General features: G+C 46.1%; 2 protein-coding genes across 6 annotated transcripts; one reads left to right on the plus strand and one right to left on the minus strand.

Moving 5' to 3' along the window:
* Positions 1-15854: 15854 nt before the first annotated feature.
* Positions 15855-173933, plus strand: vwa5b1 (von Willebrand factor A domain containing 5B1). 5 transcript variants are annotated; one of them, XM_078425176.1, is made up of 22 exons: positions 15855-16191; positions 44060-44247; positions 46473-46634; positions 52293-52512; positions 54014-54168; positions 58695-58826; positions 79899-80023; positions 83683-83859; positions 84775-84885; positions 94470-94672; positions 105011-105125; positions 106819-107004; positions 108524-108674; positions 111393-111592; positions 114526-114757; positions 124986-125294; positions 131747-131884; positions 136924-137061; positions 152163-152231; positions 157859-157919; positions 165632-165755; positions 167983-173933. In XM_078425176.1, the coding sequence occupies exons 2-22, from the start codon at positions 44109-44111 to the stop codon at positions 168724-168726; spliced, it is 3891 nt and encodes a 1296-aa protein (XP_078281302.1). In that variant the 5' UTR covers positions 15855-16191; positions 44060-44108; the 3' UTR covers positions 168727-173933. The 5 variants fall into 5 exon arrangements, with proteins under 5 accessions (XP_078281302.1, XP_078281303.1, XP_078281305.1 ...); XM_078425177.1 differs by having other exon boundaries at positions 136927-137061; XM_078425179.1 differs by lacking the exon at positions 136924-137061.
* An 84566-nt stretch (positions 173934-258499) lies between these two features.
* Positions 258500-261366, minus strand: camk2n1b (calcium/calmodulin-dependent protein kinase II inhibitor 1b). Its single transcript, XM_078425344.1, has 2 exons — positions 260881-261366; positions 258500-259647 (listed from the first exon to the last, which is right to left on the minus strand). Exons 1-2 carry the CDS (start codon positions 261095-261097, stop codon positions 259577-259579), a joined length of 288 nt encoding a protein of 95 aa, XP_078281470.1. The 5' UTR covers positions 261098-261366; the 3' UTR covers positions 258500-259576.
* Positions 261367-261813: the final 447 nt, after the last annotated feature.

A 261813-nucleotide genomic window follows, 5' to 3' on the forward strand; every position in this document is an offset into this window, starting at 1 on the left:
CCCCCACTCCCCTCCCCCTCTATCCACCAGTTTGTATACAATGAATTAAACGCAATGAATGAGCTCTGTATAGATACATGGTGATAACAAAACTGTTTTGCAAAATAAGTACGATGTAAGAGATGTAAAGCACTGATTGAGTTGAAGTGTACATGTTGCAAACTCGGCAAGTTCTGGATTTCAGTTCATATCAAATCTGGTTGAACACAAAGTTGAACTTCTGATCAAAAAGATCTGCAAGTGCAACACCATCTCATTTACGCACCAATGGAGGCAGTAAATTATATAATGCTGTACAGACGGTGAAAATATCATCAATATGTGGAACGAAAGTGATGGGTAAGGCCCTTCAGAGGGTCATCACGACGGCCCAGAAGATCATCGGCTGCTCACTGCCCTCCCTGGAGCACCTGTTCAGCCTCCGCTGCCTCAGTAGAGCAGGCAAAATAATAAAAGATCCATCCCACCCCGGCCACCGTCTGTTTGTTCATCTGCCCTCTGGTCGACGTTTCAGGTCGATCAAATCCCGAACAAACAGACTTAAGAACAGTTTTTACCCCAGGGCCATACGAGAACTGAACACTACCTTTGCACTAGGCAACACCGTTAAAAAATCTTGTACTTAATATAATTGTATTTAATTGTATTTATGTATTTATTTGTTTTTGCATTTATTGCATATATGTTTGTACGCACCGTCAGGATTGGCTATTTTTTAATTTCGTTGTACTCGTTGCAATGACAATAGATGAATATTATTATTATTATTATTATGTTTCTCAGGATGTTAAACCACTTTAGACGACCTATGGCTGTTTCAACATGAATGTGGATATTGGCAATCTTCTTGGCGTGTACTTTTTCTCTGGTCATTTGCTGACAACCACCGATGGGAGAGAGGGGGAATCTCTAAATAGGCTTGGCGAAACATCAAGTCTTCTTGAATGGAAAACCCTCTATCTGCCATTATGCAACCCCCAGGATCAACTAAGTAAAAAAATCCACTCTTCCTCACAACGTTTGTATCAGATGATAGCCCACCCCAAGGAAAAGCCAACAAAATCACCAAATTCATCATAGTTTTGTACAAATGAACCATAAATCACAATAGACAATAGACAATAGGTGCAGGAGGAGGCCATTCGGCCCTTCGAAGCAGCACCGCCATTCAATGTGATCATGGCTGATCATTCTCAATCAGTACCCCGTTCCTGCTAGTTAATAGCTTTGAAAGCAGTATTTTCTTACCTCGAAGAAGCAAAACTGGAAAATACGTATGAAACGCAGATCAAAACAATTATCGATCGTAATGTATACACACAGTAGCTCAGCTGGTGAGAATGTTTACCCCAAATGACCCATGACCTGGGCAAACTCAGGCATGCGCGGTTGTAATACCAAACTCGTTTATTTGCAGCAATTTTACAGAGGCCAATTAACCTACAAACCCGCATGTCTTTGGGATGTGGGAGGAAACCCACGCGGTCACAGGGAGGACATGCAAACTTCACACAGACAGCACCCGAGGTCAGGATCGCTGGCGCTGTGAGGCAGTAGCTCTACCGCTGCACCACTGTACCGCCCAGATATTGGATCCAATTGCCTCATGGTCCTCACTTTACGTATCGGTGTATGTGGAGCTTCACAGATTGCCACACAGGATTGCTACATAACTATTTCTGATAACTGCTAAACTGTGATGGAGTAGGATTATTTGATGACTTTGTCTTCTTTCCTGAACTTGATGTGGTTTACTATATTAGGAATGATTATAAGACCTACAAGAAAGGCATTGGGAAGATGGCAGCACGGCCACTGCGGATATTGGTGGGATTTCTACCGGAATGGGGTTGGGAATGCTGATTTGGGTGAGGCACCATTCCACGAGCTTTGCCCTGAGCACTTGTGCCCCAGCAGTTCCCCTGCCCTCCCCCTTCCTACTCCTCTTGAGGTGAAGTTATGCAGCAAGTGTGAAGCGGCAACCAAGAAGATAGGCACAAAATGCTGGAGTAACCCAGCGGGACAGGCAGCATCTCTGGAGAGAAGGAATGGGTGAAATGTCACCCATTCCTTCAGTACAGTTTACTTTATTGTCACATGCACCGGGGTACAGTGAAAAGTGCCTTCTCTCCAGAGACGCTGCCTGTCCCGCTGAGTTACTCCAGCATTTTGTGTCTATCTTCGGTGTAAACCAGCATCTGCAGTTCCTTCCTACACAACCTGGAAGATCCTCTCGGGAGTGCAGATTCGCTGCAGAGCTCCTTCCGACTGCAAATGAAGTAAAGGCCAGCAGTGACGAAGCCAGATGCGGACACAGGTGATGAGGGTACAGTTGCGTAACACATGGATACTGGACTAGCAGAACCTCTGATCCAGAAACTTGTTGCAGTCCCGACATGACAGCTGGGGAATTGAAATTCAAGTCATTGAACAGACCTGGGATTTTGAAAAAAGAAGTAAGCCCGTCTCAGTAATGGTGGCCATGTCATAACAGGCCAGCTGGTTCACTTTTAGCCTTCAAGGAAAGATATCTGTCAGTGGCGACACAGGGTGAAGTGATCTTACTCAGCGAGCCGTCTGAACTGTTCTGTTTCTGTCAGTCGCGAGAGCCGGACAGAGGAGGCCAAGTGCAGTTGAGACACAATCAAACGAAAGGACACTGGTGGAGGGTGCACTGGCTGGTGAATCACACAGGAGGCTCTATACTTCCCCTTCTCAGTGAACATCCCCCATTAACACAAGGGAAGGGAATGTGCAGAGGGAGTCATTTGTTTAGTTTAACTACTTCCCATTGTTGTGTTGTAGTACATTTCGGAACCAGAGAGGATGTTGGGATACTTGACTATGTGGACACTGCAACATGCTTACTGAACATTAACTTTGTTGGCCAAATGCCACGTGGAGGATGGTGCATGGCTAAGTCACATGGCCAGGTGCTGAGCGCCTGCAATAGCCAAAATATAGATACAGTTGAGCCACAATGACTGAAAACATGATTAAGGGGTTGCTAAGGGTTGACCGGCTGAGGAGTTGCTAAGGGGCTGCTGAAAAGTTGCTAAACGATAGCTAGGGAGTTGCGGAGGGGTTGACTGGCCCCTCACCCAGATAATATAAACACCTGCCATTGTTTGATGATAAAATATATATAAACCAGCTGCAAGGACCACTTGGGGTGAAGGTGCTCAGACTCTTCTCCCACACCTCAGTCAACAATAAAATTGCTGCTTTTCTCTTACTCAGGTCTCAGTGAATATTTTCACCACCAGTCGAAAGATGCAAACTTTTTGTTTTAAGTCAACGTTCTTATCTTAAACGGAACTGGAGTAAAGAAGGGTCCCGACCCGAAATGGCGTCTGTCCATTGCCACCAGCCTGACCCGCTGAGTTGCTGCAGCACTTTGTGTTTTGCTCAAGATTCTAGCATCTGCAGTTCCTTGTGACTGCAGGTTCATTAGATGTGTCTTTTCTTGGTTGAGCTGTTAAATCAAGACCCTGTTGAGAAGCCCCAAGGCATTCCCCATTGTTAAGATTTATTTTTAGCTTGGATCAGTTTGGTTTAATTTAGCCATACAGTGCGGAATTAGGCTCTTCGGCCCACCAAGTCCGCACCGACCAGCGATCCCCGCACATTCACACCATCCTACACACGAGAAGAGCAGGAGATTATCTCTTGGCCTATATTTATCCTTCAACCAACCTCCATCCTCCCATAAACCAGTGTGTAATCCCGATCTTTTTCCAACCTACCTCATTGGGGATGGTGCACATTTTCTCTGTAACTGCAATGCTGTAACGCTATAACATTATATTCTGCCAAAGGGGCAGACCCGATGGACGTATATAAAATTGTGGGACACCAATAGGGTAGACAGTCAGAACCTTTTTCCCTGGGTGTAAATGTCAAAGAATAGAGGGCGCAGCTTTAAGGTGAGATGGGAGAAATTGCACGGTGCAACGTTTTTACAAGGAGAGTGGAGGGTGCCTGGAACCTGCTGCCAGGTGTGATGTTGGAGGCAGGTACAATAGTGGCATGAGGGAGGCTTTTAGATAGGCACATGGATATGCTGGGAATTGACACGAAAGGCATGGCTGAAGCTTTTGTGGTCTTCTTCACCCGGAGGCCAAGCGCTGCACTAATGCTCCCATTTTTTCAGAAGACAGTCTTCAGCTTCTTGGCTAAGTTTATTGGCAAATATGTGCATATACAAGGAATGTGCCTTGGTGCTCCGCTCACAAATGACAACACAAACGTACAGTTAACAATTAAGAATAAAGCATATGTCTACTGCCGGACCCTGACGTGAGAGGACGCTGGCGCTGGCGCTGTTTGTTCGCCGCTTCTCCGTCAGGATAGTTTGTCTGTTTGTTTTTATGTTATGACTGTTTTTGTAAAGCGCTTTGAGCACCTGGTAAAGCGCTATATAAAATAAATGCTTATTATTATTATTATTATTATTATTATAAACATATCAAAACAATAAGGATACAACATTACGGTCTAAACATGTGGGTGAAAATATACCAGAGCAAAAAAGATGACTACAGACTTTGGTTATTGAGTAGGACTACTACTCGTGGAAAAAAGCTGTTTTTATGTCTGGCTGTGGCTGCTTTGACAGTCCGGAGTCGCCTTCCAGAGGGAAGTGCTTCAAAGATTTTGTGGCCAGGGTGAGAGGGGTCAGAGATGATCTTGCCCGCTCGCTTCCTGGCCCTTGCAGTGTACAGTTCGTCAATGGGGGGAAGGTTGCAGCCAACAACCTTTGTCCCTTGTCCATCGAACAACAGCTGAGAGCAGCAAAAGCAGACAGATCAGACAGAACCAAGGAAATGAATGGTACAGGAAAGAATCATATGATCTCAACTAATTCTACACTCCATTCCAGCTGTTGGTCTGTAGTTTTTGTAGGTCAATCTGCTTCAAAAGTTCATCCAGGATTCTTCTAAACACGTTGACATTTCCTGCCTCCACCACTCCTTCAATTAGCGAGTTCCAGATTCCACCAGTTTTTGGGTGAATTTTTTGTCATAACACCTTTCCAATCGTTCAAAGGGAAATGGAAGCTTCCTGCTGTCTCTTTTTTTTTTCTTTTCTTTTTTTTCTTCTTTCCTTTTCAAAGACTTTATTCAGCACAAACACATGATACATCACATCAAAACCACACTCAGAAGTTACAAAACATCAAGTAATCATTATAATACAATGTTGCCGTCATTATTTACAATGCTCTCAACCCCCCCCCCCGCGGTGACCAGCGCCCACGGACGGCCTCCAGAGTCCCCGTGGTCACCGCGTGTTCCCTCTCTAGGGTCACACGCGCACGGACGTAGGCCCGGAAGAGGGGAAGGCAGCCGACTCTGGCAAGACCATCGACCGCCCGCTGCCTGGACCCGCGAATGGCCATCTTGGCCAGGCCCAAGAGCAAACCGACAGGGAGGTCCCACCCCCCCCCCCCCCCCCGAACGACCCTCCCCACTCCCTGCCTTGTGTCCAAACACTAGAATCGTAGGACTAAAGTGTAACCAAAACTTGAGGAACAACCCTTTCAGATATTGGTACAGGGGCAGTAACCTCTCACACTCCATATACACGTGGAACACGGTCTCTTCCTCACCGCAGAAAATACAGGCGGCCGACGAGCCCGTGAACCGACTCAACAGTTTATTACACGCCACCGCTCTGTGCAACACTCTCCACCCCAGGTCCCCGATGTAAAGGGGAACGACTCCCTTGTAGAGAGACCCCCACTGAGGTCCGCCCCCGCCTTCAGGTGGTAACACAGACCGCCAAGATGTGTCAGGACGGTAGACGAAGACAAGGAGGTGCTGAATGTGCAGGAGCATTCTGTACAGTGTGCGTCTCTTCGCATCACGAAACGGCACGCTGGGCATCTCGGAAAGGCGGCTCAAGTTGTGCGGAGCCGGCGCCCAAGAAAAATCCCGGAGCCTAGGCCCGATGAGCAAATCTGACGGAGCGGGGGTAAGCTCAGTTAGAACCACTCTAGGCGCACGCCTCTCCTCGACACCCACCATGACAGGGTGAGGACCGGCCACTCTCGCAGCCACAACGTCCCCCTCCCCTTGTGGAGCAACACGTCGGCTGAAAACAACCAAATTCCTCACTCTAAGCACGTCACGATAGAAACTAGGCAGACCCCGTAAGGCGGGTCGACTGATGCCCGCCACCGGGAGCCGCGAAACCTCCCGTAGGCAACAACCCCGACGGAAAAAATACGTGGCCAGAGCGTGCCACCTGGGGGGGGGGTCTCCGTATACATGTACCTCCGCAGAGTCCTGAGACGGACAGCCGTCACCTGGGTACGCACGCATACCAAGGACTGGCCGCCCTCCTCCAACGGGAGACTCAGGACTGCTGCGGTAACCCAATGCTTCCTATTTCCCCAGAAGAATTCCACCAGCTTCTTCTGTAAAATAGTTGCAAAGATGGAGGGCGGGACAAGAGTAGCCAGCCGGTACCACAACATGGAGACCACCAGCTGGTTTATGACCAGCACCCTCCCCTGAAAAGAAAGGACTCCAAGCAGGCCTGACCAGCGTCCCAGCCGGGCGACGACTTTCATCTCCAGCTCCTGCCAGTTCGCCGGCCAAGCATCCTTAGTGGGACTCAGGTACACCCCCAGATAGAGGATGTGCGTGGTGCTCCACGCATACAACGCCATCTCCTCCGGCAGGGAGTCTACCTGCCACTGACCCACTAATAGTCCAGAACATTTACTCCAGTTAATCCTGGCAGATGATGCAGCCGAGAAAATCTTCTGGCAGTCACGCATCCTCCGCAGGTCACCAGGGTCAGTGAACGTAAGGAGCACATCATCGGCATAAGCCGAAAGAACCACCTCCACCCCCGGACCTGGTAGAGCCAGGCCTGTCAACCTCCTCCGAAGAAGACACAGGAATGGCTCTACACAGACCGAGTACAACTGACCAGACATGGGACACCCCTCACGAACCCCCCTCCCAAAATGAATGGGAGCCAACAACACACCATTAACCTTCACAAGGCACTCCACTGCAGCGTACAAGAGCCGGACCCTGGCTACAAAATGCAGTCCAAATCCGAACGCTTGCAGCGTCCCGAAGAGGTAGTCGTGATCTACCCTGTCAAAAGCCTTCTCCTGATCAAGAGACAGAAAGGCAGCTGACTGACCAGTGCCCTGAGATAGATGAATCAGGTCCCTTACCAGGTGGATGTTATCTTGAATGGACTGACCAGGGACTGTATAGGACTGGTCAGGGTGAATCAGTTGAGACAGCACAGAGCCCAGGCGATTTGCCATCGCCCATGCAAAGACTTTGTACTCTGTACAGAGGAGAGAGACCGGGCGCCAGTTCTTCAACAGGCGGAGTTCGCCCTTCTTGGGCAGCAGGACAACGACTGCCCTGCGCCACGAGAGGGGCATCTCCCCGGTCGCCAGGCTCTCCCCCTGAACCTTCATGTAATCATCCCCCAGGACATCCCAGAAGGCTCTAACAAATTCTACCGTCAACCCATCCAGCCCAGGGGACTTGCCCCTCCTGAGCTGGTGCAGGGCACGTGTCAACTCCTCCAATGATAAGGAGTCATCCAGAAGATCGGACACTTCCCTATCCACAGTCGGTAGACCCTCCCACAGGACCCGCTGAGCCTCCCCGCTGCAACCATCTGCGGAGAACAGGGTCCCATAAAAGGACCGGACTAAAGCACTGATCCTCTCTGGATCTGTGACAGAGGAGCCATCGTCCGTGAGCAGCTCTACGAGCTGTTTGCGGGCTCCCCGCCCTTTCTCCAGAGAGAGAAAGAAAGGTGACGCTCGGTCCAAATCGTGCAGCATTTGGACCCGCGACCTCACGTAAGCACCTCGGGACCGCTCAAGCAGCAGGTTCCTCAAGGCTTCCCCATTCACAGGAGTCCTCACCAATCCGACCCAGGCGAGACTCCGCCCCCGATAGCTCTCTCTCTCTCGATCCTCTCAACCGCTGAGTCCCGCCTTCCGGTCGACCCCCAAGTATATTCCTTGCAAAAGAGACGGATGTGAGCTTTCCCCACATCCCACCACTGCCTAAGGGAAGAAAAGCTCCCTGCCTCTCTCTCCACTTCACCCAACCCCGTCTGAATGACTCCCGGAAACACCGATCCTCCAGCAGCCTGTTATTGAAATGCCAGTAAGCAGACCCAGCCCGTGTGCGCCCCGGATTGAAGTCCACACGCACCAGACAGTGGTCCGAGCATGGCACCAGCCGAATTGAGGCCGCTGAGACACGGGAGACAAATGCACCGGAGATGTACATACGATCAATGCGGGAACCGCACCCCTCAGACATCCGCGAGAAAGCGTTTGAGTCAGGGTGGAGGTTCCGCCATGCATCCACTAGCTCAAAGGAATCAATAAAGCCTCTCAGTTTTTTTGCTACAGCAGGGGCACACTGAGTACCAGAACGATCTCGCACCTCAAGTGTGCAGTTGAAATCTCCCCCCAGAAAGACACACTCTCCGCTATCAATAGTGCTCAACAGAGCAGTCACCTCCTGAAGTAGGCAGGCCTGCATCGTGCCGCTGCTGGGGACATACACGTTAATAAAATGCAACGGCATGCCATCCAGGCTCACGGCCAGATAGAGCAAACGACCTAGCACCACTTCCTGCACCTTCAGGATCTCTGGCTGAAAAGTCGGGGCCAACAGAAAAGCCACCCCACTCGAATTTGTGCTGAGGTGGCTCATGTAAACCCCCCCTTCCCACTCCAGTCACCAGGTGGGTTCGTCACTGACAACAGTGTGCGTCTCTTTCAGAAAACACACTGCATATTTCCCGTCTCTGAGGACTGATAAGTGCTGAAATCTACGAAAGCTCGCTCTACTACCATTTAAATTTAATGTGGCTACTGTGAATGTGCAAACACATTAGAATTGTTTCCTCACACTGCTCGTGGACTCAGAAACTTTCACCCTGAGGAAACTTAAGAAATCCCCAAGCTGAAGCCTCACAGACGCAGGAAGATCACTACCTTTGCTGCCAAGGATACTATCAAGATCCTTAATAAATCCTGGTAGATCTGCCCACCGCCTCTGCGCTGCATCAACTTTAGTCCTGGCACATCTATTTATTTTTAGAAAGTCCCGAATCTCACAGATAAAGGCTGCTCTAGACACAGCCCTGGAGTCCGGGCACTCCGCCAACCCACTCACACCTGGAGCAGCAGCCTCCTCTGCACATCGCTCAAGGCCAGTGTCAGAGTTCGTGGGACTGCAGCTTGCTGAAAGCTCACTCACCCCACTGCACAGGCCGAGCCCATCACTCTCCCCCTCCTTCGGCATGACACCACCCCCAGAATCAATGCCGAGGGAGGGTCCCGATACCTCTGACAGCAACAAGCTGTCCGGTGAAAGGCCAGGCTCCTGCACTCTCTCATCACCACCCACGTCTGGGCCTGGGGAAGAAAAAACAAGAGGCACCCCCAGGGTCCCGGGTACGCAGGCACCCACAAGATCCAAAGGAGGGTCACAACCCATAACCGCCCCGCCCCCCCCACAGCACCCAGAGTTTCCGCACCACTGGCAGCACCCAGAGAGTCTCCACCCTCCACCACCTCACCAGCACCCACTGAAAGAGCTGGTGTTTTTGGAGTCTCCCCATCTACCTCAACCGGTGAGGCATCACACCCCACATCACCTCCACTGGCTCTAATAAGGAGCACAGAGTGGAACCTTTGACCTCCCGAGCCTCCCCCCTCAGGCTGCCTCTGCTCATCCCCCATCCCAGGGGACACATTTCCAGTCGAGCCAGTCCCATCAACTGGCGTGCCAACACCCTCAGAAGGCCTCTGAAACGAGGGGACCTCCTCCGATCCAGAGGACACACTCCCAGGGGCACCAACCCCACTACCCGATGAGATGACTCCCTCGGGAGGCCCCTGAGACGAGGGGACCGCCACCGACCCAGAGGACACAATTTCAGGGGAGTCGATCCCAGTAACTGATCTGGTAGCACCTGCGGAAGGTCCCTGAACCAGAGGCCCATCCTCCGGCCCATAAGACACCGGTTCGTGGTCACCGACCTCGTCAGTGGTGGAAGGTCTCAAAATATCCGTCCCCCTTAATTTGGCTCCACGATCCTGCTCTTCCTCGCCAAGCGCACGCCTTCTTTTTGTCCCGCTGACATGCGGAGGTACGGTGACCTCCATAAAGGAAGGGTCCTCCTCCTCCACACCACCCGCTGCCCCCTTTCTACCCCCACGTTTGCCCCCTCCTGCCCCCTTCCGGTTCACCTCAGCTCCTTGCTGAGCCACACCAGGTGCGTCCTGGACCTCACTGGGCCCAACAGGCACCCCTTGGGTGGTCTCAGGTCTAGGCAAGGGCCCATCCGCTTGCGATTGACTCCCTTGGAGGGGCTTCTTCTTCTTATTATTCTTATTCTTCCCCTTCTGCTTCTCTCAACCTCCCTCCCCCCCTTCGCCCTTCCCCTGCGCCTCGCCATCGACCACCTCCACAGGTTCAGGGCGTAGGGGGCGGGGGCCCTCACCGCTCCGGGTCACCAAGGCAGTACTGACAGCCTCTGATGGGTTGGCAGTGCCGTCCCGGGTCACCGAGGCGGAGCTAGCAGCCGCAGCCGAGTCAGCAGTTCCACCCCGGGCCACCGAGGCATGGCGGGCTGCCCCGGACGGGCCAGCACTCCATTCCTGGGCCCCTGCGTTAGAATTTCTAGCAGTGGCCCGGCTCTTAGGACACTCTCTACGGAGATGTCCAAACTCCTTGCACGCATGACACTGTGCCTCTCCCCAGCTCCAATACACGCGATTGGAGAGACCCTTATGCTCCACAACGAAGCTCCCCTCAGCACCCAACCCCGCTTCCACCTTCATGAACACACGCCTCTTGAAGCTCAAGACCCCTTTCTCATACGGGTCATTCCCGGGGTGCATAAGCCTAGTAAGCTTAGACCGCACCTCCCCAATCTTCACCAAGTGTGGAAGGAGTTTTGCATTCCGGAGAAACGTGGGACAATTCCGCAGGAGAACCGATTTCACATTGGACACCCACGGTTCCACCGGTAGATGGACCCCCTCCACCGTGAGCCCCTTCTCCAACACTTGGGCCACGTCCTCCCGGGACTTTAGTATCAACTGAGCCTTCCCTCCTGCACTCTCAGAAGAGGCAATGACATCCCTCTTAAAAAGATCGTGCAAGCCCTTTGCAATTGCAGCCCTGCTCCACACGAACCCGGTTTGAATCGAGATCCCGTAAATATCCCAGTCCAAGTCAACATGAGGCTCATCCACGAGTGGCCTCGAAGCCGCCGTCGAAGCCACCACTGCGTAACTCTGAACCTTAGGCCGAGCCCCCGCCATCTTGACAGTGGCACACCCCAGCTCCAGGGACACCAGCACCTCAGCTCAAAAGCGATCCTCAGAGACGGTCACAGTCTGGATAAGCAGCAGAAGCAGTTTCCTCCAGCCGAAGATAGGAAAGTCCCCAAGCTCAACTCCACAGTCCAGAGCAGCTTTTGGAAGGCTCTTCAAAGCCCTGACGGAAGCGAAAGGTACCCTCTTCACATGAAGCCCAGGCAACTGCACTGTGCAAAACGGTATTGGGGCAGAGAGTCGGTGCTATAAATGTCAAAGACACCGAAATAATTCCTACCCACGATCTCCAGGCACTCTTGGCAATCCGCCAGCCACGGCCGCTCCCACCGCGGTGCAGAAGAACTCAGGAATTCCACACTAAATGGAGAAATCCTTAAACAAAGGAAAGTTTCCGCAGTCCGACTTTCGGTCAAGCTATGAAATCTCACCGCATCTGTTCCTCCTCCTTCGACAAGAACCTTGAAAGGTTGCTTCAAAACTTGTCAGTCGCCGGAGCAGAGAGAAACACAACCTCTCTCTCTCTCTCTCTCTCTCTCTCTCTCTCTCTCTCTCTCTCTCTCTCTCTCTCTCTCTCTCTCTCTCTCTCTCTCTCTCTCTATCTCTCTCTCTCTTTGCATCTCAGAACTTTTATACACTTTCAAAAAAATCTACCCTCCATCTACTTTGCCGTCCGGGATACAACCCTGGTAACTGCAGTTTTCTAGCTCCGAGAACAACCACGTGAAGAAACACAGAGGAACTCAGTAGATCAGGCAGCATTTGTTGTGGGAATAGACAGATGACGTTTTGGGTCAGAACCCTTCCTCTGACTGATGGAGTAGAAGGGAGAAAGCTGGAAAAGAGAGGCAGAGGTGGTGCAGTGGTCGAGCTGCTGCCTTGCAGCGCCAGAGACCCGCGTTCTATCCTGACTACGGGTGCTGTCTATACAGATTTTGTATGCTCTCCCTGTGACCACGTGAGTTTTCTCCAGGTGCTCCGGTTTCCTCCCACGCTCCAAAGACGTGCAGGTTTGTAGGTTAATTGGCTTTGGTAAAAATTGTAAATTGTCCTGTGTGTGGGATAGTGTTAGTGTATGGGTGGTCATTAGTCGGCGTGGACCCGGTGGGCCCAAGGGCCTGTTTCCATGGCTTTATCTCTAAAGTCTAAAGTGGGGCAACGACTGTCAAAGGGTCTGAAGAAGGGTCTCGACCCGAAACGTCAGCAATTCCTTTTCTCCAGAGATGCTGTCTGACCCGCTGAATTACTCCAGCTTTTTGTGTCCGTCTTCGGTTTAAACCAGCATCTGCAGTTCCTTCCTACACAAACGATAAGTAGATACAGGTGAGGAGGGTTTGATGGATAGATGGGTTAAGGACAAAGGCTACAGGTGAAAAGGAGGCACAAGACTTCAGATAAGGAGAGAAGAGTGAAATGTAAAGCAAGAGGGAGGGATATCGGTGGAAGATGCGTAGTGGGGGTGGGGAGGGTGAAACCTTATGAATCTTCTCCTCATCTCTTCTACTACAATAACACCTTTAAATGTAATGATATGGTATCCAAAACGACACCCTTTATTCTTGCTGAGTATTTCATGTGGTTCAGCTTTGGCCACTGTGTTTCTGTATTGTATGTCTTGGCCAATAGAGTTGAGTAAACATCATTTACCCGTACTTTAGCAGGAGACATAACAGCTCCATCCAAGACCGCAAGAAATTGCAGCGAATTGCGGATGCTGCCCAGACCATCACACAAACCAACTTCCCCTCCATTGACTCCATTGACACTCCACGCTGCTTCGGCAAGGCCAGCAGGGAAATCAAGGATGAATCGCCCACGCTCTTCTCCCCGACCATCGGATTAAGGGACAATTTCTATCCCAGCTGTTATCAGGCAACTGAACTGTCTTATCGCAACTAGAGAGCAGTCCTGAACTACTACCTTCCTCAAACTGCGGAGCATCTTGACCAATACAGCTCACCCCCTCCATGACACACTGGTCAACCTGAGGAGCACCTTCAGCCACAGACTGGTTCCACCGAGATGCAGCACAGAACGCCACATGAGATCCCTTTTCCCTGTGGCTATCAAACTGTACAACTCCTTCCTCTACTGTCATGGGGTAGACTGACTCCCCCCTCCCCAATCTTTGCACATCCCAACTCCTGGATTTTCCACTCGTCACTTTAATTTCATGTTTTATGTGTGTTGTGTTTTATGACTTGGCAGACCAATTTCCCTCCTGGGATAAATAAAGTTCTATCATATCGTATCGTATTGGTGACCCTCGACTATCTTTGATCGGACTTTACTGGCTTTATCTTGCACTAAACATTATTCCCTTATCATGCATCTGTACTCTGTGATTGGCTCGATTGTAATCATGTATGGTCTTTCCGCTGACTGGTTAGCACGCAACGAAAGCTTTTCACTGTACCTCGGTGACAATAAACATGACAAAAACTAAACTGATAATGAGACTTATACTAAATTTTGGGATTTGCGGGCAAGTTCTCTGCAATCGGAGATGTCCCACATATTGTACATTCCCTCATTCCCTGCTTTTCCTCTCCAAATACATCACACTATACTTTTCTGGATAGGATTTTACTTGCCCGTATGCCCAGTCTCGTAACTTGGTTCTGCAGTCTACCACTCACCATTAAGCTCATCCTGGCTTCATTTCTGAAGCATTTGCACCTCTATAGCTGTTCCTGTACAATGCCAGTATCTACCTGCAATGTGAAAAATTGCACAGGTGTGCCCCATGCACAAACAGCAGGACAAATACAATCCCAGGACAGCAGCTCAGTCGGCCAATTGGCTTTGTAACAGAAGTTATCTCCAACAGGGCAGAACTGTTCCCTCATTGCGCCAGAGACCCGGGTACAATCCTGATTACGGATGCTGTCTGTGTGGAGTTTGCACATTCTCCCTGTGACCGGGTGGGTTTTCTCCCAGTGCCCTGGTTTTCTCCCACACTCTAAAGATGTACAGGTTTGTAAATGGTAAATTGTTGCTGGTGTGTTGGATAGAGCTAGTGTATGCGGTGATTGCTGGTCGATGCAGACTTGGTGGGCCGAAGGGGCCGTTTCCACACTATATTTCTAACGTGTTAAAAGCCGAATGATCACATGGGTTTCCTCCGGGTGCTCTGGTCTCCTCCCACAACCAAAAGATTGGGTTTTTAGGTTAATTGTCCTCTGTAAGTTGCCCCTCGTGTGTAGAGAGTGGATGCGAAAGTGGGATAGCATAGAGCTGGTGTGAACGGATGATCGGCGGCCAGGGTGGACTCAGTGGGCCGAAGGGCCTGTTTCCATGCTGCATCTGTCAATCAACCAATAAATCAATAAGTGTCATTAGACCATACTGACTGGGAACCCCTGACAGGTACTCAGTTTGGTTTCTATCGGGAGTGCACAAGATAAATAAGATGCTTTTTAAATGCAAGTTCTTGCTTATCAAGGTGCAACAAGTCTGTGGAATAGAATGTGTTCTGATGATCTGTACGCCTGTCAATAGTTAACACCATGCTCCACCTTTCCAATTGACCTCAGCTTTGCAGGGGCTAGTCTGGGTATTGTGGCCTGTGCTGCCTTAGGACCAACCCGATGGATATCTTTAAATAATATAAGACATTTCATTTTATCCTGATAATTTGCAGGATAGCCTTCTTGCAGACCATGTTCTAGAAACATAGAAACATAGAAAATAGGTGCAGGAGGAGGCCATTCAGCCCTTTGAGCCACAACCGCCATTCATTGTGATCATGGCTGATCATCCACAATCAGTAACCCGTGCCTGCCTTCCCCCCATATCACTTGATTCCACTAGCCCCTAGAGCTCTATCTAACTCTCTCTTAAATTCATCCAGTGATTTGGCCTCCACTGCCCTCTGTGGCAGAGAACTTCACAAATTCTGGATTGGAAAACCTGTACGTTACAGCCTGCAATCCTGCCTCATGTATGGCGGTGAGTAGGTGTGATCATTCAGTGTTAAAATGGCCCTTGGAACGTCCACTTTCGTTGAGATCCTCTTGCATCCATTTTATGCAAGAAATATGTATCAGGTAACAACATCCCATTACTGACCCTGTAAGCAGACTCGAACATCGACCATTCCGGAACATTTTTATTGCTGCTTCTGTTATGTGCAAGAATTGGAAGTCCCCAGTTGACTGAGAAAGTCGAACAGTGAACGTGTGAGTATGTGCACAGTCTGTGTGCTGTGGAAATACTGACTTTACCCCAGGCTGGTGGGTTTGCATTGCCATTTTCACACATAGTGCAACGAACTTGACACACCCCCTGCCTCTCGATAAATAAAATCTGCCTTGTCGCTGCCTGCGCCGTGAAAATGATTCCACTGTGTTATCGGGAAGCAAAATTGAATTAACCGAACAGTGAAAAACAGAACATTTGGTCGCAGACTTTGCAGTGTCCTTTAAGGAAGAGGCACAGCTACGCGTCGATCGCCATGGTTACATGCTGACAAACAGTCTGGTTAATGATGCCCTTATAATGCAGTTACCAAAGTCGGCCTCATCAGATATTTTCATCTGAAGGTCTCATTCAAGCTTTGTGAGTGTTTTTTTTTAAATTGAAAGGACTAACGATCTCTGGTAATTGGTAACACAAAGGCAGCAGCCTTGTGATGAAGCAAGGGTGCGCTTAGAATGGCACATGTTGCCGGCACAGATTTATTTTTCAGCAAAGGATCACAAAGGGCGCAAAGCTGCAGATGAGCTCCATCCAGTTCCCCGTCGCAGATCCACAGGTATTTGACAGATTCCCGCACCTTCTCCTTGGGAATTCTGACCAAGGAAAGCACTTGAAACTGCTCACCAGAAGAATAAAAGGTAAGTTTAATATTTCCTCTCAACTTCTTCCCCTGAATGTTGTCTTTAGCTGGAAGGCTACTTTTGTTTTCAGATTATTTTAGTCGAAGATGTTACTTTTCGGTACGCGTGATGGGACTGGTTTACATTTTTGACAGTGTGCATTTTCCAAGAGGCACTCTCGCCTGGCTGGACCACTGACCACACCGAGGATACAACGTTATCAAAATATCGGACTAAATTCGTGAGAAGTTTGGTTGCAAGGGGAAAATAATCCTGGGAAATGTACAAAATGAAATGTTTCTACTGTTCATTTGAATGCCAAACATTTCAAATCATTTACTGTGTAACGGATTTACAATTTCTGTATCATTAAAATGGGGAGTAGAGTTGGCAGCTGCATGATGTGTTCATGAAAACAAAAATTATCATTACAAACAAGCCTTTATGAATTATTTAAACAAAGATGAAAGGTTTGTTTGGACTTCAGCGTGGTTGCCTGTACATTTATTCGGCCCAAACAACAGCAATTATTTTGCCTAAAGTATGTAAATCATGAAATTTTTATGCATTGTTGCCTTTTTCATTCAGCTGATGGTGGATTCACTTGGTGATGAAGTGAATAGACATTTTCTGGTTTTGTTTAATTAGGAGACTAGAGGATTGCGGTGTGCTTGTCCGATTTCTAACCCCCTCTCAAAAAAGGGAGACCTTTTTCTTCACACATCCTTTCGGGAGGAAAATAAATACCTTGCAAAAGTATTTTGTGATGCATGTGTTGCCCTTAGTTTTGCATGTCCTGTATTGGTGCAAAACGACACAGACACCTCCAGTCAGGTCCTCTTGTGCAGTGCAAAAGTTAATGCTTTTCTTCCTGGCAATAAATTGAATGGAATTGAATTAGAGGATTGATACTGTGACGGATAGTTGCATGGTAACCATAAATTCCACATATTCCTTAAACGTTGCTTTTTTAAAAAAAACACTGCAAAGTGCCTTGAGCATTAATTTCTTGCCGAATCATAACTGCATCACCTTACGTGATTGATGTCCCACACAACACCTTTGAATGCCCAGCGGTTTAATGTATCTGATCAGGGACGCTCGCTGTGAGACAAGTCTAGAGAAATTGTCTCCACCCATTAATCTGTACACAGTTGGCGGAAGCGGTAAGTGGTATGGAACTGCCATGGTGATTAATACTTTGCCTGGTTATCCACGGAGCGGCACTGAGCCAGCTCTGATTCCACTTTGGTGTTGATCGGGTGGGAACTGGTGAAGGACGGAGACACAAGGAACTGCGTAGGACGCAAAATGCTGGAGGAACTCAGCGGATTAGGCAGCATCTGTGGAGGATGTATGGATGGATGCACGACGTTTCGGGTCGGAAGCCTTCTTCAAGCTGATTGTAGCAGTGGGGTGGGAGAAAGCTGGGTAGAGTGGACGTGGAGATGATGTTTCCACTAGTGGGAGAGTCTAGGAACTAGAGGCCATAGCCTCAGAATTAAAGGACGTTCCTTTAGGAAGGAGATGAGGAGGATTTCTTTAATCAAAGGGTGGGGAATCAGCGGAATTCATTGCACAGAAACATCAATAGATATTTTTAAGGCAAAGATAGATAGATTCTGGATTTGTTCGGGTGTCAGGGGTTATGGGGAGATGGCAGGAGAATGGGGTTAGGAGGTGGCGATAGATCAGCCATGATTGAATGACGGAGTAGACGATGGGCCAAATGGCCTAATTCTACCCCTATCACTTACGAACTTATGGAAAACAGGTTGGGGTGGTACAAAGACTGATAAAGGATGGCATGGGCGGGTGGTCCAGAGAAATCAGATAGTCTTCCTCCTTTTGCCCTCTCAGCAATTGGGTGATGAAAGAATGGGGCTCACATGGACTGACTTTAGCAGCTGAATGATCCACCTTGTTGGCCAGACCTTTACAACACCATTTGTAAACCAGCATCTGCAGTTCCTTGTTTCTACCTTGCTGGCCAGGGTCACTGTGTGGAGACTAAGGACTCTAGTGAGATGCTGGACTATAGTCAACGCTACCTTGCTTTGATTGGAGGTCGGATGTGTTTGGGGTAGATGACGAGAGTAGTAAAAGTCGGCAGAGAGGGATGAGAACCCAGCTCTGCTGGGAGGTTAGTGGATAGGAATGGCAGCAAGTGAGTAGAGTGGTCCCACCCAGCAAGACAGAGAGGACGGTGTGATCAACTGTGTCAGGGGCTGTGGGCAGGTTCATCACATGGATGGGTTCAATACATTTGCTCAGGTGTGAGACGGGGGTGGCAACATGACTGGAGGACTCAGACAGGGAGTCGAGACAAAAATTGGGCAAACTCAATGAGTTAAAACTAAAAAATAACAGAAAACGCTGCCAATACTCAGCATGTCAGGCAGATTTTGTGGGAGTAAAAATAGTGTTAACCTGAGCTGTCAACTTGAAGTATTAACTCTGCTTCTCTTCCCACTTTTTCAGCTTTTATTTCAGAATTGCCATATCTGGAGTTATTTGATTTTCGTGTTCAAAGACTTGTTTCTTCATGCACTAAATGTTGTAGATGTGCAGCACTTTGGTCAACGTGGGTTGTTTTTAAATGTGCTATACAAATATAATTGACTTGACTTGACTTGACTTGATCCTTTATCTGTGCACTTTGAACAACTTGATTGGCTTCATGTACCATCTTTTCTTTGATGGGAAAACACTCAAACAAAAGCTTATCACTGTACCTGGTACATGTGACAATATTAAACTAGACTAAACCTATCTGAGAAATTGAGCCAACATTTATAGAACATAACTAGACCAAGTGGACCCGTTGGGCCCAAACTTCTCCTGCATTGGTGCAGGACCCTCTCCCCCCCTCCTCCCCCTCCTCCCTCCCCCTTTCCCCCTCCTCTCCCCCTCCCCCCCCCCCCCCCCCCCGCCCTATCGTGTACCGTTTTGGCTGTAGTTCAGGAACAAACAAACAAATAAATGAGAGTTTTAGTAAATAGCTGTGTAGGAAAGAACTGCAGATGCTGGTTTAATTCGAAGGCAGACACAAAATGCCGGACTAACAGCATTTTTTACAGCTCGGAAAAGGTTGCTGCCTGTCCCAATTATGGAACCCAGATCAGTAGAGCACAGGAACAGGCCCTTCAGCCCGCAATGTCCATGCCAGACATGATACCATGTTAAACTAATCTTCTCAGCCTACACGTGATTCTTGCATATCATGTGCCTGACCACTCTATCCTATCTGCCCCCACCCCATCCCTGGAAGCACGTTCCTGGCACCCCCACCTTCTGTGTCAAGAAACCTGGGCCGTACATTTCTTTTAAATTTTGTCTCTTTCACCTCAAAGCTATTCTCTCTGGTCTTTGACATTTCCAGTCTGGGGAAAAGGTTCTGACTCTCTACCCTTTCGATTCCTCTCATAATTTTATACATTTTTATCAGCTCTTCCTGAAACCTCCGACACTCCGGAGAAAACAATCAAAATTTGTCCAACGTGTCAAGACAGGGCAAGAAACCCTCGTGTCCTTTCATCTAAGTTGTAAAAAAACAATTCTGCTAACATTTTACTCGTTTCAAGCTGTATATCTTAATTTTGCACCATATGACAAATTACAGAAGCACCCTTTGCCGTCAGTTAAATAAAATGGGAATGCAAGTCATTGCAGGTGCTGCAAAAACAGGCCAATGAGCTAAGGATGCAGTCCCGATCTACCAGCAAACCTCAATGTGGACCTTGCAATTTAAAAAAGATCTGCAAACGTTCCACCGTGGCTGTTACCCTGCTGCGTTATGCTACATTCTGATATTTATTTCTCTTTGCACTACCTGTTGTACTTGTATATGGCTTGACTGTACTCATGTGCGGTATATTCTGACTGGATAGCACGCCAACAACATCTTTCACCGTATCTCGGTACAAGTGACAATAATGATCCAAATGCCGTATTTCTTTGGTTCCCTTGAGTATTATAGATATCACAGGCTGCAAAGTTGTGACTGTGGCTTGGTTTTCTCTCCCAGCACCCCAACCCAGCTTAGTTGCTGCTGTTTTTAAATGCACGTGGAGCTAATTCATTGAATTCTCTAGTTTTATGTCATTCATCCCCTACCCCTCCGTGTTTTCTGTGCACACCACCACCACCCTGGTTCACACCCATTCCGCCCACGATTCTGCCCTTCTTCCCCCCTTCCCCACCCATCCCCTTCCACCTACATCCCTATAAGACTGGAGCGACTGGGCGTGTATACACTGGAATTTAGAAGGATGAGAGGGGATCTTATTGAAACATATAAGAGTATTAAGGGATTGGACATGCTTGAGGCAGGAAACATGTTCCCGATGTTGGGGGAGTCCAGAACCAGGGGCCACAGTTTAAGAATAATAGCTAGGCCATTTAGAACGGAGATGAGGAAAAACTTTTTCACTCAGAGAGTTGTGAATCTGTGGAATTCTTTGCCTCAGAAGGCAGTGGAGGCCAATTCTCTGGATGCTTTCAAGAGAGAGTTAGATAGAGTTCTTAAAGACAGCGGAGTGAGGGGGTATGGGGAGAGGGCAGGATCGGGGTACTGAATGTGGATGATCAACCATGATCACAGTCAATGGCGGTGCTGACCCGAGGGGCCAAATGGCCTACTCCTGCATCCATTGACTATTGTCTATTGTCTATATCCCTCCCTCTGGCTTTACATGTCACTCCTTTTCTCTCCTTATGTGTCACCCTTCTGTCTCATTTTCATCTCTAGCCTTTATTCACTAACTGTTCCCTTCCTCACCTGTATCTGCCGATCACTGGCCAGACTTTGTCCCGCCCCAACCTCTTTTTCAGCTCTCTCTCCTCTACTACAATTCATCTGAAGAAGGATCCCGATCGGAAACGTCCACTGTTCCTTCCCTCCACTGATGCTGCTTGAGCCATTTGAGTTACTCCAGCACTTTGTGTTTTGCTCAAGATTCCAGCATTTGAAGTTCCTTGAAACTTCAAATATCTTATTGTTGGTTACCTAGTCAGCGAATGCAGTGCCGGAGACTCAGGTTCGATCCTGACTACGGGCGCCCTCTGTACGGAGTTTGTACGTTCTCCCCGAGATCTTTGGTTTCCTCCCACACTTCAAAGACGTACAGGTATGTAGGTTAATTGACTGGGTAAAATGTAAAAAATTGTCCCTAGTGTGTGTAGGATAGTGTTAATGTGCGGGGATCGCTGAGCGGCGCGGACTCGGTGGGCCGAGGGGCCTGTTTCCGCGCTGTATCTCTAAATCTAAATCTAATATCTAAAATCTCTAAATTAGATAATCAGATTGTTTTTTGCGAGAAAACCCATGTGGTCACAGGGAGAACGGCCAAACTCCGTAGTCAGGATCGAACCCGGGTCTCTTGCGCTGTTGGGCAACAACTCTACCACTGCGCCCAGTAGCAGGTATCAGGACAGGTAGCAGGAATAAAAGTAGAGATGTGCATCTCCTTCCGACTGTTTGGGTAAATAAGTTCCTTTAGATTTTATGGATACCTTGTCTTTTCAAATGACACATACTTTGGATCTTTGGGCTTGGACTTGGTCTTTGGACCCATCACCATTGTCCCCTGCACCATTCCAAATCATTTCGAGACACTACTAATTGAGTCATTAACTGAATGGCAAAACAATTATACACCTAATCCAGGTCAACCATCGATTACCCGTTCAACCCTAGTTCTGTGCTATCCCACTTTCTCACCCACTGCTTACACACCAGGGACAATTCACAGAGGACAATTAAACCTACAAACCCGCACGTCCTTACGCACGATGTGGGGAAGGAAACATGGGCAGCTGGTGGAAACCCACGCGGTCACAGAGAGGGCAATCAAACGTCACAAATACAGCACCTAAGGTCACGATCGAACTTGGATCTCTAGCATTGTGAGACAGCAGCTCTATCAGCTATACCATTGTCCCACCCTATATCTAAAGCCCACATATAATTATCCAGTAATCTGGAGGAGTCTTGAAAAGTCTTAACAATTTAGTTTGTTCAATTAAGTTTTCCTTTCCATCTCCTTCATTATCTAATGCACATATATACTTTTATTTTACTTTAAAAAAATATTGATATACAGACTTTCAATGAATCTACATGGGTTTGCTAATAAATAAATATTAATACCTGGACAATCTTTTTAAAAGCAATGTGATGCACTGTAATTTAATTCTCAGTATAATTATATGGTACATGTTCATATTATGCTGTATAAAACTAATGATACAAGAGGACTTGTTTTTGATTCACCAGTTCTCTGTTACGTGACTTTCCGTAATGATTTTCCAATTTTCCCACTTTGAGCTTAATGGAATATTAAATATCAAGAGCAAATAAAAAAATTAACAATTATGTGTTAATCGAATAGCACCGAGCCACCTGCCTTTCTATTTCTGTCTCTATTGTGTTGAGTCATTTGTACGTTAAATAAATGTCTTAATACTTGCCCGAGTCTACTAATTACAAACTGGAAATCTAGTAATGATATTGACATGTCTAAAGAAGTGTAATATATTTAAACACAATGACTGTAATGAAAATCGGATGGTGTATTAGATAAGATTTTCCACAGTGGCGCAGCTGGTAGAGCTGCTGCCTTACGTTGCTGGGGACCCGGGTTTGATCCTGACCTTGGGTGCTGTCTGTGTGGAGTTTGCACGTTCTCCATGTGACCACGTGGATCTCCTCCGGATGCTCCGGATTTCTCCCACATCCCAAAAAAGTGTGGGCTTGTAAGTTAATTGGCTTCTTCAGTGGTTCAATGCTTTCTTTATTATCATGTGTACCAAAGTACAATGAAAAACTTTTTTTTACATACATCTCAGCAAGGCTATTACCATACATACGCACTTTTCCCCCCGGTTAGTACAAAATGTACAGAACAACCCGCGGAGCCTATACGCGAGAGGCACCATTTTGGAGTCATTTTACAGTGCCAGCTGCATCTGGCCGCCAAGGCCCTATGTAGCCATCATCTCCATTCTGGTTGTCTTGCGAATCATTGACCCTCCCCTTGCACAGCTCTCTTCAGCCATTGTTCCCATCCGACCTTCAGGGCGCGGAAGGTACGACCCCCGGTTCTTTTTACTGGGCCTTTTGTCCAGCATCTGCCATCATCTCCCTCCATCCTCCTCTCTGTGGCTTCCCCTTTTGGGTGGGTCCCCAGTTCCAGGGTGGGCAAACCAGGCCTGCCATTGGGATCTGGCTCTGGCTTGCTGGTAGTCCATCTTGTCCAAACCAGGCCTGCCATTTGGGATCTGGCTCTGGCTTGCTGGTAGTCCATCTTGCGTGCGCGGCTCGCTCGGAGTCTGTTCCCAGTGTGCAATGAGTGGATGCAAATGTGGGAAAACATGGAACATGGGTGATCGATAGTCGGCATGGGCTCAGTGGGCCGAAGGGCCTGTTTCCATGCTGTATCCTTCAATCGTTTATTTTGATACGTAGGTGCGGTTGAAGGGACAGAATAAAAAGGAAGAGGGAATGAAAGCTTTGTGACTTGCGACAGAGTTTTGTGTGTGTGTGTGTGTGTGTGTGTGTGTGTGTGTGTGTGTGTGTGTGTGTGTGTGTGTGTGTGTGTGTGTGTGTGTGTGTGTGTGTGTGTGTGTGTTCATAACTTCATAAGTCATGGCAGCAGAATTAGGTCATTCGGCTCATCATGTCTATTCCGCTATTCAATCATGGTTGACCTATCTTTCCCTCTCAACCCCATTCTCCTGCCTCTCCCCGTAACCCCTGACACATGTACTAATCATGTCTTTCTGAACACATGCCCCAGTGGACAAAGTGCTCCTTTTTGCACCATGCACTGTGCTGCTTTTCCCGACTGTGTCTCTCTCCCCCGCCCGCACTGTCACACGTACCACCATGATGAATGATCAAGTCCTGCTCTAGCCTGTTCTCCACTCCTAGTTTAGAGGTCTCCATTATAGTAGATGCCATTTGCTCCTGTGAGCTGGAATTAGAAATTGAAGGGCTCATAATGAAATGGGATATACAAACAAAGCAAATAACAGCCTGCTTAACCATTCAATGAGAAATTGGCAAATATGATCTTTGCTCTTAACTCCACTTTCATGTCCAATCTCCATAACAGTTCCAAAACTATACCTTGTAAGATTTGAGAAGTTTTCCCTCATTCTGCAATCAACACCAAACCAAAGAGCTGCAGTTTGGACATTTTACACGGGAGACTGGGGCTGATAGCGGAGAAAGGCTGCGGTCAGTTTACCAAGGGATGTCACAATCCGTGGGTCCCAAGATGGCCGCGGGACCTCGTGACCAGCCACAAAAGCAAAAACCCCACAGCCCAGTCTCTAGAGTTTCTGCAAAGCTACGGCCAAGACAATAGATGGATATTGGCCGTGCAGAAACCCGCGAAACCAGGTCGAAGTCCAGACACTGGGGCGCTGACATCAGCATACTCACAATGCCCCAAGCCGACCTACACAATTAATCCCGTTAAGGGGGGGGCACAATAGCCCATAGAAACCTACCTGGCAGGTGATGGGAAACCATTTAAACCCATCACCTCTTAACGAGAAACAGATTAACAGACCGTCTAGCCATCACCGGTACCCCCGGACATAACGCAGAACAGAGAGAAAACTCGAAACCTATCTTTGAAACAAAGAGATCCCGAGATCTGGCCGGAGATAGGACGGGTCAGGATTAGTATAACTGGCCACGGTTTTTGGGTTTGAAAAATCGGGAAAAACGGAACGCAAGAAGGGGACAGCAGTCAGAAGGAAGAAGAAGAAGTCTCACGGCAGGTCAGAGAACGCAACGAATGGCACGGAGAACGGAGACGCACCGAGAAGAACGGAAGGAAGAAACTCACGGAACAAGCACGACCCTCACGGAAAACAGCGGAGAAGCAGCACGAACAGCCAGTAACCCCAGTAATAGCCCCATGGTGAGCATGTACCCCGATCCTGCACATCCTGGACATAGTTTTAGTGTAGAGGGGAGGGTGGCTTAATTAACGTGGGTGTATAAGTAAATATGTGTTGGCCAATTTTGCAATGTGTCGTACGTTCCCCATCTTACAGTCGAGTATATGTCTTATAGAACTGTGCGTTTATAATTCAGAGTCAAAGTATTCATGTAATTCAGTATATGTCTTATAGAACTGTGCGTTTATCATTCAGAGTCAAAGTATTCATGTAATTCAGTATATGTCTTATAGAACTGTGTAAAAGCATTCATGTACCATAGTCCCAAGCGCTCAATAAAAGCCTTATTCCGTTTAAACCCTGGTCTTCAAATCTGGTCTGGTTGAATTTTTCTGCACTATCAACGCTCCTGCATCTAAGTCCAGTGTCTAGAACCGTAGGGGGTGAGTGGGTCGAACCACTCACGGGGAACCAGTGTGCGCGGCCTGGTCGAGGGACCAGAGCAAGGCACGGGGACCTTAGGTCGGGCGAAAGCTCGGCGCAGAAACCCCTTACAACCTCAACCCTGAACTTACACATTATCTGGCATATTGGGCTTGTCCTATTTTCCTGCATTTGGCCCATAGCCATCTCCACCCTGCTTAACAGAAGTTGCATCTCTGGTACAAAGTTTCAAGGATTCATAACCTAATGAGTGAGGAAATTCTTCCTTGCTTCTGTTTTAAATGGGCGACCTTTTGTTACTGATTATTCCCTCAGTTCTAGATTTCCCCCAACAGTGTAAACAAGTTACACGAAGCCCCTGTGGAATAATCTAAGAGGTCAGCACCCATTTCTCTACATGCCAACGGGTTTTAGGCCAACCTGCTGTGTCTTATCTCATCCGTCAGCCCCCTCACCTCAGGAAGCTTGGATAAAAGGAGAGGAAGTAACTCCGAGCCTGGACAACACCACCACATGCACATCCTCACCAGCCTTTGGCAGGAAGAACAATTAAAAAAAAAAACATTTTTAAAACATATTGTTAGAAATCTTAAGAAAGAACAGAGACTGCTTGAAGTTCTTGGTAGGTGAGGTGGAGTCTGTGATGGAGAACAGCTATCATCTTCAGAATTTTGTTTCGTTTAGAGGTGCAGTGCGGAAACAGGCCCTTCAGCCCACCGATTTCGCACAGACCAGTGATCCCTGCACATTAATGCTACGCTACACACACTAGGGACCATTTTACATTTATACCAAGCCAATTAGCATACAAACCTGTACACCTTTGGAGTGTGGGAGGAAACCGGCGGTCTTGGAGAAAACCCGCGCAGGTCACAGTACATACAGCACCCGTAGTAAAGATCAAACCTGGGTCTCTGGTGCCGTAAGGCAGTAGCTCTACCTCTGCGCCACCGTGCTGCCTGTATAATATTAGAACTTAGATAAGGCGAAGGGCAGGCGATGTTAAATAACAGATGGATGAAGGTACAATGTTGATTCAGGCTGATATTCCCACTAGGTGAAGTGGTTTCACGAGTCAGTGATACCACCTACGGAGGTGCAAATGTTGGGAGAACTCTCCATGTTGAGATGAATTAAAAAGGTTGTGACTATTTCTGGCAAGAACACCATTTATTGTCTGTTCTTATTTGCCCTGTGGATTGCTGGGAGGTTAGCTCCATTACTGTGGACTTATAGTCATATCAAGTCATGTCAGTCAATCATTTTCCCAGGATAGAGGATTCCAAAACTAGGGGGCCAAGGCTTAAGGTGAGAGAGGAGTGATTTAAAAGGGAATTCAGGAGCAACGGTTTCATACAGGGTTTAGTCCGTACCTGGTGTGAGCTGTGAGAGGAAGCTTTAGAAGCAGAAACAATTATAGCTTTTTATTTAAAATAATACATTTGTACAGCTATATGGATAGGAAGGGTTCATCGACCGAAGGGCCAAATGCAAGCAAGTGGGATGAATCCAACATGCCAACTTGGTCTGCATGGACAAGGTGGGCTGAAGGGCCTGTTTCCGTGCTGTACAGCTCTGTGATTCTAAGACCAAGGAAGGACCAAGCATTACAAGCAGGGAACAGTTGCAGCTGCTGGAAATCTGAATGGAAAAAATATTAGAGTTACTCAGCCATCAGCGATGGAGCAAACGGAGGTTGATTATCGTATATCAGAACAAGGAAAATTTAGAAATTATGTTTAAGCTTCCTACCCTCTCCTTCGACAAACACATCAAACACATCACAAAGACAGCCTTCTTCCACCTCAAAAACATTGCCCGTCTCCGTCCATCCCTCTCCTCCACAGCTGCAGAAACTCTCATCCACGCCTTCATCACCTCCCGTCTGGACTACTGCAACAGCCTCCTCTATGGCGCACCCTCAAAAATCATCAGTAAACTTCAATACATTCAAAACTCCGCTGCCCGTCTACTCACCCACACCCCGATCCGTGACCATATCACCCCCGTCCTTTACAAACTCCACTGGCTCCCCATCCCCCAGAGAATCCAGTACAAAATCCTCCTCATGACCTACAAAGCCCTCCATAACCTGGCCCCATCCTACCTGACCGACCTCCTCCACAGGCACACTCCCACCTGCACCTTCCGCTCTGCTGCTGCCAATCTCCTATCCCCCCACATCCGGACCAAACTCAGATCCTGGGGGGACAGGGCTTTCTCCATCGCTGCTCCCACCCTATGGAACTCACTACACCAAACCGTCAGAGACTCCTCCTCACTCACCACATTCAAAACATTACTGAAGTCTCACCTGTTCAGTACTGCCTTCAACCACTGAAGGTCACCTCACCTTCTGTCTCCTTTCTCTGTTCGTTTACTTATTTATCTATTTATTCATTTCCCTATGTTCTTTAAATCCCTGTAAAGCGTCTTTGAGTATATGAAAAGCGCTATATAAATGTAATGTATTATTATTATTATTATTACTTCTGATGAAAGGCCATTCACCTGAACCCTTTTTCCAAATATGTCATCTGACGCACTGAGTGACATCCAACTTTCTCTGCTTTTACATTTATACCAAGCCAATTCACATACAAACCTGTACGCCTTTGGAGTGTGGGAGGAAACCGGCGATCTTGGAGAAAACCCGCGCAGGTCACGGGGAGAACGTACAATAGATTTCCCTCCTTGAAGGACATTTGAACTTTCATTCATTTGTTCAAAATCTCTCTATGTCAACATCTACATCTCTCGTTTCCCTTTCCCCTGACTCTCAGTCTGAAGAAGGGTCTCGACCCGAAACGTCACCTATTCCTTTTCTCCAGGGATGCTGTCTGACCTACTGAGTTAATCCAGCATTTTGTGCCTATCTTCGGTTTCGAGGACAGCTCAGTCGTTTGTTGGTCACTGTAACTCATACTAGCTTCATAAACCCCAGACTAGTAGTCAAAATATATAACAGAATTTGACTTTCTGAGCTGCAATGATGAGTTTGACTTGGGTTTCTAGATTTGTACTCTTGGATACCAGTTGAGTAGAGTAACCACGTTGCTCCTATACTTTATTCAGGTAACAGAACAGCCACTAGTCATCATGAAACTGGCTGGCAGCTTCAGCGGTGCTTACAGCTCATCAAATTACAGAAGAGGTGTGCAATACTATTGCAGAGGAAATTTATGAGGATGTTATCTGCACCGATGGTGCAGCAGGTAGAGCCACAGCCTCAAAGTGCCAGAGTCCCAGGTTCAGTTCTTACCTTGGTTGCTGCCTGCATGAAGTTTGCATGGTCTCCCTATGACTACATGGGCTTCCTCCAGGTGCTTCAGTTTCCTCATGACCTCAACCCACAAGACTTGTGGGTTGGTAGATTAATTAGCAGCTGTACACTGCCCCTTAGTGTGTGAGTGAGTGGCAGAGATAAATGTGGAAGGGGATGGGTGAGTGGTAGATTCTGGTGGGAGATGATATGAAGGTGGGGGCAATAAAAATGGGATTAATGTCAGGTTAGTGTAAATGGGTGGTTGATGGTTGGCATGGACGGTGGGCCGAATGGCATGTTTTCGCACAGTATCACTTTGACTTGAAGAACTTGAAAGATTGGTTAACACTTGGGTGTTTTCTTTGCAACAGGGGGGCTGCAAGGGAAATTTAATAAAGAAGTGTAAAGTTTTGAAAGGCTTAGATAGAGTAATTAAGAAGGCACTATTCCCCTTCTCTGAGAGGTTTAAAAAAGACTGGAGGGAGTGAGGGTTGAAATCGAGTAAAGGTAAGTGGTGGTAGTATTGGGAAACGAGGAATAATGTTTTCACTTGGAGGAGGGTAGGTGCTTAAAATCTATCGGAAAAAAATCTGCAGATCATGGTTTATATCTAAGGTAGGCACAAAATGCTGGAGTAACTCAGCGGGTCAGGCAGCATCTCGGGAAAGAAGGAATGGGTGACATTTCGGGTCGAGACCCGTCTTCAGACTTTTGCGTCTACCTGCTTATAGTCTGAGGCGGAATTCCTCCCACATTGCTAAGACATGCAGGATGGTAGGTTAATTGTCTTCTGTAAATGACTCCTGGTGTGTAGGTGGGGGGGGGTCGAATCTGAAATGGTAGAATATGGAGAGAATAGGCTACAGAGAAAATCAGTGGGGAGTGGGATTACTTGCTAGGCCAAGTTGGGCCAAACGGGGCTGTTTTTAAGCTGCATGACTCGATAAGTGTCTATTTGTCTGAATTGTATCTGGTGTTCAGAGAGTATAAGAAAATAACTGCAGATGCTGGTACAAATCGAAGGTATTTATTCACAAAATGCTGGAGTAACTCAGCAGGTCAGGCAGCATCTCAGGAGAGAAGGAATGGGCGACGTTTCGGGTCGAGACCCTTCTTCAGACAGTGGTTGTTGGGAAGTGGGTTAAGGTGTTTTGGGGAGTTAAGGCTAAGGTAAGTGTGTGCTGGGTTCTTGGAGGGGGGTTGGTGGGTTAACATAGATTAATTGGGGTAAAATTAAAAAAAGAAATTGCCTATCTCTTTGGGCCATGATCAGAAGTTTTGGAGACATGGAGGTTGCAAGATGGAGCCGGAACCTAGCAACCTCTGCGTGCTGTTCCGGAAGAGGATCTTTAGACTTTAAAGATACAGCACGAAAACAGGCCCTTCGTCGCGCCGACCAGGGATCAACCATGCACTGGCACTATCATACACTCTGGGGACAATTTACAATATTGTTGTTTTTATTGGGAGATACTAAAGGAATATTATCAAGATTCATTTTAGATAAATATCAGGAAAGATTTCTCAAAATAGCAATAGCAACAGCAAAAAAATGTGTGGCGGTCACTTGGAAAGATCACAATGAAATAAGAATTGCAAGATGGTATGCAGAAATGCGTAGTTGTATCCCATTAGAAAAAGCTACTTATAATCTGAGAGATAAATATGATTTCTTTTTGAAACTTTGGAACCCATTCACTTTAAAACTAGGATTAAGAATTGGAAATATTTAATTTCAGGATTGTTTTGATACCCCTAAAAATAATTTAATAAGAAATTAGCCGGAAGTGTTTCCTTCTTGTCTCCAGGTTTCCTTCTTTCTTCTTTCTTCTTTCTTTCTTTCTTTCCTTTTTTAATTTTTTTTATTTCTTTATCTTTCTTCTTCTCCTTTTACCTCTTTTTTCTAACTGGGGGCTGGGGGGTTGTGGGTGGGGAGATAATACAGAACAATACAGGTATAATCGAATTTAAATGTATAATCGAATTTATAATGTAGGTACCATCGCGTACTATGAGTTCATACATGTATTTGTTTTGTTAAAATTTGAATAAAATTTAAAAAACAAAACAAAAAAAACCTGTACATCTTTGGAGTGTGGGAGCACCTGGAGGAAACCCACGTGGTCAGAGGTAGAATGAACAAACATTATATTGACAGCACTCGAGGTCAGGATTGAACGGCACTGTAAGGCAGCAACTCTACCGCTGCACCACTCTGCTGTCCATTAGGCTCTATTGCGCTCATACGTGATCTAGCTGGAAAGCATGCAGAACAAGCTTTTCACTGTATCTCTGTATACATAACAATGAATGAACAAATTAACCTCTAAGGTATGGAAATACGAAAAAAATTGACACCAAATTACTTTAGGACCAAACTTTTGGTAGATGAGATGTTTAAGAGGTAGATTTTAAGGACCCAGTGTCTCATCATTTCTGAAGTATGGATGCCTTCTGCATCTTATGTTGGAAATTCAGCACAATAAACGGGTGGAATAACTCTGTATAATTTGCACCATCTGAATTGACGCCTTGCTTGCTGGGCACTTGCAGCGATAGAACGCAGCAGGGAGTTGGAAGCAGGTGCCCTGCTGAGGAAGTCTGTTTGTGCAGGACCTCCCCAGGTGCCAGCGAGCTGCGACACTGTGAAGCCACACGGTGAACTGCTGGTGTCAGCAAGCCCGCGCGCGTGGGAGGCATGCGAAGCCTGTGAGACATCTTCTCGGGATGAGGGGAAGCTTGTCACCTGATGATTCAAAGGTAGACACAAAATGCTGGAGTGATCTCTGGAGAGATGCTGCCTGTCCCACTGAGTTACTCCAGCATTTTGTGCCTACCTTCGATTTAAACCAGCATCTGCAGTTCTTTCCTACACCTGATGATCCATTCTGGTCCAGCATTATACACCTTCTGGCTGGCTGGCAAGCAGGGGGCAGGGAAGAAAGAACCAATTATTTTAAAATCGCCGTCACATTTTTGCTAAGCCAATTATCAAAATGCTAAAGAAGGTTTAGAATATTCTATTTTGCAAATATTTTGGCATAGAGTCATAGAATAAGGGCAGCACGGTGGCGCAGCAGTAGAGTTGCTGCCTCACAGCGCCAGAGATCTGGGTTGGATGCTGACTATGGGTGCTGTCTGTACGGAGTTTGTACGTTCTCCTCGTGACCGCGTGGGTTTTCTCCGGGCGCTCCAGTTTCCTCCCACACTCCAAAGACGTGCAGGTTTGTAGCTTAATTGACATCCGGGGAAAAAAAATTAAAAACTGTCCCTAGTGTATACGATAGTGGTAGTGTTCGCTGGTCTTAGTGGGCCAAAGGGCTTGTTTCTGCGCTGAGTCTAAAGTCTACAGAATCATAGTTATACAGCACCAAAACAGATCCTCAGACCACTTTGTCCATGCTAACCAAGGTGGCATTGTGTAGTCCAACTACTCCAGTATTTGGCCAATATCTCTCTAAACCCTCCTTACCCTCCTTACCCATATATATCTGCCAAATATATTTTAAGGTCATAATTGACCTCTCCTCCACAAGAACCCAGCACATGCTTACCTTAGCCCTAAAACCCCAAAACACCTAAACCTACTTCCCAACAACCACTTCCTGAACACCAGATACAATGCAGACAACTGGACACTCATAGAGTCATGCAGCACAAAAACAGTCCCTTTGACTCAACTCGTCCAAGATGCCCCATCTAAGCTGGTCTCATTTACCCACATTTCACCTCAAAAACCTTTCCTATCCATGAACCTGTCCAAATGTCTTGTAAAATGTTGCTGTTGTCCCTGCTTTTACCATTTCCTCTGGCAGCTCGTTCCAAATACCCACCATCCTCTGTGAAAAAGATCCCCTCATTAAAGGAGAAATCTTTTCCCCTCTCACCTTAAAATTATGCCCTCTCGTTCTTGATCCCCCAACCCTGAGGAAAAGACTCTGTGCATCTACGCTATCTATTCCCCTCATGATTTTAGTTTAGTTTAGTTTAGAGATACAGCACGGAAGCAAGGCCCTTCGGCCCTCCGAGACTGCACTGACCAGCGATCCCGGAAAATTGATGCTATCCTACAAGGTAGGGACAATTTACATTTATACCAAGTCAATTAACCTACAACTTTACGTCTTTGGAGTGTGGGGGGAAAACGAAGATCTCGGAGAAAATTCACGCAGGTCACTGGGAGAACGTCCAAACTCTGTACGGACAGCATCCGTGGTCAGGATCGAACCCGGGTCTCTGGCACTAAGGCAGCAACTCTACCGCTGCGTCACCCTGCCGCCCTGTAATTTTATACATCTCTACAAGATAACCCATCAGCCTCAACCACAAACCTATTGTGCTACTGCTGCAAGTAGGGATTTCATTGTTCTGTCTCAGTGTAAAATACTCTTAGATCTTGACTCCTGCGCTCCAGGGAAGAAATGCTCAGCCTGTCCAATCTCTCCCTGTAGCTCTGGCACTCGAATTCTGGTAGCGTCCTTCTCTGCAATCTTTCTAGCTCAATGGCATCTTTCCTGAAGCAAAACTGAACACAATGACTCACTTCAGAAAATTAATTACAATCATCAGTCTGTGGATAACAGATCCCAGGCTCCACAGCCACTTCCCCCAAATTATAAAGATGAATTCTCCTTCATTTTTTATATAAACCGATACTTACCCTCTACTTTTTGGCATAAGAGCAGTCAAGGCATAAAAAGCCAAGTGGCATTGAACTAAGGGAACGAAGATCAAAGTGGCAATTAGTGATAAGGTCGCTAATCTAAGTCTAACAAGGGGGCAGGACTCACACACTGAATGGAAGGGTTCTGGGGAGTGTTGATCTAGGATTAAGGATCTAGGAGTGCAGGTACATAGTTCCTTGAAAGTAGTAGATAGGATAGTTAAAAAAGCTTTTGGCACAGTGGCCTTTATCAGTCAGAGTGTTGAGTAGGAGGGACTAGTATAGATGGGGCATGTTGGTTGGCGTGGGCAATTTGGGTCGAAGGGCCTGTTTCCACGCTGTTTGACTATGAAGCTATCTCAGTTAATGAGAGTACAAGTGGGGCAAGTGTCTGCAAACTGATACCGTAATGTAGCAGCAAGTGGTTAAGTTACTAGACTAGTGTCCAGAGGGCTGGGTTAAGGTTCTCAAGGCATGAATGCATATCTCACCTTGGCAGCTGGGAATGAAGTGGAGCGGCTTGTTTCAGGCAAGGACGTGCCCATAACATGGCAGTCAGGTTTGTAGGTCGGACTCGGCCTCAAATTTGTGATTAAGAGGTGTTAAAACACCATGGTCTGTAAAATATTACCTCGAACAAGCCGGCTTTTAGGATGTCTCCATGCAAACAGGATCGCTCTTGCAACCCAACTTGCCCACACCTGCCAACAAGTCCCTGCTACACTAGTCCCACCTGCCTGCATTTGGCCCATATCCCTCCAAACTAGTCTTATCCATGTACCTGTCTAACCGTTTCTTAAACGTTGGGATAGTCCCTGCCTCAACTACCTCCTCCGGCAGCTTATTCCATACCCCCACCACCCTCTGTGTGAAAAAGTTACCCCTCAGATTCCTATTAAATCTTTTCCCCTTCGCCTTAAATCTATGTCCTTTAGTCCTCGATTCACCTATTCAAGGCAAGAGATTCTGTGCATCCATATGATCTATTCCTCTCATGAGATCTATAAGATCACTCCGCATCCTCCTATAGCTCAGACCCTCTAGTCCTGGCAACATCTTCATAAATCTTCCCTGTACCCTTTCCAGCTTGACAACATCTTTCCTATAACATGGTGCCCAGAACTGAACCCAATGCTCTAAATGTGGCCTCACCAACATCTTGTTCAACTGCAACATGATCTCCCAACTTCTATACTCAATACTCTGACTGATGAAGGACAATGTGCCAAAAGCCTTTTCAACAACCCTGTCTACCTACGATTTCACAATTCAAGGAAAAATGCACCTATACACCTTTGGAAAAAAATCCTTGATTTTTAGAGTGCAGGTGTGATTTTTAGCTTAATAATGTGAAAGACAGATCTAAAAAAAAACACTAGACCAAGTTGGGCCCAAACCTCTCCTGCATTGGTGCAGCACCCTCTCCTCCCCCCTCCCCCTCCCCTCTCCCCCCCACCTCCCCTCCCCTCCCCCTCCCCTCCTTCCCCCTCCCCCCCTTCCCCCTCCCCTCCCCCCCTTCCCCTCCCCCCCTTCCCCTCTCCTCTACTCTCCAGGTGCTCCAGTTTCCTCCTACTCTCCAAAGACATACAGGCATATCGGTTAACTGGCTTCAGTAAACATTGTAAATCGTCCGTAGTGTGGAGCATAGAAGTACTGGTGTACGTTGATCGCTAGTTGGCGTGGACTCGGTGGGCTGGAGGGGCTGTTTCTGCACTGTATCTCGAAGCTAAACTAAACTAATTATGGCTCGAGGGGAGGCTCTCAATAATGTTAAGGCAGTATATGCGCCCAGTGGTCTAAAATAGCTCTAAAAGATATGTTATTCGTGCCATATATGCAATTAATTATACAAATATGAGTTATTTGTGCCATTGCGCAGTTCCAACCGTGCCAGGAAACTCCTCAACTACATCTTCTGGATTAATTTTGCAAATTTGATTGCATAAGACCATAAGACTTAGGAGCAGAATTAGGCCATTCAGCCCATCGAATCTGCCCTGCCATTTGATCAAGGCCGATCTATTTTTCCCTCTCGGCCCATTCTCCTGCCTTTTCCCTGTAACCTTAGATACCCTTACCTACAAGAACCTATCAATCTCCGCTTTAAAGATGTCCAATGACTTGGCCTCCTCTGCTGTCTGCGGCAATGAATTCCACAGATTCACCACCCTCCGACTAAAGATATTCTTCCTCATCTCCATCATAAAGGTATGTCTTTTTATACTGAGGCTGAGCCATTTGGTTCAAGACTCTCCCATTGCTGTAAACATCCTCTCCAAATCTACTCTGTGCAGGCCCTTCCTTATTCAGTAGGTTTCATTGAGATCCCCCGGCGTCCTTTTAAACTTCAGCGAGCCTTAAACCCCTGTCCCACTTAGGCGTTTTTTTAAGCGACTACAGGCGACTAGGCTGTTGCCTCACGGTCGCCGGGGTGTCGCCTGCACGGCCGTGAGTCGTCTCCAAAGAGTCGTAGCGTTTTTCTGGTCGCCGCTGGATTTTGAAATGTTTAAACATTTTCGGCGACTGTTGGTTTGACGCCAATGATCGTAGCTTGATGTCTCCTGACGTGGTCGCTGTCGTAGGTTGTCGCCAGGTGGCGTAGGTTGTCGCCGGTACTGACCGGTGAATTCCATTGGCGACTACCTACGTCAACCTATGTCATCCGGCGACAGGTACCGGCGTCAAAACCGGAGGCGAAAACGATGTGAATTGACTTCGGTTGTTGCCGACAGGGTCGTAGCTTGTCGCGGGTGGACGTAGGTTGACTTCAGTTGTCGTAGGTTGTCGCCAGTGTGGTCGTAGGTTGTCGTAGGCGCGGTCGTAGGTGGACGTCCTAAGTCGCGACGATTGGGTCGCCGGTATCTAAAATTACGAGAGGCAGGGACAGGGTAGATAGGGTGGAAATGTCCAACACGAGAGGGACATACTGGAGGGCATAACAATAGACAATAGACAATAGACAATAGGTGCAGGAGGAGGCCATTCGGCCCTTCGAGCCAGCACCGCCATTCAATGTGATCATGGCTGATCATCCTCAATCAGTACCCCGTTCCTGTCTTCTCCCCATACCCTCTGACTCCGCTATCCTTAAGAGCTCTATCCAGCTCTCTCTTGAATGCATTCAGAGAATTGGCCTCCATTGCCTTCTGAGGCAGAGAATTCCACAGATTCACAACTCTCTGACTGAAAACGTTTTTCCTCATCTCAGTTCTAAATGGCTTACCCCTTATTCTTAGACTGTGGCCCCTTGTTCTGGACTCCCCCAACATTGGGAACATGTTTCCCTTAATAACCTTATATCTTTCGATAAGATCCCCTCTCATCCTTCTAAATTCCAGTGTATACAAGCCTAGTCGCTCCAGTCTTTCAACATACAACAGTCCCGCCATTCCAGGAATTAACTTAGTAAACCTACGCTGCACGCCCTCAATAGCAAGAATATCCTTCCTCAAATTTGGAGACCAAAATTGCACACAGTACTCCAGGTGCAGTCTCACTAGGGCCCTGTACAACTGCAGAAGGGCCTCTTTGCTCCTATACTCAACTCCTCTTGTTATGAAGGCCAACAATTTGGCCGTTCGGCCCATCAAGTCTACTCCGCCATTCAATCATGGCTGAACTATCTCTCCCTCCTAACCCCATTCACCTGCTTTCTCCACATAACCTCTGACACCTGTGCTAATCAAGAATCTATCTATCTCGGCCTTAAATATATCCACTGACTTGGCCTCCACAGCCTTCTGTGGCAAAAAAATCCACAGATTCACCACCCTCTGACTAAAGGAATTACTCCTCAACTCCTTCCTACACGAACGGACCTTATAGTGGACAGCCGCCAATAACAGACAATATCCCCCTCACCATGGCCCCTTGTTGTGAGGGCTTACAGTATTGTCAAATTTTGCATCATCTAAAAATGTTGAAATCAATCTCCGAACACCACCTCCAATCATTGATGTACAAGGAAAATGAATGACCCACCAAATTTGGATTCTACTGGTTAAGCTGATTAAAATTAATGTACACTGTTGCAAAGCATTTTAGAACACTGTGTGATGCCATAAAAGTGGGAATTATTTGTCACGTTTTGTGAAGCCGGCATCTGTTCCTTGTTCTGTACTGTGTGGGTGGGGATAATCTGTACAGCTAATGGCAAAGTTTCCAGGATGCCAGATTGAGAATTTAATTCCTACCCAGTGCTCCCCTGGGACATTAGCTTTACCCCAGCACAAAGCCAGATTCAGTCCAATCCACACTTGTTTCTCCCTGACTAGAACTATTAGTTTAGTTTAGTTTAGTTTAGAGATACAGCGCGGAAACAGGCCCTTCGGCCCATCGAGTCCATACTGGCCAACGATCCAAGCACATTAACACTATCCTACACACACTGGGGACAATTTTTTACACATACACCAATCCAATTAGCCTACAAACCTGTACGTCGTTGGAGTGTGGGAGGAAACCGAAGATCTCGGAGAAAACCCACACGGTCAGGGGGAGAACGTACAAACTCCGTACAGACAGAACCTGTGGTCAGGATCGAACCTGGATGTCCGCCGCTGAAAACGCTGGAAGGCAGCAACTCCACCGCTGCGCCAACGTGGCCGCCCGAACCTCTTGCAGAAGTGAATCATCTCAAGATCAGATGTGCTGAGTCTCCCATGAACATGGTGTGTAGGCAGCACAGTGGCACAACTGGTCGAGCTGCTGCCTCACCGTGCCAGAGACCCGGGTTCGATCCTGACCTCGGGTACTGCCGGTGTGGAGTTTGCACGTTCTCCCTGTCACCGCGTGGGGTTTCCTCTGGGTGCTCCAGTTTCCTCCAACGTCCCAAGGACATGCAGGTTTGAAGGTTAATTGGCCCTCTGTAAATTTTTACTTTCGTCTGCAGGGCGCAGAAGCAAAAGTGAGATAACATAGAGCTCGTGTGAATGGGTGGTCGGTGTGGTCTAGTTGGTGTGAAGGGTTTAGTTTAATTTACAGATATAGTGTGGAAACAGGCCTTTCGGCCCACAGAGTCCACACCGACCAGCGATCCCCTCACATTAACACAAGCCTACACACACTAGGAACAATTTACATTTGTACCAAATATACAAACCCAAGCCAATTAACCTACAAACCTGCACGTCTTTGTAGTGTGGGAGGAAACCGAAGATCTCGGAGAAAACCAACCTGGTCATGGAGAAAACGTCCAAACTCCGAACAGAGTGCACCCGTAGTTGGGATTGAACCCGGGTCTCTGGCGCTGAAAGCGCTGTAAGGCAGCAACTCTACCGCTGCGCCACCGTGCCGCCAATCACCGGGTCTATTATGCTGTCAACTAAACTAAATTAAACTAAACTCCATGAAGGCCAACCAAAGCTCAATCTTTTATTCTTGAGTTACTTGCTAATATTTCAACCGTTATTTAGTTGCATGAAGCTCATTGTTGTCTGGTTGCAGGTATCAGCAGGTACTAGCAGCCCAGTGACACAGTGGGCACCAGAAATCATGGCTCGAAGCTCCATGACTCTCTAAAGCTTTAATGGAAACCCGAGGGGCAACCTTTTCACACAGAGGGTGATAGGTATATGGAACAAGCTATCAAACAAGGTAGTTGAGGCAGTACGAAAACAACATTTAATAGATATTTGGACAGATACTTGGATGGGAAAGCTTTAGAGGGATACTAGTTGGGCCCAAACCTCTCCTGCATTGGTGCAGCGCCCTCTCCTCCCCTCTCCTTCCCCTCCCCCTCCCCCTCCCCCTCCCCCTCCCCCTCCCCCTCCCCCTCCCCCTCCCCCTCCCCCTCCCCCTCCCCCTCCCCCTCCCCCTCCCCCTCCCCCTCCCCCTCCCCCTCCCCCTCCCCCTCCCCCCTCCCCCTTCCCCTCCCCCCTTCCCCTCCCCCCTCCCCCTTCCCCTCCCCCATTACATCCCGCTCAACCCCCCTTATCCTCCCTCCACTCCCTCCCTCCCCCCTCCCTCCCTCCCTAGGAGATAGATTTAAACTTTAAAATGTGAATAACTTTAAAAATATAACACCGATTTTAATGAAACGTCTTCCATTAGCACGAAAGGGACGAACGTGAGTAAGGTGGGCCTAAAATTGTCGTGCTATCGTGTACCGTTTTGGCTGTAGTTCAGGAACAAACAAACAAACAAACGAGAGTTTTAGTTCATAGATGGGCCAAGTGCAGCCTGGTGGGACTAGTATAGATGGACATCTTGGTCAGAGCACGGGCAAGTTGGGTCAAAGGGTCTGTTTCTGTGCTGTATGACTATGACTCTGTCCCTGATGCCAGACTCCCAACTTTAAGGAAATCATTTAATCCTTCTGTCCCTAAAGTCTTCTACGCCTTCGTGAGAATACCTCTTGCACTTCCAATTACCAATGGCCAATCTCAGGTTCCCTGAACTTGTTCTGTTATTCAGCAAGTGAATAAACGATTGAGCCTTGGCCCACACTGCTCGTTCCTGCACATTACCCAAACATGTCACAACGGCAGGACCTCACGTCTGAGGCAAGTTACAAGATCCACTCACGTGACCCACTGGAGCTCGATCCTTCATTGCAACTGGAAGTCCTCAGGGTTGACTACACTGAGTTGTAATACCAGCTCTGTGCTCGTCCAGGTGGGACACATTAAGCATTCCAATTTTAGGTAACCTCTAACAACCTCCGCATCCCTCTCCCTTTTTTTCCTCGTATCTCTCCCCTCCGCAGCCACCCCCCCTCCCCCACCTCTCCCCTGTGCCCCACCTGGACTCGCACCTATTTCTCCCTTCCTCCACCTCCTAAATTCCATCCTCCGACTTCACAATTTGCAACACTTCAAGCTGTCTGCCCCACACCTTCTTCAGCCTTTGTTCCGACCGTCTGCCTGTCAAAAACCTGTACCCACCTATTACCTGCCAGGATTTATCCTGTTGCTCCTCTCTCCCCTCTCCCAGCTTTCTTACTCCCCTCACCCAGCTCCACAATCAATCCGAGGAAGGGTCCTGACCAGAAACGTCACCTCTCCATGTTCTCAGGTGATGTTGCCTGACCCGCTGAGTGACTCCAGCACTAATAGCCCTTCACTTGTAAGCAGTGCTGAGAGAGAGCTGGCAAAATGAGCATCTTGTTAGTCTCCATCTGAAGTGTTGCCAGTCACAAATCACAGCCACTAATGACATCGCAGCTCTCACAATGAGTGCCGATATCAAAGACAAGCTGTTTGTTGATGAATACTTGGACTTTGCACACAGTACAGAATCACGGTCACTGCGAGGAACCAAATGTTTCCCCACTCCCCTCCAAGAGTTGTTTCCTCGTTCAGAGTCGGCCTTCCGCAGGGATCTGGGACTTCACCCAAGGGAGCAATCATCACTTGGATAATTGGTAGGTTAATTGGCTCGAGAGTGGTGAAGGTGTGGAATTCTCTGCCTCAGAAGGCAGTGGAGGCCAGTTCGTTGGATGCTTTCAAGAGAGAGCTGGATAGAGCTCTTAAGGATAGCGGAGTGAGGGGGTATGGGGAGAAGGCAGGAACGGGGTACTGATTGAGAGTGATCAGCCATGATCGCATTGAATGGCGGTGTTGGCTCGAAGGGCTGAATGGCCTACTCCTGCACCTATTGTCTATTGTCTATATAAATGTTAAATTGTCCCTAGTGAGTGTAGGGTAGTGTTAATGTAAGGGGATCGCTGCTCGATGCGGACTTGGTGGGCCGAAGGGCCTGTGTCCGCTCTGTTCGGGACCCTACTTCAGACTCAAATCTGAGGTGTTTGGGGGAAATATTTGAAGCCTTAGATCTCTGTTCTTGGTCATGTTGAAGCCTTGGTCTCTCAGCAGTTGTTTTTACAGACCTAGTGATTGCTTATTTCACAGTTTATCTGATTTTCTAGAATTAGTGCGTGGGCAGTGAGCACACGACTCCGATGGAGCCCATACACATCCTGCATTTGTAAACAGCCACATCAGCAGGAAGCACTAATCACGGAAAAACCTTTGAACTACTGTCTGATGAGCCTTACATCAGTGATGGGAATGTTATTAGAAGGGACTATGAGGGATAGTCAGTCTGAAGAAAGATCTCGACCCGAAATGTCACCTATTCCTTCTCTCCAGAGATGCTGCCTGACCCGCTGAGATAGGTTTAACCTGCATTTGGAAAGGCAAGGACTGATGAGGGACAGTCAGCATCACAGCTTTGGATGTGGAATGTGGTTTCTCATGAATTTGAATGTTTTTTTTTTGAAGAGGTGACCTGGGGATTGATGAGGGCAGTACGGTAGACACGGGAGCTGGTCATCAACTTCAGAAGGTGGGCTGGAGCACTCTCCTCAGTCTGCATTAATGGTCCGTTGGGAATTGGAAGTGGAAGTGGACATGGTTGAGAGCTTTAGGTTTCAAGGTGTAAACATCACCAACGATTTCTCCTGGTCCTACCACATCAACAATATCAAGAAAGCATCCCAAAGCCTCAGAAGATGAAGGAAATTTGGCGTGTTCCCCAACGACTCTTTCCAATTTCTAGGGATGCACCGTAGAAAGCATCCTAACGGGACGCCTCACGGCTTGGAACTACAACGGCCCAGAACCTCAAGAAACTGCAGAGTTGCAAACGCAGTGCAGTCCATCACACAATTCACCCTCCGCCCCCCCTCCCCACCCACCTTCTATCGACTACATCTGCACTTCACGCTGTCTCAGGAAAGCATACAGGGAAGCAAAATCAAGGACCACTCAAACCTCAGTTGTCCTCTCTACGTCGGGCAGAAGATGCAGACGTTAGAAAGCAGGTACCGCTAGATTCAACAACAGTTTCCTCCCTGCTGTTATCAGACTCTTGAATACACCTCTCATATGCTAAGGAACTATTCCCGAACAATTGCCGATCTTACAAACTAACTCGTTGCAACCCTTGCACTTATTTTTATCTGCATTGTAGCTGTAACACTACACAGTGCAATCTGTTTCCTTTCTCTTTGCACAAACTGATGTACCCAGGTATGGTATGATCTGGGATAGACACAAAATGCTGGAGTAACTCAGCGGGTCAGACAGCATCTCAGGAGAGAAGGAATGGGTGACGTTTCGGGTCGAGACCCATCTTCAGACTGATGTCAGGGGAGGGAGCGGGTCAAAGATAGGATGTAGTCGGAGACAGGAAGACTAGTGGGAGAACTGGGAAGGGGAAGGGGATAGAGAGGGGAAGCAGAGACTACCTGAAGTGGGAGAAGTCTTTGTCCCGACCCCTACCCTGACATCAGTCTGAAGAAGGGTCTCGATCCGAAACGTCACCCATTCCCTCTCTCCTGAGATGCTGCCTGACCCGTTGAGTTACTCCAGCATTTTGTGTCTACCTTCAATTTAAGCCAGCATCTGCAGTTTTTTCCCAATGGTATGATCTGCCTGGACAGCACGCAAAATAAGGTTTTTCACCATAACTCGGTACATGTGGTAATAATGAACTACTACCCTCAGAGCAGCAGGATCCAAAGTTCACCACTGTCCTTAAATGAATTTCTTCTCATCTCATTCCTAAATTGCCCACTGATATTCTGAGGCAGTATCCTTTTGCCCTCATTGTGGGGAAAATGTATTCCCTGCACCCAGCCCTGTATTTGTACAAAACTACCATTGTTTCTCAAAGCAGATTACTATGCTGATTATTTGCTGATTTTTCTAAGGAGGGGGGGGGGGGGGATGGGGCAGGAGAGGGAGGGGGGCGTGGGGTAGTATGGGAGGGGGAGCCCGGTTGCCAAAACAGGTGGGAGGTGAGCAACAAACAAATTGTTGGAGGAATTCAACATCTCAGCAGCATCCGTGGAGGCCGAAGAATGGGGTAATGTTTTGGGTCAGGACTGATGCAGTGTCTCAACCAGAAACATCGACCATCCCTCTGTCTCCACAGATGCTGCATGACCCGCTGAATTCCTCCAGCACTTTTTTTGCTTTTTTTTTGCATGTTTTTTTGCTCCAGATTCCAGCACCTGCAGTTCCTTGTGCCTGAATGTGGGAGGTGAGGTGTAGTGTTTTGCTAAGGGTATCACCCAGAAAGGAGTTTTAACATGCAAGGGCTATTTAAAACATACCTAAGTGTGTCTAAAATCTGAAACACTGCTGTACTATCACCACGGAAGGCTGTCTTATGAACACATGAGACTTAAGGGCCTGTCCCACTTTAGGCGATTTTAAGGCGACTGCCGGCGACTAGGCTGTCGTCGACAGTTGGCTGGGTGTCGCAGGCATGATCGTGAGGCGTCGCTGAGAAATCATCCGGAGTGAAATTTCTCGGCGACAGCTGGCTTGTCACCAGGTATCGTTGCTTATTGTCGGGCTCTGTCGCCTGGATGTCTTTGGAGTGTGGGAGGAAACCAGAGATCCCAGAGAAAACCCACTCAGGTCACAGGGAGAACGTACAGACAGCACCCGTAGTCAGGATCGAACCCAGGTCTCTGGTGTAATAAGGCAGCTACTCTACCACTGTGCCACCCAGCCTCACTGAGAGCTGCCTTGTGTTTGATTCTCGTGGTGTAATGTATAAAATGGCAGGCGCTCGGCTGGTGAGTGGGCGCCATCTCTTCGGCCAAAGACCTGTGGCTCTTCACTGTTTTCTTTTTCGCCCATCAGACTGTTGCCAGGTTTGCGGCATCGCCGGCAGGGGCATTTCCTCAGCAAGATGCCAGGCCTCGTCAGCCGGGAGAACAGCCAGAACCTGCTGCTGAGTTCATCCGAAGTCACGTCCTGCATGACGGGCTACACCCTGGGGATGTCGGCGTTGCTGGCTTACACCAACATGGAGGACCACCCTATCGAAGGTTTGCAAACCATGACTGAAGAGCATTGTCATCAGGTCATAAGGTCATAAGTGATAGGAGTAGAATTAGGCCATTCGGCCCATCAAGTCTACTCTGCCATTCAATCATGGCTGATCGATCTCTCTCTCCTAACCCCATTTTCCTGCCTTCTCCCCGTAACCTCTGACACCTGTACTAATCAAGAATTTATCTATCTCTGCCTTAAAAATATCCGCTGATTTGGCCTCCACAGCCTTCTGTGGCAGAATTCCGCAGATTCACCACCCTCTGACTAAAGAAATTTCTCCTCATATCCTTCCTAAAAGAATGTCCTTTAATTCTGAGGCTATAACCTCTAGTCCTGGACTCTCCCACTAGTGGAAACATCCTCTCCACATCCACTCTATCCAAACCTTTCACTATTCTGTATGATTCAATGAGGTCCCCCCTCATTCTTCTAAACTCCAGCGAGTACAGGCCCGGTGCCGACAAAAGCTCATCATATGTTAACTTACTCATTCCTGGGATCATTCTTGCAAACCTCCTCTGGACCCTCTCCAGAGCCAGCACATCCTTCCTCAGATAGGTGCCCAAAAATGCTCACAATATTCCAAACACGGTCTGACCAGCGCTTCATATCCCTGTTTTTGTATACAAGCCCTCTTGAAATAAATGCTCGCATTGAGTTTGCTTTCTTTACTACTGATTCAACTTGCAGATTAACTTTTTGGGAATCCTGCACCAGCACTCTCAAGTCAGAGACTTCAGTTTAGAATTGCAATGTGTAACCAGATGTAAGATGAAGTTGTTTGTCTAGCATGACATTGTACTGAACAGATTTGATTCCCTTCAAGAGTATTGTGTTCAGTTGTGGTCACTCTGCTATAGACAATATACAATAGACAATAGGTGCAGGAGTAGGCCATTCGGCCCTTCGAGCCAGCACCGCCATACAATGTGATCATGGCTGACCATTCACAATCAGTACCCCGTTCCTGCCTTCTCCCCATACCCCCTGACTCCGCTATCTTTAAGAGCTCTATCTAGCTCTCTCTTGAATCGGAAGGATGTCAGTAGATAGGAATGTTGGGTGAACCTTTGTAACTTTGTCGGTGCCAAAACGTGGCAACAATTGTGTACTGCCTAGGTGAAGTCTGCTACATGATTTTACTGAGTTATATGCAAAACAAAGCATTACCCATGTACATGTGGCAATAAAGTACAATTGAATCATTAAACTGGGAAGAGTGCGGAGAAGATTCATGAGGATGTCGCCAGGAATCGAGAGCCTGGGCTTATAGAGAGAGGTTGGGCAGGCGAGGTCCTCATTGCTTTCAGTGCAGGAGGTTGAGGGATGAACTTATAAAGGTTCATAAAATTGAGAGGGGCACTGATAGGGAAAACGCACGGTATTTTTCCCAGAGTAGGGGAATCAAGGGCATAGGTTTAAGGTGAGATGGGAAAGATTGAATAGGAACTTGAGGGGGCAACGTTTTATTCAGGGTATATGGAACAGGCTGCCAGAGGAGTTAGTTGAGGCAGGTACTATAACAGCATTTAAACGACATATTGACGGGAGGCAAATGTGGGTAGGAGGATGTAAAGCTTTGCCTTTGTCACTGCTGGAGATCTAGGTTTAGAGGTGCACAGTACCCTGAAGTTGGCGACACAGGTAGACAGAGCGGTGAAGAAGGCCTTCATCGGTCAGGACACTGAGTTGGGACATCATGTTACAGCTGTACAAGAAGGCGGTGAGACCACATAGGTATTGTGCCCTGTTGCTTTGGTTACTTTGCTCCAGGAAGGATGTCATGAAGCTGGAAAGGTGCAGAACAGCTTCACCAGGAGCTACCGGGAACCGAGGACTTGAGTAGCTGGATAAGATGGGTCTTTTTTCCCTGGAGTGTAGTAGGGGTGATCATGCAGGAATAGGCAGATCTTCTATCCTCATTGCTGCCATCTGCCCATGGACCTTCCAATGTTAAAGATGCGCTCAGATCTCTCCCTTTCAAAAATTGATTAATTTATGGTGTATTTCCAATCTTCAATTAGACTCTCAATACATCCCCACTCCTTTTGACATTCAAATTCTCTTCCAAGCCCAGACCATATATAGGATCTTGAATTAACTAGGATCAGCGCAGAAGGAGGTGATAATTCAGATCTTAACTGTTTTTATATTGCTTTTTCACTGCTTTAATGAAAAGTGTGCGATCCATCGAGTTAATTGTTCTGCTTCCTTCCAGGACTTTTCATCTACCCTGTGGATGAGTTCACCACGGTGGTTGGATTTGAAGCAACAGTTTCTGGTCGCATTATAACGCTGCAAATAAAGGACAAAGCCAAACTGGACGATTGCTATTTTGACTGCAGTAATATGTCACCCGGAACCTTCCAGAATGGTCATGGTAAAACCCCTGAAAGATTTGTTTTACTTAACATAGAAGCATCGTCTCCACAGCTTCAGACTAGGCTTCCTCTGTGTGTGTGTGTGTGTGTGTGTGTGTGTGTGTGTGTGTGTGTGTGTGTGCGTGTGTGTGTGTGCGTGCGTGCGTGTGTGTGTGTGAACACTGGGGGTGACACAGTGGCACTGCTGGTAGAGCTATTGCCTCAAAATGCCAGAGATCCAGGTTTGATCCTGACCTTAGGTGCTGACTTTGTGGAGTTTGCATGTTCTCCCTGTGAACATGTGGGTTTCTACCCAGTGCTCTGGTTTGATTTAGATTTTTAGATTTAGAGATACAGCGCAGAAACAGGCCCTTCGGCCCACCGGGTCCGCGCCGCCCAGCGATCCCCGCACATTAACACTATCCTACACCCACTAGGGACAATTTTTACATTTGCCCAGCCAATTAACCTACAAACCTGTAAGTCTTTGGAGTGTGGGAGGAAACCGAAGATCTCGGAGAAAACCCACGCAGGTCACCGGGAGAACGTACAAACTCCGTACAGTACAGCACCCGTAGTCAGGATCGAACCTGAGTCTCCGGCGCTGCATTTGCTGTAAGGCAGCAACTCTACAGCAGCGCCACCGTGCTGCCCACATCCCAAAGATGCGTGAGTTTGCAGGTTAATTGACCTCTGTAAGTTGCCCCTAGTGTCTAGGTGAGTGGTAGAATCTGGAGTATAGAAGGAATAAAGATCAGATGAGTAGAAACAAAGAACAGTAGATGCTGGTTTATACCAAAGATAGGCACAAAGTGCTGGAGTAACTCAGCGGGTCAGACAATGTCTAAAGTTGAATTAGTGTACATGGGTGGTGGATGGTCAGTGTGGACTCGGTGGACCAAAGGGCTTGTTTCTGTGCTGTCTCTCGCTATAACTATTACTCACTATGAGTGTCTATTTGTGACTCATCAGAGTCTACATACCCCATGCTGTCTCATCAGTGGGGGGCACTGCCAGGGCGTGGGCAAAACTGCCCTTCCCCATCTTTCTAACATTGTCTCCTCATCCCCTGCAGCTGCAGACAGCTGCTTGGTATAAATCCACACAGAATGAGGTTTCCTAAATGAGACCTCTGACAATGTTAAGTTGATTATCCGTCAGGATGCAAAACCCTGGAAGCCACATCCAACTCTAAGGCTCATCTAATATCTAATTGTGTTTTTGCAGTAATGCCTTGGTTTTTTTGCACGCTTTTTTCTTTTTACTGTCTTGCACAATTTATGTTTAATGTATGTATGATTTGTGTTATTGTGTGTTGACTGTCTGTGATGTTGCTATAAGCAAGAATTTCATTGTACCTGTACCTGGCGGTGTTTGTGTAGATGGCAATAAACGCTCCTTGACAATGTCCGCACTTGTCGCGATCTATCCCCTCGACTCTCTGGGCAAATGAGGTTGAGGCCTGGTTTCTGCTGGGATCTCAGGCGCAAGAAATCGTGGAGAGTTAATGAATGAATAATGAATACGTTTATTGGCCAAGTATGTGCATATACAAGGAATGAACCTTGGCGCTCCGCTCACAAACGACAACACAAACATACAGTTAACAATTAAGAATAAAGCATAAACACATCAAAGCGATAAGGATACAGGAGTTACAATAAGGAGTTGGGGACAAAAACTGTGCACAGTATTCCAGGTGTGGCCTCACTAACACCCTGCACAACTGTAACAAACCCTCTCCATTCTTAAACTCAAACCCCTTTCTTAAAAAAGACCAACATGTTATTTGTCTTCTTAGCCACTCGTTGTACCAGTCTGCTGACATTTTGTGATTCATGCATTTGAACACCTCGATCCCTTTTCACTCATTTGCAATCTCTCTCCATTTAGATAATGATCTGCCTTTCAGTTCCTCTTACCGAGTGGGTGGCCTCATATGTATACTTCAGCCCAGTTCCAGTGCACCGGACAAACCAAACCCCCCTCCCTCTGCCTCCCCATTAACTCCATCCACACTCCATCCTTGGGAATCAACCAATGTAATCAAGGACCACTCAGTGGTAGTCATCTCAAGGTACAAAAGCTTGAAAGCACGTACCACCACACTCAGGACTGCTTCTTCCCCTCTGTTATCAGACTACTGAACAGTCCTCCCATTAAAATAGGGCGCAGTCCTGATCTTCCATCCTACCTCATTGCAGACATTGAACTTTTTCTCTGTAACTGTTATGCTAGAATGCTGTCACACTATATTCTGCATTCTGATATCTTTCTCTTTGCATTATCTGTTATACTTGTGTATGCCTTGATTGTACTAATGTCTAGCACAACTTGATTTAACTGGACACTACGCAAACAAAAGCATGACCATTGTATATCTCAGTACACCTGATAATAATAAACCGATACCAATGCCAATGATATTGCGTCGTTTCAAGTCCCTGGTGTTGGACACTGAGCTGACCTGGGATTAAATAGAATAACCAGGGTTGGCACAATGCGACCTTTCTGTGGGTCCTGCAGGATAAATTCACTTGGGTATAAAATTAAAACCCAATCCATCTGTGACTAATGAAACCTGACACAAGAACACTGGAAAGGAAGTCAACCCATTTACAACCAGACCATGGTCAATCCATGTCCAACTAGACCAAATCCCAGTCAACCAATGTCCTACCAGACCATGTCTAACTAGACTATATCTATCAGTCCATGGCCAAACCAAGCCCAACCAGACCATGGCCAAACCAAGCCCAACCATGGCCAAACCAAACCGAACCAGACTATGGTCATGCCATATCCAACCAGACCATGGCCAATCCATGTCCAACTAGACCATATCCAACCGGACCATGGCCAAACCAAACCCAACCAGACCATTGCCAAACCAAACCTAACTAGACCATGGCCAAACCAAACCCAACCAGACCATGGCCAAACCCAACCTAACCAGACCATGGCCAAACTAAACCCAACCAGACCATGGCCAAACTAAACTCAACCAGACCATGGCTAAACCAAACCTAACCAGACCATGGCCAAACCAAACCTAACCAGACCATAGCCAATCCATGTCCAACTAGACCATGTCCAACCAGAGCATGAGCAATCCAAGTCCAACCAGACCACGGCCAATACAAGCTTGACCCAACCGTAGCCAATCCAACAATGTTGTGACCTTAGCCAGTCTAAACCTGACCGTCCACAGCCTTTCTGAACTGGAGGTCTTATGATGTTTTCCATTTCCAACCCAACTTTGAAATGTTTTTGTTCATGGGAGAGTCATGAACAAGAGGATATAGTTACAAAATAAGAGGATTAACAATTAAAACTAAGGCGAGGAGGAATGTCTTCACTCATGGGGTGGGAGCTGAAGCTCAGGAATCCCCTGCTTGTGAGGGTGATTAGGGTCGATCATTAGATTAGAATAGAAACAAGGAACTGCAGGTGCTGGTCTATACCAAAGATAGACACAAAGTACTGGAGTAACTCAGCGGGTCAAGCAGCATTTCTGGCGAGAAAAGATGGGTGATGTTTCGAGTCCGGACTCTTCTGCTGAAGAAGAGATCAGTGATCATTAGATTAGATTATTTATTCACAAAATGCTGGAGTAACTCAGCGGGTCAGGCAGCATCTCAGGAGAGATGGAATGGGTGACGTTTCGGGTCGAGACCCTTCTTCAGACTAATGTCAGGGGGGCGGGACAAAGGAAGGCTTAGTTTAGTTTAAAGATTCAGCTAGAAAACAGGTCCTTTGGCCCACCGAGTCCATGCCAACCAGCAATCGCCCGTACATTAGTTCTATCCTACACACTGGGAGCAATTTCTTCAGAAGGCAATTAACCTGCAAACCCACATGTCTTTGGAATGTGTGGGGAAACTCAACCACCCGGAGGCAAACCGTGCGGTCATAGGGAGAACGTGCAAACTCCACACAGACAGCATCTCAAGTCAGGATCAAACCCGGGTGACTGGAGCTGTGAGGCTACAGCTCTACCGATATATTTTAAGGTGAATCCGGATAAATATTTGAAAGATCAAGGAATTCATGATCATGGGGAACTGGCACAGGAGGAGCATCGAGGGCAGCAGAGATCAGCCATGGTCATATTGAATGGCAGGACAGGCTTGAGGGACCGAGCGGCCTACTGCTGCTCCTATTATCTTGTGCACTGACACAGAACAGAGAAGATTTGCTGTGATACTAAGTAAGGCATACCGAGGTAGACACGTCCTGACCTGAACCAAGCACATGTAATCAGGGAACCACACAAAATGTCGGAGTAACGCAACAGGTCTGGCGGCATCCCGAGAGAATAATAATAATAATAATTATAATGCATTACATTTGTATAGCGCTTTTCTAAAAACTCAAAGACGCTTTACAGGGTTTACTAAAACATAGAAAAAAAATAATAAAATAAGTAAACGAACAGAAAAGGAAAAATAAGGTGAGGTGACGGTCAGTGGTTGAAGGCAGTGCTGAACTGGTGAGACTTCAGTGATGTTTTGAATGTGGTGAGTGAGGAGGAGTCTCTGATGGTTTGAGGTAGTGAGTTCCAGAGGGTGGGAGCAGCGAAGGAGAAAGCCCTGTCCCCCCAGGATCTGAGTTTGGTCCGGATGGGGGGGGGACAGGAGGTTAGCAGCAGCAGAGCGGAGGGTGCAGGTGGGAGTGTGTCTGTGGAGGAGGTCAGTCAGGTAGGATGGGGCCAGGTTATGGAGGGCTTTGTAAGTCATGAGGAGGATTTTGTACTGGATTCTCTGGGGGATGGGGAGCCAGTGGAGCTTGTAAAGGACAGGGGTGATATGGTCACGGATCGGGGAGTGGGTGAGTAGACGGGCAGCGGAGTTCTGGATAGATGACATTTCAGGTCGAGACCCATCTTCAGACTGATTCTAGGGGTGAGGGGAGGGGGCTGGGGGGAGGGGGGTGGGGGTGGGAGGGATGGCGGGGAAGAGGAAGAAAGATAGAAGAATGGAGGGGCAAGATAAAGCATGGCAGGATGGTAGAAGACCAGTAACCAGGTCTCAGACAAGAAGGCAGGGTGTTCGAGGCAATGTTAATTTAAGAAAATAAAATTTAATTGCAACCTTATGATTAACCTATAGATCAATGGACCCATCAACAAAATGATCATATTTCAATATGCCTTTTTTGGGAAGAACAGCTGTAGAATGAAATGTCATGAATAAATTCAGTTAACTGTCTAGGAATGTTGACAGGCAAAATTACTATGAGGAAATATTTAATTTAAATGCAGTTTCAGGATGAGAACAGGTTTGTAGGTTAATTGGCCTCATAAATTGCCCTTAATGTGTACGGACTGGATGCGAAAATAGAATAACAGGACCAGTGTGAATGAGTGATCGAGTGGTCGGCATGGACACAGTGGGCCGAAGGGCCTGTTTCCATGCTGTATCTTTCAATCAATTGCTTCAAAAGAGGATTTGCAGATGCTGGCTTACATGAAGAAAAGACACGAAGTGCTGGAATAACTCAGCGGGTCAGGCAGCATCCCTGGGGAACATGGATAGGCGACATTGTGGGTTGGAGCCCGTCTTCAGAAACGTTGTCTATCCATGTTCTCCAGAGATGCTGCCTGACCCGTTGAGTTACTTCAGCATTTTGTGTCTTTCTTTGATTCAAAAGAGTAGCTTGGCTTGTTTCTCTCACAGGTCGCTTGGTGCTGGACGAGGATCTGGAGAGGACAGTATTCGTAGTGAGTCTGGGGCCGATCGCTCCACTCGAAACAGTGACGATCCTGATCAGCACCTCCCTGGAGCTACAGACTCTGCTAAATGGTACCATCAGGCTGGTACTCCCATCAGTTTATGTACCCACCTTGGTTACTCTTGGCTCCGACTCACTAACCTCAGCTGACAACCAGCTCAGAAGGTAAGTTGTAGCTTGCAATGCCGTGACTTGTACCCTTTATCCTTTATCCGTGCAGCGTGGACGGCTTGATTGTAATCACGTATAGTCTTTTCTTTGACCGACAAAACGCAAACAAAAGCTTTTCAATGTAGTTCATGAACACCGTGACCAAACCGAACTATAATGCAGCTGGACACTAAATGCTGGAGTAACTCAGCAGGTCAGGCTGCATCTCAGGAGAGAAGGAATGGGTGACGTTTCGGTACGAAACCCACCTTCAGACTCAACCAGCATCTGCAGTTTTTTTTTCCTAAACTATAATGCAGGCTGCTTCTGGGTCAATTGTCAACAAAATGTTTGAATCTTTTCTTCATAACATCATTTATTCCAGTTATTTGGGGCAGAAAAATAGGAATTGCTTTTTTATTCAGCTTTTGTAAATGGACAGGAAAGGTGTGGAGGGCTATAGGTCAAACACGGGCAAGGGACCAGCTTAGTTTGGACAGCATGGTCCATTTGGGCAGAAGAGCTGGTGACCGTGTTGCGTAGGTCTATACGGGTGTTAAGGGTTATGGGGAGAAGGCAGGAGAATGGGGTTAGAATAAAGAGACAGATCAGCCATGATTGAATGGGGGAGCAGACTTGATGGGCCGAATGGCCTAATACTGCTCCTCTCACTTATGGCATTATGACCTATATTGCAAAACTCTTTGGCTTTTGTTCTGCCCGATGTTTGAGGGACTGGTCTTCCATGGGAACTGAGGACGTTGCAGAGGAATCCAAAATCTACAGAGTGCCAGGGCAGGGCAGGAGAGGGAGACCCCATGATCAGCTCCTTCCCGAGGTCCACAACTCGATGGAAGGGTCCACCAACACTGACCACCAACAGTGCAAGTGCTGGAGAAATGCAGGAGGTTCACCCTGTGGACCTGGGTCCTAACGTGAAGTCTCCCATTGGAGCGAAGGTGGTTTGATCACCGCAGATAAGCTGCGTAGATGTTCGGGACTCTCGCAACTCCAGAAGGCCGAGCAGTCGTCAGTGATGGAAATGCCCAAACTCTACACAGAACCGTTGGTACTCTGCGGACATTGCGAGACCAGTATTGAACAGAACGGAGAAAAGAACTGGATTTTATTTATAAAGAATTTGTTGGAGGAAATTCAACAAATTTCCTCAACATATTCAACAAAATTCAACAAACTCTATAGTTTGTACATTCTCCCCATGGAGAGAATGTTTGTACATTCTCCCCATGACCGCACGGGGTTTTCACGGGGTTTCCTCCAAAGATGTACAGATTTGTGGGTTCATTGGCTTTGGTAAAAATCGTAAATTGTCCCTAGTGTGTGTAGGAAATTGCTGGTGTGCGGGGATCGCTGGTCGTCACAGCATTGGTGGGTGGGCCAAAGGGCCTGTTTCCGCGCCATATCTCCAAACTAAACTAAACTAAGAGCACGGTGTTATCTCAAACTGCCCAAGCTTAACTCGCATATCGGAATGCATTGTTTTTTTCCCCCACAGGAAAGACAGACAACAGTGTTCCTCCCTCCATCAACACCACAAGGAGAGTGGCAACCAGTTCTGCTTGGCAAAGCACATGGATGCCGAGGTCACCAACGCCATTGTGTATGACTTCAGCTTCCACCTTGAAATCCGGACACCTTGCTTGCTGGCAGGTCAGAACGGGAAGCAATCCGTCCGCTTCCACAATAGTCTGCAGACGCTGGTTCACACCGAAGATAGACACAAAGTGCTGGAGTAGCTCAGCGGGCCAGGCAGCATCTCTGCAGAAAGGGAATAGGTGACGTTTCGGGTCGCGATCCTTCTTCAGATGGGTCTCAATCTGAAACGTCACCCATCCCTTTTCTCCAGAGATGCTGCCTGTCCAGCTGAGTTACTCCAGCACTTTGTATCGATCTTCGGTGTAAACCAGCATCTGCGGTTCCTTTCTCCACGTTTACATTTTCAGGATCAGGTCATCACTGGTGATCCCAGTAGTTATTGCCCGTCCCTTTCTGCCAAGGTATAGGGAGACCGTGGATGAAGGCACCTCGTTGGGCAGCCCCAGAGACATGTTTGGACTAACATGAGAAAGAGTCATGGTTTCCTCTCCTGAAGGGCATGAGTGAACCAGATGGGGTTTTATGACAATCTGACAACTTTAAATCCATTATTATTTTCTAAATTTAAATTCCTCAGCTCCCCCTGAGAGGGATTTGAACTCAGTCCAGAATAACTAAAGAAGAAGGGTCTCGATCCGAGACTCCACCTGTTCCTTTTCTCTAGAGATACTGATTGACCCGTTGAGTTACTCCAGCATTTAGCTAAACTATGGCTAATTCATCATGGAAACAATAGACCAAACGATGACACGTGACATGTAAATCAATTTTTATTAAAAAAACAGTAGATGCTGGAAATCTGACATAAAAAGTGAAAATGCTGGAAACTCTCAGCTGGTCGGGCAGCATCCATGTTAGCGTTTCGTCAAAACTGAGAAAGAAAGAAAGCAAGTCCAGGTAGCAGGGAAGATGTGGGGTGGGGGAGTGGGTAAAACAAAGAGATTCTGTAATAGGGGAAATAATGGACAGTTGTTGAATGGATCTTAAGGCTCCATTGGCATAGTCATAGAGCTATTTAGCATGGAAACGGGCCCATTCGGCCCACCATGTAAATGTTGGCCCACTGAGCTAGTTCTATCATCCTGCATTTGACCCAAATCCCTCTAAAGCCTTTCCATCCATGTATCTATCTATCCAGATGTCTTTTGAAAGTCATAATTATATCTGCTTCTGTAGCTTCCTCTAGCAGCTAGTGTACTGCCTAGGTGAGGTCTGCTGCATGATTTTACCATGTCGCATGCAAAACGAAGCATTTCACTCTACCTGGGTGCACGTGGCAATAAAGTATCATCGAATCATTGAACCTCACCCGCTAACTCAAGGCTGCGAGCCCAGCTGACCAACATTGTCTGAATTTATTTCTCAAAATGCTGGTGTAACTCAGCGGGTCAGGCAGCATCTCAGGAGAGAAGGAATGGGTGACGTTTCGGGTCGAGACCCCTATTCAGACACACCATTGCCTGGATGATGTGGTATGGCCGGGTTTACTACACGGGTCCCAGTGGGCCAGAACATAGAAATGAAAGGGGGGAACAAAAAAGGATGAGAGAGTTGGCAGCACAAATGGCCGGGCCTGACACAGACAGGGGAGTAAGGTAGCTGAAGTTGGAGAATTCAGTCAGGAGACTGCAGGCAAACCCAGGTGGATGATGAGATGCTGTTCTTTGCTCTTACCCCGGGCCTGATTGTAACAGTGCAGAAGCCCACAGACAGGGGGATCAGCGATAGACGAGGAGAGGAAGGTTGAATTAAAATGGCAGGCAGTAGGAAACTCAGGAGTATTCCGGTAGAGTGAGCACATGTGCTCTGCAAAACAATCATTCAATCTGTATTGAGTATCACATAATTTTGGGGGCGAGGCCATTTGGCCCATCATGTCCACACTGGCCCTTACTCCCTTCAAATTGGACGATAAGGAAAAATGTGGATAGGATCTATAACTGTGAATAAGAATTGCTCGTATATTCCCAGATTGCACTTGCGTTCAAGTCATTTGAAAAGTACTTATTCACAGTCACCGTGCGTTCTTTAATTATAAATCGTTTTGCCCGCAAGCAGCCTCCCAATAGACTGATGTAACATAAAGGTTCCCTGAACAGATGTCCAATGAATATTCACATTAGTGTTTCAGTTTTTAAACATCTCCATGGCGTAGAACTGATGAAACACGAAACAAGCAACAAAATAAAAACACTGGAGGTGATGTTAATTGGAAATAGGAACAGCAGATAGTGGCTGTACTCTGCAGGTCAGGCAGCATCTGTGGGAGGAGAAACAGAGTTAAGGTTGAACCAAACCCACCACCTCTACCAGAAATAAGGGCAAGGGCAGCAAAAGCATGGGGAACACCACTAGCTGCAAGATGCCCACCAAACCACACACCATCCTGACTTGGAATTATATATATCTACAGGTAAAAATCCTGCAACTCCCTCCCGAACAGCATTCTGTGCATACCATACCTCAAGGACTGGGCAGCAGGGTGACACAGCCATAGAGTTACTGCCTTACAGCGCAAGAGACCCAGGTTCGAACCTGACCACGGGTGACAATAGACCATAGACAATAGATAATAGGTGCAGGAGTAGCCCATTCGGCCCTTCGAGCCAGCACCACCATTCAATGTGATCATGGCTGATCATTCTCAATCAGTACCCCGTTCCTGCCTTCTCCCCATACCCCCTGACTCCGCTATCATTAAGAACTCTATCTAGCTCTCTCTTGAATGCATTCACAGAATTGGCCTCCACTGCCTTCTGTGGCAGAGAATTCCACAGATTTACAACTCTCTGACTGAAAACGTTTTTCCTCATCTCCGTTCTAAATGGCCTACCCCTTATTCTTAAACTGTGGCCCCTGGTTGTGGACTCCCCCAACATTGGGAACATGTTTCCTGCCTCTAACGTGTCCAACCCCTTAATAATCTTATATGTTTCGATAAGATCCCCTCTCATCCTTCTAAATTCCAGTGTGTACAAGCCTAGTCGCTCCAGTCTTTCAACATATGACAGGGTGCTGTCTGTACGGAATATGTATGTTCTCCCCGTGACCTGCGTGGGTTTCTACGGGTACTCCGGTTTTCTCCCACATTCCAAAGACGTACAGGTTTGTAGGCTAATTTGCTCGGTAAAATTGTAAGTTGTTCCTAGTGGGTAGGATAATAATAATAATAATAATAATAATAATAATACATTTTATTTATATAGCGCTTTTCATATACTCAAAGACGCTTTACAGAGATTTTGAGAACATAGGGAAATGAATAAATAGATAAATAAGTAAATAAATAAATGAACAGAGAAAGGAGACAGAAGGTGAGGTGACCTTCAGTGGTTGAAGGCAGTACTGAACAGGTGAGACTTCAGCGATGTTTTGAATGTGGTGAGTGTGGGGGAGTCTCTAACGGTTTGGGGTAGTGAGTTCCATAGGGTGGGAGCAGCGATGGAGAAAGCCCTGTCCCCCCAGGATCTGAGTTTAGTCCGGATGTGGGGGGATAGGAGATTGGCAGCGGCAGAGCGGAGGGTGCAGGTGGGAGTGTGCCTGTGGAGGAGGTCGGTCAGGTAGGATGGGGCCAGGTTATGGAGGGCTTTGTAGGTTATGAGGAGGATTTTGTACTGGATTCTCTGCGGGATGGGGAGCCAGTGGAGTTTATAAAGGACGGGGGTGATATGGTCACGGATCGAGGTGTGTGTGAGTAGACGGGCAGCGGAGTTTTGAATGTATTGAAGTTTATTGATGATTTTTGAGGGTGCGCCATAGAGGAGGCTGTTGCAGTAGTCCAGACGGGAGGTGATGAAGGCGTGGATGAGGGTTTCTGCAGCTGTGGAGGAGAGGGATGGACGGAGACGGGCAATGTTTTTGAGGTGGAAGAAGGCTGTCTTTGTGATGTGTTTGATGTGTTTGTCGAAGGAGAGGGTTTGATCAAGGATGATTCCAAGATTCCGGATGTGAGGTGAGGTGGATACTGGGAGACCATCAATGTTGAGGATGAAGTTTTGGGTGGATTTGGTGAGCATTTTTGGACCAATGATGATAATTTCAGATTTGTTGCAATTGAGTTTGAGGATAGTGCGATGTGCACAAGTATCACTGGTTGGCGCGGACTCGGTGAACTGAAGGGCCTGTTTCCACACTGTATCTGTACACTAAATTAAACTAAGCTAAACCAGTCCACCACCCACTCATGGGCGGCATGGTGGCACAGCTAGTAGAGCTGCTGCTTCACAGTGCCAAAGGCCCGGGTTCGATCCTGACCTCGAGTGTTGTCTATGTCGATGAGTTTTTAGGTTAATTGCTCTCTGTAAATTGCCCCAATTGGATATAATTATAACTTTTAAAAGACATTTAGACAGATATATGGACAAGAGGAGTTTCAAGGGCTATGGGCCAAATGCCGGCTGCTGGGACTTGCCTACGAGAATGCCCACTTGGTTGGCATGAACAAGGTGGGCCAAGGAGCCTGTTTCAGTGCCGTGTGGCTTTATGACTGTATGATAGAAATCTTTATTTGTGTTCATTATTTTGTTCCTTGGTCAATAGTCCCGCCCCCAGCTGAACCTGCAACCGTTGCTGTTCCACAGGTGTCGAGAGCCCAACGCACTCCATTCGAGCAGACGCCGATCCCTCCGCGCTCTGTGCTTCCAGCGTAACCATCACCTTGGCAGAGAAACACACCTTCGACAGACCCGTGGAAATCATCATCCACCCCAGTGGTTGGAACACGTTTAATCTTTCATTCCAGTCCCTGCGATCCGGCATTGTTTGCGAATCTTGCCACCTGGTTGGCACGCTTTGTACTAAAATGGGAAGAATTCTAGCAGGGGATGTCCCCGGTTGCTTGATGTTTAACGATGGCAAGGCACAGCTGTGCAAAATCAGATCTGTGAAACCTGTCCCTGGGGTGGAGTTAGCTCAGGTGGAAGCTGTTTAAGGAGAGATATTGTAAGTGAGATCAGTTAAATGAGTGCTTGATGAGGCGAGTTAAATGAGTGCTGATTAAGGAAAGTTGAATGAGTGTTATTCAAGGTGATTAATGTTAATAGTGAGTTAAGTAAGCACCATTTACAGAGCCGAGTGAGTGGTGAGAGCCGAGCAAATTTCACTCTCATTCCCCGAGTTCACCCTATCATGAGGTTTGCACTGTATGAATACCCCCATTATCTTCACTAAACACGGAGATGTTCCCTGTCATGTCAGAAAGATTGATTTCAACAATTATTTTTGGGACTGTAACTGATAATAACTCTTATGGAAGAATATAGCTTTGCACTGCTGCTTAAGAAATTTAATTCCTCCAACCTTCCCATATTATACATGGACAGGAAAGGTTTAGAGAGATACTAGACCAAGAGGACCCATTGGGCCCAAACCTCTCCTGCATTGGTGCAGCACCCCTCCCCCTCCCCCTCCCTTCCCCTCCCTCCCCCTCCAACCCCCCTCCAACCCCCCTCCCTACCCCCTCCCTCTCCCCCCTTCCCCTTCACTCCATCCCCCCTCCCTCCCTAGGAGATATATTTAAACTTTAAAATGTGAATAACTTTAAAAATATAACCGATTTCAATGCAACTTCCTCCATTAGCACCAAAGGGACAATGGTGAATAAGGTGGGCCTAAAATTGTCGCACTATAGGTGTACTGTTTGGGCTGTAGTTCAGGAACAAACAAACAAACAAACAAACAAACAAACAAACAAACAAACGAGAGTTTTAGTTCATAGATGGACCAAATAAGGGGAGAAGGGGTTAGCTTAGATGAGGCATCTTAGTGTGCATAGATGAGTTGGGCTGAAGGGCCTGTTTCTATGCTGCCTGTTTGTTATTACAACCAATCCAAAGGATTGCCTTAAAATGGTTCCTCTGTGGTTTATGTTTTTATTTAAGACATTGAATCTTTCTTATAATTCTTCCCTGCCTTTCACGTCAGGTCTTACAGGTTCATGATTTATTCTTCTGAGGCACCCCTCTGCTTTGGGTAGATATGAAAATAAAACCATAATCTTTCTGTCTTTGAAAACTAGTTCAATCTCCTAAATAAGACACAAAGTGCTGAAGTAACTCAGCAGGGGCAGGCAGCATCCTTGGACTACATGGATCTGAAGAAGGGTTCCAAATCCGAAACGTCACCTATTCCTTTTCTCCAGAGATGCTGCCTGATCTGCTGAATTACTCCAGCACTGTGTCTCCTTTTAGTAATCCAGCATCTGCAGTTCTAGATCCATCTCCCTCTTTGGTTTCCTTCCTGTGTTCCTTGTAGATGTTGAATACAGAGCTTTATTGTCATTCGATACCGAGATACTGAACGAAATTACATTTTCCAGCAGTCACAGAACACAAAAAAAAAGAACACAAGACACACGACCCCAACACAAACATCCATCACAGTGACTCCAAACACCCCCTCACTGTGATGGAAGGCAACAAAACTTCCTCTCTCTTCCCCCATGCCCACGGACAGACAGCTCGACCCGCACAGCCCCCGCAAGGAGATGGAAGTCCCCGCGGCCGAGCCGCACCGAGCGCTGAAACGTCCCGCGGCCGTACCGGGCGATGGAAGGCCCCGCGGCCGAGCCGCACCGGGCGATGTTAAGTCCCGCTGCCTCTTAATCTTTTACCATGACTTTTTTGGTCTGATTCTGTCTCATCAGGTTCCCCTTCACCAGATTCTATCTTTTTACTTGCTTTACATGCACATTCACACAATAACATTAAAAAATACAATAAGGTAATCAGTAATACTTGCTCAAGTTGTTTCCAACATTACACCACAACAGTGCAAAGCCGGAGATATTGTGTAACCAAAGATCCACTGTAGTTCGGTGTTGAGGTAGGGTAGAGGTTAGTGTTGTGCAGTGTTCAAGCCTCATGGTTGATGGGAAGAAGCTGTTCTTGTAACTTGAGTGTAGGAAGGAACTGCAGATGCTGGTTTAATCCGAAGATAGACACAAAATGCTAGAGCAACTCAGCGGATCAGGTCTTTGGAGAAAAGGAATAGGTTCTGAAGAAGGGTCACGACCAGAAACGGCACCTATTCCCTTTCTCCAGAATGCTGTCTGACCCGCTGAGTTACTCCAGCTTTCTGTGTCTATCTTGTACCTTGAGTCATGGTTCTCTGGTTCCTGTATCTTCTCCCTGATGGTAGCAGCAAGATGAGAGCGTGGGCAGGTTGGTGGGGTGTTCCATGATATTAGCAGGCTTTTAGAGCCTTTCCTGTCGATCCCTTTGATGGTGGGGAGATCAGTACCTGTGACGGCCAGGCAATGTTCTACCACTCTGCAACCTCCTAGGTGTTTGAGTTACCAAACCAGGCTGCGATGCAACTAATCATAATGCTCTCTATGGTGAGAATCTCCTCAATGCAATTAGGGGAGATGGTTATGAAGTTGTACAAGAAGTCAGCGCGACAACACTCCTGTTTGCCAACTCTCCCCTGATGCCTTTTTGGATGTTTAGTTAGTTAGTTTAGTTTATTGTCACATGTACGGAGGTACAGTGAAAAGCTTTTGTTGCGCGCCATCCTGTTAATAGTAAAACATTGTTTTATCATGGGCGGCACGGTTGTGCAGCGGTGGAGTTGCTGCCTTACAGCGAATGCAGCGCCTGAGACTCAGGTTCGATCCTGACTACGGGCGCCATCTGTATGGAGTTTGTACGTTCTCCCCGTGACCTGCGTGGGTTTTCTCCGAGATCTTCGGTTTCCTCCCACACTCCAAAGACGTACAGGGATGTAGGTTAATTGACTGGGTAAATGTAAAAAATTGTCCCTAGTGTGTGTAGGATAGTGTTAATTAATGTGCGGGGATCGTTGGGCGGCGTGGACCCGGTGGGCCGAAGGGCCTGTTTCCGCGCTATATCTCTAAATCTAAAAAAAAAATTACAATTGAGCCGTTTACAGTATATAGATACCTGATAAGGGAATAACGTATAGTGCAAGGTGAAGTCAGCAAAGTCCGATCAAGGATAGTCCGAGGGTCACCAAAGAGGTAGATAGTAGTTCAGCACTGTTCTCAGGTTGTGGTCAGATGATTCAGTTGCCATTTAGAGATATAGCATTTAGAGATAAAAACATGTCCTTCGGCCCACCGAATTCATGCTGACCATTGATCACTTGTTCACACTAATTCTATGCTGTCCCATTCTACCCGCCAGGGACTATTTACAATGATTGAGAGAGGATTTTTTTGTTATTTTTAATGACAGCATTTTAATAGTTCATTTCTGTTGTGCATGGTCATGATTGCACGAATACCAGTTTAATGGAGAGATACAGCTTGGAAACAGTCCATTTGACCCATTTGACCCGACCAGCGATCATCTGTGCAATGGTACTATCCTCCACTCTAGGGACAATTTACGGATGACAATTAGCCTACAACCCTGCGCGTCTTTGGAATGTGAGAGGAAACCGGAGCACCTGGAGAAAACCCACGTGGTCACAGGGAGAATGTGCAAACTCTGTACAGACAGCACCCATAATCAGGATCGAGCCGAGATCTCTGGCGCTGTGAGGCAGCAGGTCTCATGACTTGGATGAAGGGATTAAAAGTACCATTAGTGAATTTGCAGATGATACAAAGCTGGGTGGCAGTGTGAACTGTGAGGAAGATGCTATGAGGTTGCAGGGTGACTTGGACAGGTTGTGTGAGTGGGCGGATGCATGGCAGATACAGTTTAATGTGGATAAGTGTGAGGTTATCTACTTTGGTGGTAACAATAGGAAGGCAGATTATTATCTGAATGGTGTCAAGTTAAGAAAAGGGGATGTACAACGAGATCTGGGTGTCCTAGTGCATCAGTCACTGAAAGGAAGCATGCAGGTACAGCAGGCAGTGAAGAAAGCCAATGGAATGTTGGCCTTCATAACGAGAAGAGTTGAGTGTAGGAGCAAAGAGGTCCTTCTGCAGTTGTACAGGGCTGCAGTTGTACAGTTGTACAGAGATGAGCAAAAACGTTTTCACTCAGAGAGTTGTAAATCTGTGGAATTCTCTGCCTCAGAAGGCAGTGGAGGCCAATTCTCTGAATGCATTCAAGAGAGAGCTAGATAGAGCTCTTAAGGATAGTGGAGTCAGGGGGTATGGGGAGAAGGCAGGAACGGGGTACTGGTTCAGAATGATCAGCCATGATCACATTGAATGACGGTGCTGGCTCGAGGGGCCGAATGGCCTACACCTGCACCTATTGTCTATTGTCTATTGTGCCACCCCCGATTATGTGTGTTGCTATTTAAATTATTAGATCTTGTTGTAGTCGCTGCGCTTTTTGGTGTGAATTCTTTGTGTTGGTATTTAATATAACAAATGCCCTGATTCACCTTTTCCGAAGGAAAATGCAAGGTAAATAATCTCTGTGTTTGTATTGGGATGGAGAACAGTTTCCTCAGGGGACTGCCAGGTGCCTCTGTGATTCACAATAATACTCAGTAGAGTCACTGACTGCCAGAACCGAGCAAAATGTACTCAGTCCAAAGTGAAATAGGCTCTGCTGACAGGTTGAACAAAAGAGAATCAATGAGGCATCATGTTGAAGCTCTTGCATCTTTGCACAAGCTGAGACAACCATTAGCTTTCTATATGTTTTTCCTTAGAAGTATTCAACTAAATGTAGGCACACAGTGTCGCAGTGGTAGAGCTGAGACCCGGGTTCGATCCCAACTATGGGTGGAGTTTGCACGTTCCCCCTGTGACTGCGTGGGTTTTCTCCGGGTGCTCCGGTTTCCTCCCACATTCTAAAGACGTACAGGTTTGTAGGTTAATTAGTTTCTGTAAATTGTCCCCTGTTGTGTGGGATGCGAAAGTGGGATAACATAGAACTAGTTGGTCGATGGTCGGCGTGGACTAGGGGGGCTGAAGGGCCCGTTTCCACACCGTTTCTCTAAACTAAATGATTGCTGCAAAATGTTTGCTATCCAAAACCACAAAATATCACGGCGACACGGTGGTGCAGCGGTAGAGCTACTGCCTTACAGCGCCAGAGAACCGGGTTCGATCCTGACTGTGGGTGCTTGGCTGTACGGGGTCTGTACGTTCTCCCCGTCACCTGCGTGAGTTTTCTCTGAGATCTTCGCTTTCCTCCCACACTCCAGAGATGTACGGGTTTGTAGATTAACTGACTTGGTATAAATGTAAAAAGTGTCCCCAGTGTGTGTAGCATAGTGTTAGTGTGCGGGGATCGCTGGTCGGTGCGGACTCAGTGGGCCGATGGGGCCTGTTTCCGCGCTGTATGTCTAAACTAAACTAAACCAAACCAAACCATGCTTGGAGAGTCGACGGGGTCTGGAACCCTGTGAGCATTGAACAGGAGCATTCACACAGCCTCCAGGCATCGCTCCAGTGTTCGGTGTCACTGCAGTCCTGACAGGCTTCGAGCTCGGCAGTGACGGAGTCAAAAGGCGGAACAATGAGATCAGCTCCCTGTTCCCTGCATCACATCCCAGCGAACCGTGTCCTGAGCATTCAGCAACTTTACGTGGCCCGTGCCGGGAATATTAATCTGCGCCTGATACAGGTCTGGCCATTAAAAATCCGCAGTGGAGTAAAAATGAAAATCTCTCCCCATCGGCTGAGTCCCAGAAATTATAATGAAAGGGAACAATGATTGGACATGATTCTGAGTGTGCACAAGGTTATAACTGTCATCTACAAAGATATAGACACAAAATCATATTTGGCTTTGTGGGCTGGAAGTTTATCAGTAACAACTGACTGAAGAATATCAATGAGTGGCAGTATCATCAATGATTATTGACTGCAACTGGGATGTAGAACAACAGAAAACATAAAATAATACAGCGCAGGGACAGACCATTCGGCCCACAATGTCCATGCCACACTTGATGCCAACATGAACTCATCTCCTCTGCCTGCACATTATCCATATCCCTCCATTCTCTGCATATCCATGTGCCTATCTACAAGCCTGTTAAATGCCACTATTGTATCTGCCTCTACCACCGCTCCTGGCAGCCGTTTCAAGCACCCAACACATCCAGTGTAAAAGAAAATTCCTCTGCACATCTGTAAACCTTGCCCCTCCCACCACAAGCCTCCAAGAATGAGAAGACACAAGTAACTGCAAATGCTGGCTAAAAACATACATATATACATAAAGTACTGGAATAACTCAAGTCAGGCAGAATCTCGGAGGACATGGATAGGTGACGTTTCTGGTCAGGACCCTTCTTCAGACTGAAGAAGGGTCTCGACCCGAAACGTCACCCATTCCTTCTCTCCCGAGATGCTGCCTGACCTGCTGAGTTACTCCAGCTTTTTGTGAATAAACCCTTCTTCAGACTGGTTGTTGTAGGGGGATTGTAGAAAGCTGGAAAAGAGGTGGGACAGAAGAGGACAGGAACAGGCCTTTGGCCCACAATGACAAACAGTATTGTTTTGGACTAAATAGGAAGACAAAGCTTACCGAGCTGAAAAACAAAATTGAGATGAAAATCATTCAATCCATCAGTTTTTAAAAAAAAGTTCATTATTTGGGGGATTTGGGCACCATCGCAAGACCAGCATTTGCTGCCCCTCTCAACTTGCCCTTGAACAGGTGTGGATGAATCATCTCATTGATCTGCTGCAGTCCTTCAGGTGAAGGTGCTCCCACAGCACTGTTGTGCAGGCCCTGCAAGATATTTCACAATCACAGTGGTGTGAGATTGCAGGTGAAATGTCTGCCATTGCCATCAACTGCAATAATTAAAAACTAACACACACACTAGACCAATGTCCAGTCCAATGATCATCATCTTCGGCAATTGCCCAATGTTGAGCATGATTGTCCTCTTGATGGTTCCTCTGTGGGTCTTGAGGTGGCTGAAGAGGCCGATCCTGGAGCCGCAGACTTTATTGGGCATGGATGAGTGGTATTTGCAGATGGAACGCCCTTCCAGGTGGGCACCCCTTGTGTGACATCTTTTAACGTGGGGAGCCTGGTGCACAGACAGCCACCACACCATCCTTGACAGAGACAGACCCGGGCCCAAGGGCATGGGCTCCACCACAGATGGGAGTGGCTCCCTGCTGCAGTCTTCTTCCACCTTCTCAGCCGTTGTGGTGCTCCAGCCACCACCCTCCATCTGATCCACCGTGGAGATCTTCTTCTTGGGCCATGCTTTGTGAGGAATCTCCCCCTCGACCCGCCTGCCATGGGTGTCTCAACCAGGAGAGCAGCTCCAGATGGTTTAGGTCTCAGGATCTTAGACACGCACAAGCTTCTCCACCGTGTCAAGGTGGCAATCCTCAGTGAAGATCCCATGGTGCTTTATTTGTCGCATATGCAACTTCACAATGAAATTATTTCTGCATTTATTATACATGTTGGCGCCGCCATTTTTTGGGGCCATTGATTTTACCAGTACTTCACGCTGCCTCAGGAAAGCAACCAACTCAATCAAGGACCACCCAGAGGCCGGTCATTCCATTTTCTCCCATCTTCCATCAAGCATCAGGCACCAAATCTTGAAGTCAAGTACCACTAGATTCAAGAACAGCTTCTTCCCTGCTCTTAACAAACTCTTAAGCAGACCTCTCACAAACTAAGTGTAAGAAAATAACTGCAGATGCTGGTACAAATCGAAGGTATTTATTCACAAAATGCTGGAGTAACTCAGCAGGTCAGGTAGCATCTCAGGAGAGAAGGAATGGGTGACGTTTTGGGTCGAGACCCTTCTTCAGACTCAGTCTTCAGTCTGAAGAAGGGTCTCGACCCGAAACGTCACCCATTCCTTCTCTCCTGAGATGCTGCCTGACCTGCTGAGTTACTCCAGCATTTTGTCTCACAAACTAAGAATGTATTCCCGATCTCCCTCATTTCCAAAGTCCGTTCGGTCCATGCGCACGGTGTACTGGAATAGTCCCCGTGAACCGATGTCCCTCTACTCTCCTCGCCCGGCCATCTTTGAGTCCCAGGGTCGCCTCCGGCAGCCAACCTTGAAGGCGCTGGAGGCATTATCTCAGTTCACCCACCTACCGGCCCACTCCTAGCACCCCAGCCACCTCACGGTTTCCAACTGCCTCACGGTTATGGCGATTGATGAGGCTTCAGGCGGGTTCCCGGTCCTGCCGACTGACGAGCATTCAGGCAAGGTCTCGCCAACCGACAAGCTAATCGGATCCAGTCCTAATATGTACAACTCTATAAAACTGCTTAGCTCTGCAGTCTTGCAATAATAGGTGCTGACTTGGTTATTATTCGTTAATATTCACAAGTATTCATTGTGTGCCAATCAAGCCTGACTAACAGAGACAAGATGATTGGCCAGTTAATGATAATCATCCAATTGAGGGCAACATGAAAACTCTTGCATTTTGCTGGGATTTAGGTTCAACATCTTCTCTGATGAATAACCTATCAAGCAAAGCAGCACCTGATTAGTGCCTCACTGTGCACTGAATTCAGGAGGTAACTGCTGCTAGCTGAGTTACTCCAGTACTCTACGTATATATTTTCTTTTAGCCAGCATTTTGCAGTTCCTCGTGTCTTCTCTTTCTGGAAGGTGAAGCTGAAACTGAACCCTGGTTTTACATCCAGCAAAACCCAAAGCGCTGGAGGAACTCAGCAGATCAGGCACGGTGGGAATGGACCAGGATCCCCTTCTTCAGACCGATTGTAGTAGGTGGGCAGAAAGCTGGACAGGGGAGGTGGGGGTAGGACAGTCTGGCAAGTGATGGGTGGATATAGATGAGAGGGGATTGATGAGGAGATGGGTGGAGTAAGTGGCAAAAGTTAGTGTTAAAAAGGGTGCAGATAAAGCGAGAATTGGAGTGAAATGTACAGAGGGAGGGATACGGGTGGGAGGGGACTGGGGAGGGGGTGGAAGAAGAGGGTCAGGATAGTGGGAGAAATGTGCGCACTTCAGAGCGGGGGTGAGGGGCGCAGGTAAGAGAATGGGGGGGGGGGGGTGTTACTTGAAATTAGCGAATGTAATATTCATACAGTTGAGCTACCCAAGCAGGATATGAGGTGCTGTTTCTCCATTTTGTTTGTAGTCTCATTCTGGCAATGGAGGAGGCTAAGGCCAGGCAGGCCAGAGCAGTAACGGGAAGAGGAGTCAAAATGGGTTAGCGAGCGGGAGATGCAGCAGGCCTGGGTAGATGGAGCGCAAGTATTAGGTGAAACGATCGTCTAGTCTACATTTGGTCTTGCCGACATAGAGGCCACATCGGGAGCACCAAATGTAGTAGATGGGGTTTGACAAGGTGCAAGTGAACCTCTATGTCACCCGCAGGTACACCTGCAGTGGTCCCTCTTCGTTGTCAGGGGTTATGGGGAGAAGGCAGGAGAATGGGGTGAGGAGGGAAAGATAGATCAGCCATGATTGAATGGCGGAGTAGACTTGATGGGCCAAATGGCCTAATTCTGCTCCGACCACATGACCTGCTCATCGCCTCCAACCCATCGCGCTGGGCCCCTCTTTGTTCTCTCAGCGGCCCCTCCACGCCGGGCCCCTCTTTGTTCTCTCAGCGGCCCCTCCATGCTGGGCCCCTCTTTGTTCTCTCAGTGGCCCCTCCACGCCGGGCCCCTCTTTGTTATCTTAGTGGCCCCTCCACGATGCGCCCCTCTTTGTTCTCTCAGCGGCCCCTCCACGCTGGGCCCCTCTTTGTTCTCTCAGCGGCCCCTCCATGCTGGGCCCCTCTTTGTTCTCTCAGCGGCCCCTCTTTGTTCTCTCAGCGGCCCCTCCACACTGGGCCCCTCTTTGTTCTCTCGGTGGGCCCTCCATGCTGGGCCCCTCTTTGTTCTCTCAGCGGCCCCTCTTTGTTCTCTCAGTGAGCCCTCCACGCTGGGCCCCTCTTTGTTCTCTCGGTGGGCCCTCCATGCTGGGCCCCTCTTTGTTCTCGGCAGCGTGACCTCGACCGACCGCGGGGACTCACCTAGACTATCATTACAGGAAAGCGAGGAAATGTGCAATTTCTCTTTGCAGGAAAGATGAATCTGATTCATACACAAACTTGACAACACGTTATCAAACAGCAGTGTAAAGAGTATAGTCTGAGTGGGTTGCAGGGAATAAACCAGCTCGTGGCAGTAGTTGCTGAACAGATGCGAGTGAGTTCTGTTTGTTGTTATACAAGCAGCTAATTTGTCAAAACTCATTAATACCTGATGCATCCCATTTATACAAATGTCAGATAACATCAGTTTAGTTTATTGTCATATATACCAGGGGGCAATGATATTTCCTGTTCACACGAAGCTCACAGAGTAAACGGTGTACATGCATACTAATGATAAATACAACAATAAATACACCAAGGAGAGCAAAACAGCAGAAGGGTGCAAGATTGTAGTGCAGAATTCAGCCACGGTGGCGCAACGGTAGAGTTGCTGCTTTACAGTGAATGCAGCGCCGGAGACTCAGGTTCGATCCTGACTACGGGTGCTATACTGTAAGGAGTTTGTACGTTCTCCCCGTGACCTGCGTGGGTTTTCTCCGAGATCTTCGGTTTCCTCCCACACTCCAAAGACGTACAGGTATGTAGGTTAATTTGACTGGGTAAATGTAAAAATTGTCCCTAGTGGGTGTAGGATAGTGTTAGTGTGCGGGGATCGCTGGGCGGCGCGGACTTGGTGGGCCGAAAAGGCCTGTTTCCGTGCTGTATCTGAAATATGAAAAATATGAAAATATGATCATATTGAATTGCTCGAAGGACCGAGTGGCCTACTCCTGCACCTACTTTCTATGTTTCTATGTTTCTAAAATGAAAGGGTTAACATAGAACTAGTGATCGATGTTCTGCGTGGACTCGATGGGCCGAAGGGCCTGTTTCCGTGCTATATGTCTAAACTAAACTAAAATCTGAGTTCTATAAAAGAAAATGAATGTTTAATAACAGAAATACAAATGATGGTGGAGTTAAGAGTGAGAGTACGAGGCAGTACCTTTGGGAATGTGGTGTGGAGTTATGAATATTGATTATTTGTGAGTGTGATGTCCTTTCCTTGTTGCCAATGAAATGGCTCATCGCACAGGTCTCTGGTGATTTTGTGCATGCCAACACAAAAGAAAAGATTGATCCCGTGTTTGTAAAGTAGGAAATAAATATTGATACGGCCCCTTCCGCATCGGCAAAACGCACTGCAACTGGGTTTTTTTTTCTCTCCTTGTAAAACATTCACTGGAGCCAAAACTGAGCTTCATTTTTGCGCAAAGCAAAAAAGTCCCTTAAAGAGAAATGTGCTAATTGGAAAACTCAATGGTTTTTATTCACAAAATGCTGGAGTAACTCAGCAGGTCAGGCAGCATCTCGGGAGAGAAGGAATGGGTGACGTTTCGGGTCGAGACCCTTCTTCAGACTGACGGGTGAATGTCGGTTACGAGAGCCTAAGAACTTGTTGATCTTCTCGTAGAAATCGATTTCTAAAGTAAGGGGCATCACTGGCGAATTAGAGAGTGTCACCTCCCCTCGTTTGCTCTACGAAGGTGGCGTGCTATGTCATTTGCGGACAACCATGCACAAGCCAGGCTGATTGGTGAGCGTTTGTGACTTTGTCGGTACCAGAAACGTGGCTACTCTGGTGTACTGCCTCGGTGAAGTCTACTGTATGATTCTACCAGGTTGTGTGCAAAGCGAAGCATTTCACTGCATCAAGGTACATGTGACAATAAAGTATCATGGAATTGAATTGAATCATTGCTTCATGGAGCTTTACAGCATGGGAACTGGCCCTTCAGCCCAACTTGTCCATGCTGACCAAGTTGCCCAACCAAACTAGTCTCAAACTATCTGTCCATATTCCTCCATATCTTTCCCATCCATGCACTTTTCTAAGTGTCTTTAAAATGTTATTATTGTCCCCGTCTCTACCACTTCCTTTGGCAGCTCATTATATATACGCTCCTCTGGTGTGTATCCATGGCAGATTTATTTCCTTAAAGTGAGCTGGAGAGAGTGTTACAACAATCTAACGACTCTGTTTTACCTTTTACTGTAAAACTCGCCATTTTGTTTTTCAATTTCTCAGTCTGCCGGAGTGAAATGTCCACTCAGCCTCTCTGAATAACTACAGATAGACACAAAAAGCCCGATTAACTCAGCAGGACAAGTAGGATCTCTGGAGAGAAGGAATGGGTGACGTTCTGGGTCGAGACCCTTGGCCACCTAATCTACCGTGCATGATTAGTACACCAAGACTGCAGATCTGAGGGTCAGCAACAGATGACCAAGGAAGGATGGAGCCCATAATGGTCCATTGTTGGCTGGGGAAGAGGTGATAACGGAGGGATACAAGGATGCGAATGGTGATATACCAGCATCTGCAGTTCCTTTCTGCATGTTAAACATACTGGGCTTTGAGATAGCTGAGGTGTAGCAGAAAGGCTCTTTCACTCTTGACTCTGTGTTAAGTTGTAATGGGGACCATACAGTCGGTCCTTAGTGATGCTGGGCAGGTATTAAGTATTGGTCCCTGGACATAGACCCTGTAATTTAAACTCCCGGCATAGGATTATTTATATCCCACCCAGAGATGGTGGGAAGCAATGGGCAAACTGTGAATGAACGATACTGTATTATCACATGTGACATGCCACAGTGACATTCATTAGAGTTTGGAGATACAGCGTGGAAACAGGTCCTTCGGCCCACCGAGTCTGTGCCGTCCAGCGATCCCCGCACGCTAACACTACCCTACACACCAGGGACAATTAACAATTTTACCAAACCCGATTAACCTACAAACCTGTGCGTCTTTGGAGTGCAACAGGAGACCAGAGATCTCGGAGGAAACCCACGCAGGTCACGGGGAGAACGTACAAACTCCGTACAGACAAGCACCCGTAGTCATGATTGAACCTGGGTCTCTGGCGCTGCAAGGCAGCAACTCTACCGCTGCACCACCCCTAATGCAAAGAGTCACCACGTGTAAGGCGCCGACAAAGAGACAAAGTGTTCAACATCGTCCCAATGGTCCCTCTTCATTCTCGGAGATCCTCAACGCCGGGTCCCTCTATGTTCTCTCAGTGACCCCCATACCTGGTCCCCCTTTGTTCCCTCGGCACCCCCCACCCCTCCCCCACGCTGGGTTCCTCCACATTCTCAGCGACCCCCCCCCCCCCCCACACACACAGGTCCTCCTTTGTTCTCAGCAGCCCGCCCCCCACTCTGGGTCCCTCTTGATTCTCGCCTCTCGCCCCCCCCCCGCCTCACATTAGGTCCCTCTTTATTCTCGGCGGCGCCCCCCCACCTCATCTGTGAATGGGAGGGGTTACTAACAGGTGCACACCCCCAGTGGGCTTGGATGGGTGTCGTGCCAGATGATTTATCAGCTCTATTTCAATGCTCATCATGTCCAGATTGTTTCCGCATTATTAGTGTTGCAGATTAAGCATCCGAACTGCCCCGATCACATTCAGGCAGCGAGCTCTCTGCATTCAGGTACTGCTCTCGATGCAGTGCTCCATCTGACACACTTGAACAATCCCACTTCTGCTGATTAGTCCAGTGTCCTGATCCTTGAAGGGTAGTGTGCTGTGAAACCGTACACACCAGAAATATCGGGTTAGGATTCTGGAAACTGAAGTATTTATGTTGGGTTGGTGAAGTATTTTTTGACTTGTTAAAATATTTTGGTCCAGATTCTCAAAGCATTGCGCACGATGCCAATTGGCATGTTAATGCACACATCGCCCTTATTTAAGATATTGGCCCCATTTTGCGATGTTGGACACATTGGGGCATTGGCAACCATGGTGCTGGCTGGCTAGTTTGCAGAGACAGTGAGGCACACTGACATTGCTGATTTTGGAGGGTAGCATGGAGAATGACAGACTATGAGGTCTTGGTAATGCATGGAGAAATCTACTTCTCTGCGTTTCAGCATTTTGGAGCTTCCTGCCTTACAATGAAATCACCAACAAAAGTCTACAGATGCTGGCTATTGTGCTGTTATTTGCCACTTTGTGGCCATCCAATTTAATTATTATCTCAATGGAGTTAGGTTAGGTGAGGGGGAGGTGCAGCGAGACCTGGGTGTCCTTGTACACCAGTCACTGAAAGTTGGCGTGCAGGTACAGCAGGCATTGAAGAAAGCTAATGGTATGTTGGCCTTCAGAACAAGAGTATTTCAGTATAGGAGTAAAGAGGTTCTTCTGCAGTTGTATAGGGCCCTGGTGAGACCACATCTGGAGTATTGTGTACAGGTTTGGTCTCCTAATTTGAGGAAGGACATCCTTGTAATTGAGGCAGTGCAGCGTAGGTTCACGAGATTGATCCCTGGGATGGCGGGACTGTCATATGAGGAAAGATTGAAAAGACTGGGCTTGCATTCACTGGAGTTTAGAAGGATGAGAGGGGATCTTATAGAAACATATAAAGTTATAAAAGGACTGGACAAGCTAGATGCAGGAAAAATGTTCCCAATGTTGGGTGAGTCCAGAACCAGAGTGCACAGTCTTAGAATAAAGGGGAGGCCATTTAAAATTGAGGTGAGAAAAAACGTTTTCACCCAGAGAGTTGTGAATTGTGGAATTCTCTGCCACAGAAGGCAGTGGAAGCCAAATCACTGGATGGATTTAAGAGAGAGTTAGATAGAGCTCTAGGGGCTAGTGGAATCAAGGGATATGGGGAGAAGGCAGGCACGGGTTATTGATTGGGGATGACCAGCTATGATTACAATGAATGGCGGTGCTGGCTCGAAGGGCCGAATGGCCTCCTCCTGCACCTATTTTCTATGTTTCTATGTTTCTATGTTTCTATGTAATCCAAAATAGCATACTTGCTTGGGAGAGAGATGACTCCATCGCTTTAAACGCTTAAAAAAACACACACACAGTATTGTTGTAACTTACTAAGTCAGTTAGCATCTCTTGAGGATATGTCTTCAGTCTCAGGAAAGGTCCCGGCCCAAACGTCACCTATCCATGTCTTCCAGAGATGCTGCGTGGCCCTCTTAGTTACTCCAGCACTTGGTGTTTTAAAAAAAAAACCAGAATCTGCAGATCCTTGTGTCGCCTTAAAAAAACTTTTACTGGACTGTGCGTAACAATCAGGCTGGTGGGTGGGCAGTTTGGCACATCACTCCTGTATGCCGAGGTGTTCAAAGTCCCGAGGGAAGTGGAACCGTAGAAATGGAGATCTGCCCTAAATTCTGGCTTTGCCTCCCTGCATAACTTCCGGGTTTTCCTTCATGTGAGGATTTACTGAAGCCTTTTGTAAGGGTGATGGAGTTGTATAGTGGAGGAACAGGCCCTTCAGCCCATCCAGTTACACCCTCTCTGCCAATCCTACATGAATCCCATTTTTAATCTCCTCACATTCCGATCAACTCCACCCAGATTCTACCACTTACCACCATGACTCATCAACCGATCAATCTGCGCACTTTTAGGACGTGGGAGGAAATTGGAGATCCCGGGAGCCTGTATCGATCACAGGAAGAACACCAAAACTCCGTACAGACAGACATTTTTAAGGCAGAAATTGACAGATACTTGATGAGTAAGGGTGCCCGGGGTTATGGGGCGAAGGCGGGAGAATGAGGAAAAGATAGAGCAGCCACGATTGAATGGCGGAGTGTACTTGATGGGCCGATTGGCCTTATTCTGCTCCTGACATTTATGAACAGTGGCGGAGGACAGGATTGAACCCGGATCGCTGGAGCCGCGAGGCGGCGGCTTTACCAGCTGCGCCACTGGACTGTTCCCTTTAGTTCTGATTAAATCTGATTAAGTTCTGCAGGTCTTTGCTGAGAGAATTAAATCATAAAGAGACAGCGAGGTAACTAAAACTAAAATCAATCCCTACTGCCAGGAGCCCAGCACTGTTTCTCAGAATACACCAGCACAATGCTGGCAAGAAATCACCAGCAAAGCCCAATGACAGGTTAATGATATGGTATTGATTTTTAGTTGCTCGAATCGATTTGTGTTTTGGTGATAAAGTACTGGCACAACACTATGTAGTGTAGCCATCTTGTCACAACAGCAGTTCCCCCAGTTAGATACTGTATGTGACTGATTCATGTCCCATGTACCACATTCTCGAGAGTTAAGACTGTTTACTTGTCATATGTACCCGCAATGCAACAATGAAATTCTTACTTATTGCGGCTTAACGGGCCCATTAAGGAAATAACACACAGATGGATAAATAATAATCAGTTATACAATTAATGAATAACCATCAAACTAGGTAACCCCATAAAAGTGCAGAAACCGAAGTCTTTAGTGCAACTCTAGGGTGCGTGGACTTGGTGGACCGAAGGGCCTGTTTCCGCGCTGTATCTCTAAACTATAAATTAAACACCCACCATCCATTTTTTTCCTCTCACATTAAAACTATGCCCTTTGGTTCTTGATTCCCCAACTCTAGGAAAAAAAAGATTCTGTGCATTCATCTTATCGATTCCCTTCATGATTTTATACACCTCTATAAAATCACCCCCTCAGCCTTCTGCACTCTGAGGAATAAGGTCCAAGCCTTGACCCTTACCAGTGTTGCATGGGAACAATCCATCGCTCAGTGCTGAGGTCTTCCTTTGTCCCCAGCTCCCACTGTGGGAGCAATTGCGAGATTTCAAGTTTTGTTTCCAGGAAGAACCACTCCTGGACAGCCTGGCTCTCGATTTGAGGTCAGGCTCCTGGGTTTCAATCTCATCCTGACGAGGGGAGCAACCCGTAGAAACGAATAACTGCCGACGTCGGTCCACACAGAAAGACACAGAGTGCTGGAGTGACTCAGCGGGTCAGGCAGCATCACTGGAAAATATGGACTGGTGACCTTTCAGATCGGAACCTTTCTTCAGACTGATTGTAGGGGGAATTCCATCTATGACAGAGAAACCATGTTTACCAAAGAAAGAGGACGTCTCGGATGTCCACTAGTGGAAAGCCTCATTTTGGAAGCAGAAGTGGCAACAAAGGTGGAATCAAGAGTAGGGAATACCGTCTTTGCAAGAGAAAGGGTGGGAGTAAGTGTAGTCTAGATAACTGTGGGAGTCAGTAGGTATGTAGTAGATGAAGTTAGATGAAGTATGTAGTCCCCTGTGATGAAGTCAGCTAGATTATAGTTACAGTTTAGTATATTGTCACGTTTATCGAGGTACAGTGCAAAGCTTTTGTTGCGAGCTATCCAGTCAGCAGAAAGACAATACATGATTGCAATCGAGCCACTTACAGTGTATACATGCATGATAAGGAATAATGTTTAGCTCAAGATAAAGCCAGCAATGTCCGATCAAGGACAGTCCAAGGGTTACCAAAGAGGCAGATAGTAGTTCATCACTGATCTCTGGCTGTGGTAGGATGATATATTTGCCTGATAACAGCTGGGAAGAAACTGTCCCTAAATCTGGAGGTGTGCGTTTCCACACTTCTGCACCTGATGGGACAGGGGCGAAGAGGGGGTGACCAGGGTGCGACTCATCCTTGATTATGTTGCTGGTCTTGCTGAGGCAGCGTGAGGCATAGATGGAGTCAATAGAAGGGAGGCCTGGGCTGCGTCTACAATTCGCTGCAATGTCCTGCAGTCAAGGATGGAGCTGTTTCCAAACCAAGCTGTGATGCACCTGGGTAAAATGCTTTCTCTGGTGCATCTGTAGAAGTTGGTAAGAGTTGTTGGGGACATGACAAACTTCCTAAGCCTTCTAAGGAAGTAGAGGCGATGGTGTGTGCTTTCTTGGTCGTTGCTGCAATATGGGTGGTCCAGGAGAAGTTGTTGGTGATATTGACCCCTGGGAATTTGAGGTTTGCAACCATCTCTACTTCGGCACCGTCATTGCAAACTGGGGTATCAAGAAATATGAGACAGGTGTCAGAGATGTCCAGGCGAATTTGAGGGTGGAAGTTAGTGGTGATGGTAAACAAATCAATAAGTTGTGCACTGGTCAATATGGATTTGTGCCTGGAAGGTCATGTTTGACTAATCTTCTTGAATTTTTTGAAGACGTTACCAGGGAAATTGATAAGGGCAAGGCTGTGGATGTTGTCTATATGGACTTCAGTAAGGCATTTGACAAGGTTCCACATGGAAGGTTGATTAAGAAGGTTAAATCGTTGGGTATTAATAGTGAGGTTGCAAGATGGATTCAACAATGGCTGAATGGGAGATACCAGAGGGTAATGGTTGACAATTGTATGTCAGGTTGGAGGCCAGTGTCTAGTGGAGTACCCCAAGGATCTGTGTTGGGTCCACTGTTGTTTGTCATTTACATTAATGATCTGGATGATGGTGTGGCAAATTGGATTAGTAAATATGCAGATGATACTAAGATAGGTGGTGTAGTTAATAATGAAGTAGAGTTTCAAAGTCTACAGAGAGACTTGGGCCTTTTGGAAGGGTGGGCTGAAAGATGGCAGATGGAGTTTAATGCTGATAAGTGTGAGGTGCTGCATTTTGGTAGGACAAATCAAAATAGGACGTACAGGGTAAATGGTAGGGAATTGAGGAATGCAGTGGAACAGAGGGATCTGGGAATAACTGTGCATTGTTCCCTGAAGGTGGAATCTCATGTGGATAGGGTGGTGAAGAAAGCGTTTGGTATGCTTGCCTTTATAAATCAGAGCATCGAATATAGAAGTTGGGATGTAATGTTAAAATTGTACAGGGCATTGGTGAGGCCGAATCTGGAGTATGGTGTGCAGTTCTGGTTGCCAAATTATAGGAAGGATGTCGACAAAATGGAGAGGGTACAGAGGAGATTTACTAGAATGTTGCCTGGGTTTCAGCATTTAAGCTACAGAGAGAGGTTGAACAGGTTGGGTCTTTATTCTTTGGAGCGTAGAAGGTTGAGGGGGGACTTGATAGAGGTTTTTTAAATTTTAAGAGGGACGGACAGAGTTGACGTGGGTAGGCTTTTCCCTTTGAGAGTGGGGAAGATTCCAACAAGGGGACATAGCTTCAGAATTGAGGGACAAAAGTTTAGGGGTAACATCAGGGGTAACTTCTTTACTCAGAGGGTGGTGGCTGTATGGAATGGGCTTCCGGTGGAAGTGGTGGAGGCAGGCTCGATTTTATTATTTAAGAGTAAATTGGATAGGTATATGGATAAGAGGGGATTAGAGGGTTATGGTCTGAGTGCAGGTAGATGAGACTAGGTCAGGGAGAGTGGTCGGCGTGGACTGGTAGGGCTGAACGGGCCTGTTTCCGTGCTGTAGTTGTTATATGGTTGTTATATGGTGCAGGATGCAGCCCCAATGCAGTTATCAATCTCGCGGAGGAAGAGTTGGGGGGATGGTGCCAGTGTATGCCTGAAACAAGGACTGTTTGACGTAACCGATAAAAAGACAGGCATAGCTGGGGTCCATGTGAGTGTCCATGTCTAATGTCTACCTCTTTATCCCACTGAGTTGCCCCAGCACTTTATGTGGGGCATAAACCAGCATCTGTAGTTCCTTGTTTCTACAATCAACCCAATCAACCACTTTGAACATCTGAGCTCTTCAATTCGACCATTCTAAATGATCCTCTTTCACATTCAAGGGAAGGTTTGCACTAGATTGATGCTTGCATTACCATTGGAGAGAAAACCAATTGTCTAGGTGTCAAGAGATAAGCCGGGCCCTCTTGCCACCTCCTCTAGTGGTGCTTGATCCCTCCCCTTTGCATTAAATCTGCTGATCTCAGTGGTAACAGCAACATTAAACTGGCTGTGACGGGAAGCCTAATGAGCCATTCATTTGGCTCCTGTAGCTGTTGTGTCTGAGGACAGGCTCTGTTCACAGACCTCCTTTGGAGACATCATTGTTGAACAGAACATCATCTTCAGTCCCTTCGCGTTCAACGAGGGTGGCACGGTGGCGCAGCGGTAGAGTTGCTGCCTTACAGCGCCAGAGACCCAGGTTCGACCCTGACTACGGGTGCTTGTCTGTACGGAGTTTGTACGTTCTCCCTGTGACCTGGGTGGGTTTTCGCCGGGATCTGTGGCTTCCTCCTGCACTCCAAACACATACAGGGTTGTGGGTTAATTTGCTTGGTATATTTGTAAATCGGCCCTGGTGGGTGCAGGACAGTGTTAATGTGGGGGGATCGCTAGTCTGAGCAGACTCGGTGGGCCGAAGGGCCTGTTCCCACGATGTATCTCTAAACGAAACTAAACTAAACTAAAAGTGTGACAGGGATCTCGTGAGGAATCAAAATCCTCACACAGGAAAGATGGCTGAGGATTCACAATGACAAATGAACAACATTGGAGTTGACTTATCACTAGACGTGCGCAGGCTTAAATATTATGAGAAGCAGAGATAGGATAGACAGCCACATCTTTTTGCCCGGGGTGGAAATGTCAAAGACGAGAGGGCATAACTTTAAGTTGAGAAAGGAAGAAGGGTCCCGACCCGAAACGTCACCGATCCGTGTTCTCCAGAAATGCTACTTGACCTGCTGAGCTATTCCAGCATCTTGTGTCATTTTTTTGTAAGCCAGCATCTGCAGTTTCTTGTTTCTACATTTAAAGGAGATGTACAGGGCAAGTTTTTCTATTACACAGAGAGTGGTGGGTGCCTGGAACGCGCTGCTAGGGCTGGCGGTGGAGGCAGATACGATAGTGGTGTTTAGGAGGCTTTTAGATAATCACATGGATATGTCGGGAATGGAGGGATTTGTATCACATGCAAGCAGATGAGATTTGTTGACCTTGGCATCATGTTTGACACGGATATAGTGGGCTGAAGGGCCAGTTCCTGTGTTGTAGTGTTCTATGTTCAATGAGGTGCATCGTCTGGTCTGCCATTTTGCAGTAGCCTCTTAATGGATCGCACGCAACAAAAGCTTTTCACTGTACCTCGGCACACGTGACTATAAACGAAACGAAATAAAACGACTGATACATTGCCCAATTAATTATCTCTATTCTCAGAGCCGCATGTGCCTCACATTGTAATGGAGAGAGGAGATATGTCACCCGATGAATATGAGCAACATTTGAAAGGAAGAAACGATTTCATCAAGGGAACCAAAAAGGACCCAAGCTCAGAGAAAAAGGTAAGAATCGCAACAACGAGGTCAAAGTATGTCTTCAGTTTCAAAGCAGCAAAGCCCAAGAAGTCAAAACCAATTACAGTCCTATTACCTTTCTCTCCATTGATTCCACCACCGACACTAGCCATCTCCAACCTTCCCTCAAAGACAGACACAAAAAGCTGGAGTTACTCAGCAGGACAGGCAGCATCTCTGGAGAGTAGGAATGTTACGGGTGGAGACAAGCTTCCCAATGAAAAAAATAACCTCTTTATCCTATTATCCAATATCCTTGATATGTTTACAATGCAAATAAAGCTTGCTACAACAAAATGTTAATAGAAATGCACAACTTCACACTGGTGCAGAATTTTGGCACTATCGATTATCTCATTTTCTGCTAATGCCTCTTTTCCAGATCTGAAAATATATAAGTACGTAAAAATACCGAAAGAATGATTGGCTCAATGAGCACCCAAGCCAACTCCTAGAAAGCCCACATTCTTGACCCGGGCTGGAAGCTGTGGGCCAAATGACCTGACCTCTTCCCCTCACACCACCCCTCCCCGATACTCAAGAGGGAACAGGAGGTGGAGTGAGATTTGAGCTAATAGTAAACCTGAGGCAGTTTGATCCTAATTCTGGGAAGCCCAGACTGCCTTTGATCGGAGAGAAGACCAAGGGCAGAGAATTGCCACTTGTCAAAGCTGCCAAGGCTTTTTCTTTTTGCTCGGTCCGCCTAGGCCTACATGATCTCCCAGTTGCCAAACACTTTAACTCCCCCTCCAATTCCCACACTGACCTTTCTGTCCTGGGCCTCCTCCATTGTCAGAGTGAGGCCCAGCGCAAATTGGAGGAACAGCACCTCATATTTCGCTTGGGTAGCTTACACCCCAGCGGAATGAATATTGATTTCTCTAACTTCAAGTAACCCTTGTATCCCCCCTCTCTCTGACCCTCCCCCACCATAGTCATCGTACTAGTTTCATTGTCATCCTGTTGAGTTTCATTGTCCGCACAACTCGTTATCACTTAGCCCACGGCCAACAATGGACCATTTCCTTGATCATCGTTACTTTTATGCATATCTTTCATTCATTTGTTCTATATGTCTCTATATTACCATCTATATCTCTTGTTTTCCTTTCTCCTGACTCTTACTCTGAAGAAGGGTCTCGACCCGAAATGTCACCAATTCCTTTTCTCCAGAGATGCTGCCTGGCCCGCTGAGTTACTCCAGCATTTTTGTGCCTATCTTCGGTTTAAACCAGCATCTGCAGTTCCTTACAACACAAGGCTTTTTGTTTAATGTTTCTAATATTCACAAACATTTGAAAACTATTCAGGAGGCACAAGGGACTGCAGATGATGGACACTGTAGCAAAAAAACGGAGAGCAGCTACGAGAACTCATGGGGTATTCAGCGTCTATGGAGGCAAATGAATAGTTTATGATTCGGGTCAGGACCTCTCATAGTTTTATTTCGTTTAGTTTAGGGATACAACATGGAAACAGGTCCTTCGGCCCACCAAGTCCATGCTGAGCTACAGTCACCCGTTAAGACTAGATCTCTGTTATCCCACTGTCTGTTAACATAAGTAAATAGAGTGGTAAAGACCAAAGGAAAAAAGGTGAAGAAGGGTCTCGACCCGAAACGTCACCTATTCCTTTCCTCCAGAGATGCTGCCTGACCCTCTGAGTTACCTCCGACCTTCCGTGTCTATCTTCAGTGTAGACCAGCATCTACAGCTCCTTCCTACACAATGTAAAGAAGGTGTATGGTACGCTTGCCTTCATTGTCCTGGGAAACGTCAACACAGAATGCTGGAGTAACTCAGCGGGACAGGTAGCATCTCTGGGGAGAACAGGGTGATGTTTCGGGTCGAGACCCTTCTTCAGACTGAGCAGCACTGGGCATTGAGTTAGGAAGTCACGTTGCAGTTTTATAAAAATTTAGTTAGGCGACATATGGAGTTTTGTGTACAGTTCCAGTTCCAGTTGCCCCATTACAGGAAGGCTGTGGAGGCCTGTTAATTGAGGGTGATCACCAACTATGCTCATTCTGTAATGAGGCTGCTTGCTCAGCTCCAAATTAACAGTGCTGCTCGATGTCTGCAGGACACTGTTCCTTCCTCAGTCACTTTTGAATCGTCAGTGTCATTTATTAATCGGGGCAATTTGACATGAGCACCTCATATTTCCCTTGGGCAGCTTACAACCCAACGGTATGAATATTGATTTCTCTCATTTCAAGTAACCCTTGCATTCCCTCTCTCTCCGCCCCTCCCCCACTCGTGTCATCCTACTAGTATGTTCTGCTTAGTTTGTATCCACTCGTTATCACCTCTTCCACAGCCAACAATGAACCATTGTGGGCTCTGCCTTTCTTGATCATCGTTGCTGCCTTTGATTTGTTCTATTCATACCTTCCATTCGTTTGTTTCTTGTACGTTTTCATACCTCTAGTTTCCCTCGCCTCTAACTCTCAGTCTGAAAATGGATCATGACCCAAAACGTCATCTATTCCTTTTCTCCAGAGATGCTGCCTGTCCCACTGAGTTATTCCAGCATTTTGTGTTTATCTTTGGTGTAAACCACCATCGGCACTTCCTTGCTACACAGACTATGCTAATTCCTGGGCTAAGAGGATTACCTTATTAAGAGTAGCTGAAATTGCTCTGTATATTTTTTAAGCGTATAAGATACTGAGGGGGCTTAAGATGTCAAGATGGTCCGCAAACTGGAATATCTCAAAGGAGAGGTCGCAGTATAAAGGTGAGGAGCCTTCTAAAATGGAGATGTGTAGGAACTTCTTCTTGCAGAGGTGGTGAATCTCTGGAATTCTCTACCCTGGAGGTTTGTGGAGGGTAGATCACTGATGGTTATGAAATAGAACAGTACAGCACAGGAACAGGCCCTTTGTGTCCACAAAACATGACACCTCCATTCCCTGCATATCCATGTGCCTATTTGAAAACCTGTTAAACACCACTATAATATCTGCTTGCACCACTACCCCTGGTAACATGTTCCAGGCACCCAGCATTCTGTGTGTGTGTGTGTGTGTGTGTGTGTTTGTGTACATGTGTGTGTGTGTTTGTGTCCATGTGTGTGTGTCCATGTGTGTGTGTCCATGTGTGTGTGTCCATGTGTATGTGTGTCAATGTGTGTGTCAATGCCTGTGTGAGTCTATCCATGTGTATGTGTCTATGTGTGTTTGTGTCTGCGTGTGTCTATGTGTGTGTGTCTGTGTGTGTGTGTCTGTGTGTGTGTCTGTGTGTGTGTGTGTGTGTGTTGGAGACAGAGTGTGTGTGCATGTGAGTGTGTGCGTGTGTGTGTGTGTGAATGCCTGCATGTGTGTGCGTGCGTCCACATTGCACACTCAGCAGAAGGAACACAAGGTATGACAGTCAACTGTAATCAGAGCACGACTGAGGTGAGAAACGCCTCTTGCCAATGTTTCCCAATAAGATGTTCTCACTTGTTTATATGCTTACCCTGTGCTGTGACCACTTGTAAGCTTGGGTACTGCCAGACAGCAGTGAAACATCGTGGTCACATCGAATGCCAACCCCCACATGCATCCACTCTCTGGAGAGGGTTTCAACTCTACTCAAACCTTCCACTCCGACTTGTATCGCTTGATCAGCGGGTCAGTTCAGTGTCTGCTTTGTGCCTGACAGAACGAGATTATTAGAAAACGCCTCAAAAAGGACATTGGGCACCACTCTGTCATCATGCTGAACTTCTGCCCTGACTTGAAGACGGCCCACCCAGACCTCAGAATGGCTCAGGGAGAGTTCATTTTCCTCATCGACCGCAGCGGGAGCATGAGTGGGACGAACATTAATCGAGTCAAGGTAACTTTGCAGTTTGCAAAAGTTACGTTTCTTATTAATACGTTTTTTTTATTGTCACATGTACAGGGACACAGTAACATGCTTTTTCTCCATGCTGTTCGGTCACACCATACTACACATGAGTACTACTGATCCTTTTCTGGAACAGCAAGCAGAGAGTCCCCATGTTCCGGAACCATCTTGCAAATTCCAAATCTCTGAAATGTCTGATTTTGGCCCAAAAAGATAGCAACTTCTTATATTCTCACTTTAGGCCTGGTGTCCTAATTGCCCCATGCAAATTACTTACCCTGAAATGCATATGCAATTGATTTTTGGTAGCCCCAGTTGATTCTACGTGGATCAACCACCACAGCCAGTGAGTTCAAGATCATAACTATGTTCTGTGAGTAGAAGTGTTTCTAATTCTTTCCTGGTAAATTTTCCCCTGCCCCTTTAAAGCATCCTCTATTGGAGATAGTCTACCTCTACCCTATCTAAGAGGTGCTTTTGTCCATTTCCATCGAATCTCCTTGCAACCTTTTCAGCTCCAACGAGAACAATCCCAGTTTCTCCATCAATACCCCGTGCCTGCCTTCTCCCCATATCCCTTGATTCCACTAGCCCCTAGAGCTCTATCTAACTCTCTCTTAAATCCATCCAGTGATTTGGCTTCCACTGTCCTCTGTGGCAGAGAATTCCACAAATTCACAACTCTGGGTGAAAAAGTTCCTTCTCACCTCAGTTTTAAATGGATAGATTCTTGATTAGTACAGGTGTCAGAGGTTATGGGGAGATGGCAGGAGAATGGGGTTAGGAGGGAGAGATAGATCAGCCATGATTGAATGTCAGAGTAGACTTGATGGGCCAAATGGCCTAATTCTACACCTATTCCTTTTGACTGTATGACCTTGCCCTTTCTCTGCTGCTGTATAGGAGGCCATGCTGGTTATCCTGAAGAGCCTGGTGCCCTCATGTCTATTTAATATAATTGGATTTGGCTCAACATTTCGGACCTTGTTCCCGGCCAGCAGGTCTTACAACGAGGTAAGTCATTACCTTCTTCAGCTTACACATTAATTCCACATCAAAAAGCAAGCAGCGAGCGGCTGCTCGTTGTTTGGAACCGGCTTATCCTTAAACATTCATTAAAAAAATCTAATTGAATATCAACTCTAATAGCAACTTGAAAAGTAATTAGAATTAATGGGAACCAGGTCATTTTATCTGATGTTTCTCATATCCTTTTCCTGACTCCCTCTTCTCCCCATCATATGCAATTTCTTTTTGCTATTTCATCAAGATACAAATATCCTTCTGAGACTTTTGCAACTCAAAATCCCTGATCATCTAATGAATTGGATTGTCATCTCTGGAGAGTCGGAGGTTGAGAGGAGACCTGATTATACAAAATTATGTTAAAAAATTATGAAATTATGCGTACAAAATTATGAAAGGCATGGATAGAGTAGACATCAGAGGCAATTTCCCAGGGTGGAATGGTCAAGTGCTCGAGAGCATAGCTTTACGGTGAGAGGGACAAAGTTTAAAGTAGATGCGTGGGGAAGGTTTTTTACACAGTGAGTAGTGGGTGCTTGGAACACACGACTGTTGTACTTCGTGGTCCGGTATCTGTTGTACCTTTGTTATGACCCTGGACAGACCACAAGTACACGTGTGTAAAAGGTTATAATGCTGGAGCTTAACTCCAGGCTGTTTATTCCGTGGCCACCTGGAACCAGAGTGGCCACCTAACCACCTCATTCCCTTATATAGACATTGCTACACAGGCAAACAAAGTAGTCCTTGTGATACAACAAAGTAGTACCTGCAATCAGGGCCGTCTTAACGCATGGGCCTGATGGGCACTTGCCCGGGGGCCCACGAGCATAGGGGCCCCATGCTGATCTGTGTATGTTAAGTGACTTGCAATAAATAAATACTACTTTAAAAATGTAGGTTCAATAAGTGCTTTTATCGCAACATTTTCGGTCACTAAGTGCTTCTCACAGCGATCTGTAAGTGCTTTTCGCAACAATGTAGCACCCTAAGTCCATCGCTAAGTGCTTTTCGGTAAGTGCTTTTCGCCGGCACGACAGGGGGGGGGGGGCTGGTAGGGAAAGGGGGGTGGGGGAGAGTAACGGTAGGGGCCCCTGTACACTGCTTTGCCCGGGGGCCCATAATGCTGTAAAAACGGCCCTGCCTGCAATATCACAACAACGACTAGGAGTGATGGAGGCAGATATGATTGTGGTCCTTAAGAGGCTTTCCGATAGGAACATGGTTATTCAGGGAATGGAAGGATGCTGATCACATAGCATGCAGAGGAGATTAGTTTAACAATATGTGACACAGACATTGTGGGTCAAAGGTAGACACAAAATGCCAGAGTAACTCAGCGGGACAGGCAGCATCTCTGGAGAGAAGGAATGGTTTCAGGCCGAGACCCTTCTTCAGACCTACTGTTTCTCTGTTCTATGAATTCCTTCCTTTGATCAAATAGATCACCTCTCTCAGTCCATCCTCCCTTCTCCACTCTACAAGCTAAGCGTCCAATGCTTTTCCTCATCTTCTACCTTTTGTTGACATTGTGTTCTGCACAACCTAATTTTCTGGCTGTTTGGTGGACCGACCGAGAGAAAAATTGGAAGATAATATTTCAACCAGAAGATTAAAAAAATATGAATGTGCAGCTTCATCATCTTGATAATCAGAACGTGGAACAGTCCAGCACAGGAATGGGCTCTTTGATTGGTACTTTCAGAAACTTTAAAGATACAATGTGGAAGTAAGCCCTTCAGCCCATCGAGTCCGTGCCGACCAGCGATCACCCCGTACACAAGCACTATCCTACGCACTAGCGACAATTTTCAATTTTTACCTAAACCAATTAACCTACAAACCTGTACCTGTATTTGGAGTGTGGGAGCAAACCGGCGCACCCGGAGAAAACCCACACGGTCACAGGGAGCGGGTACACACTCTGTACGGACACCATCCGTAGTCAGGATCAAACCCGGGTCTCTGGTGCTGTGCAACGCCTCGCCAATGTGCCGCCCTGGTCTTCAAAATGGCGGCGGCAGTGGACGGAGAATAACATCAGTGTGAATGAGCGGGCTGGGGGCTCGCCTCCCACACCCTCGGAGGCGTTCTGGGGCCGACTGCGGGAGGCGCCCTGGGGTACGGAGACTGAGAGGGGACTGCGGGTGACGAGGGCCGAGGTGTCAGGGGAGTGGGCCGCTGGAGGCCCCAGAGCAGCTGCCGGGAGATCGTGTGGATTGGCAACCGCTGAAGGCCCCACAGAGGTCGGACGGGCGGACGGATGGGAGGCAGCCTGCAGACACTGGGAACGTCGCCAGGCCAGGCTGACCCCTGCAACTCCGGCCCAGTGCCATCGCCAGGACAACGGGTCTTTAAGGCCCAGATATGACTCTACATTTTTAAGAAGGAGTTAAAGGGAGTCGAGGTAAATGAGCCATTAGGAGGCAGTGACCACAATATGATAAGTTTTACTCTACAAATTGAGAGGGAGAAGGGAAAATCGGAGGTGTCAGTATTACACTATAGCAAAGGGGATTACAGAGGCATGAGGCAGGAGCTGGCCAAAATTGACTGGAAGGAGGCCCTAGCAGGGAAGACTGTGGAACAGCAATGGCAGGTATTCCTGGGAATAATGCAGAAGTTGCAGGATCAATTTATCCCAAAGAGGAGGAAAGATTCTAAGGGGAGTAAGAGGCACCCGTGGCTGACAAGGGAAGTCAAGGACAGCATAAAAATAAAAGGGAAGAAGTATAACATAGCAAAGCAGATTGGGAAGCCAGAGGATTGGGACTCTTTTAAAGAGCAACAGAAGATAACTAAAAAGGCAATACAGGGAGAAAAGATGAGGTACGAGGGTAAACTAGCCAATAATATAAAGGAGGAAAGTAAAAGCTTTTTTAGGTATGTAAAGAGGAAAAAAATAGTCAAGGAAAATGTGGGTCCCTTGAAGACAGAAGCAGGGGAATCTATTATGGGGAACAAGGAAATGGCAGATGAGTTGAACCGGTACTTTGGATCTGTCTTCACTAAGGAGGATACAAACAATCTCCCAGATGTTCTAGTGGCCAGAGATCCTAGGGTGACAGAGGAACTGGAGGAAATCCACATTAGGCAGGAAAAAGTTTTGGGTAGACTGATGGGACTCGAGGCTGATAAATCCCCAGGGCCTGATGGTCTGCATCCCAGGGTGCTTAAGGAGGTGGCTCTAGAAATTGTGGACGCATTAGTGATTATTTTCCAATGTTCTATAGATTCCGGGTCAGTTCCTGTGGATTGGAGGGTAGCTAATGTTATCCCACTTTTCAAAAAAGGAGGGAGAGAGAAAACGGGAAATTATAGACCAGTTAGTCTGATATCAGTGGTGGGGAAGATGCTGGAGTCAATTATAAAAGATGAAATTGCGGAGCATTTGGATAGCAGTAACAGGATCGTTCCGAGTCAGCATGGATTTACGAAGGAGAAATCACGCTTGACTAATCTACTGGAATTTTTTGAGGATGTAACTAGGAAAATTGACAGGGGAGAGCCGGTAGATGTGGTGTACCTCGACTTTCAGAAAACCTTCGACAAGGTCCCACATAGGAGATTGGTGGGCAAAATTAGAGCACATGGTATTGGAGGTAGGGTACTGACATGGATAGAAAGTTGGTTGACAGGCAGAAAGCAAAGAGTGGGGATAAATGGGTCCCTTTCAGAATGGCAGGCAGTGACTAGTGGGGTACCGCAAGGCTCGGTGTTGGGACCGCAGCTATTTACAATATACATCAATGACTTGGATGAAGGGATTAAAAGCACCATTAGCAAATTTGCAGATGATACAAAGCTGGGTGGCATTGTGAACTGTGAGGAAGATGCTATGAGGTTGCAGGGTGACTTGGACAGGTTGTGTGAGTGGGTGGATGCTTGGCAGATGCAGTTTAATGTGGATAAGTGTGAGGTTATCCACTTTGGTGGTAAGAATAGGAAGGCAGATTATTATCTGAATGGTGTCAAGTTAGGAAAAGGGGAAGTACAACGTGATCTGGGTGTCCTAGTGCATCAGTCACTGAAAGGAAGCAAGCAGGTACAGCAGGCAGTGAAGAAAACCAATGGAATGTTGGCCTTCATAACAAGAGGAGTTCAGTATAGGAGCAAAGAGGTCCTTCTGCAGTTGTACAGGGCCCTAGTGAGACCGCACCTGGAGTACTGTGTGCAGTTTTGGTCTCCAAATTTGAGGAAGGATATTCTTGCTATTGAGGGCGTGCAGCGTAGGTTTACTAGGTTAATTCCCGGAATGGCGGGACTGTCATATGTTGAAAGACTGGAGCGACTAGGCTTGTATACACTGGAATTTAGAAGGATGAGAGGGGATCTTATCGAAACGTATAAGATTATTATGGGGTTGGACACATTAGAGGCAGGAAACATGTTCCCAATGTTGGGGGAGTCCAGAACCAGGGGCCACAGTTTAAGAATAAGGGGTAGGCCATTTAGAACAAAGATGAGGAAAAACTTTTTCAGTCAGAGAGTTGTGAATCTGTGGAATTCTCTGCCTCAGAGGGCAGTGGAGGCCAATTCTCTGAATACATTCAAGAGAGAGCTAGGTAAAGCTCTTAAGGATAGCGGAGTCAGGGGGTATGGGGAGAAAGCAGGAACGGGGTACTGATTGAGAATGATCAGCCATGATCACATTGAATGGCGTTGCTGGCTCAAAGGGCCGAATGGCCTACTCCTGCACCTATTGTCTATTGTCTAAAATGGCGACAGAAACATGGCAACTCTTGTGTACTACCTCAGGGTAATCTACTATTCTTACACTGTTTGGTCCTATGTATAGAAAGATTTTAATGAATTGTATGCAAAAAAGGAATTTCACTACACCAAGTTACACGTGACCATAAATTACCATTGATCACATCTGCTTCCACCCACCACCCCTGGCAATGCATTCCAAGCATCCACCACTCTCTGTGTAAAAAGACTTGCCCCATACATCTCTTTTAAACCTCTCACCTTAAAGCTATACCCAGTAGTCTTTGACATTTTCACCCTTAGAAAAAAGTCGATCTACCGTATCTCATAATTTTACATACTACTATCAGGTCTCCCCTCAATCTCCGACGCTCCGGAGAAAACAATCCAAGTTTGCCCAACCTCTCCATGTAGCTGATACCCTCTAATCCTGGCAGGATTCTGCTAAACCTCTCCAAAGCCTCCACATTCTCCCTGACCACAAACATCTACTTTGAAGAAGTTCACCTCCTCTCTCCGACGAGAATTCTGCTCTCGCTGCTCCCCCTCAGTACCCCTTTGATCTCTCATTTTCACACCTGACCCTTCCATATCTTTATGTCTCCCTCCCCCCTGACTCTGTCTGAAGAAGGGTCTCGACCCGAAACGTCACCCATTCCTTCTACCCAGAGACGCTGCCTGTCCCACTGGGTTACTCCGGCAATTTGTGTCTATCTCCGAATTAAACCCTACCCTGGTTCCGTATTGTCTGTTTGGGAAGGAGATTTGTCATGCTTACCCTGTCTGGCCCATCGAATGATCTAGAACCACTAATGTGGTTGACGCAGAATGATACAAGGGAACTCTGTTCAGTCGGGACTGGTTAATAACAGTTGGCTTTCTTAATGTCGTCCACATCCTCTCAATGAATAATTAGAAAATTCCAAGTGGTTGATGTACATGAAAGCTTCGACTTACATTTTCCATTGGCTTACTACTGAGCAAGCTCCAGATCCTAAATGAGGGTCTTGCGTGATCCAAGGCCATCACGTTGGCAGGTCAGGACATAGTCTCACTCACAAAGCTGTCACCACTGGCAAAGCCACTCGATGCTGCCAAAGCTGTCAACGATGTGGAATGTTTCTGGACGTCCCTGCTGCGTGGTTGTGGTGGAGACTAAGAAATAAGCAGAACGTTAACCAGCTCAAAGGTAATTCTGCAAAAAAAGATAAATAGCTGCAATACATCACACTGCTTTAAACAGAAGCAATTAAAGATATTGGTATTGGTTTGTTATTGTCCTGTGTATCAGTGAAAAACTTTGTTTGCGGGCTATCCGATCAAACCATGCTATGCATGAGTACAATGAAGTCATACATATAACAGAACTTGGAAAGAGAAAAATACCAGAGTAAAGAAAATAGTATTACAGGTTTACAGCATTACAGTTACAGAGAAAAAGTGCAAGCTCTGCAATGAAATAACTTGGAAGATCAGGACTACACCCCAACTAATGGGCAAATCATTCAGTGGTCTGTAAATAGAGGGGAAGAAACTGTTCCTGAGTCTGGTGGTATGTGCTTTTGAGCTGTTGTTGCTCCTGCATGACAGAAGGGAGAAGAGGAAAGGACTGGGATATAAATGGTCCTGGATTATGTTGCTACCTTCCCAAGGGAGTGCGAAGTGTGGATGGAGTCAGTGGGGGAGCGAAGTGTCTTGTGTGATGGACCGAGCGACATCCACAAGCAAAAGCAATGATTAATGGAGGAATTTAGTTGTTATTTTAATTGCAACATTTTAATGGTTCATTTCTGTCGTGTACAGTCATGATTGCACTAATACTTGTTTTAGTTTAGAGATTCAGCATGGAAACAGGTCCTTCAGCCCACTGAGTCCATGCTGACCGACAATCATCCAAACAGTAATTCTATCCACACACTAGGGACAATTTTCCAGACGTTATTTAAGCTACAAACCTGAACATCTTTGGAATGTGGAGGAAACTGGAGCACCCAGAGAAAACCCACATGGTCACAGGGACAACGTACAACTCCATAAATATAGCACCCACAGTCAGAATCGAACCCGGGTCTCTAGTGCTGGGTGAATGGCACAAAATGCTGGAGTAACTCAGCGGGACAGGCAGCATTTTTGGAGAGAAGGAATGGGTGACATTTCAGGCTGAGACCCTTCTTCAGACTGAGAGTCAGGGGAGGGGGAGTCTACAGATATGCACGGGTAAGGTGCGAAAATGACTGATCAAAGCCAAAGCTGTTACGGAAATGTAGAATGGTTCATTGTTAGCTGAGGGTAAGGTGACAACGCGGCATACTATCAGTAATATTTAATCGAAGATAGACATAAAAAGCTGGAGTAACTCAGCAGGTCAGATAGCATCTCTGGAGAAAAGGAATAGGTGACTTGCTATTGAGGGCGTGCAGCGTAGGTTTACTAGATTAATTCCCGGAATGGCGGGACTTTCATATGTTGAAAGACTGGAGCGACTAGGCTTGTATACACTGGAATTTAGAAGGATGAGAGGAGATCTTATCGAAACGTATAAGATTATTAAGGGGTTGGACACGTTAGAGGCAGGAAACATGTTCCCAATGTTGGGGGAGTCCAGAACAAGGGGCCACAGTTTAAGAATAAGGGGTAGGCCATTTAGAACTGAGATGAGGAAAAACTTTTTCAGTCAGAGAGTTGTGAATCTGTGGAATTCTCTGTCTCAGAAGGCAGTGGATGCCAATTCTCTGAATGCATTCAAGAGAGAGCTGGATAGAGCTCTTAAGGATAGCGGAGTCAGGGGGTATGGGGAAAGGCAGGAATGGGGTACTGATTGAGAATGATCAGCCATGATCACATTGAATGGCGGTGCTGGCTCGAAGGGCCGAATGGGCTACTCCTGCACCTATTGTCTATTGTCTATTGTATATTGTGATGTTTCGGGCCCAGTCAGAGAACTAGGACGGGGGAGGGATGGAGAGAGAGGGAAAGCAAGGGTTACTTGAAGTTAGAGAAATCAATATTCATACCACTGGGTTTTAAGCTGCCCAAGCAAAATATGAGGTGCTGTTCCTCCAATTTACGTTGGGCCGCAGACTGACATGGAGGAGCAGAAAGGACAGAAAGGTCAGTGTGGGAATGGGAGGCGGAGAACATGGATAGGTGACATTGCGGGTCTGAAGAAGGGTTTAGACCTGAAACGTCACCTGTCAATGTTCTGCAGAGATGCTGCCTGACCTGCTGAGTTCCTCCGGCACTCTGTGTTCTTTTGTGACTTGTCATCTGAATGAGCCTCATCATTTATCCTTACTCGCCCTCCCAGCTGCCTGGCTGAAAGCTAATGATATTCGTTCCCACGTTCTGACCACAGGAAGCAAGCAGAATACTGCTTATGCTAACCATCCCACCCACACATCTCCAGATCAAAGCCCTTCTCCAACGCAGAGTCCAATTAGGCATCATTACTGCTGCACGGTAGCTTTCGTCCAACAGTAGATGCATTGATTTGCCTTGATGTTGCTTTTACTTTGTAGCTATGGAAATGTTGATACAAATGTGATTGGCCCAGTTATCTGAGAAGAAGTAAGCTAAAGTTGCAAATTCCAGAATTCTTATTTGAAAATTCTCTTTCCCTCGTTGGTGGTAGGAAGCGTCTCTTCAAAGCAGAGATTGATCGGTTTCTTGATTAGTATGGGCATCAAAAGTTAAGGGGAGAAGGCAAGAGAATGTGGTTGAGAGATCGAATGGCAGAGTAGACTCAATGGGCTACTTCTGCTCCTATGTCTTATGGTTTTGTGGTAGTGGGGGGAAGGAGGTTAATCAGATTGGATGTCTGTGACCAGAGGTGTACTGGAGCAACCTCGGCACGGCACAGCGGTAGAGTTGCTGCCTTACAGCGAATGCAGCGCCGGAGACTCAGGTTCGATCCTGACCACGGGCGCCGTCTGTACGGAGTTTGTACGTTCTCCCAGTGACCTGCGTGGGTTTTCTCCGAGATCTTCGGTTTCCTCCCACACTCCAAAGACGTACAGGTTTGTAGGTTAACTGGCTGGGTTAATTTTTAAAAAATGTTTTTAAAAAATTGTCCCTAGTGTGTGTAGGATAGTGCGGGGATCGTTGGGCGGCACGGACCCGGTGGGCCGAAGGGCCTGTTTCCGCGCTGTATCTCTAAATCTAAATTTTTTTTTTAAATCTAAAAAACCTGTCTGTGTTGAGACACCCATTTGAGATACATATTACTGACTTGGATGTGAATGTAGGGTTAGTAAGTTTGCAGGTGACATGAAAGTTGGTGGTTTTGAGGATTGTGAGAAAGGTTGCCCAAGGCTACAGCAGAATATAGATCGGAGGGAAAACTGGGCAGAGAGTTGGCAGATGGAATTTAATCCCGACAAGTGCGAGGTGGAGCAATCTGAGGTCAAGGAGGGGTAGGACGCATGCAGTGAGTGGCAGGACGTGCCAAGGAATGTTGATGAACTTTGGTGTTCAAGTCCATAGTTCCAGAGAGTCACGAGTGTTTAATTGTCATATGTGCCCATGATGGAACAATGAAATTCTTACTTGCAGCAGTTTAACAGGCCCAGCAACACAGTACACACAGATAACTATAATAACCAAAAGTCAATAAAATAATACTAGTGCAAAAAAAGCCCAAAGTTCCTTATTGCAACCAACGCGTCAGTCCATGGTAGTTCACAGTTGGGGTTAGTGTTGTGCAGTGTTCAGGAGTCTGATGGCCGTTGGGAAGTAGCTACTCTTGAACCTGGTGGTTTGGTTTTTCAGGCTTCCTGTACCTTGCTGTGGCACCATGGCTAGATAGGGTGGTGAAGAAGGTACAGTACGTGGCATTTCTCTGACTCTGTGAATCCCTGCAGGAGACACTGACAGCGGCCTGCGACTACATAAGGAGACTCAGGGCTGACATGGGATCAACAAACATGCTGTCACCGCTGGGATGGATCTTCCGACAGCCAGTTCACCGCGGGCACCCCCGCCTGCTCTTTCTCCTGACCGACGGCACTGTTAGCAACGCGGGGAAAGTGATCGACCTCGTACGCTGCCATGTGCAAACCAGCAGGTACCTCGGGCTTGAGCTAAAAATATACTTCCCTGTGAGAATGTATCTCGATTTTTAATCCATTGAGACTGCTAGCGGGTAATGTTTATCATGCCATTCATCCAGCAAAATCAGCGTGAAAGTTCAAGTTCAAGTTCATTGTCAAATGCACTAGGTATAGGTACAAAGGGTAATCTTGCTTGCAGCAACATCCCGGGCATGTGGCAAACTAAACAATTGCCTTCATTGCAAGGGGGGGTGGGGGGGTGGAGTGTTGCTTCAACGCGAATTAAATTCAACTGAAAGATACAGCATAGAAAAACAGGCCCTTCAGCACCGAAGATAAGATAGACACAAAATGCTGGAGCAACTTAACGGGACAGGCAGCATCTCTGGAGAGAAGGAATGGGCGATGTTTCGGGTCGAGACCCTTCTTCAGACTCTGTTCTTCAGAAGGGTCTCGACCCAAAACGGAATGTCTCCAGCTTATTGTGTCCATCTTCAGTTTAAACCAGCATCTGCAATTCCTTCCTCCACCTTCAGCACACCGGGTCCAAGCCAACCATCCATCACCCGTTCACACTAGTTCTAAGTTATCCCACTCGCGCAACTATTCCCTACGCATTAGGGGCATTTTCAAGAGAACGGGTTAAGGGGATAGTGGGTCACTCATTTAAGGTGAAGATGGTTGTTACCCTGTTGCAGGAAGGATGTGGAGGCTTTGGAGAGGGCACAGAAGAGTTTTATCAGAATGCAGCCTGGATTAGAGAGTATTAGCTGTGAGGAGAGGTTGGACAAGTTTGGATTGTTTTCTGTGGAGTGTCAAAGGCTAACGGGAGACCTGGTAGAAGCATATAAAGATTGCGAGAGGATTAGATGTGGGATAGACAGTCTGATCTTTTCTCCAGGGTGAAGGTGTCAAAGAGGCGTAGGGGGCAAAGCTGCGAGGGGTTGTGGTGGAAGCTGACACAATAGTGCCGTTTAAGAGACTTTTAGATAGGCGCATAGATATGCAGGGAATGGAGGGACATGGATCGAGTGCAGGCAGAGGAGATTCGTTCAACTTGGTATCATGGTCGGCACGGGCGTTGTGGGCTAAAGGGCCTGTGTCCGTGCCGTATTGCTTCACGTCCTATGATTGGGAAATATTTTTCTCTCAGAAAGTTGTGAATCTATGGAATCCTCTGTCCAAAGAGCAGAAGATGGTGTGGAGGGCGAGACAAACAGGTTGTAGGCCTGCAGAGGAGTGGGCAATTACAGAGAAGGGCCAGGATAGTGGCACTGAAGGCCTGATCAGGGCAGCTCTGACTTGGTTCACTAGGAGAATGGGCGGGAGGTGCCGGATGGCCCACGCATGCTTTCCTAATGCTCAATTGGAGATTTCTGGGTTATCCACATTTCTAGGTTCCTTGGGCACTGAACACACCATTATTTTTAAGGATGTCTTCAGGAAATGCTGCATGTGAACCAAACTATCCTTCATTGGTCAAGTCAAGTCAAGTCAATTTTATTTGTATAGCACATTTAAAAACAACCCACGTTGACCAAAGTGCTGTACATCTGATCAGGTTCCAATGGGAAAAAAAATGAAACATACAGTAGCATGCAAACAGTTCACAGCGCCTCCTCAATGAGCCTCAAACGCTAGGGAGTAGAAATAGGTTTTGAGCCTGGACTTAAAGGAGTCGATGGATGGGGCAGTTCTGATGGGGAGAGGGATGCTGTTCCACAGTCTAGGAGCTGCAACCGCAAAAGCGCGGTCACCCCTGAGCTTAAGCCTAGACCGCGGGATAGTGAGTAGCCCCAAGTCGGCCGACCTGAGGGACCTGGAGTTAGAGAGGGGGGTTAGAAGATTTTTGATGTGGGGGGGGAATGTCCATTTAGGGCTTTATACGTGACACAAACTTTATTGGTGACACAAGGAACTGCAGATGTTGGGATCTTGAGCAAAGCACAAAGTGCTGGAGGTCAGCTAGCATCCGTGGAGGGAATGGGCAGCCGACCTTTCAGGTCGGGCCCCTTCTTTAGATTCAATAGATGACTTTACAGATCGGGACCCTTCTTCAGGCTCATTAGAAGCCGTCTGTCTGTTACCACCACAGACGCTGCCTGATCTGCCGAGTTCCTCCAGCACTTTGGGTTTTGCTCAAGATTCCATTGGTGTTCCTCACCTTTCAAGGGCATTTCCATTATCTTTCCGTCATCCTTTAAATTAAACAACAAACTTTAGAATCAGAAGTTGTGATGTTTATCAGCAAGTCCAGAATGTAGTCAGAACATAAGAAAAGATAGACACAGAATGCTGGAGTAACTCAGCGGGTCAGGCAGTATCTCTGGAGACAAGGAATAGAGTATAGTCATAGACTCAGAGAATGATACAGTGTGGAAACAGGCCCTTCGGCCCAACTTGCCCACACCGGCCAACAATATCCCAGCTACACAAGTCCCACTTGCCTGCGCTTGGTCCATATCCCTCCAAACCTGTCCTATCCATGTACCTGTCTTAACTGTTTCTTAAACGATGGGATGTTCCCAGCCTGGTGACGTTTCGGGTCGAGACCATTCTTCAAACTCCACAGAGGAGAAGCAGTGAGAGAGGGTGTCAGAGAGAGGAGGTGAACTTCGTCAAACTAGGCGTACCTTGATGAGATTTTGCAGTGGAGCAAAGAAAATGTGTAGGGAGGAACTGCAGATGCTGGTTTACACCAAAGACAGCCACAGAATGCTGGAGTAACTCAGTGGGTCAGGCAGCATCTCTGGAGAAAAGCAATAGGTAATTAACCTGCACACACAACACACACACACACACACGTACACACACGCACATATATTTATATACCTTATATATATATGCCTTATATATATATATATATACCTTATACATATGTCATCTATTGATATGTAGGAAAAATAACTGCAGATGCTGGTACAAAGCGAAGGTATCACAAAATGCTGGAGTAACTCAGCGGGTCAGGCAGCATCTCTGGAGAGAAGGAATGGGTGACGTTTCGGGTCGAGGCCCTTCTTCAGACTGATCTACCGATTATTTATTGATATGTTCTAATATGTTAATATTAGAACACAATTTAATTGCAGTATCATTGTGTCTTGAGTCATTCTACCTGAAGCCCATTTTTATTTTTTCTCATTCTGATTTTCCCCATCCCTTTGTCTGGATCATTTTTTCCAACAAAGCACAAGAATGTGCACAAAACCTAGTCTTAATTCCCATCAAGATTACTTTCCCTCAATGGACTGAGCTCTAATTTTCTTCTTTTTAGCCAGTTTCGATGACAGAACGACGTCAGGTGTTTTAGAATGAACATGTTCTGTAAGAGTCAGCTATAATGCAGACGGCAAAACTGCTGCCTCATATTTTTTTCAGTGGCTATGTAATGTACAGAACGGGAGAGTCAGCATCTCGCAGAGAGAACAGCTAGCTCCCAGCATCAGCCCTGGCCAAAACTGAAACAGGGGACCTGTTTTTGTGCTGTTTGATTCTATGACTCTGTGAGATCTGAGGAAAGCAGCTGCATTTCTATAGCATCTGTCACATCCTCGGGACATTGTAAAAAAAAAACCTACACAGGCAATGTTGTGAAGACAATGTTGTCATGGTGAAAGTGGCACAATCGTTTGTATTCCAGATTGGAGAGCAGCGCGCACATCTGCAGAGTTGAGTCACACAGCGTGCAAACAGACCCAAGATTCCACGCCATCCATCAAGCATCCGTTTGCACCAATCCTGCACAAATCCAATTTCATTCTCTCCACATTACCATCCTCTCCACCCTCAGATTCTACCACTCACCATCTATAGTGGACAATTAACCCACCGACCCACACCTTTTTGCCGATGTTCATAAGTTATATGAGCAGAATTAGGCCGTTCGGCCCATCAGGTTTCCTCCACCATTCAATCATGGCTGATCTCAACACCATTCTCCTGCCTTCTCCCCATAACCCCTGACACAAATCAAGAATCTATCAATTTCCGCCTTAAAAATACCCTATGACTTGGCCTTCACAGCCATCTATGGCAATGAATTCCACAGATTCACCGTCCCCTGACTAAAGATATTCCTCCTCATCTCCTTTCTAAATGTACGTCCTTTTATTCTGAGGCTATGCCCTCTGGTCCTAGACTCTCCCACTAGTGGAAACATTCTCTCCACGTCTACTCTATCCAGGCATTTGCTATTCGGTAAGTTTCAATGAGGTCCCCCCTCATCCATCTAAATGATGAGGTAACCGTCCATCAGCTCACAAATATTGAGAAGCCCAGTAACGATTTGATAGGGTAAGGATAGAACATAGAACAAACAGTGCAGCACTGCAGCATAACGTTCGTGCTGAACATGACGGCAAGTTAAACTAATCTCATCTGCCAACACATGTCAACGTCCCTTCAGTCCCTGCGTATCCATATGCCTATCTAAAAGACTCTTAAATGCCACTATTGTAACTGCCGCCATCCTTGGCAGATTTCACAGGCACCCACTAATCTCTGAGTAAAACAAATGTCCCACATATCTCCTTTAAACATCAGCTCTCCGACCTTAAAGATATGCCTTCTTGTCTTTGACATTTCCATCCTCCGAAGAATGATTCTGACTGTCTACTCTATTTATGCCTCTCTTATTTTATATATTTCTATCAGATATCCCCTCAACCTGACGCTTTAGAGAAAACGATCCAGGTTTGAAGAAGGGTCTCGACCCGAAACGTCACCCATTCCTTCTCCCCAGAGAAGCTGCCTGTCCCACTGGGTTACTCCAGCTTTGTGTGTCTATCTTCGGTTTAAACCAGTATCTACAGTTCCTTCCTACACACCAAGTTTGTCAAATCTCTCCTTATAGCCATTATCTAATCTCTCCCGAATTTGGCATTCCAGTAAACCTCTTCAGTGCCCTCTCCAAAGCCTCCACATACTGGGCGGCACTGTGGCGCAGTGGTAGAGTTGCTGCCTTACAGTGCCAGAGACCCGGGTTCGAACCTGACAACGGGTGCTGTCTGTACGGAGTTTGTAAGTTCGCCCTGTGACCTGCGTGGGTTTTCTCCAGGGCCTCCGTTTTCCTCCTGCACTCCTAAGACGTACAGGTTTGTAGGTTAATTGGCTTGGTATAATTGTAAATTGTCCCTAGTGTGTGTGTAGGATAGTGATAGTGTGCTGGGATCGCTGGGCAGCACGGACTCGGTGGGCCGAAGGGCCTGTTTCTGTGAAGTATCTCTAAACTAAACTAAACCTAAACTAAACTAAACCACTGCCTGTGTAGGAAGGAACTGCAGATGCTGGTTCACATCGAAGATGGACCCAAAATGCTGGAGTAACTCAGCGGAACAGGCAGCATCTCTGGAGAGAGGGAATGTTAAACTACTGCCTGTAATGGGGCAAACAGAATTACACATATTTCTGCAAAGGTTTGAAGGTGTCTTGCCGGATCAGGTGTACAGCCCAGAATCACCACACGTGGTCCTCACTCACCTGCACTGACCGACACTGGTCGTGGAGGGGGATCGAACTGGCAACGATGCCTGAATTAGCGCCATTTAGCGGCCTTTTCCAGACTGAGAAAAGGCAGCTGACATTGATGGGGCTGGAATGTTCTCCCCTGTCAAAACTGTCAAGGAATCCAACAGTTTTCAAATGTCTCTGACACTCATAAAAGCCATTCAAATTGAAATAACTATTAAACGATTTTGGAGATTTTATTATTTTCTAACCATTTCTCAAGTTATAGAGTTATATAGAGCACAGAAAGAGCCTTTCGGCCCATTATGTCCTTGCTGACAATTTTATTTATCTGGGGGTCTAGATAGGTACAATGGTCGGTCTGGATAGGTGCAATGGTCACTATAGAGTCATAGAAAGATAGAAACGTAGAAAATAGGTGCAGGAGAAGGCTATTCGGCCCTTCGAGCCAGCACCGCCATTCAATATGATCATGGCTAATCATCCAGAATCAGTACCCCGTTCCTGCTTTCTCCCCATATCCCTTGATTCAATTAGCCCAAAGAGCCACATCCAACTCTCTCTTGAATACATCCAGTGAATCGGCCTCCACTGCCTTCTGTGGCAGAGAATTCCACAGATTCGCAACTCTCTGGGTGAAAATGTTTTTCCTCATCTCAGTCCTAAATGGCCAACCCCTTATTCTTAAACTGTGAGCCCTGGTTCTGGACTCCCCCAACATCGGGAACATTTTTCCTGCATCTAGCCTGTCCAATCCCTTAATAATTTTATATGTTTGTATAAGATCCCCTCTCATCCTTCTAAATTCCAGTGAATACAAGCATAAATCGATCCATCCTTTCAACATATGTCATAAAGTCATATCGCACAGGAACAGGCCCTTTTACAATTTGTGCAAATAGTCCAATTTGTGGCCTATCCATTCATGTGCCTGTTCAAATGTCTTTTTAAAAATGTTATTTTACCTGCCTCAATCACTTTCTCTGGCAGCAATTTTCATTTACCCACCAACCTCTGTGTGAAAGGTTGCTCCTCAGGTTCCGATTAAGTATTTCTCCTCTCACCTTAAATCAACGCCTTCTGGTTCTTGATCCCCAACCCTGGGAGAAAGACTGTGCATTCCCTCACAAGATCACCCCCTCTAAGATCACTCTTCAGCCTCCTGCACTCCATGGAATGAGGTGCTAGACTGCCCAATCTCTCCCGAAATCTCAGGCCGTAGCGTTACATAACCACCGTAGCATTACATTTGTGACACGCCAATTTTATCTCCTGATTCAACTTGCACCCTATGTCGAGGCTACTGTTTGGGGGCCTATAGATAACTCCCATTAGGGTCTTTTTACCCTTACAATTCCTCATTTCTATCCATACTGATTCAACATCTCCTGATTCTATGTCACCCCTTGCAAGGGAATGAATATCATTCCTTACCAGCAGAGCAACCCCACCCCCTCTGCCCACCTGTCTGTCTTTTCTATACGTTGTGTACCCCTGAATATTCAGTTCCCAGCCCTGGTCTTCTTGTAGCCATGTCTCAGTGATCCCTACAACATCATACTTGCCCATGACTAACTGAGCCTCAAGCTCATCCACTTTATTTTTTATACTACGCGCATTTAAGTACAACACTTTAACTTCTGTATTTACCTCCCCTCTCACATCGGTCACAAATGGCCCTTCCCTTAATCTCTTTTCCCCTCTAGAACTTCTGTTCCCATTCTTCCTAGAGTCTTCTGCAATATCTCCTGTATTCCCTTTAACCTCATCTTCATATTCACAATTTGTTAACTCCTCCCCCCCACTACTTAGTTTAAAGCCACAGGTGTCGCACTAGCAAATTCTCCAATTTCAGCAAATCTCCGATTTCAACATGCAGGTAGACTGGGAAAATCAGGTTGGAAATGGACCCCAGGAAAGAGAGTTTGTAGAGTGCCTTCGAGATGGATTCTTAGAACAGCTTGTACTGGAGCCTACCAGGGAGAAGGCAATTCTGGATTTAGTGTTGTGCAATGATCCTGATCTGATAAGGGGACTAGAGGTAAAAGAACCATTAGGAGGCAGTGATCACAACATGATAAGTTTTACTCTGCAAATGGAAAGGCAGAAGGGAAAATCGGAAGTGTCAGTATTACAGTATAGCAAAGGGGATTACAGAGGCATGAGGCAGGAGCTGGCCAAAATTGACTGGAAGGAGGCCCTAGCAGGGAAGACGGTAGAACAGCAATGGCAGGTATTCCTGGGAATAATGCAGAGGTTGCAGGATCAATTTATCCCAAAGAGGCGGAAAGACTCTAAGGGGAGTAAGAGACACCTGTGGCTGACAAGGGAAGTCAAGGACAGCATAAAAATTAAGGAGAGGAAGTATAACATAGCAAAGAAGAGTGGGAAGACAGAGGATTGGGACTCTTTTAAAGAGCAACAAAAGTTAACTAAAAAGGCAATACGGGGAGAAAAGATGAGGTACGAGGGTAAACTAGCCAATAATATAAAGGAGGATAGCAAAAGTTTTTTTAGGTACGTGAAGAGGAAAAAAATAGTCAAGGCAAATGTGGGTCCCTTGAAGACAGAAGCAGGGGAATTTATTATGGGGAACAAAGAAATGGCAGACGAGTTAAACCGTTACTTTGGATCTGTCTTCACTGAGGAAGATACACACAATCTCCCAAATGTTCTAGGGGCCGGTGAACCTAGGGTGATGGAGGAACTGAAGGAAATCCACATTAGGCAGGAAATGGTTTTGGGTAGACTGATGGGACTGAAGGCTGATAAATCCCCAGGGCCTGATGGTCTGCATCCCAGGGTACTTAAGGAGGTGGCTCTAGAAATAGTGGACGCATTGGAGATCATTTTTCAATGTTCTATAGATTCAGGATCAGTTCCTGTGGATTGGAGGATAGCAAATGTTATCCCACTTTTTAAGAAAGGAGGGAGAGAGAAAACGGGTAATTATAGACCAGTTAGTCTGACATCAGTGGTGGGGAAGATGCTGGAGTCAATTATAAAAGACGAAATTGCTGAGCATTTGGATAGCAGTAACAGGATCGTTCCGAGTCAGCATGGATTTACGAAGGGGAATTTTTTGAGGATGTAACTAGGAAAATTGACAGGGGAGAGTCAGTAGATGTGGTGTACCTCGACTTTCAGAAAGCCTTCGACAAGGTCCCACATAGGAGATTAGTGGGCAAAATTAGAGCACATGGTATTGGGGGTAGGGTACTGACATGGATAGAAAATTGGTTGACAGACAGAAAGCAAAGAGTGGGGATAAATGGGTCCCTTTCGGAATGGCAGGCAGTGACCAGTGGGGTACCGCAAGGTTCGGTGCTGGGACCCCAGCTATTTACGATATACATTAATGACTTAGATGCAGGAATTAAAAGCACCATTAGCAAATTTGCAGATGATACTAAGCTGGGGGGTAGTGTGAATTGTGAGGAAGATGCAATAAGGCTGCAGGGTGACTTGGACAGGTTGTGTGAGTGGGCGGATACATGGCAGATGCAGTTTAATGTAGATAAGTGTGAGGTTATTCACTTTGGAAGTAAGAATAGAAAGGCAGATTATTATCTGAATGGTGTCAAGTTAGGAAGAGGGGATGTTCAACGAGATCTGGGTGTCCTAGTGCATCAGTCACTGAAAGGAAGCATGCAGTTTCAGCAGGCAGTGAAGAAAGCCAATGGAATGTTGGCCTTCATAACAAGAGGAGTTGAGTATAGGAGCAAAGAGGTCCTTCTACAGTTGTACCACCGGGCCCTGGTGAGACCGCACCTGGAGTACTGTGTGCAGTTTTGGTCTCCAAATTTGAGGAAGGATATTCTTGCTATTGAGGGCGTGCAGCGTAGGTTCACTAGGTTAATTCCCGGAATGGCGGGACTGTCGTATGTTGAAAGGCTGGAGCAATTAGGCTTGTATACACTGGAATTTAGAAGGATGAGGGGGGATCTTATTGAAACATATAAGATAATTAGGGGATTGGACACATTAGAGGCAGGAAACATGTTCCCAATGTTGGGGGAGTCCAGAACAAGGGGCCACAGTTTAAGAATAAGGGGTAGGCCATTTAGAACGGAGATGAGGAAGAACTTTTTCAGTCAGAGAGTGGTGAAGGTGTGGAATTCTCTGCCTCAGAAGGCAGTGGAGGCCATTTCGTTGAATGCTTTCAAGAGAGAGCTCTTAAGGATAGCGGAGTGAGGGGGTATGGGGAGAAGGCAGGAACGGGGTACTGATTGAGAGTGATCAGCCATGATCGCATTGAATGGCGGTGCTGGCTCGAAGAGCTGAATGGCCTACTCCTGCACCTATTGTCTATTGTCTATTGTCTATTGTCTAATTCAATGTTCACACTGTTGGGTTGTAAGCTACCAATGTGGTGCTTGTGACCTCACTCTGGCAATGGAGGAGGCCCAGGACATCAAGGTCAGTGTGGGTTGACTTGACTTGACTTGGTATGGGAAGAGGGGTTAAAATGGTCAGCAACCGGGAGATCCAGTCGGACTTGGCGGACCGAGCGCAAGTGTTCGGCGAAATGGTCTCCGAGTCCATGCTTGGTCTCGCCCATGTACAGGAGGCTACCTCAGGAACATTGGATGCAGCAGCTGTGATTAGAGGAGGTGCACATGAACCTCTGTTTCAAATGGGACTAGCTTAGATGGGGCATGTTGGTCAGCATTCACTATCCAGGCTTCGTCAGTGATCAGTGTCCACTTTGATTCGCGTAAGGAGATAGGAAGGGGAGAAGTGAAAAGGGTTCATTGTTGTGTAGGATGGAACTGCAGATGCTGGTTTATACTGAAGATAGACACAAAATGCTGGAGTAATTCAGCGGGACAGGTGTTGATTGTGATCAGTTCTCATCCTGGATCTCCCCCTCACCTCCTTCCCAGGTGCTACAGTTTTGGCCTCGGACAGAACGCCTCCAGAAGACTGGTTCTCGGACTGGCCTCTGCTTCCAAAGGGGCAGCTGAGTTTCTCGACGAAGGAGAAAGATTGCAACCCAAGGTACTGCAAGCAGGCGCTTGAAAGAGATTTACTGAGAATAAGCCCACTTTGATTGAAAGCACGAAATTTAAACATGTAACAATATCCTGGGGATGAATGAGAATTAAACTGAAAATTGCGATTTCAGTAAGAATAATTTGAAATTTCAAGACCAGCTACCAAAGTGTTTGATCAAATAACTCAAATTTAGATTGGTTGAGAGACACAGCATGGAAACAGGGCCCACGGCCCATCGAGTAGAGTCTGGTCATCGATCTCCCGTTCACACTAGTTTTATGTTATCCTCGTTTTGCATCCACTCCCTACACACAAGGGGCAATTTACCCATGAACCTACAAATTTGTGCCTTTGGTACATGTGAGGAAACCGGAGCACCCAGGGGAAACCAAAAGAGGGGTCCACAGGGAGAACGTACAAACTCCACACAGCCAGCACCCGAGGTCAGGATCGAACCTGGTTCTCTGTCGCTGTAAGGCAGCAACTTAGATTTGCATTAAGATGTTGCTGAAGTCCAGTTATTTATGGGTGGCACAGTGGCCCAGCTGGTGGAGCAGCCGCCTCACAGCGCTGGAGACCCGGATTCATTCCTGAGCTGGGATGTTGTCCATGTGGACTTTGAATGTTAACCATATAATAACCATATAACAACTACAGCACGGAAACAGGCCCATTCGGCCCTACCAGTCCATGCCGACCACTCTCTCTGACCTAGTCTCATCTACCTGCTCTCAGACCATAACCCTCCAATCCCCTCTTATCCATATACCTATCCAATTTACTCTTAAATAATAAAATCGAGCCTGCCTCCACCACTTCCACCGGAAGCCCATTCCATACAGCCACCACCCTCTGAGTAAAGAAGTTACCCCTCATGTTACCCCTAAACTTTTGTCCCTCAATTCTGAAGCTATGTCCCCTTGTTGGAATCTTCCCCACTCTCAAAGGGAAAAGCCTACCCATGTCAACTCTGTCCGTCCCTCTTAAATTTTTTAAAACCTCTATCAAGTCCCCCCTCAACCTTCTACGCTCCAAAGAATAATGACCCAACCTGTTCAACCTCTCTCTGTAGCTTAAGTGCTGAAACCCAGGCAACATTCTAGTAAATCTCCTCTGTACCCTCTCCATTTTGTCGACATCCGCCTAAGACTTGCGGGTTTGTAGATTAATCAGCTTCTGCAAATTGCACCGAGTGTGTTGGAAGTGGATGCAAAAGTGGGACAACATAGAACTACGATTTGTTCCATTGGGTTGTTTAAATTAATACTGACTAGCTAATTAAATTATTGCATCGTATGGGAGGCGCATTCCCAATCTCGTTGAACCCCTGTACAATGACAATAAAGATATATTGTATTGTATTGTATTGCATTGTAACTAGTGTGAACAAGTGATCGATGGTCACTGTGGACTCGGTGGGCCAAAGGGCCTGTTTCTATGCTGTGTCTCTAAAACTAAACTGGAACTACCTGAGGATTATCCATTGCAGACCCACGGGCTTTCTGTGCAGTGCGGAAATGTGAATGAGACAGAAATCCCACGTTTTAATACAACTGGACACCACAGAAACATCTGAATGCTAACCCATGTTTTTTTTTTAAAGAGTTTCTTAATAGAAATTAACTGATCAAGCATTTTTGGTTGCAGCAGAGACACAAATGAAAAGAAGAATAAATGACCGATTGCTTTTCTGCAGATGGTGAAATCTCTGAAGAAGGCGATGGCACCTTTCCTCAGTGACGTTACAGTTGATTGGTTCTTTCCTGTGACAACCGAGGTGCTTCCTTCTCCAATCGGAACCACCTTCCTGTTCCCTGGAGATAGATTAGTGGAATATTGCATCGTGTGTGACACCTCAAGGTATCACTCAAACCGCAAGTCAGTAAGTATGAAATCCTGCACCCTGTGTGTTTGTTACTGAATTATTTGAAGTGCCAACCCTGCACGGCTGAGATTAAATTTGCACAAGCCTTGCTGCGTGCACCAGGCACAGACGGAAGAAAGGAATAATGGAGCTTCATGTTCATAAGCTCACAAGTTGCAGGAGCAGAATTAGGCCATTTGGCCCATCAAGTCTACTCCGCCATTCAATCATGGCTGATCTGTCTTTCCCTCTCAACTGCATATGTGTGTGTATTTGGGTGCGTGTGTGTGTATAAGTAAGTGTGTGTGCGTGTGCGCACTCTTGCTGCTCTGCACAGAAACATTGGAATAAGTTATCTGCGAAAATACTGGAGAGAATTTGAAACCCACAATATTTTCATTCAGAAGCAATTGGAGAAATCTGATACTGTCACTGGGTGACCATCTATGTAAATGACTCTAGTACACACCCATTTCTCCCATTACCCCGTCCCCCTGCCTCTTCCACCTACATCCCTCCCTCTAGCTTTACATTTCACTGCTCTTCTCTCCGTATCGGCTTTGTTCTTGGGCATTCAAGTTACAGCACCAGGCCATGATTCAATCAGTGAGTTACAATTGACAAGTAACAGAAAAACAGACAAGTTTCCCCTGGCATATAACTGGATAGAGAGTAGCTGAAACAAATATTTTTCCATTAATTGATAACACTGGGCATGAGGGTAGGAAATAAAAAGTAGCAGAGATTCCAAATCATCTATGAGGAGGGTCCAGAATGTTTGGAGCTCTCGACTATGGAGACAGATTCATTGAATGTATTCAAGGCCGAGATGGACCCACATTTGGTTTGTTGTTGTCACATGTACTGAGGTACAGTGAAAATCTTTTTCTGTTGCGTTCTATCCAGTTAGCAGGAAGAATATATACCATTATAATCAAGCTGTCCACAGTGTACAGATACAGGATAAAGGGAATAATGTTTAGTGCAAGATAAATTCCAGTAAAGTTCAATTGAAGATAGTTCGAAGGTCTCCAATGAGATAGATGGCAGTTTAGGACTGCTCTCTAGTTGGTGGTAGGATGGCTCAAGTTGCCTGATGACAGCTGAGAAGAAACGGTCCCTGAATCTGGAGCTGTGCATTTTCACAATTCTATACCTGATGCCTGATGGGAGAGGGGAGAAGAGGGATTGTCCGGTGATGAGACTGGTCCTTGATCTACAAGGGAGCTTGCGCTACAAGGGACCAAAGGAGCATAGGGATAGAAATGTGTTGATGCCAAGGCTGCATCGGCCTTGATCTTGTTGAATGGTGGAGGTAACGCTATGTAACGACAAATTGAATGTATGTATAGGCTCCGAGAATGTCGGGTGGATTTTTCACACAGTCCCCGTATTGTACATGATTTTTACTTTGAATAAAGTTTAAATTGATTGAATTTTTTTTGTGAAAGTTGAATGGTGGAGCAGGATTGATGGGCTGAGTGGCCTCCTCCTGCTCCCATTTCCCATGTTCTGATCTTCTCTTGACTTGTTCGAGCATGAAGAGTGGAGGTGCAGCCTGACCTGGTCTCAGCAGTCCAGCAGCTCAGTGTTTTACCACTCGCAAGAGGAGGATCCTGAGAACTGGAGAGGGTGCCGAGACCCTGCCATGGAACCTGCCTCCGTCAACGAAGACCCTGAGACGGAAGGTAAGCCGGATGGGGTTGCGAAACTTTGAGCGGAGTTTAAATTTAGATGGGCCGACAGAACCAGTCCTCAATGAAATAGTGAGCTGCATCTGCTCCAGTGTTGCTCTCTTGATATTTGGAAAGTCAGAGAGTCATAGACAATAGACAATAGACAATAGGTGCAGGAGGAGGCCATTCGGCCCTTCGAGCCAGCACCGCCATTCAATGTGATCATAGCTGATCATTCTCAATCAGTACCCCGTTCCTGCCTTCTCCCCATACCCCCTGACTCCGCTATCCTTAAGAGCTCTATCTAGCTCTCTCTTGAATGCATTCAGAGAATTGGCCTCCACTGCCTTCTGAGGCAGAGAATTCCACAGGTTCACAACTCTCTGACTGAAAAAGTTTTTCCTCATCTCAGTTCTAAATGGCCTACCCCTTATTCTTAAACTGTGTGTGGCCCCTTGTTCTGGACTCCCCCAACTTTGGGAACATGTCTCCTGCCTCTAACGTGTCCAACCCCTTAATAATCTTATACGTTTCGATAAGATCTCCTCTCATCCTTCTAAATTCCAGTGTATACAAGCCTAGTCGCTCCAGTCTTTCAACATACGACAGTCCCACCATTCGGGGAATTAACCTAGTTAATACAGCGTGGAAACAGGCCCTTCAGCCCAACGTGCCCACATCGACCAACTTCCCCATCTACATTTGTCCCACCTGCCTGCGCTTCATCCATATCTCTCTAAACCTATCCTATCCATGAAAGTGTAATTCTGATAAATATGAAGAGATTTTACAATGTATAATCTACAATTGCTCTAAAAACACAACTTGTATTCTGACACACGTTCAGTATGTTGCCGATACCAAATGTTGACAGGTTATAGGTGTAGAATTAGGCCATTTGGCCTATCAGATCCACTCTGCCATTCAATCATGGCTGATCTCTGCCTCCTAATCCCATTTTCCTGCCTTCTCCTTGACACCCGTTTTAATCAAGAATTTGTCTATCTCTGCCTTAAACATATCCAGTGATTTGGCCTCCACAGCCCTCTGTGGCAATGAGTTCCATAGATTAACTATCCTCTGACTAAAGAAGTTCCTCCTCACTTCCTTTCTAAAAGAGCACCCTTTAATTCTGAGTTTATGACCTCTAGTCCTTGACTCCCACCAGTGGAAACATCCTTTCCACATCCACACTATCTATGCCTTTCATTATTCTGTAAGTTTCAATGAGGTCCCCCCCTCAACTTTTTTAACTCCAGCGAGTACAGGCCCAGTGCTGTCAAACGCTCATCATTTGCTAACCCACTCATTCATGGAATCATTCTTGTAAACCTCCTCTGGACCTTCTCCAGAGCCAGCACATCCTTCCTCAGATATGGGGCCCAAATTTGCTCACAGTGCTCCAAATGCGGCCTGACCAGCGCCTTGTAGAGCCGCACCACTCTGCTCCAGTTACAATTCCAGGCCAGGGATACTCCTGTCCTTCAAATTGGTCCCTACCAGGGTCGGATAATGGTTTGGATTGTAACAGATCTGTCCACCATAAAACTAAGTTACACAGCTCGCCTGGGGTTGTGATGAGCTGCTTCTACTCCAGTTTCCTGTGCTACTGAGATACCTGAAAGATTCCGTACAAGGTCCATAGACTCCATCTCAGTGGAGGGGCTTGCAGGAAATGCTGGATAGGCTGGGCAAGGGGCCTCATTGTAATATTGCACGTTGCTTCTTACTTGTGCTCAGCGTCTGTCACAGGGACTGGTAGGTTTCCCTGGATGTTCCATCTCCACTTTGAGCGATCAAGGTCCAGAGGGTGGCACTGGGAATGTTACATTTCTTCAAGGAGCTCTTGAGGGAACCCTTGAAGCATTTTCCCTGTCCTCCTGCCTTGGAATGAGGTGCTTGTTTTAAGATTCTGGCGATGGGACTTTATGGTCCATCCATTGGATCTGGTTGAGAAGGAGTTGGCAGATGACCATGCCACTGTTGCAGCCAGATTCCTCTTCTTCATTACTGCTGAAGATAAGTGTTGGATAAGGCTCAGGCATGCCTTCCGTGGGAGATAACATAGCAACACCATTGACTAATCTGAAACATAAGTGAGGGTGAATATCCCTGGAATTGTGGATCTCCAGGTATACAATAGCATGAGTCAGTTGGGAATCCCTGGAACACCAGATCCCCAGAACAGTGGATCTCCAGGTGAGGAGTTATGGCACAGGTCTCTACCACTAACACTTGACTTCACAGTTCAAGAGTTGTGGGTGTATCCTGAAGATGTGTGTATTTGTAGGTCAATTGGCCTCTGTAAATTGCCCCTAGAGTCTAGCGTGTAAGCAGGTGAATGTGAAAGTGGGATAACATAGAACGAGTGTGAATGGTTGACACTAGTAGATGCCGTGAACTCAGTGGGCCGAAGGGCCTGTTTCCATGCTGTATCTTTCAACCAATACACCCAAATTAATTTAACATTCCCATCACATAATCGTCATTATGCTGGTGGTAATCAGCTACCCGCCAAGTGTAAAAAAAGTGTAACTTAAAACGACACCATCAAACATCTTTGCCAACCCATTCATTTTCCCTGGCAACCATCAAAACCCCAGAGCTGGCATACTTTGAACCAAAATGGCGATCGGGAATAGAAGTGCAGAAGAAGTCTAACTATCTGGAATTGTCAAGGGAATGTGTTGGGAATGTTGCTCTAAATCCTATCAACGTATATATTTCAAGGTGTTCACACAATGACGGCTCCCAGAAGACGAGCCTTCAGCAGCAATTGCATTGGTAGACAGCATGCTGCAAAGAAAGTGTTCACCCCCAGCGATCCGGGGTCTGCCTTCAATAAGAACCCTCTTCGACGAGCACGGGCTCAGCAGCTGGTGGGCGGGAGCAGCCCAGAACATCTCCCTCCATCTCCAGGGGAGTTCCAGGCAAGTTTCCTTCATAGGCTTTTACTTTACTTTAGACTTCAGAGATTCAGCGCGGAAACGGGTGCTTCGGCCCACCGGGTCCATGCCGACACTAGGGACCTATTACAATTTTACTGAAGCCAATTAGTCTGAAGAAGGGTCTTGACCCGAAACGTCACCCATTCCTCCTCTCCAGAGATGCTGCCTGTCCTGTCCTGCCTGTCCCGCTGAGTTACTCCAGCATTTTGTGCCCATCTTCGGTTTAGACCAGCATCTGCAGTTCCTTCCAACCTACCAACCTGAACGTCTTTGGAGTGTGGGAGGAAACCAGAGCTCCCAGAGAAAACCCTCGTGGTTCATTAAAGGGACTGGTACACACGGCCCATCGTCTTTCAGCTGGTCAAACCCAACGCCTCATCTGTTTCCCATCCAGAAACTATAATAACACAGCAGACTGCTGCAAAACATTCCCCCCCCACCCCTCCCCCCAAGGAGTCAATTAGTGTGGTGTACCAACAGCAATTAGAGTTTTTTGTCAATTACACAAAGACATCACAGATTGCAACAATGATACTCAATGAACCTCATTTGCAAATTGCAGTCTGTTTTTTTCTTCTTGAGTACACATTAAAACGGCCTTCATTAAATGTGTCTTCATCACTTTCAAATGTCAAAAGCATGACATTTACTGTTCTACGGGATTAATAAGTCAGTCAGTAAATGCCACAGACAACTGCTTTTCTTTCGCTGTTAAAACAGGAATTAATTCTCAGGGTGAGCTGAGAGACGAACACATTATTAGTGCAACGGATCCAGGGACTTTCTTGGACAGCCAGAGTCAACACAAGCTTCGAGTTATGATTGAAATTGCATTGAATCAAATGTCATACTTGGGTACAGAACTGTGGAATTCCTATGACACTGAGCCTTGTTGATAATGGACAGGGTTTGGGGAGTTAGGAGTTAGCCACCACAGGATTCCCAGCCTCTGACCTGCTCTCGTAGTCGTGTTGTGTGTATGGCTACTCCAGTCCAGTTCCTGGGGTGCTTTACCCAGCCCACAAACTCGACTACTGGTCAGAGGCTGGGAATCCTGTGGTGAGTAACTCCCAACAACCCAACAAGCCTGTCCATCATCGCCAAAGCTCAAGACAGGAATGCGATGGAACACTCTCCACTTGCCTGGGTCAGTGCAGCTTCAACAACACTCAAGAAGCTCAACACCTTGGACGTATATCGCTTGGGCCGCTTACGCCCCAGCGGCATGAACATTGACTTCTCTAAGTTCAAGTAACACTTGCTTTCCCTCTCTCTCATCCCCCTCCCCCTTCCCAGTTCTCCGACGAGTCTTACTGTATCCGACTACATTTTATCCGAAGAATGGTCTCAACCCGAAACGTCACCCATTCCTTCTCTCCCGAGATGCTGCCTGACCCGTTGAGTTACTCCAGCATTTTGTGTCTACCTTACATTTTATCTGTTTGCTTTGTTGTTACCTTCTCCCAACTAACGATGATCTATTCTACATTTTCCTTGATTTTTATTCCCTTTGTCCTGTTTTCACACCTCACACCTCCTTATCTGTGTATCTCCCTCTCCCCTGACATCAGTGTGAAGGGTCTCAACCCGAAACGTCACCCATTCCTTCTCCCGAGAGATGCTGCCCGTCCCGCTGAGTTACTCCGGCATTTTCGCCTATCTTCGGTTTAAACTAGCATGTGCAGTTCCTTCCTATGCAAGCTCAACACCTTAACAGAACACAGCAGCCCGCTTGGTAGGCACCCCATCCTCAACTATTCACTCTGTCGCCGGTAGCAACAGTCTGTACTATCATCCAGGCAAGTGCAGAGAAGTTCATCGCAGCCTTGTCTTGAGTAGATGGTGGAACTGTTTGGGAGATGACTTCCTCGCCAACAGGCTCCCAGCCCCTGACCTGCTCTTGTAACCACTCTGTGCAAACGGTTACTCCAGTTCAGTTTCAGACTGGTGCTGGGATATAAACTTCCTCTCCTGCATTGACAATAGGACCTGTGAAAGTGGTCCTTCGCTTAAGTGTATGAGATTATGCAAAAGATAGGTGGGCATAGTTTGTTAGGGTCTTACAGCAGAACCGAGAGTCAAAGTCGTGAAAGTTTAATTGGCATATTTACCGACAACGGAACAATAAAATTCTTACGCTGCAGTGCATCCAATAGATAGTACAAACTGCTGCTACTGGCGATGGAGGGAGTGAATGGTTGTGGACGGGGTGTATATCAATTAGGCAGCAGCATAGCAAGCCGGCAAACACACTGCAAAGAAAGCCAGTGAACCAATTTTCTTCCATGTCCCAAAGCCAACTAGTCTGGGTCTGAAGAAGGGTTTTAACCCAAAACATTACCTATTCCTTTTCTCCAGAGATGCTGCCTGATCTGCTGAGTTACTCCAGCACTCTGTGTCCGTCTACACCTGTATAATATGTGGCAGGTTCAGGCAGGATGGTCTGGTACAGAAGTGTAAAAATGCACACCTCCTGATTCAGGGACAGTTTCTTCCCAGCTGTTCTCAGGCAACTGAACCATTCTATCACCAACTACAGAGCAGTCCTAACCTGCCATCTACCTCATTAGAGACCCTTGTACTATCTTTAATCAGACTTTACCGGACTTCAACTTGCACTAAACGTTATTCCCGTTATCCTGCATCTATACACGGCTTAATTGCAATCATGTACAGTTCTTTCTTTGACTTGGATAGCACGCAATATCAAAGCTTTTCACTGTACCTCGGTACACGTGGCAATCAACTAAACTAAACTGGCCCAGCTCAATAATGTGGTGCCGCACTCTGTTTACCTGCACTCTGATAAAATGGCGGCCCACATGGCGGCTCCGGCATTACCATATGCACGATGAATTTTACTGTGTGATGTTTAATTGCATATGTGGCAATAAATATCCATTGAACCGTTGCAGAGAAATGGAGCCACCTGGTGCGTGAACGTCGCTGGGTCGGGGCTCGGTGGGAAAGGCAGGCCATCCTTGCTGCATCAGAACTGCATGTCCACGAGCCAGGACTCGGAGGTGGCCCAGGGTCAGCGCGGCGTGCACCAGTCACCCGTGGCGAAGAGCGGGGCGCCTGGCGGGGAGAGCCTCACGTCCAGGTCATCGACGGAGACCACGTCCATCAGCAGCTGCACAGAGCCTGGTGAGTCATGGTCCCACACTCCAAAGACGTACAGGTTTGTGGGCTGGTAATTGGCTTGGTATAATTGTAAATTGTCCCAAGGTAGACACAAAATGCTGGAGTATTTCCAGCAACTCAGCGGGTCAGGCAGCATCTCTGGGGAGAAGGAATGGGTGATGTTTTGGGTCGCGACACTTCCTTCAGACTCAGAAGCTGTCCTGAGTGCGTGTAAGATAGTGTTAGTGTACAGGGATCGCCGGTCGGTGTGGCCAGAGGGTCTGTTTCCACGGTGTATCTCCACACTAAACTAAAAGATGGTTAAAATGAGTGGGGTGGGCAGGGATGAGGTGGGATGTATGAGGCCTGGGGTATGGGGTTGTGGCTTTAGGATGTGGTTGTGTGAGGAAGGGGTGGAAAAGGAACCATCGTTCAGGGTGGCTGATGCTGGGAGAGGTGAGTGCAAGTGTTGGGTCCTGTTGCCAAATAGACTTGATGTTCATATAACCAGGAAAATTGACAGGGGAGAGCCAGTGGATGTGGTGTACCTTGACTTTCAGAAAGCCTTTGACAAGGTTCCACATAGGAGATTAGTGGGCAAAATTAGAGCACATGGTATTGGAGGTAGGGTACTGACATGGATAGAAAATTGGTTGACAGACAGAAAGCAAAGAGTGGGGATAAATGGGTCCCTTTCAGAATGGCAGGCAGTAACTAGTAGGGTACCGCAAGGCTCGGTGTTGGGACCGCAGCTATTTACAATATATATTAATGACTTGGATGAAGGAATTAAAAGTACCATTAGCAAATTTGCAGATGATACAAAGCTGGGTGATAGTGTGAACTGTGAGGAAGATGCTATGAGGTTGCAGGGTGACTTGGACAGGTTGTGTGAGTGGGCGGATGCATGGCAGATGCAGTTTAATGTGGATAAGTGTGAGGTTATCCACTTTGGTGGTAAGAATAGGAAGGCAGAGTATTATCTGAATGATGTCAAGTTAGGAACAGGGGACGTTCAATGTGATCTGGGTGTCCTAGTGCATCAGTCACTGAAAGGAAGCATGCAGGTCCAGCAGGCAGTGAAGAAAGCCAATGGAATGTTGGCCTTCATAACAAGAGGAGTTGAGTATAGGAGCAAAGAGGTCCTTCTGCAGTTGTACAGGGCCCTAGTGAGACCGCACCTGGAATACTGTGTGCAGTTTTGGTCTCCAAATTTGAGGAAAGATATTCTTGCTATTGAGGGCGTGCAGCGTAGGTTTACTAGGTTAATTCCCGGAATGGCGGGACTATCATATGTTGAAAGACTGGAGCGACTAGGCTTGTATACACTGGAATTTAGAAGGATGAGGGGGGATCTTATCGAAACGAATAAGATTATTAAGGGGTTGGACACATTAGAGGCAGGAAACATGTTCCCAATGTTGGGGGAGTCCAGAACAAGGGGCCACAGTTTAAGAATAAGGGGTAGGCCATTTAGAACTGAGATGAGGAAAAACTTTTTCAGTCAGAGAGTTGTGAATCTGTGGAATTCTCTGCCTCAGAAGGCAGTGGAGGCCAATTCTCGGAATACATTCAAGAGAGAGCTGGATAGAGCTGTTAAGGATAGCGGAGTCAGGGAGTATGGGGAGAGGGCAGGAACGGGGTACTGATTGAGAATGATCAGCCATGATCACGTTGAATGGTGGTGCTGGCTTCCTCCTGCACCTATTGTAAAAAAAAAAACTTTTTTTAAAAAAACTGCTGGATTGTTGTGGAGATGCAGTTTAGTTTAGTTTAGTTTAGCGACACAGCACAGAAACAGGCCCTTCAGCCCACCGAGTCCATGCCGACCATCCATCCCCATTACACTAGCACACACCGCATACCAGGGACAATTTACAATTTTCTACCGAGCCAATTAACCTACAAACCTGTACGTCTTTCGAGTGTGGGAGGAAACTGGAGCACCCGGTGAAAACCAACGTGGTCACGGGAAGAATGTACAAACTTCGTAAATATAGCACCTATAGTCAGCATCGAACCTGTGTCTCTGGGGCTGTAAGGCAGCAACTCTACCGCTGCACCATTGTGTCGTCCCTGTTCACTGGTGACCTTCAGCAGTGGAGACCTACTATTTTTACTTATCAGATGGTAGCCTCTGTATTCCTGCTTATCAACCTCAATCCTCTCTCTCCATCACTCCCCATCTGGAACTATCTACCTTTTCTTTCTTTGCCTGCTTCTACCCATCACCCAGCTACCTCTGTTTCCCAATTCCACCCCTCCCCTGGCTTCATTTGCCTGTCAACCTTCACCCCTCCCTGGTCCACCTACCACCTACAGGGAAGACACAACATGCTGGAGTAACTCGGCGGGTCAGGCAGCATCTCTGGAGAACATGGGTAGGTGACGTTTCGGGTTAGGACTCTTCACTGAAGAAGGGTCCTGATCCGAAACGTCAACTGTTCATGTTCTCCAGAAATGTTGCCTGACCCGCTGAGTTACTCCAGCATTTTGTATCTTTCCTTGGCAAACCAGCGTCCGCAGTTCCATGTTTCTACTGCTTCGATCACCTACTGGCCCCTGTTTCGCTGCGCTAATTAGCATGGGTGTCTGTTGTTATGGGGAGAAGGCAGGAAATTGGGGGTCAGAGGGAAAGATTGATCAGCCATGATTGAATGGCGGGGTAGACTTGATGTGCCGAATGACCTCATTCTACGCCTATAACTTGTGAACATGAACTCTCCTCTTTCTTCTGGTGATCTCCCCTCTCCACTCTCTGTTCATAAGTTCATAGTCCATATGTTGTAGGAGCAGAAATAAACCATCAAGTCTATTCTGCCATTCAATCGTGGCCGATCTGAATGTTCTGACCCTGGCCGAACCTGTTTTGAGTCAGGGTCTCCACCCGAAACGGGTGGCGCAGTGGCGCAGCGGTAGAGTTGCTGCCTTACAGCGAATGCAGCGCCGGAGACTCAGGTTCGATCCTGACTACGGGCGTCGTCTGTACGGAGTTTGTACGTTCTCCACGTGACCTGCGTGGGTTTTCTCCGAGATCTTCGGTTTCCTCCCACACTCCAAAGACGTACAGGTATGTAGGTTAATTGACTGGGTAAATGTAAAAATTGTCCCTAGTGTGTGTAGGACTAGTGTTAATGTGCGGGGATCGCTGGGCGGCGCGGACTCAGTGGGCCGAAGGGCCTGTTTCCGTGCTGTATCTCTAAATCTAAATTTAAATCTAGAAACATCAACCGTTCCTTTCTCCCCGTAGACGCTGACTGACCTGCTGAGTTCCTCCAGCAGTTTTTTTTTTTTTGCCCCAGTTGCTAGCTGTCTGCAGTCTCTGATTCATTTTATGGCAACTCCAGGCCTACTGTTTTTAGTAATCTTTTGTTCTTGTGCCCAGAACGGCTGCACAATCAGTGGAGCAGAAACAATGGCTGGACTTTATAACCACAATAAATCAGGGATCTCCTCCAGTCCCCCTGTCTAGTAGTTGTCAGTGATGAGCGTGCTTACAGAGACATATCTCATTAAACCCATGCAGTGTACAAAACTTGCACTGAGGAACTAATTGGATTCTCTGCACGGAGTCCTTTGTTGCTGAGAACAATTGTTTGCAATAATGAAAATGCAGACGGCATGCTGCAATGAATTCATCCAAACACTCACTGAAAAGCAGCTTTCCCAGTGGTTCCCTCTAATTCACTTTATTAAACACACACTTGCTTTCTCAGGATCATGGATAGGTTCTGCAGCCTCGATATGAGCTCTGAACGACATAGACTTGGGGGCATTGCTTTTTGTCTTTTTGCACTATTATTGTTTGCTTGTTTTTATGTGTATCTATATATGTATGTGTGTGTGTATATATCTATATATATATATATATATATATACACACACACACACACACACACACACACACACACAGACACACACACACACACACACACACTCACACACACACACACACACACACACATGTATGTATACAGACACAACACGCTGGAATAACTCTGAGGGATAGGCAGCACCTCTGGAGAGAAGGAATGGGTGGCGTTTCAGGCCGAGGCACTTTGGGTCACCCATTTCTTCTCTCCAGAGATGCTGCCTGTCCCGCTGAGTTACTGCAGCATTTTGTGTCTATCTTTGGTGCAAACCAGCATCTGCAGTTTCTTCATTACACGCACACACGCACGCGCGCACGTACACACATATATAATATGCACACGTTGACCTTTTTTTCTCCTTTATTATATTGTTTACAGAGTACTGTGTTTACATTTTCTGTTGACTTTTTTAGTCAGAGAGTTGTGAATCTGTGGAATTCTCTGCCTCAGAGGGCAGTGGAGGCCAATTCTCTGAATACATTCAAGAGAGAGCTAGGTAGAGCTCTTAAGGATAGCAGAGTCAGGGGGTATGGGGAGAAAGCAGGAACGGGGTACTGATTGAGAATGATCAGTCATGATTACATTGAATGGCGGTGCTGGCTCGAAGGGCCGAATGGCCTACTCCTGCACCTATTGTCTATTGTCTATTGTGCTGCTGCAAGCAAGAATTTCATTGTTCTATCTGGGACATGTGACAACAAAATACTCTTGCTCTTGAAGTGATGTTTCAGGTCGGGACACCACCTCAGACTGATTGTGGGGGGAGTGGGTGGAGGGAAGAAAGCTGGAAGAGAAGAGAGGCAGGACATGGTTTGGCAGGTAATAGGTTGATACAGGTGACAGGGGGGTTTTGAGAGGGATACGGTTGAACAATGGCCGAAGATGAAAAGCCAAAAGGTGTGAGAATGTAAGTGGAATGTAGGTGGAAAGGGAGGGGGAGGGGAGAAATAGGTGGGAGTCCAGGTCGGGCAAAATCCTGCCAGGCTTTGTCCTGCCCCCTCTTTCTTCCAACTTTCTTCCCGCCCTTCCCCACCGCCCAGCCGAAAATCAGCCTGAAGAGGAGACCCGACCCAAACATCACCTATCCAGAGATGCCGCCTGACCCACTGAGTTTCTCCAGCACTCTGTGTCGTTTTTTTTGGTAGACCAGCACCTGTAGTTTCTTAGTTCTGTAGACTTGTTATTGTGTAACCCAGAACTCTTCTTATATGCCGGGCCTCTTTTTAAATGAACCCCTTATATGATACACCCAGTGCATACCCGTTTCTCGCGCTATCTCCCAACTACCATGTTCCCTTCACCTCCTTCAAACCTCTCTCTTCCTGCACCCTCCTGACGTACACCCATTTCTCCCACTACCCCCCACCCATCTGTCACCCGGCTCCTTTCCTATCTTTCTAGACTCATCTTCCAGCCCAGGGTCATAAGGTCATAAGGTCATTAGGAATAGGAGAAGAATTAGGCCATTTGGACCATCGTCTTCTACGCCATTCAATCATGGCCGATCTATCTCTCCCTCCTAGCCCCATTCTCCTGCCTTCTCCCCATAACCTCTGACGCTTGTACTAATCAAGAATCTATCTGTCTCTGCCTTAAAAATATCCACTGACTTGGCCTCCACAGCCTTCTGTGGCAAAGAATTCCACAGATTCACCACCCTCTGACTAAAAAAATTCCTCCTCATCTCCTTCCTAAAAGAACGTCCTTTAATCTGAGGCTGTGACCTCTAGTCCTAGACTCTCCCACTAGTGGAAACATCCTCTCCACATCCACTCTACCCAAGCCTTTCACTATTCTGTACGTTTCAATGAGGTCCCCCCTTATTCTTCTGGTCCCCCGATTCTCTTTGATCACGCCGCTACAGAGATAAAAATCCAAGTTTGTCCAACGTAGCCTTGTAGCTAATACCTTCTAACCCAGGCACTCTCCTGGTAAACGTCTTCTGCACCCTCTCCACAGCCTCCAAATCCCTCCCTGTAATGGGGAGTTCAGAGCTGTACACAGTCTCTCATCTCCAATCGAACACAAAGTGCCGAAGTAACTCAGCGGGTTCAGGTCTGAAGAGAGGACATCAACTGAAACGTTGACCATCCATGTCCTCCACAGATGCTGCCGGAACCGCTCAGTTACTCCAGCACTTTGTGCTTTCTGCAAGATTCCAGCACCTGCAGTTCCTTGTCTCACCCTTATCTCGACCTGGCCTTCTAACATTAATGTCGACTTAATCACCGACTCCAGAATTTCCCCCTTGTGTTAGATTTCCTGCATCTGCAGGATTTTGCTTTTGTGAAGATGCTGGCTGGAGGTAATGTTGCTTAGAAACACCAACAGTGTTTACTTTAGTTTAGTTTAGAAATACAACATGGAAACAGCCCCTTCGGCCCACCATGGCTATCAACGATCACCCCGTACACTAGTTCTATCCTACACACTGGGGACAATTTACTGAAGCCAATTAACCAACAAACCCGCACGTCTTTGGAGTGTGGGAGGAAAACCGGTACACCCGCAGAAAACCCACATGGTCACTCCAAAGACGTACAGGTTTGTTGGTTAATTGGCTTGGTAAATGTAAAAATTGTCCCTAGTGTGTGTGGGATGGTGTTAATGTGCAGTGATCGCTGGTCGGCCCGGACCCGGTGGGCCAAAAGGCCTGTTTCCGCGCTGTATCTCTAAAAATAAAAACAGTGAGAATGTACAAACTCCATACAGACAGCATCCAAGGTCAGGATCGAACCGGGGACTCTGGCGCTGTGAGGTACCCAAGTCTCCTGCTGTGCCTGAGTCAGGTTGCAATCCTAGACTTACCTGGATGTTGAGAGCCAATTGTGCTGGCTCTCCGCACCCCAGAGTCCAGCAGCAGTTTCTGCAGATCAACCGAGCTCAGGTGGCACGATGCAAGGTTAGCTGTTTCAATGAACTGCCAACTAATTTTCCTCTCTGAAGTCTCACATTACATTGACTGTTGTACGCGAAAAAAAATCCGACAGGATTTTAATTTGGTTCAAATGAATTAAAAATTAATCTGAAGAACAGAACTGCAGGGAAGAAAATCTTGAGATGGAATATCTCCTCTGGCTCTGAAGCTAACTTGACATCTCTGGTAAACGCCTCACAACTTTTAAAAGTGGGTAGCATTCAGTTTGCGCACACCCAGCATGTATTACCAATTCATTATTAATATACTACTTATAAGTTTTAATATCCATCTTTAACTCTGCGGGGGGGTGGTGTGGAGCGTAGGCATTAAGGCATTAATGAACGTGCGTCTGTTCAACCATGTCAATTATGAATAGCCTTCTGCAATCAGCAGAGCGAACACTAATTAGACCTTGCCAACATTCTTCTGTCTCGATGACAAATGAAGACGGCTTTGGTGTAGAATCGAGGAACAAAGCTTCCAGTGGGTTCGATCCAAAGTTGACACGTGGAATAAACTTGTTAAAAATTAATGACAATGCATTCTTTCCAAAAAAAGAAAGCAAAGAACTGCAAACTCAGAATTAAAATGCTCCTTTGGGTATTTAATGAAATGTCAGTTTTATTGGTGATAGTCCGAAATGATCCATGAACTCTTACGGATTTCATGTAACGTTATTTGTCCATTTTGGAACTGGACATTAGTTGTCACAATGAACCCAACAGGCCAATCTCACACATGCATCAAATGGGGAGCAGTAAGTGAGTAGGTCAGAAATTAATTGGGAGTGCTAGCAGCTCAATCTCACACCATAGGCATGACTAAGGCCAGTCTAATCTTTGGCACTCTACTCCCGAGAGGACGTCAGATCCAAATTAGCTTAGTTTAGAGGTACAGTGCGGAAACAGGCCCTTCGGCTCACCGAGTCCGCACCGACCAGCGATCCCCACACCCTAACACAATCCTACGCACACTGAGGACAATTTATAATTATACCAAGCCAATTAAGGTACAGGATTGTGGGAGGAAACCGGATATCCCGGAGAACACCCACGCAGGTCATGGGGAGAACGTACAAAGTCTGCACAGACAAGCACCCGTAGTCAGGATTGGACCCGGGTTCCCGGCACTGCAAGGCAGGAACTCTACCGCTGCTCAATTGTCTCCAACCACACTGTGCATCCGTACTTGGTGCAGAGTTGACCAGAGAGGACAGCACATGGGCATGCTGAACAGCTGTACTAACTGAAGATCAGTGGGGTAATTGTCCCAGGATACTCTTGTTGCTAACAAGCTTCTATTATGGAGACACTACAGGATGCAGATGCTGGAATGTGGAATAAGAACCAACGTTTTCGAGGGGCTCAGTGGGTCAGGCAGCATCTGTCGGGGGAAATTGGACAGACGCAGACGGTGTTTCGGGTCGGGATCCTTCTTTAGACTGCTGTAGTGGGGAGGATAGCTGTTATTGCTTGGGGGATTGTTCATGTTCTGATTCACAGTTATATCTGCAGGCAGCACAGTCCTTCCAAGCCCCTTTCCCAATGGCGAGCAGGTGAACAGGTTAATGCTGAGGATGTCAAGGGTGACTTATACTGATCATTCACTATTAAACACCACTGTCACACCTGTCACCACCACCACCCTTGGCAATGTGTTCCAGGCCTCCACCACTCTCAGTGTAAAAAGCATTTCCCTGCACATCTCCAAAAAATGTCCCGCGCCCCACCTTATAGCTATGCCCTCTAGTTTTGGACATTTCCGAAAAAGATTCTGACCGTCTACCTGGTCTATGCCATGATTTTACATTCTTTTCCCGTCTCCCCTCAACCTCTTACATTGCAGAGAAGGCACTGCAAGTCTATCCAACCTCTCCTTTTAGCTGAAACCTTCTATACTAGGCAGCATTCTGGTAAATCTTCTCTGCACCCTCTCCAAAGTCCCCACATCCTTCCTGTAAAGAGGCAATTCAATTCTTATAGGTCCTTATTGCGGCCAAACCAAAGTCTTATTGACTCATAACTATCTCCACAGTTCCGGGGTATTTGGGATGGACAGCAAACGTAGACATTACCAGCGTAGGAGGGAACTGCAGATGCTGGTTTACACCGAAGATAGGCACAAAATGCTGGAGTAACTCAGCGGGACAGGCAGCATCTCAGGGTAGAAGGAATGGGTTACATTTAGCTTAGTTTAGAGATACAGTGCGGAAACTCAGCGGGACAGGCAGCATCGCAGAGTAGAAGGAATGGTCGATCCAAAACATTACCCATTTCCTTCTATCCAGAGACGCTGCCTGTTCCGCTGAGTTACTCCAGCATCTTGTGTCCATCTTAGACATTACCAGTCACATGCACATCCAATTTTTTTTTCCCCCTTAGTACCTAATCAGATGTACAGCACTTTGGTCAACGTGGGTTGTTTTTAAATGTGCTATACAAATAAAATTGACTTGACTTGACTTGAATCAATGAATAAACCTTGCCAATGAAGCAAGAGGAAGCCCAGTTTACACCGACTGCATTGTTGCTTATACTGACGCTCCCCAACCTACCCAAGGGTCACGTCCCGCGGAGCATTGTGTAAGTCAGATGTTACATCAGTCGGGAACGGAAGTGTTACTGCGCACGCGTACATTTACCATTTGCACTGTCTAGTGCCTGTGGGAGGCCACATGGGAGGTCCAACACAGACCACCTGGGAGCATCCACGAGAACAGCTGACTGGCTTGTGGAAATAACCACATGCGATGGCAGTACCGCACTGCTACCAAGACTGGCCAAGTCGGAAATAAAGCAGTGGGCGGCACAGTGACGCAGCGGTAGAGTTGCTTCCTTGCAGCACAAGACACCCGGGTTCAATCCTGACCACGGACGCTGTCTGTATGCAGTTTGTACGTTCTCCCCGTGACCGTGTGTGTTTCCTCCCACACTTTGAAGACTTATGGGTTTGTAGGTTAATTGGCTGCGGTACAATTATAAATCGTCCCCAGTGCGTAGGATAGTGCCAGTGTACGGGGTGATCGCTGGTCGGCACAGACTCGGTGGGCCAATGGGCCTGTGTTTGTGCTGCATCTCTAAACTAAACTAAAACTGAAACTAATTGTTTACGTTTAGGTATGTCGGGGAGTGCCTATAATGGAATGCTCTTGGTATAAAATGATTGCAAGAATTGATGTGTTAACCAAAGTCATTTTACAAGCATTGCCTTGCCAACAGAATATAGAATGCAGAACAGTATTCGTGCAGGGTATAGTGGGACATGGATCACATGCAGGCAGAGGAGATTAGTTTAATCTGGCATCATGTTCCACATGGACATTGTGGGCCATAGGGCCTGTTCCTGTGCTGTTCTGTTCTGTATGGTTTTGCAGCTTGGCACATCTGTGAATTTGCTTGCACGTTATGAGCAAACTTGTGAAAAACTAATGCTGGAATATTGTTGGGACTGATTTTTCCAGGATGTTTTCACCATCGATCATCGACTCTTGAGGACGAATCATCCTTTGAGTTCCCGGAGCAGGCTGCGAGCTACACCACAGGCAGCCAGCAGCGCAGGCTCGACTGCAGGGCAGTCATTTCTGGGTTGCTCTGCAGCAAGGTCACTCAGTGGGAAGTTACGTTCGACCTTCAGCCCCTCCTTTACCGCAGGGCAAACTGCACGACGCAGCAGGACGACTTGTGGAACGAAACGATCCACCAACTGGCAGCCCGGTCCCTCATTCGAGACTTTGAGCAAATGGCGGAGAAGGAGCACGAGATAGAATACGGTAAGCTCGTTCAGGACTTGCGTGTTCACAAGCTCACAAGTTATAGGAGTAGAATTAGGCCATTCGGCCCATGGAGTCCACTCCGCCATTCAATCATGGCTGATCTCTGCCTCCTAATCCCATTTTCCTGCCTTCTCCCTTTAACCCTTGACACCCGTTTTAATCAAGAATCTGCCTTAAAAATATTCACTGACAGTCTCCACAATGCTCTGTGGCAATGAGTTCCACAGATTAACTACCCTCTGACTAAAGAAATTCCTCCTCAACTCCTTTCGAAAAGAGCGCCCTTTAATTCTGAGGCTATGACCTCTGGTCCTAGACTCTCCCACCAGTGGAAACATCCTTTCCCCATCCACTCTATCTATGCCTTTCATTATTCTGTAAGTTTCAATGAGATCCCCCCTCAACCTGTCAAACGCTCATCTTATGCTAACCCACTCGTTCCTGGAATCATTCTTGTAAACCTCCTCTGGACCCTCTCCAGATCCAGCACATCCTTCCTCAGATATGGTCCCCAAATTTGCTTACAGTACTCCAAATCTGTTGATGGACGATAATCTGAGAGGGAATGCAAATGTTTTTTTTGATTTAACAAAGAGTTGAGCAAAAGCAGCAAAGACTGGACACAATGCATGATTGATAATTTGGACAGCATGTTTTTATGGGTGGAGAAAGCGACTCTATTATTGATGATGAAAAAATAGTTATAAATTGAAATCATATAGGCCAGTGAGTCTGATGGCAATGCAGTGAAAAGTTGTGACTTGAATATTTATAAGCTGTGCAATGGTGCACCAGTAGAGTTGCTGCCTCACCTCACAGCGCCAGAGACGCGGGTTCAAACCCTGACTACGGGTGCTGTCTGTACGGAGTTTGTACGTTCTCCCCTTGACCGCGTGGGCCTCTTCTGGGTGCTCCAGTTTCCTCCCACATTCCAGAGATGTGCAGGTTCGAAGGTTGATTGGCTTCTGTAAATTTAGATTTAGAGATACAGTGCGGAAACAGGCCCTTCGGCCACCGGGTCCGCGCCGCCCAGCGATCCCCGCACACTAACACTCTCCTACACTCACTAGGGACAATTTTTACATTTACCCAGTCAATTAACCTACAAACCTGTACGTCTTTGGAGTGTGGGAGGAAACCGAAGATCTCGGAGAAAACCCACGCAGGTCACGGGGAGAACGTACAAACTCCGTACAGATGGCGGCCATAGTCAGGATCGAACCTGAGTCTCCGGCGCTGCATTCGTTGTAAGGCAGCAACTCTACCGCTGCGCCACCGTGCCGCCCTTATCGTTCCTACTGTGTAGGATAGAACTACTGTATGTGTGATCCTTGGTCGGCGTGGAGTTGAAGGGTCGAAGGGCCTATTTTCACACCGTATGTCTAAATTCAACTAAACTGTATGAAACTGCACTAAACTAAACTAAACTAAACTAGACTAAGCAGAGGATAGTAGTGCTTTTTCTCTGGAACTGTAACATTGCAATGTTGACACACTATATCCTACACTGGGGTATCTTTCTCTTTGCACTACCTGTCGTACTTGTGTATGGCAGTATAAAGCTTTTCACTGTACCTCGGTACACGTGACAATAAACAACTGAAACTGAACCCTGTTGTACTCATGTGCAGCATGATCTGATTTAATTGAATATCACTTGAAACAAAAGCTTTTCACTGTACCTCGGTGCACATGACAATAAGAAATCAATATCAATTTCAATACACGTTGAAGAATGTCATCCACATGTGGTCATCAACCTGTTACCTGCGGTTATGAAGCCGACTTCATCAATCATCCATAAAATTAAAACCAGCAGCCATCCAGCGAGCATCTTGGGAAAATTAAATCAATGTTGCCAGTGTAACAGTCGTCACAGCACACAAAATACTATCGTTTTCTTTCCTGACTCAATGTATATTTCAGGCAATTTCTGTTCCATTTTAACTGTGACCTCGTTTGTGTTTCTCTCCACCTGTCTGTGCAAAATGCATTACTGGAGCCTGACAATCAATTAATGTCTAGGAAATGCCACTTATTTCTGCTTTTCAAACTAAAAGAGGTTCTTCTACTCCCTTTTCCTTTGCCTCCTACACCCGACCAATTTCCACATCAAATTATTTATCACAGGAGATTCATCTCCTGGCAGCCTGCTAAAATGGTTCCATCAATTCCTTCATTTTTCTGGCAATCCAACAGCCTTATCCTCTGCCAATGCATTCCCTCCATAGATGCTGTCTACAGATCTCTGACCTACAGCACTTTGTATTTTGCTCAAGATTCCAGCCTATGCAGTTCCTTGTGCCTCCCCATTAATTAATTGTCTCCAGCCATACCTACAGGCAGGGAAATGTGTTTGAAAAAGGGTCTCGACTCAAAACGTCACCCATTCCTTCTCTCCAGAGATGCTGCCTGTCCCGCTTAGTTACTCCAACTTTTCTATATCAATAGTCAATAGTCAATTTTATTTGTCACATACACACAAATGTGCAGTGAAATGAAAGATTTTCCAGAGTCGAACAATAAGAGCAATAAAAATAAACAATAACACGCACAATCATAAACCAACACAAAACAAAAAGAGACATCCATCACAGTGAGTCTCCTCCAGTCACCTCCTCACTGTAATGGAAGGCCAGAATGTCTTTTCTCTTCCCCTGCCGTCTTCTCCCGCGGTCAGGCTGTTGAAGTTGCCACGTTCCAGGCGGAGCCGGACAGTGAAAGGTCCGCAGCGGGCCGACCCAAGCCCCGCGATTCAGGGCGGGCGAAGACGCTGCCGCTGCACGTCGGGGCAGTCGGGGCTCCCGACATCGAAGCCCCCGCCGGGCAGAGAAAATCCTGCGGTCTATTCATGTCTATCTACAGGCAGAGAGGTCCTAATTATACAGCCATTCCCTGCTTTGAACAAACCTTTCCTCACATCCACCTTTATATTAGTTTAGTTTAGTTTAATTTAGAGATACAGCATGGAAACAGGTCGTTTGGTCCACCGAGTCCACGCCGACCAGTGATCACCCACATGCTTGTTCTATCCCACACTCTAGGGACAGTTTACAGAAGGTAATTAAACTTGCATGTCTTCGGAGCGTGGGTGGAAACCGGAGCACCCGGAGAAAACCCATGCGGTCACAGGGAGAACGTACAAACTCCATACAGACAGCATCAGTAGTCAGGGTCAAACTCGGGTCTCTGGTGCTGTAAGGCAGCAACTCTACCACTGTGCCACTGTGCGCCGCCCCTTAGCTGTTTTGCCCGAAACTATAAAGTTACCACCTTGTGCTTGAACTGGCATTTTTATTTTTTTGAAGACACAAAGGTGCCGATTTGTATCTTTAATAAACAGACCTGTCACATGGCCAAAAACAAAATAATGATGTTTAGCTTGTTAGAGGTGTCAGTATCCCGTACCAGCACGTACCAGCATAAAAGCTGTACTGCCTTCAACCATGTGAATAGCTTCTCCCTGTCAAAAACTGTCATGATCTCATACCAGGCGTTCACATCTCCTATTTCTAAAGAGAACACCCCCCAGCTTCTCCAGTCTGAGCTTGCTGCTGAACTCTCTCATTCCTGGAACTGTTACAGAGAAATATTCCAGTAATATGTACCTTCCATTCCATGTTCTATGTCTAAACTGGGATTGTTTGTGCAAATGTGTTTTCAAATCCCTCAATATGATCCATGTATTTAATCTAGTGCTTCTTTTTATGTACAAATTGACTTTTATGTACAAGTCCCAATTGACTTTATCAAAATAACTCTCCCGACCTTTCATAAAACCTTATTGCTTGTCCATAATCATGTTACTGTTCTCTGAGGAGCCACTCTGTCTTCAATAAACTCTAACATTTATACAGAACCTCCACTCAAATTGCTAATAATTTGTTTTTGTCATTTCTTTTGTCCAATATCATTCTGCATCTGAGAGTTTAGTTTAGTTTAGTTTAGAGATACAGCGCGGAAACAGGCCCTTCAACCCACCAAGTCCGTGCCGATCAGCGATCTCCGTACACCAGCACCATCCCACACACCAGGGACAATTTACAATTTTTACCAAAGCCAATTAACCTACAAACCCGTATGCCTTTGGAATGTGGGAGGAAATCGGAGCACGCGGAGAAAACCCACATGGTCACAGGGAGAACGTACAAACTTCGTACAGACAGCACCCGTAGTCAGGATCTAACCCGGGTCTCTGGACCTGTAAGGCAGCAACTCTACCGCTTCGCCGCCGTACCACCCTAGACTTGTAGAGTCATACAGCATAGTAAAAGCCTCTTCAGCCCAACTTGTCCGAGTTGACCAAGATGCTCTATCGAAGCTAGTCCTATAAGCTGTTTGACCTATATCCCTTTAAGCCTTGCCTATCCATATAGCTGTCTAAATGTCTTTCAAAGGTTGTTATTGTATCCATCTCAACTACGTCCTCTCACAGTTTATTCAATACACCCACCACCCTCTGAGTGAAAAATGTGCCCCTCACGTTCCTATTAAATCTTTCTCCTCTCACTTTAAACCTGGTTCTTGAATCCCTTACCCTGGGAAAAGTGTGCATTCACCCTATCTATTCTCCTCATGATTGTATACACCTCCTTAAGATCACCCGTCAACCTCCTGGACTCCAAGGAATAAAGTCCCAGCCTGCCCAACCTTTCACTATAGCTCAGAACCATTCTAGCTGAATGATAGTTGTCCCATAGCAGGAGAAAACTGAAACACAATAACCTAAATGTGGCCTCACTAATTCTTTGTCCAACTCTAACACAATGTCCCATCTTCAATACTCAATACCCTGACTGATAAAGGCCAGCGTGCCAAAAGTCTCCTTCACACCCTGTCTACCTGCAATGCTTTAGTCCTTTGGCGTGGCACCTGAATTCAGTGAACCCTGGAATCTTATAATGAATGCAGTCTCAATTGGCTGGTCTAGACTTTTTAACATTGAGATTTAAAAAATATTTAAAATAAATATTTTCTGTATATTTTGAACTGTTAATGATATTGGGCCAAATATCTGAAATCCTTTTCATAACTCGGTGACTTCGGACGCAAACCTCAGGACATTCAACTAATTTGGCAAAGTTGTCCATTCTACCGATGCTGAATAATTAAATAAGGAATAATTCAAAAGGGAAAGGAGTTCTGCATAATTACACAAATACTTCATCTTCCAAAGTCCTAAAGACTCTGAAAATGTCTCTGTGGATTGTTTAGTTTAGTAGAAATATAACGTGTAAACAGGCCCTTCAGTCCACCAAGTCCGGACTGACCAACGATCACCCATACACTAGTTCTATTCTGCACACTAGGGAGAGTTTACAGAAGCCAATTAACCTATAGACCTGAATGCTTTTGGAATCTGGGAGGAAACCGGAGCACCCGGAGGAAACCCACGCGGTCACAGGAAGAACGTACAAACGCTGTGCAGGCAGCACTTGTCAGGATCGAATGCGGGTCTCTGGCGCTGGTAAGGCAGCAACTCTACCGCTGTGCCACCATGCTGCCCCTACTTGGAGGGTGTAGGGTGGCAAGTATGGCCCCTCTGTGAAAGAGAGGAAAGGGAGATAGAGCAGAAACTACTGACTGGTTGGTCAATAAGGAAAATTCTGGAAACACCTAGAGTCAAAGTAATACAGCATGAAAACAGGCCCTTCAGCCCAACAGGACCAGGCCAACCATCAAGCATCCATTTATTCTATTCCTACACTATTCTCATTTTATTCTCCCCACATTCCCATCAACTCCCACCAGATTTTACCCCTCATCCATACTGTGTAAAAAAGCTTTCCCCACACATCTCCTTCAAACTTTGTCTCTCTCACCTTTAAACTATGCCCTCGGCTCTTTGACGTTTTCATCCTCGAGAAAAAAGGTTCTGTCTGTCTACCTTACCTATATTTTTTATGCTTCCATCACTCTCCTTTCTTGGATGCTGGTCACAGTGTAATTTAAATGTTATTTACAGTGGCACAATGGCCTAGCCGTGGAGCTGCTGCCTTACAGCGCCAGAGACCTGAGTTCCATCCTGACCTCTGTGGAGTTTGCCCATTCTCCCTGTGACCATGTAGGTTTCCCCCCACATCCCAAAGACGTGAGGGTTTGTAGGTTAATTGACCTGTGTAAAATTCCCCTTAGTGCGTGGGGAATGGAAGACAACGTGGAATAACATAGAACTAGTGTGAATGGGTGATCGATGGTCACCATGGACTCGCTGGGCTGAAGGGTCTGTGTCCATTGCTGGATCTCCAAACTCTAAACTATCCCATGGATGTTGCTACGGAGAGAGTTTATGATTTGTCATTAATAAACTTTCTTTTCTGTGAATGTGACACAAGACCAGAATGTCTGTGGTTGTTAAAAATAATTGTATATTTCTCACCAGTGATCTTGCCAGCACATCATAAACCAGACAACCAAATGTGCATTTTATTGTTGCCTTTGGATTGCAGGTTCTGGAAGGAGACACCAGTTGAATGCGATTCAAACCAGCAGAGCATGTAATATCATCAGCAAGTACACAGCTTTTGTCCCTGTGTACATTAACAACAAAGAATACCTGCCAAACATCATAGAGTATGCAAATTCAGGTACTGTAGTGGAGTGCTATTGTGAATTAATTTTGACTAGGGCTTCGATCTTGATATGAATTGTAATATTCAAGTCCGTAAGGTTTATGTTTAGTTTATGTTTAGAGATACAGCGCGGAAACTGGCCCTTCGGCCCACCGAGTCCGCACCGACCAGTGATCCCCGCACATTAACACTACCCAATTTTACATTAACACTACAGGGACAATTTTACATTCATACCAAGCCAATTAACCTGCAAACCTGGACGTCTTTGGAGTGTGGGAGGAAACCGAAGATCTCGGAGAAAACCCACGCAGGTCACGGGGAGAATATACAAGCTCCGTACAGACAGCACCCGTGGTCAAGATCGAACCCGGGTCTCTGGCGCTGCAAGGCAGCAACTCTACCGCTGCGCCACAGTGCTTGGGAGATAACGGTAGCAGTCACAAAAGGAAATTCTTCCAATTTCCATACATTCCCATGTCAACAGTTTGCATCCACCTGAAATAATATTATTGCCCACAGACAAGTTCCACACCTTGCAAAATGAAGTCTGGAAGATGGAATACTTTCTTTCTCAGGTGCCTTCTCAGTGAGCAGTGTTCATATTGGGTGGAACAATGGAATAAATCAAACACGCGTTGAAAGCTATTTTTAACTTCACTGATTGAGAGGTTCAAATAAAACAGGCAGAAACATGTTTTTGTGGTTCATCAGGAATAATTAATATTGCAGCTAACCTCGATGTCAAGCAAGTACTGAATAATGTTTCATTATAACAGGATAGATTTCCTAGAACTATTAAACAAATCAAAGATATCAGGATGTACTCATGTTCATAAACTCATTGCTTCACTATGGAAACCTGCAGGATCCCTGAATTATTAAATTAGACATTCGCGTTGCTTACTGTATCTAACTGTTTTATTTTTATCGAGTCACCAGTAGGTCTCATCCTACATACTTTTCATTTACTTTGCGTTCATTACGTTCAAAGTCAGACTCGTTCCTTCTTGAACAACAACATCTTGCCCAGATCAACAGGGGAGTGGGCGTATCGGTTGAGTTGCTTCCTTACAGCGCCATAGACCCTGGTTCGATCCTGACTATGGGTGCTTATCTGTATGGAGTTTGTACGTTCTCCCCGTGACCTGCTTGGTTTTTCTCCAGGATCTCCAGTTTCCTCCCACATTCCAAAGACGTACAGGTTTGTAGGTTAATTGGCTTGGTATAATTGTAAAAAAATTGTCCCTAGTGTGAGTAGGATATTGTTAATGTACCGGGATCACTGGTTGGCATGGATTCAGTGGGCCAAATGGCTTATTTCCACGCTAGATCATCCAAAATCAGTACCCCTTTCCTGCTTTCCCCCCATATCCCTTGATTCCACTAGCCCTAAGAGCTATATCTAACTCTCTCTTGAAAACATTCAGTGAATTGGCCTCCACTGCCTTCTGTGGCAGAGAATTCCACAGATTCACAACTCTCTGGATGAAAACGTTTCTCCTCATCTCTGTCCTAATTGGTCCACCCCTTATTCTTATGCAGGGAATGGAGGGGTAAGGATCACGTGCAGGCAGAGGAGAATAGTTGAACTTGGCATCATGTTCGGTATGGACGTTGTGGGCTATATGGTGTATGTCCTATGCTCTCAGTGCAAAGTTGCTCAGGGAAACTTTCCTCTTTTATAAAGCAATGTAAGGAACCAGACTGCAACCTCATGCTCCTCAGAGGTCGTGTTCACAAGCAACATGGGTGAGGCACAGAGCTGACACTTAATATTATCTACAAATAAGTTTATTCCGGCCTGCTCTTCCACTCTTCCACCCCTCTTTATCATGTTGTTACTGCTTCCAAAATCTAATGGGTGCTCTTTCTTGTGTTGCCTTTCATGACTTCTGGAAGTCCCAGGGTTCTTTGTATCCAATAAAATACTTTTGAACAAACTTCTTCCTCCCTTCTCCATCCTTTATCCTCTCTCTTCTTAGACTGCTTCTTCCACTTCCTGTTCTTCTTCCAATTCTCCTCCTTGTCATTCCCCTCCTTCTCCTTCCCCTCTCCCTCCGTCATCTCCTCTTCCTTTTCCTCCTCCACTCATTGAACAGAAACGGGATCTTTAGCTCGGTTGCCAAATACTCATCCGTATTAATTCGCCTGCCACGCCTTGATGATTCGAGTGCACACCTAGATACTTCTTTGATACTGTGAGCGTCTTTGCTTCCACTGATGAGGGTGGCACAGTGGCGCAGCAGTAGAGTTGCTTCCTTCCACCGCTTACAGCGCCAGAGACCCGGGTTTGATCCCGACTACGGGTGCTGTCTGAACGGAGTTTGTACGTTCTTCCCATGACCAAATGAGTTTTCTCCGAGATCTTCGGTTTCCTCCCACACTCCAATGAAGTACAGGTTTGTAGACTAATTGGCTTGGTATAAATGTAAAACAAATGTCCCTAGTGTGTATAGGATAGTTTAAATGTGCGTGGATCACTGATCCACATGGACTCGGTGGGCCAAATAGCATGTTTCCACTCTGTATCTCTAAACTAAATTAAACTGGAATTCAGTTCACCTGCATCCTCCTGTCTTCTGAAGCTTGGACTTTGAGATCCAAAATAAACAAATTCTTAGATTAAACACTCAAAGCATGTATCCAAACGTTTGAGAGCTTGTTCCATGATCCCCATTGACCTCAGTCAATGTTTTAACATTTACCAGAGTAACTAAGATGGATCCCAACCCGAAACATCATCTGTTCATTCCCTCCACAGATAATGCCTGACTCATTGAGTTCCTCCAGCACTTTGCGTTTTGCTCAAGATTCCAGCATCTTCATTGTCTTGTGTTTCCTCCTTCATCTTACTCGGTTTAAAATTATGTTGATGTCAATGGGACTCATTCACCTTTTTTGCCCCTGTTTTACATTAAAGGCAAAAATGAAGTCTGGTAAATCCTCCACAAAGTCCATAGTAATTCGTTGCTGAGGTAGGATTGTGGTTAATAGTGTGTAGTGTGATTCAAGAGCCTAATTGTTACTAGGAAGAAGTTGTTTTTGAATCTGAAGGTCACGGTTCTTAGACTCCTGTATCTTCTTTGCGATGGTAGCAGTGAGATGATGACGTGGCCAGGGTGGTGTGGGTCTGATGAGATTAGCTGAGGCAATACTTCCTGGAGATCTTTTCAATGTTGTGGAGAACCAGTTGGTAGTGAAGATGCTTTGAAACAGCTGTGGAGTAGAAAAGAATATTGATGTGTTAAACAGTAGTTAGACACAAAATGCTGGAGTAACTTAGCCGACAGGCAGCATCTCTGGATAGAAGGAATGGGTGATGTTTCGGGTCAAGACCCTTCTTCAGACTGACAGTCAGGGGAGAGGGAGACACAGTGATAAGGAAGTGCCTGCAGTCCGTCTGTCTTTTGTGTTTTTTGTTGTTTTTGTATGAATTGTAGTTTAATATGATGTAGTGTTTGTATGTTATGTTTGGGGGGGGGGGGGGGGGGGGGTGGGAGGGAACGGGAACTGTAAAATTCTCTCTCCAGAACGGAGACGCGACCTTTGTTTCTGTGTCGTGTCTCCGTTCCCGCTGCGGCCTACCATCAGCCATTCACCTGGGACCACCTGGGGCTCTGGTTCGCAGAGCCCGCGGCCCGGACTCACCACCTGTGGCGCTGGCTGCCTGCGGATGCTACGGGAGCGGCTGCGACTCGTCTCCGGAGGCTCCGACGCGGGCCGCGTGGACGTCGGAAGCCCGCAGGCCCCTGGATGGGGGCCGACATCGGGAGCTCCGGCAGCGGCAGAGGCAGCGTGTTCGCCCGTCGCGGACCTTTCACCCTCCGGCGCGGCCTGAAATAGGCCGTTGACCTTTCACCGCCCAGCGGGGGCTTCAATATCGGGAGCCCCGACCGCCCCGACGTGGCAACTCCAACAGCCTGACCGCGGGAGAAGACGGCAGGGAAGAGAAAAATACATTTTTGGCCTTCCATCACAGTGAGGAGGGACTGGAGGAGACTCACTGTGATGGATGTTTCTTTTTGTTTGGTGTTAGTTGTGATTGTATGTGTTATTGCATTTTTATTGATTATTCTTATTGGTCTTATTGTTTAACTGCGGGTAATGTTTCATTTCACTACACATTTATGTGTATGTGACAAATAAACGACTATTGACTATTGACTATTGATCAAAGGAGATGTAGACCAGGAAAAGGTAGAATAGATTGTTAGCTAGGAGAAGTTGACAACGAAGTGTACAGAGATAAAATTTAATCAGGGGGATTCTCAGCCCAGCCGGAGAACTAGGAAGGGGGACGGATGGAGAGAGAGGGAAAGCAAGGGTTACTTGAAGTTAGAGAAGTCAATATTCAAACCGTTGGGGTGTAAGCTGCCCAAGCAAACAACAGTAGTGTTTTGTGAAGGGGGACACAGGGAACTACAGATGTGGAATCTGGAGCTAAACAAAATTTGCTGAAGGAACTCAAAGGTTCAGGCAACATATACGGAGGACTGGACAGGCGACATTTCAGGTGGGACTGATGGTGGTAGTTGGGGGAAAAAGCTGGCGAAGGGAGGTGGGGGTTAGAACAAACCTTGGCAAGTGATCGATGGATACTGATGAGGAGGGTTCTTCTTGGCAGATGGGTGGAGTAAGTGACAAAGTCCTGAGGTGAAAGAGAGACAAAAGGATGTCAGGGATATGGGTGGAAGGAACAGGGAGGAGGGGACGCGGGGGGGGGGGGGGATAAAAGGGAAATGAGGGACAATTTAACACTACTTCCCAGTTTCTGCCCAGCTGTTATCAGGCAACTGAACCGTCTTCTCACCAGTTAGATAGCGATCCTGGTCTCCCATCTACCTCAGTGGAGGCCTTTGAACTATCATTAATCGGACTTTATTGGTTATCTTGTATTACATGTGATACCCTTTATCCTGTATCTGCCCATGTACAGTCTTTTTGCTGACTGGATTGCACACAACAAAAAGCTTTTCACTGTACCTCTGTGCACGTGACAATAATAAGTTAAACTTAACTACCTTTGACCAGTTCTATTTTAATTCTTTCAGCAGCTGTGGGGTCAAAGCTGAGCAACTACAGGAGGTCACAGTCGGGAAGCAGGAGGCACCGAGGTTATTCCGCTAGACTTGGTCACTCACAGTCCGAATATGGATCTGATGGAGCAGAAGATGGCTTGTCCATTCCCAGTAAGGCCCTTAGATATTTATCGTTTCACCGTTGCAATCATCGTGTGGCTGCATCGTTCTGTGCGGAATCAGGCCATTTGGCCCACCAGGTCCATGTGGAATTAGAACGTAGAACAGGACAGCACAGGAACAGGACCTTCGGCCCACAATGTCTGTGCCAAGTTAAACTCATCTCCTCTGCCTGCACGGGATCCATATCCTATTCTCCACATCTCCATGTACCTGTCTAGAAGCCTCTTAATCGCCACTATCATATTTGCTTCCACCACCACCAGCATGGTCCAGGCAACACTCTCTATGTAAAAATAAATTGTCCAGGACGCCTCCTTTAAACCTTATTCCTCTCACCTTATAGTTACGCCCTCAAGTCACTAAACATGTCCACCCTGGGAGAAAGGTTCTGACTGTTTACCCTGTCCATGCCTCTTACTCACTGCCATCATGTCTCACTCAGCCTCCAACGCTCCAGTGAAAACTGAGAAGACGAGTAATTGAAGTGGGTCGGTCCATTCGTTGAAAAACATTGACTGTGAACTCTCCATTTGGTTATTTAAAAACGAGCACAGTTTGCAACCCATCACACACTCAGGTCAAGTCAAGTCAAGTTCGTTGCCACATACACAAGCACAGTTGAAAACCCTGTTGGCATCACCCTCACAGGCTCGTAGACTCAGACATCAATTATATATAAATTATACATTAATTAAACATAAATTCCGTAAGAGAGTAAAAAGCAAAAAGACTTGATTGGAAATTTTAAGGGATAGGGGTCAAACGCGGAGAAATTGTGACTAGCCTATTTAGGGGCATCTTACCTGCATTGACCCACCATGCTAGGCTGAAGGGCCTTTGGCTGAAGGACCTTTAATTTAGTTTGGTTTAGAGATACAGAACAGAAACAGGCTCTTCGGCCCACTGGGTCCGCACCAACTAGCCTTAACACTATCCTACACACACTAGGGACACTTTACAATTTTACCAAGCCAATTAGCCTACAAACTTGTACGTCTTTGGCGTGTGGGAGGAAATTGGAGCACCTGGCGAAAACCCATGCAGGTCATGGGGAGGATGTACAAACTCCGTACAGACAGCACCTGTAGTGGGGATGGAACCCGTGTCACTGGCGCTGTAAGACATTAATGTAAAACACAATTAGAAAAAACAAGTCTATGGTAGTGCAAGAGGTGGTCCATAGTGTTCTTTTGTCGAGGCAGGATTAGGGTTGTGCAGGTCGGTTCAAGAACCTGATGGTTGCAGGAAACTAACCGCTCCTGAACCTGGTGATGTGGGTCTTCTCATTCATATGACACTCGTATCCACTATTCAATATTTAATTACAGTGGCCTTAAAATGATTTTGTCTGTGTTTTGCACCAAGTCATGAAAGCCACAGAGACGAGCTCAGACGTGAAAAGAGAAAGCACAGTATTAGAAAATCAGTGGGATAGTCAGTGCGAGGTTGATTTTAAGATTGAAGGGTTTTTGTTTCTTTCAAAAGTCATTTTCACAGAAGATATTATGAGCATCTTCAAAAACAGTGAGGCATTGACAAGCAGATCAGCTTAGTACAGGATCAGAATCATTCTAAGTATTTTCATTGATCTGGTTTTCAGAGTTGATGAACAGAATGTGCAGAATATACAAAAACTAATCCCAGCACATCACTCTGAATGAGACTATAACCTTGGGTGATCTTTTTAATTATCCAGGAATTACTGAAAGCTGATGAATGGGACCCAATGAATCAACAGAAGCCAATACTAACCATCAAATAGAAAAAGACTAGAGGGCATAGCTTTAAGGTGAGAGGGGCAAAGTTTAAAGGAGATGAGTGGGCCCAGTATTTTGCACAGAGAGTGGTGGGTGCCTGGAATGCACTGCCAGGGGTGGTGGTGGCAAATGTAATGGTGCCATTTAATAGACCTTTAGACAGGCACATGGACAAGAAAACATAGAAGATAGGTGCAGGAGTAGACCATTCGACCCTTCGAGCCAGCACCGCCATTCAATATGATCATGGCTGATCATCCTAAATCAGCACCCTATTCCTGCTTTCTCCCCATATCCCTTGGTTCCATTAGCCCTAAGAGCTAAATCTAACTCTCTCTTGAACACATCCAGTGAATTGGTCTCCGCTGCCTTCTGTGGCAGAGAATTCCACACATTCACAACTCTTTGGGTGAAAAGGGTTTTCCTCATCTCAGTCCTAAATGGCCTACCCCTTATTCTTGTGCAGGGAATAGAGGGATATGGATCACGTGCAGGAAGAGAAGAATAGTTTAACATTGCATCATGTTCAGTATGGACATTGTGGGCTATATGGTGTATGTCCTATGTTCTCAGTGCAAAGTTGCTCAGGGAAACATTCCTCTTTTATAAAACAACTAGACAAAGTGGACCTGTTGGGCCCAAAGCTCTACTGCATTGGTGCAGCACCCTGTCCTCCCCCCCCCCCCTCCCCTCCCTCCACAACCCCCCTCTCCTCCCCCACTCCCCCCTTCCCCCCTCCCTTCCCCCCCTCCCTCCTCCCCTCCCCCTCCACCCCTTAACACCGATTTCAATAAAACTACTTGCATTATCACTAAAGTGACAATGGTGAGTAAGGTGGGCCTAAAATTGTCGCGCTATCGTGCACCGTTTTGGCTGAAGTTCAGTCACAAACAAGATAACAAACGAGAGTTTTAGTTATATAGATGTAAGGAACCAGCCTGCAACCTCATGCTCCTCAGAGGTCATGTTTACAAGCAACATGGGTGGGCACAGAGCTGCCACTTAATATTATCTACAAATAAGTTTATTCCGGCCTGCTCTTACACTCTTCCTTCCCTCGTTATCATGTTGTTACTGCTCCAAAATCTGGTTTTAAATTATTTTGACATCAATGGAACCCATTCAGCTTTTTTGCCCCTGTTTTACGCTGACAAAAATTAAGTCTGGTAAATCCTACACAAAGTCCGCACAGTATCTCTAAACTAAACTAGACTGATAGGTTGTCGAGAAGATAGGTTTCAGTTATAATAATATCTCTTTAAAACAGGAACTGTTTTTAGAAAATAGTAAAATGCACTGAAGTTTTAGTTCATCAACAGCTGATTCCAGGGTCAGTTAGAAGCAAGATTCTAATAATCTCTGAAATAACTTTTTGCAACTACTTGTAACAAGTTATTCTCTGCGGTCAGATGCAGTTTGATAACTCTGAGGTGAAGTGCATTGAAAATTCCTGCCGAGTGTGAACTTAGTCAGTGGGGCACCTCAGCAGGGACATTCAGTCTGGCCTCTGACATCAAACAGGTAAAAAAGGCTTTGAGATAGACACATGGACGTAATAGAGGGAAATGGATCATGTGCAGGCAGAGGAGATGAGTATCATAGGATTAATAGGATTAAATGGCATTAATAGGAATCTGAGGGATAACGTTTTCACATAAAGGGTGGTGGGTGTATGGAATAAGCTGCCAGGGGAGGTAGTTGAGTCAGGGACTATCCCAACATTTAAGAAACAGTTAGACAGGTACATGGATAGAACACGTTTGGAGGGATATGGACCAAACGTGGGCAGGTGGAATTATTGTAATGGGGACATGTTGACCGGTGTAGTCAAGTTGGGCTGAAGGGGCTGTTTCCATGATGTTTCACTCTATGACTCTATCATGTTCAGCACGGACGTTGTGGGCTGAAGGGCCTGTTCCTGTGTTGTACTGTTCTATGTTCTGTAAACACCATCATTTGAAGTCCTATCTGCAGGCAAAGAAAGAGTTGATGGTATTCAGCCAGAGAGTTGTGAATCTGTGGAATTCTCTGTCACAGAAGGCAGTGGAGGCCAATTCACTGGATGTATTCGAGAGAGTTAGATATAGCTCTTAGGGCTCACGGAATCAAGGGATATGGGGAAAAAACAGGAACAGGGTACTGATTCTGGATGATCAGCTATTATCATATTGAAGGGCCGAATGGCCTACTCATGCACCTATTTTCTATGTTTCTATGGTGTCGTTTGGCAGCACAAGTATAAAACAAGAAATAGAAAGACAAGGGGAGGCCATTCTGCCCATCATTTATTCTCTGCTGTCTAATAAGGTTGTGGCTGATCTAGCAATTTCCTGCACTACTCCACATCCCTTAATTCAAGAGTCAAAATCAAGTGCGTTTAAATGTCATAGATACCGGCAGTGGAACAATGGAATTCCTAGCTTTACAGGCCTGTTAATACAATAGCACATGAATAAATATGCAATAACCATAGATAAACACAATAAATGAATAATTAGTAATCCTAGCTAACCAGACCATTTTAGTGAAGAACTGGAATACCTAGAGCAATCAACGTAATGTCCATAGCAGGTTATACTTACGGAATTTCATTAATACATAAAAATCAAAACTGCCACATTGACACTGCAGCCAGCTTCACTCTTCTTCAAGAAGACTGGATTCTGCAGCATTGGAAGGACTTGCAATCAGCAGCTGGAAAATGAATTGATCTCAACCTTAACCCAAGCACATTTAAGGTCCGCGGCTACATTTTCCTGACACTAGATGGAGCACACCAACTGTTTCAGGCTGAACATTGGTCCATGAAGCTAGACACAGAAAGCTGGAGTAACTCAGCAGGTCAAGCAGCATCTCTGGGGAGAAGGAACGATGACGTTTCGGGTCGAGACCCTTCTTTGGATGTCGGTGAAGACTTGGCTTCAACAGACACTAGGCAGAAATTATTTTGCCTAGTTGTTTGGTAAATATAACTGGATTCACTACAACAGGGGTGCACACCTTTGAACATTTGCTCTTGAGTTCTCTATGGGTGCTGTCTGTACGGAGTTTGCACGTTCTCCCCGTGACCGCCTGGGTTTTCTCCGAGATCTTCAGTTTCCTCCCACACTCCAAAGACGTGCAAGTTTGTAGATTAATTGGCTTGGTATAAGTGTAAATTGTCCCTCGTGTGTGCAGGGTAGTGTTAATGTGCGGGGATCGCTGGACGGCGCGGACTCGGTGGGCCGAAGGGCCTGTTACCGCGCTGTATCTCTAAACTAAACTAAAATATACGATGCGTGCAAGCATGGGCATCGCTAAGAAGATGAAGTGTCTTCATTCGGTGCACAGTATACACCCTGGCATCAGTTGTGTGCCTCGTGTTCATCAACAGCACAGTGGAATTTATGCATGGGATCAAAAATGTAGGTGAGATACCAAATGAGTACTCTACATCTGTATACATCGAGGAGAAGGACATGGAGGACAGTGAGATCGGTGTGGGAAGCACTAATATGCTAGTGCAGTTTGAGATCAAGAAGGAGCTGATCTTGGGTTTCTTGAAACGCATTAAGTTGGAATAATTTCCATGGCCTAATGGGATCTACCTCAGGTTATTGAGAGAGGTAAGGGGGGAGACTGCAGGGGGCTGGACAAAGATCTTTGTATCCTTTCTAGCCTAATGTTTGGCACAAATATCTCGGTATGTTCAGGTATAGACCTAGACTGGCCTAAGGTCAACTATGACTTAGGGTGAAAGGGACCATCCTAATCCCATTCAATTCTAGGGTTCTGGGAAGTAGGTAATGGCAAAAGTGCATTTTAGGTCAGTGGTATCATGTAAGATGCCTTGGGGCTTGAAAGTGTTAGGATATGGCTGTCAAAGGCCCTTGCTTGGAACCAATGAGCCAGGAACTCACTCCACTTTCTATGCTTTCAGTCTGAAGAAGGTTCCCGACCTGAAACATCACCGATCCTTTTTCTCCAGAGATGTTGCCTGACCCGCTGAGTTTAGTTTAGAGGTACAGCGTGGAAACAGGCCCTTCGGCCCTCCGAGTCCACGCTAACCAGCGATCCCCATACACTAGTATTATCCTACACACTGGGGACAATTTACAATTTTTACTGAAGCCAAATTACCTACAAACCTGTATGTCTTTGGAGTGTGGGGTCGAGGGAAACCAGAGCACCTGGGGAAAACCCCACGCGGTCGCGGGGAGAATGTACAAACTCCGTACAGACAGCACCCATAATCGGAATCGAACGGCGCTGTAAGGCAGTAACTCTACCGCTGCACCACTGTGCTTCCCCTAAAGTTACACCAGCACTTTGTGTCTATCTTTGGTATAATCCATCATCTGCTGTTCTTTGTTTCTACAGCTAGGAACATTGTAAGGCTGGCTGCCTTAAGCTGCAAAGTTGGGTGAGATTTGGAAAATGAAGGTTGATGCAGGTGTCAAAGATGGCTGAATTATGGCATTTGTTTGAAAGCTCTGTCATGGACCTAGATTTAGCGAGGATGTAAAAACACACTGGAGGCAATGTTATACTCTTCCACTTAAGGAGAGAAAATGGGAAGAAATGACCATATTAATGACAACCGCATAAACAATCTCCAAGCAAAGCACAAAGTGCTGGAGTGTACTCTGCGGGTCAGGCAGCAGCTGTGAAGGGAATAGAAAGACGGTGTTTCAGGTCAGGACTGGACAAGAGAGGTACAGGTGTGGCAAAGGCTGACAAGTGATAGGTGGATGCAGGTGAGGTGGGGCGAATGGCAGATGGGTGGAGTAAGTGACAAGGGCTAAAGGTGTAAAGGAGACAAAAGGATCAGATAAGGAAAGGAGTGAAATGTAAAGCTGGAATGGTGGAAGGGGCCACATTTGCCTTTGTCATGGTCTACCCATCTGCCAATCCCCCCACCCCCATTTCATCTGTATCATCCTATCACTTGCCAGGCTTTATCCTTCCCCCACCTCTCATTTCTAGTTTTTCTCCCCCCCCCCCCACTCCATCAGACTGAAGACCCAAAACGTCTTCTGGCCATTTCCCTCCACAGATGCTGCCTGACCTGCTGAGTTTCTCCAGCACCTTGCCTTTGTGGTTTCTCCAGCACCTTGCCTTTGTGCTCTTAAACTTTGTTAGAAAGCTATCGCGCTGCAACTGGTGACTATTTATAACCAGATGAGGCATGTCCTGAACTGCGATTAGCATCTTGTGTGCGTATAATAGTTCAGGATGAAGCTCACCTAACAGTGCAATATGTGAGGTGATCTACGGAGGTGTTACATGGAATGAGCTGCCAGAAGAGGTAGTCCAGGTACTAATGCAACGGTTGAGAAGCATTTGGATAGGTACATGGATAGGATAGGTTTTGAGGGAAATGGGCCAAATGCAGGCAGGTGGGACTAGTGTAGACGGGACATGTTGTTCGGCCTGGGCACGTTGGGCTGAAGGGCCTGTTTCCGCGCTGTATGACTCTGTGATGCTGTGTAGGAGTATGTTGAACTGACAGTAGTCTGCAGAGATGCAGCTGATTAGATTTCTATGATGGTTCAATATACTTTAATGAAGCATATGGATTACAGAATGTGTGGGTGTGGTACATGTGAGGAGGTGCAATTATTTATGATTAGCGGTTTAGAAATCTTCTCGTTTCAGCAGTTTAGGCTGGAATTGAGTGCATCCTGCAGCCTCTTGCTCCACCAAATAGACCAAAGAGCAGAGCCAAAACACAGGCCTGCAGAGTGCTTTGCTTTGCTCCAGCATCATTCAGATTCTACCAGTAGATCAGTGCAGAAGCATTTCAACTTCCGCCCTAAAGGATACGGCTGAATGGATCAATACCCGACTGCATAACACTAATGTCAGTGTTCCGGGAAAGTGCTGCATCAACTCCCTAGTCCTGACGATGTGCTCCTGGAGCTCTCGTTTAAACAGTCGTTGCTTTTATCAACGATATTCCAGCATTTGGATATTATCACATTGCACAAAATGCCGGCTAACAACATGCCATCTATCGACGATTATAGTGTGCACTTGTTTACCAGCTGCCTCATTGTCTGCACATACAGTCACATTAAGCTACCCATATGACCACGGTCAGAGCCATAGAGATTTGGTTTGGTTTAGTTTAGTTTAAAGAAACAGGTCCACAGCAGGGAAGACTGTGGAACAGCAATGGCAGGTATTCCTGGGAATAATGCAGAAGTTGCAGGATCAATTTATCCCAAAGAGGAGGAAAGATTCTAAGGGGAGTAAGAGGCACCCGTGGCTGACAAGGGAAGTCAAGGACAGCATAAAAATAAAAGGGAAGAAGTATAACATAGCAAAGAAGAGTGGGAAGCCAGAGGATTGGGACTCTTTTAAAGAGCAACAGAAGATAACTAAAAAGGCAATACGGGGAGAAAAGATGAGGTACGAGGGTAAACTAGCCAATAATATAAAGGAGGATAGTAAAAGTTTTTTTAGGTATGTGAAGAGGAAAAAAATAGTCAAGGCAAATGTGGGTTCCTTGAAGACAGTAGCAGGGGAATTTATTATGGGGAACAAGGAAATGGCAGTCGAGTTGAACCGGTACTTTGGATCTGTCTTCACTAAGGAGGATACAAACAATCTCCCAGATGTTCTAGTGGCCAGAGATCCTAGGGTGACAGAGGAACTGGAGGAAATCCACATTAGGCAGGAAAAAGTTTTGGGTAGACTGATGGGACTGAAGGCTGATAAATCCCCAGGGCCTGATGGTCTGCATCCCAGGGTGCTTAAGGAGGTGGCTCTAGAAATTGTGGACGCATTAGTGATTATTTTCCAATGTTCTATAGATTCCGGGTCAGTTCCTGTGGATTGGAGGGTAGCTAATGTTATCTCACTTTTCAAGAAAGGAGGGAGAGAGAAAACGGGAAATTATAGACCAGTTAGTCTGACATCAGTGGTGGGGAAGATGCTGGAGTCAATTATAAAAGACGAAATTGCGGAGCATTTGGATCGCAGTAACAGGATCGTTCCGAGTCAGCATGGATTTACGAAGGGGAAATCGTGCTTGACTAATCTACTGGAATTTTTTGAGGATGTAACTAGGAAAATTGACAGGGGAGAGCCGGTGGATGTGGTGTACCTCGACTTTCAGAAAGCCTTCGACAAGGTCCCACATAGGAGATTGGTGGGCAAAATTAGAGCACATGGTATTGGAGGTAGGATACTGACATGGATAGAAAGTTGGTTGACAGACAGAAAGCAAAGAGTGGGGATAAATGGGTCCCTTTCAGAATGGCAGGCAGTGACTAGTGGGGTACCGCAAGGCTCGGTGTTGGGACCGCAGCTATTTACAATATACATCAATGACTTGGATTAAAAGTACCATTAGCAAATATGCCGATGATACAAAGCTAGGTGGCAGTGTGAACTGTGAGGAAGATGCTATGAAGTTGTAGGGTGACTTGGACAGGTTGTGTGAGTAGGTGGATGCATGGCAGATGCAGTTTAATGTAGATAAGTGTGAGGTTATCCACTTTGGTGGTAAGAATAGGAAGGCAGATTATTATCTGAATGGTGTCAAGTTAGGAAAAGGGGACGTACAACGTGATCTGGGTGTCTTAGTGCATCAGTCACTGAAAGGAAGCATGCAGGTACAGCAGGCAATGAAGAAAGCCAATGGAATATTGGCCTTCATAACAAGAGGAGTTGAGTATAGGAGCAAAGAGGTCCTTCTGCAGCTGTACAGGGCCCTAGTGAGACCGCACCTGGAGTACTGTGTGCAGTTTTGGTCTCCACATTTGAGGAAGGATATTCTTGCTATTGAGGGCGTGCAGCGTAGGTTTACTAGGTTAATTCCCGGAATGGCGGGACTGTCATATGTTGAAAGACTGGAGCGACTAGGTTTGTATACACTGGAATTTAGAAGGATGAGAGGGGATCTTATCGAAACGTATAGAATTATTAAGGGGTCGGACACGTTAGAGGCAGGAAACATGTTCCCAATGTTGGGGGAGTCCAGAACCAGGGGCCACAGTTTAAGAATAAGGGGTAGGCCATTTAGAACAGAGATGAGGAAAAACTTTTTTAGTCAGAGAGTTGTGAATCTGTGGAATTCTCTGCCTCAGAGGGCAGTGGAGGCCAATTCTCTGAATACATTCAAGAGAGAGCTATATAGAGCTCTTAAGGATAGCGGAGTCAGGGGGTATGGGGAGAAGGCAGGAACGGGGTACTGATTGAGAATGATCAGCCATGATCACATTGAATGGCGGTGCTGGCTCGAAGGGCCGAATGGCCTTCTCATGCACCTATTTTCTATTGTCTATTGTCTATTGTCTATTGTCCATCAGCCCGCCAAGTCCACATCGACCAGCGATCATCCGAACACTAGTTCTACGTTATCCCACTTTCACAGCCTACACAGTAGGGGAAATTTACTGAAGCCAATTAACCTACACACATGCACAAGGGACATCTATCCCGTCTATGTCCCTTGTAGTTTTAGAAACATCTATAAGATCACCTCTCAGACTCCTTTGTTCCAAGGAAATCAGTCCCAGCCTATCCAGTTTCTCCTCAATACTCAAGCCCTCCTGTCCCCGGCAACATTCCTGGGAATCTTTTTTCCACCCTCTCCAGCTCAACCTCATCCGTCCCAGAGCTAGGTGGGCAGAACTGCACACAGCACGTCAAGTGCGGTCTCGCCAACAACCCTCTCATCACACCTTCAGGGAGCCACAAAGTCCTTGCCCGTGTGTCAGAGGTTATGGGGGGGATGGCAGGAGAATGGGGTTGCGAGGGAGAGATAGATCAGTCATGATTGAACGGCGGAGTAGACTTGATGGAGCGAATGGCCTAATTCTGCTCCAATCACTTATGGACAGGAAGTTGCAAATGAAAGCTACTCCTTTAGCTCTTCTGAACTGGTGCAGTGCCATGGGTGTGCACAGAGCGATCCCCTCCACAGGTAACCGCTGAGCAGAACACCTGCATTCCAACAGTGAGAGCCATTCAGAGCTCCCTGCTGCTTTCTGCTTTCATTCGCTAACATCTTCAGACTGCCACAGGAAAGCAGCGAATATGTTCAAGGATCACTGACACCCTGGTCATTTATTCTTCTCCCTTCGGGCAGAAGGTACAAAAGCTGAAAGCATGTTCCTTCAAGACCAGATTCAGGAGAGGCTTATTCCTCGCTGTTATGAGACTTCTGAATGGTCCTCCCATAAGCTAGCTGCGTAGTCTTGATTAGATTAGTTTCCAGCTCGGAAACAGGCCCTTCGGCCCACTGAGTCCGCGCCGACTAGCACTATCCTACACACGAGGGACAATTTGCCAATTTTACCAATTTTGACGGTTGAAGAAGTTGAAAGTGTCATTAAATCATTCTCTGAAGAAGGGTCCCGATCCGAAATGTCGCCTATCCTTGTTTTCCAAATGCTGCCTGACCCGCTGAATTATTCCAGCACTCTGCGTTCTACGCAAGGTCCCGAAGCATCTGCAGTTCCTCGTCTTTCTATCAAATCTTTCTTAACTTCTCATGAACTGGTTGCAATTATAGACAAATCCTGTCCTTAAGAACCGGGAAATTCACTCTGTTAGTAAACGCGAGGCTATGTTACCCCAGCGCCAAGGTCAGTGGAATGAAGTTGGTGACAGAGTTGAACATGCTGCCACCACCATGAAGCACACTGAGTCACTGGAGTTGAATTTGCAGACAGGAGTGGAGTGCCTTGGATCCAGCTACATAAAATGCATTGATTTTATTTGGTAAAGATGTTCGTTGAGTTCATTCGCAAACCATAACAGTCAACCTTGTGTGGAAAATAAGAGTTTCGCAATTATTGATTTGCTTAAAAAAATTCACTTCACAAAGATGGTTTTGACACTTTGATATGTTACAGATTCAACCTTGAATATTCTTTTGCAGAGTTTTCAGATGTACATTTGGAGCCAATGCCACAGGTTAATCTCTGGTTCAGATCACTATCCAATTGGTTTAATTGGTGTCAGATCATAGAATATTCATTGACGTTAAGGGACATTCACTGCCTCTCTCCATACCGACTCATTCATCTTTTACTCTTGACATATAATGAATTAAAAATAATAAATAATAAAAGAAAATCAACAAATAAACTCAATAGTCAAGTCGAGAGTGTTTAATTAATAAATATACCGACAATGGAACAATGAAATTATTACTTTCTGCAGCTTTACAGTCCCATAAATGAAATGACATAACAAGTAAATATACAATAATCAATAATACAATAAATAAATTAATAATTAGTAATACTAGGTAACCAGGCCGTAATAATGCAAAACCGGTCTATAGTGCACTCAAAACATAGTATTTATTCACAAAATGCTGGAGTAACTCAGCAAGTCAGGCAGCATCTCTGGAGAGAAGGAATGGGTGACGTTTCGGGTCGAGACCCTTCTTCAGACTGATGTCAGGGGGGGCGGGACAAAGGAAGGATATAGGTGGAGACAGGAAGACAGTGGGAGATCTTGGAAGGGGGAGGGGAAGAGAGGGACAGAGGAACTATCTAAAGTTGGAGAAGTCAGAGGTTCATACCACTGGGCTCTTTCTGTAATGGGCCTCCTCCAGTGCCATAGTGAGGCCTACTGGAAATTGGAGCAACAGCACCTCATATTTCGCCTGGGCAGCTTGCAGCCCGGTGGTATGAACATTGACTTCTCCAACTTTAGATAGTTCCTCTGTCCCTCTCTTCCCCTCCCTCTTCCCAGATCTCCCACTGTCTTCCTGTCTCCACCTATATCCTTCCTGAGTTACTCCAGCATTTTGTGAATAAATACCTTCGATTTGTACCAGCATCTGCAGTTATTCTCTTACTCAAAACATAGTAGATTGTCACTGAGGTAATTATAGGTTAGTGTTATGCAGTATTCAAGAGTCACAGAGTCAAACAGCATGGAAACAGGCCCTTCGGCCCAACTTGCCCACACTGATCTACGCTAGTCCCACCTGCCTGCATTTGGCCCATATCCTCTAAACCCGTCATATTCATGTCTAAATGTTTCTTAAAACGAGCTTGATGGTTGCTGGGAAGAAGCTGTTCTTGTCCCTGGATGTCATGGTTTTCAGGTCCTGTACGTTTTTCTCTTTGAGAAACTCAAGGAAACAACATTGAAATATTGATTTGGAGACAAGAAACTTCAGGATCGGTCTGATGAAGGGTCTGATACCGAAACATCACCTATCCATGTTCTCCAGAGATGCTGCCTGACCCGCTGAGTTTCTTCAGCACTTTCTTTTTCTGAAACTTTGATGGCAGTTTAGTAAATCTACTGGAAATGATCAGTCGTAGGATTGACATTTACGTGTGAAACTACACTGGAGATTGACCAATATTGACGTCAGAGGTATCAGTTACACAAGAACATATTAGTAATATTACAGTAAATGGGTAGCCCAGAATGTTTCTGTCGAGCCCACTGTTTGGTGACAATTTCTTAGTGGCCTTCACTAGCGCCTGTTAGGCCTGACAGTCAATAGTCAATAGTCAATAGTCGTTTATTTGTCACATACACATAAATGTGTAGTGAAATGAAACATTACCCGCAGTTCAACAATAAGACCAATAAGAATAATCAATAAAAATGCAATAACACATACAATCATAAACTAATAATAATAATAATAATAATAATAATGCATTACATTTGTATAGCGCTTTTCTAAAAACTCAAAGACGCTTTACAGAGTTTACTAAAACATAGAAAAGAAAAAAAAAATAAGTAAACGAACAGAAAAAGAAAAATAAGGTGAGGTGACGGTCAGTGGTTGAAGGCAGTGCTGAACAGGTGAGACTTCAGTGATGTTTTGAATGTGGTGAGTGAGGAGGAGTCTCTGATGGTCTGAGGTAGTGAGTTCCAGAGGGTGGGAGCAGCGATGGAGAAAGCCAAACAAAAAACACCAAACAAAAGAAACATCCATCACAGTGAGTCTCCTCCAGTCACCTCCTCACTGTGATGGAAGGCCAGAATGTCTTTCTCTCTTCCCCTGCCGTCTTCTCCTGCGGTCAGGCTGTTGAAGTAATGTAAGGGCAAACATTCCTCGTGTGTGTGTTTCTCCCTCCATACATTGATGACCACACATTTGTTCCAGTTTTACGTATGCCCCCCAACCCCTCTGTCTCATCTACCCAGCTTACCACCATCACCCCGTATCCGTCTGCATAGCTTTCTTTCCACTCGCCCCATCCGATCCCCCCAGTTCCCTCACATACACCATCATCTCCATCTGCTCCTCACCTCTCCCTCCCTATCGTGACTCCCCTATTTTTCTCCTCTCCTCCTGTTCTCTTGTACCCACAATCCCTCCCTCTGGTTCTCTATTTCACTCCCCACCTTCCTTACATTGAAACATAGAAAATAGGTGTAGGAGTAGGCCATTTGGCCCTTCGAGCCATTCAATATGATCATGGCTGATCATCCAAAATCAGTACCCCGTTCCTGCTTTCTCCCCATATCCCGTGATTCCATTAGCCCTAAGAGCTATATCTAACTCCCTCTTGAATACAGCCATGTGAATTGGACTCCACTGCCTTCCGTGGTAGAGAATTCCATTCTGTGGCAGAGAATTCCACAGATTCACAACTCTGGGTGAAGACGTTTTTCCTCATCTCAGTCCTAAATGGCCTACCCCATATTCTACCCCTTATCTTCCTTATCATCATCTCCACCCTTTTGGCCTCTCCACTTATCACCTCCAGCCTTTGATACTATCTCCACCCTTCTCTCTCCCACCCGACTCCCCTGGCGATCAACCTCTCCTTACCTGTATCCACTGACTAATTCCAGGCTCTCACCCCACCCCATTCCCTCGGCTCTTTCCACCAGCCTTCTCCCCTTCAAATTAGTCTGAAGAAGTATCCTGGACGATTTCTATTTCTAAACAAAATGGGGCGGCACATGGTGCAGCGGGTAGCGCTGCTGCCTCACAGCCATTGAAACCTGGCTTTGACCCTTTGACTGGGTGCTGTCTGCCTGAAGTTTGCACGTTCTCCCCATAACCGTGTGGGTTTCCGCTGGTTGCTCCAGTTTCCTACCACATCCCTAAGGATGTAAGGGCATGAAGGCTGATTGCCTGTCTGCGAAATGCCCCTAATGTGTCGGGCATGGATGTGAAAGTGGGATAACATAGAAATAACGTCAACGGGTGACCGATGGTCGACGTGGACACGGTGTGCCCAAGGGTCTGTGATCGTGCTGTATCTTTTAATCAATCTGTTTGTTCCCTTCCAGAGGTGCTATCTCACCCGCTGAGGTCCTCCAGCAGTTTGTTTTTGCATCATGCATTTCTGTGATCTAATTTACCCGACGTTTGATCTTGACTTGATATGTTTGTATATTTTTCAGCAATAGAGGATGGCAAGCAATCACCCTGCTCATCCCCTTCATCCTCAGGGTGGGAGAGACGCACCGAAGGTATGGACCAACAAATGGTGGCAATGAAGTGACTACTTACACACTATATAGAAACATAGAAACATAGAAAATAGATGCAGGAGTAGGCCATTCGGCCCTTCGAGCCTGCACCGCCATTCAATATGATCACGGCTGATCATCCAGTTCAGTAACCTGTACCTGCCTTCTCTCCATACCCTCTGATCCCTTTAGCCACAAGGGCCACATCTAACTCCCTCTTAAATATAGCCAATGAACTGGCCTCAACTACCTTCTGTGGCAGAGAATTCCACAGACTCACCACTCTCTGTGTGAAGAAATGTTTTCTCATCGCGGTCCTAAAAGACTTCCCCCTTATCCTTAAGCTGTGACCCCTGGTTCTGGACTTCCCCATCATCGGGAACAATCTTCCCGCATCTAGCCTCTCCAACCCTTTTAAGAAATTTATATGTTTCTATAAGATCCCCCCTCAGTCTTCTAAATTCCAGCGAGTATAAGCCTAGTCTATCCAGTCTTTCTTCATATGAAAGTCCTGCCATCCCAGAGATCAATCTGGTGAACCTTCTCTGTACTCCCTCTGGGGCTAGAATGTCTTTCCTCAGATTAGGAGACCAAAACTGTACACAATACTTCCATCTTAAAGCTGTGAATAATCTCTGGGAAGTGTAAGGTGTTGCACTTTGGTCTGTCAACCAGGGGATGGACTTACATTGCAAATGCGGTAACCCTGGAGAGTGTTTCAGGACAGAGAGATCTTGGAGTGCAGGTGCATGGTTCTGTAGAAGAGATGAGTCAGGTGGAAAGTATAGTGAAGAAGGCATTTTGCATGCTTGCCTTCATTGGGAAAGGGAACTGAGTACAAAACTTCAGACATCCTGCTGCAACTGAACATTTTGTCAGTGAGCCTGATGAAGGGTCTCGACCCGAAACCTCACCTACAGTATTCCTTTTCTCCAGCGATGCTGCCTGACCCGCTGAGTTACTCCAGCATTTTGTGTCTATCTTTGGTGTAAACCAGCATCTGCAGTTCCTTCTTACACATGTTGTTGGTGAGACTGCACTTGAAGTATCGTGTGCAGTTCTGGTCACCCAGCTCTAGGAAGGATGTAAGCATATGAAATAGATGCACTAGGATGTTACCTGGGCTTGTGGGCCTGATTTATAGGGAAAGATCATAAGATCATGTGATAGGAGTAGAATTAGGCCATTCGGCCCATCAAGTCTACTCTGCCATTCAATCATGCCTGATCTATCTCTCCCTCCTAACCCCATTCTCCTGCCTTCTCCCCATAACCTCTGACACCCATACTAATTAAGAATCTATCTATCTCTGCCTTAAATATATCCACTGACTTTGCCTCCACAGCCTTCTGTGGCAAAGAATTCCACAGATTCACCACCCCTCTGACTAAAGAAATTCCTCCTCATCTCCTTCCTAAAAGAACGGCCTTTAATTCTGAGACTATGACCTCTAGTCCTAGACTCTCCCACTAGTGGAAACATCCTCTCTATAGGTTGAAAGATTGGATATAGTGGTACGGCACGGAAACAGGCCCATTACCCTCTGAACCTTTCCTATCCATGCACCTGGCCAGGTGTCTTTTAAATGTTGGTATAATACGCCCTCAACTACCTCCTCTGGCAGGTTGTTTCATATACCCAACACCCTTTGAATGAAAATGTTGTCCCCTCGGGTTCCTATTAAATCTTGCCCCTCTTGCAAACCTATGTCCCCTGGTTTTTGATTCCCCTGCCCCAGGTAAAGATTCTGTGCATTCACCTTATCGATTCCCCTCATGATTTTTAACTCTTCAATAAGATCACCCCTGATCTCCATAAATCCTCTCTTCACTCTTTCATAATGAGACCATAAGATCATTGGAACAGAATTAGGCCGTATGGGTCATGGAGTCTGTTCCACCATTCAATCTTGGGGGATCTATTTTTCCCATTCTCTTCCCTTCTCCCCTTAACCTTTGATGCCCTTTCCAGATTAATAAGATCTCTGCTGCAGCAGGGTGACCAAAACTGAACACAAATACGTCTTGTACTAATACATAATAATCCAACTTCTATATTCAATACCCTGACTGGTACCCTGACCAATGTTCCATCGGCCTACTTTACCACCCTATGTATCTGTGACACCATATTTAGGGAACTATGTACCAGTACTCCTCGGTCCCTCTTTTCTACAGCACTCCACAGGGCTCTCCGATTCACTGTAAAAGTCCAGCCCTGGTTCGACTTCCCAAAATACAATACCTCGCACTGATGTGCATTAAACTTCATAATTTCTGATAACCATCTTTGCTGTCGACTATACCCCCTACTTACTGTTAAGTTTATGAATCATGCCATGTCTATATTCATCCAAATCATGGATATAAATCAATGGGCCCAGCGTCAATCCCTGAGGCACACCACTTGTTACAGACCTCCAGTTTGCAAAAGCAACCTTCTACCACCACCACCCTCTGCACCCTTCCTTGAAGCCAACTCTGTATCCAGTTAGCTAGCTCTCCCTGGATCCCATGCAGTCTAACCATCCATTCCAGAGCAGCCGACCATGCAGAACCTGATCAGAGGCCTTGCTGAAGTCCATATAGATAACATCTATGAACGTACCATCAACATTCTCGGTTACTTCTCCAAAGAACTCAATCCAATTTGTACCACACGATCTCCCACGTATAAAACCATGCTGACTATTCCTAATCATCCCCTGTCGATGTAAATCTTATCTCTCAGAATCCTCTGCAACAGCTTACCTAGCACAGATATTAAGCTGACTGGTCTATAGTTGCTACACTTTTCCTTACAGCCCTTCTTAAGTAGAGGCACAAACTTAGCCACCCTCCAGTCATCTGGCACCTCGCCCGTGAATAACAATGATTCATATATCTCAGCCAGGGCTCCTGCAGTTTCTTCCCCAGCCTCATGCAGTCCTCAGATAGTTCCTGCTCAGGGGCAACTTTATCACTCAGAGGGTAGTCCGTATCTGGAATGAGCTGTCAGAAGTAACTATGGAAATGGATTTAATCACAATTTTTAAAAAGTCATTTGGACAGATATATGGACAGGAAGGGTTTAGTGGGATATGGGTCAAATGCAGGAAAATTGGTATGCCAACTTGGTCAGCATGGACAAGGTGGGCCGAAGGGCCTGTTTCCTTGCTGGACAATTCCATGACTCTATAATAGATTTCAACAGCGTCCCTGAAGCTCAAACATGTCCAGAAGATTTCATTATCAGTGGCAGAGAGAATGTTAAATCTTATCTTCATGTAATATTAATCTTTCAGACATTGAAGAGGATCCATATTCTCAGACATCACAGAGAAATGTAATATCCTGTATAATCTTATTAAGCCAATGCTATTGCCATGGTGATGGCACTCTTTCAGATTTGAACTATTTCAGTGAATGTTAACACCTTGAATGGAAACAGAATGGACTGTTTTCAGAGTGAGCCAGCTTCCATGGCAATATAAATCAGCTTGATTTTTTATTCAGGATCTTGAATATCATGATTTTACCAGTGGATAGTTTAGCTACGCGTGTGGAAACAGGCCCTTCGGCCCACCGAGTCTGCGCCGACCCCAGTGATCGCGCATTCACACTAATTCTATCCTACACGCTAGGAACAATTTACAGACGCCAATTAACCTGCACGTCTTTGGAAAGTGGGAGGAAGCCGGAGTACCCTCGAGGTCACAGAGAGAACGTACAAACTCTGTACAGACAGCACCCACAATCAGGATTGAACCTGGGTCTCTGGCACAGTAATGCTGCAACTCTACTGCTGCACCACTGTGCTGCCAGAGTGATACATTTGTTAGATCAATGAATCTCAGCAATTTATGGCAGAGAACAAGGCCATTTATGTTTGTGCCATTGAAATGAGGAAGGAGAAGAAGTGTGTAGCTCTGACCCTCTCCTCTGCTCCTCCCTTCATAATCATAGAGACAGACAGCATGGAAATAGGCCCTTTGTCTCAACGTGTCCATGTCGACCAAGATGCCCATCTAAGCTAGCTTCATTTCCCCACATTTGGCACATTTCCCCACGTTTGGCCCGTTACCTCTAAACCTTGCCTGATCCGATTGCAACCTCTGTCCTACATTCCTGTCTGCCCCCCGGGGTCTTAACCACACCTCCGCCCGCTTCCCCACCTCACAATCCACAGTCCTACAGCTTCTAGCTCTTCCAGTCCACGTCCAGGTACATTTTTGATGTGAGCCCCTCTGCCTACCCTGCCCTTTCAGGCAGTAAGTTGCACACCTTCAACCCTTGACGAGGGTCCCTCAACTTCTCTCGAATCCTTCTACTAATTAACTTTTATCTTTCCTCCAGTTATTGCCCTCTCTGCAAGGAACATCAACCCACCCCCTACACCCTGACTTGATCTCTCCTAATTTTACACCCTCCCGTTCAATCTCGCCCCTTTCCTCTTCAGTCACCGGAATGAGTAAAGGTTTAAGAGAGGGGCTGAATGCAAAGTGTCTATAGATTGAAGACCAGATTCTTCAGGGCCATACCTTGGGCGAGAGAGGTGCACACATTGTCTATCCTTATCTCCTTATATCAGCAGGGTCCTGACCTGATACATCACCTATCTATGTTCTCCAGAAATGCTGCCTGACCCGCTGAGTTACTCCAGCACTTTGTGCATGTTTGCAGAGAGAGTACACTGCTCTTCCTGGCTCTGATCGTGCTCCTATAACCCACTCGGATCTGTTAGTTCACTGAATTATTGCCATGACTATGGGGACACTGGTGTAAATGAACAGGACTGAGATACAGTGTGCAATCAACTGGTCTCAACATTGGATTCAACAACTTTGGATCAGCAGCACTTGCAGAATTGTCATTGCATTAGTCACCTCCAGACTGTTGTTCCCTCTTGCCCTTATTTTAAAACAGAAAGTGCAAGAGGAACTCAGCAGGTCAGGAAGCACCTTTGGAGGGAATGGGCATGCAACGTATTGGGTCCCTTCTTCAGTGTGGTTCATTTCAGACCCTAAATGTCGCCTATCCATTCCCTCCACAGGTGCTGCCTGAACTGTTGAGTTCTTCCAGCACTTTGTGTTTTGCTCAAGACCCCAGCATCTGCAGTTTCTCATGTCTCACTCTCAACCTTTGCTTTCACCCATTTAATTCCTCCTGTCCTCTGCCCGATCTCATCTCCCCCTCTCCCTCTCCCTCTCCCTCTCCCTCTCCTTCTCCCTCTCCCTCTCCCTCTCCCTCTCCCCTCTCCCTCTCCCCTCTCTCTCTCTCTCTCTCTCTCTCTCTCTCTCTCTCTCTCTCTCTCTCTCTCTCTTTCTCTCTCTCTCTCTCTCTCTCCTGAAGCATTAATTCTGTTTCTTTCTCCACAGGTGCTGCCTGGCCTGCAGAGTGCTTCCAACATGCTCTTTTTTATACTGTGTGAATATCTGATCCATAGCACTCTCTCGGTGTTAGCATGCCTTTGCTCTTTGTCCAAATTCTGAAACAGATTTCGATTTGAGTTGCTTTGCAATGAATCCAAGTTTTTTTTTTCTGGAGAAATGCTATGTACATTCACAACAGATTCAGGGACACGCTTTATCACTTGGCAACTATGTCACCTTGAATCATCTCTGATATTTTCGCCTCTCTGTTTTACAGCTTCACTGAAAAGTCCTTTGATTTCATCGCAGCGATCCATTGAGGGCCTTTTTACTGCAAGGTAGCTGAAATTTCTGCTCTTCTTAATTTACCACTAGAGCTTAGAAATTGTATTCCATTTAATTTTACGCAGAGGTTGGTGAGTGTTGTACTTCGTGCTCCGGTATCTGTTATACCTTTGTTGTGACTCTGGACGGACCAGGAGTACATATGTTTAAAACGTTATAATGCTGGAGCTCAAATCCAGGCTGTTTATTCCGTGGCCACCTGGAACCAGAGTGGCCACCTAATCACCTCATTCCCTTATATAGATATTACTACACAGGCAAACAAAGTAGTCCTTTGATACAACAAAGTAGTCCCTGCAATATCACAACAGTGAGTACGTGAAACAAGCTGCAACGGGAGTAGTCGAGGCAGGTAGTATAACAATAGTCACTGAAAGTAAACATGCAGGTAGAGCAGGCAGTGATGAAAGCTAATGGCATGTTGGCCTTCATAACGAGAGGATTTGAGTGTAGGAGTAAAGAGGTTCTTCTGCAGTTGTACAGGGCCCTGGTGAGACCGCACCTGGAGTACTATGTGCAGTTTTGTTCTCTTAATTTGACGAAGGACATTCTTGCTATCGAGGGAGCGCAGCGTAGGTTCACGAGGTTAATCCCCGGGATGGCGGGACTGTCATATGAGGAAAGATTGGAATGACTAGGCTTGTATTAACTGGAATTTAGAAGGATGAGAGGGGATCTTATAGAAACATATAAAATTATAAAAGGACTGAACAAGCTAGATACAGGAAAAAATTCCCAATTCCCAGAACCAGGGCCCACAGTCTAATAATAAAGGAGAGGCCATTTAATACTGAGATGAGAAAAAACCTATTCACCCAGAGAGTTGTGAATTTGTGGAATTCTCTGCCACAGAGGGCAGTGGAGGCCAATTCAATGGATGAATTTAAAAGAGAGTTAGATAGAGCCCTAGGGGCTAGTGGAATCAAGGGATATGGGGAGAAGGCAGGCACGGGTTACTGATTGTGGACGATCAGCGATGATCACAATGAATGGCGGTGCTGGCTCGAAGGGCTAAATGGCCTCCTCCTGCACCTATTTTCTATGTTTCTCATATTTAAATGACATTTGGACAGATATATGGATAGGAAAGGTTTAGAGGGATATGGGCCAAACGCAGGCAGGTGGGATAAGTGTAGATGGGACATACTGGTTGGTGTGGGCAAGTAGGGCTGAAGGGCCTGTTTCCATGTTGTATGACTCTATGACTATGAATAATTCTTAGCGCACGAATTAAGTGCTGTTTTTTTCACCCACATGAAATTTAGTGTCACATCAAATATCACTGATTTGGCACATCTATGGTTTAAGCAACCCCTGCCAGTGTTTGCTCCCATTTTGAAGTGTTGGATGCGGAATAGCCCAATATCTTGAATAGAATATGCCCTATAGGTGGTTATTTACTGCCTGTGCTCATGGATGCCATCTTGGTCAGGCACAGCATGTTGGGAAGTGGGTCCCTGCCTCTTGAAGAGCGATCCCCGTGGCAGCCATGGAGATGAGGGCAGACGAGGAGTGGGACAGGAGGAGGAGAATGTAGAGGGGAAAGGGAAAAGGAAAGGGTAGATGGAAGGGAAAAGTGAGTGGTGGAGAAAGTCAGGAGGAACATTAGGGGGTGGGAGGAGGAAATTGTCCAGTTCGTGGCCCTGGTCTTCCTCAGACATCTGGCATAGTGATGATCAAGACCAGCGATCACATCCTCTCATGCACAGAGGCTGCGACATTGATCAGTGCAGGAGAGGTCTTTAATGCAGTGCGGGGAGGCAGTGAAACTAAAATCAATGCTTCAGCAGAAAACCTTTAGGCCACGTATGCTGTTTCTCACGTGTGATACGTGACTTGCTGCTTCGTTTCCTGCAAGGTAACAACACAAGGTTGTTGCTTGTCGCCTTTTGGTCCTGGTTCTGTTGGTAAATCAACACATGGAGGCAACGTTCTCACCAGTAACGGCTGTCAGGTTTAGTTTAGTTTAGAGATATAGCATGAAAACAGGCCCTACGGCTCACCGATTCCGTGCTGACCAATGCTCACCCGTACACTACGCGCTACGGGCAATTTTTACAGAGGCCAATTAACCTAGAAACCTGACCGTCTTTGGAATGTGGGAGGAAACTGGAGCACCCGGAGGAAACCCACGCGGTCACAGGGAGAACGTGCAAACTCCACTTAGACAGCACCCATTGTCAAGATCGAACCCAGGTCTCTGGTGCCACGCCATTGTGCCGCTCTAATGTGACTGACAGTATTGAGAAGGGGTGAGAAGAAGATAAGATAATGTGCAGGAAAGAACTGCAGATGCTGGTTTAAATCGAAGGTAGACACAAAATGCTGGAGTAACTCAGCGGGTCAGGCAGCATCTCTGGAGAGAAGAAATGGGTGACGTTTCGGGTCGAGACCCTTCTTCAGACTGATAAGGTGATGGTTAGGTTGTTGCATTGAGCTGCTTGCATTAAACGTGCAATTATTGACACAGACATATAAATATACGCATCACCCAGGGGCAATTCTCGTTCAACCAATTACCTATTGTGAAACAAAAGGAGGCCATTCTGCCCTGAGGGACCCTGGTGAATTCGAGCCCAGCAATCCTATGTTCCGTTCCCCCTCTTATTTAGTTTAGATTAGCGATAGAGCACGGAAGCAGGCCCTTCGGCCCACCGAGTCCATGCTGACCAGCAATCCCCACACATTAACACTATCCTACAAACACACAAGGGACAATTTACAATTATACCAAGCCAATTAACCTATAAACCTGTACATCTTTGGAATGTGGGACGAAACCGGAGATTGCGGAGAAAACCCTAGCGGTCACATCCTAAACACTTCCACAACCCAAACAGAATTGTGGGCTGATTGGCCTCTATAAAATTGCCCCAAGTTAGGCCGAAGGACCTGTTTCCACACTGCATAACTCTATGACTCTGATAACGTAGAACATAGAACTAGTTTAAATGGGTGATCGCTGGTCGGTGTGGACTTGGTGGGCCGAAAGGCCTGTTTCCATCCTGGGATGGCAGGACTTTCATATGAAGAAAGACTGGATAGACTCGGCTTGTACTCGCTGGAATTTAGAAGATTGAGGGGGGATCTTATAGAAACTTACAAAATTCTTAAGGGGTTGGACAGGCTAGATGCAGGAAGATTGTTCCCGATGTTGGGGAAGTCCAGAACAAGGGGTCACAGTTTAAGGATAAGGGGGAGGTCTTTTAGGACCGAGATGAGAAAGTTTTTTTTCACACAGAGAGTGGTGAATCTGTGGAATTCTCTGCCACTGAAGGTAGTTGAGGCCAGTTCATTGGCTATATTTAAGAGGGAGTTAGATGTGGCCCTTGTGGCTAAAGGGATCAGGGGGTATGGAGAGAAGGCAGGTACGGGATACTGAGTTGGATGATCAGCCATGATCATATTGAATGGCGGTGCAGGCTCGAAGGGCCGAATGGCCTACTCCTGCACCTATTTTCTGTTTCTATGTATCCTACGAACAGTCAATTAAAGCTATATCATCTGTTCATCTGCTCAGAAATGAGAGTGAAGATAAATACATTTTATTAACTATTTATTTTCTTTCTCTCATACAAATTTTTATTTATCGCCCCACGTTTTCTGGAAGTGATTTGTGAATTCGGTCAGAGTGAATTTTCCGTCACTGGAACTATCATGGGGGTCCCCTGTAGATGGCATTCTGACTCAGGGTTCCCATGTCCTTACAGTGTGAGAATTCTACAGGCACAAGTTCCTGACTTTAAATAACCATTTGTCAGTGGATTTATTAGCGATCAAGCCACAAACCTCGGTTCATCACTCTGGGACCTGCTAGCGAATTATTGTGTCACACAGGCCTTTGATGCCGGTAATATAGCTAAAGCCACAAACAACAACATGACAGCATTTGATTCTTGAGGGCAGAATTTTAAGTTGTGAATCCTGGGGAAACTATATCTGTAGAGATTATTGAGCATCTTTAAAGCCACAGGAATTTAAACGTGAAGTGTTGGAAGATGGGCGCATAAACTTAATGTTAGTGGCTTTTATATGGTTGCATGCATCACCTCTCCTTATGAATGAGTGACCCTTAGAACAGATAAAACCATGATTCATAAGTGCTGTCTGCGTTAGAGGTTATTAGCTATAAGGAGAGGTTGGGCAAACTCGGATTGTTTACTCTGGAGGACGGAGGATGAGGGGAGACCTGTTAGATGTGTGTAGAATTAATTTAAAGTGACTGGGAGAGTACGGTAGTGCAGTGGTAGAGTTGCACCCCTACCAGTGCCAGAGACCTGGGTTTGATCCTGACTGCGGGTGCTGCCTGTACGGAGTTTGTACGTTCTCCCCGTGACCGCATGGGTTTTCCCCGGGAGCTCCGGTTTCCTCCCACACTCCAAAGACGTATGGGTTTGTAGGTTAATTGGGTTCGGTATGAATGGTAAATTGTCCCTCGTGTGTAGGATAGTGCTAGTGTATGAGGATCACTGGTCGGCGTGGACTCGGTGGGCCGAACGCCTGTTTCCAAGCTGTATCTCTATACTAAACGAAACTAAAGATCAAGTTTAAACCTGATTCTCCACAAGAAACAAGTTCAATGAGAAAATACACATGATTATAGGTGGCCACTGCAGTTGAAGCATCTCGACCAGCTGTGTCACCGCGCTGCCCACTAATTGTTACAGGATTCTACTGTTTGTACGTTGTATTCATTGCACCACATCACTCTCTAATGCACCTGTAGTTCTACATGTGCCTGCAGTCACCCGTAATTTCCAATGTACCTGCGTGTCCCTGTGCGCACATATTCACCTGTAGTTCCTCATGCACCTGCATTCACCTGTCGTTCCTCATTCACCTGTATTCACCAGTAGTTCCTCATGCACCTGTATTCACCTGTAGTTCCTCATGCACCTGTATTCACCTGTAGTTCCTCATGCACCTGTGGTGACCTGTAGTTCCTCGTGCGCCTGTATTACCTGTAGTTCCTCATGCACCTGTATTCACCTGTAGTTCCTCATGCACCTGTGGTGACCTGTAGATCCTCATGCACCTATGGTGACCTGTAGTTCCTCGTGCGCCTGTTTTACCTGTAGTTCCGCATGCACCTGTATTCATCTGTAGTTCCTCATGCACCTGTATTCACCTGTAGTTCCTCATGCACCTGTATACACCTGTAGTTCCTCATGCACCTGTGGTGACCTGTAGTTCCTCATGCACCTGTATACATCTGTAGTTCCTCATACACCTGTGGTGACCTGTGGTTCCTCATGCACCTGTACTCACCTGTAGTTCCTCGTGCACCTGTATTCATCTGTAGTTCCTCATGCATCTATATTCACCTGTAGTTCCTCATGCACCTGGATTCACCTGTAGTTCCTCATGCACCTGTATTCACCTGTAATTCCTCATGCACCTGTGGTGACCTGTAGTTCCTCATACACCTGTGGTCACCTGTGGTTCTTCATGCACCTGTATTCACCTGAAGTTCTTTGTGCACCTATTCACTTGTCGTTCCTCGTGTGCCTGTATTTACCCGTAGTTGCTTGTACACCTGTAGTTCGCATGAATCTGCTCTCATTTGCTTCTCAATAACATTTCAATGCTACCCAGTTTAAAAAAAAGTATTTTCTTCTCATTAAACCTTCTCTGCAGCAATTTCTTGGAGCAAGGATCAATTTGTCACTGATCTCTGTGGGGGTTACAAAACAGCACATCCAAAAAAAACATCTCATTTTACTGAGCCTTAAATAAGTATTTTTTTCTCTTTTGCTTTAACTTGTTATGCAGCTGTATAAAATGATAAACAAGTACATTAACGAAAATAGCTGCAAACATGAGGTTGATTCTGAGCTGTAAGTCGAAAAGTGATTTACCGTTTATTCCAATTAACCTGAGTTCCAAGAGTTCCTAATGGATATTTTGTATGGATGTGTTGTTCTCTGCTTGGGCTCACCCATGCAGAACCAATTGATTTAGTTTTCAGTTTCAGTGATACAGCATGGAAACAGGCCCTTCGGCCCACCTAGTCCAGGCCGACCATCCATCCCCTATTCACGCCAGTTCTATGATATCCCACTTTCCCATCCACTCCCTACACACCGGGGCAATTTACAGAGCCCAATTCACCAACAAACCTTCGTGTCTTTGAGAAGTGGGAGGAAACCGGGAGCTCTACCCAGAGAAAACCCAAGCAGTTACTAGGGGAATGCGTAAACCCCACACGGACAGGACCCAAGGTCAGGATGGAACCCGGGTCTCTGGTGCTGTGAGTCAGCAGCTCTACCCACTGCGGCACTATGCCACCCCAATGGAAAACCTTACCATTGTTCTCGTTGGATGGAAAGCAGAGGCACAATGGAAACTGAGGATAATTGTCACTGCTGGCATCTTTAACAGTGCAGTCCAAGTGTCCCGCTTCTCAATGGCTTGTTTCCATTATCAACATTTGGACAACAGCAACATTTAAAAGACATTTGGGCAGGTATGTGGATAGGAAAGGTTTGGGCAGGTATGTGGATATGGGCCAAACGCAAGCAAATAGGATTTGCTTAGATGGGGCATCTTGGTGGGCATGGAGGAGTTGGGCCGAAGGGCCTGTTCGCCTTCCGAATGACTCTCTGACTATAATGCTTCTTGTTGGTGACGAGTCATCACAAATTGGAATAGTTCTGCAGCTTCAGATGGAAGGTCATCAATTTGAAACGTCTTCCTTGTATCTCTCTTCACAGATGCTGCCTGACCTGTTGAAAATTGCCTGCAATTTATTTTTTATTTCTGATTTGCAGCGTCTGCAGAATTTTGCTTTGGTTGACTGGCAGGCAATTTGGGTTATCCTGCCAGCATTGTGCTGAATGTGGATTTATTCTGCAATATCGTGGTTTTCAGGAAAGTCAAAATGGATCTTAATTTCCTGCAAAAATTTATTTATGATGGATCCATAAAAATGATTTAATTCTGGGTCACATACAAATTATTTCGCCTTATTACCATGCTGCCACGCTGACAGTTAATTATTTGATGAGAAATATTTCTTCCAGGAAATCTTCTACAGTGTAAACTGTCAGGCCCATCCATCTGCTGTTAAGCTGCTCACCCAAGCTGGCACTGTTATTGTGTCAAGCCATTTAAGAACGTTTGTAATGGACATGAAACTGAAATGTCAGTGAAACTTTGAACTAACCACCAAACATTTTTTAGACACAAAATGCAGGAGTAACTCAGCGGGACAGGCAGCACCTGTGAAGAGAAGGAATGGGTGACGTTTCGGGCGAAGACCCTTCTTCAGACTGGGTCTCGACCCGAAACGTCACCCATTCCTTCTCTCCAGAGATGTTGGCTATCTTCGGTTCAAACCCGCATCTGCAGTTCCTTCCGACACCAAACATTTCTGCATACATATTCATATAATGGCACTCCCATGTCCCCCACCATCTCCCAAGTAAACCTATTCCTTTCCCGTCTTCTGTACACTCATCTCCCGTCCCCGAGGCCCATATTTCCTTTTTACCAGATTGTATACAAAAACAAAGAATTTCACCGTACCTAAGTACATGTGACAATAAACTATAACCGAATCATTGAATTAGACGTAAATCTATTTCTAATCCATCCAGTTCTTCTTGTTGGCCTCCCTACCAAGTGTGGGTAGAACTTTGAAGTTAGTTAGTTCGTTAGTTTAGTGTATTGTATTTGAAGAACCTTTTCTTATGTTTTGTTCCAGACTGAGTTTTAACAAAACTCGAATGTTGTCGCTGGCAACCAGAGGATTCATGTGCCGGACACCAAGCAAGATGAGTGAATCCGTCTGCGAGCCAGAGATTGAGAACAATGAATACATGCCTCTGGTTGGTAACTATGTTGTGTTCGACTCATTGCACTGGTGCAAGGATGGTTCATTGTTTAGCGATGGAGGGTTGGTCTTATAGCTTCTCCAAGTTTGCTAAACTCTGCCATCCTCTTCCTCCAAATGAGGGCATCACTGATGCGGCTGGCAGAGCTCAGCCTCACAGCGCCAGAGACCCGAGTTCAACCCTGGCATCAGGTGCTGGCTACGTGGAGTTTGCACGTTCTCCATGTGACCGCGTGGGTTTCCTCTGGGTGCTCCGGTTTCCTCCCACGTGCCCTCTGTAAATTGCCACTAGTGTGCAGGGAGATGTGGGAGGGAGATAATATAGAACTGGTGTGAATGGATAATTGATGGTCGGCGTGGACTCGGTGGGCCACAGGGCCAGATTCCATGCTGTATCTTTCAATTGATTCTCTTGATGCATACTATTTCTAATGGACATCTCACGAGAGCGCTGTATACAGTACTGTACTGTACACGAGAGCGCTGTATACAGTACTGTACTGTACACAAGAGTGCTCTATACAGTACTGTACTGTACACAAGAGTGCTCTATACAGTACTGTACTGTACACGAGTGCTGTATACAGTACTGTCCTGTACACAAGAGCGCTGTATACAGTAATGTCCTGTACACAAGAGCGCTGTATACAGTACTGTACTGTACACAAGAGCGTTGTATACAGTACTGTACTGTACACGAGAGCGCTATATACAGTATCGTGTACAGTACTTCTTCAGTTGATTAAAGCATTGAAGTGTGACAGCAAGATTAGAGATGGCACAATTGGGGAGCAGGGAATGAAAAGGGGAATAACCAAAAAGTGAAACAAATTGAACCAGAACTTAAAGACCTTTCAGCAATGTTCATTTGGAACTGTGACTGTTTCCAAAAAGTGGACAATGGTGAATATTTAAGATACATTAACTTATAGCTTGTGTTTCCAGTACTTTGCATTCACTTAATTGTTTAGTGTTCCTTTATCTCCCTGATTAAATCCACATTGTGAAACTGTTTTGAAGTTCAAACAAACGTTTTCCTAACACAAGTAGTCCTGCTATAAAGTGATAGATGTATCCTTAAGAAACCTAAGAAAATCACTTTATAAATCAATTGTGTGAATGGAAGTTAGGGACAAGAGAATGTCGGACTCATAATGACAATGACTCATAATGACAACTTTTTTTGTTAAAAAAAGCTAAAAATACTAACAGCTCTATGTTACATTGTTTAATAGAGTATCATCGCATAAGTGCATAGAAAAACGATTGCTTGTCAATTTCTATGACCTCCTGAGACTGAGTTCTTAAAAAACAATGGTGTCTTATCACTGCAGGGAGGTTACACAGAAACAGTTTTCTCCCAGGATTGTTTTTTCCCAGTACAGCTTCTTTTCTTGTCAGTTTCCAAAGTAACTTTTAAGTGTAGGAAAGAACTGCAGATGCTGGTTTAAATCGAAGGTAGACACAAAATGCTGGAGTAACTCAGCAGGACAGGCTGCATCTCTGAAGAGAAGGAATGGGTGACGTTTCGGGTCGAGACCCTTCTTCAGACGGAAGAAGGGTCTCGACCCGAAACGTCACCCATTCCTTCTCCCGAGAGATGCTGCCTGTCCCGCTGAGTTACTCCAACATTTTGTGTCTACCTTTGTAACTTTTAAGTGGTTCTCTAGTCTGTGATCAAATCGTGTTGTAACCTTTTCGGCCCATATAACATTTTAAGGTTAAACCTTTAAGGGTATAGCTTTATGGGAGAGAGGCAAAGTTTAATGCAGATGTGCATGGCAAGTGTTTTACAAAGTGCGTAGCGGGTGCCTGGAATTAACCGAAGGGGTGGTGATGGAGATAGATATAATAGTGGCGATTAAGTTATAGCTATGCAGGGAATAGAGGGGTAAGGATCATGTGCAGCCAGATGAGATTAATTTATCTTGGCATCATGTTCATCACAGACATTGTAGGTCAGAGGCCCTGTTCCTGTGCTGTACTTTTTCTATGTTCTAAATAGTTTTCATTAATTCATCAGTCACGTTACATCCAATTTGCCTACTGGAAACACACCTGCATCCTAGATTCAGTATTAGTCTAAAATGTTTGCAATAAAGAAAATTTGTAATGGCATTGAATAGACTTTCTTCCATCATTACCAATCAACGTTGTGTGAGTGTGTGTGTCTATCATGCTGTTGATTTTACGGTTGCGGTTGATGTTGTTCCATTACTCAGGTGAACCTGCAGTTGGCATCTGGAGCCTTCTTGCTCAGCCCGGCCTTTTGTGAAGCCATTAACATCCCAATGGAGCAGCTGAAGTGGACCTCCCCCTTCATGTGCCACCGGTCCAGTGTCAGTCCCACCTCACACACTCATTCCGGAAGCTTCACCAACAGGAGGGCCGCCCAAGAGACTGAAGCCGCCGAGCCCGGCCACGGTTCGGAAGCTGGGAGTGCGGGAATGCTGGGTTCCTCGGGAGCAGACAGGGGCGGAGAGGAATCCAAACGGTTAAGATCGCGCCACTTCTCCAGCAGTCTGATGGAAATCCAGTTGAGGGAGAGCAGCGGCAGCGGCTGCGAGCTGCTCCCTCCGGCCATCACCTTGCGCCGATCGTCCTCCCCGGGAAATCCCCAGGCTTCCAGCGCCCCGCAGGCCGACAGTGGGCCGGAGGCTGCGGCCTGCAGTGATGGATCGTTGCTGGCAGCCCCGAGCGGGCAGCAGCCCGTGGCGGATGCCGAGGGAGCCGTCTGGTCGACAGCAGTGGCCCTGGCCTGGCTAGAGCACCAGTCTGCTGCTTTCTTCATCGAGTGGGAGCTGATCGCTGCCAAGGCCTGCATGTGGCTGGAAGGCCAGCAGATACCAGAGGCACGCGACCTCGCCTCTGTCAAGGCCTCGGCAAGGCAACTCTTCGTCCTACTCAGACACTGGGATGAAAACCTCCAGCTGAACATGCTGTGCTACAACCCAAACAGTGTTTAAAGGCTTTGCCTCAGAGTCACCAGGCAGCTGGGATGTTGACGTTTCTCCGCAAAGCAATCCTTGAAAAGTTTAGGAATTAATGGTTTATTAACAAGTTTCCAACTTGTTAGAGTTCCAACCTACCCCAGTTGGGACCTTTGTGCTCTGACTAAAGGGGTGACAAGGACTGAGCATATCGGCTCTATTTTCGAACGTCATTGCTGGCTTTACTGATCATAGTTATTGATCAGTGGTTGAAATCTGTGTCCTGATCGAATGCATCTGCAGCTGATTCTCGGAGTAACCACTTCCTTGTTTTAACCCTTTGCATGCCAGAGATAGCCTTGGGGTTCGTGGGTGGGTGGTGGTTGGAATATTGTCCCCCCCGTCTTTGGGCAACGCTTCCTAGCTTGGTACGTCGATGTATTGTGACCATTGTGATTTTTGGTTGTCAGGGATAAATTTGAATATTTTGTTACCTAATGAAAGGGCAGCTTCTCTAAACGTGTTCCCACTTTTCAAAATAGGAGGCAAGGATGAAGAAGTGGTTTTAAACATAGTGGGGAAACCGACATGGTCAAAGCGCCCACTTTCAAGGAGAGTTTGATGAGGTATTGCAGACAATTTAAACCCTGTTGATTCCCACAGATGGATCAGCATAACATAATCTCCAACTCAAAACCAATCCCATGAGATACAAGTACTCAACCTATCTTTTTAATCTATTTGCCATTTCAGATGGATGTAGCTAGGGATGGGTAGAGTTTGTGCCTTACAGCGCCAGAAACCAGAAGTCGATCCTGACCACGGGTGCTGTCTGCACAGAGTTTGTACGTTCTCCCTGTGACTGTGTGGGTTTTCTCCGAGTGCTTCAGTTTCCTCCCGCACTCCAAAGGCGTACAGGTTTGTAGATTAATTGACTTCGGTAAATTGTAGATTGTTCCATGCGTGTAGGATGGTGTTCCTGTACGAGGTGATCGCTGGTCGGCGCGGGCGCGGACTCGGTGGGCCGAAGGGTCCGTTTCCACGCTGTGTCTCTAAAGTCTGAACACTAAAGTCTATGCAGTTTTTGGATGCTGGTATCTAATTCAGGCCCTTGAGGCTAATATTAACCTCAGGAGACTATATGGGTGGGGGAGGAAATAATAAATGATCACAGGTGGGCCCACACTCACCATCCCAGGTTCTTGTTAAATGAAGTACTGGTTACTGGTTTGCTTTATCTTTAGACGTTAAACTTTAGAGATGCAACGCAGAAACAGGCCCTTTGGCCCACTGAGTCCGTGCCGACCAGCGATCACCCCGTACACTAACACCATCCCACACAGTAGGGACAATAAAACTTTTTAACCAAAGCCAATTAACCTACATCCAAAGTATGTCCTTGGAGTGTGGGAGGAAACCGGACCTCCTGGGGAAAACCTACGCGGTCACAGGGAAATCGTACAAACATCATACCAACAGCACCCGAGGTCAGGATTGAACCCGGGTCTCTCGCGCTGTGAGGTGCTGGCTCCACCAGCCGCGCCTTTATCAGCTGTCCATTTCCATTTGCCAAGTTGTTAGCTAAGTTGTTTGCCCTGCTGAATGCTGGCAACTTGCCTTGTCGGAGCCAGCGATAGAAACATAGAAACATAGAAAATAGGTGCAGGAGTAGGCCATTCGGCCCTTCGAGCCTGCACCGCCATTCAATATGATCATGGCTGATCATGCAGCTCAGTAACCTGTACCTGCCTTCTCTCCATACCCCCTGATTCCTTTAGCCACAAGGGCCACATCTAACTCCCTCTTAAATACAGCCAATGAACTGGCCTCAACTACCTTCTGTGGCAGATAATTCCACAGACTCACCACTCTCTGTGTGAAGAAATGTTTTCTCATCGCGGTCCTAAAAGACTTCCCCCTTATCCTTAAGCTGTGACCCCTGGTTCTGGACTTCCCCAACATCGGGAACAATCTTCCCGCATCTAGCCTCTCCAACCCCTTAAGAATTGTATATGTTTCTATAAGATCCCCCCTCAGTCTTCTAAATTCCAGCGAGTATAAGCCTAGTCTATCCAGTCTTTCTTCATATGAAAGTCATATAAAACCTCAGTGAGGAACTTCCAGGGCCTCTACATAACAATGTAAGAGACAGTAGGAACGGGCACTCAGCCCTCAAACCTGCTCTGCCCTTCAGCAGGATAATGGTCGTTCCTTACATCCACATCCATGGGGCTGCCCAGTCGGTGGGAACTGTGGTTGGTTCAGCATTGAACTATCAGCGTTGCCAGCAGGTCCCTGCCCAATGATACAGGTTACTATGGTAACAGGCACTGCTGAGTAAGTGATACTAATGCAGATACTGAAGCAGAGTTTATAAATTCAAGTCCCTGAGTATAAAAAGCCTGGCAGTATTAACGGGCCGCAGTGCTGCATTTTAGATCAGATATTAAATTAAGGGCCATCTGCTCATTCAGGTAGTTGAAGTATTGTGAGCAGTTCTGGTCACCCCCATCACAGAAAGGATGTGAAGGCTTTGGAGAGGGCACAGAAGAGGTATACACGACTGCTGTCTAGATTAGAGGGTGTTAGGAAAAGGGAAGTTGGACATATTTGGATTATTTTCTCTGGAACGTCAGAGGATAAAGAGAGACATGGTAGAAGTATATGAAGTGTAAGAAAATAACTGCAGATGCTGGTACAAATTGAAGGTATTTATTCACAAAATGCTGGAGTAACTCAGCAGGTCAGGCAGCATCTCAGGAGAGAAGGAATGGGTGACGTTTCGGGTCGAGACCCTTCTTCAGACTGAAGTGTATGAAGTTGTGAAAGGCCTAGATAGGGTAGACAGTCAGAGCCTTTTCCCCCAGAGTGGAAACTGTTGAAGACGAGAGGACGTAGCCTGTAGGCTGAGAGGGACAACATTCAAAGTAGGAGTGTTTGAGGCAGGTTTTATGAAAGTACAGAGAGGTGCATGCCTGGAACCTTTCCACCAGGGGGTGGTGGTGCAGGCAGACGTTAAGAGCGTCTGGGCGGCACGGTGGCACAGCGGTAGAGTTGCTGCCTTACAGCGAATGCAGCGCCGGAGACTCAGGTTCGATCCTGACTACGTGCGCCGTCTGTACGGAGTTTGTACGTTCTCCCCGTGACCTGCGTGGGTTTTCTCCGAGATCTTCGGTTTCCTCCCACACTCCAAAGACGTGCAGGTATGTAGGTTAATTGACTGGGTAAATGTAAAAATTGTCCCTAGTGTGTGTAGGATAGTGTTAGTGTGCGGGGATCGCTGGGCGGCTGGACTCAGTGGGCCGAAGGGCTTGTTTCCGCGCTGTATCTCTAATTTTAAAAAAAGAGGTGGCGTTAAGAGGCTTTTAGATATGCAAATGGATATGCAAGGAATGGAGGGATATGGATCACATGCAGAAAGAAAAGATTAGTTTATCTTGGCATGGTGTTCGGCATAAACATTGTGGGCTGAAGGGCCAGTTTGTGCGCTCCACAGTTCTGTCTGTGCTACGAACGTAACAGATTCCACAGGACTCCTCTAAAGAAGACCAGGGGACTTCTTCCTGGTGCTGTGACCAATACCTAACCCTTCATACAAATCAAATCTTTTGGTCGTGCTTCCTCGATCCAACAGTGTCTCAATAAACCACTTCATTGATTGTAGCACACTTGGGAAATCCAGAGGTTGTGGAAGGTAGTATAGATATACAACTCTGTATCCTCATTGTAATCTCTCCAGATGTGCTGCTATTCTAAGGGTGAAATTTCACTGGTAATCGTCTACTCACCACTTTTCTACCTTAACACAACTTCAAAGACAGGTGCATGGATGGGAAAGGTTCAGAGGGATCTGGGCCAAACACGGGCAAAAAGGGACTATCTGAGATGGGGCACCTTGGTCGGCATGGATGAGTTGGGCCGAAGGGCCTGTTTTCGTGCTCTACAACTCTGTGACTCTGTACCTGCTCCTGGATATTAGATTACTGACTGCACAAGTGTAACAGGAAGCATTGTCCCAACCAACTAGCCTCGCAGTTGAACCCAGTGTCAATCTGCCAAACTGGGGATTTGCAATTGGACATGCAGCTTGTCAGAGCAATGTTGTCACTTAAGTAATTTTACAGATGTCATTTTAGCTTTTGATTTTTGAAGAGTAGACCATGAACTCCAGGGTGAATCATTGTCCCAGTGGCCTGCGTGCTTATCAAAGAGGTTTTCTGAACAAATTGGGAAATTTGGAGAGAAACACAACGGCAGTCTACATTCAATGCTGGGAGACATTATTCTAGCTGTTCCACTGTAAATGCCTGCTCCTGTTATTTGACTTAGCTTGTCAGTGTTTGATTGCTAAGTGAGGTACATGGTGTCAATATGTGCTGAAGAACACATCCTTTTATTCTTGTCATTTTAGTTACCGATTGCATCCGCCATAATTGTCTGATATTGTTCTTGTACCAAATGATTTACCTGAGTTGTGTACTGCCCAATAAATTAGAGAAAGGCATTGCAGCTTTGGGTACGGATGAAGAATTGAAGAGATTGAGTGGTTCGTCCATGATCTGCCACCATCTTACTGGTGTGTCGAGCTTTTCACCCCTTCCTCAAGTGATTCCAAGTTACGAGGGACTTCAGGTACAGGGAGGGCCCTAATTGTTCTCCTTTCAGCTGCGAAGGTTAAATAGAGGCCTTCGACGGATTTTCTCGATTGATTGAACGAGGAGAATCCAATTCTGCGGTCTGGGGGCCTGATAACCAGAGACGCGGTGATTGGCAAGAGGATCAGAACAGGAGAATGTATTTTACGCAGCGAAGTGCTGTGATCTGGCTTCTGCTGCTGAAAAGAGCAGTGCGACAAAGGATGATAAACACTTGAAAATGGAAACAAATAATTGCAGGGCAAAGGGGAAGGAAGAGGGAATAGATGGCAAGCTTTCTCAAAGAATGAGTGACCTTGTTCCGTGCTGTGAGATTCTATGATTTCTGGTACATCTTTATTTTTCATGAAGTGCCTAACTAGTGTCATTGTATAAATGTACAACGGAAAATAAAACTGTAGTGAATGTTTACAAATCTCTTTGCAGTGCTCTGCGCTGGTGTTTCTGAGCACTGCATTTTATTGGTAATGGGTCAGAATGTAATCAGTTTGTTCTGCTCTGTTTCCCATTGCATTGAGTGTTTGGAAATAACGCTGACAAGGGTGTTTTCTTTGCTTTCTGTATCATCAATTGCATGATGTTAATTAATGTTGACCTTTCTTTGAAAATAATATAATACATTAAAGACGAATGTATTCACTATAACGGAATTATTCCTTTTTGTTTTGAAGAAAATGCATTTGAAGAAAATTTATTATTGCCATGTGTACCGAGATACACTGAAAAGCTTTGTTCGTGTGCTATCCCAGTCATTCATACTGTACATGAGTACAATCGGCCCACACAAGACTGCAACACTCTGAAGAGGGGTCCCAACCTGAAATGTCACCTATTCATGTCCTTCAGGGATACTGCCTGACACTACAGGGACACTCAGAGAGTTGTAAATCTGTGGAATTCACTCAGAGAGTTGTAAATCTGTGGAATTCTCTGCCTCAGAAGGCAGTGGAGGCCAATTCTCTGGATGCTTTCAAGAGAGAGTTAGATAGAGCTCTTAAGGATAGCGGAGTCAGGGGGTATGGGGAGAGGGCAGGAACGGGGTACTGATTGTGGGTGATCAGCCATGATCGCATTGAATGGCGGTGCTGGCCCGAAGGGCCGAATGGCCTACTCCTGCACCTATTGTCTGTTGCCTGACCCGCTGAGTTACTCCAGCACTTTGTGTCTTGGTTCCTTGGTAAACCATCATCTGCAGTTCCTCGTTTCTACCATACAAAAAGACAACAGGCAATACAAAGAGAGAAAAATACCAGGGTACATATAATGTCACAATATTGTAGTGTTACAGTTGAAGAAGAAAAAGTCCGATGTCCATAAAGAGGCCATTTGGAAGATCGGGACCACATCCTAGTTTATGGGAGGATCGTTCAATAGTCTGATAAATAACAGCGGGGAAGAAGATGTTCCTGAATCTGGTGGAACGTGCTTTCAAGCTTTTTTATCTTCTGCCCCACAAAGGGAGACCCACACAGTCACAGGGGGAACGTGCAAACTCCACACAGACAGCACCTGAGGTCAGGATCGAACCCAGGTCTCCGGCGCTGTGAGGCAGCAGAACTACCGGCTGAACCACTATGCCCACCATGTTGCGTGGTATTGCCTGTGGACAGGCACCCTCGGAACCAAACCCCGACCAGTCTTTTGAAGATCTCACTGCAATTTCCACCAAACCTCATACGTCACTCTTATTTCACATGCGATTTGCACTGGAAAACCACCAGTGAACCCAAGAAATTATGGCAGGTTCGCAGCCTCTTCTTGTGGATTTAAGGTTCAATCCCAACGACCCCCCCCCCCCCCCCCAGATCAATGCAAAGCGATTGATTAAAGCACGTTAGTGTACCGAGAGTCATTCTTCTTCTTCTTGCGTTTGAGGCAGCAGAAGTTATGAAGCTGCTTCTGCTTCTGCTGTCTCTGTTTGTTGTCGTTCCCCTGACTGAGGTCAGTTGACAGGGCTCACCACGGGGAGGTCGACAACATGAGTCCCCGAGAGTCATTCAATAAATATAACTAGCAACAATAAAACACTGAGGTACTCGAGAGTGAATTCCAGACGGCATGGTATTGGTATCGGTTTATTATTGTCACGTAGACTGAGATAGTGTGAGAAACCTTGTTTGCTTGCTCTCCAGTTAAATCATATTGTACAGGGCTGAAACATGCCCCTTGGCCTAGCTTGTCCATGCCAACCAAGCTGGGTGCCTCATTTCCTTAGTAGCACCATTTAATATTCTTAAGCTGTAGAGATTTAATTAAAGCCTGCATTTGACACTTACGAGATTCCACCTGGATCCAAGTTGGTGTACTATGACAGACCCAGACCAGGCCTGCATTTGGCCCACAGCCCTCATCCTATCCATATATCTGTCCAAATATCTTTTAAAAGTCCTAAATATATCTGCTTCCTTTGGCAGCTCCTTCCAGATACAGGCTATCCTCTGAGTGAAAATGTAGCCCTCTGAGGTTCCCTATCGAATCTCTCCCTTCTCACCTTAGACCTATGGCTTCTAGTTTTAGAATCCTCCACCCTGGGAATCAGACTGTGAGCATTCACTTTATCCATGCCCCCCCGTGATCTTATACACCTCGACCGGGTCACTCCTCAGCCTCCTACACTCCAAAGAAAAAAGTCCCAACCTATCCACCCGCTCCCTATAACTCAACCCCACAAGCCCAGTTAACATCCTGATAAATCTCTGCTGCACCCTTTACGTACTATCCACGAGTGGAATCAAGCCGTATTCATATACTATAGATAGTGCAAAGAGAATTTTACCATAGAGCGCAATGTAGTGTTAGAGCATTACAGCGTTACAGTCACAGAGAAAGTGCAGATTAAACAAATGATGGCTTTCTCAATAATGATTCAAGGGTTAAAATCTACTATTAAAATGATATCCGAAACCTAATGTTGCTTCCTTAAACCACTAAATTAAGGAGAGAGAGCCGACCGTGGAGCAGAAAGTGCTGGAGTAACTCAGCAGGTCAGGCAGCATCTCTGGACGAGAAGGATAGGTGACTTTTCAGGTCGGGACCTTTCTTCAGGCTGATCGTAGTTGGGGTAAGAAACCTGGAAGAGAGTTGGGGACGGGACAAAGCCTGGCAAGTGATAGTTGGATATGGTTTGGGGGAGTTTAGCTGGAGGAGGGGTAGCAGGCAGCCTTATATAATGGAAGGAAAGTGAGAGATGTGGAAACATTGTTTTTAAATGACAGGAGTTTCTAAATCAATGCGTCTGTAGGATAGCAACCTGTGAGCCTTTCATTTCCAGCCAGGAGCTTTAGATCTCAATGCAGGCTTGAATTAAATCCCTTCGGTTTAAGAATATTCAATGGTGTTAATGAGGAATCAAGGTGTTCAACTGTTGCAGTGGCTGCAGCAATCAGGGAGGGTTGGCACCAGTCCTCACTTCATTCTGTCCAGATCTTTCTCATTAGTATTAGTAGTCATGTGCCAATGATGACCGAAGAGTCAGCATTTTTGCATCAGTTGCCAAAGCAAGAATGAATCTTTCAAACTGGACTGGTAGAGTCATACCGCACAGAAACAGGCCCTTCGGCCCAACACATCCATGTCAAACAGGGGAGACACAAAAAGCTGGAGTAACTCAACGGGTCAGGCACCATCTCTGGAGAAAGGGAATAGGTGATGTTTCGGGTCGAGACTTGATTGATAGGCATTATCAATCATTTCCTATTCCTGATCGCATTGAATGGCGGTGCTGGCTCGAAGGGCTGAATGGCCTACTCCTGCACCTATTGTCTATTGTCTATTGTCTAAACTTCACCTTTTTCTCTTCCCCGGAGATGCTGCCTGATCTGATGAGTTACTCCAGCTTTTTGCATCTATCATCGGTGTAAACCAGCATCTGCAGTTCAGTCTTACACAAATCCACTTCCATGGGCCTAGCCCATATACCTTTAAACCTTTCCTATCTATGGACCTGTCCGAATGTCTTCTAAATGTTGTTCCTATCATCTGCTTCAAGTACTTCTTCTGGCAGCTTATTCCATATACCCACCACCATCTGCATCTGAATGTTGCCTCTCAGATTCCTATTAAACTATTCCCCTCTCACTTTAAATCAATGTTCTCTAGTTATTAATTCCTCTGCCCTAGAAAAAAATACTCTATGCATCCATCTTACACCTCCATGAGATTATCCCTCAGCCTCCTGTGCTCCAAGGAATAAAAGTCCTTGCCAGCTCAACTTCTCCCTGAAAATCAGGCCCTCGAGTCCTGGCAACATCCTCGTAAATGTTCTCTGCACTTTTTCCACTTTGTTTCAGTAGTGGCATCCACTCAAACATCTTGGAGCAAGGAGCATCTCATGGTGGGTGACCTGTTGGTGGCAGTGAATGAATGGACCTTCAGGTGAAGGCTCCATGGTGAGGAGATGTTGAGGAGATAGTTCCAGGATTTAGACCACGTGATCGTAAAGTACCACCAATATATTTCCAAGTCATTATACTTTGCAACATGGTGATGTTGCCAGGTCCCTGCTGCCTTTTTTCTTCTTGGTGGTGGAAGTTACAGGTATGGGAGACACAAGGAACTGCAGATGCTCGAATCTTGAGCTGAACACAAAGTGCTGGAGGAACTCAGCGGGCCAGGCAGCATCCGCGGAGGGAATGGACAGGCGACGTTTCAGTCTGAAGGCTGGTTTATCTATTAAAAGGGCTGCGCAGTGGTGCAGTGGTAGAGCTGCTGCCTTACAGCACCAGCGGCCCGGTCCGATCCTGACTACGGGTGCTGTCTGTAGGGAGTTTGTACGTCCTCCCTTTGACTGCGTGGGTTTTCTCCTGGTGCTCCGGTTGTCACCCACATCCCAAAGGCATGCAGTATGTAGGATAGAACTAGTGTATGGGTGATCGCTGGTCGACGCAGACTTGATGGGCCAAAGGGCCTGTTTCCACGCCGTATCTCGAAACTAAAATAAAACTAAAAGAGTCCCGACCTGAAAGTTGTCTGTTCATTCCCTCGGCAGATGTTGCCTGACCCGCTGAGTTCCTCCAGCACTTTGAGTTTTACAGGTCTGGGAGCTGCTGTTGGAGGAGTCTCGGCAAGTCACTAAGGTATGTCCTGTATGTTTTACACACTGCGGGAACCATGGAGGAGGGAATGAACGATCAGGGTGGCGGGTGGAGTGCCTGTTAATCAAGCTGCCTCGTCCTGGTTGCTGTTGAGTTTCTTGGTGTCGATGGCGGCACGTTGATCGAGGCAAATAGGAGATACTTCCATCAGTCTCAAGCAAAGTGTTCACTTTCAGCTAGCTAGTGAGTTATAAAGTCATAGAGTCAAACATCAAGGAAACAGCCCTTTGGCCCAACTTACCCATGCCAACCAAGATGCCCCATCCACACGTCCCACCTGCATGTGTTTGCCCATATCCCTCTAAATCTTTCCTATCCATGTACCTGTCCAATTGGCTTCTAAATTTTGTTATAGTACCTGCCTCAACTACCTCCTCTTGCAGCTCGTTCCATATACCCGCCAGCCTGTGTGTGAAAAGGTTGCCCCTCAGGTCCCTATTAAATCTTTTCCCTCTCATCTTGAACCTATGTCCTCTGCTTCGTGAGTCTTTAGTTTATTTATTGTCACATGTACAGAGATGCAGTGAGATGGCTGTTCTGCATGCTATCCAGACAAATCACACCGCACAGTGAGTATAATAGATCCTCTTCTGGAACGTTGTTACGTTGTGCCACCATCTTGCAACTTCCAAGTCTATGGAAAGTCCGATCCTGGCCCAGGGAGATGTGCAGTGTCTTATATTCTCACTCTGAGGCCCGGTGTCCTGGCGGCATTGGGTCGGTGATGTAGGGGAGGGTCAGACCCAGTGAGATGCCGTCGGCTCCTTCCACCGTCGCTCCGTGTTGCTGTGGCAGGCTGCTCTCCATTCGCCCGCTCGCCCGGCTGCTGCAGGGCCTCCCGCGGCCGCCTCCGCCGACACCACCGCAAAGGCACCGTCAGTCGCCTCCGGCAGTTGTCCCTCCACTCCCGTGTGCCAAGCTTGCCATGTCCCGCTTCCCAAGACGGTTTCAAAATTCAGGGCATTTTCCAAGAGCGCAAGAAGTGAGTTAGTCACATTCAAACCCACCAAATCATTTGTCTTCCTAAATGTAACAAGTAATTCACTGTTTATTTGAGCCTGCGTGTGTGGCCTTTCAATACCTCAGCTGCATCTACTTCAGTCAGTCGGTGTCCTGGAAAAGATCGACTAAATTGATCATTCAACCTAACGTTCCAGTTTGGCCACATTCTTTACCACCTGAGCTGTTGTAGCCTTTGCCCCTGGAACTCCTTTTAGTGAGCAGCTATTATTACATCAATTAGAGCATAGAACATAGAAATATACAGCACAGCAACAGGCCCTTTGACCCGCAATGTCTGTGCCAAACTTGACTCTAGGTTAAACTGACCTCATCAGCTTGTACGCGATCCATATTCCTCCATTCCCTGCATGTCCATGTGCCAATCTAAAAGCTTTTTAGATGCCATTATCGTATCTATCTCCTCCACCATCCCTGGAAGTGTGTCCCGGGCACCCACCACTCTGTTTAAACAAACTTGCCCCACACATCACCTTTAATCTTTGCCCCTCTCACCTTAAAACCTATTGGGCGGCACGGTGGTGCAGCGGTGGAATTGCTGCCTTACAGTGCCAGAGACCCAGGTTCGATCCTGACTATGGGTGCAGTCTGTACAGGGTTTGCACGTTCTCACTGTTCCGGGTGCTCCAGTTTCCTCCCATACTCCAAAGCCATACAGGTTTGCAGGCTGATAGGCTTGGTAAAATTGTAAATTGGCCCTCGTGTGCGTAGTATTGTGCTAGTGTGCGGGGATCACTGGTTGGTGCGGGTTCGATGGGCCAAAGGGCCTGGTTCCACTCTGTATCTCTAAACTAAACTAAACTAAACTAAACTATACCCTCATGGCCTTTGCCATTTCCACCTTGGGAAAACGGTTCTGGCTGTCCACCTTATCAATGCCAAATGTTACCATCAGTTCAAAGAGAATTGTGTAAATAATGTCTGAGAAAGGGCATGTGAAAAGCATCCTGTGTGATTTGCAACTCTAAATGAAGTGTTGCTGCAGTGCAGAGAGCATAAACCAAGAGACCCATTCAAGGATTCAATAATGATATTGAATTGTCTCCAGGTTAAAATTTCATGCACATATCAGCACGAAAAATTACTTTAATATTTTATTTGGCAAATATTAAATTGGAATTATATCAAGCTTTGCCTCTGGTTCAAAACATAAATTGTTCACTAGAGACTAACAAAGATAATGCACCTTCGGATAATGGACCTTTGCAACCAATATAAACACATAACATAAATAAAGGACTTTAAATAATATGCCATTTATGGTGACTTTTGTGTTCGTCTGCCTTTTCACATTAAATTTGCTGGTGTTAAAATGCTAATCTGAATAATAGTCTCCATTTTATATAATGAAATGAAACAGAAAACACTCAGTAGGTTGGACATCATCCATGGAGAGTGGAACGGAGTTACTGTTTTGTTCAGACCTCTCATCAGAAGTGGGAAAGGTTAAACGTTAGTGCAGGTTTTAAGTTGCCAAGAACAGCAGTGGGGGGAGGAAGGCGAGAACAAAAGGGAAGGTTTGAGGGAGGGTAGAGATGGTGAGGGGAGGCGGTGCCAGCTGAAAGAATGTGAAAAACAAAAGGTTTGTGTGTAGGAAGTGTGAATACGTGGAGGCTATTTAAAACCAGAATAAGCAGCGGGAGATAGAGGAACTGATATATAGACAGATTACCAAAAGATCTCAAAGCAACAGGGTTGTCTTGGGGTGTAGGAATGAAATGCAGATGCTGGTTTACACCGAAGATAGACACAAAATGCTGGAGTAACTCAACGGGTCAGGCAGCATCTCTGGAGAAAAGGAATAGGTGACGTTTTGGGTCAGAAACCTTCTTCAGACCTGAACTGAAGGGTTATCTCAGTAGGTGACTTAAGATCTTGAGGGGAATAAATAACATACACAGAGTCATTTACCTAGACTAGGGGAATCAAGAGCCAGGGGAGATGGGTTTAAGGTGAGAGGGGAAAGATTTAATAGCAACCTGTGGGACAACTTTTTCACACAGAGGGTGGTAGATATATGGAACGATCTGCTAGAGGAGGTCGTTGATGCAGGTACTATAACAGCATTTAAAAGGCATTTGTGCATGTACATAGATTTAAAAAAGTTTAGAGGTGTAAGGGTCAAATGCGGGCAGGTAGGAATAGTGTCGATGGGACATCTTGGTTGGCATGGACAAGTTGGGCTGAAGGGCCTGGTTCCGTGCTGTATGACTCTATATGAGGGGGGCTTGCTCAGCGCCAAAGGGGGGCAGAATCTGTCAGATGTATCTAAGAGGGTTTCCTAAAAGAGTACATGGATAGTCCAACCTGAGATGGGAACATACTGGGCCTTGTGTTGGGAAACAAGCCTGGCCAGATGCCTGGTATTTCAATGGAAGAGCATTTGGAGGATAGTGATCTCAACATAAGTTTTAAGATTGCTTTGAATAGGGATACGTCTGGACCTTGCGAGAAGGTACAAAATGGGAGTAAGGCAAGTTATAATGTTATTAGGCAGTAGCTTGGGAGGGTACGTTGGGAGCAGTTGTTATTGGGTAAGTCCACATATGACAAGAGGAACATATTTAAAAGCTACTCAAAGTTCAGGACCGGCATGTTCCAGTAAGGAGGAGGGAGAAGGATGGGAACCTTAGATGACCAAAGAGGCTGGAAATATTGTCAAAAAGTAAAAGGAAGTATATGCAAAGTTTAAAAAGATAAAATCAGATAGGACCTTTGAGGAACATAAAGGCAGGAGAAAATAAACTCAAGCAGGCAATAAGAAAAGCTATTAGGGGCCATGAAATGGCTTTGGGGAGTTGAGTTAAAGAAAATCCCAAGGCTTTTAATACCTACATTAAATCCTTTCCCAAAGAATCCTTTCCAATAATCACCCAGCCACTGACATGAAGCTCATCAGCATGTAATGTCCTTCTCCTTGGTGAAAACAGATGTAAAGTACTTGTCTATGATCTCACCTGTATCCCCTGACTCCAAGCACGTCCCCCCCCCCTAATGCTTGACCAGCCCCACCTTCTCCCTTGTTGCCCTCTTGTGTTTAATAAAGGCTTAAAAAGCCTTCGGATTTTCTGAAAATTATTTCGATGGCATGCGATGGATCACAAATGTGTTGATATAACAGTATAACAGTATAACAGTATAACAGAGCTTTATTTGTCATTCGGTACCGAGGTACCGAACGAAACTACATAGCAGTCATACAAAAAAGAACACAAGACACATGACCCCAACACAAACGTCCATCACAGTGACTCCAAACACCCCCTCACTGTGATGGAGGCAACAAAACTTCCACTCTCTTCCCCACGCCCACGGACAGACAGCTCGTCCCCGACCGACCCGCACAGTCCCCGCAAGGGATGAAGGGAAGTAAATAATTTTTTTAACTCTATGGTTGCAACTTTACAAAACACTGGTTGGACTGCACATGAAGTGTTGCGTGCAGTTCTGCTAACTTGGTATAGGAGCGTGTGGTTACTTTGAAGAGAGTTCAGAGGAGATTCACCAAGATGTTGCTTGGATTGGAGGACTTTATTATGGAGAGAGGTTGGATCGGCTGGGCTTCCAAGAGTGAAGGAGGTTAAGGGGTGAGCTGGTGGAGATATATAAAATTCTAAGAGGTGCAGATAGGGCTGAGAGTAAAAACCTCTTTCTCATGGTATGGGTATCAAAAACAAGAGGAATAACTGTAACGAGATAGGAAAGAGGTTTCTCACAGTATCTTGGTACCACATGATGACAAAAAATCAACATCAATATCAATCAAAGACTGTTATTTGCTAAACATTTCTTCAATTCATGTCTCTTGGGCGCAGAGAGTTTTGTTCTCTAAGAAGAGTCAAACTATTTCAGGATCATAAGGTCATAAGTGATAGGAGTAGAATTGGGCCATTCGGCCCATCACGTCTACTCCGCCATTCAATCATGGCTGATCTATCTTTCCCTCCTAACCTTATTCTCCTGCCTTCTCCCCATAATTTCTGACACCTGTACTAATCAAGAATCTATCTATCTCTGCCTTAAAGATATCCACTGACTTGGATATCTGGATCACTAATTGGAACCCCAGCAAAGAAGCAGCATGGCACACACGGATAGATGACAAGGTTAATTAATGCTTAACCTCCCAACTGGAGCCAAAGTGACAGAACTACAAACATCGCCATTGCTCTCAAAAGTATCTAATTTAACAGACCTAGACTGTAACTTGCCTTTAATTACCTTAGATTTCTCTGTGTTTCTCCCTTGAAGATTGTCCAGGAATAAAAACTGGAGATGTTGGTTTAAATCGAAGGTCGACACAATAACGGTCTCGACCCGAAACGTCACCCATTCCTTCTCTCCGGAGATGCTGCCTGACCCGCTGAGTTACTCCAGAATTTTGTGTCTACCTTTGAAGATTGTCCATATCATCTTGTGGCAATTTTAATGCCATCCGAATGATTGGGTTACATTGCAAACGACTACCACAAATGCAGAAAGGAAAGTAGAACACAGACCAGTAGCAGGCCCTTCAACCCACAATGCCTCTGCTAAGTATGAAGCAGCCAAACTAATCTCACATGCCTCTACATGTGATCCATATCCCTCCATTCCCTCCGTATCCACGTCCCTACCTAAAAACTCTTAAACGCCACTATCATCCCTGCTTCAACCACTATGCCTGGCAGCACATTTCACACACCCACCACTGTGTAAAACATGTTCTGCACATCTCCTTTAAATTTTGCCCCTCTCATCTTAAAGCTACACCCTCTTGTCTTTGACATTTCCATCCTGGGAAGGTTCTGACTGTCTACCCTATCTGTGCTGCTCATTATTTTATAAACTCACTAGACCAAGTGGACCCGTTGGGCCCAAACCTCTTCTGCATTGGTGCAACACCCTCTCCTTCCCCCTCCCTCCCCTCACCCTCCCCTCCCCACTTCCCCTTCCCCCTCTCCATCCCCCTCAACCCCCCTTATCCACCTTCCTCCCCCCTCCCTCCCTCCCCCCCACCTCCCTCCCCCTCGCTCCCTCCCTCCTCTCTCCCTAGGAGATAGATTTAAACTTTAAAATGTGAATAACTTAAAAAATATAACACCGATTTCAATAAAACTACTTGCTTTACCATTAAAGCGATGATGGTGAGTAAGGTGGGGCCTAAAATTGTCAAGCTATCGTGTACCGTTTTGGCTGTAGTTCGATCACAAATAAACAAACAAACAAGAGTTTTAGTATATAGATATCAGGTCTCTCCCCCCACCTCCCCCCCAGCCTCCAACACTCCAGTGTGAACAGACCAAGTCTGTCTAACCTCTCATTACAGCTAATCCCCTCAAATCTAGGCAGCGTTTTGGTAAACCTCTTCTGCATTGTCTCCAAAGCCTCCACTTGCTCTCGGTAATAGGGTGACCAGAACTGCACAACTGATTCCCACTGGTTTTCCATTCATCAGGTTTCTTTATATTCTCTTGACAGCAAGGACTATTATTCTCAACTCATTTATAGATTTAACTTTTTTGGACCAAAACCAATTTGGTCCAATGAGATCTGGTGGCCCCTGTCAAAGTCCACATGAAACATCGGCAAGCAGGTTATTGGTGAGTAGGAGCTACCTGTGACACCATCTTCCATCACTTTGCTGAAGATTGAGAACAGATCAGAGACAAAGGTCCAATGGGATTATATTGAGCGGGCCACTTATTCAAGTGGACGAAAGGGACATTTATCAAGAAAATGATTGCAGATAAGCTTGGCAGTCTAATCTTCGAGAGCGATGGTTACATTAATGCAGAGCCACCCAACACCAAATGGATCCCATTATTTGTAGAGATACCAGTAGTTTGAAGAACCCTGTTGTTACTTTGGCGACAAGCCACATCTGCCTCAAACCATTTGAGGGCAGCACAGTGGTGCATCGGTAGAGTTGCTGCCTTATGGCGCCAGAGACCCAGGTTCCATCCTGACTACGGGTGCTGTCTGCAAGGTGTTTGTATGTTCTCCGAATGAACTGTGTGGGTTCACTCCGGGTGCTCCGGTTTTCACCCCCCACTCCAAAGACATACAGGTTTGTAGGCTAATTGGCTTGGAAAAATTGTAAGTTGTCCCTAGTGTGTGTTAGAGAGTGTTATTGTGCGGGGATCGCTGGTCGGTGTAGACTCGATGGGCCGAAGGTCCTGCTTCCCAGCTGTATCTCTAAACTATTTTCCTGGGAATACCGAGTGAGGCTGCTATGAAGAAAGTGGAAGATGTTTCTTATCCCAAAGACAACTCAGACCATCTGTCTGGAATTAATTGTCCCTGATATCATCAATGCTTCCAAATGGAATTGTTCCCATTTTTTCACAATCGAACATAGAGCACAGAACACTATGTCCATGCCTAACGTGATGGCAGGATTAACTAATCTCCTCTGCCTGTACATGATCCATATCTCTCCATTCCATGTGCCTACCTAAAAGCCTTTTAAACACCACTATCGTATCTGCCTCCATCATCACTCCTGATTACAGGCGCGTTCCAGGCACCTGCCACACTTTGCGTTAAAAAATTGTCCCGTATATCTCCTTTAAACTTTGCCCCTTGCACCTAAAGTTAAGCATTCTGGTCTTTGACAATTCCACCCGAGGAAAAAGATTCTGACTGTCTACCCTATCTACGCATCTAGTATAAGACAATAACTGCAGATGCTGGTACAAATCGAAGGCATTTATTCACAAAATGCTGGAGTAACTCAGCAGGTCAGGCAGCATCTCAGGAGAGAAGGAATGGGTGATGTTTCAGGTCGAGACCCTTCTTCAGTCTGAAGAACTGAAAAAATGGGAACAATTCCATTTGGAAGCATTGATGATATCAGGGATAATTAATTCCAGGCAGATGGTCTGAGTTGTCTTTGGGATAAGAAACATCTTCCACTTTCTTCATAGCAGCCTCACTAGGTATTCCCAGGAAAATAGTTTAGAGATACAGCTGGGAAGCCGGACCTTCGGCCCATCGAGTCTACACCGACCAGCGATCCCCGCACAATAACACTCTCTAACACACACTAGGGACAACTTACAATTTTTCAGTCTGAAGAAGGGTCTCGACCCGAAACGTCACCCATTCCTTCTCTCCTGAGATGCTGCCTGACCTGCTATCTACGCATCTGATCATTTTATATACTTCTATCAGGTCTCCCCTCAACCTCCCCTCAACCTCCGGCATTCCTGAGAAAACAATCCATGTTTCTCCAATCTCTCCTCGTAGCTAACGTCTCCTAATCCAGGCAACATTCTGATAAACCTTTCCAAAGCCTTCACATCAAATCTTGTAATAGGGATGACCAGAACTGGGCACAATACTCCAAATGCAGTCCAACCAAAGTCCTACAAAATCCTGCATCACGATTTCCTGACTCTTATACTCAACGCCATGAGATATGAAGGCAAGCACACCATGGGCATTCTTCACTACTATTTGTCGTGCCACTTTCTGGGAACTACGGAGCTGGTCCCCAAGATCCCTCTGTACATCAATGCTGTGAAAGATCTTGCCAATAACTACATTTTCCCACAAAGTGGCAACACAAATAGAGTTGAAGAAGGCGCATGGTATTCTTGTCTTCATTGGTGGGGTAGTGGAAGGTGAGGTAGTCTATCAAGGATCTGGTTCAACTAAGGAAATGGGCAAAGAACGGTGAATGCCATTTAAATCTCACAAGTGTGAGATGATACATTTTGGTAGGTCAAACAGGGACTGGGCTTACACTGTGAACGGTAGGCCTCTACAAAGTGTTGCAGAGCAGAGAAACCTCATGTTATCAGAACAAAGTTTCCTGAAAGTGGCGACAGAGTGGTGACAAATGTGCTTGACATGCTTGCCTTCATTAGTGGGGATACGGAGTGCAGGTGTTAGGACTCCGTGGTACTGCTGTACAAGACGTTGGTGAGAGCACGTTTGGAGTAATATGGGGGCCATTTTGGTTGCCCAGCTTTGGGTGGATGTAGTTCAGCTGGAAATGGTGCAGAAGATATTCACCAGGATGTTTAGATTTTTTTTTTTTTTAGATTTAGAGATCCAGCGCGGAAACAGGCCCTTCGGCCCACCAAGTCCGCGCCGCCCAGCGATCCCCGCACATTAACACTATCCTACACACACTAGGGACAATTTTTACATTTACCCAGCCAATTAACCTACGTCTTTGGAGTGTGGGAGGAAACCGAAGATCTCGGAGAAAACCCACGCAGGTCACGGGGAGAACGTACAAACTCCGTACAGACGGCGCCCGTAGTCAGGATCGAACCTGAGTCTCCGGCGTGCATTCGCTGTAAGGCAGCAACTCTACCGCTGCGCCACCGTGCTACTGGGACATGAGGGCTTGAGATCCAAGGAGAGGGTGGATAGGCTAGGATTTTTTCCCCACAGACGTAAGAAGGGTAAGGGGTAATGTTATGGAGTTTTCGAAATCATGAGAGGCATTGAAAAAATGGCAGTCTTTTTCCCATGGTGGAGGAGTCCTGAACTGGTGGGCATGGGTTCAGGGTGAAAGTGGAATGATTTAAAAGAGACCTAAAGGGCAATTTGTTCACACAGAAGGCTGCTGCATTTATGAGACAAGCTGCCAGGGGAAATGTCAGACTGGCAACTTTTATAAGACTTTTCGATCGGTATATGGGTGGGAAATGTTTAGAGGCATATGGGCCAAATGCCCGATGTCCCACACCATCAGGTTCAGGAATGGCTACTTTCCTACCACCATCAGCTTCATGAAACGACCTGCACAACTCTAATGGGTCTGAAGAAGGGTCTCAACCCAAAACGTCACCCGTTCCTTTTCTCCAGAGATGCTGCCTGTCCCGCCGAGTTACTCCAGTTTTTTGTGCCTATCGTCGGTTTAAACCAGCATCTGCACCTCCTTCCTACACAACCCTAATCCGAACGAAGCAACGGAACAGTATGGACCATGAACATGACCTAACACGGATGGATGTATTTGTGTGTTGTCTCACTCTACCTGTCTGTGTTGCTGCTGCAAGCAAGATTTTCAATGCACCCTTACCTCACCGTATGTGTGCACATGACAATAAACTCGACTGCGACACTCGGGACTAGCTCAGTTATAAAATCTGGCCGGCATGTACGGGTTGGGCCGAAGGGCCTGTTTCTGTGCCGTTTTGGATCCATGGCAATGACTCCATGAGTCAGTGTTATGACTGAAGTGTGGTGTCTGAGACTTTGAGACTGAGATGTGACACCAGGATATAAACCTGTGTTGTTTTACTGCACACTGTGCCCTTTCCAATTGCTGGTGTTACTGTGTAAAACTTTGATATGAGTCATAGGTCACCAATGTCCCCCATCCAAGCAAGCGAGCAGCATGCACAGATCCTATCTGGAAAATTATTTAACACGGAATATTGGTCCTTATAAATATTGTGTTTATAACTCTATTTGGAGAGATGGTGAAATGGAGATAGGTGTAAGCACTGACGAGTGAGTGGGATGAGCAGATGTATCGAGGCAGTCTCACCGGTGGCATTATCATGGTTAGAAACATGTACAACACATTCTTAGCTCCCAGCGTAAGGTCTGGAGGAGGACACAGTTTCACAGTGAGTGCGGGCTGCTTCCAGAGTAACGCCAGCCGTGCGGACTGTTTCAGAAGGTCATAAGTGGTAGGAGGAGAATTAGGCCATTCGGCCCATCAAGTCTGCTCTGCCATTCAATCATGGCTGATCTATCTCTCCCTCCAAATCCCATTCTCCTGCCTTCTCCCCATAACTCCTGACACCCATACAAATCAAGAATCTATCTATCTCTGCCTTACAAAATATCCATTGACGGCTTCCACAGCCCTCTGTGGCAACGAATTCCACAGATCAGATTCACCACCCTCTGACTAAAACAATTCACCTCATCTATAGACAATAGACAATAGACAATAGGTGCAGGAGTAGGCCATTCAGCCCTTCGAGCCAGCACCGCCATTCAATGCGATCATGGCTGATCACTCTCAATCAGTACCCCGTTCCTGCCTTCTCCCCATACCCCCTCACTCCGCTATCCTTAAGAGCTCTATCCAGATCTCTCTTGAAAGCATCCAACGAACTGGCCTCCACTGCCTTCTGAGGCGGAGAATTCCACACCTTCACCACTCTTTGACTGAAACAGTTCTTCCTCATCTCTGTTCTAAATGGCCTACCCCTTATTCTTAAACTGTGGCCCCTTGTTCTGGACTCCCCCAACATTGGGAACATGTTTCCTGCCTCTAATGTGTCCAATCCCCTAATTATCTTATATGTTTCAATAAGATCCCCCCTCATCCTTCCTAAAGGAATGTCCATTATTTCTGAGGCTGTGACCTCTCGTCCTAGACTCTCCAACTAGTGGAAACAGCCTCTCCACATCCACTCCATCCAAGCCTTTCACTATTTGGTAAGTTTCAACGAGGTCCCCCCTCACCCTTCTAAACTCCAGCGGGTTCAGGCCAGACTCTTGTAAACACTTCTCACATCTGCGTCCACCACCACCCCTGACAGCTCTTACCAGCCTCTGTGTAAAGATGCTGCCTCGTACAAACTTTGCCCTTCTCACCTTGAAGGAGAGCAGGGGATGAAACTTGATGTCGTGAAGTGTTGGTCTTCAGTGGGAAGAGTCAAAATAAGTACTTCAAACTAGGATTACACGAACAGAGGGGCATGAGGTGCACGTGCACAGCTTGTTATGAAAGTGGTCAAAATGCACAAGGGGTTCGGAGATTTAAAAATGGAGATATTACGTACAAGATTAAGGAAGTCACGATAAACCTATATAAATCATTGATTCAGCCACAGAAGGACTATTGTGTTCAATTCTGAGTGAAAAGCTTTGCAAAGGTAACAGTAGAAATGTACCAAGACAATTCCAGAGATGAGGGATTATATTTATGTGGTTTGACTGGGGACGCTGGGGTCTTCTTCTCTCTGGGATATAGGAGGTCCTCTCCACATCCACTGTATCCAAGCCTTTCACTATTCGGTAAGTTTCGATGAGGTCCCCCCTCATTCTTCTCAACTCCAGTGAGTACAGGCCCAGTCAAACGCTCATCACTGGGATTCACTGACACGCAGAAACGCTGTCTCTGGGAATGAAACCATCTTTCGTTTGGTTTGGTAGAGTTTTTGTTTAGAAATGCAGCATGGAAGCAGGCCCTTCGGCCCATCGAATCTACACCGACCGTCGGTTTATGTTAAGGAACTGAAGTTGCTGGAATCTTGAGCAAAGCATAAAGTGCTAGGGGAAGTCAGCGGTCAGGCAGCATCTGTGGAGGGAATGAACAGGTGACATTTCAGGTGGGTATCCTCCTTCAGACTGATGGAGCAGGGGGGAGCTGATAGAGAGGTGGGGCAAGACAAAGCCCCAGGACAAAGCGGACAAGTTGCTGCCTTGAAGCGATGGAGACCCGAGTTCGATCCCGACTACGGGGGCTTGGCTGCACGGAGTTTGTACGTTCTCCCCGTGACAAGCTCGATGTTCCAATTTACAAAAACACTTCTCCAAGAGACAAGCATGAAATATGAAATTCCGGTGCTCACATTTAAATGGTAATATATACTCTTTGCATGAAATAGGCCCTCTCAGTTAGAATTCCAATTCCTAGACAGCAGGGAAAAGGGAATTACTTAGTCAGATTGATGCAGTAGCTAATGCACAGGGCTGAGAGAAATTTGCTCAGAAGCTCTCACGACGTGACAATCAGGGCTTGCTTGGATTAAAGACTGTGAGGTGAAATAGGGACGCTGAGTTTGACAATGTGGATAAACAGGAGAAGGTGTGTGATTTACTCAACTGACCTACTTAACAGTGGATGCTTTTGGTAATACATTATTCGTATGTGCGCTGTGACATTACTGTAGTGAACCTCTGCAGATTTTTAGTTCTGCTGTTCTGAGTGGATAGTGGGCTTTGTTCCTCTTGGGGCAGAAGAGGATAAGGGGAGGGGGGATTCCTGAGGGGGGTGTACAAAGTCATGAGGAGCATAGACTGAGTAGATGCTCGGAAAATGGAGACACAAGAGACTGCAGATGCTGAACTCATGAGCAATAATGGCTAGTCTCCACTAGCTTTCTCCCCTCTTCTCCCTTGGTCTTAGTTTAGTTTATTGTCACGTGTTCCGAGGTACAGTTTTATAAGACGTTGGTCTTCTTCTTATCGAGTCCACATCACAAGATTAGAAATTGTTCAGCCCGAGAAATTGAACACACTTCTCGGCATCTGCATACAATGGCGTCTTGTGCTTCTTGTGCGTGGTGGTGGGAAGATTGGTGCAAACAGGGCTACGACATGAGCACTCTGTCCTTGACCCCAAGACGTTGATGAGGCCACATTTAGAGTATTGTGTTCAGCTCTGGGCACCGTGTTATAGGAAAGATGTTGTCAAGCTGGAAAAGGTCCAGAGAAGATTTATGAGGATGTTGCCAGGACCAGGGCTTGTTTCCACACTGTATCACTCTATGACTATCTATGACTCTGCAGTGAAAAGCATCTGTTGCGTGCTAACTGGTCAACGAAAAGACTACACATGATTACAATCGTGCCATCCACAGGGTATAAATACAGGATTAAAGGAATAATAGACAATAGACAATAGACAATAGGTGCAGGAGTAGGCCATTCGGCCCTTCGAGCCAGCACCGCCATTCAATGTGATCATGACTGATCATTCTCAATCAGTACCCCGTTCCTGCCTTCTCCCCATACCCCCTGACTCCGCTATCCTTAAGAGCTCTATCTAGATGGTACTACCTAACTCTGTAATGCCAGATAAAGTCCGATTAAAGATAGATCGAGGGTCACCAATGAGGAAGATACAGGTAGGCTCAGGACTGCTCGCTGGTTGTTGATCGGCATGGTTCAGTTGCCTAAAAACAGCAAGAAGAAGGGTCCCAACTAGAAACATCCCTCCACAGATGCTGCCTGACCTGTTGAGTTCCGCCAGCAGTTTGCTTATTTTACCAGGGAGCAACGGACTAAACACGAACAAAAGGACAGAGCCTTGGGGTAAGAGGGAAGAGGTTGTGAGGGCTTATAAGGAAGAATGTTTCCTTCTAGATGGTGGTTGGAATATGGAACACGATGCCTGAAGGGGTGGTGGAAGCGGGCACTTTCAGTGTTTTTAAAAACTGAACGAGAACGTGAATAGTCAAACCATGGCGGGCTACAGGGCAAGTGCTGGAAAATGGAGAATGGTACAGTTTTTTGGGGGATTTTTTTTAGATTTAGAGATACAGCGCATGAAAGGCCCTTCGGCCCACCGGGTCCGCGCCGCCCAGCGATCCCCGCACACTAACACTATCCTACACCCACTAGGGAAAATGTTTACATTTGCCCAGCCAATTAACCTACATACCTGAACGTCTTTGGAGTGTGGGTGGAAACCGAAGATCTCGGAGAAAACCCACGCAGGTCACGGGGAGAACGTACAAACTCCGTACAGACGGCGCCCGTAGGCAGGATCGAACCTGAGTCTCCGGCGCTGCATTCGCTGTAAGGCAGCAACTCTACCGCTGCGCCACCGTGCCGCTGATAGTTAATGGATGGTCACCATGGACATTGTGGGCCGAAATGCCTTTTTCTGTCCTGTTTATTTCTGTGTGGGGAAGGATTTCAGAGGAGTACAGAGGTAGTTAAATGGCAAATTTGAAATGAGCAGGTGATGTGTGGAAGAATAATCAAAGAACTACAATATGACAAAAATAAGATATTAGTGTGAAAATATACAATGAGTAAAAAAGTCCACCGTCGTGCAAGATGTGGTCCATAGCATTCCGTTGCTGAGGTAGGATTAGGGTTGTGTAGGTTGGTTGAAGAACTTGACTAATTGTAGGGTGTAGTTCCTGAACCTGGTGGTGTGAGGCTTCTGTACCTCTTACCTGCTGGTAGCAACGAGAAGGGGGCGTGGACTGGATGGTGGGGGATCCGTGATGATGAATGCTGCCTTCTTGACATTGGTTTCAATGGGGAGAACACTGTGATGGACCGGGCTGAGATCACCACTCTCTGCTGCCTCGTGTTCCTGCGTGTTGGAATTGCAGTACCAGTCCATGATGCAAGGGGTCAGAACATACAAGCCATCAGATGTATCCTGCCGTATTTGAATCAGGCTTGTATCAAACTACCACCCTTTATGTTATGTAAGAAAATAACTGCAGATGCTGGTACAAATCGAAGGCATTTAGATCACAAAATGCTGGAGTAACTCAGCAGGCCAGGCAGCATCTCAGGAGAGAAGGAATGGGTGACGTTTCGGGTCGAGACCCTTCAGTCTGAAGAAGGGTCTCGACCCTTTATGTTATTCTCTTTTACCCTGCATCCAGCATTGCCCCAATCTCCTTTTGAAAGCCCCAGTTAAATCTACAACCCCACTGTGACTAGGCTGCACATTCCCATCTGAAGTGGAGACACAAGGATCTGCAGATGCTGAAATTTTGAGAAAAACACAAAGTGCTAGGGTAACTCAACGGGTCAGGCAGCATCCGTGGTGTGAATGGATAGGCGATGCTTTCGGTCTGGACCCTTCCTCACCCTCTGCAGAGTTTGAGTTTCAGCTTGAGTTTTAGTGTAGTTTATTGTCACGAGTACCAAGGTACAGTGACAAGCTTTTGTTACATGCTAACCAGTCAGTGGAAATCCATCCCCTCCACAGTTGCTGCCTGACCCGCTGAGTTACTCCAGCACTTTGTGTTTTTGTTCCTATCTGAAGCATTTGTTGTGTAACTAAGATATTTTATATCTTGCCTGTGTGTTGTTTCTGTCAATTATTATAAATGAGAACATCCAAAATCAATGCAGGAGCAGGTAATTTCATTCATCGTTCCAGCTCTCCCATTCAATGAGGTCATGACTGATTCTGTGACCCATCCACTTTCCCATCCAGTCCCCAAATCCCATGATTTTCTCAGTAATGAGAAAAAAAATCTCTTGATCTCAGCCTTCAATTTAGAATACAGTTGCAGTGCATCCTTGCTCCTGTGCTCAAATCCTCTTGCTACTAAGGTCAATATACTGCTTGCATCTCAGCAGCTTGGTACATCTTGCAAATTGAAGGGACGAATATGTTAGATTTAGAACGCACACCAGGAGTTTGCAGTGTTTATGTTTGTGTTCACAATGAATATACTAAGGCAAGAGATATGAAGAATGTGTCAAACTAAATCTATAGAGTTGATGCAGGAACAGGGGAATAGGTTCTGACTGATGATTTGTATCTCATCATAGACTTGCACAGCATAGACACAGGTTTTTTTAGTTTAGTTTAGTTTAGTTTACTATTGTCACATGTACCGAGGTAGAGTGAAAAGCATTTTGTTACGTGCTAGCCAGTCAAAGAAAAAGACCATACATGATTGCAATCGAACCATGTACAGTGTACAGATAAATGATACGGGCGCATCATTTAGTGCTAGATAAAGTCCGAATTTAGATAGTCCAAAGGTCTTCATTGAGGTAGATGGGAGTTCGGGACCGCACTCTAGCTGGTGAGAGGACAGTTCAGATGCAAAAAGAGCTCTGGGCTTTTTGCTCTAGCATTGTGGTTCTTCATTTATTAATATTTTTTTGTTTGTATATATTATTTGTGTGTATTGTGTTAATGCTGCTGTAAGTATTTCATTGTTGATGCTGCTGTAAGTATTTCATTGTTAATGCTGCTGTAAGTATTTCATTGTTAATGCTGCTGTAAGTATTTCATTGTTAATGCTGCTGTAAGTATTTCATTGTTAATGCTGCTGTAAGTATTTCATTGTTAATGCTGCTGTAAGTATTTCATTGTTAATGCTGCTGTAAGTATTTCATTGTTAATGCTGCTGTAAGTATTTCATTGTTAATGCTGCTGTAAGTATTTCATTGTTGATGCTGCTGTAAGTATTTCATTGTTAATGCTGCTGTAAGTATTTCATTGTTAATGCTGCTGTAAGTATTTCATTGTTCTGTTTGTTGGTAGATATGACAATTAAGCAGTCCTGCCTCTTGTGTGAGAATATGAATGTGGGGTGAGTGGGCTGTGTAGCTGTGACAGAGAGTGAGGTTGTGGGGTGCAGGTGGTGTGAGGGGAGTGAGTGTGGAAGTGGGTATGAAAGAGTGTGGCTGAGGAGGGTATGTTCCTGTGATGTGCGTTAGGCATGGGTGCCATCTTCTTCGCTGCCGATGTGCTGGGGCTGCAGACGCCATTAGGATCAACAAACTCGGAGTTGGATTCATGGGAGGTGGTCTTGGAGGGGAGGATGCCCCTCAAACTGCAGACCGTCCTGGGCAATACAGCTCACCCCCACCATGACACACTGGTCAACCTGAGGAGCACCTTCAGCAACAGACTGGTTCCACCAAGATGCAGTACAGGACGTCACAGGAGATCCTTCTTCCCTGTTGCGATCAAACTGTACAACTCCCCCCCCCCCCCCCCCGTGGGGTAGACGGAGACTGATTGCCCTCCCCCCTCCCCAATCTTTGCACATCCCCCAAGCTTTCCGCTCGTCTCTTTAATTTCATGTTTAATGTATTTTGTGTTTTTTTATAGCTGCCGGCAGATCAATTTCCCTCCTGGAATAAATCAAGTTCTATCGTATCGTATCGGATCGTATACAGTGTGGGTTGGGTACACACGCAAACTCGACAATAAAACACAATCAGTGAAGGAAGATAATGGTGTTGGCTGCATCGAGTTAAATCATGGAACTCCGGACAGTTCAATAACTCTCACCCATTGATTTACACATGAGACAATTGGCTGCTTTAGCTTAAAGTCTACTAATGTGATGGATGCCAAATACTGCAGCAACACAATCCAGCATTAATCTAGATTTGGTTTAGCCTTGACTTACCTTCCTCTAACTCAACCATGAATCAAGTCCCCATCCTTCAGGCAAACAATTTGTTTAGTTCTCCTTGGCTGTTTTCAGACATTTTCATCATTTATTGGGTCTCCCGCTGTTAGTAAGTTCCTGTACGTGATAGATTTACCCCAATCACGTTAGCCAAATTGACCTCCCATTTCAGGGTTAAAAATCCTAGCCCTGAGATTGAAAGGTGTTAGGGAATGGGAACTGGGGTATTTAGTTTAGCTTAGTTTAGTTTAGTTTAGTTTAGTTTAGAGATACAGCATGGAGACAGGACCTTTGGCCCACCGAGCCCATCCGTACACTATGTTCCGTGTTATTCCAGTTTCTCATCCGACACACTCGGGGCAATTTACAGAGGCCAATTACCTGCAAACCTGCACGTCCTTGGAATATGGGAGGCAACCAGAGCACCCGGAGAAAACCTAACCGGTCACAGGGTGAACGTACAAACTCCGCACAGGCAACACCCGAGGTCAGGATCGAACCCGGGCCTCCATCAGTGTGTGAGGCAGTAACTCTTCTGTTGCACCACTGGGGTATTAGGGAATGAAGAGGTCAGAGAGGAAAGTGGGGAGAGAAGAGAGGGGCAAAAAGGGTGAGGGTCCCAATAGGTTAGGCTGTTGGAAATGAGCATTTTACCTCACACGGGATCCAACATCTATATATTAAAACTCTCATGTGTTTGTTTGTTTGTTCCTGAACTACAGCCAAAACGGTGCACGATAGCGCGACAATTTTAGGCCCACCTTACTCACCGTCGTCCATCGGTGCTAATGGAAGAAGTTTCGTTGAAATCGTTGTTATATTTTTTAAGTTATTCACATTTTTAAGTTTAAATCTATCTCCTAGGGAGGGAGGGAGGGAGGGAGGGAGAGGGGTGGAGAGAGGGGGGAGGGAGGGAGGGGGAGGAGGGAGGATAAGGGTGGTTAAGGAGGATGGAGGGGAGGGAAGGGAGGGGGAGGGGAGGTGGAGGGGAGGAGGGGAGAGGAGGGAGGGGGAGGGGAGGGTGGAGGAGGGGAGTGAGAGGGGTGAGGGAGGGGGGAGGGGGGTGAAGGGAGGGGGAGGGGGAGGGGGGAGGGAGGGAGGGGGAGTGGGGGGGGGAGGAGAGAGGGGAGGAGGAGGGAGGGAGGAGTGGGTGCTGCACCAATGCAGGAGAGGTTTGGGTCCAACGGGTCCACTTGGTCTAGTTGAATTTAACAATCAATAGTTCCAGTTTATTTTGGAATGGAAGATCAACCTGTAATCTTATTGATGATCTGAAAGAGATGCATAAAATGATGAGGGGAATAGATAGGGTGAATGCACAGAGTATTTTTTTCCCAGAGTAGGGGGATCTAGAACTAGATGGCCGTGGTTTAATGTAAGAAGGGAAAGATTTAATACTCACATTTCAAAGAGTGCAATGCTTGAGGCAGGCACCTTCTTTACTCAGAGAGCGGAGGGTATATGGAGCGAGCTACCAGAGGAAATAGTTGGGAAAGGTATAATAACAACATTTAAAATACATTTGGACAGGTACATGGATAGGAAAGGTTTCGTTGGATATGGGCTAAATGTGGGCAATTGGGACTAGATTAGATGGGACGTGGACGAGCTGGGCCAAAGGGCCTGTTTCCTTCTCTATGATTCAATTACTAATGTTACCTCAATTTATCTTTCTTTACTGATATTGCACAACCTTCTTAGTATTTTCAGCACTCTCTCTCATTTCTCAGTTCTTGCATTTTATCTCTCTTTCCCCCGTCCTCAATCATCCCCTCTACTTACAACTCCATCTGTCAAACAAGCTATGATTAACAAGCTCTCACCACCCTCTCTTAACAGGTCTCTTTCTTATTTATTCATTGCCTTCACTGGCTGAGCCCGCTTTTAATGGACCATCCCAAACTGAAAAGCAGCCTTCTTGAACCTTGAGATCTGAGTACACTCACAATATGTCTGAAACAGAATCCCGACCCAAAACCTCCCCCATCCTTTTTCTCCAGAGATGCTTCCCGACCCGTTGAGTTACTCCAGCACTTTATGTCTATCTTCGGTATAAACCAGCATCTGCAGTTCCTTGTTTCTACACTGACAATACTGGGTTTGGGAGGAAGTTCCAGGGTGTTGACCCAGCGATGGAGAAGAGTCGATGATATATTCCCAAGTCTGGACAGTGTGTGACTCATTGCCTTTGTCCTTCTAGTTTGTTGTCGCCTTTATTTTACAGCACCTGTCGACAGATCAGCTGCGGTTAATGAGCCTTCACCACCCTCTCTTAACTTGTACCTCCAACACGTGTCATTTGCATTCTCTTGGCCTCCATCGCAACACCACTCTCCCCTTTGTTCTCCCCACACTTGGACAGAGAGGTGGATAGGAAAGGTTTAGGGGAATGTGTGAAAAAGCGTGAGTTGGCATGCATGAGTTGGGCCAAAAAGCTTTATGTCTGTTTCTGTGCTATATGACTGATGTTTCTTCCTCCACAGATGCTGGCTGATCTGCTGAGCATTTCCAGCATGTTCATTTTTAATTTCAGATTCCCAACATCTTCAGTATTTTGCATTGTAATTTGGATTGGTGGCTGGTCATAGAATCATACGGCATGAAAACGGGCCCTTCAGCCCAACCGGTCCATGCAGACCTAAATGCCCTATCCAAGCTAGTCACATTTGCCCGCATTTGACCAATATCCCTCTAAACCTTTCCTAGCCATGTACCATGTTGGTGTTGACATCTATACAGGTAGGTATCTCCTTAGATGCTGTCAGACCTGCTGAGTTACTCCAGCACTTTTTGTCTTCTTAGGTATTTTCTTTATCAATGTTGGTATTGGTACTGGTTTATTATTGATACCGAGTGTACAGAGATAAATGGAAAAACGTGTGCACTCACCAGTTTCCAACAGAGTTTCCAATTGTGCAATAAATGTCAGCCATTAATGTTGATCATCTCGTGTGAACGCGGTGGTTTTGTCACCTTACTATTAGGCAGCACGCCGCACACTGGATCTCAATCAAACGGAGTCATGAGACAGAATATAATGAATCTGGAAATCTGAGGGTAAATACCAGGAACCCTCCCATGAAAAAAATTGACAAACTGACTCGAACGTTATGAGGTCGAAATTTATCTTGAGCTATTTGCAGCAACCCCGAAACGCTCTGTGGAATATGCAGTTCAGTTCACTTACAACAAATGGCAGATGCAGTAATCATTGTTGCAAGGTGCAATGATTAGGTTAGAAAAGAAACCGTGTTATATCTGTTGTAAATTCTCCCACATTCACTTAGCTACTCTGCAATCATAAGTTTCACGAAAATAACTTTCCCATTGTGGTTCGATGTTAAATTGATCACAATTTTATAAGTTACATCATTGTTACGTACACGTTATGTTTCACATTGATTAAAAAGCTTTCTTATTAACATGTTTAATTAATTTTTCTATCGTCTTTATTTAAAACATAGAATGTAGAACACTACAGGACCTTCAACCCATAATGTCTGTGCTAAACATCTCCTCTGCCTCCATGTGATCTATATCCCTCCATTCCCTGCATATCCATGTACCTGTCCAAAAGCTTTGTAAACAGCACAGTCATATCTGCCGCCACCGCTGCCCCCAGCAGTGCTTTCCAGACCCCCGCTACTCTCTGTATAAAAAACTTACAGCGCATCTTCTTTACATTTCCCCCCTCTGGTCTTAAAGCTGAGGGCACAGAGCGGCACAGTGGCGCAGCAATAGAGCTGCTGCCTCACAGCGCCAGAGACTCAGGTTTGATTCAGAACTCCGCTGCCCGTCTACTCACCCATTCCCCGATCCGTGACCATATCACCCCCTGTCCTTTACAAGCTCCACTGGCTCCCCATCCCCCAGAGAATCCAGTACAAAATCCTCCTCATGACTTACAAAGCCCTCCATAACCTGGTCCCATCCTACCTGACTGACCTCCTCCACAGACACACTCCCACCCGCACCCTCCGCTCTGCTGCTGCTAACCTCCTGTCCCCCCCCCCCATCCGGACCAAACTCAGATCCTGGGGGGACAGGAATTTCTCCATCGCTGCTCCCACCCTCTGGAACTCACTACCTCAGACCATCAGAGACCCCTCCTCACTCACCACATTCAAAACATCACTGAAGTCTCACCTGTTCAGCACTGCCTTCAACCACTGACCGTCACCTCACCTTATTTTTCCTTTTCTGTTCGTTTACTTATTTTTTATTTTTTTTTTCTATGTTTTAGTAAATCCTGTAAAGCGTCTTTGAGTTTTTAGAAAAGCGCTATACAAATGTAATGGATTATTATTATTATTATTAATTACGGGTGCTAACTGTGCAGAGTTTGTATGTTCTCCCTGTGACCACGTGGGCTTTCTACGGATGTTCTGGTTTCCCCCCACATCCCAAATACGTGCAGGTTGGTAGGTTAATTGGCCTCCGTAAATTGCCCCATGGTGCAGGGAGTGGACGAGAAAGTGAGATAACATAGAACCAGTGAAGAAGGGTCTCGACCGGAAACGTCGCGCATTCCTTCTCTCCTGAGATGCTGCCTGCCCTGCTGAGTTACTCTAGCATTTTGTGAATAGATACCAGTGTATGGGTGATCGTTGGTTTCCATGGTCTCGATGGGCCAAAGGACCTGTTTCCACACTGGCATCTCCAAACTCTAAACTAAACTATGCCCTCTAGTCTTTGACATTTGGAAGATGGTTCTGACTATCTATCTTATCCATGCCTCTCATAATTTAATAAACTTCTGTCAGGGGTCCCCTCAGCCTCCAACGCTCCAGAGAAAACAATCCAAGTTTGCCCAACCTCTACTTAGAGCTAATATTCTCTAATTCAGGCAACATTCTGAGAGCGTATTGACTGGTTGCATCACTGTCTGGCTCAGCAACGCCCAGGAACAAAGAAGATTACAAAAAGTGGTGAACAAGGCCGAGTCCATCATGGGTACCGACCTCCCCACCATCAAGGGGATCTACAGGAGTCGCTGCCTCAAAAAGGCAGCCAGCATCATCAGAGACACAACACCACCCTGGCCACACACTCATTTCATTCCTGCCATCGGGATGAAGGTACAGGAGCCTGAAAACTGTGTCGTCCAGGTTCAGGAGCAGTTTCTTCTCCACAACCATCAGGCTATTAAACAATACAACCTCCAAATAGGCTCCTATTTATTCACAAAATGCTGGAGTAACTCAGCAGGTCAGGCAGCATCTCAGAAGAGAAGGAATGGGCGACGTTTCGGGTCGAGACCCTTCTTCAGTCTGACCTGCTGAGTTTCTCCAGCATTTTGTGAATAAATACCTTCGATTTGTACCAGCATCTGCAGTTATTTTCTTATACTCCAAATAGGTTCTGAACTATATAGATTTTGGGACATTACTTTTGACTTTGCACTACCATTGTCTATTTATTTGTCTGCTTTTTGTATGTATACTGAACTTTTTTTTGTGTATTATGTGTTTTACAGAGCAATGTCTGTTGTGCTGCTGCAGGTGAGAATTTTATTGTTCCTTTTGGGGACATTTGACATTAAAACACTATTGACTATAGTCCCTTGGCACAGATGTTGGAATCTTGAGCAAAACGGAAAGTGCTGGAGTAATTCAGCCGCTCAGGCAGCATCTGCGGAGGAAATAGACTGGCGATTTGGGTCTGATTCATCAGACTGATTAAAGTAGAAAGGAGAAAGCTGGAAAAGGGAAGTGGGAGAAGGCAAACCCCAGCAAGTGATAGGTGGATACAGGTGAGTGAGGGGGGGGGGGGGGGGGGGGGGAGAGCGGGGGGGGGGGGGGGGGAGGTGTTTGATTTGCAGATGGGTGGAATAAGTAACAAAGGCTTGAGATGAAAAGTAGGCAAAAGGGGGACATAGGAATGTAGAAACAATGAACTGCGGATGTTGGAAAGAAGACCCAAAGCAACTCAACGGGTCAGGCAGCATCTCTGGAGAACTTGGATAGATGATGTTTCAGGTCTGGACCCTTCTTCAGATACAAGGAATTTTATTTTGAAGATAAAGCCTGGAAAGATGCTTCAGCCAACAAGTCCACACAAACCATTGATCACCAGTTTACACTAGTTCTAGCTTATCCCACTTTCTCATCCACTCCCTACACAGTAGGAGCAGTTTACTGATGGCCAATTAATTAATGACAAACCCACACGTCTTTGGGATGTGGGAGGAAACCGGAGCACCCGGAGGAAACCCTGGCGGTCACAAGGAGAACGTGCAAACTCCACACAGACTGCACCCGTGGTCAGGATCTAACCCGGGTCTCTGGTGCCGTGAGACAGCTGCTCTACCCGCTGCATCATTGTACTGCCCCAGAGAAGGCGTGGGACAGAAAGGCTAATATGGAAATAGGAATTAGAATGGTTAACAACCGGGGGACCCAGTCGGCCTTGGTGGGCTCAGCGCAAGTGTTCGGTGAAACAATCGCCTGGTCCACAATTTGTCTTGATGATGTAAAGGCGGACACATCGAGAAGCAGCAGGGACAAAAGCGTCTCAGATAAGGAAAGAAGGGGAATCATTTTCTGCATGTCTCCTTTTCATCTCTAGTCTTTATCACTTACTCCAGCCATCTTTTAAAGCAAACCCCACTGATTGTACCTGGTTCACGACTGGGAATTCCAAGGGGCCTATCCTTTTCTTCTCATTCTCAATAATGCCTCCTCCTCATCTTGCCGTTGCCCCATCCACCGTGACCCTCTCCAACCTCACCACTAACCTAACGCCCATCGCCCTCTCCCTTTCCTTCTTAGCTCTGATTCTCCCTCCACAGAGATCTCCTCCACAGCAAGCTCTCAGAGAGAACACAGTAAACCCTTTGACACAAAATGCTGGAGTAACTCAGCGGGTCAGGCAGCATCTCTGGAGAGAAGGAATGGGTGGCGTTTCGGGTCGAATACCTTCGATTTGTACCAGCATCTGCAGTTATTTTCCCACACAGTAAACTCTTTGGCACCTTCTGATCTGCTTGGCTTTATTTTGCTCGTGTTTATTTTGCAGAACGTTAAGGCTTGATGTGTATCCATGATATGTCACTGGCAGCGTACAAGGGCTGAGAGCATCTTGCAGGCACACTGTTTAAATCAATGTGCGGTGGGAGCCAAATATTACAATACCCTAGCAGAGCGAGACAGATTCCAACTGAGCAACTAAACACAGTGTGTAGGAAGGAACTGCAGATGCTGGTTTAAACCGAAGATCGACCCAAAATGCTGGAGTACTTCAGAAGGGTCTCAACCTGAAACGTCACCCATTCCTTCTCTCCAGAGATGCTGCCTGTCCCGCTGAGTTACTCCAGCATTTTGAGTCTATCTTCAACTAAACCCAGTGAGGCATCTGCTGGATTTTGTTCTGTTTCACCAACTCTGTCAATTAATACCTCTAAAAAGCTCCAGTCCATCACATGGATTGACATCCCCTCCCCCCCACCATTGTAGGGATCTAAAGGAAATGCTGTCTCAAAAAAGCAGATAAGAATATGAAAGACCTGCCCCTGCCCTCATCTCACTACTTCCATTGGTACAGGAGCCTGAAGATCGTAACCAAAATGGTTCAGGAACAGTGTAGGAAGAAACTGCAGAAGCAGATGGACACAAAATGCTGCAATAACTCAGCGGGACAGGCAGTATCCCTGGACCTCTGAAGAAGGGACTCGACCTGAAACATCACCCATTCCTTCTATCCAGTGACGCTGCCTATCCCGCTGAGTTACTCCAGCATTTTGGGTTCAGGAACAGCTTCCTCCCCGGCTCTTGAACACTACACAACACAACCACTACCCCCGCAATTATATAAAACAGACTTTGTCTTGGTTGCACTATGCACTATTGAATATAGTGGTCTGGTCACCTAGTATTAATGCCTCATTGAGCTCCTATAACTTATGAAGTTATGAACTTTCACCTCTTTGCTAATCGCAAATCTATCTACAAACATGTTCAATACTCTACTCCCACTGCCCTTTGCAGAATAGTTCCAAAGATTCATGATCCTTTGAGAGAAATTATTTTTGCCTCATCTATGCAAGCTTATTTTTCAACAGTGACAACCTTCGACCTGCCTTCCCACCTCGTACAAATCTTCATTTTGTCTTCTTGGATGCCCCTGCTCTCTCTTTGCATCCGATCGATTTAACACCAGTTGTTCCCAGTTCAAATGAAGAGCCATTGACATGAAATGTTAGTTCTCCTTCACTTTCCACAGATGCTGCCTGACCTGCTGAATATTTTGTTTAGCAAATTTCCAGAAACTGATTTTTATTTTGCTTGTGCGCCAGTTTATATTTTCCAATAGAGGACTTTGTGGTCAGCACTGATTTGTTTACAATGCATGGTGGCTTTTGAAAGGCTTTTAGATTGACAAATGGATATTCGGGGAACGGAAGGATTTGGACCACTTGCAGGCAGAGGAGATAACTTTAACTTGGCACCATGTTTGCCACAGACATTGTGGAATGAAGGGCTTGTTCCTGTGTTGTACTGTTCCATGTTCAATGTTAAAGTGAAGGAAACTCTTCTGTCATTCTGTACACAAGTTAGGCACGAGTTGTAACAAGTCTAAAGCTCATGGTAAAGTATAATCTGTACCAAGGGCATCCTCATGGCTGGAAACAGGAACAGGAACAGGGGAGTGTTGGAGAGCAGAGGGATCTCGGAATACAAGTGCATGGTTCCTTGAAAGTGGTGTTGCAGGCAGATAGGGTGGTGTAGAAGGCTTTTGGCACACTGTCCTTCATCAGTAAGGGAATTAAATGTTGTTATTATATCTGCTGAACTCCTTCATCTAGAAGTTTGTTCCATATATTTATCCCACTCTGTGTGAATCAGTGGCTCCTCAGGTTCCTATTAAATCTTTCCCCTCTCACCTTAAACCTGTGCCCTCTAGTTCTTGATCCCCCTGCACTGGGAAAAAAAGACTATGCATTCACCCTTTCTGTTAAAATTTAGACTTGAGAGGTAGAGTGTGGAAACAGGCCCTTCGGCCCATCGAGTCCACACTAACCGATGATCAACCCGTACACTAGCACTATCCGATACAATAGGAACAATTTTCAATTTACACTATACAGGAGACAATTAACCTATAAAGCGGGCCATGTGTGATTATCACTGTCTTGTGACCAGCTAGCCCTGTTCCCCGGCCCTCCTGTCAGTGCAGAGGCTTGCCTGCTGCATTGTGCTGTCAGCATTGAGGAATGGCAGCCCGCGTGAGAAGCAAAACATTTGTCGTTGCTGTTGTCTCTGGACTCACAGCTACGGGAGGAAGTCGACATCAGCAGGTGAATGCAGCAGCGGCTTAGAGAATGGTGAATGTATATAGCTGGCATCCAGAAATAGACACAAAATGCTGGAGTGACCCCGCGGGGTCAGGCAGCATCTCTGGAGAGGAGGAATAGGTGACGTTTCGGGTCGAGACCCTCATTCAGATTTCCATCTGTGGGAGATGATGGTGCAGCTTTGGTGTCGTCTTGTTTGGAGAGGGGAATGTTTGATCTGCAGGTGCATTTTGCAGTGGAGCAGTAAATGGGAACACACGGAATTGCTGCAGGATCGAACGCGGCTCTCAGATACTGTGAGACAGCAACTCTACTGCTGCACCTCCAGCCTTTGATTAGATAGAAACATAGAAACATAGAAAATAGGTGCAGGAGGAGGCCAATTGGCCCTTCGAGCCAGCACCGCCATTCATTGTGATCATGGCTGATCGTCCCCAATCAATAACCCGTGCCTGCCTTCTCCCCATATCTCTTGATTCCACTAGATATCATTGGTATATTTTATCTGTCTGTTATTGTGTCTACAGGCCTGTTAAGCTGCAGCAAGCAGGAATTTCACTGTCCTGTTGTCAGCACATACAGTAAGACATTCAAACACCCTTGACTCTTGAAATCTTTGGTCGTTAATCCGGGAACCTGCAACGCCATTCCAACTGATTCAACTGAACAAAGCAAGCATGTTAACATAGTTGTTCGAAAGTTTGCAAAACTCTTTTTTTCATTGCTGTAATTCTTTTGAAATATCAGACCACTATAATTGCATTCTTTCATCTCTGTCCAAGGAAACAAATTACTTCAGGACGAGATAGTCATCTCATTTTCCCAGTGACACAACCAGAGAGACACTAATGGAACTTTGTTGTAAATTTGCTTCGATTACGGGTGCTAATCCAAACATCCTCCTGGCCCATTCTTGAGGAATACGAAAGGTGAACTCTGCATTTTTAATCTGAGCAGTTTGTAAAATAATCTGAGGTGGTTACAATATATTTGGGAAATATTAATGTGATTCCTTGATATTTGCTTGCATTGGAATCAAATTTATCTCCATGTACTGTGAATCTCACTTCATCTCATAAGAGCTCTTCATCCCTGCTGAGATGCTGCAAATGGGTAAAGACTCCATCTGCCCCGGCAAGGCCACCAGCATAATCAAGGATGTCTCCCCCAGGTCACTCCCTCCTCTCCCCTCCCATCAGACAAGAGGCACAGAAGTGAGAAAACGCACACCTCCAAATTCAGGGACAGTTTCTTCCCAGCTGATATTAGGCAACTGAACCATTCTATTAACAACTAGACAGTGGTCCTCAATTATTGTCTTAATCTTGGAAGTTCTCGGACTAAGTTTAATTGGACTTTACTGGACTTTATCTTGCACTAAACGTTATTCCCTTTATCATGTATCTGTACATTGTGGATGGCTCGATTGTAATCATGCCTTTCAGCTGGCCGGTTATCACGCAACAAAAGCTTTTCACTGTACCTTGGTCCACGTGACAACCAATGATAAACTAACCCGATTGCAGGGTTTAATTGGATCAACCTCTTTCCAATCTCCCTCAGTATCTCACCTCGGACATGTGGCCAGTCCCAGTACATCACTGTCAGTGCTGAAGACTTAAGGAGCTGCAGATGCTGGAATCTGGAGCAAAACACAAAGTGTTGGAGGAACTCAGCAGCTCAGGCAGCTTCTGCAGAGGGAATAGATAAGTGCCGTTTTGGGTCTGAAGAGGGTTCCGTTTCAAGTTCCTCCAGTACTTTGTGTCCATATTCAATATAAACCAGCATTTGCAGTTCCTTCCTACACAAGTGATAGGTGGAGACCGGTGAGGGGTTGGGGGGGGGGGGGGGGGTAGCGGTGAGGAGGGGCGGTTGACTGTATAATTGGTGGTGTAAGTGACAAAGGCTACAAGTGAAGAAGAGATAAAAGATTGTCAGATAAGGAGAGATGAGGGGTGAAATTAAAGCCAGAGGGAGGGTATAGGTGAAAAGGGATGGGGGAAAGAGGGGTGAGATAGCGGGAGAAATGGGTATGCATCATGTACATATGATGATGTGGTGAAAAACTTTGCATGCTATTTAGTTATATCAGACTGTGCATGAGTACAATCAAACCATACACAGGACATGCAAAGGAAAAATACCAGAGAGCAGAATATGGCATTGCAGTATTATAGCGTTACTGTTACAGAGAAAGTACAGATATAAAAAAAGTGCAAGGTCGGCAATGAGGTAGGGTAGGTTGGAAGATCGGGACTACACCTCAGCTCATGGAGGGAGTGTTCAGTGGTCAGCAAGGTAGAAGCTGTTCCTGAATCTGGTGGCCTTTGCTTTCAAGCTTTAGCATTTTCTGCCTGACAGGAAAAGGGAAAAGAGGGAATGAGCAGGAAGGATGTAGAGGCTTTAGTAAGGGTGAAGAGCAGCTTCACCAAAATGCTGCCAGGATTAGAGGGTGTTAGATATAAGGAGAGGTTGGACAGACTTTGAATTGTTTTCTCTGGAAGGCAGAAGGTTGAGGGGAGATCTGATAGCAGTATGTAAAATGATGGGAGGCATAGATAGGGTTGACAGTCGGAACCTTTTTCACGTGATGGAAATGTCAAAGAGCAGAGCGCACAGCATTAAGGGGAAAGGGGTAAAGTTTAAAGGAGATGTGTGAGGCACGTTTTTTACACAGAGAGTGGTGGGTGCCCGGACGCACTGCCAGGGGTGAAGGCGGAGGCAGATACGATAGTGTTGTTTAAGAGGCTTTTTGATAGGCAAAGGGATTTGCAGGGAATGGAAGGACACGGATCACTTGTAGGCAGCACATTACAGGCACCCAGAACTCCCTGTGTTTAAAAAAAACTTGCCCCACACATCTCCTTTAAATTTTGCCACTTGCTCCTTAAAGTTATGCCCTCCAGTCTTTGACGGCACGATGGCACAGCGGTAGGGTTGCTGCCTTACAGCGCCAGAGACCTGCGTTTGATCCTGGCCATGGGTGCTGACTGTACAGCGTTTGTACGTTCTCCCCGTGACCTGCGTGGGTTTTCTCCGGGAGCTCCGGTTTCCTCCCACACTCCAAAGACAGACAGGTTTGTGGGTCAATTGGCTTAGTCAAAATTGTAAATTGTCCCCAGAGTGTGCAGGATAGTGTTAGTGTGCGGGGATCGTTGGTCGGCGCAGACTCGGTGGGCTGAAGGGCCTGTTTCCGCGTTGTATCTCTGAACTAAACTAAACTAAACTAAACTAAGCTAAACTAATTTCCACTCAGGGAAAAAAGATTCTGTCTACCCTATCTATGCCTCTCATAATGCTATATATTTTATCTTTCCCTCGTTCTTCCTTCAAATATCTCGGTAAAACTTAGCCCTTTGACCTGTGGTCATTCTTTGGAGCTTTGTGGTCACTTGATTCTCAGAGCTGAGTTTCATTTGGCTTACTGTGACATTTTTTCACGTAGCAACACGCTATATCAGTCTACTGGTGTTTGATGGGGCTGTCCTCATTCTGCTTCGATTCAGGAGTACTCTACTTCCTCAGCAGTGTTGTAGATTCAAAACATAAATCACAACCCAATAACCTAGAAATTATAGTGGGTCGCTCCATTATAAGAAGGATGTGGAGGCTTTGGGAAAGGTACAAAGAGGGTCACCAGAATGCTGCTGGATTAGAGGGTGTTCGCCACAAGGAGAGGTTGGACGACCATGGATTATTTTCTCTGGAATGCCAAAATTGAGGGGAGACCTGATAGAACTATATAAAAATATGAGAGGCATAAGCAGGGAGGACAGTCAAAAACTGTTTTTGTTTCTGGGTGTAAACGTCAACCACTAGAGGGCTTAGCCATAGGGTAAGAGGAGCAAAGTTTAAAGGAGATGTGCTGGTCAAGTCTTTTTACACAGAGGGTGGCGGGCCTGTGCCAGGGGAGGCAAATACATTCATGGCATTTAAGAGGCTTTTAGATCGGCACATGGATATGCAGGGAATGAAGGGATGTTGATCATGTGCAGGCAGAGGAGATTAATCTATCTCGGCACAGGCATTGCAGACAGAAGGCCCTGTTCCTGTATAGGAAGGAACTGCGGATTCTGGTTTAAACCGAAAGATAGACACAAAAAGCTGGAGTAACTCAGCGGGACAGGCAGCATCTCTGGAGGGAAGGAATAGGCGACCTTTCGGGTCGAGACCCTTCTTTCAGACCAGTCTGAAGAAGGGACTAGACCTAGAACGTCACCCATTCCTTCTCTCCAGAGATGCTGCCTGTCCCGCTGAGTTACTCCAGCTTTTTGGGTCTACCTTCGGCCCTGTTCCTGTGCTGTACTCTTCATTTTTTATGTTCTGTGTGTAAACGCGCAAGGGCTCCTACCTCTACAATCCTTGCAGGCAGTGAGTTCCAAATCCCTACCACCCTCTGGGGGGAAAATAAATCTTTCATCTTCTCCTTCTGATCCTTCCATCAATCAGTCTAAACCTCTGCCTTTTGGTTCGTCACCCCTCTCCTGGTGCTAACAGGTCTTTCCTATTTACTTTACCTCGCGATTCTTGGCTTTGCACACCTCCATAGACTTCCCTCTCAAAAAACCCTCCTTTGGTGTTGACGTTAGGAAAAATAGCCAGCCCACCGATGGCCAGCTGGATCTTCTACCGTTAAAAGTCTCGAGAGAATTTTCTCTTCTTCTTGACGTCTTGGGTTGGAAGATTTATCATTTATGTCAGCTGACTAAAAGTAGGGTAATGGGAATGTTGAAGATGGAATGAGATCTATTGTCTGATGAATTGAGACAGTCAGACTCTCTTGGGCTCTGCTCAAGACTGCAAGAAATTACGAAGAGTTTTGAATACAGCTCAGTCCATCACACAGACTTGAGTGGGTGTGCACATATTGGAGTGTGAGGGTGTGTAGGTGTGTGTATGTGTGTAGGTGTGAGTGTTGGTGTGGGAGTGTGAGGATGTGGGAGTGTGAGGATTTGTGTGTGTGTGTGTGGGAGTGTGTGAGAGAGTGTGGGAGTGTGTGTGGAGGTGCGCAGTGCGCATGTTGGTGTGTGAGTGCACGGTTGTGCGCTTGTCAGTGTGTATGTGTCTGCATGTGTATGTATGCGTGTGCATGTTTGTGTGTGGATGCATGTGTGTGGGTGTGTGCATGTATGTGGATGTGTATATGTGCGTGAGTGCATGTGTGTTTGCGAGTGTGTGTGAAGGTGTGGATGTGTGTGCGCGTGCATGCATGCATGCGTGTGTGTGTGTGTATGCATGCGTGTGTATGTGCGTGTGTGTGTGTGTGCATGCGTGCGTGTTTGTGCACAAATGCACATCTGTATAAACCGATGGTTAAAAATCCTATAAGGTTGCAGCTAATCTCGAATCATTGTCCAATATATTTTGCTGTGAATGCACTCGTGAAGCAAATGAACAATTATCCATTTAGCAGCAAAGATTGTTCCAGTTTATTGATTGCAAATAAGAGGCAGAAATGTAATTTTGACTTCTTGACAAGGCATTGCGAAGAATCCTCTCCAAACAATGAACATCACAATGCTAAATGTTCCATGCTACAAGATTGTGGGCAGTCTGTGTAAAAGATTGGAGTTTGGATAATTTCACATTCGCATTGTATTACTGCTCCATTATGTAATGGATCAATGTGGAGATTAAAATAATTAAAAAGTTAATTCAGATCCTGGCACATGTGTGGACTGAGCCTTTGTGTGAAGATATCTAGACAGAGACTCAAGCAGAACTATGCCCCATTAACAGTCTTATTTTAGTGGCGGGCCATCTGTACTATTGAATTGAATGTGTAGAAAATGTATGAAGACTTTTTGCACAGCTTTTGTTTTGGAAATCTTTTTTATTTGGATTAAAATTTATTTTCAATTTTTTTTAAACCCTGTACAGTGGCCGTACAATGACAAGATGGCACAGCGGTCGAGGCATCATAGAAGCATCATACTATCACACACTACAATCATAGGGCGGCACGGTGGCACAGTGGTAGAGTTACTGCCTTACAGTGCCAGAGACCCAGGTTCGATCCCGACTACGGGTGCTGTCCATACAGAGTTTGTATGTTCTCCCTGTGACATTGTGGGTTTTCTCCGGGTGCACCTGTTCCCACCCACACTCCAAAGACATACAGGTTTGTAAGTTAATTGGCTTCAGTAAAATTGTAAATTGTCCCTAATGTGTAGGATAGTATTAGTATATGGGGATCGCTGGTCAGCATGGACTCGATGGGCCAAAGGGCCTGTTTCCATGCTGTATCTCTAAACTAAACTAATGGAACACTGGGCTCCATCCATTCAGTGAATACCTGCTGCTTGGTTCCAGGCAGATGGTAGTGGATCCATCCATCGACCACCCCACCCCTTCCCTTCACCTGTATCCGCCTATCACTTGCCAGGTTTATCCCATCACCATCACCTCCCTTTTGCAGCTTCCACCAGCCTACTACAATCAGTCTGAAGAAGGATCCCGATCAATAACGTTGTCTGTCCGTTTCCTCCACCGATTCTGCCTGACCCGCTGGGTTCCTCCAGCAGTTTGCTCAGGATTCCAGCATCTGCAGAGTTTTTGTGTCTCCAAATTATCTTTGTCGGTCTGCCTGTGTGTGACTGCGCCATCTTAGTCTCCAGTGCCAGACGTCAGCTACGAAACTTAGAACCAGCTAAAGAGAGGCAACAGTGCGACTCTTCATTCAAGGATTACTCAAGGCTCAAGCAAAGCTTGTCTCTCATGTCTGAACGTCTTGTTGGAATAGAATCAGCAGTCGGTCTGCATTTGTGGAGGGAATTGGACAGATGGGAGAGTCTAGGATTAGAAGTCATAGACTCAGAATTGAAGGACATTCTTTTCAGAAGGAGATGAAGAGGAATTCCTTTAGTCAGAGGGTGGTGAATCGGTGGAATCCTTTGCCACAGAAAGCTGTGGGGCTGTCAGTGGATATTTTTAAGGCATGGATTGATAGATTCTTGATTAGCCTGGGTGTCAGAGGGTATGGGGAGAAGGCAGGAGAATGGGGTTAGGTGGGAGAGATAGATCGGCCATGATTGAATGGCGGAGTAGATTTGATGGGCCAAATGGCCTAATTCTGCTCCTATCACTTATGATCTTAATCTTATGGCTTTTTGGATTGAGACCCTTCTTTCAGACTGAACTGTGTTGGAAATGGACGGGCGACATTTTGAGTCTGAAGAAAGGCCTCGACTTGAAGTGTTGTTTGTCCAGTCCCTCGTCTGATGCTGCCTGAACCACTGAGTTCACCCAGCAGCTCAGGATCAGCGTGGGGATGGAAGCCCGGATGGTGACTGGGTCACAGCAACGCGAAGTGCACCAGTTATACAAACCGGAGACACGAATAACTGAATAATGGTATCCTGAGCAAAACACCGCGAGAAACCAAACTCGTTTCTCTACTCCACTCCAAAAGATGTTGCCTCAATCAGAGTTGCCGTTTGTTGTCGGAAATGTAAAAAAATTATAAGGAAGATGGGTAGTTTATAACAAAATGCTGGAGTAACTCAACAGGTCAGGCAGCCTCTCTAGGGGAAAGGAATAGGTGATGTCTGATGAAGGGTCTCAACCTGAAACATCACCTATTCCTTTTCTCCGGAGATGATGCCTGACCCGCTGAGTTACTCCAGCATTTTGTGTTTATGCTCAGAGTAAACCAGCATCTGCAGTTCCTTCTTACACATGAGTAGTTGATAATCTACCAAGAGTTTACATACTGGGGAAGCAAGATGGAATTAATGGCCAATGCAGAGAATCTAAGAATGTTAGTGAGGCAATGAATAGATTTACCATGGTGTTTAGGTTCCACAGCACAGTTAGTTTAGTTAAAATAAACATTGGGAGTTGTCAACAGCTGAGGATAATAAAACTAATCAAGGGTGCTGACATTTATGGCCCCTGCTAAGTGCGAAGAATTCGCTAAATTTTTCACCAACAAAGTTGAGAACATTAGAATGAACATTTCCCCTCCCACCCGTGACCTAGCTGTCTCACTAGTCTGTTCATCTAAATTGGACTGCTTCCAACCCGTCACTCTATCCTCCCTTGCAAAGCTTGTCTCCGCTATGAAACCTGCAACCTGCCCCCTTGATCCTGCCCCCACTGCCCTTCTGAAGGATGTCATTGCAATAGCCGGTCCCAGCATCCTCTCTATTATCAACAGTTCTCTGGCCACTGGCACTGTTCCAACCAGTTTCAAGCACGCGGTGGTCCAGCCCCTACTGAAAAAACCTAACCTAGACCCCACCTTGCCTAGCAACTACAGACCCATTTCCAAACTGCCATTCCTGTCAAAAGTCATTGAAAAGGCAATTCTAAACCAATTAGTGCCCTACCTGCACCAATACACCATCCTGGAAAGTTTCCAGTCAGGTTTCAGAGCCCACCACAGCACAGAGTCTGCCTTGTTGAAGGCACACAACGACCTGCTTCTCGCCATCGACACCGGCGACTGTGCAATCCTGCTCCTTCTCGACCTCAGCGCAGCGTTCGATACAGTGGACCACACCATCCTTATTGACCGTCTCCAGTACGTGGTTGGCATTGATGGCACTGCCCTGAGCTGGTTCGCTTCGTACCTCAAAGATAGGAGTTTCGCCATCAACATAGGCAGTTATTCCTCTGCTCCAGCTAGCCTCTCCTGCGGAGTTCCACAAGGCTCCATCCTAGGCCCCATTCTCTTCTCTCTATACATGCTCCCCCTTGGCCAAATCATTCAAAGGCACGGCATTTCTTTCCACTGCTATGCCGATGACACTCAGCTTTACCTCCCCCTGAAACCCAACAACCAGTCAAATTTAAACAGCCTCTTACACTGCCTTGAGGACATAAAATGTTGGATGGCACAGAACTTCCTCCAATTAAATGAGAGGAAGTCTGAGGTCATCCTATTCGGCCCCCCCGACTCCATCAAATCGATAACAGGCAGTCTTGGAAGTCTATCCTGCCTAGTCAAACCGCATGTCAAAAACCTCGGCATGATATTTGACTCTGCATTAAAATTTGATAAGCAAGTCAACGCTGTGGTAAAAGCCAGCTTCTTCCAACTTCGAGCCATAGCTAAAATCAAACCTTTCCTCCAATTCGACGACACAGAAAAAATCATTCACGCTTTCATTTCCTCCCGCCTAGACTACTGCAACTCCCTATACACTGGGATCAGCCAATCTTCCCTGTCCCGCCTGCAACTGGTCCAAAACGCCACAGCGAGACTCCTGACGGGTACCCGTAAAAGGGACCACATCACCCCGATTCTGGCCTCTCTCCACTGGCTCCCTGTACGGTACAGAATCAACTTCAAGCTCCTCCTATTCACGTATAAAGCCCTAAATGGACATTCCCCCCCCTACATCAAAAATCTTCTAACCCCCTCTCTAACTCCAGGTCCCTCAGGTCGGCCAACTTGGGGCTACTCACTATCCCGCGGTCTAGGCTTAAGCTCAGGGGTGACCGCGCTTTTGCGGTTGCAGCTCCTAGACTGTGGAACAGCATCCCTCTCCCCATCAGAACTGCCCCCTCCATCGACTCCTTTAAGTCCAGGCTCAAAACCTATTTCTACTCCCTAGCGTTTGAGGCTCATTGAGGAGGCGCTGTGAACTGTTTGCGTGCTACTGTATGTTTCATTTTTTTCCTTAGTACCTAATCAGATGTACAGCACTTTGGTCAACGTGGGTTGTTTTTAAATGTGCTATACAAATAAAATTGACTTGACTTGACTTGACTATTTGTTATACAAAGAGGTGTATACTAAGTAACAGGGAGTATAAGGTTAAATAAAACTCTGGGGAGAGATAAAGATGAAAGATTACTGGGACATTGATCAATGATGACTTATTTCAAAAATGCAGAATCCACAAGTCACCATTGTGTCGTGAGAATATAAAAAATGCAATAGGTATTGTGAATCTTTGAAACACTTTGGGTTTTCTCAGAGTGTTTCGCAGTGTCTAATGTTAAGGCCTTCAATCAACCAATGTGTTCGAGAGACTCACCACTGACCTTTGAGATGTTTTATTTTGTGTCGGTGCTTATCTGAGCTTGAGTCTAAAATGTATAATTTGAAGTCTAAAGACTAAGTCTGAAGCCAGATCTCCAGATTTGGAGTAAGGGTGCAACACAAAATACCCTCCTACACCGTTCCACAGGGATCTTGGAATTTTCCAAAGGGAAAAATCATCAGGGAGACACAAGAAATGCTAGAATCTTGAGTGTGAAAGCAAAATGCTGGAGGAACTCAGCGGGTCAGGCAGCATCAGTGGAGGGAATGAACAGCCGATGTTAAGGGTCGGGGCCCTTCTTCAGGCAAGCTCTCAGAGCTAAGTACTGACACTAACTGAGCACTAACACACGAATATGATTTGAGTAGAAGTGGATGTTTACCCGCTGTGTCGTGCACGGTTTCATGACTGTCAAATGTCTGACTCTTACACGACGAGAGTAATTTCATTTAGCACTTGGCGCTGACCCATTCATCTTCCTCTCTGAGGTCAATTGCTAAGGCCCTGTAAATGAATTGTTTCTCTAAATCATTTGTAATTTTAATGCCTTAATCTTTCTCCTGGAGATGGGACTGCTACTTTACATCCATTATTGATAATAAAACCCAGCAGCCAATCTCCTTTATTATTCAAAGGACGGCAGCAAACGCCAGTGCACCTTCCAATAAGAGCAGGCTTCACATCGAGGGAGAAAACAGCATCCTAATCTCTGAGGAGGTTTCCAGCAGCATGAATAAAAATGCAGGCTCGGAATGAATACAGGCGCAGTATCGTAGAACATAGGACAGTTCAGCACAGGAACAGGCCCTTCAGCCCACTATGTCCGTGCCGAACATCATTTCCTCTGTCGGCACGTGATCCCTCCATTCCCTGCATATCCATGTACGTATCTAATACACGTTTAAACATCACTATCATATCTGCCTCTACCTCCGACCCTGCCAACGCGTACAAGGCACTCTCCACCCTCTTTGTAAAAAAAAACTTGTCCCGCACATTTCCTTTAAACTTTGCCCTCTCACCTTAAAGCTCTGCCCTCTAGCGTTTATCATTTCCACCCTGGGAGAAAGGTTTAGTTAGTTTAATTTAATTTATTATCACGTGTACAGTGAAAAGCATTTTGTTGCATGCTAACCAGTCGGCAGAAAGACTTTACATGATTACAATCGCCAGATACATGATAAAGGGAATAAGGTATAGTCCAAGATAAAGTCCGATTGAAGGTAGTCCAAGGGTTTCCAATGAGGTCAATAGCAGCCCAGGACTGCTCTCTAGTTGTTGATAGGATGGTTTGGTTGCCTGGTAACAGATGGGAAGAAACTGTCCCTGAATCTGCATTTTACACTTCTGTACCTCTTGCCTGATGGGAGAGGGGAGAAGAGTAGGTGGGACTCATCGCTAATTTTGCTGGTAGCCTTGCCGAGGGAGTGTGAAGTGTCAATGAAGTCAATGGAAGGGAGGTTGGTTTGTGTGATGGTTTGGGCTGTGTCTACAATTCTCTGCAATGGTGGTCGCAGCCCAGACCATCACACAGACTGTCTTTGTCACTCACTTTGTCCTCTCTGTCTACCTGATCTGTGCCTCTGAATAATTCTATATATTTCTCTGAGGTCTCACCTCAACCTCGGGCATTCCAGGGAAAACCATCAAAGTTTGGGATATGGATTGGGAGGCCATGATGTGCTGGGGTACAGGCTTGGAGGTGTGATTAACATTCCATGACTGCCTCTGACTTGATTGCCTTGTTCTGCGTTTCGAAATCTTCCCATTGTATTGCTCAACCATCCAAATTTGACCAACCACTCTTCATAGCTAAATCTCTCTAATCCAGGCAGCATTCCGGTAAACCTCTTCTGCCGCCTTCCGAAAGCCTTCAATTCCTCACTCCCATGGGGCGATCACCTCACCTCAATCAGTCTGAAGAAGGGTCTCGATCCGAAACGTCACCTGTCCATTCCCTCTGCAGACACTACCTGATCCGTTGGTTTCCTCCATCGGTTTGTTTATCCCTCAGCTTCTCCGATCATCGTTTAGATGTTTAATAAGCACAAATGACACGCCTCATTCCCTGAGGCACCAGTGCAGAGTAATGCAGCTGTGCTGCACAGGACATTGCTCTCCGACATGCAAGAAGAGAGAAGGTTCACATCTGACTGGATACTGTCCTCTTCCACTGAGGAGAGCAATGATTCTCACCACTGCACTGTGATGGCCATCACTACACTGACACCTATGCTTCCCTCAGGGGCGATGCACCTAGAGGAACTAGGAGATAGTTGCATTGACTTTATCCCCACAAAACAGTTTACCGCATGGACAAATACATGAGCAGGAAGGAAACAGAGGGTCAGACATAGACACAAGGAACTGCAGATGCATGGTTTATAAAAAAAGACACAAAGTGCTGGAACAACTCAACAGGTCAGGCAGCATCACTGCAGAACATAGATCAGCAATATTTTGAGTCGGGGACCCATCTTCAGACAGAGGTTCATGTTGATAGACTTAGATCGAGACAGGCAGGAGCAGGCATGGAAGAAGGGTCTCAACCCAAAACGTCACCCATTCATTCGCTTCAGAGATGCTGCCTGTCCCGCTGAGTTAATCCAGCTTTTTGTGTCTATCTTCGGTTAGCCGTTCCTTCTAACACATGGAATGATTTTTGGTGAATGGCCTGTTCCTGTGCTGTACCCCTTGTGCAGTCTGATGTAAATGTCCTAAAATCATAGAGCAACATCAAGAATACCCTGGCGAGGCCATGCTTAGGGTGTTGTGTTCAGATTTGGTCACCCTTTTATAGGAAAGATGCCATTCAGCTGGAAAGATGGCAGAAAAGATTGGTCTTTTCATTCCTTCCATCAGGAAGAAGTTACAGGAGTCTGAAAGCTCTGAACCTTTAGGTTCAAGAACAGCTTCTTTCAGACTCTTGAACACTGCACAACAGTAAACCACGACCTCAGCAACTATGGCTTTCTATGGACCATGTCTCTGGTTGTACTATGGAGTTTGGTTTTATGTACTGGTATTACGACTATTCATTTATTGAAATTTGGCTTGTTATATTTTTGCCAGCACAATGGTGCAGCTGGTAAAACCACTGTCTTATAGCGCCAGAGACCCGGGTTTGATCCCAACTTCGGGTGATGTCTGTATGGAGTTTGCATGTTCTCCATGTTTCCTCTGGGCGCTCCGGTTTCCTCCCATATCCCAAAGATGTGCGGGTTGATCGGCTTTGTTTATTGTTTATTTACTGGCCTCCGGTAAACTTGTTCTGCAAAAGTGTGCAGGGAGTGGATGAGGAAGTGGGATAACATAGAACTAATGTGAGCGGGTGATTCATGCAGTGTCTTTTATAGCGTCTTCTTAAGTTGCAGCAAGTAAGAAAAAACCCATTGTCCCATTGTCAGTACATGTGACAATTAAACACTCTTTCCTCTTGACCCACTTATCTAGGCTAACACTCTGTGGCAGGGCTTTGTTGCTCCATTGTTGAAAAACTCTGATTCTGATGCCTTTACAGTTCTCTAAGGAGGTTGTAAGACGTTTCTGCTTCTCCCCCAGCCAGGAAGCACTAGGCCTCAATCCTAAACCAACGCAAACACAACAGCAAGGGAATCACAGAAGCCTGTAAGCCTTTCACTTAGGTAAAACAGGCAAAAAGTGCTGGAGTAATTCAATTGTATATTATACTAAGTGTAGGAAGGAACTGCAGATGCTGGTTTAAACCGAAGACAAACACAAAAAGCTGGAGTAACTCAGGCAGCATCTCTGGAGAGAAGGAACAGGTGACGTTTTGGGTCGAGACGTATAGCGAGTTGGCCACACCACAAATAAAAGATAAGCGGACAGAAAGGAAACGGGTGGCCACTAGCCAGCGTAGCAGTAGGCAGGTAATGCAGGAGTCCCCTGCGGTCATCTCCCTCCTAAACAGATATGCCATTTTGGATACTGTTGGGGGAGATGCCTCATCAGGGGAAGGCAGCAGCAGCCAAGTTCATGGCACCGTGGGTGGCTCTGCGGCAAAAGAGGGGAGGAAAAAGAGTGGAAGGGCTATAGTGATAGGGGATTCAATTGTAAGGGGAATAGATAGGCGTTTCTGCGGCCACAAACGAGACTCCAGGATGGTATGTTGCCTCCCTGGTGCAAGGGTCAGGGATATCTCTGAGCGGCTGCAGGACATTCTGAAGGGGGAGGGTGAGCAGCCAGTTGTCGTGGTGCACGTTGGCACCAACGATTTAGGTAAAAAACGGGATGAGGTCCTACAAGGTGAATTTAGAGAGCTAAGAGATAAACTAAAAAGTAGGACCTCAAAGGTAATAATCTCTGGATTACTACCAGTGCCACGTACTAGTCAGAGTAGGAATAGGAGGATATTTCATATGAATACGTGGCTTGAAAAATGGTGCAAGGGGGAGGGATTCAAATTTTTAGGACATTGGAACCAGTTCTGGGAGAGGTGGGACCAGTACAAACAGGACGGTCTGCACCTGAGCTGGAATGGAACCAATGTCCTAGGGGGAGTGTTTGCTAGTGCTGTCGGGGAGGATTTAAACTAATGTGGCAGGGGGATGGGAGCTGGAACAGAGAGACAGAGGGGTGTAAAATGAGGGTAGAAGCAACAGGTAGCAAGGTGAAAAGTAAAAGTGGCAGGCAGACAAATCCAGAGCAAAAATCAAAAAGGGCCACTTTTCAACATAATCGTACAAGGGGTAAGAGAGTTGTAAAAACAAGCCTGAAGGCTTTGTGTCTCAATGCAAGGAGTATACGTAATAAGGTGGATGAATTAAATGTGGAGATAGTTATTAATGATTATGATATAGTTGGGATTACGGAGACATGGCTCCAGGGTGACCAAGGCTGGGAGCTCAACATCCAGGGATATTCTGTATTCAGGCAGGATAGACAGAAAGGAAAAGGAGGTGGGGTAGCGTTACTGGTTAGAGAGGAGATTAAAGCAGTGGAAAGGAAGGACATTAGCTTGGAGGAAGTGGAATCGATATAGGTAGAGCTACGAAACACTAAGGGGCAGAAAACGCTAGTGGGAGTTGTGTACAGGCCACCTAACAGCAGTAGGGAGGTTGGGGATGGCATCAAGCAGGAAATTAGAAATGCATGCACTAAAGGCTCAGCAGTTATAATGGGTGACTTCAATCTACATATAGATTGGGTGAACCAAACTGGCAGGGGTGCTGAGGAAGAGGATTTCTTGGAATGTTTGAGAGATGGTTTTCTAAACCAACATGTCGAGGAACCAACGAGAGAACAGGCCATTCTAGACTGGGTATTGAGTAATGAGGAAGGGTTAGTTAGCAGTCTTGTTGTGCGAGGCCCCTTGGGCAAGAGTGATCATAATATGGTAGAGTTCTTCATTAGGATGGAGAGTGACAAAGTCGATACAGAAACAAGTGTTCTGAACTTAAAGAAAGGTAACTTTGAGGGTATGAGGCGTGAATTGTCCAAGATAGACTGGCGATTGATGCTGAAAGGGTTGACGGTGGACATGCAATGGAAGGCATTTAAAGGTCGCATGGATGAACTACAACAAGTGTTCATCCCAGTTTGGCAAAAGAACAAACCAGGAAAGGTAGTGCATCCGTGGCTAACAAGGGAAATCAAGGATAGTATTAAAACAAAAGATGAAGCATACAGATTAGCCAGAAAAAGTAGCATACCAGAGGACTGGGAGAAATTCAGAGTCCAGCAGAGGAGGACAAAGGGCTTAATTAGGAAAGGGAAAATAGATTATGAGGGAAAACTGGCAAGGAACATAAAAACAGACTGCAAAAGCTTTTATAGATATGTCAAGAGGAAAAGATTAGTTAAGGCAAATGTAGGTCCCTTGCAGTCGGAAACAGGTGAATTGATCATAGGGAACAAGGAGATGGCAGACCAATTGAACAAATACTTTGGTTCTGTCTTCACTAAGGAAGACATAAACCGTCTGCCGGAAATAGCGGGGGACCGGGGGTCTAATGAGATGGAGGAACTGAGGGAAATCCAGGTTAGTCGGGAAGTGGTGTTAGGTAAATTAAATGGATTAAAGGCAGATAAATCCCCAGGGCCAGATAGGCTGCATCCCAGAGTGCTTAAGGAAGTAGTGGATGCATTAGTGATAATTTTTCAAAACTCTTTAGATTCTGGAGTAGTTCCTGAGGACTGGAGGGTAGCTAATGTAACCCCACTTTTTAAAAAGGGAGGGAGAGAGAAAACAGGGAATTATAGACCAGTTAGCCTAACATCGGTAGTGGGGAAAATGCTAAAGTCAGTTATTAAAGATGTGATAGCATTACATTTGGAAAGTGGTGATATCATCGGAAAAAGTCAGCATGGATTTACCAAAGGCAAATCATGTCTGACGAATCTTATAGAATTTTTTGAGGATGTAACTAGTAGAGTGGATAAGGGAGAACCAGTCGATGTGTTATATCTGGACTTTCAGAAGGCCTTCGACAAGGTCCCACATAGGAGATTGGTGTACAAACTTAAAGCACACGGTATTGAGGGTTCAGTGTTGAGGTGGATAGAAAATTGGTTGGCGGACAGGAAGCAAAGAGTAGGAATAAACGGGTCCTTTTCGGAATGGCAGGCAGTGACTAATGGGATACCGCAAGGCTCAGTGCTGGGACCCCAGTTATTTACAGTGTATATTAATGATTTGGACGAGGGAATTGAATGCAACATCTCTAAGTTTGCGGATGACATGAAGCTGGGTGGCAGTGTTAGCTGCGAGGAGGATGCTAGGAGGCTGCAGAGTGACTTGGATAGATTAGGCGAGTGGGCAAATGCATGGCAGATGCAATATAATGTGGATAAATGTGAGGTTATCCACTTTGGCGGCAAGAACAGGAAAGCAGAGTATTACCTGAATGGTGACCGATTGGGAGAAGGGGAGATGCAACGTGACCTGGGTGTCATGGTGCACCAGTCATTGAAAACAAGCATGCAGGTGCAGCAGGCAGTGAAGAAAGCGAATGGTATGTTGGCATTCATAGCAAGAGGATTTGAGTTTAGGAGCAGGGAGGTTCTGCTGCAGTTGTACAGGGCCTTGGTGAGACCGCACCTGGAGTATTGTGTGCAGTTTTGGTCTCCTAACCTGAGGAAAGACGTTCTTGCCTTAGAGGGATTACAGAGAAGGTTCACCAGATTGATCCCTGGGATGGCGGGACTTACATATGAGGAAAGACTGGATAGACTGGGCTTGTACTCGCTGGAATTTAGAAGACTGAGGGGGGATCTTATAGAAACATATAAAATTCTTAAGGGGTTGGAGAGGCTAGATGCGGGAAGATTGTTCCCGATGTTGGGGGAGTCCAGAACCAGGGGTCACAGCTTAAGGATAAGGGGGAAGTCTTTTAGGACCGAGATGAGAAAACATTTCTTCACACAGAGAGTGGTGAGTCTGTGGAATTCTCTGCCGCAGAAGGTAGTTGAGGCCAGTTCATTGGCTATATTTAAGAGGGAGTTAGATGTGGCCCTTTTTGCTAAAGGGATCAGGGGTATGGAGAGAAGGCAGGTACAGGCTACTGAGCTGAATGATCAGCCATGATCATATTGAATGGCGGTGCAGGCTCGAAGGGCCGAATGGCCTACTCCTGCACCTATTTTCTATGTTTCTATGTTTCTATGAGACCGTTCTTCAGACAGCATACTGCCTAGATTAGAGGGTATTAGCAGCAAAGAGAGGATGGACTATCCTGGATTATTTTCTCAGGAACATCAGAGGTTGAAGGGAGACCTGATAGAAGTACATAACATTATGAGAAGCATTGATGGGGTGGAGAGTCAGGACCTTTTTGCAGAATTTCTGTGTCGAACACCATGTGGAAACATCAAGGATTGTAGGGCACGGTTCGAGGAGAGAGGGACAACGTTTAAAGGAGATGCAGGAGAAATGTTCCCGATGTTGGGGGAGTCCAGAACCAGGGGTCACAGTTTAAGAATAAGGGGTCGGCCATTTAGGACTAAGATGAGGAAAAACGTTTCACCCAGAGAGTTGCGAATCTGTGGAATTCTCTGCCACAGAATGCAGTGGAGGCCAATTCACTGGACGTTTTCAAGAGGGAGTTAGATTTAGCTCTTAGGGCTAAAGGAATCAAGGGATATGGGGAAAAAAGCAGGAACGGGTTACTAATGTTGGATGATCAGCCATGATCACATTGAATGGCGGTTCTGGCTCGAAGGGTCGAATGGCCTATTCCTGCACCTATTTTCCATGTTTCTATGTTTCTATGTTTCTATGTTTCTATGTTTCTATGTTTCTATGTTTCAATGTTTCTATGTTTCTATGTTTCTAAGTTTTTATGTTTCTATATTTCTATGTGTTGGCCAAGTTTTTTTATATAGAGAGTGGTAGTGCCTGGAACACATAATCAAGAGTGCTGGTGGAGGCAGGTACAATAGTGACATTTAAAAAGGCTTTTAAATAGGCTCATGGATATGCAGGGAATGAATAAATCTGGATCACGTGCAGGCAGAGGAGATTAGATTAATTTGGCATCATGTTCATCGCAGACATAGTGGACTGAAGGGCCTGCTCCTGTGCTGTACTGTTCTATATTCTATGTTCTACATCCACATGTCCTTAAATTCAAGGAGAGGTGTTATTCAAGGAGAGGTCATAAACAGATAAGAAATTATTTAAAGTATAGTTGGGAGAAGCTATCCAAGTCACTAAAAGCTATTCATGTGTAAAATATATTTCTCATCCATAATATGTGGCAAAATATCGGAATGATTTATATATTTCACCTCTAAAAGTTCGAATTAACATGGATATGGTAGCAAGGTTACCAGCTGATTGTTCAATGCATTTATGTACATAATTTGGAAGCCTCTGTTGGCTGAACATAGGTTTTATGATCAGAGCTACTCTGAGATTTGTTTAATTTGGCTTCATGTTCGGCACGATCGGTGTGGGCTGAAGGGCCTGTCCCTGTGCTGTACTGTTCTAGATAGACACAAAATGCTGGAGCAACCCAACGAGACAGGCAGCATCTCTGGAGGGAAGGAATGGGTAACGTTTCGGGTCGAGACCCTTCTTCATACTGAGGAATGGGTGATGTTTCGGGTCGAGACCTTTCTTCAGACGAAAGAAGGGTCTCGACCAGAAACGCCACCCATTCCTTCTCTCCAGAGATGCTCCCTGTCCCGTTGAGTTACTCCAATATTTGTGTCTATCTTCAGTGTAAACCAGTATCTGCAGTTCCTTTCTACGCTGTACTGTTCTACGATCGATATTCTATGTCCAATTAAATAAATTTAGAATTTAAAAAATGTCTCAGCAATGATACCTGTGGAACTACCAGACCGTTTGGTTCACAAATGGCCTTCAGGCGAGGAATTAAATCATGCTTATCTGGTCTGGCCCATACATGACTCTGCCCTGGAGATTGACTATTACTGGGCTGCTTATTCCGAGGACAATTAGGGATGGGCATTAAATGCAGGTGCTGGAACCTAGAAGTGAAATCAGAAGAAGTTCAGATACTTAGCTGGTTAGGCAGCATCTGTAGAGAGAGAAACAAAGGACTCAAATTGAGAAAGCAGTACGTAACAGCGTACAACACTTTGTCAGTGATAACCACACCTATGACCAGATAAAAACAATTACATTTAATATGGAGAAGTATTATGTGATGAATCTTGGTAGGAAAACAATATAGAAAGGCAATGTAAGAGTCCAAGAATCATGAGTGTTTATTTGTTGTATATATTGGCAATGGAACAATGAAATTCTTACTTAATGCAGCTTTACAGGCCCATAAATGCAATAGACAATAGACAATAGACCATAGGTGCAGGAGTAGGCCATTCGGCCCTTCGAGCCAGCACCGCCATTCAATGTGATCATGGCTGATCATTCTCAATCGGTACCCCATTCCTGCCTTCTCCCCATACCCCCTGACTCCGCTATCCTTAAGAGCAATGATACACAAATAAATATACAATAATCACTAATACAATATATCAAAAATATAAACTAGCGAACCAGAACATAATAGCACACAAAACTGAGCATGATCAGAGAAATATGGGTATGGGTACCAAATCCTCCAAGCTGGTTGGTCTTAATCCACAAGCAAAATACTGCAGGTGCTGGAAATCAGAAGAAGTTCAAATACTCAGCAGGTTAGGCAGCGCCTGCAGAGAGAAACAAAGGATTCAAGATGAGAAAGCAGTAAATAAAAGCAAACAGCACACCTGGCTTTATAAATGAATAGGAAAGTATTTATCATATCATATCATATCATATATTTACAGCCGGAAACAGGCCTTTTCGGCCCTCCAAGTCCGTGCCGCCCAGCGATCCCCGCACATTAACACTATCCTACACCCACTAGGGACAATTTTTACATTTACCCAGCTAATTAACCTACATTCCTGTACGTCTTTGGAGTGTGGGAGGAAACCGAAGATCTCGGAGAAAACCCACGCAGGTCACGGGGAGAATGTACAAACTCCTTACAGTGCAGCACCCGTAGTCAGGATTGAACCTGAGTCTCCGGCGCCGCATTCGCTGTAAAGCAGCAACTCTACCGCTGCGCTACCGTGCCTTAGAGGGATGTGGGCCAAACATGAGCAGGTGGGACTAGGAGTGTAGGAAGGAACTGCTGATGCTGGTATACGCTGAAGATAGACAGAAAATGCTGGGCCAGGCAGCATCTCTGTAGGAAAGGAATGTGACCCTTGTTCTTTTCTCCCAGTTTGGGAAGCGTCTCGACCCAAAACATCACCTTTTCCTCCTTTTGGGCAGATGGGAATCTTGGGCAAGATGGGCCGAAGAGCCTGTTTCCATGCTGTGTGAAACTATGACCTGAAATAGAAGCGTAAGAGTACAGAAACAAGGCAGGTAAATTTAAATCACTATGATACTGTTCCTTGTACTGGTCTATGTTCATTGCTATGGCAACACTGCTCTCAATCTCATTTGCATAGAAAGGGGTATTCAAATGATTACTTCATTTAGTTTCACATAGATTTTAATCTGAAATCTTTTGCAAACTAGTTGTTACTGTAAACATTGACTGATGCACAGTCAGTGAGTGGGAAGGTGGCCAGAGTAACACATGCAATGGGTGTGATGCCAATTAATGCTGGTCAGTTTCAACTGATACACACAACTCCTCAAATTAGTTGAGATTAATATGCTCTTCAGGGAGAGTATTGTAACTGGAGCCACCTCTGGCCAACAGCCAAAATGAGGTTAACAAGTGGAAATCATACACTACAACTCCACGACACTACAACACTACAAAGGCTTTTGACACATTGTCCTTCATCTGTCAGAGTATTGAGTATAGAAGTTGGGAGGTCATGTTGCAGTTGTATAAGACGTTGGTGAGACCGCATTTAGAATATTGTGTTCAGTTCTGGGCACCATGTTATAGGAAAGATATTGTCAAGTTGAAAGGGTTTAGAGAAAATGAATATCAGTGATAATTACAACTACCCTTATCCCTTCAGGGATAAGTCTCCCACCGCTGATGAAGGCTTGCCGGATAGACCTGATCGAAGTGTATAAAAATATGAGAGGCATAGAGAGGGTAGACAGAATCGTATTACCCAGGGTGGAAATGTCAAAGACCAGAGGGCATAGATTGAAGGTGAGAGTCGAAGTGGAAAGTTTAAAGGGGATGTGCAGGGCAAGTACATTACTCAGAGGGTTGTGAGAATACGCTGCCAGGAGTCATGGTGGAGACAGATACGATAGAGGCATTTACGAAACCTAGAAAGGCAAATGATGTGAAGGAACGTTGGGATTTTGATCACGTGCAGCCAGAGATATTTAATATTTAACGTGGCATCACATTCAGCACAAACTCGTGGGTCGAAGAGCCTGTTTCTTTTGCTGTACTATGCTATGTTCCATGTACCTGTGGTTCTGTCAGTTTCAGCCTCAAGTGTTCAGTGCCCAAGAACTAAGAGTGTTTAATTGTCAATGTACCGAAACAGAACCGTGAAATTCATACTCTCAGCACCATAACAGGTCTGTAAACACAGTACTTAATGCGCAACATAATAAAAACAAACAAATCAATTGTCAAAATAAAATATAGATAAAATAAAAAATAATATTAATACCGAAGTCCCTAATGCCACCAAGACAGTTCATAGTTTGGAATTTCATTGAGTATTTGTAGTTGTTCAATAGCCTGTTGGTTGTTGGTTGTTCCTGAACCCGGACGTTACAGTTTTCAGACTCCTGTACCTTCTTAGTGTGGAGGTCATTACCTATGATGGACTGGGCAGTGTCCACCACTTTTGTAATCTCTATTGTTTTTGAGCGTTCTTGCGCTCATTAGTTTTGTTTTAGTTTAGTTTAGTTTATAGTTTAGTTAAGTTTATTGTCACTTGTATCGACGTACAGTGAGGAGCTATTGTTGCGTGCTATCCAGTCAGTGGAAAGACCATACAGGATTACAATCGAGTTGAGCTGTCCACAGTATACAGATGCACGATAATGATATGGGAATTACATTCAATGAAAGATAAAATCCAGTAAAGTCCGGTTAAAGATAGTCCAAGCAGCTCGGATGAGGTTGATGGTAGCTCTGGCCTGTTCTCTAGCTGTTGATAGGATGGTTCAGTTGCCTGATAACAGCTGGGAAGAAACTGTCCCTGAATCTGGAGGTGTGCGCTTTCACACTTCTATACCTCTTGCCTGATGGGAGAGGGGAGAAGAGGGAATGTTTGGGATGAGAATGGTCCTGGATGATGCTGGTGGCCTTGCCGAGGCAGCGTGAAATGTAAATGGAGTTTAGCCATCACCATGATCATGTGCAAGACCACAAGAAATTGCAGAGGGTTGTGGACATAGGCCAGACCGTCACGCAAACCAACCTCACTTCCATTGACTCCAACTACACTTCACACCGTGTCGGTAAGCCCCAGCATAATCAAGGACCAGGCTCGCCCCGGTCACTCCCTCTTCTCCCCTCTCCCATCAGGCAAGAGGTACAGAAGTTTGAAAATGCATACTTCCAGTTTCAGGGGCAGGTTTTTCCCAGCTGTTATCAGCAACTGAACAATCCTCTAATCAGCTGGAATATGGTCTCATTGGAGACTGTTGAACTATCTTTAATTGGACTTTATCGGACTCCAATGTCATATCTTGCACTAAATGATGTATCATTTATCCTTGATCTGTGCATTGTGGATTGTATTTATGCATAGCTTTTTCTTTGACTGGATAGCACGCAAGCAAATGCTTTCCACCATGATGGACACAAAGTGCTGGAATAACTAAATGGGTCAGGCAGCATCTGTGCAGTAAAAGGGTAGGTGACGTTTTGGGTCGTGACCTTTCTTCAGACTAATTTCGCAGTCTGAAGAGGGGTCCCAACCCGAAATGTCACCTACTCTTTTTCTCCAGAGATGCTGCCTGACCCACTGAGTTACTCCAGCACTTGTGTCTGTCTTTGGTATAAACCAGCATCTACCGTTCTTTGTTTCTACATTTTAGTTTTCCACTGGACCTTGGTGCACATGAAAATAATCAACTAACCAACTAACTGTAAATGGGTTTTTGAGCCTTTGTAGTCAAGCTGTCCCTTTACATTAGCAAGTAAATCTCTTTCCTGTTAAAAATATGAATTGTTTCTTTAATACAAAAAATTCTGAGTATCCCACTTGAACCTACTATAATTTTCCCTTTGACAGATCTGGCAGATTTGTCTTAGCAAATTAGTTGGCCATATCTGCTGTGATATTGCAAGGTCATAATGCTGATGGAGATTATGTGACACGTTCAGGACGTGTTAGTAAGAAACCTGCACGTTACTGTTGATAATCGTTACTATTAATGGTGTTTATAAAAAACATTTGCGTTTAGAGTTTGTTTGTTAAATGTATTTTATTTTATATAAGACAAGGGGGATGTTGTGATATTGCAAGGACTACTTTGTTGTATCACAAGGACTACTTTGTTTGCCCGTGTAGTAACATGTATATAAGAGAATGAGGTGATTTGGTGGGCACTCTGGTCCCAGGTGGCCGTGGATTTGGAGCCTGGATTTAAGCTCCAGCTTTCTAACCTTTTAAACACGTGTACTTGTGGTCCGTCCAGAGTCATAACAAAGATATAACAGATACCGGACCACGAAATACAACAATATCCAAATCTGAAACCTTAATATACCTATTGTGAAGGAGCTGCATTGAATTGAATTTGTAAACATGTCGTGACTGGATAACCTTTATATTTGGTTTACATTTGAGTTGCTTCTCGAAATACTTGACTCCCCCTTTGACATGCTCAGCTTGAAAGAATGGTCGCACGGTATCTGGTTCTCATTGTGCTTATGTACATTTGCATTGCAAATGGCAACACGGAAACTCCTGTCATACATTCTATGCAGGAATGAACAGGGGATCGCTGGAGCAAGTCAGGCAGTGGAGTCTAATGTCATAGAGTCACACAGCACGGAAACTGGCCCTTTGGCCCATGCTGACCAAGATGCCCCATCCAAGCTAACCCCATTTGCCCGTGCTTTGCCCATCTTCCACTAAACCTTTTGTATCCATGTCTTTAAATGTTGTTATAGTACCTGCCTCAACTACTTCTACTGGCAGCCTCTTCTGTTTACCCACCATCCTCTGTGTAAAAAGGTTGCCCTTCAGGTTTCTATTAAATCTTTCCCCTCTCACCTTAAACCGAGGGCCTCTGGTTCCTGATTCCCCTACTCTGGGAAAAATACTTTGTGCATTCATTCTCTCCTTGCCCCTCATGATTTTGCACACCTCTATAAGATCCTCCTTCAGCCTCAGTTTACATTTCAATTCGTACAATAGTTCATCAACGCTAAGTAGTTATTACATTTATTCTTCCACAGATTCTGCCTGATCTACTGCAGATTTCCAGCATTTTCTGTTTTATCTCATATTTCCAGAGTCTGTAGTATTTTGCTTTTGCCTTCAGTGCTCGTGTGCAAGTCAGCAGAAAAGTCAGTCCATTCATTAAATTAAAAAATTGCTGGAGAAACTCTACAGGTCAGGCAGCATCTACGAGAACATGGATAGGTGACGTTTTGGGTCAGGACCCCTCTGAAGAACGGTCCCAATCCGAAATATCACTATCCATTATTCGCCAGAGATGCTGCCTGACCCAATGAATTACTCCAGCACTTTGTGTCTTTATTTGTAAACCAGCATCCACAGTTTCTTGTATGATCACTCGGTGAATAGTCTGTTTAAAGAGTAAAGAATATAAACCACAACAAGCTGAAAGTAAATGCTGGAGATTTGAAATACAAGAACTGGTAAGCGTAATACTCAATAAGTCAGACAGCATCCATAAAGAACTGAGTATGTTACCTTTCCTTCCACAGATGCTGAGTTCCTCCAGCACTTTGTGTTTCGATCAAGATTGCAGCATCTGCAGTTTATAACACCATTATTTTTCTAGTCTTGTCTCTGCATCATGGTTTAAAGGTCTCCTTTCATTCTTGATGAGATCAGGACAACCCAGATCTGAGTCCCGCAAAAGCTGGGCATGACCTTCTTAATCTAATGCCCAACTCTCTCACTGCAGAGCTCGACATTCTCAAGAGTCAGGAGAGTCAAGAGAGTCAAGCGTGTTTAATTGTCATATTAATGGACCATGGAACAATGATGTTCTTATTTGCTTACTAGCTTAACATCCCTTTAATGCGACAACACACAGATAAATATATAATAATCAACAATACAATAAATTAATAACCGTAATACTAGGTAATCATACTACAGCAAAACTGAAGTCTGCAGTGGAACCAAAATACAGTCCATAGAAGATCATAATTGTTAAGGTTGGTGTTGTGCAGTGTTCAAGAGCCTGATGATTGTTCTTGAACCTGGTTACCTTCTTCCTGATGTAATAGCAAGGAACTGTTTAACAAAGAAGGACACGACATTCTGGAGTAACTAACTCAGCAGCTTCTCTGGAGCACACCGATGCATGACGTTTCGGGTCAGGGCCATTCTTCAGACTGATTTGCGGAGGGCGAGGGGGTAGAAACCTGTGCAAGATCAGCCAGGGTTCAGGGGAGGGGAATGGGGGGGGACACCTTTGAGAATAAAGGGGAGTGGGGTGGAACTAGGAGTAAAATAAGAGAGTGGTCAGTTTGGTGTGGGTCTTTAATGTTACTGTGCTTCTTATCGTTCCCATCTTAGCATGAAATTGATTCCTTTCCTTCAATCTGAAATATGCCATAATTACTCGTGAGTTATAAACAAATCCCATTTTCTTTTCTAACGAAATATTGTATTTGCCTTCATTAAATTCTCTCTGCTGTGGACTGGATTTACAATATCATCAGGCAACATTCAGGGCTCAAACATAAATACAGTGCTGATAATAATTTCCAAAGTAAATTAAAATGGCACAGTAGAGCAGTTGGCAGGGCAGCTGCCTCACAGCGCCAGATATCTGGGTTTGATCCTGACTTTGGGTGCTGTCTGTGTAGAGTTTGCATGTTCTCCCTGTTCTCCCTATGACTGCAAGGGTTTTCTCCCACATCCCAAAGACGTGCAGGTTTGCAGGTTAATTGGCCTCTGCAAATTGCCCCTAGTGTGTATAGAGTGGATGCAAAAATGGGACAACATTGGAATGGACTCGATGGGACGAAGGGCCTGTTTCCATGCTGCATCTCTAAACTAAACTAAACTAAACTTAATCTGCTTAGAAATTTAGTTTTGTGAAAAAGACAGCATTTGATCAGTTTGATTAAAAAGAGTTGCAGGAATGTGAGGAAACAGCAGGCTGCCAGGGCTGGGTCATTTGGCGAGCTCAAATTGCTGGCACAAGTATAAAGGACTGAATGGCCTTACGTCAGTGTGATGTGGTTCTAAGATTTTCCACCGTTGAACACGTGACCAACATTTGGCTGGGGCATTTTTATTCCGACCACTGATTTTCCCCGACCACTGTCTCTCCGTTTTGTATTCAAATAACAAGCCAGAGGAATGCTTTGCGTTTGACTTATCTCACGAAGCACTAATTAGTTACAGCTCCCTCAGAGCTGAGAAACTTGGTTGCAGCAGCACGTTGCCATGGCTACGCTAAGGTGCTGGTGCTCAGTGCAACATGGTGGAATTGATGGAACACTGCACCCTCCATTCCAGCATGCTGTCATTGTTTCCAAGGTGCAGTCTATACTCCTGTAATCTGATGCATCTGTATCACATTTGCCTAATTGCCGCGTGCAGTCCTGTTAACAAAGGCTGCTTATGTGATAATTAACCGCAGGGATTTAGCAAGATGCCAAAAGCAGCAATCACACCTTTTATTTTCCAGTGGGTACTTGCCGTGTTATGAATTTGATTCTGCACTATCTGCGGGAACGGTTGCCTAATGCAGCTATCTCTCCTCTCTTACAATAGGCCATTGGTGCATTGAAACTGGTGGCCAGTAAAGTCAAGGGATTTCATTCCGTTATCTGTCATTCCTGCTGCACAGCACGAAGGGGTAAATCAAATTTATTAATGAACGAAGTTGATCTCCTTTGCCACCGGGGAAGTTGGGGGGATGGGATGGGACACAGGGGTGGGGAGAGGGGTGGTTATGGTGCATCAAGGGGGGGTGCTTATTTAGCTTCAAAGCTAAGTACTTACCTTTTTAAGTACACAGCACTCACCTGTATAACTCGCTTATGACAGGTCAGGGGGAAACCATCTGGCTCATAGGAATGCACACACGATCCATTTAACATAGATCCGTGGTCATATATCCTGACATTGGAAGGATATCATGAAGCTGGGAAGGCTGACAGCAAAAAAAATTACCAGTATGTTGCAAGGACCGAGGCTGTAACGCGATGTTTGGAAGGCTGGGACTTTATTCCTTGGAGCACAGGAGGCTGAGAGTTGGTATAAAATCATGAGGGGAATAAATAGAGTGAATGCGCAGTCTTTTTCCCAGGGTAGGGGAATGAAGAACCAGAGGATATAGGTTTGAGGTGAGAGGGGAAAGATTTAACAGGAACCTGAGAGGCAATTGTTTTTCATTCAGAGGGTAAAGGGTATATGGAATGAGCTGTCAGAGGAGGCAGTTGAGGCAGGCACAACAGCAGCATTTAAAAGACACTTGGACAGGTGCATGGATAGGAAAGGATTAGGGGGATTTTGGTCCAGCGTGGGCAAATGTGTCTAGCACGGACAGGTTGGGCCAAAGGGCCTGTTTCCGTGCTATGTGACTATGGACTGCTAAGCCTGCACCTGTACCTTTCTGGCCACGCTGGTTAACGACTTCTTTATAGGACTTTGGTTGGGGTGCTTTTTGTGGCATGCTGTGCAGTTCTGGTCACCCCATTACAGGATGGTTGTGGAGGCTTTGGAGACGGTGCAGAAATGATTTACCAAAATACTGCCTGGAGGAGAGGGTGTTAGCTATAAGGAGAGGTTAGACAAACTTGGATCATTTTTTCGGAGGACCCACGTCTTTGGAGTGTGGGGGGAAACCGAAGATCTCGAAGAAAGCCCACGCAGATCATGGGGAGAACGTACAAACTCAGCACCCGTAGTCGGGATGGAACCCAGGTCTCCGACACTGCATTCGCTGTAAGGCAGCAACTCTACCGCTGCGCCAGCGTGCCGTCCTTGGTCTACTAAGTCTTAGGGTCTTAGGGCCAGAGGCCATAGCCTCAGAATAAAAGGAAGTACCTTTAGGAAGGAGATGAGGAGGAATTTCTTTAGGCAGAGGATCTGTGGAATTCAATGCCACAGAAGGCTGTGGAGGCCAAGTCAATTGATATTTTTAAGGCAGAGATTGATAGATTCTTGATTTGTACGGGTGTCAGGGATTATGGGATATGGCAGGAGAACGGGGTTAGGAGGGAGAGATAGATCAGCCATGATTGAATGGCGGAGTAGATTTAAAGGGCCAATTGGCCTGATTCTTTTCCTCTCATTTATGCACTTGTGAACTTACTGCAGAGCTAACTTGAGGATCAGCAGGGAAATGACTTCTACCTGTGACTTCTACACGATAACCAGGGTCCCCTCACCCGCACTAGTCGAACTGCAGGATGCACTCAGTCAATGGCTCAATGGTTCTTTATTGTCACGTAGGCACAGCACAGTGACATTCCACAAAATGCACGGAATGCACAAAATGCATCCACCATCTCAAAACCCATGGATGTGGGAAGATAGCGAGTCAACCCCAGTCCCAATGGACTAAGCAAGGGACATGGCACACATTAGAGAGTGGGTGTAAAAGGATACATCATGGGTATAAAGGACACAAAGTGCTGGAGTAACTCGATGGGTCAGGTAGCATCTCTGGAGGACATGGATAGGTGGCGGTTTGGGTCGGGACTCTTCTTTAGACTGGGTCTCTTTTTATTTATAGAGGCCCTTCAGCCCAACTGATCCATGCTAACCACAATGCCCCATCCAAGCCCATCCCATTTGCTCTCATTTGGTCCATGAAAAGCCACAAATATTTCCCGCTGTTCGTTCCATACCCCCACCCCCTGTGTGCCCCACAGCATTTAATAAATCTTTCCCCTCTCACCTGAAAACTATGCCCTCAGTTTCATGATTCTCCTACCCTACGAAAGACTCTGTGCATTTGTCCTATCCATTCTCTAGATACACCTCTAGAAGATCACTCCTAGATACATGCGCACCATGGAATAGAGTCCTGGTCTGCCCACCCTCTCCCTTTTTGCTCAAACCCTCAAGTCTTGGCAACACCTTCGTAAACCTTCTATTCACTCTTTCCAGCTGCTCAACGTGTTCATTTATCCTCAGTGACCAAAAGTACCTGCTGACTATTTAACATCGTGGCCAAACATGGCCCAGGAGTCACAGGAGATAAGTTAATTGCCTTCCTCACACAGCAGCCAATGCAGTGGAACTTCCTAATCTATTTCAGGCAATAAGTCTGACATCCAGGAACCTGAGAGATGTTAAATTATCCTTTGGAGTCAATCCTTTCCTCTGGTACTCAGCGATAAATAAGGTATCAGTTTTATGAAGCGTAGCATGGCAAGAAGTGAGGCGGAGGTGAAGTGGAAAGACTTGAGGGCATAGCTTTAAGATGAGAGGGGCAAAGTTTAAAGGAGATGTGTGGAGCAAGTTTTTTACACAGAGTGCGGTGGGTGCCTGGAATGTGCTGCTGGGATTGGTTTTGGAGGCAGATATGGCGCTGGTATTTAAGAGGCTTTTAGATAGGCACAAGGATATGCAGGAAATGGAGGAATTGCTAACGATTGGAAAGTGGGCTATTTTCTAAGTTTCTATGGATATGGATTACATGCAGGCAGAGGATATTAGTTTAACTTGGTATCATGTTTGGCACGGATATTGTGGGATGAAGGGCCTGTTTCTGTGCTGTACTGTTATAGAGTCATACAGCAGAGAAAAAGCCCCCTTTGACCCAACTTGCCCACACTGACCAACATGTCCCATCTACACTAGTCCCACCTGCCTGCGTTTGGCCCACATCCCTCTACACCCGCCCAATCCATGTACCTGTCTAAATGTTTCTTTGACTCCTATTCTATGTTAAACTACTATTCAATGTTGCTCTCATCATCATACATCATATATATACAGCCGGAAACAGGCCTTTTCGGCCCTCCAAGTCCGTGCCGCCCAGTGATCCCCGCACATTAACACTATCCTACACCCACAAGGGACAATTTTTTTTACATTTACCCAGCCAATTAACCTACATACCTGTACGTCTCAGTTATGTTTGAAAATAAATTGATGTCATACCATCCTCTGTTAACATGTGAAATTGTTCTGCAAATCTCAGGAAGCATTGCTGATCATAAATAGAAAAAGAATGATGAAATACAAATGACAGCAATAGACAGCAGTAAAGAACGACTCCCACACCCCACTGGCCCTCCCAACAACAATCCAATTCTCATCAATGGGCTGCTTGCCATGTGTCAAAAATTTGCTGACAGTTTTATGACACTTAGATCTCGCAGTGATGTAAAATCAATACAGCTCCTCTCCTGGGATGGGGAATGTCAGTTCTCAAAGTCAAATCTGTTGACGAAACTGTCAACAAAACAACCGGCTGAACTCATGACTGGGGATTCAATCTGACTGGGTCGCGGTGCAGTTCCTGCAAGGATGCGGGTCTTGAGTGCTGCACTCCGCCAGTTCCCTCGTCACTCTGAGCTGCCGACAGATTCAGGGTGGTTTGCTAACAGAAGGTAGACACAAAATGCTGGAGTAACTCAGCAGGACAGGCAGCATCTCTGGAGAGAAGGAATGTGCGATGTTTCGGGTCGAGACACTTCTTCAGACTGATGTCAGGGGAGAGAGAGATACATAGATAAGGAAAGGTAAGGCGTGAAAACAGGACAAAGGGGATGGAGATCAAGGAACATGTAGAATAGATCATTGTTAGCTGGAAGCAGGAAAGCAAACAGAGTTAAAATGTAGTCGGAGATGGTCAGACTGATCGGAGAACTGGGAAGGTGGAGGGATGGTAAGAGAGGGAAAGCAAAGGTTACTTGAAGTTAGAGATGTCAATATTCATATCGCTAGGGTGTAAGCTGCCCATGCGAAATATGAGGTGCTGTTCCTCCAATTTGCGCTGGGCCTCACTCAGACAATGGAGGAGACCCAGGACAGAAAGGTCAGTATGGGAATGGGAGGGGGAATTAAAGTGTTGAGCAACCGGGAGATCAGGTAGGTTTAGGCAGACTGAGCAGAGGTGTTTAGCGAAACAATCGCCGAGCCTGTGCTTGGTCTCGCCGATATGTAGGAGTCCACACCTGGAACAGCGGATACAGGAGATGAGGATGAAGGAGGTGCAAGTGAACCTCTGCCTCACCTGAAAAGACTGTTGGGGTCCTTGGATAGAGTTGAGCGGGGTGGGGGATATAGGGACAGGTGTTGTATCTCCTGCGGTTGCAGGAGAAAGTACCTGGGGAGGGGGTGGTTTGGGTGGGAAGGGACGAGTTGACCAGGGGGTTGCAGAGGGAGCGGTCTCTGCGGTAAGGGGTGGAGATGAGAAGATGTGGTTAGCGGTGGGATCCCGATGGAGGTGGCGAAAATGTCGGATAATGGGGTGGAAGGTGAGGACTAGGGGGACTCTGAGCCTGTTGCGACTGGAGGGACAGGGTGCAAGAGCAGAGCTGCGGGAGATTGAGGAGACCCGAGTGAGGGCCTCATCTATGATGGAAGAGGGGAGCACCCCCGTTCCCTAAAGAATGAGAAGATCTCCGATATTCCGGTATGGAACATCTCATCTTGGGCGCAGATGCAGCGTAGACGGAAGCTAACAGCTTGGTCATTTTTACTTTTCTGACCTTTCAGGTTTTGTATAGACACATACAGTAGTATACAGAACAGGTTTAGTTTGATTTAGTTTTAGAGATACAGCATGGAAACAGGCCCACCAAGTCCACGCAGACCATCAAACGCCCGTTCACATTAGTTCTCTGCTATCCCACTTTCTCACACACTCCCTACACACTTGGGGGGCAATTTACAGAGACCAATTAACCTATAAACTCGCACGTCTTTGGGATGTGGGCAGAAACCGAAGGAACCCCCATGCGGTCACGGAGAGAGCGTGCAAATTCTTGCACAAGCAACACCCGAGGTCAGGATCGAACCTGGGTCTCTGGCGCTGTGAGGCAGCAGCTCTAAAAAACAATCAATCATGAAATTTCCCTTAACTATTCCCCAAAAAGATTCCAACATCTATCCAACGGACACGCAACAACATAGGAGCAGGAGCGATACAGGAGCAATACAGGAGCAATAGAGGAGCCTTTCGGCCCATCAGGTCTGCTCCACCAGACTGTTCCATCCAAGTCTGCCCAACCTCTCCCTATTGCTCTGGCCTTTGATTCCTGGCATCATCCCCATAAATCTTCTCTGCACTCTTTCCAGCTTAATGACCTCCTTCCTATAGCATGGTTATAAAAACTGGGCACAATACTCGAAATACACCAACATCTTGTACAACTGTAACATAACATCCCAAGTTCCATAGTGATACCTGGAAAGAGAGAAAATAGGATGAAGCTCATTCTAATTAGGTATTTAAAGCAAATTACCTTAGACTTTAGAGATACAGCGTGGCCCACCGAATCCATGCCGACCAGCGATCACGCCGCTCATTCGCTCTTTCCTACACAGTAGGGAGAATTTACAAAGGCCAATTGACTTACAAACCTGTATGTCTTTGGGATCTGGGAGGAACCCGGAGCACCCGAAGAAAACCCACGAGGTCACAGGGGGAATGTGTGAACTCTGTACAGACAGCACCGGTAGTCAGAATCGAGCCTGGGTCGCTGGTGCTATAAGCCAGCAACTCTACCGCTACGCCACCGTGCCAACCACTGTGCCACTCTAAATCTGTAGTATTGTGTTAACTTTTAACGTTACATTTCTCCGGGCGTTAAAGGTTACAGGGAGAAGGCAGGAGAATGGGGTTGAGAGGGAAAAACAGATCAGCTATGATCGACTCGATGGGCCGAATGGCCTAATACTGCTATATCTTACGGTCTTATGGTCTGATTGCAACAGCAATTGTAAATGCAAAATTCATGACTGCCAATATGTTTTATTAATTCCCAAATTTTTAAGCTTTTTCATCTTAGATATTCATGTTCTTTTGTAAAGGAAGGGAACTGTAGAGGTTTAATTGGTATGGGGTCAGACGGATAAGGGGTTAAGTGAAAGGTTGAGCCCTGATAAAAATTCCCCACTGCACTAGAGTGACATTGGCATTTCCCTCAGCAGCCTCTCTCAGTGAGCTGGACAATTTTAGTGCCAATTACTGCCAACTTAAGGACAGCCGCTCTCCGCAGGGACAATGCCGGGAGCTCGGTAAAGAACACCTAAGCTCACACTTGTAACCCTTCGGTTGCGGGCAAGGGGAGGAGGTGTAGAGGAGGAGAGCATCAAAGGTCCCTGAGACCTTGATAGTATCTCACCGTTTGAACGTCAACAAAAATAAGGAGTAAAAATATTTTCATTCCCCCAGCATAATGCAATGGAGAGACAGGGTAAAAAAATGTCTTTATCATGGAGAAAATCACAGTAAAAATACAGTTGAAAACAGACAAGTTTGTTAAAAGATGGTCACCATTAATACAGGCGATGCCAGAACTCTAGTCACCTTTAAAAAAAAATTTGAATTATTATTTATTTATTTACTTTTTTGTATTTATTTTTTTATTACACCTGTTAATCGTTTGGTTAATATCACAGTTACAGTAGTCAATTCATAGGTGGTACGAGAGGTAAGGTACATGATGAGTTATACCCTTGTTTAGGTAATATGTGAATTATTATTACCAAGGAGGAAGTAGTTATTAATCATGTTCATAACAGACATGAAAAGAAGAGAATATACATGAAAACAGGTGTAACTGAATATGTATCTCCTTCATGTTGTATGTATTCTGTACTATGTGTGTTGAAGAAATTTTTTTTAAAAAAGTAATAAAAATATATATAATTTATATATATATATTCTCAATCAGTCGCCCAGGTCGTAGGTTGCCATTGGTCCTTGGAATACCCCAGGCCACCATATGCTCAGTTGGGGAATCAATTTAGATATCAAAAAGCAAAGAGGCCAAAAATAATTGGATTCAACTAATTGGATTGGATTAAGTGGGAGAAACAGCAGATCTATTTACTAAATGCGCGGATTAGAATTGCTATCAATTCCACAATTTATTTGGAAAACACTGCACGGTGGCATGGTGGTGCAGCGGTAGAGTTACTGCCTTACAGAACCAGAGACCCAGGTTCGATCCTGACTACGGGTGCTGTCTGTATGGAGTTTGTACGTTCTCCCCGTGACCTGCGTGGGTTTTCTCTGGGTGCTCCGGTTTCCTCCCGCTCTCCAAAGCTGTACAGGTTTGTCGGCTAATTGGCTTGGTAAAATTGTAAATTGTCCCTCGTGTGTAAAGGATAGTGTTAGTGTACGGGAATCGCTGGTTGGCACGGACTCGGTGGGCCGAAGGGCCTGTTTTCATGCTGTGTCTCTAAATAAAACTAAACTAAACTAAACAAATAAAACTACAGATGCCAGAATTTGACTCAAATGCAGAAATGTTGGAAACATTTTAAACACAGACAGGTCCCTGGATAGGAATGATTTAGAAGGACATCGACCAAACATGGGTAATCTTGAGATCTTAGATGGGGCATCTTGAATCTAAAGGGTAGCTTTATTTAAAAATTGTGTGGTGGGTATGTGGAACGAGCTGCCAGAGGATGTAACCGAGGCAGGTACAATAACAACATTTGGACAGGTACATGGATAGGAAAGGTTTGGAGGGATTTGGGCCAGGCATGGGTAAATTGGACTAGCTTAGATGGGTCATTTTGCTCGGCATGGATGAGTTGGGCTGAAGGGCTTGTTTCCGTGCTTCCATTACTCTAATTTTTATCATTATCATTTGGGCGACACGGTGGCGCAATGGTAGAGTTGTCGCCTACTGCAACAGAGACCTGACCAATGGGTGCTGTCTGTACTGAGTTTGTACGTTCTTCCTGTGACCTTTCACATTCCAAAGACGTACAGGTTTGAAGGTTCATTGGCTTCTGTAAAATGTCCCTGTGCATTGGGTAGAACTAGTATATGGGTGATCGCTGGTCGGTGCAGACTCGGTGGGCCGAAGGGCCTGCTTCCACGCTGTATCTCTAAACTAAACTAAATTAAACTAAAGTAATTGGATTTTTATGTAAGGTGTTGAAACTTTATGGAACGTGAATGAGTGGGACTTTTCATTCCAAGGCGTTGGATTTTCATTACAGATTCTTTGCAGATTGTAGGGGTAACTTGAATTACCCCTTGTAGAGGTTAACCTGAATTACCCGTCGACAGAGAGCACATTCCAAACACCGCTCCTTCTGTAGGGGGCTTTGCGTTGTGCTGAGACCCACGTTAAATAATATAGACATGCAGATCTTTGAATATTCAGCTATCTTCATGGATGCTTGTGACGGGAATAGTTATTGTGCCGTTGAACGAGTGACGCACAAAGAATTATGAAAGGGCTTGAAACATTAATGCACAGAGTCTTTTACCCAGTGTAAGGGAATCAAGAACCAGAGCATATCAGTGTAGGGTGAGAGGAGAAAGGTTTAATAGGAACCCGAGGGGGAACTTTTTCACACAGAGGGTGGTCAGTATATGGAACGAGCTGCCAGAGGAGGTAGTTGAGGCAGGTATTATAACAACATTTAAAAGACCTTTGGACAGGTATATGGATAGAAAGTGTTTAGAGGGAGACGGACCAAATGTTGACTAGCGTAGTGGGACATCTTGGTCGGCAGGGACAATTTGAGCTGAAGGGCCTGTTTCAGTGCTGCATGACTCTGTGACTCTCTTAACTTTTCCCCGTAGATCTGCTGTGTTCTTCCGGCATTTTCTGTTGTTATATCAGGTTTCCAGCATCAAGTTGGACATTGCTTTTGGAAACTTTGTCAAATGAAATTACCCCAATATGCGCATGGTGTATTTGGTGAGAGAGGTTTGAGTTTATGCCTCATTGACTGACTTTGGTTGAGATTTCACCAATGTTTTCCATGAATGGTTCTTGGTACCCTGTGTCCCGTTCAACTTCAAAGCTAATCTCAGCTGAATTGCTTCAAGTATTTCCCTGTATCACCTAGTTTGGCCTCAATGATTTAGTATGCGGGGAGACCTGTAATGGAAGTACATAAAATGATGAGAGGCATGGATAGGTTAGATAGTCAGAATCTTTTTCCACCCCAGGATGGAAAAATCAAATACTAGAGGGCACAACTTTAAGGTGAGAAGGGCAAAGTTTAAAGGAGATGGGGAGGGCAGGGTTTTTTTCCCAAAGGGTAGTGGGTGCCCGGAACGTGCTGCTGTGGTGGTGGTTGAAGAAGATACATTAGTGGCATTTTTAATAGACTTTTGGATAGGCATGTGCATACGCAGGGTGTTGGTGAAAATATTCACTGGGACCTGAGTAAGAGAAAAGCAGCAACTTTATTGTTCGCCGAGCTCTGGTAGAAGAGTCAAGACCCCCGCGGTCTGTGAGTACCTTCTCCCCGAGTGATCATTGCAGCTGGTAATATTTCATTATCAAACAATGACAGGTGTTTACATTATCTGGGTGAGGGCCATCAACCCCTTAGCAATTCCCTTAACAGCTAAATCATGTTTTTCAGTCATTGTGGCTCAACCGTATCTATGTTTTGGCTATTGCAGGCGCTCAGCACCTGGCCGTGTGACTTAGCTATGCACCATTCTTCACTTGGCATTTAGCCAACAAAGTCAATGTTCAGTAAGCAAGTTGCAGTGTCCACATTACCAAGTATCCCTTATATTTTATATTTTATCCCGACATCCTCTCTGGTTCTGAAATTCTCAGGGAATGGAGGGATATTGGTTATGTGCAGGTAGATAAGTGATTGTCTTGGCATCATGATCGACATAGACATTGTGGGCCGAAGGGCCTGTTCCTGTGCTGTACTGTTCCTGTGTTCTATACTCTATTGCTGTCATCTTAAACTCCAAAGACGTACAGGTTAATGTAGGTTAATTGGCTGGGTAAATGTAAAAATTGTCCCTAGTGGGTGTAGGATAGTGTTAATGTACGGGGATCGCTGGGCGGCACGGACTTGGAGGGCCGAAAAGGCCTGTTTCCGGCTGTATATATATGATATGATATGTAACCTCAGCACTAGGAAGTGTCTGGAAGCCATTATTTACTCAAGTACTTTGCACAACCCTATGTTTAGCATTCCAGGCAAGTGGCTTCATACTGATCAACATGTTCTGAATATTTCATAAATTTCAAAGCATTTATTAGTTTATTTTGGTTTACCACAAGTGTTCATATCGTTGTTCTCTTCAATGACACCTGAACTCTGCTGTTAAGAGGAGATCAGGATTAAAGGTGTTCTATTACGCTTGTAGGTTTTGATAATGAGATTAACTACACTGGTACTGAAGGGATCGACACCGTCCAGCAGCCACTTAATAAATAGCTACTGCAGTGCAGAGCATAACGGTGAGGAATGATATAGAAGAAGAGAGACTTGGAGTGCATATCCCGAGATACTGAAAGGCCATTGAAGACGTTAAGGGACCGTTTCATCTGTTTAGCAAGGGCATAGATTATGGATTTGTGGACTTGAGCTCTCGGGAGAGTTTAGTTTAGTTTAGTTTAGACATACAACGTGGAAGCTGGCCCTTCAGCCGACCGAGTTCAGGCCGACCATCGATCCCTCCACACTAACACTATCCTACACACACTAGGGACAATTTTACAATTTTACAATTTTACAATTTTACCGAAGACAATTAACTTACAAACCTGTACATCTTTGGAGTGTGGGAGGAAACCGGAGCAGACGGAGAAAACCCACGCAGGTCACGAGGAGAACGTACAAACTCTGTACAGATAGCACTCATGGTCAGAATCAAACTCAGGTCTCTGGCGCAGTCAGGCAGCAACTCTACCGCTGCGCCACCGTGCCGCCCCAACTTGGGCTGTTCCCCTGTGAGATTGGATAAGCTTTGGCGTGTAGGAGACTGAGAGGTGACCTTATTGAGGTGTGCAAGATCATGAGGGGCATGGATAAAGTGAACACTCAGTTTTTTCCCAGGGTAGAGGATTCCAAAAATGGAGGGCACAGGCTTAAGGTAAAAGGGGAGATTTAAGAGAGACCTCGGGGACCACCATTTCACACAGAGGGTGTCTGTAACTAGAATAAGCTGCCAGACGAATCTAGAGAACCGGATATAATTACAATGTTCGAAAGACATTTGGACAGATATATGGATAGGAAGGCAGCCACAAAATGCTGGAGTAACTCAGCGGGCCAGGCAGCATCTCTGGAGAACATGGATAGGTTATGTTTCACAGACTGCTGGAGTAACTCAGCGGGACTGGCAGCATCTCTGGAGAACATGGATAGGTGACGTTTCACAAAATGCTGGAGTAACTCAGCGGGACAGGCAGCATCTCAGGAGAACATGGATAGGTGATGTTTCACAGAGTGCTGGAGTAACTCAGTGGGACAGGCAGCATCTCTGGAGAACATGGATAGGTGACGTTTCACAGAGTGCTGGAGTAACTCAGCGGGACAGGCAGCATCTCTGGAGAACATGGATAGGTGACGTTTCACAGAATGCTGGAGTAACTCAGCAGGACAGGCAGCATCTCTGGATAGAAAGAATGGGTGAATGGATGAATTCTGAAGAAGGGTCTCGACCCGAAACATAACCCATTCCTTCTATCCAGAGATGCTGCCTGCCTCGCTGAGTTACTCCAGCATTTTGTGTCTATCTTCGGTGCAAACCAGCATCTGCAGTTCCTTCCTACACATATGGATAGGAAGGGTTTAGTGGCCAAATGCAAGCAAATGCAATCAGCCTGACATGCCAACGTAGGCAGCATGGAGCGGGTGTTTCTGTGCTGCATAGCTAGATGACTCTTTGATCTATTATGAGAGCATTGTTATGCTCAAATGCAATACTAGACCATGGTTGCAGTTCTGCATACATTTCTGATCACCACTTCACAGAACAGATGTGATTATACTGGAGAGCGTGCAGATGAGATTTGCAAGGATATTGCCATGCCAGGATTGGAAAAACATGGATAGGTGACGTTTCACAGAGTGCTGGAGTAACTCAGCAGGCCAGGCAGCATCTCTGGATAGAAAGAATGGGTGAATGGATGAATTCTGAAGAAGGGTCTCGACCCGAAGCTTCACCCATTCCTTCTATCCCCCACAGGGAAAGGTGGGATTGTATTATTTAACACAGAGGAAGCTGAGGGAGGTGCAGGCAATTCTGGGGAGCGTAGATAGAGTTAATAGCAAGGACTTATTTAGTCATAGTCTCAGACATCATGGAAACTGGCCTTTTGGCCCAATTCGTCCATGCTGACCGAGATTTTTCTTAGCAGAGAGGTCAAAAGCGAAGGGCCAGATTTAATGAAATTGATACAATGACTGGGGAGAGGAGAATTATTTTTTCATCCAAAGAGAGTGGTGGGGGTCTGGACCTCACTACCTTAAGGGTGCTGCAGCCACAAATTCACCTCACGTATGGAAGAGCCATAACCTGCCAAGTAGCCACAATGCTCAACTGAAGGCAAGTCTTGAATGGACCTCTCATAAGCTAAGGATGTATTCCCAACCCAACCAACTTTGTTGCCACCCTTGTACTTTTTATTTAGTGTGCACTTTCTCTGCAACTATAATACTATATTCTGCACTCTGTTTCCTTTCTCTTTGTGTTACCTGAAGTGCCATGTATGGTTTACACTGCAGTGGTGTATGGATGTTTATACCTGCAGAGCACACAAAACAATATTTTTCACTGCGTCTTGGCACACGGGACTAAAAATAAATCAACACCAGTGCTTAACTGTAAAATTATAAGGATCTGAAAGTTCACATGGAGGATCTATTCCACTTTGCAAACTAGAAGTTGGGTTTATGATAGCTGACGTTTTCCTAAAGGAACCAGGTGCAGTGAGCGGAATCACAACCCTCTGTGTAATAAATCTTCTGTGATTCTTGTCTATGTTGACAGATATGTGTGTCTATGTTTGTGTGTGTGTATGTGTGTGTGTGTGTCTGTTTGTGTGTGTGTGTGTGTGTGTGTGTGTGTGTGTGTGGTGTGTGTCTATGTTTGTGTGTGTGTATGTGTGTGTGTGTGTCTGTTTGTGTGTGTGTGTGTGTGTGTGTGTGTGTGTGTGTGGTGTGTGTCTATGTTTGTGTGTGTGTATGTGTGTGTGTGTGTGTGTGTGCATGTGTGTGTATGTATTTGGGTTTGTGTGTGTATGTGTGTGTATGTGTGCATGTGTGTGTGTATATCTATTTATGTTTGCGTGTGTATGTGTGTGTGTGTGTGCATGTGTGTGTGTATATCTATTTATGTTTGCGTGTGTATGTGTGTTTGTGTGTGCATGTGTGTGTGTATATCTATTTGTGTTTGCGTGTGTATGTGTGTGTGTGTGTGTGTGTGTGTATGTTTATGTGTGTATGTCTAAGTTTGTGAGTGGGTGTGTGCGCGCACGCACGCAGGCACACAAATGCTTCTTTTTGTCTGCCTGTGTCATTGTGTATGTTTTGTCTGTCTTTGGTTGTGTACATCTGTGTATCAGTTTGTATGTCATGGTATGTGTGTGCACACACGCATACACACACACACACACACATTGTTTTGTATATCTGTGCTTCTGTTTTGTGTGTTTGTGTGCATGTCCACCCTGCACTCAAATTCTCTTGGACCATCTCCGACACCTCCCTCTCCTTTCTTGATGCATCAGTTCTTCTTTGTGTGTTTATAATATGTTTTATATGTTATGTCTGTGAGTGTGTGTGCATATGTTTCTGGATGTTGTATGTGCATTTTATGTGTATGTGTTTGTGTGTGTGCATTTATTGTTGTTGCGTGTGCATGGGTGTATTGTGTGTGTGTTTTTATACGTGTGTGCATTTGTTGTTGTTTGTGTATGTGTGTGTGTGTGTGTGTGTGTGCATGTGTGTGTATGTATTTGGGTTTGTGTGTGTGTGTGTGTGTGTGTGTGTGTGTGTGTGTGTGTGTGTGTGTGTGTGCGCACATTTGTTAGGATCCCTCACTGTCAAACTGCAGCTTCTCATGTAACCAGTTGAACACGGTGCTTAATGCACCAGTGATCAATGAAGCCACGTATGATTTGATTTGGATTTTTCAATGTAAAAGCGAAAGGTGATTTCAACTTAAAAAACACTGAGTGGCCAAGCCAGCAGAAAACCAAGATGAATGCGTGTCGGATCCGTTTACGTTCTGCTTTGCATCAATCTCCTTGCTTTATGTTGTGGGGCAAATGAGAATTCCAATTTACTTAAACTTTATTTAAGCTTCAAGCAAGTCATTTCTGTAATACACATCTTCAAAGCGTCTGGAAATTATCGCTGATTCCGCAGGCCTCGCCCACCCGAGAGTCCCGTACATGCGCACACTTCATTCTCCCCTCCTATTTATAAGTTGAGACGGTCAGGAGGTTTAGTATGTCTTGATGACCGTCGCAGCACTGGAGCATCAGGAGATAATGGTGTTTCAATAGCTGGTTGTGCATATATTGCTTGGTCATCAACTTCACTCATATTGTTATTTACATTTTCAGTTTTAGAATTACTTATAGAAGTTTTCATAGGGGATGATGGGAGTGTTGAAGGAAGTTCTCGATTAATATTATCAAGGAGTGATGGAGCTGATGGAGAAGATGGACATGGTGCAAGGTCATGAAGTGAGACAGTTGACTGACGTCCATCCTGATACTTGATAGTTGCATAAGAAGGGTTGACATCAGTCAGTTCAACTTCATCAACAAAGGGCTCATTCTTATTTGATCGGACATATCGACGAAGCAACACAGGCCCAGGGCTAGTCAACCATGATGGCAGCGAAGTACCACTAGAAGAACACCGTTTGAAGTTAAAGAACAGCTCATGTGGAGTAGTATTGGTAGCGGTTGACAGTAAAGATCTGATGGAGTGTAATGCATCTGGTAGAACACATTCCCACTGCTGATCTGGTATGTCGTTTGACTTTAAAGCCAGTTTCCCTGCTTTCCAAATGATTCCGTTATACCTCTCAACCTGACCATTTCCAATAGGATGGTATGGTGTTATTTTACTTGTTGCAATTCCTCTATTAGAAAGGTAGTCCTTTAAATCTTTTGACATGAATGAGGTGCCCCTATCAGAATGTATGTAACTTGGAAATCCACAGAATGAAAACTGTTGATCTAAACATTTGATAACCGTGGCAGCTGACATATTTGGACAAGGAAAGGCAAATGGAAACCTCGAATATTCATCAACTATGGTAAGTATAGAAATATTTTGAGAGGAGGATGGTAAAGGCCCTTTGAAGTCAATACTCAAACGTTCCATAGGTTGAGTAGCTTTGATCAATCTTCCTTCTTCAGGACGGAAAAACCTTGGTTTTAATTCAGCACAGATTCTACATGAAGCACACGTCATCTTCACATCTTCTGTAGAGAAAGGTAACATACTTGCTCCATATAAGTACTTGGGTGAGATTCTTTTGTAGTAGTTGCAGCAGAATACACATTAGATGAGCCATAAGCATCTGAATTACTCTGAGCCAAGTCTAATGAGTAAGCTTTGAGGCAAATGAGAATTCCAATTTACTTAAACTTTATTTAAGCTTATAGCAACTCATTTCTGTAATACACATCTTCAAAGCGTCTGGAAATGACCGCTGATTCCGCAGGCCTCGCACGCCCGGGAGTCCCGCACATGCGCACACTTCACTTTACTACTGCAGAAAGTCCCCTGGCTGTATCCGGGGAGCCTCCTCACAAGAATCCATTCAACAGTAGCTCATTCTCGAAGTCTAACACTGAGCAGAAAGCAAATGAGTCCATTTGCTCGAGTCAGACGTGCTGAGATTATAATGTTGTGGAAACCTCCCCCACCTCCCAGGCATGTGCCTTGTTGCTTCAGGCAGCTTAGAGAATCTACTGTTGCTTGCATTTCTGATTGAAAACGCTATCCCAAAGAGACTTTAACGGTAAGTGATTCCTGTGTAGTTTCTAGGCCATTGCTATCAGAATACTAATATCGAGTGTGCAGCATAGACTACACCAGCCTGTAATTCTCTGGGAAGCCATTCAATTTATTTGCCTTTACTGACTTTGATTTTGGAATCATTAAAATGTGGCACCATGTGCAGGTTTCCACAGTCCATTACACACAAGGCAATGTCAAATATGCAGTGAAGATTCGCCCGACATTTAACTGGGATGAAGAGCTGCCATTTATGCAGAGACATTTGGGAGAGTTAATGTGATTTTCACTGCAGTGTAACATTTTTCAGCACAAGATAAAAATCTTTAGGATATTATGCAAATCATTGCAGGAGAAAAAAAAAATTGGCCGTTCAGTCCATGCCGGAGTTTGGGTTACGGATGAGTATCCTCCCGATTCCCATCACCGTATCCGCCCATCACCGTATCCGCCCATCACCGTATCCGCCCATCACCGTATCCGCCCATCACCGTATCCGCCCATCACCGTATCTCCCTCGTGTGTTTCTCCATCCTGCCCTTCATCAGTCCAGCTTTACCGTTCCCTGTGAAATCTAAAACTGGGCACCACAAATGGCCAAGTGCTGGTGAATGGGATTTACTTGCTGGTTGGCATGGCATGGCATGTGGGCCGGAGGGCCTATTTCCGTGCTGTATGACCGTCAACTTCTAAGGTAGCGAGTGGTTCATCTAAATAAAGCAGATGATTCAGATGAGAGTGATGGACTTCTAACACTGAACACCCCCAGAAATGGAAACATAAGGAAAGGAAATGATATGTTCCTTCCATAAGCTAGGGTACTGTCCGATTCACCTCTATCCCATTGCGGACATTGGACTTTGTCAGATGCGATACAATGCTGAGAACTATATTCAGCGCTCTGTGAATTCTCCTTTGCTCTATCTATTGTACTTGAGTATGACTTGATCTGTACAGGTGAACAACCCTCTAAGAAAATAAATCCATCTTCACATCTATCATAAATGGGAAGCCCCTTACTGTAAAACTCTGGTTCCTGCTTCTAAATCCCCTCCCAAAGACCTCTTCTCAGCCTCTGTCCTGCTAAACCTTTCTCAATTCACAGAGCACTCTTTTAGAAAGGAGGTGAGGAGGAACTTCTTTGGTCAGAGGGTAGTTAATAGACAATAGACAATAGGTGCAGGAGTAGGCCATTCGGCCCTTCGAGCCAGCACCTCCATTCAATGTGATCATGGCTGATCATCCACAATCAGTACCCCGTCCCTACCCTCTCCCCATGCCCCCTGACTCCGCTATCATTAAGAGCTCTATCTAACTCTCTCTTGAAAGCATCCAGAGAATCGACCTCCACTGCCTTCTGGGGCAGAGAATTCCACAGATTTACAACTCTCCGAGTGAAAAAAGTTTTTCCTTATCTCCGTTCTAAATGGCCTACCCCTTATTCTTAAACTGTGGCCCCTGGTTCTGGACTCCCCCAACATTGGAAACATGTTTCCTGCCTCTAGCATGTCCAATCCCTTAATAATCTTTTATGTTTCAGTAAGGTATCCTCTCATCCTTCTAAATTCCAGTGTATACAAGCCCAGTCGCTCCAGTCTTTCAACATGCGACAGTCCCGCCATTCCGGGAATTAACCTAGTAAACCTATGCTGCATGCCCTCAATAGCAAGAATATCCTTCCTCAAATTTTGAGACCAAAGTTGCACACAGTACTCCAGGTGTGGTCTCACTAGGGCCCTGTACAACTGCACAAGGACCTCTTTGTTCCTATACTCAACTCCTGTGGAACCCATTGCCACAGAGGGCTGTGGAGGCCGAGTCAGTGGATATTTTTGAGGCACATGAGGACTGAAGGGAGCCATTTAACCTCCTGGGGACTGTTCTGATATTTAATACTCTATTCTACAGATGTACACCGGAGAGCATACTGACTGGTTGCATTACAGCCAGGCTCAGTAACTTGAACGCCCAGGAAGGAATGAGGCTGCAGATGGGGTTAGACATAGCTCGGTCCATCACGAGTACTGACCTCTCGACCATCGAAAGGATCAACAGGTGGCACTGCCCCAAAGAGGCAGCCAGTATCATCGAAGACCCACACCGCCCTGGCCACACTCTCAGCTCGCTATTACCATCGGAAAGAAAATACTGGCATCTGAGAACCGTGACCACTAGGTTGGGGAAGAGCGTCTTACCAGCAACCATCAGGCTCTTGAACCACACTGCACAGCATCAATCACACCCTTACCTACTATACGAAAATAACTGCAGATGCTGGTACAAATCGAAGGTATTTATTCACAAAATGCTGGAGTAACTCAGCAGGTCAGGCAGCATCTCGGGATAGAAGGAATGGGCGACGTTTCGGGTCGAGACCCTTCTTCAGACTGATCACTATGAGCACCCTTACCTACCATGATCTACCATCATTTCGACTCGCCTCCTTGGGGCTGTTCTGATATTTAACAAGATAAATATTGATCTGCAACTTGACTCAATGTTCCTGCCTTTGCACCAATCTATGGTCAACAAAAGTCTATGGCCTTCAGAATTAAAATTATCAAATGACCCGTCATGTATTGCTGTTTGGAGAGTAGATTTTCTTTCTACATGCAATAGTCCACAGTTTCTCACCCACAACCTTAAGCTAAACCCTTAGTCCCCCTCACCACAACCAACTCCTTCACCTCGTAAATGTGAGCACTTCTTCATCCCCCCCCCCCCCCCCCCCCCCACATCCCCCACAGCTCAAGGTAACAGAATCAAAAGGCTTTGACTGAGCTCCTGGTGGCCTTGTTGGTCCATTGGCAGCAAGGATTCGTTTGACCGAATAGGTTGAGAGGGCTGAACATACCATCCATAAAACATGGAACAGTACAGCACTGGAAGAGGCGAACGGGAACAGAAGTGCGTCATGGTGGCGCAGCAGTAGAGTTGCTGCGCCAGAGACCCGCGTTTGATCCTGACATGGGATGCTGTCTGCACGGAATTTGTACGTTCTCCCTGGGACCAGCGTGGGTTCTATCCGGGCGCTCCGGTTTCCTCCCACACTCCAAAGACGTACAGATTTATAGGTCAATTGGCTTCGGTAAAATTGTGAATTGTCCCTAGTGTGTGCATAGGAAAGTGTAGTGTTAACGCGTGGGGATTGCTGGTCGGAGCGGACTCGGTGGGCCAAAGGGCCTGTTTCCATGCTGAATCTCAAGACTAAACTAAACTAAAGAGGCCCTTCGGCCCACGTTGTCCGTGCTGAACATGATGCCAAGTTAAATTAATCTCCTCTGCCTGTACTTGATACAGAGCATCTCCACTAGTTTTCTATGTAACATTTACAATTTAAGGTCCCAAACTGGGTGAGGATGCCGATTTCAATGGTGTAGGGGAAGACCTGGTGAAAGTAAACTGGGAGCAGATGCTGGAAGTTGGCCTACTCCAACTGCTGACAAATGGCAGACTTTCAATGAGCGTTCGTACCAAACATGTTCTGGTAAAGATGAAAAGCAAAGAATGCAACATTAGAGAAGTTTGGACGGCAAAAGGGATTAAAAGTTTGATCAGGGGAAAAAAAAAGTAATGGGTGGCATGTATGGGAAAACATAAGGAACTGCAGTTGCTGGTTTACATGTCTGTGGGGTAACTTGCTTAGGCCCGGCCCAGCACGAAACAGTCATCTCCTTCCACTGCCGTTCCGTGCTAATGCTCGATCCGCTCATTCACCTGGCTGGTGTAGGGTCTCCTCCATGACCCACGACCACCACAAATGTGCCCTCCACTGCCCCCTGCAGCCTCCCCTCCATTTCCATGCCCCCTATCCCACTCCCTGAGCCGACCTCGGACGTTTGGAGCGTGGGAGGTGAGTTTGCCAGACCATTCACATCCGCTGACGCTCTCCTTGACGTTCCACCACCACCTTCTTGGATCGGCCTCTGCCTCAAGAGGTCGGACAGCAGCAAGCAGAGGCTGGCGGGACGCTTGGCCAGTGTTCTGGAAAACCTGTATCCTTCAGACAACACCCTGGCGTTTTCTTTCATTGCTGTCTGTGAAACAACCAGGTCACCAAGTGGCCATTGGCGACTGCTCATCAAAAGTACTTCTTTACATCCAGAGCAATTGGGAGACATCCTCACGTGGAGAATTGTTTCCCCTTGGGATGGGCTTTTTCCGAGTGAAAGAAGGGTGATTGAAATGAGCTTCAAGTGATGGAGGTCCCTCTGCTTTCCGTTTTCTGCTAAGAGCAAACAACTCTTGTTACTGTGGCAACAGTTAAGCCCACGGATGTTTGATTACAGGAGACATTCACAATTTACTGACTCCTAGATAATTCATCAGACGATCATTTAAAAGCCTTTATTTTGCCCAATGCGGGTTAATTGCAACTCTTTTGTAATTTTGCTCAATTTAGTTGCTAATGTAATAGATTTTCCTAATTCTACACATAAATGTTTTAACAGGTAACTACATAACAGATTAGATGACAATTGTGTGCGCCACAATTGATCCTAATTATGTTCAAGAAATAATTCCTCCACTCTACAGATTTAGTTTAGTTGAGAGATGCAACAAGGAAACAGACGCTTCGGCCCATCGAGTCCATGCTGATCATTGAACACATAGAAACATAGAAAATAGGTGCAGGAGTAGGCCATTCGGCCCTTCGAGCCTGCACCGCCATTCAATATGATCATGGCTGATCATCCAACTCAGTATCCCGTACCTGCCTTCTCTCCATACCCCCTGATCCCTTTAGCTACAAGGGCCACATCTAACTCCCTCTTAAATATAGCCAATGAACTGGCCTCAACTACCTTCTGTGGCAGAGAATTCCACAGATTCACCACTCTCTGTGTGAAAAAAAATGTTCTCATCTCGGTCCTAAAAGACTTCCCCCTTATCCTTAAACTGTGACCCCTTGTTCTGGACTTCCCCAACATCAGGAACAATCTTCCTGCATCTAGCCTGTCCAACCCCTTAAGAATTTTGTAAGTTTCTATAAGATCCCCCCTCAATCTTCTAAATTCCAAAATGTTCACATCTAGCTCTATGACATCCCACTTTCGCATCCACTCCCTTCACCACGAGGGGCAATTTTCAAGAGGCCAAGTCACCTACAAACCTGCACATCTATGGGATGAGGGAGGAAACCAGAGGAAACCCAGGGAGAATGTGCAAATCTCACACAGATAACACCCGACGTTAGGATCGAACTTGGGTGTCTGGCGCTGTTCGGCAATGGGTCTACCAGCTGCGACACTGTGCCGCCCTTAATAAACACTGATTACTTTTTTTAACTCGCTTGGCTATAATTTTCATGTATTGTAATGTGTTTTCACGTTTTAATAAAAATAATTAACAATTTTGCACAACAAAATCCCAACATGTCACTGGTTGCAAAGGTTCAATATCGATAGTATTGTTTGCAATGAGCAAGAACACCTTGAAAAAAAGCTATCTTTGTAAATTAATATTCTATTGAACATGTTTATGCATTGATCTAATTTTGCCTAATATTTTAAAGTTATCTTTATTTGTAAAAATCGAAATTCAAATACATTACATTAATAATTTGAGATTTGGCGCACTCCTCTGTATTCTATAAAACTTTAGAACTGGCATTTCCCAACATTATTTACACATGGTTATATTTACACATAATAATAAGACTATTGATCTTAGTCTGGAATATATTTGCACATCTATCTACTCCAAATACAACACTTTTTTTTTTTTAAACTTCTGGCTAAAGAAATGGTCCCTCATGTCAGTAGAACATGGAAGGGTACAGCACAGGACCTGTCCGACTATAATGCCAAGATAAATTAATCTTATCTGCTTCCCCTCCTTTCCCTGCATATCCATGTGCCTATCTAAACCCACAATCATATCTGCCTCACCACCACTGCAGGCAGGACATTCCAGACACCCAGCACCTTATGTACAAAATGTGCTCCACATATCCCCTTTAAATGTTCCCCTCTTGACTTTACCCTCTGCCCTCTTTTCATTGCAAGTTGCAGTTAAACAAATGTGTTTGACATTTCCACCCTTGGAAAAAGGTTCTGACTGTCTACCCTGTTGTCTATGCCTCTCATAATTTTATATACATGTATCAGGTCTCCCCTCGGCCTCCGAAGCTCCAGAGAAAGCAATCCAAGTTTGTCCAACGTCTTATAGCTAATACCCTCTAATCCAGGCAGTATTTTGATTAATTTATTCTGCGCCCTCTCCAAAGCCTACACATCCTTCCTGTAATGGGGGCTGCACACAATACTCCAAATGCAACCTGAAACTAGAACTGCACACAATACTCCAAATGCCACCTGACCAATGTCCAACAAAGCCGAGACAAGACTTCCTGAGTCCTACATCCAATGCCCCTTCTCAAGTGCAATTAAGAGGGAGTTTGCCAAACAAACACGTGTCATTTCAATGTGTTGGAAGGAACTTCAGATGCTGGTTTGAACCGAAGATAGACACAAAAAGCTGGAGTAACTCAGCGGGACAGGCAGCATCTCTGAAGTCTGAAGAAGGGTCTCGACCCGAAACGTCACCCATTCCTTCTCTCCAGAGATGCTGCCTGACCCGCTGAGTTGCTCCAGCTTTTTTTGTGTCTATCTTACGATTCCATTCAAGGCGGGTCACCGGTGGGGAATGCAATTTACGCCCAATGTTAACCACTCCGCAGTGTATAGATTGCCTTTGGCAAAGGACGTGCTCGGAATCCCTGCTATGAAGTGCAGTGACGTGACGCGTGGGAGTCCCAACATGACGTAACTGTGCCAATGACATCGCCGCGGATACCTGTGACCTCCTCTCTAACCTCAAGTCCGACCTACAGCCGTTACTGATAACGACAGGAGGCTCAGACTCGGGTGAGCTTGCATTCTTCGTATGATCCGGAATAAAGCTACTAATACTTAATACAACCCGTCCCCTCCCGAAGAATCTCTATAGAAAACACCAAAGTAAGTTCCAAAAGTCTGGCACCAACATCTCTCAGTCTGAGGGAGGGAATCTGTACCTCCTGAAAGAGATCTAGACCAAAACACAAAGTGCGGGAGGATTTGTGGAGTGCGTCAGGGACACGCAGGGAATGGGAGGGGTGAGGAGAGAACCTTCTCCAGAATTCACCGCGAGGGTGTGTTGCTGTTGTGTTACAAACCTTGGAAACGTTTTTGTGCAGAAACGAATTGCAGACGATGGTTTAGACCGAAGATAGACACAAAAAGCTGGAGTAACTCAGCGGGACAGGCAGCGTCTCTGGAGAGAAGGAATGGGTGACGTTTCGGGTCGAGATCCTTCTTCAGACTCTCTTGTGCTACTCTCCTGCGACTCGGGAGAGTTTGAGGAAGGACGTTGGGTGAATGCATTTAATACCACATTTCACCAACCTCCCTGCACACCCATAGAGGGTATTATGCAGGATTTCACTTCCAAAGCTTTCTTCAGCAGAAAGCAGCAGCGTTGATGTTTGCATCCTCTTGAGAATGCACCATCTCCCAGTTACAATGCATTTAGCTTTTCCTGACCTTGCACGCGATGTGGAATTGACAAAATTGATCGCACTGAACTCGCGACAGAAGTTTAAAGAGGTTATGTAACGTCTTAATATCCAACTTGTTTATCTCCAGGTGACAATCAGTCCACATTCAGTCTGAAGAAGGGTCCCGGCCCGAAACGTCACGTATTCATGTTCACCACAGATGCTGCCTGACCCGCTGAGTTACTCCAGCACTTTGAGGGTTTTTTTAAAAATATACTGCCATCTGATGTTCCTTGTTTCCGGGCTTTCATCTCGTTGTAATTGACAGCACTCTCGATCTCATCTTGAAAGAGCGCGGGTTTTAATTGTGTACCTTTAATGGTGTACCTTTGCCTTCAGGCTGCAGATGGGAATTGTCCTCAGACGCTAACTGTCCTCAGAAACGCACTGGAGGCCCAGAGAACCAGAGTGGTTCAGGCGGAAATCTATTGTGAGAAGGTTGCTCTGTTCGCATTCCCCTCCCTCTCTCACACGTGAGGAGTGTGGATAGAGCACACACACACACACACGCATATATACACACACACATACACGCGCGCACACACACACACACACACGCACGCAAACAAACGCACACACACACACACACGCATATATACACATGCATACACACACGCGCGCACACACACATACGCATACACACGCAGACAACGCACACACACGCGCATACGCATACACACACACACACACGCATATATACACACGCATACACACACGCACGCAAACACACACACATACGCATACACACACACGCATACACATGCACACAAGTCCAAACATACACACACGCATACATACACACATAGACATACACATACAGACATGCACACAAGTACAAACACACACAAACACACAAAGAGATACATACACACCAAAACACACACAGACATAGACACACACACGCACATACACATACGCACACAGATATACATACACTCCAAAACACACACATATAAACACGTACACAAACACATGCACAAAAAAACACACGCGCAAACACAGATATACAAAACAAAAAAAGCACGGACACACATATAGGCACACTCAGATGCAAACACGCGTTCAAACACACACTCACAGACACACAGTGCACACACGCCGAGATACAAACACTCCGATACAAACACGCACCTACAAATGCACTTATCCCCAGAGGCATTGACACAAACACACAACATACACTCACTCATAGATACACTCGCTCTCTATCTCTTTCACACACACACACACACACACACACACACACAGACCTACTGGTAAATCTGACAATTAACTAAACTCAGTTTCTCCGCCACAAATGTATCTACGATTCGCACTTCACGCACTGTGTCTGCGCAGTTCACGGTGCATCAACCTCCTGTCTCAGACCACGGGGCACCACAAGGAATTTACACTATCCCTCAAATTCACAAAGCGTGCTCGCTGCGATGACACGAAAATCCCGCCACGGAATCTATTCAAGAGGACAAGGGGAAATGAATTATGATTCCATTGGGTCGAATGGCAAGGGGGGTATGTATTTCTCGTACAGGGCACGGCGCACCGTGCAAGGTTTTAACTGCATTGGAAAGCTGCGCGGTGGGTTCGTAAATAGTTTATTATGTTCACGGTTTAACAAATCCGATGTCAGCATTTAATGTGGTTGACGCTACGATCAATTGTCACTACGATCAGAATGAAGTGTACAAATGTGTCATATTTGTGCAGCTAAATTTGTTTTTACTAAAGTATCTCCGACCATTATAGCAAAATCTGCTCCCCCCCCCCTCCCCACACACACTGAATTGTCTAAATTCACACCTTGTATAAATTCATTACTGAAAATAAATTAATTGGAAGAAACACTCCAAATGAAAGTTGAAAATGCTCAATACTATTGAGAGACAGACATATACGCATACACATTGTTTACATTTTATTATAGTTTGCACTATAGCCCTGTAGAGAGAGAGAGATGCTACATACATTCCATATATTCAATTAAGAATAATAATAATAATAATAATAATATTGAGGTCAATCATTTCACAGTTGCAAACAAGATTGACAGTGACTCCTCCTCACGCGAGGCGTTGAATACGAGTTCATGCAGCGAAATCGTTTCACCAGTAAGAAAAAGAAATTGGTCTTGGAACATAAAAATTGGCAGCCAACTAGCGTCGCTTTATACATTCACCGAGAGCACAGAGAAATTGGTCGCCAGGTTTTGGCATTCTCGAGATATTTGGCACTGTTGTGACGGCGTTTCATACATTTAATAGAAAGTAGACGTCTGCACGATAACGAAGGTACTCTTATGGTAGGATATCGGTTATAAATCCTAATATATAAAATATGCTTTTCCACTTGGAATTCAGCAGGCTGCATTATGTAGCGACAAGGGGAGAAGGGGGGAGTCAAGCTTCACTAGAGTTTTAAATTAAAGAGAAAGAGTATCTCTGTTCATTCCTATAAAATATGTTTCGACATTCCTCAAGGCTGGGGTAAAGGGGAATAAAAATAAGATTTGACATCCAAGGTGCACGGCATTACAGTATTCGCGAGTAACAGAATGTAAACACAGTGCTCCATTCATAACACAGCCAGTAGCAACACAATACAAAGGTTTGATTGATGTACAATACAGTGATGTGCTTGCTCCGTCCCCCCCCCCCCCCCCCCCCCGGTCCCAATAGCTACACGGTGACCTTAGCTCGTCCGCGGAGAACCACCTTTCATTTGTGTTTAAACCATCGTCCGCGTAAACGTGTGAGTTTCACAGCAACATTCCCTGTCAATGGAAGGAAGCCCCGTCTCATACCTGTCTGGCTTCCCCCCCCCTGCCCACCCTTGTGCCGAAGCGTGAAATACAATAGTTTGTTGTTTTGGTAACACGGGTCACAGCTTTTTTTGTTTAAAGTGTCTCGGACTGCTTGCGTTATTAGCAAGGGACTTGCTTAAAAGGTTTGTCGTCGAGCGCATCGCGGAGTCGCTGTGTGTTTAGACGCCAGGTGAAGATTTCTCGCCCATATTTTCCAACACCGAGTCAATCCTGTCATCTTCAATGACAACTGCAACGCATAAAAATCGATTATTTACAACACATCTCTGTGCTAACGACCACTGCACAGCGAGCGAGTGAAAGTGGCCAGGTGGGATGGCGAGATATACACACACAACTCCCCTTTTTGTACTCACACTCCGTGAGACTCGCAAAGGGTCGGGAGCGGAGGCATTTGGTAAACACAATTGATTGGATAGATTGAAAGAAACAGGCCTATCTGCCCATCCGAGTACACGCCGGGCCATCGATCAAACGTTCACATGAATTCTCTCCCGAGATGCTGCCCGACCTGCTGAGTTACTCCAGCATTTTGTGAATAAATACCTTTGAATTCTATGTTATCCCACTTTCTCGTCCACTCCCTGCACACCAGGGACAATTTAGAGGTCCAATTACACCGACAAACCCGCACTCCTTGGGGATGTGGGGGGAAACCAGAGCACCTGGCGGAAACCCACGCAGTCACAGGGAAGAACGTACAAACTCCACACAGGCAGCAGCCGAGGTCAGGATGGAACCCGGGACGTTGGCGCAGGGGAGGCAATGGTGCATATTGCAATATTAAACCTGTTCCCCGCCAGCACAGCGGCGCAATATTCGCAATTCTCCCCCCCCCCCCCCCCCCCCCCCCCCACCTTCCCGAAGCTGCCATTTAACAATCAGCCCTACTTGAGAATGAAGCCCCGGAGGGAGGGAGTGAGTGAGGAAGGGAGTGAGGGATTGGGGGAGGGAGGGAGTGAGTGAGTGAGGGGGAGAGGGAGGGAGTGAGTGAGGGGGGAGTGAGTGAGTGTGATGGAGGGAGGGAGTGAGTGAGTGAGGGAGTGAGTGAGTGAGGGAGGGGGGAGGTGGGAGGGAGGGAAGGAGGGGTGAGTGAGGGAGGGAGGGAGTGAGTGGGAGAGGGGTACGTGTCCAGGGCATCTACACGCGGAGTGGTGTTGCCAGGGGCGCTGCCGTGACCCACCAGAAGGTTACGATCCCCGCTACCTACCCCGTTACCTACTCCACTACCTACCCCGCTACCTACCCCGCTACCTACCCCACTACCTACCCCGCTACCTACCCCGCTACCTACCCCACTACCTACCCCGTTACCTACCCCGCTACCTACCCCACTACCTACCCCACTACCTACTCCGTTACCTACCCCGTTACCTACCCCGCTACATACCCCACTACCTACCCTGTTACCTACCCCGCTACCTACCCCGTTACCTACCCCACTACCTACCCCGCTACCTACCCCTCTTGCTCCGGCCGATCTGCCCCAGCTTGGGCGCCCTCTTGCTCTGCCCCGAGCCGAAGAAATTACTGGTGTCCTGCAGACGGCAGGTGAAGGGCGGCCGTCCCACCTCCTCCGCCTCCTCATAGTGTGCGATCTTTTCCTCGCTGTAAGGCATAACCTGGGACATGGCGCTGGCTGCAGCAGTGGTGGGGAGTGCGGAGAGCAGTCTCGTCATTCAGCGCGATGTGCCTCTCCCGCTTCACATCCTCCTCCGGAGCTGCGCTGCGTTGCGCTGGCGGCTGTTTGTTTGTGCTGTTGTGCTGCTGTTGTTGTTGTTCCTTCTGCTGTCTAGCTGTGGCCGGCGCCGCTCCGGAGCTGATGCCGATTGAATGGTGGTAGAGAGGGGAGCAAGAGGGCTGTGTCCATCCTCTCCTCGGTCTGCCTCTCTCCTCTCTGCATCGCCCAGCCTCTCTCTCTCTCTCCCCCCACCCTCCCCCCGGGATGGAGTCGCCTTGCTCGCACATGCTCAGTGCTGGGCATCGGCTTGCTCACACACACACACACTACACACAAGGGTTGGCATGCTGACAACTCACAGAGCGGGGGGGGGGGGGTGGGGGGGGAGAGAGAGAGAGAGAGAGAGCTCGGCTGGGGAGGGGTGGTGCTGGATGCGAGGGGGGAGAGGGGAGGGTTTAGCAGTTTGTGCATCCATCAGGTTCACAGATCGACAGGGGCTTTCAAAAAGAGTGGTGTGTGGGACATACAGAGAGCGTGTGAGTGTGTGTGTGTGTGTGTGTGAGAGTGTGTGTGTGTGAGAGAGTGTGTGTGAGAGTGTGTATGTGTGTGTGAGAGAGAGTATGTGTGTGAGAGATAAAGTGAATATATGTGTGTGAGAGTGTGTGTGAGAGAGAGAATGTATGTGTGTGTGTGTGTGAGAGAGAGAGAGAGAGA

The sequence above is a fragment of the Rhinoraja longicauda genome, chromosome 30, assembly GCF_053455715.1.
Source record: "Rhinoraja longicauda isolate Sanriku21f chromosome 30, sRhiLon1.1, whole genome shotgun sequence".
Classification (NCBI taxonomy): domain Eukaryota; kingdom Metazoa; phylum Chordata; class Chondrichthyes; order Rajiformes; family Arhynchobatidae; genus Rhinoraja; species Rhinoraja longicauda.

Bases quoted from the DNA above. Each gene is read 5' to 3' on its own strand.
- vwa5b1 (XM_078425176.1), top strand. From the start codon at position 44,109: ATGCCAGGCCTCGTCAGCCGGGAGAACAGCCAGAACCTGCTGCTGAGT. The intron at 58,827-79,898 runs GTTGGAACACGT...CTCTATTCTCAG, and splicing joins AATCATCATCCACCCCAGTG to AGCCGCATGTGCCTCACATT. The intron at 137,062-152,162 runs GTAAGGCCCTTA...TATATTTTTCAG, and splicing joins AGATGGCTTGTCCATTCCCA to CAATAGAGGATGGCAAGCAA.
- camk2n1b (XM_078425344.1), bottom strand. From the start codon at position 261,097: ATGACGAGACTGCTCTCCGCACTCCCCACCACTGCTGCAGCCAGCGCC. The intron at 259,648-260,880 runs GTAGGTAGCGGG...TATGCGTTGCAG, and splicing joins GATCGGCCGGAGCAAGAGGG to TTGTCATTGAAGATGACAGG.